Source organism: Asterias amurensis, chromosome 12 (assembly GCF_032118995.1).
Source record: "Asterias amurensis chromosome 12, ASM3211899v1".
Classification (NCBI taxonomy): Eukaryota; Metazoa; Echinodermata; class Asteroidea; order Forcipulatida; family Asteriidae; genus Asterias; species Asterias amurensis.
In genome coordinates, this window is record NC_092659.1 from 12,745,677 (window position 1) to 13,034,034 (window position 288,358).

Here is a 288,358-nt window from a genome sequence, read left to right on the forward strand (position 1 = left end):
CATGAGTAGATGAACCCGCAACTTTTTTGGAATGATGACGTCATTGATGACTTCATTATGCTCAGAAACACGTTAAACACTAGAAAATTCATATCTTGAGAACCTCAAATGCTACATACAAGATTCTTTCACTACATGAAACCTCTTGTAATGTTCTACAAATGTTGTACACAACGTGACCTCATTTGACCATTCACCCGAACACCCTGAGTTTGTACACAAACTCTCAATTTCTAGTTTCACCTCAAAAGAGCACAGGGAACTAAAACAAATAAACAACTTTGAAAAGGGCGCCCTCAATATGCGATTTTAACAGGAACTCGCTGAAATTACTTACAGTTATGCCTGCACTATAAAACTTGTAGCAGACGAATGCACGCAATTTCCAAGCTTGAGCAGTAATGTTTCATCTTGTGGGAATACTTTGCGCCAGAAGATTGGGCCAAAAAACTGATTTCTGATCACCGCGATAAAAGAAGGCTTACCAACAGAATCACTCTTATAGAGACTTTGTGAACCAATTTAAGCAGTAAAAAAGGGAAAAATAAACAAATTATGCGAAAAATATTATTTTACTGATAATAATAACAACTAAACGTGTATATAGGTTTGCTGAATGTTTTTATTCTTTTCGAAAAACCTGATAAATTTCCGTATTGGGTTGGGGTTAATACCATACGTAAAGTTGTGCTTTTTGGGGGCTACTGCTACGGCTGTTGCCGCGTCGTTAAATGTTGGAGTACTGGACATCCTTTAATAAGTAGTATCCGCAGCCGCCGATCCAAATCTGGCATTTGATATTAGTTTTTTAACACTAAAAGTGAACAAACCTGTAACGAGTACATCTCCACAATCCAAACAAGCCACATGAAGACCTATAGGATTCTCTGCGAGTATAACTACACGTAATACCCCTGCAATAAATTGTTGTAAAAATGTTTTATCACTTATTCCATAAAAAACAATCAACCAAGATTTTCAACCAATAAGCCGGTGTCATTTGGGCACGTAAAATAAGTAAAGAACATGACAGCTAATGTGCACGTAAAATAAGTAAAGAACATGACAGCTAATGTGCACGTAAAATAAGTAAAGAACATGACAGCTAATGTGTAAAATTTGGAGCCCGTTCCTCTAAAAAAAAAAATTAATTAAAAAATTAACTGATCTCAGAAGATGTTTTCTGTTTTAAGCAATAATTTGGGGTGAGGTTTTGCTGATGCATTGCAATATATTTATCACATATCTATAAAACACCGATTGCCGAATCTTATTCAACCACTTCATGTAGCAATCATCTCAATGTAATGCTAGTTGTTAATCATCTCCATATAATAGCTTTCCTTCTCCGTTTTATCCTATTACTCAGGTCCCTCTGTCTAAAAAGAAAATCCTTTTACGAAACAGACTCAGTACTCAACATTGAATAGGGTATCCATGACGAGATCAAGATAACGACGCTGAGCAAATTCATGATGTCCGTTTAACTGAAACCTGAAAAGAAAAATTCAGCAAATGGTCATTATGCCGAACTTTTATACCCGGAAACATCTTATAGGAAATCTAAACATTTTAAGATGGTACACAATAATAAAGGTTTTCCCGGAAACATCTTCAGCAAAAAATCAATCAATTTCATTAACATTCAAACACACATTTTCCCTTAATCCTCTCAAACCAGGGTTGCTTTTTTAATAGCTATTAATGCATTCAATCTCGTTTTCGTGCACACACGAATGTATTTTTCTCATTCAGATTCGCTTCAGTCATTCTATTTCGTTTTATAAGTTTTCAAGACTATACACTTTGACCATTCTTAAGTTGAATTTCTACTACCTATTTTCAATTGATGCATTCAAATTTAGACCCACCGAAGCGAACATGATTTTGCTGCTAGTTTGAGTTTTCTTTTTCATTTGTGCAAAGAGTTTCAACTTCTTGCATTTAAATTAAAGATGAGTTCTGGCTTTGTGAGTAAACTAGAAATTAAAGCTTCTTCACCAACACACAAGTTGTCCTTTGTAAGAGGTGTTTCCATGTACATCACATTAGTATGTACACAATTCGTTTCTTCTTAATTGTAATAATTGTTCATTTTGCTTTGTAACCCTTAAAGTTAAAGCCTGTATCCGATAACTTTGAAATTAAAAACAAATCTAATTCTGCTTTAGCCTTGAGATTTTGTTGCACTGGTATTTATGTTGTTGTCTTTGTTTCTGCTAATGTCCGGAACATGTCAAATTAGAAGTTAACAAGTTTTTAAGGAAACAAAAAGCTAAACATCATAAGGGGTCGTTGTGAAATTTGAAAACAAATTAGTCTCAATGTTATCTTGATCTATACCGACCATTCAAAACCGTTGGGCTTAAACGTCAAACCAGTGTAGAAATGAGTTTCCCCTGAAAGTATCTGCCTTTATAATAGGCAGCAACGAATGAGTATAAGCACATAACAAAGAATTTGAACTTAAATGCAATTGGACAATGTTTGCCCATTAATGAAATTGAATGGTTGACCAGCTCTTGCTGTTGGCTTTAATGAAATTGAATGAGTCTTGCTGCCTGATGAAATTGAATGATTTTATTTGACCAGTGAATGACTGTTGAAATTGAATAACTCTTTCTGACTCTTAATGCTGGAATCAAAGTGTATTCATTTTCGAAACGAAATTTAATGAGCCAGGAGTTAAAATCAATGGATTTTGTTGAAATTGACAAACTATAGGTTTTCCCGCCCAACTTCATAACAAATCTATTCATGATAACTCCTGGCTCATTCAATTTAGCTCGAAAACGAATGCTCCGTTGAATCAGCATTCAACAGTAAAAACAAAAGTAATTCAATTTCACTATAGCCTTGCTCAAGGCAGTCGCATTATTCGCTCCGAAAAGACGCCGCTGTAAACCCACCCGTATACCCTGTTCGTGGTGCGTGCGTTCACACAGCATGACCGACCCGTATACACACTGTCACATCGTACGACTACTGTGCACACAAGCCATCCGCACTCGTACCACTAACCGCATGCGGAGGCCGTCAGGCCGACAGCCTTGTCGGGTCTGTAACTTCCGGGTTTAATGTGTTGTATTGAAAAATTTCAACTAGTGGAAAAAATTTGGGGGGGGGGGGGGGGGCTCATGTATGCAGCTCATGAATATTAACAATCTTTCGTCTGACCAATTGCAGACAACACAGAATGTGAGGCAAATGAATTTCTCATTTTTACGTCCAATCACGCACTTTCCTCATCACGACCTTTGGACCCTATCATGCTCGCTGAGCGTCCGGCCGTGGTGGTGGTGTGTGATGAAAACATGTCTTGTCTTTCGCGGGCATTATGGTAATGAGCTGACCGTGGGAACTCTTCGCTTTTAATAGTAATGAGGTCAGTGGCTTCCACACAGACCCTACAAGGCTGTCGGCCTGACGGCCTCCGCATGCGGATAGTGTACGGGGGCATCGTGTTGTGCGATGTTACGCACAGTGAATACGGGTGGGTTTTTATACAGCGGCGGTCTTTTTTCGGAGTGAATAATTCGACTGCCTTGAGCAAGGCTAATTTCACTAAATTAGCATTTACTGGTCAAATCAGATCATTCAATTTCACTAGGCCGCAAGAATCATTCAATTTCGTAAAAGCCTACAGCAAGACCTGGTCAACCATACAATTTCATTTCTGAGCAAACATTTTCCTACTGTTTACACTCAAATTTAAATTGTTATGTGCTGACTAATTAAAGACAGACACTTTTAGGAAAAATTATTTGGCATTGTCTCCAAGTGAAGGCCAAAGCAATTTTGGCTAAAAAGATGGCTGCCCGGGGTCTTTACAGAGCATTGAATAATGCAGATATACAAGGCGTGGCTGGTTGAAACTTTCAAGAATAACATTAATTTCTTGTATAACGACCCCCATTGTAAGACTTTAGTTCATTTATAAAAAGGGTGTTAAATTCAAAGTTGAAGGTCCTGACATTAACAGAAAAACAAAGACAACATAACCACAGGGCAAAAACAGATGAAGGCTAAAGCAACATAATTAGTTTTGCAGTTGTCGGGCGCAGACTTATACTTAAGGAAGGGTAACAACGCAAAAAGGAAATTTTTTTCATTTAAGACAAAAACCATGATGTAAATAATGATGTAAGATAAATGGAAACACCTCTTACAAAGGACAACATGTGCTAATAAAGGTGATTGTTCTCATATGCCAAAAGTCATCTTTAACTTGAATGCGATGAAGTTGAAATATGTTGCACCTAAATGAACAAGAAAACGCAAACTAGCAGCAAAATCATATTCGCTGCAGTGAGTCTTAGTTTGAATGGTCAACTGTTAATGAGTAGTATGGTCAAATGAAATGAAACTGAATGCATAAACAGCTTAAAAGAACCCTGGTTTAAGAGGATTTGGGAAAACGCGTGAATTTGAATGCATGTAAATGGAATTGGATGATTTTTTTTTGCTGCAATTGGCCAGGAAAACCTATATTAAAAAGGAATAGCAAGTCAAGTATAGTTACAGGTAAGAAACCTATTTTACGGAAGCGCCAGACCCAAGACCTACGCCCCCCCCCCCCCCCCCCACCCAAAACACACTTCGGTTTTGCCGGCCCATCAGCCCCAAAATTGCAAATATCGGTTTTTCTTCGTTATTTTGTTGAATTTGTATGTACTTTTATGTATGTTGTTAATTAGCTGTTCCGACCTACCGTCGGAACAGGTATTGTTTTCGTCGAGATTTTTATTATTAGCTGTTTCGAACTTCAGCCAAAAAAGCCATTGTAATTGTCCAGTTTTTTTTTTTTCTTTTTTTTAGCTGTCCCAAACTTCAGTCGGAACAGCTATTGTAATCGTCGAGATTTTTTTTTAGCTGTTCCGACAGTTCCGTCGGAACAGCTTTTGTAATCTTCCAGATTTTTATTTGTTTTTATTATTAGCTGTTCCGAACTTCAGTCGGAACAGTAGTCCTGGCCCAAGACTATGGTGCTTGATTCTGGATAGTGTACTACGCGCAGTTGTAAATCGCCAAAGCGCGCCCGCTACGGTATGATTTAGTTAACTGGGAGCTTGAAATCTAGACTACACTGGCAAGCTACCATAGTCTTGGCAATCTTGCAGCGCTGTGTTAACTTTTTCATTGTTTTCTGCTTCAGCTTTCCAACGGACCAATCAGCGTGCGATCGTTGTAATCAACTAACATAATGTATTAGTTGACCCCGGGGTCATTCATGTTATGACTACACGGCATTGGCAGCTCCGTGTTTGTCGTGGAGGAAAAATCGTAAGAAAATAGGAAATGTTCACGATTATTAATGCTAAAGATGAACAAGTAAGCCGAAGCTATATCGATCTGCTATCTAGATGGCAATTAATTAACGACTATGTCATAATACGCTAGTGCCCTCTCTACTGCGGACGGTCTGGTGTTGCGATAAACTCCGTCAGTTCTACGTGTGCTTCGTCTGCGGCATGCAGGCACCGACCGCAGTTGGACGATGTCCGGGTGTGAATAAACTAGGGGAAACTAGAGCATGATACATACAACCAACGTTTGCAACTGAGCAAGTCATGGATCCCAAGTCATTATGTAACTGTCAGTGTCACAAAGTGGTGAGTGGAGAGAATCTTGTTTATATTGATCGAATCTGTATAGAATTAGAAAACGTAAAGTCATAAGTAGTCATTGTTTGTCATGTTTGTGAACACCTAATTTGCTCTGAACTGAACAATATTTCAAAACTTGGTTGTTATTTATGTAGGTAGACCTCCTTCTTCCTACTAATAGCAGTGCTATTTCATCATTCGAAGCACAATTTTCTTGTGTCACACTTATGGAAGGGCAGCTCGTAAAAGTATACTTCTAGAAACTATAAGGGGGCCTTATAGTTTCAATAGAAGTAGTAAAAGCATTGCCTCACCAAAATCCACTTCGCATTCGCATTCCAAGGAAGTATGAGTAGTATGTGCGGCGTATATGACCCCGTTTTTGTGCGGTGGATCATGATCCACATGTCATGTGGATCATACATCAGCAAAGGGGGGGGGGGGGGGGGTCGTCGGATGTGGGTGCCTGATGGGGTGTGACGAAGACCCCCCCCCTCCTTTTTTTTTTTTTTTTACCAAGACAGTAAGTGGGAAGGTCAAAGTGTAAGACTCAATAGTTAAGATGATACGCTGTTGAGTATTAGTCCAATTTTAAGATCAGGTAGGAATTTGATTTGTTTTTAAACATTTCTTTGAGTGTACGAGTCCGATAGTTCTGTTGTCGTCTGCTACGTTTTAATCGTGTTCGAACTTGCTCTCAGTTGCCGGACCGGACAACAAAGACAACCGAGCGGAGGGCCCAATTATATGTACGTAGGGTATGTTTCTGTGGACAAGTGCATTGCATTAATTCTATCCTTTGTTTCTAAAAAAGAAAAGAAGAAAAACAAATCTGTGGCACGCCACCACGAACCATTATTTGAGTATCAAATGTATACGTCGAATAATTGTTTTGTTTACTCTTTGTATCGTTGCATCCGCAATTCGGCTTTTTGACAACCATGTTTGCATTTTTAATAAACCAATAATAATAATAATATTAATAATAATAATACACCCTTGTTTTTGCTTCTTTTTTTTTAAGGTTTAAATATTGTGTACATTACAGTAATAGTATCATAATTGAATATAATTAAATACTTTACTGGAAAATACGAAGAAAGGGTACCGATTTTACAAAAGCAATATAGCGTTGCAACCAAAGACTTACGATATATAAACAAGGTCGTGTTTTTTTTTTTTTTTGTTTTTTTTTTGGTATTACACATACAACTTTAAACTTTTGACGACAACACCGGTGATCTACACTACTTTTAATAAATAAGAGCCCCAAAGTGTGGGTACAACCGAGTTAGCCATCGGAAAAAAAAAAGATTAAATGTTTAGTTTGTTTGCATTTACACACCCCCCCCCCCTTCTTTTTGGTAGGCCTAAGCAGTTTGCAATACAACAGATAATTTTCTATGCGTACGTTTCTGTACGGACTAATAAACTTACGGTGCATATCCAGGATATGTCTCTGCAAACGATCATATTATTTCCATCGTTCTCTAAAAAGATTAAACGTTAAATAGAGTTAAGGTGTCATAATAGAATCTAATAATTACTATCCTAATCTGTAATTGCCAGTGGCCTTCACTTCGTGTACAAACAAAAAGACCGGTGCATGGTTTACTTGAAAACCTCAATGACCCTTGATCACTGAGCCTTATCTGGTAGTTAATAGATGACGTCACAACTGATTGGTCTACCAGCCAAACGTGTCAGTTCTTGTTCCCCATACAGTGGAGCTATCTTTGTTTTCTATAACTCCAAGCCCACATCATGTACCACAATCACTCGGACACGGTATTATGTTTGTGTTTACCTTTGCAAAAAGGGGCTGCAGAGAAAACGAGTATACACGGAAAAACAAGATATACGTTAACCAAAAACTTTATTCGGTATATAACACTCCATTAACAATAACATCTACTTAAAACCTCCACAATACTTAAAACAATTATACATCACGAAGACCCCCCCCCCCCCCCCATTGTGACAAGAACCTTGAAATAAGTCGATTGAACTGCGTTCGCATGCAGGTGAGGGCTGGACCCCAGCGACCCGTGCCTGCCTATTAAGGAGATAAGGTGGATGGGTTGAGATTGTTGGAAACTAGAGCAAAGAAATAATTGTTTTCTTGGTTTTGTTTTGTGTATATTTTGTATATTAATTTTTTTTTTTTACTCATCTTATTATTGTTATTATTATTATTATTATTATTATTATTATTATTATTATTATTTCTTTTATTTTTATGTGTGGCGAGTTCACTTATTAAAACCCTTATAGTGTTTACAGTTGATATATTATTATGCTTTAACAAATTTCCGTTGATAATACTGTTCTGTATTATTACCAAATCAAACAATACAATCTTGGGGTGTAGGATTGAAAAACCTTTCATCATTTAAACATAAGTTTAGCATACTTTATCGAAAAATTCAGTATTTTCGTTGGACGTCTCCCGCTCTCTTCCTCTTCATTCTCATAAGCACTTTCGTCTGTTGATAGATCGCTATCGTCTTCTTGAAATTCCTCCTCCTCCTCCTCCTCTTCATCTTCAAAATCGTCATCATCAGTTGATTCATCACTATCGTCTTCACAGAATCCCTCCTCCTCCTCCTCCTCCACTTCTTCGCTTTCATAAGTCTTATCATGTGTCGATTCACCACTATCGTCTTCAAGGAACTCCTCCTCCTCCTCCTCATCTCCTTCATTTTCATGGCTATCATCATCTGTTAGTCCATCACTATCATCATCTTCACGGTAGTCCCCTTCCTTCATCACGTCTTCATTTTGAAAATCATCATCATCTGTCGATTCATCACTATCGTCTTCATGAAGCTCCTCCCATTCCACTTCCTCGTCTTTAAAATCCTCCCCTTCAGTGGATTCGCCACTATCACCTTCGAGGAGGTCCTCTTCCTCCTCCTCCTCCTCCTTATGATTTTGAAGGTGTTTCTTCAAATTGTTTGAAGTGGAAAACACCTTATCACAAATAGGACAAGCTTTCGATTGGATTCCGATACTGGGGTGCTTGTGTGTCTGTCGGTGTCGTTTCATATTGTCGCTACGCGAAAAGCTCTTCCCACAAATCGGACACAAAACCTTTACCTGTACGGGTCTAAGCAAAGTGTTTAGACGCTTCGACTCCATTTTTATATCAGTGAGACGATCCAAGACGAATGATATAGGCTTCAAAGTGTACACCGACCACCAGAAAACTTTAAATAAGTCGAACCTGTATGGGTCTTACAACTTAAGATTATAAGGTAGCATGGGGCTCAGGTCGTTGTCAAGTTCGTTTGACGATTGTTTCAATTGTGGACATCTGGTACAGTGAATCAGCTTGACAACGACCTGGGCCCCATGTTACCTTTTAATCTAGGTTTGAAAGACCCATACAGGTTCGACTTATTTAAAGTTTTCTGGTGGTCGGTGTACACTTTGAAGCCTATATCATTCGTCTTGGATCGTCTCACTGATATAAAAATGGAGTCGAAGCGTCTAAACACTTTATGAAACGACACCGACAGACACACAAGCACCCCAGTAGCGGAATCCAATCGAAAGCTTGTCCTATTTGTGATGAGGTGTTTTCCACTTCAAACAATTTGAAGAAACACCTTCAAAATCATAAGGAGGAGGAGGAGGAGGAGGAGGACCTCCTCGAAGGTGATAGTGGCGAATCCACTGAAGGGGAGAATTTTAAAGACGAGGAAGTGGAATGGGAGGAGCTTCATGAAGACGATAGTGATGAATCGACAGATGATGATGATTTTCAAAATGAAGACGTGATGAAGGAAGGGGACTACCGTGAAGATGATGATAGTGATGGACTAACAGATGATGATAGCCATGAAAATGAAGGAGATGAGGAGGAGGAGGAGGAGTTCCTTGAAGACGATAGTGGTGAATCGACACATGATAAGACTTATGAAAGCGAAGAAGTGGAGGAGGAGGAGGAGGAGGGATTCTGTGAAGACGATAGTGATGAATCAACTGATGATGAATATTTTGAAGATGAAGAGGAGGAGGAGGAGGAGGAATTTCAAGAAGACGATAGCGATCTATCAACAGACGAAAGTGCTTATGAGAATGAAGAGGAAGAGAGCGGGAGACGTCCAACGAAAATACTGAATTTTTCGATAAAGAATGCTAAACTTATGTTTAAATGATGAAAGGTTTTTCAATCCTACACCCCCAAGATTGTATTGTTTGATTTGGTAATAATACAGAACAGTATTATCAACGGAAATTTGTTAAAGCATAATAATATATCAACTGTAAACACTATGAGGGTTTTAATAAGTGAACTCGCCACACATAAAAATAAAAGAAATAATAATAATAATAATAATAATAATAATAATAATAATAATAACAATAATAAGATGAGTAAAAAAAAAAAATTAATATACAAAATATACACAAAACAAAACCAAGAAAACAATTATTTCTTTGCTCTAGTTTCCAACAATCTCAACCCATCCACCTTATCTCCTTAATAGGCAGGCACGGGTCGCTGGGGTCCAGCCCTCACCTGCATGCGAACGCAGTTCAATCGACTTATTTCAAGGTTCTTGTCACAATGGGGGGGGGGGGTCTTCGTGATGTATAATTGTTTTAAGTATTGTGGAGGTTTTAAGTAGATGTTATTGTTAATGGAGTGTTATATACCGAATAAAGTTTTTGGTTAACGTATATCTTGTTTTTCCGTGTATACTCGTTTTCTCTGCAGCCCCTTTTTGCAAAGGTAAACACAAACATAATACCGTGTCCGAGTGATTGTGGTACATGATGTGGGCTTGGAGTTATAGAAAACAAAGATAGCTCCACTGTATGGGGAACAAGAACTGACACGTTTGGCTGGTAGACCAATCAGTTGTGACGTCATCTATTAACTACCAGATAAGGCTCAGTGATCAAGGGTCATTGAGGTTTTCAAGTAAACCATGCACCGGTCTTTTTTTTTGTACACGAAGTGAAGGCCACTGGCAATTACAGATTAGGATAGTAATTATTAGATTCTATTATGACACCTTAACTCTATTTAACGTTTAATCTTTTTAGAGAACGATGGAAATAATATGATCGTTTGCAGAGACATATCCTGGATATGCACCGTAAGTTTATTAGTCCGTACAGAAACGTACGCATAGAAAATTATCTGTTGTATTGCAAACTGCTTAGGCCTACCAAAAAGAAGGGGGGGGGGGGCGTGTAAATGCAAACAAACTAAACATTTAATCTTTTTTTTTTCCGATGGCTAACTCGGTTGTACCCACACTTTGGGGCTCTTATTTATTAAAAGTAGTGTAGATCACCGGTGTTGTCGTCAAAAGTTTAAAGTTGTATGTGTAATACCAAAAAAAAAAAAAAAAAAAAAAAAAAAACACGACCTTGTTTATATATCGTAAGTCTTTGGTTGCAACGCTATATTGCTTTTGTAAAATCGGTACCCTTTCTTCGTATTTTCCAGTAAAGTATTTAATTATATTCAATTATGATACTATTACTGTAATGTACACAATATTTAAACCTTAAAAAAAAAAAGCAAAAACAAGGGTGTATTATTATTATTAATATTATTATTATTATTGGTTTATTAAAAATGCAAACATGGTTGTCAAAAAGCCGAATTGCGGATGCAACGATACAAAGAGTAAACAAAACAATTATTCGACGTATACATTTGATACTCAAATAATGGTTCGTGGTGGCGTGCCACAGATTTGTTTTTCTTCTTTTCTTTTTTAGAAACAAAGGATAGAATTAATGCAATGCACTTGTCCACAGAAACATACCCTACGTACATATAATTGGGCCTTCCGCTCGGTTGTCTTTGTTGTCCGGTCCGGCAACTGAGAGCAAGTTCGAACACGATTAAAACGTAGCAGACGACAACAGAACTATCGGACTCGTACACTCAAAGAAATGTTTAAAAACAAATCAAATTCCTACCTGATCTTAAAATTGGACTAATACTCAACAGCGTATCATCTTAACTATTGAGTCTTACACTTTGACCTTCCCACTTACTGTCTTGGTAAAAAAAAAAAAAAAAGGAGGGGGGGGGGTCTTCGTCACACCCCATCAGGCACCCACATCCGACGACCCCCCCCCCCTTTGCTGATGTATGATCCACATGACATGTGGATCATGATCCACCGCACAAAAACGGGGTCATATACGCCGCACATACTACTAGTATGAGCCTACTTCTTGGGTTTGTTTCGGTAGTGGAACGAACATAGTTCATCATAGGAGTAATATGTGTAGTAATATTTGGTTGGACTGAAGTTAACTGAACATCGCCATGTTGGTACATATATTATAATCAACACAACAGTTTAAGGGTCACTATGACGTATCGATATACTTATGCATATTCAACATCTCCCCTCTCTGGAAATAACAAAACTTGTTAACATGAAAATACAATGAAATATTAAACACTTGGAATTTGTGTTGATGTGTTTGTAAAGAGAATGTAATGCAATTGATTCATTAGAGTTCTGTTTTGTTTCACTGTAAAATGTTTCATGAGTCCTTTTAACAGTCCATATGATCTCTACAGTTCTTTAGAGTATCGATGAATGTTTGTAGTTTACTAGAGAGTTCAGTGTCCAAATAAACAATTGAAATGAACTAATTGATTATCTGAAAGTGTTATGACTTCACAGTCCGAAGAGTATTAATGTCTGAATCTGAATGTTCGGTTTCGATGAGTGTTCAAATCATGACATTGTCCTGATGCCAATATGTGTGTTCTTCATTCGCTCAGATTGTCTCAGGGTGTGTTGTTGCTGAGCAGGGGCTGTCTGTTTAGCTACAGGCTGTCCTGGCTGGAGGTCAAGAATTGGTTCCTCTGATAGAGACAATGTGACGACGGTTCCTTTGATACTGTGTTCCGTTCACTTCTACGATGTGGGGGATCCAGCAGTGCGAATAACTTTCCCCATTGGACTGAGTTTTCCTTTTGTGAGAATTTTCACAGGATCTCCTGCGGTCAATTGTTTCAATGCCCGGGCACCGTGTTTGCGATTGAAGTACTCTTCTCTCTTCCCCTTGCATTTAGCGTCAGTGTCGTGCAGGTTCTTCCGGTTGATAAGTTTGGGACGAAGATTCTTTGGCAGCATTGGTAGTGTGGTACGTAGCTCTCTGCCCATCAAAATGCTTGCGGGACTCACTCCGAGACTTGGGAGCGGAGTAGTGCGGTAGGCCATTAGAGCACGTACAGGGTCAGGTTGACGGAGAATGGTCTTGGCAACATGACCAGCTTTTTCGGCCCGTCCATTTTCTTGTGGATAGTGTGGACTGGTGGTGATGTGGTTGAAGCAGTATTCCTTTGCGAATTGTTGAAACTCTCCAAGGAATTGCGGGCCATTGTCGGTTACGACTACCTCTGGAATTCCGTAACGAGCAAAGGTAATCTTCATGAAATTGATGACTGCGGTAGATGTTGTTTTGTGGAGATGGTGAATCTCAATCCATTTTAAGTAATAGTCAACAACCACCAAGTACTGCTTGCTATTCATTTCAGCAAGATCACAGGCGATGCGTTGCCATGCTCTCTGAGGCAAGGGCGTTGTTATCAGGGGTTCTGCCCTCTGTGCGGGTTGTTTGTCTCTGCAAAATTCACATCGCTGTATGTACTGTGCAATATCAGTTCCGATTCCAGGCCACCAAATGGCTTGGCACGCACGAAGTCGGCTTTTGGATACACCGTGGTGACCTTCGTGAAGTTTAGCGAGCATCTCTTGTCGCATGTTCAGTGGAATGATGATGCGATCACCGTAGGTGAGAATGTCGTTGACTTGGCTTATTTTGTCTTGTTCTTCCCAATATCTCTTGACATCGGGTTCAACATCTTTGACATACTTTGGCCATCCATTCCATCCATCCAGTTGGCTGTCTTGTTCAGTCTCATGAGCAATTTTGACGAGCTTGTCATCTGACGTCGGCCACTGTTTGGTTACCATGGTTACATGAGCCGTGATTTCCTCTTCAAGATCATCACTGGTGTCTGCTGTCGGAGTCGTTTGGATCGGTGCTCGCGACAGAGTATCAACTACAACGAGGGTTTTACCTGGCGTGTAGACGGCGGTACAGTGATATCTCATTAGGCGCATCAGTAAGCGTTGCCAACGAAGTGGGGCATCACACAGGTCCTTTTAATTTATCAAGGAAACGAGCGGTTTGTGGTCGGTTTGTAGTGTCACGTGTAGTCCTCTGATGTAAACATAAAATCTCTCGCATGACCATACGCTGGCTAATAGCTCTTTCTCGATTTGTGCGTACTTCCTTTCAGCAGGACTCAAGGTTCGCGAGCAGTAGGCCACTGGCTTCCAACTGCCATCGCTCTGTTGTTGCAAAATGCATCCTCCAATACCATAGCTACTTGCATCTGCGCTAACCATGTTTGGTTTCTTCGGGTCGTAGTATACAAGCGTTGGTGATTTGGTCAGGAGTGTTTTGAGATGTCTGAATGCATTTTTCTGTTGTACTCCCCATATCCAATGAACATTATCTTTCAGCAGATCCGTAATTGGGGCAGCAACTGATGATGCATGTGGGATGAATCGTGACAACCAGTTTGTCATCCCCATGAGTCTCTTTACTTCCTCCTTTGAAGTACGTGGTGGCATTTGCACGATTGCAGCAATCTTAGATGGATCCGCATGGATCCCATCTTTATCCAACTGAAATCCAAGGAAAATGACACATTGTTGTGCAATCTTTGATTGTTCCTTGTTGAGGCGCAATCCAGCATCCTGGAGTATGTTAAGTACAGACTTCAGTCGTTCATCACGCTCTGTTTGGGTGCCACCGGTGATGAGAATGTCATCCATATATACCACCACTCCTTCGAGGTCTACGAGTAGGTCACTCATTATGCGCTGATACTTTTCTGGCGCTGATGTGATGCCGAAGGGTAGGCATGTAAAACAGAAACGCCCGAATGGAGTGATGAATGAGGTGAATTACTGACTTTCACTGTCTAGTGGTACATGCCAAAATCCATGTTTGGCGTCAAGAATCGAGAAAACTTGCGCTCCTCCGAATTCCACCAAAATCTCCTCAAGTGTAGGGATTGTGAAGCGCTCTCTTGCCACAGCTTTGTTCAACTGACGAAGATCAACACAGACTCTGATTTTATTGTTCTTCTTGGGAACTATCACTATTGGTTCACACCAATCTGTTGGCTCTGTGATTCGGTATCTTCGAATACGCTGTCTGGCTTTATCATGGTATATACTCGCTGCAGTAAACCAAGGGTCTCACAGGCTTCTTTGCTGAGAACTGGCCTTCCTTTATCCAGAATCTTAAAAATCAGTGAATATGTTTTGTTCTTCACTTCACACGACAACTTTTTCTGACCTTTGGGCATGACTTTGCCACCAAAGTAGCCTTGTAAACGTGTTGTCGTTGGTTGCAGAGTTGAGTCACGTAACTTGAGTGAGTCGAACAAATCAGTGGGCAAAATGTTCACTTCAGAGCCGGTGTCCAACAAAAAGTGTATCATCTGACCTTCTACATTGATGGACTGTTGCCACACGTCATGCTCTGCTTTGTCTGTGCGTGTGTGATGCACAGAACCGACGAAGATATCATTATCTTCTGCGCTGTCATCCTCAGGCTCAGTTGGATCTTGTTGTACTGATCGCAACTTTTTGGCTTTGCCACGGCATACTGATGCAAAATGACCAATCCTGTGGCAGTAATTACATTTCTGTCCACTTGCCGGGCATGTCTTGTGACTGGTATCTCGACCACAGCGGAAACATGATTTCCCATTCTTTTGCTGTTTGTCGTTTGACTGTGTGTGCGGTCTTGTAAACTGCTTGGCTTTCTTGTGTAGTGCATGAACAGAAGCTGTGTCCACGCTGCCCTTTAATTCACGTATTAGTCTTTCACGGCTGTTTCAAGGGTTTTAGCCAAGTTGACGGCTGTTTGGAAGCTCAGGCCATCTTTGGTGAGAAGATGCTTCTGGATGTTCTCACTACGGATACCACACACTAATCTGTCACGCAAAGCTTCATCTAAGAATTGACCAAACTTGCAGGAACTGGCCAAATTCTGTAAGGTCATGGCATATTGTGCAATACTCTCTGAACTCTGCTGGTCTCTCTTGTAGAATCTGAATCTCTATGAGACGGTCAGGCGTCTGGGGCCATAGTGTGCAATCAAAATCTCACACAGTTCAGAGTAGGATTGTTCACTGAGTGGAGTAGGCTCTGGCAAACTTTTAGCGGTTGTGTAAACATTGGGGCCAACCACACTTAAAAACAGCTGTCTGTTTTTCTTGTACTATCTCATTGGCGTGAAAGTACAGGTCCAATCGTCCAATGTAATTGCGAATGTCTTCTACCTCATCATAACAATCGAGGCGACCGATCAGCGGCGCGTGGAAGTGCGCCCCCACTTGAGCGGCAGGTCGTGTCATTGTGGAACGAAAGAAACAACGAAGAAAACGGCTTTATTTACGCGTCCCGAATTGCCGTTATATCGTAATATTATGTCCAAAATCTCGGCAGGTTTCTTAGAAAACCACCGCTGCTACCATGTAGTAATATTTGGTTGGACTTACTCAGTTTGATGACACAAATGACTGGACAAAGACACACGTTTAAGTTAACTGAACATCGTCATGTTGGGACATGTATTATAATCAACACAACAGGTCAAGGGTCACTATGACGTATCGATATACTTATGCATATTCAACAGTATGAGCCCAGCTTTATGTAAAGTTGGATTTGTCTGACTTGAGTCACCAAAACTTTAATGCACACAGATGCATATTCCTTGATGTGAAAATGGCTCTTGGCTCAAATTTTTTGTTTTTAACTTACACTTTTCTTCTGTGCACAAGCAATTAACACTTGTTTGCAATTGCTATAGTTGGGTTGATTGATGATCGTAACCCTCGATGGTCAACGGTTTAACATTAATAATCAAAACAGATGTACATATTTTACATTAAGCTTGATGCAGAAAAAGTTTAGCACAATGAGACCCAATATAATCACTGAACTTATTCTATGATTTGTATTTGTTTCATTCTTCTGATAGGGCACATTTCCAGGAAAGGAGTCTGCTTTTAGAGAACTGCTGCATGACCACCTTGGAGTACTGATACTTTTTAAGCCTCGTCTTGTCAGATGAATGGGTAGTCGACTGCTCTGCAATTAAGGAATGGAGTGCTTGATTCAACAGAAACAAATCTGTGACAGAATCAAGATTCAAGCGTATATAATTGTGGAAGAGATATTTTGCTGTTTTGCAGAGGAAGTCTCAAGAGAAAATGAAAAGATGGAACATCATATTAACTGTCAATCAAGAAAGACTTATGTGAAGAACTGTACTCTACATTTTGCTGCAAAGTTCCACCAACGTATCACAATTTATTGTCGACTTGTATCATACCACCAGTACAGAGATTGACTTTCAAGATGAGTTTACATAGATTTTTCAACCCTGAGGGAACTGTGTGCATACTCTTAGCAACCGATGCTTTTGGACTGGGGTTGATGTTTGTCATTATTTTGAACACCAAGAGGGAAATGTACAACTAAGTGGAAGAGTAGGGCGAGATGAGCAAAATTGTCTTTCAACTGCCATAAACTATCTAAGACACAGAGAATCAGATGAAAACTGCATTGCACCCCACAATGTAGAAGAGTTGTCGTAGGCTCAGCCGCTCACACAAGTACATAGTACAAACAGTATTGTGTATAACTGCTGTGATACCTGTGCACTTTAAATGCTGCTGTGGGAAAGCCTGTGATTGGCGACTAGTGGTACGCACTACGACTGATGTTGAAATCGCAACTAGTTATTGCTTAGTCGAGTTGCGACTGCCATTATACACCTACTCGGTAAATTGAGCCACCACAACAACTAAAATAGTTGCGACTTTTACTGCTTGCTGAAAAAAATTGTGTTGCTCACAGTCACGACTTTTCATGACAACATAATTTACCTATGAAACACAACCAGACGTCAGTAAGCCTGGGCCGCTAGTGTAAGTTACTACTTGACTAGTCACACCTCACGATTATTCAATTAGGGAAAAAAAGTAGTCGCAACACGACTAGTGATTTTATTAATCTCGACTGTGCGACTAGTGTGACAATGTGTCGCACTAGTCGCCCAGCTCTAGACATAAAGTGACACAATCCTTAAATCCTTTCAGCGTGAGTTTTACTATATTGCACCTGCAGCAAATAATACGCAGCAATGCATTTTGGGGGCATGACAAATGTATGACTAGTGTGTTGAAGTTGTGACTCTGTACAGTACAGAGCAGGTTCATTTGCTCCACCCCTGCTGCTCTGTACAGTGCGGAGCAGGTTCATTTGCTCCTCCCCACTGCTTTGTACAGTGCAGAGCAGGTTCATTTGCTCCTCCCCACTGCTTTGTACAGTGCAGAGCATGTTCATTTGCTCCTCCCACTGCTTTGTACAGTGCAGAGCAGGTTCATTTGCTCCACCCCATTGCTTTGTTCAGTGCGGAGCAGGTTCATTTGCTCCACCCCATTGCTTTTTACACTACGGAGCAGCTGGAACAGCTCCGTGCGGTGTCGCCCGAACCCTTCTGAACCCAGTTGACCCGAAGCAGACGAGGTATTTCTGCCCCTCAGAACCCGTGGATGACCCCTACAACTATCACTATTTCTGTCTTTGCTTCCACTGGTCTTCCTTAGCCCTAAAAATGGTGATAGTTCTTCTACCGTGAAAAAATATGTCTTACTCAATAATTTAGTCTGGTCCGGCTTTACCCTGGCGTACTTTGCCTCTCCGGTTTTTACTGCGTTTCAAATTCAGAATTCGGTTATTCAATTTCGTTTTGAGGCACTCAAGCTCCTAACACACTCATTCTTTTCATGACACACAATCATCATTCAGTTTTAGCGAAGCTGGTTCGACTTGAGATTTTGCTGATTGATTCATTTTCAATTTCGTAAAGAGGCAATCATTTTCGCTCAACGAGGATTCAAATAAGTATACAACTAAAGAAATACGAATAAACAGATAAACTGTAAAAGGCAACTGTTTTGTTCCTTCACTTTTAAATCGAGCGAACCTTATATCTTTATTTTATGTTTCCAGTAGACTTTACCTGGGGCCCCATGAGTTTTGTTATGCTTTACTTTTTTTGGGAGACCCCTTGGTTTTTTTTTTTTTTTTTTTTGGGGGGGGGGGGGTAAATATTCGCCAACCATCATGATTTATCTGTTGGCATGCCAGACATCTTGGCATATGATGTTCAAGAGTGCAAAAAACGAACCGCATGCCTTTAACATTCGTAAGGAAACAACAAGTTAACCAAGCTCTTTTTAAGGTTGCACATTCAAGAATTGACTGCCCCAAAATTAAATTGAATGACTAAACACACGCCTCAAAACAGCTCCTGCGAATTTGAATGCAGCCTCGATGAATGGTTAAATCCAATGATTATTTTGTTAAATCGAATGACGTAAAAGTAGACTTGACTAGTCTTAAAAAGAAATCGAATGACCCTTTTTCAGTAGCATTCGATTTCGTGCGAAATAGAATAAGGCTGGTGGTTAGATTGGCTCATCATTTTCCGAAATTGAACGTGAAAATCTATATCATGCCTATCCACCAAATTTTAAGCGTCAGCTTGTTTGCCTAACTGAAAAATGTCAAAATAACAAGAGCCAGTATACGTACCACCAGGTCTCAATAAAACAATGATGGGTAGTTTGGTATTTCGGCCAGCACCACGTCCACTTGCCTTGGCTCTGTAGACAAAATATAATCAAATTTTGCAAATAGAAGCCACCGTCAGTATTTCCGGGATAATGTGACTGAGTATAAAGCCGAGTAAATCACCAATCACAGGCAGTAGACTAGATGTGCGTGACGTTGACGTAATGTTATGGTAACATTCCCTATCGCATGCAATGTAAGCAGCATTTCGCCGTTGTATATCAAATGCACCAACTCTGCCCATTTCAAGAAACGTGACGACGAACAACTATGATGATTGTTGAAACTGTCAACTGCCGTTGCGTCGACAACACTTGATATAAATATTCTTAAACCACCACCAAGACACTTTGTTTGGACGGAAGGAAATCTTCTAGAATCGCATGATCAAAGGTATGGTCTAATTTTTCATAAAATAAAGAGATTTATATAGTTATGTTAGAAATCTGGACTAAAAACGTAATATACACTCAATTTGCTGATTTACGCACATACCGGTAATTTTAGGTTGGCAGTTATTTGATATGCCTTTAAGACATACAGTGTACTATAGGTTTTCTCGGTCAACTTCGGCAAATGAGCAGCCAATTTAATTCTCAGGCGTTCGAATTAAAGCTATTTTGCCTCTCCGGTTTTTACTGCGTTTCAAATTCAGAATTCGGTCATTCAATTTCGTTTTGAGGCATTCAAGTTCCTAGCACACTCATTCTTTTTCATGACAAACAATCATCATTCAATTTAGCAAAGCTGGTTCGACTAGAGATTTTGCTGATTTAATCAATTTTAATTTTATAAAGAGGCAATCAATTTCGCTCACCGAGGATTCAAATAAGTACGACTAAAGAAATACAAATAGACAGATAAACTGTATAAGGCAAACCGTTTCGTACCTTTACTTTTAAATCGAGCGAACCTTATTTTCTTTATTTTATGTTTCCAGTAGACTTTATAAGGGTTGTGTTCTTGTTTATTTTTCTCGGAAGACCTTCAATGGTTAACTGACCAAGACCTGACATTTGAATGTGTTTGAATGTTTTTTTTTGTTTTGTTTTTTTTAAAAACGTTTTTACAGTTGTTGGTTTTAGTAAATATTAACCAACCATCTGTTGGCGGGCCAGACATCTCGGCATATTATGTTCAAGAGTGCCAACAAATTAACCGCATGCCTTCAACATTCAAATATAAGGAAACAACAAGTTAACCAAGCGTTTTTAAGACTGCATAAATATCAGAATTGACTGCCTCAAAATGAAATTGAATGACTAAACACACGCCTCAAAAACACTCCTGCGAATTTGAATGCAGCTTCGATGAATCGTTAAATTGAATAATTATTTTGTTAAATCGAATGACGTAAAAGTAGATTTGACTAGTCTTAAAACGAAATCGAATGACCCTTTTTTAGTAGCATTCGATTTCATGCGAAAAAGAATAGGCTGGTGGTTAAATTGGCTGCTCATTTTTCGAAATTGACCGAGAAAACGTAACTACATTGTAATACCAATATGCATTTAAATCGTCCATCAACACGTCATCTTTTTTTTAATGCTTTTTGTTACAGTTGCAAAATTCATGGCTCTAAAAGTGTAAATATTTTGGTTTAAGTCGAAACCAGTTAATTTTTAGTTTCCTATTTTACATGTTTAATTTTAAAACATATGGCTAAAAGTTACTTCTTGCCAATAAAACTGTGTAATTTATTTAAAGTCACCTGGAAGTGGTATTTTTTTTTAAATAAAGCTTTTGTCACTAAAATATGTGTTTTTATGAGAGGAATGTGAATAAAAAATTAACTAAGGTTTAAAAATCTTAGTTTTGATTGTATTTACAAATTTACGAGTAGGCCCCGACCCGAGAGGGCGCTGTTCGTGACGTATTTCAAGGCGCGATATTTGGAGAGAAAATTTGTAGTCGGGCCCCCGTACATTACGTCTGGGAACATGGCACATCAAAACAAATTTAGACACGATTTTACACACATACGTACATTGAAACTTGAACATGTTGAACGCCTAGTGGTTTTTACAAAAGCTATTGCTGCTATTTTTATTTAACTATGCGCCTTTTAGTGACCAAATGGGTTGTAAGATTTGGGTCTGCCTACGTATTATTATAGAAATACGGCCACGGAGCAGCGGCTGCTGTATAATGTGCGGACGGTCACATAGGACCTGCACGCTCGGTGAATCGCATGCGGTACCAACAAAAAATCGTGTCACTTGGCAAAAGCTAAAAACATACCCTCAAAGTTCAAACTTACCCGAATTTTTTCGCGTATAGCAAATGCTCCTGTAAGTTCGTCACGTCTTTCAGATACCTTCTTCGACTTCCCACTAGCCAGAAAAATTGTTGGGACGGCATCGTGTTTAAGAATGGCTCTTCTCGTCATGTCAAATGAGTTGTGTATCCATGATTCGAAGCACGACGGCTCTAAGTGTTCGCTGCAGCGCTGAAAAAGACGTCGGACCGGACCACTTTGCTCTAGTTAATCTGACTTTCGCAGCCCACAAACCGCCTATACTTGGGATCTGCAGGAAACAGATGAAGACTGACCCCATCTTTAGTTGTTTTGCTGCATCCCGCAGCAATACACCTGGTCGGCATTGCCGGAAAAATGCCAGCAAAAAAAACTTTTTTGCAGCGTACAAACTCAGTCACGTCTTAGAATTACATGACTTTTGCACGTGTGTTTATCTAAGCATCTATTAGAAGAACTCAAATCTTACTCTGGACAACAAAAGTCCATCAACGGCCAAGTACATGTAAATAAGAAATACCATAAACACATGGCGTGTGTACGAGAAGGAAGCTTGTTCACGCCAACTATTTATTCTATTCCTATTCCATTCACGTGGTCAATTTTTTTAATTCATATATTTACTTGTAAATTACAGATGTAATTCACTTTTATTTTCGTACCTAAACGTAAACACTTTCAGAAGGAGAAAACAAAAAAAGGCTATTGTTACCACGCGAATTATTTGGCGCGCTATTTTTGACAAAAGGTGGGGTAAGTTAAACCCGCTTTCGTTCTCACAAGCTGCTTTTTCCGGGAAAAACGTTTTTCCCCGGGGTTAACACCTTTAACCCTACCCCTTAACTGGGTAAATTATTTCCCGGGAAAATGTTATTTCCCGGGAAATGTTTTGTAGTGTGAACAGATCGACTAACATTTCCCGGGAACTTCCCGGGAAATACCTATAGTGTGAAAAGGACTTTAGTTGGGATTAGAACCCACGACCTTTGCCACTCTAAACAGTGTCTTACCAACAAGACCACCGATATTGCCGATGAGGCAGCCCTTATCACACTACAGAGCCACTTCATGGGAAGTTTTTTTAACCCCACCGCCACCCCAGCAACCTTTTTCACTATCCCAATTTGGTAACTCCCGGGAGTACTATTTCCCAGGAATATGCACGGTCGTTTCACATTTACGATCAAACCCCAGGAAATGTGGCAACCAGGTAAGCCCGTGCGGAAGCTACAGTGTCTGTGGGCGGAAGTCCGTTCCCACGTTGCCACGCTTGCATGATGTTGTTTACGCTGCGCCGGTCGGCTGCAAAGTACCCCCCCCCCCCCCTTGCCACGTGCGACCCAAAAATGGTTGCACATTCGTGTATTTGCATGTTGTTGTACCAATATCCACCTATGGGTCTGAAACATGGGCTGTGGGAAAAGCAGACAGGCACAGGATCAACGCTTTTGAGATGTGGTGCTGGAGGAGAATGCTGAGAATATCATGGCAAGAACACAAAACCAATGTTTTTGATAGAAACCTGATAGGAGAAGATAGCGTTACCTTGTCCTCAAAAATTTACAAAAACAAGCTTCAGTACTTTGGTCACATATCCAGAAGAGCGGGGGACAATCTTGAGAAGATCTTTATGCAAGGATGTGTTGCAGGTAGTCGCCGACGTGGCCGTCAAAAACTTCGTTGGACAGACGGAATCAAAGAACTCACGGGCTTATCAATAAACGTTGCTTATCGATCTGCACTGGATAGACAGAAGTGGAACTACATCATAAACAGGGTCACACAGGGTCAGCCATGACTCATAGGACGACGACGACGATACCAATATTTGTGTGTACGGCGGAGAAGAAGTCTTGCAGTTCGGGGAAGACGTCGCCGACGACTTGTCAGGAGAAGACGATGGTGTGGCAGTGTTTTAAAGACATGCAGTACAACAATAGGATGTAACTTGTCGTACGATTGACGGGTTTCATGGCACTTGCCGGAGGTATTGGTGAAAGGTCAATCTGGTCTACCAAGAAGAGCGGCCACTGGTAGCGAGAGCAAAAGGGAGCTCCCTTGCGACAGTTTGTTTTTCTTTTGAAAACTGTATTTCAATGGTTCTTTGTGTCCGTGTTTTACCCAGAGGTTTTGTGTCTGCATTAATCTCAATTTTTGCCTGTTCCCGGTATTTCCAGGAAAATCCTTGGTTTTTTTCAAGGTTTTGTCAGTTGTCTCTGCATTGGACAGTGGTTCGTTCATATCCTGAACCACGCAGGCAGTCAGCCAATTTTGAGAAAGTGTAGTCACTTCTAGCTTTTTTTGTGACTTCATCGTTGGCCCAAAATACATCTTGTCTTAAAATTTCATCATCACTTCATCGGTAACTACCCATCGTAAGAAAGTAAAGAAAAATTGAACTTAAATATTTACGGTTAGGTAGTAGACAGCAATGTCGATCGAAGAACGCAAATCTGACTCTGGACAACACAAGTACACCAACGGCGGGAGTAAATAAAAAAATACACACATGGCGTGTGTACGAGAAGGTAGCTTGCTCACGACAACTATTTATCCTATTCTTACTTCGTTCATGTGGTCTATTTTTTTTTTCTTCATAATTTCTTTTTTAAATGCAGATGTAATTTAATTTGTTTTTTGTACTTAAATGCAGACACTTTCAGAAGGAAAAACAAAAAAGACCCCATGTTACTGCGATAACTATTTGGCGCGCTATTTGTGACCTCTGTGACTTTACGAGATAAATGACGTCTTATCTACAGTGGAAGCAAAAGGTGGAGTAAGTTAAACCCGCTTTCGTTCTTACTGCTGCTTTTCCCGGGGAAAAACGTTTTATCCTGCATTTAACGCCTTTACCCCTACCCCTGAGCAGGGTAAATTATTTCCCGGGAATAAGCTATTTCCCGTGAAATTGTTTGTAGTGTGAACAGATCGCCCAAAATTTCCCGGGAATTTCCCAGGAAATACCTGTAGTGTGAAAAGGGCTTTAGAGGCAGTTCGAATTCTATGTATTAGCAGCGGATACCATAACGATAGGTTAATTTTGCATCGGTGATCAAGAACATAGGCCCACAGTTTGGTTTTATCCTTGTACCGATAGGTGTTTGCACTGTATGCTTTAGTTCTCCCTAGTTTTGTGAAACTAGTTCCCTAGTTAAATTCAGTCTTTGTTGTACATGTGGATACAACAAAGGACTCGAACTGCCTCTAGCTATCGGGCAATCTCGGTGGTATCTGATGTACATCAATCTGCTCTAGTTTTTCAAAAGATCGTTGGTTCGAATTCCGCCCGAGTAGTATGCTTGTGATTTTTTTTCACAGAAAATGGGGAAAGTACTGAGTATAATCTTCTAGTCACACACATCAGTGTCAGGGTGAAACCACACAAACTACACTTATTTAATGTTTATTTATACATTTAACATAGGCATTCAAACATTTCCTGTTAACATGAGTCTAATTTTTATTGACTTAATATTTACCCAACTAGATGATCTGTGAGTTTATATCAGGATCATTTAGGGCATACACAAAACCTCGTAAACCCGGAACTGAAACTTCTTTTTTTTTTTCTTTTTTTTTTTATTGTTGTCCCTTCCTCTTATCGCTGCGGTGTTTTGTTGTGAGTGTAGTTTTTTGTTTTCGATAGTCTGGTTTTGCTTGTGTTTTAATGATTTCTTTTGTGTGATTTTAAAATGTTTCAGTGCAATCAACTTTTTATATTGTATAATTATATTTTTATCGTTGGCAGGGGTCTGGTTTTACACATCTTTTGATGACAGTTTTATACTTTTGTTTTAACCTTGACAGCCCCTATACAACTTGTAACTATTGTGTATGTCTAAAGATTTAAAATAAAATAAATAAAAATAACAAATTATCTAGAGGGTTATTCAGGTTTAACAAACGGCTGTGAATGGAAACTTCATTAACTGAGCATAGGGGAGATGCGGGAGAGTTGAGCCATTTTTTACATTTTGCACCATTCTGCAGAGATGAAAGGTAGGATCCCCTAACTAAATGTTTTAAGTGAAGCTTTATAGTGTTGACTTACTTTAGTATAACATAATAATTGAACCATGGGGGATCCTTGGAAAATGAAATTGCTCAACTCTCCCGGACTGTGGGTAAGTTGAGCCACCAGAGTAATAATCATGAAATTTTATAAAGCGCACAAATCCACAGAAGTGCTCATGGCGCTAAAATACAAACAATAACATTAATTAATATACAATAACAACAACAAAAATTTAAATGTAAACCTAAGTTGAGAGAAATCTAGAACATGTGGTATAGAATACAATAATACAAATGCAATATTTAAGAAAAAACATCCTAAAAGGTAACAAAAAAAAACAATAATTAAACCATTGAATCAAATGCCTGTTTGAAGAGATGTGTTTTTAGTTGTTTTTTAAATTGGGTCAGAGAAACGGATGATTTTACTAGTGCAGGCAGTTTGTTCCATAGACGAGGGGCAGCATGTGAAAAAGATCGATCTCCCCATGAATGTTTGGAAATGGGCTCAATAAGGAGGCTAGAATTATAAGACCTGAGTTTTCGAGGGGGATTGTACGTGCTGAGAAGATCATCAATATATGCAGGGGCATTACTGGTGAACGATGTATACACGAAAAGCAAAAGTTTATACTTAATCCTACTGCTTACTGGTAACCAGTGTAATTCTTTTAAAATCGGCGTTATATGGCAGGACTTTTTAGTTAAGGTAATAACACGAGCAGCATAGTTTTGAATACGTTGAAGACGTTCAATTTGAGTACAAGGAAGGCCATATAGAAGTGAATTGCACATATCCAGTCTAGAAACTACAACAGAGTGGACTATCTGCTCAGTTGCATTTTGTGTCAAATATTTCCTTACTTTGCCTATATTACGGATATGAAATGTTGTACAGCGTGAAATACTAGAAATATGTGAACTAAGTGTCATGGAAGAGTCGAATACAACACCAAGATTTCGAGCTTTTGCAACAGCGGTGACTTCGGAGTCACCAATATTAATGTGGGGAATAGTAATTTTAGAAAGTTGTTGCCGTGAACCGAGTATAAGAAATTCTGTCTTGTGATCATTTAGTTTAAGGAGGTTGTCCTGCATCCAAACACGAATTTCAGAAACACATGTTTCAATACGATTAATGCTCTCATCTGCAGAAATTTGTGATGGTTTAAAAGAGAAATATAACTGAGTGTCATCAGCATATACATGATAATTTAGATTGTGTTTCATGATGATGCTATGAACTGGGTAGGTGTAAACTGTAAACCACAGCGGTCCAAGAACTGACCCCTGAGGGACCGAAAAAATCATGAACAACTGGATCCGGTGTGGAATTGCCAATGCGAACATGTTGTGGTCTGTTTTGCAACTAGGATTGGCACAATTTAAGGGCATTACCTTGTAAACCAATAATATCACGAAGTCTCTTGAGCAAAATAGTGTGATCCACAGTGTCAAAAGCCGCACTCAAATCAAGCAGAATCAGGGCAGTCATATGGCCGTTTTCCATAGCACATAGAATGTCATTTTGCACTCGCAAGAGTGCCGATTCAGTGCTATGCTTGCACCTGTATGCTGACTGAAATTTATCAGCAAGGCCAGAGTCAGAGATAACAGTATTCAATCTGGATGCAACAATGCGCTCGATGGTCTTGCCAATAAACTTCAAATTAGACACCGGTCGGTAGTTAGACAAAGTCTCAACATCTAAACCTGGCTTCTTGATAAGGGGACGAATGTAAGCTGTCTTAAAACTGTCTGGGAAACTACCCTGCTCAAAAGACTTGTTCACAATAGTAGTAATACGAGGTGCTGCAACATCAATACACTTTTGTTTAAGATCAGTAGGTATGGGGTCTAGTTCACATGATTTAGAAGGAGAACTTCTTATCAACTTCTTGACTTCAAACACAGTAGCGGATGCAAACCGGGAAATATTTGATACCTGAGCACACACAGGTAAATGGTTAGTTTGCAACATAGTAGAGCTAGTTGATACAGGGAAAATACTACGAATATTAAGAATTTTGTTACTGAAATAGCGAGAAAAACTATCAGCCAAAACCGCATATGATACACTACTGGGAAAGACAGGCGTTTTCTTGGCTTGATGTAGTAACCCATTTACGACTTTAAATAACTTTTTCTGATCGCCTGAACAATCCGTAATTTGAGAGGAGTAATATTCAATTTTAGCGACATTAATTAATTCATTAACCTTTTTCCTTTGATTACAATATAACTGTCTATCAATCTCTAGCCTTGTGTGCCTCCATTTTCTCTCATGAACCCTGCGCAGTTTTCTAGCAGTCTGTATAGCAACATTAAACCAAGGACTATGAGGTCTTATACGAACTGATCTAGTCCGAGCTGGCGCATGCTTATTCAAAAGACCACTAAGGATATCCTCATAATTCTGCACACAAGAGTCAAGATTGGTAGAAGTCATATCAAAGTCAGAGAGTAACTCAACCAGATCATTGCGGAAAACATCAACATCAATAGATTTAAGGTTACGTGTTGTAATAGTAACTTTAGGGGGTTGTGGTTTCTGAAGTGATAATTGAGACATAATAGCAAAGTGATCAGATAACCCAGGATGAAGATAAATACCAGAAACAAGTGTATCATTTTCACGAGTTATGAGTAGGTCAAGCAAATGCCCATGAATATGTGTTGACCCTGAGATATGCTGAGTAAGACCATAAAATTGTAATATAGTCTTAAACTGGATGGTGTTGGCATCATTTAAATTATCCATATGTATATTATAATCATCAACTAAAAGAATTTTAGATGAAAAAATAAATTATCATTAACCATGCCCTCAAAATCGTGCAGAACTAGACCAAAAGTCACATTCGGCACACTCGGAGGACGGTAGACATTTACCAGACGGATTGATTTTGAATTGGAGGTAATTACGACATGAATAGCCTCAAAAAATGGGTAAATGGTCATTTCAGTTTTTAAAGTTACATCAAGAGCCGATCGAAACAGGATTCCAACCCCTCCACCAGCCCTGTTAATTCTAGGTGCATGGAGAAAGGAGTAACCATTTGGCGTAACGGAATTGATGGTGATGTTATCAGTTGGTTTGATCCAGGTTTCTGTAATGGCTACAATATCCAAATTGTTGCTCAGAACAAAATCAATGAAACTGTCTACTTTGTTGGCGACGGACCGAGCGTTGAGTGAAAAAAAAATTGTTTTGGATGCATCTTGCCTTGATATAAGCCGCAACTTACTAATGTCAGCTGATCTAGGTGCCTTGCTTTTATTGGGAGAGTGACGGGGAGACGAGATGACTGTGATTGGATTCAAATGTTGGCTCAAATCATTACATTCATTGATCTGCCACTTTTTGCGACGGCTACCTCGCTTACCACGATATTTGGGACGGTATGATGATGATTTGGGTAAGTTGAACCACCACAACAATCAATGGGACTTTGGAAATCAGAAATTGATTTTCTTAAATTGGTTTATGTATGGTAAAAGTGAAATGTACTCATAATTGTTATAATACTTTGATCCAAATTGGCATTTTAAAACTATTCCCAACAATTTTCTTAATGAATTCTGAACAATTATATGTTATCATGGCTATTTCCTATGTGCAACTCTCCCCATGCTCATTGGCTCAACTCTCCTATAAGAGAGCTGTGACTTGATTTTGATTTATAACAATCGAATTGGATCCAATTAAAATTACCATAATCAACAACAATATTTAGGCTATATATTAGACACATTGGGCCAGATAAATAAAAACTAGCAATTACTTATCAAGCTACTGCATGAGGAGCTTGAGATTTTACTTAAACAACAGTGTTGCATATATGGCTCGGTATCGCGTCAGTATTAAAGGGTTATTTTTCCCTTGGCCGAATGATCCAACTGTAAATGTTACTTATAAATTTGTTGTGTACTTCAATTGCTCTAAAAGAACCAATCTCTGGAGCTCTGGCGTGGAGAGGCTGGCTGTTTCCTCATATAGCCACTGTTGCCATAAAAAACTTGACTAAGTGGAAACTGCCCCGCCTGCACTTCAGTTAATCGCTATTGATCTGTGAGTCCATGCCTCTATTGTTATACTCCTGAATACCCCGCTATTGTGCTTTTCTCCGACCACTTACTAATCCGTTCCAGTAAATGGTGTTTTTCCAGTAAAAGGTTATTTATAGAGATTTGAGCAAATTCTCATGCCTGATCTTAAACTTATCGACATTGTGTTAATGCTGGCCTTTATAACGGCCCAGTATCTTGTGTAACTAACTAAAATGTCGGTTTTATTTACATCTCAATAAGAAGAGTCCCTCAAGCATTGATTTTACCTACTAGTTCGACCAATTACTAGCAATATTAAGGCTTACTTTTATTTATAAGGATTAAAGTAAAAGACTAGTAAAAGCAAATGCTAGTTTTTATTTATCTGGCCCATTATCACTATATTCATTGCTAATTATGTAAGTAATAGAAATGGTCTCATCTGGAGTTCCAAAAATAAATTAACTTGTTAGTGGAATTTAGATGTTTACTTCCGATTAGATAAAAATAAGTGTGTTCTTACCAAATATGCAGACGACACAGCCCTAACAGGGCTCATTACAAATAATGATGAGGTTTGGTACAGAAATGAAATAACTAAGTTTATTGTTTGGTGCGAAAACAATTATCTAGTTCTGAATGTAAACAAAACTAAAGAAATTGTATTTGATTTCCGTAAAACTGCAAACACTATTGAACCTGTTACAATCAAGGAAGAATCTGTTGAGATTGTCAAAGAGTTGAAGTGTTTGGGTACATTTATTGATAGCAAACTAAACTGGAATGCAAATACTACCCATGTGTATAAAAGATCTAATCAACGGCTTTACTTTTTAAGGAAATTGAAATCGTTTAACGTTAACACGAATATTCTTAAGCTTTTTTATCAGAGTACAATTCAATCTATTTTAAGCTTTTGTTGTGTCTGTTGGTTTAATTCCCTCTCCCAATTTAACTCTGAGAAGCTCCAACGTATTACTAAACGAGCTAGCAGGATTATTGGAGCTGACGTTAAAGGCATGCGGGAGATTATGAATGATTGTATCATTTCCCAAATCAATAAGATCATTTGCGACCCCAGCAGCCACCCTCTGCACCCTCACATTATCCAAAACCACTCAGACAGGATCCGGCAACTACGCTTAAAGACCAACAGGTTTAAGGATTCTTTTCTTTCCAGTGCAATTCAGCTTTTTAACAGTAGATGGTCGAGATAATTTGGTTCACTCTCATTTGTTGTACTTTTTACAAGCTCGCCACATATTTTATCTCTATATTTGTATATTTTTCCGTAATGTGTAATTCTATTCTTGTTGTCTATTTTTGCTATGCCTTTCTTGTATGTATTGTATAGTCTCCTTTACACAGGGAAGACAAATTTCATGTTTTTTTATCATGACAATAAAATCTTTTTAATCTTTAATCTTTTTAATTGTCACTCCCACTTTGAGCACTTATCTCTCACATTATCTATTGTAGCCAAAAGGAAAGTTTGGTTAGACCATGGAGGAAGGAAGAGAAGGAGCTCGAAACGAAGGGACTTCAAAAGTCGAACCTGTGGTACCGCGGTCGTTTAACAACACCTCGTAATCACCCACATACCTCATACAGACAATGGGCGACCTGGCGTATGTGAGTTTGCGCGTGCGCACTTGGTTCTTCACTCAACTATGGTGTCGTATGTCATATGGATATAATACAGAAAAACAACTTTTTTGAGACCTGATAAAAATTGTGCACACTTGTGCCCACCAAATTGAATAACACAATTGAATACCAAACACCCTCGTGTGCTAATACCCAAACTTTGAACCAGCGCTAGTGAGTGGAAAGTCACAAAAATGTAAAAATATGCCATGATGTTTCCGTGAAACACCACAAACGGTAAATAAAAACGTTTATATTCACAATTCTTGTCTCCAATGATTCAACTTTACACGTAGGCAACGGCGCAGTCTGGCGGTACCACACCTTCTGTACAAAGAGATTTAATCCTGCTCACTAATCTGCCGTCCAGCTGGAGGTCTCCTATCTTTTTCCACTGGTCAGACAGGGGCATTGTCGGGGTATTCTTTTGTTACTCTGCGGTTTTGCGGGTCGTTCGAGCTCCTTCTCTTCCTTCCTCCATGGTTAGACACTACCAACAGATGGCATATGATCACTCAACCACTAAATGGGATCTATCCCATTAAGTGTGTTTTTTTTTTTTTTTTTTTTTTTTTGAGTGGGGGGGGGGGGGGTTCAACTCTCCTTATAGTCTTGGTTCAAGACTCTCCTGGATTTGTCACAAGAGATCGCGCTATCACCCCCGAACGCGCTATCAACCACGAATCGCTATCACCCGAGAACTGCTATCACAGGAGAGTCTTGGCACATTCGTTAAATCTCCCCCAAATGAAGGGGCGGGCTCTGCGGGAAACGTACGCGCGCGCATTATGTTTCCCCCCGATTTGGGGGGGGGGGGGAGAGATTTAACGAATGTGCCATGACTCTCATGTGATAGCGGTTCTCGGTTGATAGCGCGTTGGGGGTGATAGCGCGTCCTTTTGTGACAAATCCAGGAGAGTCTTGAACCAAGACTACTCTCCTTATGGCCCAACTCTACCATACGTGACAGGTTAAGCATAAGCTTCACTTAAATGAAGGGAAAAAACTGTCAAACAGAAATTTAAACAGAGCAAAAAAGGAATACACATACATTTTCAATGTCGTTCAGGTCTTACTAAAGTGCATGCTCATAACTTAAAATAGATTCCAATAGCCTATAATTTGGCCTGTTCAGCCATCCCGCCGAAGGGATCGAAACTTAAAACAATAAAATACTATTTAGACGTTTCTTCTTGAACGTAGCCGGCCACATACAGTAAACCAAATACAGTAAACCAAAATACACTGTCAACTCGGTGGTGCAACCGAAGGAAACAGACCACGAGTCAGTGTTGAGTATGGGAATCAATGTGTGGTGAAGAGGTTTTCAACTAGTGGTTTAAACCCAACGAGGCCTGGTTCTTGATAATTTTACCGAGTCGAAGACAAGCTAAAATTATCAAGAACCAGGCCTCGGGCGGGTTTAAACCTCTAGTTGAAAACCGATTCAACACACTTTGATTCATAAATACCTTGGTCAACACGTGATGTGGCACAACTGTTTCAGCCATTGCTCTCGACCAATAGGATTGAAAAAACTGTCATATAAGCACAGGTGCCAGCTCGCGTGTCACGCCCATGTTTCAACACTCTTTACTGGTCATAAACAAAGATTTATACACACCCAGGTGACGCGCTCTCCACCAATAGGAATAGCGAAACTGTTTGAGGTATTTATGAATGGGTCTTATATACTAAACGTATAACGTAACTTAAACATAACTTAGCCAGGTGCACTTAATCACCTTGGCCAGTGAGCTGTTAAACCACAGATATCTATTTTTCTGATACAGCCGCTATATATATTCGTTTTGTCATTGATCCAAGAAAAAGTTACTTAAGTAAACAAAAATTTAGAAATGTGTATGTTCGACGATAAGTTACCGTTTTCGCTTTTCTTGAGCCTTTTACGGCAAAATTCCGTATTACTGAGCACTTCTAAAGCATTAGGGACACATTGGAACACCGCGCACGGGCATTTGTTGTAGACCTTTCTTTTGTTGATAAACAAACCGCGTGGTCTGCCGAATGTTAGTTAAAAAACAATCAATCGTAAAATCAGATGTTTTAACAAAATTCAACATTTTTTGCAAGCTTTCCATTCATTGAATATGGTGTTCTATATGTGCCACCTTTATTCCAATTTTTTTTAACCGTCGCATTTTTTTCCCGTCGCTTTTTTTTTCGTCGCATTTTATTTCCCGTCGCATTTTTTTTTCCGTCGCATTTTTTTTCCCGTCGCATTTTTCTTCCCGTCGCATTTTGTTTCCGTCGCATTTTTGTTTCCGTCGCATTTTTTTCCTGTCGCATTTTTTTTCCGTCGCATTTTTTCCGTCGCATTTTTGGGGTGTGTTTCTGTTCCACGTGAGTCCCACGTGATGAGGAGGTTAAACTTTGAGGAGGTTAAACCAACTAGCGTGTACGCAATCGACTTGCACAGGTATTTCATTATTTGTGTGCAGTATTTTAGCAACAAAAGGTTAGCATGCATTTTCATGTGTAGCACTATTAAGTAGAAACTCGTGCGTAAGCACATAAACGGCCCTTAAGCAGCTCTATCGAATTGGACCCTTGATAGTCAAAGTGGTGGTTAGGTTTAACATCCATGGGTCTTTAATTTTTTGTATAATGACTCCTTAAGTGTCAAAACGGAGGCAAAGCAATGATCTCCCATGCATTACCAAATGAATTGGCATCCCTAATTTAGTTGGAAATGACACCTTAGACATGACAAATAAATCATAAATGGGTAGGCCTAAAAATGTTGTAAACATTCGAAATTGCATTTTTGGTAAATTCTGACCTTGACCTTGACCTTCATGCCAAATCAAATTTTTTTGTGATCTTGCAAGTATTACCAAATGAATTGGCATCCCAAATAAAGTTGAAAATGACACCTTAAAAGTCATTTCACGTAAATAATTGACACAGTTGCTCACGGTCAAAAAATGAATTTTATCAATACTTTGTGGGTGGAGGGGCCTTGGGGTTTAAGTGCACAAAATTGCATTTTTAATTCTATATATAGCCCGTTGCCATGGTTATGGCTCATTTTGTTTTGTGTCCAAATTAGGCCGATTTTAGGGTCTGAAAAACTGGTTTTTAGCTCATATTTACAACTCCACCCCACCAAAATGCAAAACTATTTCGAAAAACCTTTTATATCACTACAAAGTATCATCCTTGGCCTTCCTTAATTTTTTTATTGCTTTAAATATCACCCTTGTGCTATTTTTTCATCATGCATTACAGTATGTTTTTAGAACTTGCAAAATCGACATTTTTACCCTATTTTTGGACCCCAAAATGTCAACTTGCCAGGGGTCTCAGAAAATTTTCCTTTCTTCTGTGATTAGGGCCAACATTGGTCTTTTCATATCTAGTGAGAAAAACTTCGGCAATTGTATCCTGTTGTGACAGTACTACCTCAAAACTAGACTTTTTTCCCCAAAACGTGAAAAATGCCCTTTTAAGGGTCTTTTCACATAATATTGACATACGTGCCACGGTAAAAAAAAAAAATTAAAAAAAATAAAATACTTTGTGGATGGTAGGGACTTGGGGTCCAAATAAACGAAAATTACATTTCAAATGATAATATAACACGTTGCCATGGTAACAGTTTTTTGTAAATAGGACACTTTAGGCCGATTTGGGGGTCTGAAAAACTTTTTTTTTTGCATTTTGTAATAAACGGTTACAAACGCTTTTCAAAGGCCAACCTTTATTTATTTATTTATTTCCTCAAAACCTCCAAAAATGGAGAAGATAAAAAGATTTATAAAAATTACATCAATAATACAAAAAAGGGACATAAACACGCAAAAAAAAAAGAAACAGGATAACCCTGACACTCTCGGACGACCCCTAACAGAGGGATTGTCAGAACAATCTGAGTAGCAGACCGATAGTGTCAAGGTCATCACATTCAAGAAACTGAAATAAAATACCATGGTTGACGCAGTTTTCATACTAAATTTCTGCCTGCAAGAAGGATTAATAATGCAGTTAAGCAGCGAAAAATCTTTGTGCAAGCTACAACTGTTTTTAACTCTATCAATTAATGTAATCTTAGAATAAGCAAAATCGTCGCTGGCCTCGCAATTTAAAAGGTGTGCATAGAAAGACCTAGCCTTAGAAGTGTTGTTAAAAATCTGACATACAAGATTAAGTTGAAATGTCGATAAAATATCATTGATCTTACATACATTAAAACCAGTACATATGGAGACCCATGGCAGATTAAAAAAGCTTAACCTATGTTTTTCAAGATTTTGGAAAGAAGTGGCATTGAAATTAACACACTGGCATCCGTATATAAGAACAGGGGTCAGAGCTGTGTTCCAAACATGAGTTTTAACACAGGTTGAACTAGTATTTTAGTGTTTGAAGTGTGTTTTAGAGAATCGGCTGTGACACCGTCTGTCCCAGGGGCAGACTTTTTGTTAAGAGCTTGAATGAATTTTCGAACAGACTCTGCTGAGAAATGATTGGTGTCAAAGGCAGTATTCTGCAGTTCAAAAGAATGTTTTTTGCTGGATTTCAGGTGTACTTGGGTTTGAATCAGTGATCCCAAATTTGGATTAAAAAAATGCAGATAAACTATCAATTAAAATGAAGGCATGAAGATCACTTTTAGACTTTTTACAGTCACCAAACGCTTTCCAGAATTTCTTAGGATTCTTTTGATGAAACAAATTGTTGAGATGGTTGTATTTTCTACAAGAAACATTAGTAACACTCTGTCTGCAAATGCGCCTATAATCCTTTTTGGCCAGCTTACAACAATAAAAAATGTGACCAGACCGCGGCCTGTCATCACACTGCGTCTAAATCCTATACCAGAATCGTTGTTTGTTTTTGGCACTAGAACAGTTGTTATTCCACCAATGAACTTTCTAGTTAGTGTGATGATTTTTTAAAGGTTCGGTTTTGCATCTTTTGGCAGAATCGTGAATGGTAGACAACAACACCATGGGCATCTTCCATTGAACTGCAAGATAGCATAGAACACTCAAAGTTAGCAAGAGCATTATTGATATCACAAGTGAATTGTGAGCAAAAATCTGCATCCTCCCAGTGACATTTTGGATAAAAATGCATGCCAGTATTATTGTGTTGCTGATCGTTAGTGATTGAACTTGAGCTTTCAGCCTGCAATTCTAAAGTTGTGATCAGAGGTAAATGATCGCTGGTATAGAATGCATCAATTATTTTACAACTTTTAACATTGGCAAGTGAAAATTGGTTAACAACAACATGGTCAACATAAGTTTGGCTGGAGCCTTGAAACAACATTGAAAGAATTTGTAAATACTTGCACCTGCTCAACTTAAATAAGTAAGATGCAATTGCAGTGACAAAGGTTTATTCAGGCTAGTTTGATAATTTTTTCCATTCACTATCTTACTAATTCATAATTGTTATATATGTCTCTGAGAACGATCAACAAAAAACATTGTCAACATTACCTGCTGAATTTTTTTTTTACGTTAAATAAACCAACTCTTTTATTATTTGCAACAGTAAAGAACTGCTGTAGGGAACTGCTTACAGAAGGCCAAAGCAGGTGAATGGCCATTTAGATACTTTTGTTACAGTATTTGCTCACTTTTAGAGCCTCTTTGTTCTGATGGGGATGAAAATGTTAAGTTTGGTAGCATGCAGGGAACCAAGGGGACTGTTATAAGGCCATGTATAGACAACGTGTACAGAATGCTCATCGCACTACTTCTCTTCTTGCAATGTAAATCATACCTGTACAACTAGGTATAGTAGTCATGACAAAACAAGAACTCTCAGTGGCAAAGCATGATTATGGCTTATGTTTAAATAACAACTTTGTATTTGTTACTTAAAGAGCATGGAAACAGTGCCAGATTGTTTAACAAGCATGCTCGTTTTGGTGTTTTATCAATTCAAACTAAGGGTCACAACAGGATACAATTGCCCAAGTTTTTCTAACCAGATAGATATGAAAAGACCTTTACTGGTTCTAATCACAACCGAAAGGAAGTTTTCTGAGACCCCTGGCAAGTTGATATTTTTGGGTCCAAAAATAGGGTAACAATTTCGACTATTTTGCAAGTTCTAAAAACATACTGTTATGCATGATGCAAAAACATAAGGGTGATATTTAAAGCAATAATTTTGTTTCTCAAGGAAGGCCAATGATGATACTTTGTAGTGTTATAAAAGGTTTTTTGAAATAACTTTGCATTTTGGTGGGGTGGAGTTGTAAATATGAGCTAAAAACCAGTTTCTCAGACCCCAGAATCGGGCTAAAATTGCAAAAATATATATATAAAAATGGGCCGTAACCACGGCAACGGGCTATATATAGAATTGAAAATGCAATTTTATTTACTTGCACCCCAAGGCCCTCCCACCAACAAAGTATAAAAAAAATAAAAATTGACCGGGAGCAACTATGTCAATTATTTACCTGAACTGACTCTTAACACTTTTTGTATCGATTTAAAAAAATAAAATAAAATAAAACGCTCACTGAGCGATAAACTTCAAACGCAAAATTAGATTTATTTATTTCTCATGAAATTTGACATTTCGGAGAAAACTATTTCAAATGATGTTTTCTACTATCATCATCTTTTAGACCATGTAATTTGTTTTCATACCGATTATGTAATTTTACTTTAACTGACGCCTGAGAGATTTGCAACAGATTTTAGCTTCTAGCTCGTCGTAAATTTCCGCTTGTTTCTTTTAAATAAAATTCCCTGTTAAACTGTAGAGAAAGACAACTATCGAAGGGTTGGGTCAAAACACAAAAAGATTACAAATAATTGACTAGGGGCCATGTCAAAGAGTAAAGTACAACACATTGTGGTACTATATATGCCGTGTAGGTTTCTCTTGTTTAAAAGCAAAGTATAGGTTTCGCTTTTTAAACCAGTTCATAATTGGGTGGCATGGTTGGCTAGTGCGTAAAGCGCTTGCCTCTTACCAAGGTGACCCCGGCTCGATTCCCGGTCGGGGCCATATGTGAGTTGAGTTTTGCGTTGGTTCTCTGCTGTGCCACGAGGGTTTTCCAGACTATCTTATGTTTTTCCCCCTCAGGAAAAAATCAAATACTTTCGATCTTGACTGTGCTCCGCGGTCAAAATGGGTTGATGTGAAAGTTTCGTTTCAAAAAGTGGTACTGTTTATTTTTTAGATACTACCGGAATTTTGTCCATGCAGGGAGAATAGTCCCTAGCAAGAATACACAATCTGAGAAACGTAGGAATACACAATATTATGGGAAGCGATACCGCGTTAACGCTTTCCAGATTTTAATTTGGAAGCATGATTATTGCCTACAAACTGACGTCTTTTTACATAATCACATGTTTTTTCAAAATGATTTACATTATGGAAAGCTGCTGTAGGCTTCTACCCAAATGATTTAAAGTGAATGGCGCTCCTCCGAAAACTTATACTTTGGGAAAAGGAAAGTTAATCATTATACACCGGCAAAATATCATTCTCCTGAATGGCCATTTTGTTTTCATGTGTCACGTCCTTGTGTTGTTTCTCACTTTTGCAGATTGTAACATAGATTTATTCAACCAGACACCATTTACATCATACCAAGTGCTGGCCAAGCAGCCAACAGTATGACGTCACCGTCATACGGCAAGCTGTCCAACTGCACCTTGGTGAAGATATGGCTGGTCTTCATCTTTGGCGTTGGAACATTCAGCATGGAACCTGTGCTAGCCAGTTTCATCCGGTTCAAGGCGGATACAGAATACATCTACAATTTCCACTCATCAACAGAACTGAAGAACGTTGAAACACTCATTGCCGAATCTAAGGTAATAAAGTAAAAATACTACGGCGAGACAACCCTTTTCTTGTTTAAGAAACTACAATTTCTGACAGAACATGAAAACTGTTAATTAAAGGCAGTGGACATAAATGGTAATTACTCAAAATAATTAACAGCATAAAACCTCAATTGGTAACGAGTAATGGGGAGAGGTTGATAGTATAAAACATTGTGAGAAACGGCTCCCTCTGAAGTGTGCCGTAGTTTTCGAGAAAGAAGTTATTTTCCACGCATTTTATTTCGAGACCTCAGATTTAGAATTTGAGGTCTCGAAATCAAGCATCTGAAAGCACAAAACTTCGTGTGACAAGGGTGTTTTTTCTTTCATAGTTATCTCGCAACACCGGCTGCCAATATTGAGCTCAAATTTTCACAGGTTTGTTATTTTATGCATAAATAATTTTTGATAATAACTTCACTTCAAAGTAGCGTATTATGGAAAAGTAGTACTAGTTTTCATCCCCAAAAACTGAATTTGAGAAACGTTGCCGTCAAAAATGTTGTTCAGATTGTGAATTTAGTAAAGAATTATTCGTCCTGCTGCCCGTGGAAATAAAGTGACCGCTCCGCATTTTCGGCGGTATCTCAAAAACGCTACCATATTCTGATAAGAAACTTTGACAGGTTAGTTTTTGTATAATGTTATTGACATTTTGTATAAAATAGAACAATTGAACGATTCAAAAAACAAATACGTTCCTTTTAGAGTGAGCCTCACTTAATTAAACTTGGGGAAATTCACCGTTTTAGTGAGCTACTGGTTTAATTACGACAATAATAACTAGTATTCATAAATACCTAAGACAGTTTATCCATTCTGATTGGTCGAGGGGGCATCACGTGGGGTGTTTGAACGGATGATATAACAACAGTAAAAAGTGTTGAAACACGGGCGTGGCACGCGAGCTTGCACCTGTGCTTATATGTCAGTTTCTTCATTTCTATTGGTCGAGAGCAACGGCTGGAATAGTTGTGCCACATCCATAGATATAGAATTAAAATAACACATCACGCGATACGCGCGACACGCACAGCAATCTCCATATAAGAAGTTGTTTACCCGAGGGCCTTACCATTTCATAGCGGGGTGTTGTGTTGAAATGAATCATTGAACAATTATAATTTTTGCAATTAGTTTACTTTTTGACCAACAAGTTTCATGTTTTTTGACCGACAAGGTATTTATGAATGGGATTCAAATGTGTTGAATCGGTTTTCAACTAGTGGTTTAAACTCGTCGAGACCTGGTTCTTGATAATTTACCTCGACTTCGTCTCGGTAAAATTATCAAGAACCAGGCCTCGGCGGGTTTAAACCACTAGTTGATAATGCGCACTTCTCCAGAAAATCGATTAACAGAACTTTGAACACAAGGAGGCAGATTTTGAAGGTGATCCTCTTTGCAATGGGGAGCATAGGCGTCTTAGGACTGGCGAAATGTGGTCGTATTTTCTGGCTCGGACAACGACTCGCGAGCGGCATTATTGTGTACACGTTGCAGACGAGAAGTAGGTGCAGCTGGAAATGCATACATAAAAGGCATGCAGATCGGCTGCTCCAGCCAAGCCACTTTAGCTTGGGCTTATTTGGTAGGCAGACGCATGACCACAAACAAGTAGTAAACTATACCTGTGATTTCCGCGGCGCTAGTATATTGTATACAGCAAGACAGGTTCTCAACAGAAATTAATTTATATAGCAAGGAAGCACACGCCGAAAACCAAATATTCATCGATACCTCACCATGCAATGTCTCAAAATATTGAACAAACTAATGTTAGAATGAACGAACTGATTTTGTTAATCATGTATAATATGCTTCTACGTCTTAAAATGTTCATCGAATAGTTAACGCTGTATTCGTTTGTGTATTCTTCTTGAAGATTGGTTTTTCGTTGGTAACAAGAACTGAAAATGAAGTAGGATTTCAACAAATCTACCTACGGGTCCATTCAGCGGCCATCACTAGCAGTAACAACCAAGGTAAGCAAAAACACTGCCGGCGTCATCTCTCTAGGGCATCACATTGTAGACACGATGTGTGCTCTTTGGTGCTTCGATTGTTATAATGAACGATTACCATGAACCTTGAAACTGGCAAGGTATGGCTCTATAGTTTCTTCAGCCATTTAGACGACTAATCTCAAACTGGTCATGAAAGTGTCACGTTATGGTTACAGACGCATTGTTGTACATTCCAAAACGTCATTGACTTTGTGTATATAGACGATGTGACCTATGTTGACATTCAAACCACCCTCTGTTGACAAAACACTGTATACGTCATGTTTCGTCGGGCAAAAAGACGCGTAGTCAAGGTAAGATTGCATACACTTTCTAGCCCGATTTTGCCCGGCGGTATGCGCGCGAATCATGTTATGGTTTTTCGAGTGACGTCAGAGGTCACATCGTCTATACCGGGCGTTTAAACAAAAACTATACACTTTTGAAATGGCTGCCGAATAATAGAATAACCGATTCTGGGGGAAAATGTTTATGGATAGCTTATGTCTTAACTTTCAAATGACACAACAAAATCTGAATATAATTAATGCCTGGATGAGCACTGTTCACTTTTGTGAAGGGTTTGAAAACTAGGCTGCGCAAAAATTAGCCTTCCAAATTGTGAGCGTACAAAGTTGAGGGTGATATCAATATTGCGATCAGTTTGGGTTTGCTGGGTGACGTTTATGGTTTATTAACCATTTGCTATGCACGAATGAACAGAAATTGTTTTCATGTGGCAATACAACTTTCCGTGGTAGACTCGGTGGTGTGCTCATGGGAGTCTAGGATGGGGTGATGTTATCCTTGTGCAACTTCCATGTTTTTTCTTCACATCTATGACTTTGAATAAAAACCTTCACCCCACATTAAGTTAGTTGAAAATTTCATTGTTTTTTTCTTAATAACCAGTTGGGGGTTAAAGGCACACTGCAAAAACGTTGGTCAAATCATTTGTTGGGCAAAGTAACTTCAACAATTATTGGTCGATAATTGCCCAACAAAACCAATTGGTGTTGGACAAACATTTTGTTTGCGGATTTTTTGTTTAAAAAGCGGAACAAAATTTGGGCAAGTGTTGGGCAAATAATTCGTAATTTTAGTTAATTTAGATTGTTGGTTAAAATGATGCACATTAGTTGGTCAAAATCATCCGATCATGCGCGCTACGATCAACAGTTGCCCAAAAGTTGGTCAAGGTATGAAAAAACATAACGATATTTTTCAACATGGCGAGTGGAGGAGTGGCTGTGACGAGCGGGGTTTTCCAGTAGATATAGATCAAATTTGAAGGTTAATTTTTAACTAAACTATGAAGTTGTGTTTTCTATTCAGTCGTACATAGTCGTGACAGTTGCAGAGGGAGCAACAAAGTGACACTACTGTTGAATTAGTTTCAGTTTTTAGTTTCAGTTTTATCATGCCTTTATGTGCAACGCCGGTTGTGGCATGTATGCGTGTGCTTGCACTGCAACTGTCACGACTGTGTACAACAACTGAACAGGAAACAAACTGTGTTTAGTTGAAAACTAACCTTCCAAAGCATCTACGAACCACTGAGCACCCTCTCGATTTTGAGAGAGATGCCAAGGCCTTAGAAGGTCACAGCTCACCACCGTTTGCCATCGTGGAAAATATATTTTCTACGCCTGCTTGTATGACGTATCACAGAAGAAACTGTAAATCAAAGGGTTAATATACATTCACCATTTGTTGGATAACACCGAAAAGGGTTAAATCATTAATAAAATCATCGCCCAATTAGTGGGTTATTGATAATGTATTAAATACCCAGAAAATGGGTAAACAAAAAATTACCCAACTGTTGGTTACCAAAATAGACCCAAATATTGATGAGCAATATTACCCAATTATTTGGCAATCAGAGTGCCTAACTTTGATGGGTAATATTTTGCCCAAAAGTTGGAGGAGTTCACTATTCGCCCTTAATTGGGTAAAAAGTTGGGCATTTTTTTTAACCAATTTGTTTACAGTGCAGTGGACACTATTGGTAAAATATGTTTTAGCATAAAACCTTCCTTTGTAACAAGTAATGGAGAGCTGTTGATATTATACAACTTTGTGAGAAACAACTCCCTCTGAGGTAACGTAGTTTTCGAGAAAGAATTAATTTTCCCACGAATTTGATTTCGAAACCTAAAATAATTTTTTGAGGTCTCGAAGTCCAGCATCTGAAAGCTCATAACTTCGTGTGACAATGGTGTTTTTCCTTCATTGTTATCTCGCAACTTCGACGACCAATTGAGCTCAAATTTTCACATGTTTGTTATGTTATACATATGTTGAGTTACACCAAGTGAAAAGACTGGTCTTTGACAATTACCAATAGTGTCCAATGTCTTTAAGCAAATTGATTATTAAAATACGGTTTGTTCAACAAATGAATGTCACAGATGTTGGCTACTTATTTACCTATTGACCTGAAGTAGCCGACATCTTGGATTGAATTGTGTAAGCTTCAGAGGACTTACCTCTCCCAAAGGAAAGGCCAATCCCTGCACAGCCTAATCATACCCTTCACAAAAGTGATGAGCAATGCTTAACCAATCATGAAATGATGTTCGGACTTTTTGGTGCATTATGAAAGTTGAAATCAAAAGCTATCCATACACCTAAACCCTTTCCCCAACAATCATATACTTTTTAATCGGCAGCCATTTTAAAATGTCTATAGTTTTTCTTTGAGACACACGGTACATGTATACATATCCAAACACAAATAAAAAATCAGTTCATAGCTCATGTTTATGCCGCTACTCATCACAAAGGGCTGTGCTCTCGGTGACATTTGACTCTACAAGGTCCATTGTCTAGACCCTACGAGTGAGAATATTCACCAAGAAGTATCGTGTGATGTGCCCCATGTATCAACAACCATGGCCATTAAACACCATACACAAATATTTACCTTCGTAGTATCGTTTGTGGTAATTGTAACGTTTTTCTTTCTTCATTTTCATGTGTCTGTTGTGTTAATGTGCCCCTAACCCGCATTGTTTTTGGTAACACAGAAAATAAGCAATTTGAAGATGCTGCACCAATTAAAATTTCGGATTTTTAACACTTACAAAAGTCTTGGTTTTTAACTGCACTCATAATATATAACTCATAATCATTATTTTCATATTGATTATGAACTTTAAAATTAAAGTTCCCGGAATGTCAGTGCACTAAAAAGATTAATATCTACTATACAACAACTGTTCGCCAGTGCATTATTATTATTTTGGGTGAACAGTGTTTATTGAACGTAATACTTCCTACATAAACAGCTAGGTCCTGAATTATTATTTCAAAAAAGTTCCCACGATCACGAGCGTGTCTAATCGTTTGTTTGCATTTCATCCCAGGGGTCTTAATGCACAATGATATCCTCCCCCTGTTTCTTTTTTAGGTATATATATATATATATTCTGCAAGAGACCCACTTTAGTTTACGACCTAATTGTTACAAAAGGAATGTTTTCAATTGTTGGCAAATATTAATCACGATGAATGGTTACAGTCATCGAACGCTCTTCAAGGGCACAGTGTCATTGTTAAAGGCAGAGAGCTGAACATGGATATGTCTGTTTTTTTTCTTTTTCTTTTTTTTGCAGTCTGTCTCAAAGCTTGCACTTTTAGCTCAAGTCTCTCTGAAGGAAAATGGGTCACATGCATTTTGAGGGGTTTATTTCTTGCACAAGATGTAATAGACGCTAACAAAATGTACCCCATTAGAACTTGAGCCCCGTAATTATTTCCATTGTAAAATTGAACATAATTAGGCCGTTTCCGGGGAGGCAGCTGCAGGGCATACGGCTATAGTCTAGACCATTATTATATAAATTATATAGGTTTTCTCGGTCAAATTCGGCAAATGAGCAGCCAATTTAATTTGCATGCGTTCAAATTAAAGCTATTTTGCCTCTCCGGTTTTTACTGCGTTTCAAATTCAGAATTCGGTCATTCAGTTTCGTTTTGAGGCATTCAAGTTCCTAGCACACTCATTCTTTTTCATGACAAACAATCATCATTCAATTTAGCAAAGCTGGTTCGACTAGAGATTTTGCTGATTTAATCATTTTCAATTTCGTAAAGAGGCAATCAATTTCGCTCACCGATAATTCAAATAAGTACGACTAAAGAAACACGAATAAACAAAAAAACTGTATAAGGCAAACCGTTTCGTACCTTCACTTTTAAATCAAGCGAACCTTATTTTCTTTATTTTATGTTTCCAGTAGACTTTACCTTGGGCCCCATAAGGGTTGTTTTCTTCTTTATTTTTTTCGGGTGACCTTCAATGGTTAAATGACCAAGACCTGACATTTGAATGTGTTTGAATTGTTTTTTTTTTGGTAAAAAAAGAAAAAATGTTTTTCCAGTTGTTTGTTTTTATAAATATTCACCAACCATCTGTTGGCGGGCCAGACATCTTTGCATATTATGTTCAAGAGTGCAAACAAATTAACCGCATGCATTTAACATTCGTATAAGGAAACAACAAGTTAACCAAGCGTTTTTAAGACTGCACAAGTATCAGAATTGACTGCCTCAAAATGAAATTGAATGACTAAACACATGCCTCAAAAACACTCCTGCAAATCTGAATGCAGCTTCGATGAATTGTTAAATTGCATGATTATTTTGTTAAATCGAATGACGTAAAAGTAGATTTGACTAGTCTTAAAATGAAATCGAATAACCTTTTTTTAGTAGCATTCGATTTCGTGCGAAATAGAATAAGCTGGTGGTTAAATTGGCTGCTCATTTTTCGAAATTGACCGAGAAAACCTATAATAAAAAAAATAAGAAAAAAAAAATAAAAAAACAAACTTCGAGCGGCATTTTTGAGTAAAAGTTGGTAACGTACCTAACTAGCTAATTCGGGGTGCTGATTCCGAAAATGGTGGATACCAAGGTAAAGTCCTTGTCCCTGAAAAATCATGTTTAAAACGGCACAGAAAACCTCCCAGACGACAGTACTTTACATTAAAAAAAGTCAAGTTAATAAGCAAGTTAACTTAAAGCCCTGAACACCTTTGGTAACTGTCAAAGATCTGTGACATTCATTTTTTGAACAAACCGTATTTTAATAATCAATTTGCTTAAAGACATTGGACACTATTGGTAATTGTCAAAGACCAGTCTTCTCACTTGTGTATCTCAACATATGCACAAAATAACAAACCTGTGAAAATTTGAACTCGATTGGTCGTCGAAGTTGCGAGAGAATAATGGCAGAAAAAACACCCTTGTCACACAAGTTGTGTGCTTTCAGATGCTTGAATTCGAGACCTCATTTGAGGTCTCGAATTCAATTCAAATATTTTAGTGACAAATGATTTCTTCCTCAATAACTGTGTTTCTTGAGGGAGGCCGTTTTTCACATCATCTCTCGATTGCTTTTTACCAAGTAAAGTTTTTATGCTAATAATTATTTTGAGTAATTACCAATAGTGCCCGATGCCTTTAATGGAAACATCCCTACCAGCCGATAGTGAGAAGAGAGGGGAGAATTACATATCAAGGAACATAAATTGGGAAACAGAACAGTTGACAAAATCAACGCTTAAAGAAGATAAGGATTTGTATATTAAAGTGGTTGGTGGCATTGGAGTACGTTTTGCGTTACTTTGGACATACGTTTTGTGCAGAAGGTTTCGACAAGTCTACTTGTATTAGTGTGTTGTTGTTATGTTGCTGATGAGATTTTCAAAAGAAAGTATATCCAGAATGGCCGTTTAAAACGACACATGCTTTATATCTTTTTATTAATAAATGATGTTGCTCTCGAATATTCTTACTTGTTCTTACTATTGTCTAAGACTGACAGGACCAGTGATGAGCGTTCCTTATTTCAACTAGTCTTTGTATATAATTTTTTAGTTTTTAAACCTTATTTCTTGCGACAATACTGAGCTTTATAAGTTTTCCAAACTAAAGATTACAAGTTAAATCTTGTATTAATAGCTATTAACAATTACTCACTCAACAATTTGTTGTCTTTCTTCTTTAGTCCTTTTGAACGAGGAGCACAACTTTAATGGATGGTAAGTTTTCCATCAAGAAGCTGTAGACAATTTATAACTTCATTGATCATTTCACTATATAATTATTGCCATACTGCTTTCATTACACAAACAAACATTTTAATATCAACTTGATCACCATTTCATTCCACCATCTTACAACCACCAGCCATACATTCACAACACAATAATAAGGGAATCAATGTGTGGTGAAGATGTTTTAAACTAGTGGTTTAAACCCGCCGTCTGAGATGATTTTAGCCTTACCTTTTTTCGTTTTGTTAGTTATGTTGAATTATTTATAAGTACATTGTCACTCCCTTGATTAAAACAAATCATCTTCATCATCTTTTTATATCAGCTTTATCACCATTTCATTCCAACATCTTGTCCAAATTGACACATAAATTGTCCAAATTGACACAAAAATTTGTCAAGTTGACACATAATCTAAGTTCAGTATCATATTGTTGATAAGTTGTTGTTTTCAAGGTTTTAAAACTGTTTCCACAGTAAGACATGTAATAGTGGCACAGACAATAAAATGTGCATGTTTCAAATAATACAGTTTAGCCAGGTAGATATAAGTAAACGTTTATTATATGGGGAGCTAATAAGACGCAAAGCTTATCGAGCTCCAAACAGGTACGCTCGTTGAGCCCAAACCAAACACCCATATTATACAAAGGTTGGGTATAATCAGGTGAAATAGCACAGTGTTGGGCTAGTGTCCGGGTCAGCCTTTAACCATGAGTCAGACACCTTAGGAGAAGGAATCCGGATCAACACGACTACGAAGTTTTTGGAGGGAAATGCTTGAAAAGGTTTACCAGGGACCGTCCAAACAGTATTGTCTTTATACACACAAAGTGCAATTGTAAATGTTCGCAACCATGCTAAAAAAGGGGCCCAGCTAAATTGATGTCATGTAAAAAAAAAAAAAAAAAAAAGAAAGAAAAGAGGGCCATAACATGGCGAATGAGGCTGAAAATTACAACAAGGAGAAAAAGTCTAGTTTGAAACGACGTATACAAGGTTAAGTAAATATCGTGCCAATATTTCCTTCCGAACGTAATTGAGGCTTCCTTCATTTTTACTCTTCCCCCCGTATTTCAGCAAATGAGCAGCCTATTTAACCTCTAGGCTATTCTATTTCGCGCATAATCGAATGCTACTGAAAAGGGTTAGTCGATTTCGTGTTATGACCAGTCAAACATACTGTTGCGTCATTCGATTCAACAAAATAATCATTGTATTTAACAGATCAACACATAGCGGCATTCAAAATCACAGGAGTTTTTGAGGCGTGTTTTAGTCATTCAAATTCATGTTTGGGCAGTCATTTTTGAAATGTGATGTGCAAACTAAAAACGCTAGGTTAAACTTTTGTTTTCTTGTGTAAAAGGCATGAATACGGTTCACTTAATGGCACTTGAACATACTGTCAAGATGCTTGGTACGTCAACAGATTGATGGTTCGGGAAGAAATTACATAAACTAAGAAGACAAAAAACAGGAGAAATATAGGTTTTCTCGGTAAATTTCGGAAAATGAGCAGCCAATTTAATTTTCAGGGATCGAATTATAGCTACTTTGCCTCTACGGTTTTTACTGCGTTTCAAATTCAGAATTCGGTCATTCAACTTCGTTTTGAGGCATTCAAATTCCTAGCACACTCATTCTTTTTTTATGACACACAATCAGCATTCAATTTAGCAAAGCTGGTTGGACTAGAGATTTTGCTGATTTAATAATTTTCAATTTCGTAAAGAGGCAATCAATTTCGCTAAACGAGGATTCAAATAAGTATACGACAAAAGAAATACAAATAAACAGATAAACTGTAAATGTTGTTTATTATTTTGCCACTCTTGAACATAATATGCCAAGATGTCTGGCACGCCAACAGATTGATGGTTGGCGAAAATTTACCCCCAAAAAACATTAAAAAAATAACAATAAAAAAAACATTCAAACACATTCAAATCGGGTCTTGCTCAGTTTACCATTAAATCTCTCCCGAAAAAAAATAAACCCAGGTAGAGTCTACTGAAAACATAAAAACAAACACATAAGGTTCGCTTGATTTAAAAGGGAAGGTACGAAACAGTTGCCTTTAACTTTACAGCTTATCTGTAAATTCATTCTGCTCATTTTCCGAAATTGACCGAGAAAACCTATAATAATAATAAATAATTATTGTCATATTGCTTACATTAAACAATTAATAGTCTTCATTTTAATATCAACTTTTTCACCATTTCATTCCACCATGCTATCAACTACCAGCCATACATTCACAACACGTCAATAAATTTTTAGGCCGGCCAGAATATAGTATTGTATAATATGTGGGTTGAACGTCACAGTCTTATGAGAAATACGCTCTGCTAAACTTCCTATTGGCACAGATTTGAAGAGATGAGATGACGTCAACCACTAGGGGAATTTCCCAGTCTGTGGTTTGTGATTGCAACATCCATCCAGACATTCCCCACGCCTTTGAATAAGGTGTATTTGTCTTCTTGCAAACAAATACCCGTCACATAAGGTCAAACTGTGCCAAAATTAGACCATGTAACTACCCAATTTTTACTGAATTTGAAGCATTTACATACGTATGTCGCGTTCGATATTTAACTGGTATTTCGCGTCGGTCTTTGTTGGCAAGCTTGTTTGCACAAAAAAAAAGGAAGGCTTTAGAATTGTTCAGACAATAAACAAATCATGTTATTAGAAGAGCGGGGGAAGGGGCGTGTATGGATGGATGTTGCAATCACAAACAAGACTGGGAAATTACAGTAGTTTAGCCAGGTAGATATAAGCATGGAGGAAGAAAATACGTTTATGATATGGAGAGCTCACATGAGCCCTTTCCACACTACAGAGTCATTTCCCGGGAAATAAACTCCCGGGGAAAATCCCGGGAGTTTTTAACCCCACCGCCACCCCAGCAACCGTTCTCACTATCCCAATTTGGTAACTCCCGGGAGTACTATTTCCCAGGAATGTGCACGGTAGTTTCACACTTGAAAATGCAAAAGGGAGCTCTTTACTTTGCGACAGTTTTTTTTTCTTCTCTTGAAAACTGTACTTGAATTGACTTTTGTGTCCGTGTTTTACCCAGAGGTTTTATGTCTGCATTCATCTCAATGTTTGCCTATTCATGCTGTAGTTATTTCCCGGGAATTCCCCGGGAACTTTTGGTCGATCTGTACACACTATAAAAATACCCCCGGGAATTTCCCGGGAAATAACGTTTTCCCAGGAAATACTAACCCTGCTCAGGGGCAGGGTTACGGAATTCAACCCCGGGGTAAGGCCTAGAAATTTTCTGAATGGCATTTTGGAAGGATTGCATAATAATGTCCATGATGTGAGGGCCAAGGTGCCGATTTTATACAATCTGACAAGCAGCAGCAGAAAGAAAAAGAAGCATTCTTCCCTTCCAACATTAACAATGCTGTTTTCCCATTGTGCAAAGAAAGAATATTGAATAGGCTTACACCCTATTGACTATAGCAATGTTTTAATGGCTTAAAGACTTTTAAAGGCAGTGGACACTAATGGTAATTGCTCAAAATAATTATTATCATAAAACCTTTCTTGGTAACGAGTAATGGGGAGAGGTTGCGCGTATAAAATATTGCGAGAAACAGCTTCCTCTTAAGTGACGTAGTTTTCGCAAAAAAAGTAATTTTCCATGAATTTGATTTTAAAACCTCAGGTTTAGAATTTTATGTCTCATAATCAAGCATCTGGAAGCGCACAACTTCGTGTGGCAAGGGTGTTTTTTCTTTCGTTATTATCTCGCAACTTCGACGACCAATTGAGCTCTAATTTTTACAGGTTTGTTATTTTATGCTTATGTTGAGATACACCAAGTGAGAAGACTGGTCTTTGACAATTAATAATAGTGTCCACTGTCTTTAAATGCATGCTTCTTCTAGAACGATTTTTTTTTTGCAGGAGAACACTAATGCAATTGAAAATATTTAGGCCTTAAAAAAACTAGTATCCTACCGACCTACTCTTTTTTCCAAGGTTTTGAGAAAACTTCCCCGTTTCATGTAAGCCCATCTAGCTGTTTTTGGACTCCAAAGTAGTTTCAAAATTTCATTATCACTCGATCGGTCACTTATACCCATCGTAAGAAGTTGTCAGGGTATTATTTTGTTACTCTGCGGTTTTGCGGGTCGTTCGAACTCCTTCTCTTCCTTCCTCCATGGTCTAACCCGCTTGCTGCTTTTCCCGGAAAAAGTTTTTCCCCGGGGTTAACTCCTTTAACCCTACCCTTGAGCAGGGTTAATTATTTCCCGGGAATAGGCTATTTCCCCGGATTTTTTTTGTAGTGTATGAACAGATCGACTAAAAGTTCCTGGGAGTTTCCCAGGAAATACCTATAGTGTGAAAAGGGCTTAAGACGCAAAGCTTATCGAGCTCCAAACAGGTACACTCGTTGAGCCCAAACCAAACACCCATATTATACAAAGGTTGGGTATAATCAGGTGAAATAGCACAATGTTGGGCTAGTGTCCGGGTCAGCCTTTAACCATGAGTCAGACACCTTAGGAGAAGGAATCCGGATCAACACGACTACGAAGTTTTTGGAGGGAAATGCTTGAAAAGGTTTACCAGGGTCCGTCCAAACAGTATATTCTTTACACACAAAGTGCAAATTGTAAATTTTCGCAACCATGCTAAAAAAAGGGGGCCAGCTAAATCGATGTCATGTAAAAAATAACAGTCAGTTTCCATTGTGATTTATTATTTGATATGTAAAAAATAAAAATAAAAAAGGTCCAGCTAACTGCCAATGATGTTGAAAGTTACAACGAAAAGAAATCTGGTTTGAACGAGGTAAAAGGCCAAGTAAATATCATGCCAATATTTCCTTCCGAACGTAATTGAGGCTTCCTTCATTTTTACTCTTCCCTCCTGTATTTCAGTAGCCTTTAGTCAAGGCGCACGCAGCACACCGGATGGCACGCACAACCCCAAAAATGTAACGCACGAAAAAAGACTATCACCGCGACTGGCGAGCGTATTTTTTTCCTAGGACGAACGTAGGCAATTAACATAAAATGGGCGTGTTTTTGCCCGAAAAATACTCCCGCGCATGCACGAACTTCAGTGATGACCGCAAGGGACCTTGGGCCACTGTATGTGGAATGAAAATAGTTGTGGCATGGAGGAGAAATAAATGGTGACCGCACAACCTGCTTTTGTTCTACTATCGCTTCACACAATGGTGTACAGGTTGTGATGAACCAGTATACCTCCTATTTATTCCTCCATGGTCTAACCATGGAGATATACCATGGTCTACAAAAAATCAATTATTTTCAAACTGGGCACATTTGGTAATTATTGTCGCGGACCAGTATTTTCACTTGATGTATCCCAACATGCACAAAATAACAAACCCGTGAAAAAACCACCATTATTTTTGTTGTATAATTTTGTGTGCTTCCAGATGCATAAGTGCTGTATGTAATGCAGTGTACCAATTTCATCAAAAAAACATTTAGGACCACGTCCGTTCATTATGACCGTCAGTCTATTTTTTTAATTGCCCTCCCTCCCCCTCCCAACCCTATCCAAACATATTTTATCGGGCAATCAAGACTTGGCAATGGCAGCAAGCGCGACGCATTTTATGGACAAAAGGTAGAGTAAGTTGTACTAAAAAATACGCAGTTGTACATGGTACATGGTACTAAATAATTATACATGTACATTGTACATGTAACATGTGTACGTGTATGCTTGTATGTACATGGTATGCGTGAGTGCATTTCCACAACTATTATTACGTCGAAGTGCGCATGTGCATGGGAAAATGTATAGTTAACTACGCCCATTTATGTAAATTGCCCACGTTCGTGCTAGGAAATAAAATACGCGACCGGGCGTAGCCACGAAGCGTCTTTTTACCAATAGTAACCCAAAATTAGCAATAATTGCAGCAAATCTGGGAAAAAATTGGAAGAAGCTGATTTCAACTGATAATGGTAGGTATGGGTGTCAGTTACCACCCAAAAAAAGTAAGGACCAATTGGGGTTGGGGAACTCGTTTCCCCGGGGGGGTAATTAAAACCCGGGGGTTAATTACCCCAAATTTACCCAAAGTATGTTGTGTTTGGTATCAAATGAAAGGAAATTTAATTTTAAACTAAGTATGTGATGTTCATTTTGTCATTTTATCATCCTGTGAAAAGTTACACTTGATTTAAGATAAGGCGTTTGCTAACACAGGATCAACAAGGTCATACATACATTCTAATGTAAAAACCTAAAAACTATTATTTTACATTACTTTGTGTTGATCAAAGTGTACCAAACTGTTTGAGGCTCCAAATTAACTTGGTTCAAGACATTTTAAGTGGATACTACTGGTACTGACAAGCCAAACGTGACAGAAAGCTCATTAAGACCCTAAACACATTAAAGGGCCAACACGGCTTGAATAGCAAAGTTCCTCTACATTGCTCATTTTTCAGTGTCTGTAATATTGGCTCCATTGGAGCAATGTCCACAGCACACTCCACATGCAGCCTCTTTCAAGGGACCCAAGTATGGAGGTTTTGAGATACTGCCATACCCTTACATGGAGGTGAACACGAAGGGAGTGTTGTGCTGTAGCGTTTGGTGCTGGTGGTAGGCGATCAGGATCTATTTTTCCTTTGGCTGCTTGCTTTTGGAACCTTTAATAGTATGTTGTGTTTGGTTTCAAATAAATAGAAATTTAACTTGAAACTTGACAAGTGCTGTTAAACCTGCAAGTTAACTATCATCCTTATTCTTCACACCATGCAAAGCTTCAAAAAAACGTTTACATGGGATCTTGTTACAACTCTTCCAGAACGTTGGAGCCGTGATTTGGGTAAGAATGGGTCACTTGTTACCAACACTGGAACCAACAGGGGCGATGGCAACCTGTTGGTAGCTGAAATTCCATCTCAACAAAGCCATCATAAGGAAGAGTTGAATTATTTGCTGCCGTTTTCAGCAGAGTACTGTTCTCTAGCAAGTCAGTCACTGGTTGAACATGTTCTGGTTGAGCCATGATGTTGACACTAGGGAAACCTGGGCACCAGTAATTACTCAAAATATTTATTAGCATAAATCCTTTCTCGGTGACGAGTAATGGGGAGAGGTTGATGGTATAAAACATTGTGAGAAACGGCTCACTCTGAAGTGCCATTGTTTTCGAGAAAGAAGTATTTTTCCACGAATTTGATTTCGAGACCTCAGGTTTAGAACTTGAGGTCTCGAAATCAACCACCTAAACGCACACAACTTCGTGTGACAAGGGTATTTTTTCTTTCATTATTATTTCGCAAGTTGGGTGACCGATTGAGCTCAACTTTTCACAGGTTTGTTATTTTATGCATATGTTGAGATACACCAACTGTGAAGGCTAGTCTTTGACAATTACCTATAGTATCCACTGCCTTTAACATCATCTTCCGGTGTGGATCAATGATATGAATTTTAGGGGGCAAATCTGTCAAGGAGTGAGCATGCGAGTGTGAAGCCTTTGCGGCGTGGGTTCGGGCCCGCTTAAGGGCCCGAGGAGATTTTGCATTCTAGGTGCTCTTCTGGTGCAATTCTAGGCCATCTAGAAGCCAAATTGGCGAACGAAATAATAATCAATAAGCCTTCAAAATTTGAGCAGAAGAATTTTGGGCCCTTTAAGATTTTGGAAACACTTGACTTTTCTTAAAACAACATTAAAACGAAATGGTATGTGTAGTTGATTGCTTTATTATGGCTTTGTCAGCCTACCGGGATACTAGTACACAAACTTCAAATAAAACAGGCTTGTAAGACTTCTTATTAGAGAACACAATAGCTTTATTTAATAACTTAACTTACGAGACTTAGGTAAATTAAAGACGGAGACTCCAACCTCCCAGACCAGGCTAACGGCTACTGTCGATCATAGGCCGCGCCTTGGTATAAGTACTACATGTATACCCCGTACTTAATTAGTATTCATAATATTACTACGCCATCATACGAAAAGTAGTCCCATAACATATGCCTCTCTCTTCTAGAATCGGCTCCGTCGATTCCAAATTTGCATAAACAAATTGTCTAAATACACTTTGAGTTAATTTGATTTTAACGGAACAGTCTGTAGGAGAGTATTCAATTTCTCCTAAAACTCTTGGCAATATTATAAATTTTGCAACTCAATCTAAAACTTCAAGGTTGTGGTGTTACACTTGCCGGCCGGGCTTAAGGAGAAGTTTTAAAGAATCACCAAAACTGATAACAGGGCCAAAATTTAAAATACAGACTGCAGTTAGTTGAGGTTATTTTGCGCAATCCAAAAGGCCTTAAAATTTGTATAACAAGGTAAATTTGCAATTCCTTGCATCTTTTTGTTTACACAATTACATATGCAAAATTAACAACATTGTATAATAAGCAGTCCGTATTTCCGGTACCTCTCACAATAATCAAAATAATTTCACCAAGTCGTCCCTATATACAATTTAACAGCGCACTTTAAATGTTTGCAAAATTATTATCACAGCACACAAATAATCAACATAATTAAATAGCAACACATTATCTCGTTGCTTTGCCTGTTATTCGTACAGGATGTGTCTGTAAAAAGTCCATAGTCGAATGGTTCATGTGTTCAATTGGTTCCCAAGTGTTATATTTTGAGGGAAAGTTTTGCTACTTAATGAGGTAGTGAAGTTTGCCGTTGATGAATTTTCCTCGGATCACTTTTTCCACAGCATACTCTATATCATTTTTGCCTGTTGTTGACGGAAGTCCTGGGATCTTGACTGGGTTTTCCGTTTAGTGTTTCGCAGTTAGTGGCTGATAAGAGTCTGTAGGAAGATCGTCATCACTAAGCTCTGTTATTGGATCTCTTGCGTCAAGTTCAACGGGAAAAGTTTCATTTGAGGGTCGTAGAAATTTATCATAGGCGAATTTCATGCGATTAACATGAATCGGTGAAGATAATAACTTATTGTTCTCCAGATTTCTCACCATGAAATTTGTTGGTCCATTTCGCTTTACTAGGATGTAGGGTCCGCACCACCGTTGTTAAAGTTTCTTTGAGAGTCCAGGTTGTGTCTTTGGGGAGAATATGAATACACAGTCTCCTACTTCATACTGGACTTCAGTTGTTTTGTCATCATAGCGCTGTTTCATAGCAGTTTGGTTTCTTTCCAGATGAGTTTTTGAAACCTCTCGGAAAGTTTCAAGTTGGCTTACCAGATGACTAATGTATTCTCTCACGGTTTGGTTGTGTGACTCGGTGGTTTTTAGTAGTGCAACGTCCAAGGGTAGAACTGCTTCTCTGCCGTAGAGGAGGAAGAAGGGGCTGAATCCAACGCTGTTATCCGCTGGGCTACTCCGATAGGCAAACTGGATCGAAGGAATGAACTCATCCCAATCTGTGTTAAACTTATTAACATAATGTGAGATTGTATCCAAAATAACACTGTTAAAACGTTCTTGTACCGCATTACACTGTGGATGATATGCACTGGTATTCAATTTGTTAGTTCCCATGATTCTACAAACTTCTATCATCAGTTTACTGAGGAAGTTAGTTCCTCTATCGCTTAAGAGAAATCTGGGGCAACCGTGGTTGCACATTATTTCTTTATAGAAACATGATGCTACTGTACGGGCATCGGTTGATTTGATCGGTATCAGAATTGGCCATCTAGTACAGTGATCAGTGAAACACAGTACATATTGGTTGCAAGAACTAACAGGCAGTGGGCCAAGAATATCTACACTGAGTCTCTCAAATGGACTAGCTGCACTAGTCATTTTGACTAAAGGTGCAATCACCTATGTTTCGGTGTCTTTCTACGGGAACATGATTGGCATGAACGAACCCAGTTATCAATACTTTATGCATGCCTTTCCAAATATATCTTTGTCTGATTTTGGCATAGGTTTTATGTAATCCAAAATGAGCAGACAATAAGTCATCATGATTAGCAGTCAATACAATATCAAATGTAATCATACAATCGGACTGTGGTTCTCTCGGGCATGTGACGTTTAGCTGGTGTATACCACATGTGGTACAATGCACCATCTTGAAGAAAATAATGTTCCGCCTCAAAAAGAATTTGTCGAGCCTGTTTTTCGTCATCAGGCAATAAATCACCATCAAGATATTCAATCATTTTGGCTGCAAACAAATCTTTTCTTTGTGACTGTTTTAAGTCTTCAATTTTCACCTCTTTTTGAGTGTGTGGTATATGATCAAGCAATTCGTCATCATGTCGATTACATAACCGTTTACCTTTTTGAAACCTTAAGTTTCGAATTGTGCTCACATCATGTTTTGAATGACAAGGAATAATGTAATCATCCAAAATTCCAATTCAATAATGGAATCCATTTGACACTAGATGTCACATTTTTGTCTTCATTATTGGCTCTATCATTGTAAGACGGCTCTTGTGGGTTATCTGAACGTTTTGTAGATTGGTCAGACGTATTAGCATGTATTCTACTCAAACCATCAACATTTGTGATTGTCTTTCCTGGTTTATGAATTATTTCAAAATCATAAGTTTGCAAGCAAAGAGTCCATCGAGCCAATCTACCTGTGGTTTGTGTCTGATTGAACAACCAACAGAGAGCACTATGATCAGTAATAATATGGAATTTTGATCCATGAAGTAAGTAAGAAGAGTACTTTTGTACTCCTTCCACTACTGCTAGTGCTTCTAATTCTGTTATGGAATAGTTCTTCTCTGACTTGTTCAAACTTCGACCACCATATGCGATTACTTTTTCTTGACCATCTTGAATTTGAGACAAAATGTATGCTAGACCCGTCACTGAAACATTTGTTTGAAGAATGAATTTAGTTCCATCAAACTTAGGATAGGCTAAAATGGGTGGTTCTACAAGTTTCTGTTTGAGTGTTTCAAACGACTGTTGGCAATCCTTTGACCATACAAATGGGGTATTTTTCCTTATAAGATTAGTCAACGGTTCCGCTATCTGGCTATACTTGTTTACATATCTCCTGTAATAACCTGTTATACCAAGGAATGATCTTACATTTGATACGTTTTGGGGCACTGGGTAGTTTTCAACAATGGTCGTTTTATCCGGATCGGTGGCTACTCCGTCCTTAGATATAATGTGACCCAAGTAACGTACCTTATTCTGACCGAACATACACATTCGAGGTTTGACACTCTAAACCTTTGTAGGACCAGTCGTAAGTGAGTAAGGTGATCTTCAAATGTCCGCGAAAAAATTATAATATCATCCAGATAAATTAATGCAAACTTCCAATGTAACCCTCTTCGTGCATGACACGTTGGAAAGTACTTGGGGCACCATGAAGACCAAAGGGAAGAACATTAAATTCATATTGGCCTTAATTCGTGTGTGACAAATGCAGTTTTGCTCTTACTTTCTTCTTCTAGTGCTATCTGCCAATAACCTGCGGCCATTAAGGTCGAAAAGTATACAGGCTGTGAGTTTCCCAAACTATCTAAAGAATCGAGGATATTAGGAAGGGGAAAATTGTCACGCTCACTGATTTTGTTTATTGGTCTAAAATCGATACAAAATCGATAGTCAGTAGATCCTTTCTTTCTTGTTAAGACAATGTTGCAGACCAAGGTGAGGTAGAAGGTGATATTACATTGTCTTTCAACATTTGTTGGATCTGATCTTCAATCACGTGTTTTAGATGGGGAGCATGTCTATACGGCCGAGATCGTATTGGACAATGATCTCCAGTACGTATACAATGTTTAATACCAGAATAGTGTCCCAACGGGCTACCTGTTGTTTGGAAAACATCAGTATATTCTGTAAGAACCGACTGTAACTGATCCTTTTGCTCCTTACAAAGATGTTCACCGGAAATTTTTGCTTGGTCAAGAACTTCTTGAGTCTAAGAAGCAGTACACTTTTGTTGAGCGCTGTTCTCGTTGTGATTTGGTTCGATATGCTTCTCAGCTGGAGGTGCAAAGAAATGAATATCTTGATCATTAACAACTGAAAATATGCCAATCTTCGTACGAGGGTACACTTCAATTACACTATCAGATGAATTAAGCAACATTACAGTGATTTTAGTGCTATCCTTATCCACTCTACTTCTAGATACACTATGTGCTAGATGTAACCCAAGGCTATCTAAGGTTCGAGTTGACTGACATGTACCAACTAGTCCTGCGGGTAACTTGGATTTTATCTTAGCTTCAACCATGGTTTGTGTCTTAGGGGGAATTTGAATTCTAGAAGCTGAGCGAATTTGGTGCTTTCGATCAAGTCTAAGTTTACTGGACCCAAAATTCATTCTTGCATTTTGTTTAACTAAAAATTGGGTGCCAAGTATAATGTCACGATCTAGATTGGTAGCAATGTGCGTGGGAATCTGAAAGACTTGACCTGTAATGCTGAGAGGAATATCTGTTACTCCTATTATCTTCAGACAAGTTCCATTTGCTGTTACGGCTTGCGAAAAGTCAGACTTGTTAATTTTTCTCCGAACACATGTTGGTGAATTTCGAAAACATTTTTCGCTGATTAGATTGATTGAGGCTCCAGAGTCTACGAGACAAGGAATACTTAAAGAGTCTAGAGTAACATTAATACACAACTACCTTGCATGTCTATTGAGAAATTTGTATCCCCTTCACCTATAGTTTCTACATAGACATTGCGCTGGTTACCAGCATCTATAGGCGGGGACTTTAGTTTAAGAATATCCCTGAGCATGAAATTTCGAGAAACAGTTGTTTTGTGTGTGTCCAGGTTTACCGCATCTATGACAAATAATAGTTCTACTTTGACGCTGAGAAGGGTTGAACATTGAGTTGCCAGCCTTGTTCCTGGAATAAATCGGCACATGGGACCGGTTTGTAAACTGTTCTCTTTGTGTTGAATTTAATCTCTGGTTTGCTAATTCGTCTACCTTTGATTTTATTTGTGCAACTTCTTGAGTTAACTGCTGTATAGCGTGCACACTAAAATCATTCTTGTCTGAGTGGGAAAGTTGTTGTTCGAATGTTGTATGGACTTTTGGGGTTGACGGTGATTCACACACAACCTCAGCTAAACGAGCATAATGCAATGCAAGGTCTAGTGATTCGGGCTCTTTAGAAATAACAAAAGTCCGAGTTTGCGGTTGCAAACCCCGAATGAAATGAGTCAGTTTCTCCTGGTCAGATTTTTAAAATCTGTGACACAGAGAAGAAATATCTGAAAAATAGTCATCTAGTGACTCCAACGTCGTTTGACTACGGGATGCCAATTTAGTTTCATTCACCCATTTCTGATTTTTGCCTTGAAAATTTTCAATTAAAGCACTCTTAATCTTTTCATATGAATCTTTCTTGCTTTCCTCGAGAGTAGAAATCCAAATAGCTGCATTTCCTTTGAGTCTGAGGCTCAAGGCTAAATGTATTTTGTTTGGAGTGAACTCACGAAGTTTTGCATTCAGTTCACATCTACTAAGGAACAAATCAAGATTCTCAGTAGGAAGGGCTGAATAAGAATCTTGAAAATGACCTTCGTACTTGGACATGGTGACTATTTCCACTTTGGTTTCAGTGTCACTATGTTCTGTTTCCATAACTTGTCACAGAGGTAACCATTCATACAATCGTTATGTGTATCGTTGATGATTACATCAAAATACAAACATGTTTCACCAATCTAATGTACAATAGCATCAATGTTTTAGAGGGGGGTTCAATACAGTAAACGAACAATTTAGTTGGACTCTAGACTGACGTGTTGGACTCCTTGAACACTCCAAGTGGTTCAATAGGTAGTGCAATTCCAATACTTATGCTGTTGTTCTCATGATGTCAGCATCAACAGGAAGTTCCAACAACTTTGTCCCCTTGTACAATTAAATATGCAAATATGGGTCACGTGGTTAATTAATTACGATTTTTTATTTTTTGGGGGGTCGGTGGTTTGATGTTTGATCTAGTACGATTTGATTTCACAGAACTCTTAACCACCAAACTCTGCGCTTATGATCACCATTTTCCGCTTACTGTGTTTTTCAAACATCATCGTGTCATGCATGCACACAGGTTATGTTGGGCTAACAATTGAGAAAAAGAAAAGGCAACACTATCGATATAAAGATAAGAATCTAACTTAAATATTACAAAAAGAAATATTTTTTTTAGTTTTGGAGGATAAACACGGAGATCCGAACTCGCACGTATTCAAGATGTAAGCGCGACTGATGACCACTAGGCCATGAGGCCCAATGCATAGTATGAGGGTTTACGTGTACTTGTATCAACAAAGGGGAATATGATCCGACGAAATAATTCTCGTGTCATGATTTTGCGAACATTGTCACTAAATATGAACTGCTAACGCCTTTAACTATTAAGTATGGTTGATATGTAGTATTAGATGCCTTTAGGGGTTTTTGACGAGGACGTCGCCGTCGTCAAAAACCCCTATTCAATTACGCACGTTCGTCCACGGAGGACGCCACCTCGGAGTCTAAATTTGAAATTTTTTCACTCATTTCTCAAAAACTACAACACCACAGCAAGTAATATTTTAAGGGAAGCTTTCAACTGTCATTATCTTCAAACTGTTTAAGTTTAGTGTAATTCTGTGGACACCATGGTATGTCGTCGTCGTCAAAAACCCCTATTTATATACGCACGTTCGTTAAACGAAAACCCTAAGCCTCCGTGTACAAAGCATATTGGTCCAGAACTCGGTTAGGAAACGAAGAAACAGAGACTGCGCTGTGGTCCAGAACGTATGTAGAAAAACAAGAAAAAGAGACTCGAGTAGACTCCTCTCAAGAAGTCACAACTCATGATAGGTACATACTGAATTGCATTTACCATAGAGAATGTTTAACAATAACATGGAAGTGACTGCATCCAGTTATGTTCAAACGCGTAGACTCATCTTAAGAAGTCACAACTCATGATAGGTACATACTGTATGGCATTTACCAAAGAGAATATTTAACAATAACATGGAAGCGACTGCATCCAGTTATATTCAAATGAAGATTACGTGGCTAATTAATGAATATTTTTAATTTTGTTTACATTTAGAGTAAAACTTATGTTCTAAGCTTCAATTTGGTACATGATTTCACTCTTTTGAAGTTATGGTCTAGGAGATTAGGTTTAAAGAAAAAAAAAACGTGTGCAATTGCTATGGGTTTAGGCAGAAACAAAGAATAAGAAAAAAAAAAAATCTCGACAGAAACAATACCTGTTCCGACGGTAGGTCGGAACAGCTAAAAAACTTTTAATTTTCACATACGTAATCTATTCGCCGGTTTATTACACAAAACGCATGCCATCATGCCGTCAGGAGTCTGGTCTCGTCCCGTCTTGACTATGCCAACTGTCTTTTGGTAGGTGCCCGCGAAAATGACCTCGCTCGACTCCAGCGTCTGCAAAACAAGGCTGCTCGGTTAAGCCTATTTGCGTGTGGCCGTGACCAGCCTTCTGCCCGCATGCCCGCACCGCTGCATTGGCTCCCAGTTAAAGAACGTATAACCTTCAAAAATAATTGTCACTCGTGTCTACAAAATTCTCACACCCAATCTTCATCATATGGTTGAACCTGACATTCCCACAACTCTAATACTGCTGATGCATAATTATAGGCAACGACTCCGCTCATCGGCTGATCAGACCGGCTTTCTGTTTCCTAGAACTAGACGGAAAGATGGGGATAGCTCATTAATGGCTGCCCCGCGTCTATGGAATGAGCGAGAGGTCTGCAAGATGCAATCTCGCTGCCTGTATTCAAAAGCCTCCTGAAGAAATTTCTGTTCCCCAACCCATCCTAGATTGTTTTAATTTTTGTCATAGTCTTATGTAAAGCGCTCTGATCTCAGAAGAGCGCAAGCCATGGAGGCCGCAGAACGGCAATGGCAGACAGGGACAGCGCGTCACACAGTAAAGTAAACATTGAGTAACTACAAAGAACTTATAATAAAGACACACGTCGATTTAACAAACATTTTGGGAACCCCCCCCCCCCCACCCGAAACTGTGTTCTCTTAAAAAGGGGGGACGTGTCCCGCACCTTACTATAGATTGATGTCAAATACGGGACACAGTTAGTGTTACACAGTGCAATATTTGAATGTTATGATAAAGACGTTCAGACACATGGGGGACATTTAATATTGTATCCCCCACCCTTCAAAAAGTGGTTTGGGGACACGTTCCTCCCACTTTTTAAAGGAGGGATGTGCAAATCTGTCAACGATGGAGCATTCGGGTACGGCGTGGGGTCCGGGGCCGCTTTAGGGCCCGGGAAAATTAGCTTTTTTGAAACTCAGTGGTGCAATCGAGGGTGACATTTGATATAGTGTCCCCAACCCTTCATTCGTTTCCCCCATTGATGTGTTTTCCTTTCACACACAGTACAATATTTGTAAAATTTCACCAGATCAGAACATGCGAAAACTAAAACTAGGACCAAATATTATGACAACTCACTCAACAATAAAATTATTTTGTTTATCTTTGTAAAGGTTTTCATTCGAAATCGGTGAAAACGGAACGATTGGTCACGTGTACTACCCACGTGGTGAGAATGAGCACGTGATAACAGCCAAGAAGGGTTTAACGAGCCTATTGGCTGCAAATCTGCAACACCCTCCTGATGAAGACACGGTAGGCAGGGTTGTTATCTATCATTGTTTATACTCAATAATCAATGTGAAATAGCCAACCGCAATGGGGGGCATTGAATGTTTTGTAAATGAGTTTGTAAACCAATTGTTGCTCCTGCCGTTATTATACAGCTTGAGGGTGAGCCTAATGAGTGGAGCTACGACTGCAACGAGACGGGTCACGAGGGTCACCATGAAGCGTCTTACAATGCCCGGATGTCAACGGATAATGATGGTATCGTCGTCTTCACCAAAACCCGACGAACACACCCGATACCGTATGGGAAATTCAAACATCAAAAGGTATGACAGTGTGCAGTTTGACAGGCAGGTACCCTAGGTGAAGGGCGACTTATGTCGATTAATAATTTGTGAATTATCGTCGATCTTCAAAATTAATATTATACAAAAGTCAAAAGTGTGTTGAATTTTACTCATGTCATTTCTAAGTAGGGTTTGAAACTTTGCACGGTGGAAATACGATATAGAAAGGTTTGCGGTAACACCATGTAATGACTAATCTCTCTTGGGGTGGTTCTCAAAAGAACCGTTGGTTTCAACTCAACGTTTCGATCAGTATGCTCTGATCATTTCTGTTGTATATAAGTTCAAAATTAAACAATAAGCCCAGCTACCACAAAAGAAATTCCAACTGAGACAAATGCGAATTAGAAATTTGCTGTGAATTAAAATGCTGTTGCTTCAATTATCTTTACAGGAGATTCATTACCACCCCGGTATGAAGCTACCAACTCTAGTCAAAATTGTCGATCACTTCGAAGCACCAAGAGAATCAACAAAGGAGTAAGCACAATGATTTTATATTGATACAACAACGAATCTGAAAGAAACAAAGGAGATGTTTGCAAGTTGGTTTCCTTAGTGCAAATCGACACAGTCCTAGAACCCCGCTGGTTTCTGTTATTTTGACTCTATTTACTTCCGAACAAGGACTCTTAAAATATTGCTCAACCTTTTTTTACGAAGCAGAAATAAGCAGAACACCAGTCACAAATTAAAAATGGATTTTTTGGCTGGTATTCTGATTCTATTAAAGCTAGGTTAATCTTTCATTATATAAAGCTCAATTAAAGTGGACCCAGAGTTGCCGAAGGGACTTGGGTAATAATTGCAGATGAGTAACAAGATGTTTTAAGTGAGCGTGGACACACTAAATCAAACAATGATATTAAACACTCTCTGATACTTAAACACATTTTATGTTCTTATTTTGTATTTTTATCATTGCTTTTTTTTCCAGATTTCGGGATCAGTTTGAGATGAATACAGAGCAAGAAGGCTTTGGTAAAAAATACTGTGTTTTGTTTACCCTAGCAAATTTCGTATTGATAACAGTTTGCTGAATAGTCTCTGTGTTGTATTTACTTCGAATACCTAGTAATTCCAATGACAACACTTAACGGTTTGAACGAAATACTTCTGGCCAATATTTATAAAATAAATTAGTTCATCATCTTTTGTATCAGATTTTCCAGAGATGAAGACTGTCTCAGATGGGTTGCTGACATTTGTACGTGAGATGTACTCCCCTTCTCTGATATACTCCCCGCCCACTGATGCAGATATTGTGACTGATACAATTCAAATGCATCAGGTAAATCTTGTACAAAAATAGAATTCGTCATAGCTGTCGAAATATCAAGTGTTTCATCCGATTCTAACCAGTTTGCCGTCCTTGTTTCTCAATATTGTATATCTTATGTTAAAAAAGAAAAATAATATTAAAAAGGTTACATGTTGGCTTAAAATGAAAAAAGCCTCACACGCTGTTGTGCAGTTTGAAAACTGTATTCACTATTGTTAATAATAACAAAATAACCTCGGCTAACTGGCCTAACACAACAAACTTTTGAAAGATTGTAATTACTGAGTTTTTACTTTGTATTCCTTGCTGATGTAGATACAAGGCAGCAAACACATGATTGATGACATTACCACATTGAAGAACATGATGTATGGTAACCTGACGTGCATGAGGAACGCGCCACTAGAAGGTATGCTTACAAAATGGCTGCCAAATATGCTCATAGTGACCAATATACGTCAAGTGTGTAAATTAATTGTATAAACAAAAAACGTTAAAAAACATATGTGTTGGTAAAAGATAGTCCAAAGCATGTTCAGTGGCAGAAATTCTTTATCACGGTATAACAGCCGCAAATCTGCTTCTCAGAAATTTTATATACATAATTTTGTTTTAACTGTTATTTCATATCTGAGGGAGTCTGCGATTTTGTTTCCTTGTCATACATAAATTAGCCTCACGCACACTTTTTTGAAATGTTGTAAAAACCTTTCGAACAAAATGATTTAAGCAGGGATCGTTTCGATTGATTGCATTTACTTTTCTAAAAATCAAAAGAGTGGTATGGTGTCAATTTATGGTAGGATCTCACGAACGGAGTCACTGCTTTCAGGATCTCGTTCATACTCTGAGGTACATCGATGGACGGAGACTTGCTGAGATTGTCAAACCTTTGTACCAACTTCCACTCTCCAGGTATTTCCGTAAACAATCTAAGTTAAATTTAATGATGCGAATAAAGAGACCCGACTCTCTGTTATGCACTGAGACGTGTAAGCGCCATATTGTCACCAAATGGACATTCTTTATATTATACAATCAATTATATCAAAAGGCATTTGTAGAAATCAACCAATGGCACTGCATTGAATTGGTTTTCAGTGTCCTCCACATAATTGTGTTTGCCACATAGTTTGAAAAGTAGCAACTTTTAGGTTTATCTATGTTCTCTTCCAGACGCCATCGTGACAAAGAAGACAGACTCAATATGTTAGATGCTGTATCCGCGTTGGAAACTGACTTCTCACAGTCTCTTCTGGCTGATCTCATCCTCTTGTCTCCAAAACCAAATAAAGACCTTGTGGAGAGACTACTCATTGCGTCTTCTGGATTCACTCGAGCCATATCACAGGTATAGAACGCTTCATTTGATTGTCTGTTATCAGGGCGCTTTGTGTCTCTGTTGTACCAATGGCGAAGAACACCTATAACAGGGAAATATTTTGGTATTAAATTGTTTGATTTATTTACAAATTACGAGTGTACGTTTTACCCTTAAATTGCATTTCTTCTTACCCCGTCCACAGCATTTTTTAGAAACATTGGAGGGCATTGTATTCCACCCTCAACGTTTTCCAGGTGAGTCATTCATTTTCATTCATGTTTTGGTGCCATCCTTTTTCATCTGTAATGTTTTTATCCGGAGACAATGAAAAGCCTTTGGTACAGTTAGGCTCAGAATTACTCAGCTTGTTTCACCATTCAAAGAAAACATAGTACAAAAACAGATCCATAAAACTCATAAATTATTATGTCATGTAACAACCATTGATAAAGATCACTTTTTCCATTGGTAACCATCCACCTTAAGTTAACAATAGTTGTTACCTAACTGAAATTCACCCAAAATAACATTGTAAAATCCTACTCACCAACCGATCCGCCTCTCTATTTACTATATTTATTTTTAATTAAACTGGCCCCATTAGCGGGTCTCTTCACTCACTTTCCCCACCCAAATGTTGGATTTACTCTCTCATCGTTTACCTATCCTGTCAACTTTTAGAGACCAACACAGAAAAAGGACGCAGCAAATAGACCCAACCGCCTAACCCAGCTGAAATTACTACGCTCCTTAGTGAATAATTACCAATCTCACCTATTTGTTATGTAGAGCTGAAGATTGTAAACAACACAGTGAATAGTTTTATAATTGTGTACAACATATCAGCAATGAAGACGAGATTGAGATTAAATTCTTAATAAGATAAAATAATCCCCAAAGTTATACCTTTTTACATCCTTGACATTTGTATCTGTGCGACTACCGTTAAAGCCATAGAAATAGAACCCGTGGTATTTTTCTATGGTTAAAGCAAAACGGCGCTCTACCGACATATTCTGTCTGCTGTTTTAAAAATGTATATACACTTAAACGGGTGACTTAATTGTATCCTTCCAAGCAGTTTAGACTTTAAATCAGCATTATACACCGAAACAAACTTTAAGTATACCGTTATTGTATACCAGAAAGCGCGAAAAGGAACCAACAACAATCATTGTGCTTTGAAAAAAAGTCAGAGTTTTGACTAAAAAGGAAAGGTAAACTATTGATAGATTACTCCCATACTCACTTGCAATAACAACCGTTGGCTAGAAACCTACATCAGTGTTGATGGTATAAAGCATTTTTTTTTTAAAGAAACATCTCTCTTCGAAGTTAAAAGATAAACATTTTATTGCCATATAATTTGAATATAAGAAGCGTTACCGCGTAACGCTTCTCAGATTATGTATTCCTATAAGGGATTATTTTTCCTGGTGGCAAATTCGCTCCTGATTTTCGGCGATATTATCTAAACAACAGGATTACCTTTTGAAATGCAATTTTCAGATGTTAGTTGTATCAATTTAAAGGATTAAAACAATCAATATGTTCTTAAAAAAAGTCTTATTTACCAATTGAGAACTGCTAAAAAATAAAAGCATCTCTACCAACTTCATTATTTTTAACTTTTGTTGCAGACCAAATACGTGACCCGGAGATACAGAGAGTTGCTGTGATGGTACTTGGCGCCTTAGCTGGTAACCTGTGGAATGCTGGATTCAAATCCAAGGCGGAGGCGATAGTTGAGCAGATTGAGGACAAACTTGGTGTTCATGGTATAAATTTGTGTACAATTTCAACTAGAATTAACACACTTAAATTTGAAATTTCTCTCCACACCATAAAATTTAATTATTCTTTGAATCACCAGATCCTTGGAGTTACAGTACTACTGTTAAAACATTCTCTAAAGATGAACAGGATGAATTCCACCACAACACGGTAGCGTGTATTGAAGCTCTCGGCAATGCTGCCCTCCATCGTTCCTTTGCTCACATCCATAGTTATACCAACTCGACCACCACCAATCCTCTGCTGAAAAGAGCTGGTTTACACTCTATGAGAGACTACCACATTGATAAGGTAGAAAGTCAAGCTAGCCCAGACCCAATTTCATATAACTCCTAAAGCACAACCAGTAGCTAAGCACAACACAATTTTCCTTACCACAATATAAGGTTACCAGCCAAACCACCATGTCACATGCACAATTTATGACTGGTATCCTGCTTACTTTTTGCTAATTCTCTGCTTAAGCAGCTCTATGAAATAGTGCCCAGGTCATAACAATCATATAGCAAGACACAACATTAGGTTTCAAATTTTAACAGCGAAAGTTAGTTCTCAAAGTTTGAAAACGCACAATGAACAATGTTTCATATTAATTTTCAGCAAAAATAATGGTGTTTCACATATTTTGCAGGCGGCAGGTATCCTCCTGAAGTCAGCCGTTGACGAAGATGAGGAAGAACATGTTCGATACGAAGCATCATTGCTTTACAAAGATCATCCAAACGGTGTTTATAAACGTGCCTCGACGTTTATAAATCAAAAAGTGTAAGTAATTTTTAACTTTAAGAGTTAAACAAAGCAAACTTGTGTGGAAAACAAGATCTTATAAGTATTTCATAGAAATCGAAAGAGGAAAAAATTCACCATCAAAAAGGTCGATATCCACGCTACTTTCATCGAACATCATCACAATTCAGGAACGTACTGACAATGCTGTGTATAAACTGTGTCCAGACCAATTATTTAAAATTGACTTCATCGAACGTTGTTTTAACAATTGCACTGAAGGGGTATTTAACACACTGGCACTTTAAACAGTTTTATTCCAAGTTTTTTGAAAATTGTGATTGGTGTTTGAATATTTCACAAAGCTTTATTTGACCCTCGGAATACCCTCTTCAATGTATTTTTTTTCTTGCATCTTTTCAAGAGCGAGTTCTCCGTCCAGACGGCGAGTACGGCGTGGATTCTGGGAGGGAATTAAGTTTCATTTGGCCAGCCCAGCCTTTCAGTGGAAGAAGCTTACTGGGAGCACGGAGACTGGAGCAGAGTTCGGTATTACTATCGCTAATGAGCTCAACATTAAAATAGGTGAGGCAAACAAATGACCAAGTCACACCATTTAAAAAGTAAACCGCGTAAATAACAGCAGGTAATAGACATTTTGTTTCACACATACCTCAACGTTCTCAACCATTTCACAAGGACATCAAAGACTCAAGGAAGAGAAACACACGGTTGATAAATTATGGAAGTGTCGTGGCCGAGCGGTTAAGAGCACCGAACTCAAACTCTGGTGTTTCTGATCAGCAGAGTGTAGGTTCGAATCCCCAGCGTGACACTTGTGGCCTTAAGCAAGATACTTAACCATTGCTTCGTCCTTCGGATGGGACGTAAAGCCGTTGGTCCCATATGTTGTGTAACGCATGTAAAAACAAACTTTTAAAATAAACAGTGCAATATTTAACTTATTGTTGTAATTGTTAGCTCCCCTCAACAGCTATCTTCGTGTAGACATTCTGGATGAGGCTTATGCAACGGTTGTAGTTGGACTCGTTGGAAAGAAACTAAATATCGCAAGAGCACGCTTCTGTTTCAACGGACACGCTGAGTATGATTTGAATTTCCTACAAGTAAGCCTATAAACATTGAAACATTTCAAATCTATTTTCAGGTTTCATTTTTTTTTAATTATTTTTATTACAGTATTCACAGTAATAAATCAATAGAGTATTAAATCACCAAAGAATGACATGCGTAAGTATGAGACTAAAGTTATATGATTTTGCGGAAGGATCTTTTCAGAAAAATGTATTGTCGACAATGGTCCTTTGTAATAGTATTAGTCTAGGAACCAGGGGCTGGCAGTTCATAAAGGCAGTTTTGAAACAACGTGTAACCTATAGGCCTATAAGCAAACACCTCTTGCTGAGAATTTGGAGGAAAAAAAATACAGCATCATTTTGCCAAGTAGAAGTAATAATTTTGTTGGAAGACAGTCATCACTGCCAAGTGCTATTGTTTTAATAATTTTGCTCAGATAAATAGCCATGGACTTGTGTCATTTTTTCTCGTGACGTCATGCGGGAGAGGACACTATGATTTCAGATTCTACGTGAAATCTTCAACTAATACTGCAGTGCACTGTATTTTAAGTCCAGCGTCTATTTTGTGTCTGTTTATTCTTGCTGCGTCAGTCAGTTGTGAGTAACGCAGATACTTAGATTTATAAATATTATTAAAGGCAGTGGACACTATTGGTAATTACTCAAAATAATTATCAGCATAAAACCTCATAGTAACGAGTAATGGGGAGAGGTTGATGGTATAAAACATTGTGAGAAACGGTTCCCTCTGAAGTGACGTAGTTTTCGAGAAAGAAGTAATTTTCAACTAATTTTATTTCGAGACCTCAAGTTTAGAATTTGAGGTCTCGAAATCAACCATCTGAAAGCACACAACTTCATGCGACAAGGGTGTTTTTTCTTTCATTAATATCTCGCAACTTCAAACAACCGATTGAGCTCAATTTTTCACGGGTTTGTGATTTTATGCATATGTTGGGATACACAAAGTGAGAAGACTGGTCTTTGACAATTACCAAAAGTGTTCACTGCCTTTTTAAACACATGAAAATTTTGGAAGGCTTTATCAGGAAGAAGAAGAGTTCAACACGAGATAAGATATTCTCAGAAAACGTACAACTTTTTTTTTAAGTGTTACAGTTTGCTGTCATTTTGTTATGGCTCAATAGCTGTAAAACCAGTATATCAATTTTGTTTTCTTTTTACAATCAGGAGTTTGGCGTTGAACGCATCAGCGATCTGGTGAAAGTCTATGATATAATCATCCAGCAAGTGGTAGGAAACATCGTGAGGGCGGTAGACATCGTTGTCGACCTCTTCAATGGAAACACCAGCATTAACACGTTATTTGATAACTTCGTTGAAGAACTTGAAAACATTCCAAGCCGCATCAGTGTAAGTGTGTCCCAAAGTGTTTTGATTTAGAAAGTGGCACCGATTTAATAAAACATATCAAACAATTAATTCGTGTTGTACTCACTGCAAAATAAACCGTTCACTGTATTAAACAATAACAAGCCGACCGATGTAAACAAATAAAGAGGTCCTGCCTATAGCAACATTGATCTAAAAGTTGCAAAGTTTGTTTTGTTTTGAAAAGGGGGAAAATACTATAACAGAACCGATTTCAAAAACTGTACAATCACTCTCAGTTAAAAATTCGAGCTTTGACCCCTTTTTGTAGCCTAACGGCATTAAGAATTACTTCAACAATCATCTAGTTTTAGTTTTCAAACATCGATGCATCTATTCAATGAATTGAATCTATAATGTTACTTATATGTACAGAATCTGCGATCGGTAGCAGCCAATGCCGTTGCTAGACTCTCGCAGTTTGATCCAGATCAACTCCCGCCCTCTATCCGTGGCGTGATCAAAGTGGTCAACAAGGCAGCTCAATTATTCAGTGATATAAAGACAGACGTCATGGAGTTTTACCAGGTATAAGTTAAGTCTTTTTTAGGTGTTCGGGACAACAGCCCGGAACACCTCTTATTTTTGTTAGGTTTTTACTTCTTAATACTTTTTCTTCTTCTTCTTCTGCTTCTTCTTCTGCTTCTTCTTCTTCTTCTTCTTCCTCCTCCTCCTCCTCCCCCTCCCCTCCCCCCTCCTCCTCCTCCTCCTCCTCCTCCTCCTCCTTCTATTCTGAATCTTCCTTGTCCCCTCACAAACACACCTTTCCCTTTTATGAACTTGAAACTTCGCACATAATAGTTAGATATTCATTAGGAGACGAAACCGTGCAAGTTACGTCATAATGACGTCATTCATTCTTGAGTTATGAAAATTCAAAGTTTACTATTTCAAAAAAAACTAGACATAAAATGTTTGTTAATTACAAAAATACGGTGTTCGGTTGGACGTTACGCGATGACGTAGTTCAAAAACATTGAACCATAAACATAAAGATGACTTTTTCTACAACGTGTCGTTAATTTTTATAGTTAAACTTGTGTCACAGTTTTAAACGACTCCTTTTTTCTTCACAAATGCAATATTTTTGTGTGAGATTGGCTTTAGGTTTTAATTTGCAATTTCCAATGGGGAAATTTCGTAGTTCTTTATACATGAAATTATGAATTTTCAAACTCGATTTTGAACCAGAAGACGAGATCAAAATGGGATCATGTCTGCGAGGCATTTACGGAGTTTTTAACGAACTTTCCGATGATGTGTCGATTGTAACAACCCATTATGTATAGCAAAAGTTATGATTTTTTAAAATAATAAGCTTTGAAAATTCATAACTCAAGAATTGATGACGTCATTGTGACGTAACTCAAACGGTTTCTTCTCCTAATAAATATCTAACTATGTGTGAAGTTAGAAGTTCATACAGATTTGGGAAGTGTGCTTTTGTTAGAGGGCAAGGGACGGAGATGTATTTTTGAAGAAAAATATACAATTGCAAACTTTGACCTTCCGGTACGAACGGAAGGAGGGGTCATACGATTTTGACGTTAACTTTTCAAATGTAGTCCCAGTCTTGATCTATCAGATGCGTAATTATTAATATCATAACTGTAAAATTCGAAGACATATAGCAATAAGCAAATGGTCACTTTTTGAACCTAAAAACCATGTAATTCGACACCTCATGACGTCATCATGACGAAACTAAAACGGTTTCATCTACTAATGAATATCTAACTATGTGTGAAGTTTCAAGTTTATGTGAGCTTAGCAAGTATGTCTTTTAAACCAGACCTTTGCCAGACTTGTATGCTGTGGTGATGGTTAAGCATCAAATGATGTATATTTCAACCTAAAAGGCAATAAACAACGCCCTTTCAAATCATTTCACAGTCCCATCCGGTTTAAACAGGTCAAAAGGTCAACGAAAGTTCACCAACATATCCATTTCTGTAAAGTACGTAACGCCCTTTCGTATGATGTATAGATTGTCAAAATAGCTTATGTAGTTTAGGTTATATGAACTTAGGAAATATTGACGACTGTAGAAAAGACTGTAAGGGGCATGTATGTTTTAACCGCCTTGAACGAAGACTATTCTTCATGAAGCTTTTTCGCGCTCTATGGATGATCACTGGAGCGTGACTCTGCTGCACCGCTAATACACTACACGTTGTGTGTATGCCTACGTGCAATGTTTATGCACATACCATTGGGGATTTACGTTGTTCTTTAGACGTGAATTTTTAAATTTTCAACCTCTCTTTTGAGCCGGAAGACAACATCAAAATGGGGTCATGTCTGTGGAGCGTTTACGGAGTTTTCAATGACGATTCCGATGATGTTTCGATTGTAAGAATCCCTCATGTAGATCAAAAGTTATGATTTTTCTTTCTTCTCCTAATAAATCGCTAACTATGTGTGAAGTTTCAAGTTCATACGAGTTTGGAAAAAGCGTTTTTGTTAGCGGACAAGGGACGTTCAGAAGAAGAAGAAGAAGAAGAAGAAGAAGAAGAAGAAGAAGAAGAAGAAGAAGAAGAAGAAGAAGAAGAAGAAGAAGAAGAAGAAGAAGAAGTATGAAGAAAAAGAAAAAAAAAACCGAACAAAAATAAGAGGTGTTCCGGGCTGTTGGCCCGAACACCTAAAAAGAAAAAAAAAAAAACGAACAAAAATAAGAGGTGTTCCGGGCTGTTGGCCCGAACACCTAATTATAACTTTTGATCTACATGATGAATTCTTACAATCAATACATCATCGGAAAGGTCGTTAAAACCTACTAGACGCCTCGCAAAAATGACTCCGTTTTGACCTTGTCTTCCGGTTCAAAATCGAGGTTAAAAATTCAAAAATTCATGTATAAAGAAAACGAAATTCCACCATTGGTTGCGCGTAAAGATTTTGCACGTACCATGTACAGTACATTGTACACCACATTGCGGTGTGCGCCACGTGTTGTTCGTTTAGTTTGTGTTCGAGGCGTTTTCAACATACATGTACACACGTACATTTTCCGTCCGGTTAGTTAGTCTTCTCTTCAGTCGTCAATACTTCATAAGTTCATATTATTTCCTCAACCACATAAGCTTTTCTTTTCTTGACCTTTTGATCTGTCTTAACCGCAAGTGACTGTAGAATGCTTTGAAAAGGCGTTTTTCAATGGATTTTAAACTGAATGAACATCTTTTGAACATAATACAAGTCTGGCAAAAGTCTGATTTAAAAAAATATTACCGATCAGAGTCACCAAAAAATAAGTGCGCTCTCTAGCGGCAGATTAACAACATCTAAAAATACACTTTTACTAGATGTTTGTGTCAGAGTTTAGGACAAATGTTTCAAAATGGTATACATAATCTCCTTCATAATAGCAACATGTCTGTGAAGTCTTAGCTTGATGACGTCGTCATTTGTCACGTGGTATTGCACGTTCGACTGAGGTGTAACTTGGTGTATTGTTAACTTCTTGAACTCGAAATGACGTCATGATGACGTCATCATGTTTTGTTGACAATTTGTGCAACTTTGATCATTTATTACAAATCTTGAGAACAAAGCAAGGTGCAATTGTTTTAAATACACCAGGCTTTTACTCCCGGAAACCGAACACCTAGAGTTTGTTCACAAACTCTTAATGTCTAGTTGTTTATATATTTGGTTAGCAGTTTTTTTGTTTAGGAGACAAATCAAGAGTAAGAAAATGAGGTAACAACCTTTCTTTCAACCAAACTGAATACTTCTTGTGGGCGTTTCAGACATTCGAGATGAATCTCGTGAATTACGCCAGAAACATGCTTTCAGGCTATGCTAATCCCATTCGAAAAGCACATTTTGACCGTGCAATCATTTCACATGGAGACTTCAGTCGAATCCTTAGCATACATGTATCCATAATCCAACAAGAACATTACGTGCAATGATCAAGTACCCATGAACATAATAAATGCATGTTATTTTGCACGCTGCATGGAAGACGACATAAAGTGCAAACACCATCTCAGACCAATCAGAACAAATGTATGGAAAGCTTACATCACTGCGCGTTAATTCATTAAAGAAACCGTTTCACCCAGTCATTGACCCTGTATAACCAGTTTAAATTTTGTGGGTAAAGACAGGGGACGAGTCTAAATGTGGATAAGTTTCTGTTTCTAATTTCAGCCTTTGATTTCATTTGTTATGTAAACTAATCTCTATTTTGTTGTTGTCTCCTTGGATGAGGAACGTGTTAATCTGTTTGTTTATGTGCGTCTTCACGAGAAGCCGAAATTTTGTTCTTGTCTTCCCACCAATTCTCAATTGCTGTTTGTTGTCGCTAAGGTATCTGACTGACATCAGTTGCGTAGATCGTCATTCCGTTCGTTTTCACGACGTAGTCCTTGCTGTGATACCATGGCTCTATTGTTTTTGCTCAAGCCTTTGAAATCTTTGTTCATTTTGAATATTATTTATGTTAAAGGGAAGGTACACGTTTAAAACAAATATTAACTTAAACTGACTTGGTAACGAGCATTGGAGAGCTGTTGATAGCATAAAGTATTGTGGGAAACGACTCCCTCTGAAGTAACGTAGTTTTTGAGAAAGAAGTAATTTCTCACTAAAATATTAAAAGACGTCTAGCTAGAAGTCTTTTATTCCTATCTGAAAGCACACAAATTCGTCGAACAAGGGTGTTTTTTCTTTCATCATTTTCTCTCAACTTTGATGACCGATTGAGCCCAAATTTTTACCGGCTTGTTATTTAATGCTTATACACCAAGTGAGAACACTGGTCTTTGACAATTACCAAACGTGTACTGCCTTTAATATTGAATGTCATGCATATTATTGTGTCTGCTGATTAAATTATGTTTTTCACTAACTTAAAGTAACGTCAGGTGATTTTTCCTAGTTTTATTAGTAGTTCAGGATGACTTTGTCAGTGAAACTGTTTTATTTACATTACAAAAGAAAAAAAAAAAAAAAAAAAAAAAAAAAACACGTATTCTGGTATCCATTGCCTCTTTGTGTATCCTTGTATTACATCTTATGGGTATAAAGCGTACCGAGGGTGATTCATAATCCGTTTTCATATTGTATCGTTAAAGGAACACGTTGCCTTGGATCGGACGAGTTGGTCAAAACAAAAGCGTTTGTAACCGTTTTTTATAAAATGCATATGGTTGGAAAGATGTTTTAAAAGTAGAATACAATGATCCACACAAGTTTGCCTCGAAATTGCGTGGTTTTCCTTCTACTGTGCGAACTAACATGGTCGGCCATTTATGGGAGTCAAAATTTTGACCCCATAAATGGCCGACGTGTTAGTCGACGAGGTAAAAGGAAAACCACGCAATTTCGAGGCATGTTTGTGTGGATCATTGTATTCTACTTTTACAACATCTTTCTACCCATATGCATTTTATAAAAAACGGTTACAACGCTTTTCAAAGACCAACTCGTCCGATCCAAGGCAACGTGTTCCTTTAAGTCTATATAGATATCAAAATGCGGCTTACATCTACGACAATAATTAGTAAAAGTGCACCACCAAGAGTTTGTGCCGTTAAGGTTTATTTTTTCAAGAAGGCAATCACATAGCCTATCCAATGTACTTCAAGAAAGGTTTTCAGCTATGTATGTAAACCGAAATAATGTAACTTAATAATTCAAAACATTTGTGGTGATTGTTTGAAAATTGTTTCTCTAGGCTGTCAATGAGGCTATCACTGTGACCTTACCCTGGGCAGCCGAACAAATTATGCGGTCCATAACGAGTATATCTAATATCATCGGAGATTTACTCAAAACACCACTCAAGGCTATTGGAGACATCTTCAAGGGAGTTTTCAAGTGAGTATTTAGCCTTGATCAAGGCTGTGTAGACAACTACTCTCTAAAACGGTAGAGCAAGGACAAGACTCAGCCGAATGCGATATAACCATGGAGGAAGGAAGAGAAGGAGCTCGAACGAAGAGACTGCAAACGTCGAACCCGTGGTACCGCGGTCGTTTAAGGACACCTCGTAATCACCCACTACCTTATACAGACAACGGGCGACCTGGCGTATGTGAGTTTGCGCGTGCGCACTTGGTTCTTCACTCGACTATGGTGTCGTATGTCGTATGGATATATTACAGAAAAAACTACTTTTTTGAGACCTGATAACAATTGTGTACACTTGTGCCCACCAAATCGAAAAACACAATTGAATACCAACCACCCTCGTGTGCTAATACCTAAATTTTGAACCACCGCTAGTGACCGGAAAATCACAAAAAATGTAAACATATGCCATGATGTTTCCGTGAAACACCACAAACGGTAAATGAAAACGTGTATATTCACAATTCTTGTCTCCAATGGTTCAACTTTACACGAAGGCAACGATCGACGCAGTCTGGCGGTACCAAACCTTCTGTACAAAGCATGGGCGTCAATCAGGGGTGGGACAGGGGGACATGTCCCCCCCCCCCCCCCCACCTTTTGGAGGGTGGGGGACACAATATCAAATGTACCCCCCCCCCCCACTTTTTTGACCACCTTTATCATGAAGCCCAAGTTTTGCCCTGTGTAAGACGAAACCTGGTGTCCCTATATGGGCATTAATCCTGTGGGCAAAGGATGACACAATTTTTTGAAGGGTGGGGGACACTATATCAATTGTCCCCCCTCAAAATTTGCCCTAGATTGCATCACAGAGCATCTAAAATGCAAAATTTCCCCGGGCCAAATTCACGACGTCAAGGCTTCCCACACGCATGGTCCATCGTTAACAGATTTGCACCTCCCCCCTGAAAGAGTGGAAAGAACGTGAACCCCCACCCCATTTTCGAAGGGTGGGGGACACAGTATCAACTGTTCCCCGTGTCTTTTGACCACCTTTATCATGAAACTCATGTTTTGCACTGTGGAACTGTGGAGCACTGGGACACAATATTCCCATTGTTCTGTTTCGTTTGCCATTTGGCCGCTAAATGGCCTTAAGATTGCACCACAGAGCATCTAAAAATACAAAATTTTCCCAGGCCCGGACCCATGCCGTAAAGGTTTCGCACTCGTGTGCTCACTCTTCGACAGATTTTCCCCCTAAAACTTGGTTCATAGATCCGAACTTGAAGATGCTGTTAACTCAAAAGGTTCTACTGCTGCTCACATTTTACAAATGTTCTGTGCCATTCTGTATGCCTCTCATTGGCCTTAGATTGCACCTCAGAGCATCTAGAATGCAAAATTTTCCCGAGCCCTTAGGCCCGGACCCAAGGCCGTAAAAGGCTTCGCGTTCCGCTTTATAGCAGGCTCCATCTTTAATACCCACCAGGGATGAACTGCCGTCTGATCATTAGAATGCAGAAACAAAATGGATATTACGAAGCTATAATTGAGTTGTTTTTTAGGTACAATAACCATGATAGCAAAAATAGGTGCATCATAGCTTGAAATAGGCATTAAATCTGAGAGGGGGGAACATCACCCCTCAGACTCCATAGATTGCACCAGAGAGCATCTACGGACTAAACAATTCCTGGGGCCCTAAAGCGGGCCCCGGACCCCACGCCGTAAATGTTATGTCCCCCCACCTTTCAAGACGGATTGACGCCCCTGGTACAAAGAGATCTAATCCTGCTCGTTAATCGGCCGTCCAGCTGGAGGCTCCTATCTTTTATCCACTGGTCAGACAGGGGCATTGTCAGTGTATTATTTTGTTACTCTGCGGTTTTGCGGGTCGTTCGAGCTTCTCCTCTTCACTTTCTTCCTCCATGGTTATGCACGTTATTTAGCTTTAAAGTAAGCAAACTATTACATTCGCTCGTCCCCAGCGCCTTGCTTTTGTTCTGGATAGATTTGCCGCTGGGGCCGAGCGAAACTATTACATAAAGGACTTGCACAAGTCTACACTCATGTTTATTCATATGCCAGTAATTAAGCCCCGTACACAACCAGTTCCACAGTTGCTCCGCCAGTAGTTGTTATAGCGCCCTCTTGCGAGGGGTTTGCCTTTGTTTACATCGCCATCTTTGTTGTTGCGATCTTCTCCGTCTATAATAAAAGTCCTTGGATAAGCATTCTAATTGGTATTCTGCTGTGGCTACTTTGTGGTGTTGCATCCTCCTCCTACCTTGGCGTGGTGGCAGCGTTCTGAAACGTCCCTCGCTTCCATAAAGGTGAAAGAAAGTGCAGTTTTCTCGACGCCGTTCCAACGCAACGGATCTCCGGTTCGTCACAACGTGGTCTTTCAGTTCACTATACAGGTGAGCGGCAGTGCAGTCAAGATACATTTGACTAATCGTACCATACATTTTGCTTTGCCTTTTAGCCATTATTCTCACCGCCTTACTTACTATGGCTACCACACATCGGGCACCAAAACAGTGGTGCTTGAATAAAATTGAAACTGTGAACTCTTTCGAAAATTGGCGTCAGAATTTGCACTACACTCTCTCCCTCGACCAGAATTTTGCTCCGTTTCTACTCGATGGCTCACAGTGGGAGAAAAAGGCCAAAACTTCTCCCCTCCGTGGATTCACTGATGATGCCGATGACATCCCCTTGCCCCAACGTAAAACAGCTCAACAGAAAGTCAACATGCTTGAGCTTATGCTGGGCCAGATTGCAAATTATTGCCCTGTTATCTCACGTAACACCATTATCAAATCGTCCACATCAATCTGTAATATCTGGCAAGTGATTCGCCTCCATTATGGCTTCCAGTCTACTGGCGCACACTTACTCGATTTTGCTGACATCCACCTCCAACCGGATGAACGCCCAGAGGACTTATACCAGCGCCTCATGGCATTTGTTGAGGATAATTTGCTCCAGTGCAATGGAGGAATCTCCCACCATGGGGAAGAAGTCACTGAAGATGAGGAGCTCTCCCCTTCCCTTGAGAATGTTGTTGTCCTCACTTGGCTCCGCCTTATCCACACCAACTTACCAAAATTTGTCAAACAACGGTACGGGACGGAATTACGGTCACGCACCCTAGCTTCAATCAAACCGGAAATTTCCCAGGCCTTGGACTCACTGCTAGATGAAGTGCATAACAGTGACGATGCTAAGGCCATGCGAGCCTTCACCACTCGCCCACTGAACACACCTCGTACTGCTTCTTTTACCTCTGCCCCCAGCGGCCGGTTCCCCCCCAACTCAAAGCCCCGTCCTGCACGTCCCCAGAAGACATGCCCTCTCTGCAAGCAAGTCGGTCGCAGTGACACCCGCCACTTCCTCAGCGAATGCACATACTTACCAGAACATGACCGTAAGTACATCGTGAGAGCCCGACAAGTTGCGGACATATTTGATGACCAGCCCACAGATATTGAGTCGGATCATGATGGGGATTCATGCACCTCGATCCCATCTCCCCATGTTGAGACCCCTGCGTCATTCCGAGTGCAGATCAACCAATCCCCCTACATGGACATGTTTTATGGCCATCATACCACCCGTGTCACCATTGATAGCGGCGCCACGGGCAATATGATTCGTGCATCCACAGCAAAGTGCCTGGGTGCCCATATTACCGAGAGCTCCCAATCTGCTCACCAGGCTGATGGTTCTTCACCACTCACCATCACTGGTGAAACTCGACTCAGACTCACTCGCGACAACCATACCTTCATGTTCGAGGGCTTGGTTGTTGATAACCTTGATGTTGACATCCTTGCCGGCACGCCATTCATGTCTGTGAATGATATCGCAATCCGCCCTGCCAAACGTCTCATCACCCTTGGCGATGGATCCGCAATAACATATGGCTCGCCCAAGGGGCCCTCGACAAGCAATGCCGTACGACGTGCACACGTTTTGCGTGCACCCACCTCTTCCACCACGGTTTGGCCGGGGGAGTTCATTGAGCTAACCCTACCAAAAGACATATCAAATGATGAACTTTTTGCTCTTGAGCCTCGCACGGACACAGCCAGGGCAAGACCCGATCAGTCATCGCGGCTGTGGCCTCCCCCCGACATCTTCACTTCTGTCGCTGGAAGAATCCGCATCCTCAACTCGTCAACAGAACCGCAAGTTCTCAAACGCAATGAGCACTTCTGCCAAGTTTGCCCCGTCTTCACCCCTTCCCCGTCACCCGATGTAGTACAACAAAGTGTGCCCTCTCACGTCACTCCGAAGGCCCGCCCTGCCATCGCTCAACTCCATTCACACTCCGCCAGCTTGGACCCCGACCACAATTTGCCTGACGACACCAGAGCACTGTTCTCATCTCTTATGGCTGAATTTGATGAAGTCTTTGATACCGAATACAAAGGGTACAATGGTGCCTCCGGCCCCTTGAGGCTGTCGTCAACATGGGTCCCGTGCAACCTCCACAGCGCAAAGGCCGCCTGCCCCAGTATGCACGTGATAAATTGTTGGAGCTACAGCAGAAGTTCGACGAGCTTGAAAAAAAAGGTGTCTTTGCTCGCCCCGAGGACATCGGCATCTCTGTGGAATACCTCAACCCTTCATTCCTCGTCAAGAAGTCCAATGGCGGTTTTCGATTGGTCACGGCCTTTGCTGACGTTGGCCGTTATAGTAAGCCACAGCCGTCTCTCATGCCTGACGTCAATTCAACCTTACGCCTGATTGCACAGTGGAAGTACATCATTGCCACAGACCTCACCAATGCCTTCTATCAGATCCCCCTTTCAAAAGCCTCCATGAAGTATTGCGGAGTCGCCACTCCCTTCCGCGGCATCCGTGTCTACACCAGATCAGCCATGGGCATGCCAGGCTCCGAGACAGCCCTTGAAGAGCTCATGTGCCGCGTACTCGGTGATCTTCTCAAGGACGGTGTTGTCGCCAAAATTGCTGATGACCTCTATTGTGGCGGAAACACACTAGACAGTCTTCTCACCAACTGGAGGCGTGTGCTTCATATCCTTTATACCAATGGCCTACGATTGTCTGCTAAAAAGACAGTGATTTGTCCGACCACCACCACTATCCTCGGATGGATCTGGTCTTCAGGCACCCTTCATGCCAGCCCTCACCGTATCGCCACCCTATCAACATGCGCAATCCCGGAGAGAGTATCCGCACTGCGTTCCTTCATCGGTGCCTACAAAGTACTCGCGCGGGTGCTCCCAAACTGTGCCTCAATCCTTTCCCCATTGGATACTGTCATAGCAGGACGCCAGTCCTCCGATTCTATTGTGTGGTCCGACGAATCTCGTTCTGCTTTCAAGAATGCACAGTCAGCTCTGTCGGCGTCTCGCACAATCACGCTTCCTCGCCCTACTGACCAGTTATGGATTGTTACTGACGGTGCAGTTAAGAACCATGGCATTGGCGCCACTCTGTACGTTACCCGCCAAAACAAGCTGTGCCTCGCTGGTTTCTTCAGCGCCAAACTCCGCGGCCGCCAACCCACGTGGCTGCCCTGTGAAGTTGAAGCCCTTTCCATTGCTGCATCGACCAAGCACTTCAGCCCTTATCTCATCCAGTCGACTCGCAATGCTGCCATCCTCACCGACAGCAAACCTTGTGTACAGGCTTACGAGAAGTTATGCCGCGGTGAGTTTTCCTCGAGTCCCCGCGTCTCCACATTCCTCTCTACTGTCAGCCGGTACCAAGCGACTGTACGCCACCTCGCTGGCTCTGCCAACATTCCGTCTGACTTTGCTAGCCGTAACGCCCCAGCCTGCTTGAGCCCTCCTTGTCAGATTTGTTCATTTGTCCAACAAGCTGAGGAGTCTGTTGTATTGCGCGTATCGGCACAGGATATTCTCACAGGTAAAGTGAAGTTGCCGTTCACGAGCCGGGCTGCCTGGTCTGCAATCCAATCTGAATGTCCTGATCTACGCCGCACCCGGGCACACCTGGTGCAGGGGACACGCCCCTCAAAAAAGGTCACTAATGCTAAAGATGTCAAGCGCTATCTTCAGGTTGCATCCCTGGCCAAGGACGGTCTGATCGTCGTTCGTCGCGATGTTCCACTCGCTCCAACTCGTGAATGCATCGTTGTGCCTCGTCAAATTTTAGATGGCCTACTCACAGCGCAGCACATTCAACTCGACCATCCATCTAGCCACCAGCTCAAGTCAATCGTTCATCGTTACTTCTTTGCTTTCGACATGGACAAGTCGATTGACACAGTTACAACCGGATGCCACCAGTGCGCTGCACTTCGCACTGTCCCATCTACAATCCACCTCCAGTCTTCGTCCGACCCCCCAGATGCTCTTGGGTTCTCCTTCGCTGCCGATGTAGTTAAGCGTAATCGCCAGCTCATCCTCGTGCTCCGGGAAACTGCCACTTCATTCACCACATCTTGCCTCAACACTGCACCAGGTGTCCCCTGCACCAGGTGTGCCCGGGTGCGGCGTAGATCAGGACATTCAGATTGGATTGCAGACCAGGCAGCCCGGCTCGTGAACGGCAACTTCACTTTACCTGTGAGAATATCCTGTGCCGATACGCGCAATACAACAGACTCCTCAGCTTGTTGGACAAATGAGCAAATCTGACAAGGAGGGCTCAAGCAGGCTGGGGCGTTACGGCTAGCAAAGTCAGACGGAATGTTGGCAGAGCCAGCGAGGTGGCGTACAGTCGCTTGGTACCGGCTGACAGTAGAGAGGAATGTGGAGACGCGGGGACTCGAGGAAAACTCACCGCGGCATAACTTCTCGTAAGCCTGTACACAAGGTTTGCTGTCGGTGAGGATGGCAGCATTGCGAGTCGACTGGATGAGATAAGGGCTGAAGTGCTTGGTCGATGCAGCAATGGAAAGGGCTTCAACTTCACAGGGCAGCCACGTGGGTTGGCGGCCGCGGAGTTTGGCGCTGAAGAAACCAGCGAGGCACAGCTTGTTTTGGCGGGTAACGTACAGAGTGGCGCCAATGCCATGGTTCTTAACTGCACCGTCAGTAACAATCCATAACTGGTCAGGAAGGGCGAGGAAGCGTGATTGTGCGAGACGCCGACAGAGCTGACTGTGCATTCTTGAAAGCAGAACGAGATTCGTCGGACCACACAATAGAATCGGAGGACTGGCGTCCTGCTATGACAGTATCCAATGGGGAAAGGATTGAGGCACAGTTTGGGAGCACCCGCGCGAGTACTTTGTAGGCACCGATGAAGGAACGCAGTGCGGATACTCTCTCCGGGATTGCGCATGTTGATAGGGTGGCGATACGGTGAGGGCTGGCATGAAGGGTGCCTGAAGACCAGATCCATCCGAGGATAGTGGTGGTGGTCGGACAAATCACTGTCTTTTTAGCAGACAATCGTAGGCCATTGGTATAAAGGATATGAAGCACACGCCTCCAGTTGGTGAGAAGACTGTCTAGTGTGTTTCCGCCACAATAGAGGTCATCAGCAATTTTGGCGACAACACCGTCCTTGAGAAGATCACCGAGTACGCGGCACATGAGCTCTTCAAGGGCTGTCTCGGAGCCTGGCATGCCCATGGCTGATCTGGTGTAGACACGGATGTCGCGGAAGGGAGTGGCGACTCCGCAATACTTCATGGAGGCTTTTGAAAGGGGGATCTGATAGAAGGCATTGGTGAGGTCTGTGGCAATGATGTACTTCCACTGTGCAATCAGGCGTAAGGTTGAATTGACGTCAGGCATGAGAGACGGCTGTGGCTTACTATAACGGCCAACGTCAGCAAAGGCCGTGACCAATCGAAAACCGCCATTGGACTTCTTGACGAGGAATGAAGGGTTGAGGTATTCCACAGAGATGCCGATGTCCTCGGGGCGAGCAAAGACACCTTTTTTTTCAAGCTCGTCGAACTTCTGCTGTAGCTCCAACAATTTATCACGTGCATACTGGGGCAGGCGGCCTTTGCGCTGTGGAGGTTGCACGGGACCCATGTTGACGACAGCCTCAAGGGGCCGGAGGCACCATTGTACCCTTTGTATTCGGTATCAAAGACTTCATCAAATTCAGCCATAAGAGATGAGAACAGTGCTCTGGTGTCGTCAGGCAAATTGTGGTCGGGGTCCAAGCTGGGGCGTAGTGTGAATGGAGTTGAGCGATGGCAGGGCGGGCCTTCGGAGTGACGTGAGAGGGCACACTTTGTTGTACTACATCGGGTGACGGGGGAAGGGGTGAAGACGGGGCAAACTTGGCAGAAGTGCTCATTGCGTTTGAGAACTTGCGGTTCTGTTGAGGATGCGGATTCTTCCAGCGACAGAAGTGAAGATGTCGGGGGGAGGCCACAGCCGCGATGACTGATCGGGTCTTGCCCTGGCTGTGTCCGTGCGAGGCTCAAGAGCAAAAAGTTCATCATTTGATATGTCTTTTGGTAGGGTTAGCTCAATGAACTCCCCCGGCCAAACCGTGGTGGAAGAGGTGGGTGCACGCAAAACGTGTGCACGTCGTACGGCATTGCTTGTCGAGGGCCCCTTGGGCGAGCCATATGTTATTGCGGATCCATCGCCAAGGGTGATGAGACGTTTGGCAGGGCGGATTGCGATATCATTCACAGACATGAATGGCGTGCCGGCAAGGATGTCAACATCAAGGTTATCAACAACCAAGCCCTCGAACATGAAGGTATGGTTGTCGCGAGTGAGTCTGAGTCGAGTTTCACCAGTGATGGTGAGTGGTGAAGAACCATCAGCCTGGTGAGCAGATTGGGAGCTCTCGGTAATATGGGCACCCAGGCACTTTGCTGTGGATGCACGAATCATATTGCCCGTGGCGCCGCTATCAATGGTGACACGGGTGGTATGATGGCCATAAAACATGTCCATGTAGGGGGATTGGTTGATCTGCACTCGGAATGACGCAGGGGTCTCAACATGGGGAGATGGGATCGAGGTGCATGAATCCCCATCATGATCCGACTCAATATCTGTGGGCTGGTCATCAAATATGTCCGCAACTTGTCGGGCTCTCACGATGTACTTACGGTCATGTTCTGGTAAGTATGTGCATTCGCTGAGGAAGTGGCGGGTGTCACTGCGACCGACTTGCTTGCAGAGAGGGCATGTCTTCTGGGGACGTGCAGGACGGGGCTTTGAGTTGGGGGGGAACCGGCCGCTGGGGGCAGAGGTAAAAGAAGCAGTACGAGGTGTGTTCAGTGGGCGAGTGGTGAAGGCTCGCATGGCCTTAGCATCGTCACTGTTATGCACTTCATCTAGCAGTGAGTCCAAGGCCTGGGAAATTTCCGGTTTGATTGAAGCTAGGGTGCGTGACCGTAATTCCGTCCCGTACCGTTGTTTGACAAATTTTGGTAAGTTGGTGTGGATAAGGCGGAGCCAAGTGAGGACAACAAAATTCTCAAGGGAAGGGGAGAGCTCCTCATCTTCAGTGACTTCTTCCCATGGTGGGAGATTCCTCCATTGCACTGGAGCAAATTATCCTCAACAAATGCCATGAGGCGCTGGTATAAGTCTGCTTCGTCCTCCCAAGTACCTTGATGACTATGTTACGGACTAATCACCTCGTTCTCCTGTTGGATTGTGTTTTGGCTCGTTTTGTTGTATGTTTATTTGGGGCAGAATAATCCCCCAGGGCCAGAGGGTAGTCCATCCCTATGACGGCTCTATGTTCCCTTTTGCGGTTGCGTTCCTCGTATCCTGTTTGTGGCTTGACATCCGTCCATTGTTTCTGTGGACCTCAGACTTTTTAACTGTTGACTCTTTATCATGTAGTGTTCTCTGTTTAAGGGATTTCATTCCCCTCTTTCATTTGTTTAAGCGAAAGAAAAGTAGTCGCGCCAGTAGTTGTTATAGCGCCCTCTTGCGAGGGGTTTGCCTTTGTTTACATCGCCATCTTTGTTGTTGCGATCTTCTCCGTCTATAATAAAAGTCCTTGGATAAGCATTCTAATTGGTATTCTGCTGTGGCTACTTTGTGGTGTTGCATCCTCCTCCTACCTTGGCGCTCAATAAACCATTGTGTTTTTTAACTTATAACCAAGTCTCCAGCGGAGTAACTATTACAACATGGTGTCAGAAGTACTAAGGACTCTCCTGGACAGGTACTGTAAACGAAATAATTGCTTAAAAACTTCAGCAAAATACTGACCCAATACTATGACCCAGATTGCCCAATACGCCTATCATCCGACGCTAGTAAGGACGGCCTTGGTGCAGTTCTTTTGCAACTCCATTACAACAAATGGACACCCATGGCCTATGCGTCGAGAGCCATGACTAGTGCGAAGACTCGTTACGCGCAGATAGAGAAGGAGCTCCTTGGAATTGTATTCGCATGTGAGCGCTTTCATCAGTTCATTTATGGAGCTACAGTAGAGGCTGAGACAGACCATAAGCCTCTTATCAGTCTGTTGCCCACTCAGAGTATAAAGACTACTGCTCAGGGTGCTGAAGTACGAAATTATTTATTCTACACTCCTGGGAAACAACTGGTCGTCGCTGATACCCTATCCCATGCACCAGACTGTAACGCTGACAAAGGGGAAGCTGCGCAAGTGCAGCGTGTGATGTTGTTGTGGAAGCATTTGTTGATATGATCATAGAGACAATGCCCGTGTCTGACAACAGATTTAATCAGATACGTGATCAGTCTCAAGCTGACGACCAACTGACCAACCTGAAGCGCATGATAATATAGGGTTGGCCACAGGAACGACACCAATGTCCGAGTGACGTTTGCCCCTTCTGGAATAGTGAAGCCAAGCTGTCAGTGGCCGAGGATGTGATTTTCAAGGAACTAGAATTCTAATCCCTCGCTTGCCTCGTAAGGATGTGTTGCTCAAGATTCACAAAGGTCACATGGGAATAGAGAAATGCCGCTGTCGTGCCTGGATACTGTCTACTGGCCAGTCATGAATGCCGAAATCAGTAATATACATGTAGTTAGCCAATGTGACGCGTGCCAGAAGTATCAACCAAGCCAACCTGTGGAACCACTCAATCCACATGAGATACCAGTCAGAGCTTGGCAACGAGTAGGAGCAGATATCGGTACCAATGGAGGAAAAGAGTACTTGATAGTCTGTGATTATTACTCTGGATATCCATTAAGGTGATAACCGTTACCACCACCACTAGCAAAGCTGTGATCAACGCGATCAAATCCATGTTTGCACGACACGGCGTACTTGATGTGGTCATATCAGACAATGGCCCACAGTTTGGAAGCAAAGAATTTGCAGACTTCACGAAAGATTGGGGGTATGAACATCAGACCTCGAGCCCGCACTACCCTCGATCTAATTGATTAGCAGAGAGTGCTGTGAAAACTGTAAAGCAAATGATCAAAAAATGTCAGGAAACAAAGCAGGATTTTCACAAAGCCCTGTTAGCCTACCACTCCACACCACTTCAAAACGGACTGTCTCCAAGTCAAATGCTAATGAATAGGCACGTTAAGACAACCCTGCCTGTTCACCCAAAATGCTTGGAACCAGAAGTACAACAAGGTGTGGTCTCGGACAAGATTCAGAGTAGAATTCAACAGAAACAACTGCATGATCGCGAAGCACACTCTCTGGAACCGCTTAATCCTCAGGATCGAGTCAGGGTGCAAGACCATCGCACGGGACTATTGACGGTGAGAGCCACTGTTCTCCGATTCTATGAAATCGAGGTTGAAGGTGGTGGGATCCTACGTCGCAATAGAGGTGCCATACGAAAGGACACTGTTCCTAAGCAGACATTTGTTGATCTTAAACTGCTGGTGGAGGAACTGAAACTTCAGCTTGCCAAGGAACATCCTGAAAAAACTGAGACACAACAGGATAGTGCCACTCCTGTTGTGTCACCGCATAAGCAGACTTTTAGGAGATCCTAGCGCACCATGAGACGCCCAAAGCGTTTGATTGAGACACTGTAACTCTGTTGACATTTAAGCATATATAATGCTGTGTTACTATGTTATCTTGTGTTAAACATTAGATCATCATAAATGCATTATCATTTTAACTCTATACATGTATATATGCATGTCAAAAATAAGTTTGTGGTTTGACCTTGCCACATCAGTTGTTTAGAAAAGTTTGTAGCCTTTAAAAAAAGTCTGTAGCCCTTGCTAGAAAGTTCTCAAGAGGGAAGATGTTGTGATAATACTTACGAAGGACTTGTACAAGTCTACACTCATGTTTATTCATATGCCAATAAGCCCAGTGTATGTCACACAACCAGTTCTATAGTTGCTCAATACACCTTTGTGTTTCAACTTATAACCAAGTCTCCAACCTTGTAACTATTACAACAGTGAGTATTGGAACAAAAGTCAACGGATTCATTGGCTAAACTTTTCCCATAGAGAAATAATTTAAACAGGTCACACATAAAATGTGAAATAAAATATGAATATTACCAGCAATGTCATTGGAGGTAAGCCATACTGATTTGCTGCCCTCCTTATAACCTACTAAGTAACACGTTTTGAAATATTAAAGTTTAGATTGGGGTTTTACCCTCATAGGCCTAGATGTACAAAGCACTGTCTAATGAGCATGTTGGAATTTCATGACCGTATCCGTATTTGGTTAGAAATTGATACCAATACATTTGCCATTCTAGGGCAAATGTCGTACCTCTTGCTCGTTGGCAAGAGACCAGACAGATTAATTTAAATTAGTAATTGGTACTGGAATGATTTATTAAAGAATATTATGGATAGCTTACCTTGTAACCCGTTTCAATTATCCATGTTTAAACAAAAGAAATTTCTTTCAATGGACATAATGTCATGTAACTGTCTCCTTTTTTGTGTGTTTGCCTCGGTTTTGATAAAAGAAATTCAACAGGTTTGGACAATATTCTGCCCTAAAAAATGCGTCTTTTTTCAATTTGTTTTTAACAGTATCAAAACAGCTGTTGATTCAATAGTTGAAGCTAGAAAACAAGTGGAGGAAGCCAACTTCTTCAAGGAAGGTACGTTAAAAAGAGGTTAAGGATCTTAGATCAGTATAAGAAGATAGAATAAGTCCAAATTGTAAATTAGTATTGTTTCCTCTTGTGTAATTGTTTACTGTGGTGACGTTTTCATTTATTAGGTCAACGACCGTACTGGTTTGATCTACCCACATTTATTGGCGAAATGATTGAAGAATTAATCGGGCACCTTGAGAACATCAGGAGAGATCTTAAAGTGTGGGTTAATGAGGTTAAGAGTGCTGATGATCCCATCAAGAAGCTGACTGGGGGCGCCCTGGACTCGGTAAGATAATCTGCAAATAATGCTAAGAATATTTATTGTATGTGCATCATTCTCAATAAATAGAGAGATTTCAAAACAATTTCTTTTTCGGAAATATTCGTTTTAATCTTCAGAATTAATTTGATTGCATGTTCACAGCACACCCTGAGGACACAAGTTCAGGCAGAGATCGAGTCAATCTTGGAGGATCTGATGGAACCAATGGAACCAATCAAGGATCTGATGGCCCCATTCTTTGAGATATATGACCTCGTCTTTAACAGCATCAAGGCAATCAAGGATGCTTATCAAACACTGAAAGATTCGTAAGTTGGTATTGAAAAGAAGGTGTACTTGAACTTTGCTTGTACTTTTTGTAGTGTTTTATTGGTGATCATATACCCGTGGTTCTATAGAGAAAGCAGAAATTAACCCCAATCAATTATACATATTGGGCTGGTAACAGTAATCATCGTTATACATTATACGCTATGATATGGGCCTACATGTACATTTATATGCATTGCAACAATGTGGATGTAAACAAATTTAAACGTGAATTACATGGAAAACCAACTTCCCTTAAATCACCCTTTGCAATAATTAAAACAGTACTCACGATTAAGATGCACGCACGGGACTTTGGTGATTAATAGAAGTGATTCGATGATTGGATTAACCTGGATATTTAGGAGTTATTTGAGGAATTTACGTGATTAGTTTGGATTCGGACTTGTAAAATGGCGATTGGTATGATCATGGAAACATTGGAGATTTTGATTCAAGAGAGAACAAAAACTGTCCTGATGCGGAGACTTTCTGACAGCCACCCCAAATTTAGGCTCTAAATTTTATCAAACAGAGAAAGTCTTCAAAAGTCCACGATAGGTGTCCATCTCTAAGGGTCTTCACTATCGGTGATCTCAGGTAGGCGTATCAGACGCGCAACGGGTCTGGTGTATTCACGATCAGCGACTTTAACTCTGGCCGCTCGGATGCGATCATCAACTCCAGGAAGTGTCTCGATGACTCTACCAACTAGCCAATGAGCTCTAGGCTGCTGAGGGTCGGCAATCATGACAACATCGCCACAGGTGAGGTTACGGCAGTCCCTTTGCCATTTTGGGCGAAGTTGGAGGCTTGGCAGGTAGTATTTCAGGAAATGTGACCAGAACTGGTCCGCTAGTACTTGGCTGTGGCGCCATCGGCGTCGTCCTATCAGCTCGTCGACAGGGTATACTACTTGTGGAAGTGACTGGTCATGGCGTCCCATCAGTAGGATATTTGGAGTTATGGGATTGATGTCTGCAACATCAGATGAGATGTATCCCAATGGCTTGGAATTGAGGATGCCTTCAATTTCTATCAGGACGGTGCGGAGTACGGCTTCGGTGACTGATTGGTCCTTGATTACAACCTTGAGACCGTCTTTAATGCTCTTGATCTCTCGCTCCCACACTCCGCCGAAGTGAGGTGCACTGGGTGGATTAAACTTGAATCTCACTTTCTGGTCGCCTAGTTGTGCGGCAAGGTCAGGTTTCATGGCGTGGAATGCTTCCTGTAATTCAGTTTCAGCTCCCTTGAAATTGGTTCCGCAATCAGATAGCAACTCATAGGGCTTCCCTCGTCTGGAAATGAAGCGCCGAAAGGACATCAAGAAGGCATCGGTGTCCAGGCCTTCTAAGAGATCTATATGAATAGCTCTGGTCGTCATACATTTGAAGATCACCCCCCACCTTTTCTCGGAGCGGCGACCAATCTTGACATGCATCGGACCGAAACAGTCAACACCGGTAGAGTAGAAGGCTGGCTTAAATAGACGGAGACGGGACGGAGGAAGATCACCCATCTTTGGTACTTCGGGTTTTGCGCGCCATTTGCGGCATTCAAAGCATTGATGCTGATGACGACGAATTGCCTCCCTTCCCCGGAGTATCCAAAACTTGCGTCTTAATTCAGCTAGAATACGTTCTGGACCATAGTGAAGAAGCTTCTTGTCATAGTCACGTATTATCAGCTTGGTGATGTGGTGATGAGGATCAAGGACTATTGGGTATTTAACAGCATCGGAGAGGATTTCTGCCCTACGTAGTCGTCCTCCAACTCTGATGAGCTTTGCGGTTTCGTCGTAGGCTGGGTCCAACTGTGAGAGCTTGCTCCCGGACGGTATTCCTCGTTTGGCCTTTAAGGCAGACAGCTCTTCAGGGAAGCTTTCGAGTTGACATTTTTGGTACAGAAGATTCTCGATGTCCTCCCGCAACTGTGCTGTGTCATCTCCAGGTTTGGCCACCCCGTGAAGGGATAGTTTGAAAGCCTCTACCAGAGCGTCCCAGCTGTTGTACTGATGGAGATCGGGCTGCAATGGGTTTTCTACAATGGCAGTCTTACCACAGAAGGTTGCTTTCTTCAGCTCTGTTGCATCCTCTGTAGGGTCAGTGATTGGACTTTTCGGCCACTTAGAAGGAGGTTGACGAAGATAGAGTGGGCCTGTCTTCCATCGGGATTCTTCACTCAGTTCTTTGAGTGACTTACCCCTGGTAATGTCATCGGCAGGGTTGTTCTGGGTGTCCACATAGCGCCAGTCCTGCACATCTGTAAGGGTCTGTATTTCGGTGACACGAGTACCAACGAAGACCTTATATCGGCATGATTCTGACTTCAACCACTGCAGGACCGTGGTCGAATCGCTCCATAGGGTGACCTTGTTGATCTCTAGGGTAAGTTCCTTACGAAGGAGATCGGCTAGTTGTGCACCGGTGAGAGCTGCTGATAACTCGAGTCGTGGCATCGATAGTTGTCTTTTCGGTGCCACTCTGGATCGAGACATGAGAAAACTGACGCTGACGTCCCCCTTGTCGTCTTCAGTGCGGAGGTAGGCAACTGATCCGTATACTCGTTCAGATGCGTCACAGAAAACATGTAGTTCTCTATTGGAAGTCACTGTGTTGACATCAGTCGGGGTGTAACATCTCGGCAGTTTAACCAGAGGAAGGTCGGAGAGCTCCTCCTCCCAAGTGAGCCACTGATCACGGATCTTTCCTGGTTCAAGAGGGTCGTCCCAGTCTCGTTTTGTCTTCCAAAGGTCTTGTACTAGCACCTTAGCACGTGCTGTGAAGGGAGAAATGTAGCCAATTGGATCATACTGGCTAGCAAGAATCTTGTAGATAGTTCGTAGGTTGAGCGTCGAGTACTCAGTTGATCTGTGTTTATAACTGAGTTCGTCTGTGGAACATTGCCATCGAAGTCCAAGGGTGCCTTCGAACAAGTCGTTCTGACCAAAGGCTAACCAGAGCTCGTAGCCTTCAGATCTGGCATTAGATGGAAGTTCATCAACTACTGAAGGGATGTTGCTGGCCCATTGTCTGATGTTGAAACCACCAGTTGAGAGTAGCTTTCGCATCTTCATAACGAGCTCCTTTGCTTCGGATATGGTAGGTTTACTGTCAAGGCAATTGTCGACGTAGAATGCCTGGTCAACTGCACTGCAGACATCCTTGTCGTCGCTGACGTGTTTGCGTAGTGCAAATGTGGCACAGCATGGGCTGCACGTGGTGCCAAATGGTAAAACTTGCCATTCGTAGATATCTGGCTCATTGTCTCGGTTCATCTTACGCCATACAAATCGAAGGAGAGGTTTGTCTTCAGGGAGTAGTCTCACTTGATGGAACATTGCCTGAATATCCCCAGATATGGCAACAGGGTGTTGGCGGAATCGCAGGAATACGCCAAGCAGTGAAGCACCTTGTGTTGGCCCTGGTAGTAGGTGATTGTTGAGGATCTTGCCTTCGTACTCGTAAGAGCAGTTGAATACCAAGCGGTGTTTTCCATTGTGCTCAACTACGTGGTGCGGAATATACCAGGACTCTTCAGTTTTCAGAGCTTCTTCGTTGCTGATGATTTTCACAAAGCCTGTGTCGACAAGGGTTTGGATAAGCTTGTTGTGAATTTCTGCTTTATCTGGGTGTTTTTGGAGGCGTCTTTCGTTCCGCTTCAGGTTTTGCATGACGGCTTCCTTAGTAGCTCTGAATTTGTTGTCTCGTTACACTTGGGACAGTAGGCTTTGGGTTTGTGTGGGCCCTTCTGTCCAGAGTAAGTGGTGTTCGTCGATGGGGGCATCGTTGGTGTTTCGTTTGTGACGAATACTGCTGTTGCAGGAGCATTCCTCTTCTGAAAGTGTTTATCCTTCTTATCGGTAGAAGGGTTGTCACTCTTCTGGATAGCAGTAGCCTGACTGACAATTCGCCTCGCTCGGGACTTCGTTTGCAACCAGTTTGCAAAGTGGAGTAGGGTATAGGTGTTGGTAACTGCCGGCTGCATGGACGGTGGTGTTCCTTTAGATGGAGAACAAACAGACGGAGTGGTGACATCAACTACGTGTACTTCGGCCTTGTGCTTATGAACTGCAGTATTGCTGTATGTAGGGACATCACTCAAGTTGGCTATGTGAGTATTCTCAGCACTGACTGTGATTGTTTGACCCTGGGTTGGTGAGTCAGACAATGTTGTTTGGTTGATGGAAGATGGGGTCACAGTTTGATGCTGTTTCTCTATCTCTGGTTCTGGATCACTGTTGACCATGGCTGTGATCAGTCGTGCTTCATTTAGCTGTTGTTCCACTTCTCGCAATCTTCTTTGTCTTGATAGTCGTGTGTTCAGAGACTCGCGCTGACGAAAAGCATTGCGCTCAATTTCTTCGGCACGTCTACGAGCCGCAAGAGCTTCTTCGTCAGCGCGTATCCGTGCGGCATAGGCCTCATCGTCTAGCCTTTGTAACTCTTCATCTGCTGATTGATCTTCCTCAATCTGGCGTTTCATCTCTTCCAGTTCAGCCTGTTTGCGTTGCTGTTTGAGTTTCGCTGATTGGGAGTCACTCAGTGTTGACTTGAAGGAAGATTTACTGTGACGGGACTGTCCGCTGTAGAGTGAGTTCGATGAGTGAGAACTCCTCCGTGAACGAGATGTTTGTGTGGTTACAACGCTATGTTCATCTGTTCTGCCGGAAGTTGAAGGATGGTGGTCAATAACAAAGTCCTGAAAGTGGGCCGGCATACGTCTGTCACGAGAGGACCGAGAACGGGATTGGACGGTAACAGCACTTGTCTGTAGTCCAACTGCTGCAGCTGTAGCCGTGCTGAAAACCCCGGTAGAGGAAGGTGAGGTCTCGACGATGGTGACAGTAACTGGGACTGGATGTGTACTGGTAGCTGGAGTTGCAACTGGAATAGTAACACCGCCAATGGTAACTGCATGGGTATCATCGAGAGGGGTTGTCGGGTTAATGTTCTCGGTTTCCATTTCATTCGTAGCCATAGCCATAGGTCGCTGGTTCGAATCCGGCTCGAAGGACCATGAAAAGAAGGTGTACTTGAACTTTGCTTGTACTTTTTGTAGTGTTTTATTGGTGATCATATACCCGTGGTTCTATAGAGAAAGCAGAAATTAACCCCAATCAATTATACATATTGGGCTGGTAACAGTAATCATCGTTATACATTATACGCTATGATATGGGCCTACATGTACATTTATATGCATTGCAACAATGTGGATGTAAACAAATTTAAACGTGAATTACATGGAAAACCAACTTCCCTTAAATCACCCTTTGCAATAATTAAAACAGTACTCACGATTAAGATGCACGCACGGGACTTTGGTGATTAATAGAAGTGATTCGATGATTGGATTAACCTGGATATTTAGGAGTTATTTGAGGAATTTACGTGATTAGTTTGGATTCGGACTTGTAAAATGGCGATTGGTATGATCATGGAAACATTGGAGATTTTGATTCAAGAGAGGGCGCTATAACAAAAACTGTCCTGATGCGGAGACTTTCTGACAGGTATAATGTGACTTTCTTTGTAGAGAATCAAAGTCAAGAGGCTTGTGCTATAACTTGTTTAAAGGCAGTGGACACTATTGGTAATTACTCAAAATAATTATCAGCGTAAAACCTTTCTTGGTGACGAGTAATGGGGAGAGGTTGATGGTTTAAAATATTGCGAGAAACGGCACCCTCTTAAGTGCCATATTTTTCGAGAAAGAAGTAATTTTCCAAGAGTTTGATTTTGAGATTTTGAGAGATTTAGATCTTGAGGTCTAGAAATCAACCATCTTAAACGCACACAACTTCGTGTGACATGGGTGTTTTTTTTATTATTATTTTATCTTGCTCGATGACCGATTGAGCTCAAATTTTTACAGGGTTGTTATTTTATGCATATATGTTGAGATGCAACTGTGAAGGTTAGTCTTTGACAATTACCACTAGTGTCCACTGCCTTTAAGACAGATGTGAAGTTATAGCCAAAACATAATTTTAGCAGAAAATGAAGTGGTTTTGTAGTCGTTTATTTGTTTACACTTTTTATGTTTTTGTCAGGGCAGTAAAACTGTCAATTCAACTGCTACACAATATTTGTGCATATCAATTTGACTCTTCAGATACAAGAAGTCTCAGTCTCTAGTAATGAAACTATTCGGTCCGAAAGCCCATGAGGAATTTCCGAGGAAGTACCGCTCACCGGGGTCCGGAGAGTGCGCCTCGGGTGGGTTCTATCCAACTGACTCAGCCGGACACTACGAGGATCAGGGTGTCGATCTGGAGATGCCTCAAGGAGCAAAGGTGGGACATTCAGATATTTCCACTTGTGCTGGTCTTCTACCAACTGATCTATCTAGTTAAGTCACTACTCTTCTCGTGTTGTAAACAAGTCTCATTTAAAGGAACACGTTGCCTTGGAACGGTCAAGTTGGTCTTTGAAAAGCGTTTGTAATCGTTTTTTATAAAATGGATATGGGTAGAAAGATGTTGTAAAAGTAGAATACAATGATCCACACAAACATGCCTCGAAATTGCTTGGTTTTCCTTTTACCTTGTCGACTAACACGTCGGCCATTTATGGGGGTCAAAATTTTGACTCCCATAAATGGCCGACCATGTTAGTTCGCACAGTAGAAGGAAAACCACGCAATTTCGAGGCAAACTTGTGTGGATCATTGTATTCTACTTTTACAACATCTTTCTACCCATATGCATTTTATAAAAAACGATTACAAACGCTTTTGTTTAGACCCAACTCGTCCGATCCAAGGCAACGTGTTCCTTTAAAACGAAATGTTTTCCCAACTCAAGACACATCTCAAAACATATTTATCTGTGAAATCAAACTTTTCGAAAATTGGCTGTCTTTGTGTAATTAACATAGTTCGTGATTATTATTATTATTTTTTTGCGCAAGGAGTGTCATCATTGACATAATTATGTCCCGCTAGAAATGTTGAATATTATCTATGTTTGTATTGTTACTATAATATTATTATTATTATTATCAAGGTCTTATCATTCAAGGCAAAAGATATAGCCGGAATTTTGCGTAATTCGTAATGAATCTCTTCTAAAGTATGTTTACAATAAACAAACTTAATTTTATTTTGAATATTATTACTGTTTTATGCTTCTTGTTTTGTTTTTTTAGTTGGTGGCGCCCTTTTCTGGTGCGATCTACAGAAGCCCTGGGAAGCCAAACCAAGTCACTCTTGAAGCTAAAGGAGGTTCATTCCGCAACATTAAGATATTCATTGATAACATTACACCCAACCACACATTATCAGAAACGCAATTGACAAACGTAAGTATAACAAGAGATTTTTCAAGGATCTAGCATTTGGTATGACATTATTAAAAAGAGCTATCTGTTGCATCTTATATCAGCCTTACTTAGCTTGACTGAGTTTTTATACTTAGACAGGTTTAGTGCAAGGATAGGTTGAATGGGGATGTTAAATTATCTTCATATTTGTTTTCTGCTCTATTTATTTGTTGGTTGTTCTACCATAGACGTACAGTTCAATGCGGTGTCAGCCCCCCCCCCCCCCCCCCCCCCACTGAACATTAGAGAAACTTGGCCACAAGGGGAAAATACTCCAAGAGAAAGCAAAACTAGACTTTATATCCAGAATAAGAAATTGGTAGTAATCATTTGCTCTGTTAATTGTCGTTACCATTGTATTTTCCATAAAACAGGTTATAGCTGGTACCGAGATTGGTAGAGTAGGTAGTGCCACAGCTTGTGCACCACCGAACTACATCCATCTATCAATGAAGAAAACCAAACGAAACCGTCTAGCTTCGATTCTAGACAGTGCGCTTGATGACGACCCGACCGCTGCAGACTTAGCTGCTAATGAAGGATACGTTGATCCCAGTAACTACTTGGCTAAACGACCTCTTGCTATACCAAAGTGGATACAAGTCTGTGACGACTACAAAATAGTTTGGAAGGTCAGAATCTTATATATCACTTTTTTCTTTTTTCATTTTACTATTAATTATGCTGTCACAAAAAAAAGCTTTTTTTTTCACCAACAAATGGCATTAACAATTCTTTTAAAAATCAAATCTCTCATAACAAAAGTGTACCTAATTATGAATAATGAACGATGCTGAGCTTTCTAATTTCTATGAAAATAAATGAAGCAAAGTTTGTTTCCCATCAAAATAAAACATTCAGGGCGAAACTGTGAAGGAGGGATCTGTACTTGAACGCAACAATGAGGCTGGCAAAATGACAGACACATCACCGGAACGTGTACAACCTCCATCCACCACAACAAACACCCCTGACCCGGCCAAGCAACCACCGCCGCGACAGTCGGCTCTGAATAGGGCGGTCACACCGAGTAAGAAATAATTATTCAATCGATGTCCTTGATATAGTATATGTTGAAATGGCGCTTTATCTGCAGGCAACTCAAACCGCTGATCACTATTTGTAAGACGGGTTTTATTTTTTGAGAAAATGAGACTGTTTATGTAGTACCTTTAGGTTTTGTCAATGCTGTGGTGCATTTAGCAGCCACTTTCAGGAGCATAGGGGCAACTCTTGGCGATCTGTGCTATTTGACGTGTACATTAATACACAACTTTCTGGGACATATGGCTTAATGTATGCATCGCAAAGACGGAGTATTCTTGGACACGTGTATTTTTTAATGCCACAAGCGTCAAGATCGGACTCGAAGCCACAGTTTGCTGGTGGGGGTGGGTTTAAACTGAACGTGATTATTGAATCTTTAAACTAGTTACAACAGTGACAAGTGTATAGGCGCAATAGAGAACAACCTCACCTGTCGATAATTGTGCATGCTACTATTAAATTAATTGTAAATAATTATCTAAGTTTATTCATTATTGTCAGGTAATCGAGATGAAACCCAGGAGTCCCTGGGTCTTCCACAGCCCAAAATCGGCTCTGGATCACCCTTCAAGAACTTCACTCTTCGGAACCTGAAGATAAGCTCCATCCTAGCATTTGCTCGCAAGCTCAACCTGGAGGATACATCAGACGAGCTGCTAAGAGTCGTCAAGACGATAGTCGTAGGTTTAACTGAAAACAAAAATATTATGACTTACCAATAATGATTAATGAAGTACAATAAGTAAACAAAATATAACATTATATCTCAAATCAATAATAACATTTATATCCATTAACCCCCCCTGCACTGACTCTGAACACAGTCTTCCCAGAAAAACGATCGCAATGCATTTGACAGTAATTATGATGTTCTAACTATCGCCCGTGACCTGGAATCCGCACTGTATAGCAGAAACACATGAGGACAATGACAACATAAAAGTGACAATGTCAATGGAGACTAACAAAATAAAATGCTTTCTTATAATAATTCAAACTTATTGGTCTCAGTTTCCTGGTTGTCAAGTCGTTGTCCTGCCACGTCGCTGCATGGACTGTCGTCACTATCAAAACATAGGGAAAGTCAGCTAATTGTCTCTAATGAATTTTTGTTTCCATTAATCAGAAACTTGTGAGCAACAAGCCGTGTGTTCTTCCCGAGTCTATGACCAACGATGCTTTAAGGATTGAGCTTCAACAGAGAGGTCTGAGCTCACAAGGAGACAGGAAGATTCTCCTACAAAGATACAAACAACCTGATGACCGTAAGTTTCAATATAACAAATGCCAAATCCGATATCTGTCAGTCCCTCCATCCCAGCATAGTCAATCTTTGCTTCCAGATTGAATTGTTTTTATTATCTTTACTTAATTTAAAAGAAAAATCGTTTGTGTCCAAATTTAAATGACTTTGACATAATTTTCGTAAAGAAAGGCCTCTAAATATGTATAGTAAGTGTTAATTTAAACATCGTATTTGTATTGAAAAAAAACACAAACCTTTTCATGTTTTTCGTAGGTTGTCCTCTACTTCAGGTCTCCCTACCTAAGAATGTATACTGTAAGATTGATGAGAGCTGCTTTGGTGTAGAATGCTGTATGAACATTAAACTCTTCATGGTGTCTCTGGCTTTCAAGACATTCATGAGATTTGATCCCTGTGAGTTTCAGTTCATCCTTGGAGTCAACTCGTGGAACTACACTGTTGATATACTGGAAGCAGAGTGGGGTAAGTACGGTAGATAGACATTAAGCATATAACGTAATATGAATATTGCACTCTCGTCATGAGGTCAATAGAATATTGGTTGTTTTGATGACCAAGCCTGGGGCCAATTTCATAAAACTTGTAAGCAGCCGTATTGTGCTTACGGAGCGTCCCATGCAGCAGTTTACTGTAAGCAAGGCTAACCCACGGTATATCACGAGTGACGTAACACTCAAATTCATTGTGAAGTTGCATGCGCGCCTAGAAATGTTCTGCTTACTTGAGAAACCATGGTGGTTTTTTTACTGCCCATTTTTCTGCTACAGTAAACTCAAAAACGAGCAACAGCTTTATTATGAAATTGTGCCATGTGCGTACAAATCTGTGCGTATCCCTTAGTTGCATCGTCGGCTCACCTCTAAAATGGTGGATTGATGACGTATGTACACGTAGTTTACATTTTGTACATAAACTTCAAATCAACTCTGGTAGAAGTCGGCGTCAAATCACGTTAAGTTTAATTTTTCAAAAGCAGTTAATTGAATTTCATTGAACTTTAGCTTGTGAATTTTGATATTTTATGATAGTGCAGTATTTAATTTGTTGTTGCTTTATTTAACCCGTAGGTAAACAGCGGGAAGTACCAGTACCTTTCGACGTACCATTCGTTGATGACATGAAACTACATTTGAGGTAAGTTATTTTTTATTTATTTTTTCTTAAACAAATTTGTCAGGTTGTATTCTCCCTTTTTAGTCTAGCGCATTTCATGTAATATAGTGCCATTAGTTGTTTTGTACTGTTTAAAGGCAGTTGACACTATTGGTAATCACTCAAAATAATTATCAGCATAAAACCTCACTTGGTAAAGAGTAATGGGGAGAGGTTGATAGTATAAAACATTGTGAGAAAGGCTCCCACCGAAGTGACAGAGTTTTCAAGAAAGAGGTAATTTTCCACGAATTTGATTTCGAGACCTCAAGTTTACCTCAAGTTTAGAATTTGTGGGCTCGAAATCAAGCATGAAAGCACACAACTTCGTGTGACAAGGGTGTTTTTTTCTTTCATAGTTGTCTCGCAGCTCCGACGACCAATTGAGCTTAAATTTTCACAGGTTTGTTATTTTATGCATATGTTGAGACACACCAAGTGAGAAGATTGGTCTTTGACATTTTACCAATAGTGTCCATTGTCTTTAAGTTTGTTGTAAATTTCTAATGAATTTTGTATTGGTTTATTGTAAAACTTGGTATTCAATTCAATTTAAGGTTCGCCATTGAAAAGACAACAACTCAACTTATAGTCAGCATGAGTGTGGGTTTCTGCCCAGAGAATGGGGACGCAGAGTGCCTGGAATTCCTCAATGTGCTTCGAGATTCTGCTGTACCACTACCCACCTGCAATCCTGATGGGACCTTCACATGGCCAGATAGTAGGTTACATTAAATCCGGATTCAAAAATTATTAAAGTACTCTCGTGAATTTGTGTTTTATATATAAATATATTTTATACGTTCTGAACTCTACTTACATAGGATCAGACATATGATCCCCTTCCCTCGTGTATGAATTGACCTTTGTTTCCAAATTGGTTTCCAATGTTTCATCTGATGCAACTAAACATCCAAGTCCACATACATTCAATGCTGTTGACATACGTTATCCTTTATTAGTTGACATTGAGGAGTATTTCAACCGTGCCAGGCTGAAGATGTTAATCCAAGAGACTGGGGAGGAGCTTCTTCAGACAGGAATAGATGCAGCAATTGAGTATGTCCTGACAGAGCTTGGTATTGACAAAGTAGGTATTTTTTACTCATCTGCACTAATAAAGAATGTATCTATGTAAGGGTTGGTGTAACCTAAACAACACACGTACACATCTTTAATTTGAATAATCAATGGTTGCATCTCGTATTTCTCGTTTTTAATATCAGGAACTTCTTGATGGAAAAGAACCTTGTCACACACCAGCCAGTTTGAGCGACTCTCAACTCATTGGTGCACTTGAAGGCAGGAATCTTGAAACAGAGGGAAGTAGAGCGGAGAAAGAACTTAGACTCTCTGAGGCTGAACGAAGTAGGTTTAAAAAAATGTACAATGCGAAACCTAGTCATAGTTAAGTTGGCTGTTCATGGTCATAGGAATCTTTTATCAAGTTTAATACCCTCTTTTGTATGTTTTCTTTGTATCAATGCAGGTTGTGGAACAGTAACGCTACCAGCATTCTCCGAGGAGGTCGCCAAGATTGCTTACTGCTCAATCAGTGAGAACTGCCTCCGTCTTGATTGCTGCCTTGAACTGGACATCCAAAGGTTGAAGTTCCGCCGCTCCTTCGAAGCATTCATTGAGGTCAATGCTTGTGATTTCACGATTACAATTGCCTTTCAGCATTTGCGGTACACTAAGTTGTTGTTGGGTTACGATTGGGGTGAGTGCTTCACAAAAGTATCGGAATTAGTTAGAGGAAATGCTTTGAATTGGAACAAGTGTCATTTAAAAAAGCATTTTTATCAAGAAGGATATAATGCAATTTCATTTGTAAACTTGTCGAGTCATGAGAAAGTTAATTTTTCAAAGTTGATCATTGGTAAATGATTTAATCTGTGCAACTGTGGTGTTTACTTTAAGGTCGTGTGAAGCAACAGAAGATCGGACCATTTACACTGAAATACACAATCGATAAACTGGGTGATGAGAAGCAGTTTCAGATTGACTTTGGGGCATCTGTCTGCCCCAACAGCGGGGAGGAGTGCATCTTTGACATTGACATCATTCAGGACTACAGGGTGCCGATTCCATTCTGCAATTCTAACTTTTCACTTTCTCTGCCAGGTATAACAGAATTGGGTCCATGGCATTGTTGCTGTGGGTCCTCTCCTAACATTTTTAGCCAAGGTGTAATTGGCTTAATGAAACAATAAACAGCTAAGCGTAAATAGGATGATTATGAGTGATGCAATTTGTTCCGGAAAAATATTTAGGGAGGACCTCGAATCCTAACCTATGGTTGGGCCCTTATGGCATCATAGGGCCCTTAAGGTTTCTTCTCTTGGAAATTAAGCAGCCCATTATCATCGGGTCAGTAAACACCAAGTGGTTTGGTCACAGGCATATTCATGAACTGAGCTAGAGCAGGGATATCCTGCATCACAGAATTAATTGGTGTCAGTGTAATCCCCATTAATCCGCTCCAAGTTGACAAAGAGGTTATCGGCCATTGTGATGCTACATGTACTGGTATGTAGGTTTGTGAATAAACAGGACCCCCCCCCAAAAAAAATATGAATGGCTATGCATTTATACATCTCACATTGTTTTATTTTCCTGCTTTATCTGTAATCATTGATAACTTTCTATAAATATAGGAGTACAGCACTTAAGTCAAATTCGTGTCTATGTTTTTCATTTCTTAAAGTAGCTACAACATCCTGGATCAAAGTTGGAAATGGTCGAGCTTTAATCCATATCTCTTAACAATGGAATTGAAACCAACACTCACTGGCCTTTGTGCTCGGTGTTGCCTCTTAAAACCGATTTGCTTTGTGCTGCAGCAACCAATTTTAATGAGCAGTTTGGCCCCATGTTTGACCTCTTGATTATCAATTATTCATGAATCTGGCTGCACCCATTCATAAGCTATCAAGACCCTTAAACCTTTAAAAGGGAACTTGGAGTCATCAGAGGTCCAACCATAGGTTAGGATTCGAAGTCTTCCCTTATTATTACAGTGAAATTAATCCGACCTGGTAACAACATTTACAGATTACAAAAATATGGTTTTATATAATTATTTTACTATTGGACCTTTGTTTCTTTGAATACAGGAAAAAATAGCTTGGCTGATTTTATTAGCCAAGTTGGTAAAAACGCTGGTCACCAAGCCATCAACATTCTTCTAGAGTTTATTGGTCTAAGAGACAAGGTTGACGATGGACCCTGTGTCCCCACAACTCATTATGGTATGAACAAACAATCAATTTATCAACAACAGAATGTAGTAAACACAATTTGTGGGGTTTTGTGTGGTCCTTTGTTTGCACTTTTGTTGTCGTTGTTGTTGTTGTTGTTGTTGTTGTTGTTGTTGTCGTTGTTGTTGTCGTTGTTGTTGTTGTTGTGGGGGTCTTTTAGGGGCGGGATATAATTCATTTGAAAAACAAGTTGTGTTAAATTGAACACGCATTATCTATTAACATTGGAGATACATGTACATACTATAGTCGTTGATAATTTACTATTTAAAAAATATAGCTGTTTAATATTTTGTTTGATTTACTTTAGAGACTTTTTAATTTTTGTTATTTGGTGTGCATTATCATTTGCAGTAGAAACACAAACAATGTTGTGATATTTTCCCTGTCCATTTCCAGTGTGCACTGATGTTACTCTCCCTCGTCTTCCCAGCACATTAACCTGTGACCTTTACGATCGCTGCCTTGGTGTGCAATGCTGTGTTGATCTGGATCTTCAAATCACTGTGTTATCAAGTACTGTATGGCTAGTGCTCGATCCATGCGAGTTTACACTATCCATGGGATTTGGAAAGTGGTCGATAATCTTTACCATATTTGACTACCACTGGGGTAAGTATTGTTTAGCCAGGCAATTTAATCAAGGACGAATATCAGGGTTTTCTTCATGCCTACACAGACTTATAAAAATGTATCAAGTGGACTTGCATAGTGTTATTGGTATAGGGGGAAGCGTACTACTTAGTATTCGAACAAGGAAGTGCTGAAAATATGGTTTATCTTTGACACTTTGTTAAATGGGTGTGAAGTAAAGTCTAGGCTTAATTGATGTTTATCAGGCACACAAGAGGAGCTAAAGATCGGCAAGGCCTTAACCTTGATCTACACCATCAACAAGTTGACCGAAGAGAAGGTATTTGTCTTGGACCTTGCACTGTCTCTTTGTCTTCCTGATTCTGCTTGTGATACAGCGCCCTCTATTGACATCTTGAAAGGAACACGGGTGCCGATTCCAGTGTGCAACGAGAACGCAACATTCACCCTGCCAGGTATGTAGGAATGTACATGTAAATGAGAGATGCCAGTTATTTTGTGGCTTTTGTGAAGATGATACAGGTTTACAAGAGTACCAACTACGGTGGGGACGGGGGAATGAAACTATAGGGTAATGTTTCAGCTTGTAAAATAGGTTAAACCTGGATAAATAACTCGGGTAAGGACCTTGCTTGTAAGCAACATAATAGTTTAAACCTTATTGTATAAACAAGATACGATCGGAAGCACAACATTCTCCGGTTAAAGAGTTTAAACATGACCCAGCTAACATGCATACGTTGGGCCAACGTCGGTGAACGTCGGCAAAGTCGGCATCAAAAAACGGACGTTGAACTGACGTTGGGAAGGTCGGAGTCAGTTTTTAACTGTTGTACGAACGTTGGTAAACAGTATGAAATACAACAGTTAGAACTACATTGTGTTCACAACTTATAGTTATGATAGGGGCAACTTAACGTCGGCTAATATAGGCTGTGCCAACGTCGGGAAATATTAGGCAGTGATGTCGTTTTTTTAAGGTTGGCTCAACGTAGTTGTAATACGGGCAACATAACGTCTGCATCCTTAGGTTGTGCCAACGTCGCGAAATGTTGTGCAGTATAACGGGTAATTTCCAACGTTGGCCCATTATTGAAATAATTGCAAATTTGTGGGCGCCGAATTCAAGTCTCCAAATTAGCTAGACTACTCAACCGATAATAAACGGCTACTCGTCAACCCAGAGGGTCGACTCACGGTCAATCTCTGTGATCGACGCTGGGCCATCCAAGTTCTCTGCGAACTCAACTACCTGCTGCCACTTCGTCACAACTATTCTGAAAAAGGTACTCAAAATCTCATCAACACAATCGTAAGCAAACAGTTCACGCAGCAATTAAATCAATACCGACACGATATACTGGACCGCAAGGGAACAATGCACTCAAGAAGTTACACAATAAATTAATACGGAACCTAGACATACATTTGTGTAAGATGGGTCTGAGACAGCGCGCAATGAGAGATTTTGCTGGATAAAAAGTAAACTCACCCAAATTCTGGCTGGAAATAGCGTCCAAACACAAAGATAAAATAAATTATCAGCACAAAATCAATCCCGTATTTCGCCTGCCAAAATGACGAACTTTCTTATTCTGTTTCCAAAAGACACTATTTCAACGCTTATCCCAAAATAACACTTGTTGCTTGATCGCTTGCCAAAAGCACTCTGACAGATTTTCAAGTTGCAACCCGAAAAACCATGCCGTCGTGCGAGCACGATCGCCCCGCATGGACACTCAGACCCCGCCCAACCACCCCGTGATTGGCCGTTGCCTGCATGTCCCTGCCCAGCGACAAGCCCGCTGCTACCAGAGTGGTCACTAGACCCGCCACTCTGATACTGACCTCTCCCACCATCTTACACAACACAAGTTCATAACCCTTACCAAATGAGGCAGATTAGACTTGTGTCGGTCCACACAATCTCGTCACAGTATTTAGTTATTAGTATCATTAATTACTTGTAAATAACATAACTGATAAGTATTAATTAACGTACACTAATTACTTGAGTTGATTACACAGGGCATAACTGCATTAAAAGAAAATTAATCTCTAGATCATTGTTTTAGATTATTCGTAAGTTGGTCCAACGTTGTAAATAAACGTCAATACGACGTCAGCTGCCGACGTTGGGCCAATTGAAACCAATATGATGTTGTCCCAGCGCTTAAATAGTGTTCATCTGTTTTTGAGGACGTCGGCCGGTCAACCACGTCAGAGCCAATAAACAGCTCTTCCTGGGTAGCTACACCCACAATTAACATACACGACGAACGTTGCACGTTCCTTTACAGGGTGAATATTTATCGGCCTCTGCGATGACGAAACCCCTGGTAAGCTTTCCGTGCTAATCAAAGGCGAATGAATTGACTATGTGCTTTTGATATACTGAGTGAAACAAAGAGTTCAAAAACTGCCAACGTGAGTTGAGACAGTCCTGCACTGTTTTTAACAGAGGGAACTCTTTGTGTTACTTGCAGGGATGAGATTGTTCAGACTTTTGACTGAATTCAGACTTTTTATGTCGGCCAAATCAGACAGTATTTTTATTCTGGAATTAGAGAAATCCTGATCATTTGTCTACTTCTCTAGTGCTTTGGATACTGTTCCCAAAAGCTGCTCGTAATCTATAACCCCAGGGGTTACCAAACAGTAGAAATGCCATCATTTCAACATACACCTTTGAATTGGTATCCAAGTTTCAGACTTTTTCGTTAGTAATGACTCTCACCCCTGGTTACTTGGTATGTTACAAGCACAGGGAGAGCTGTTCATTGGTTCTGACGTACGTCCAAAACCTATGAACACTACTAAAACGTCTAACGAATGTTGGATGTGCAGACAGCGGCAAAATAGCGTTGGGCCAACGTCCTCGACGTTGGCCCGATGGAAAAAACAACGTCACTGCAACGTCACTTGCCAACGGTTGCCAATATACGTGTACGTGTACATGTTAGCTGGGGAAGGTCTAATTTTCTTAGATTAGCCTCGGGATGTTTCGTCATGTTTAGGAAAGTCATTATACTTTCATTGAATAAATATTACATTGCCAATGCTTAATCTGCAGTTTTGAATTTTCCGATGAAAATATAGAAATATCAACTGTATTACACAGGTGATGGGACTGTTTCCGGCTTTCTGCAGATGGTTGGACAGAATGCAGCTGAGTCGACTATCGAGGCGGTACTTACCGCTCTGGGATTGTCAGTAAGTAAACCAGACTGAAAAGGTAGAAAGTAAAACAGATTTATAACCTCCAATTTACCTAACAGTGAGTAAGCATGTTACGTTTATTGCACCTTGCAGACTCAGTCCCCCACGTTGTCTTTTGTATGAGTTTTAGTCCTCCTCTCCAACCTCGTTTTAGTAAAAATCTAAATGTGTAATAAAGATACATTAAACCGTATCATTGACGTAAATTGATGGTCTGTTTTTTTTAGAAATTCATCAGTCAAGAGCCCTGTGTCCGCCCACAGGTTACGCTGAATGGATGGCATAGAGGTAAATGTAATAACGGTTAAAGGGATTAACTGTAAAAAAGAGTATGTGATACAAAATAATGATACAAAATTGATACATAAACTGTCCAAACAAATTCTTCAAATTATCTGCTAAGGTGGCCATTGACTGTACTATTCTTGTTAGTTTAGTTTGAATAAATTAAAAACTTAGGCTTTTTTCGTTTTCTTTTTTTGGAGGGGGATTTGTGAGTAACCATTGTTTATGTATGATTGCTATTATCAAAGCAGATTTAAGGCCGGGCCCTTTCACAAGTTTATTTTTAAAGAACCTCTCATCAAAAGTGTACAATAAGGGCAATCTTATAAGAAACTTGCTTAAGTCACTCATTTTATCACTTTTCTGCAGTTTGTTCTAGAGATGTCATACTTCCACATCTACCAAGAGACCTCATCTGCACTCTTCCAGAGAAGTGTCTTGGGTTCGATTGCTGTTTTGAGCTTCCAATCCCAGGACTCGCCCCAATCAATACCAATGTCTCCTTCATCTTTGATCCTTGTAACTACCAATTGTCACTTGGTGTGGGAAGCTGGAGTAAACACCTTCAAATATTCTCCTATCAGTGGGGTCAAAAGGAAGAGGTGACCATTGGCAGTGCCATCTCTTTGAGGTAATCGGTGAAGAAATGGCAATCATGTGTATCATACCTTTTTGCCATACATTGTCTTAAGTTTCACATTGATCCACTTAGTTTTCCTATAACAGTAAATTTGAAGAAAAAAAAACATCCCCTGAGATGATCCCTGGCTGCCGCTTCCATGTTGTATCGTAAAAGTGAGAGTGATCACAAATTGTACGGCAAACAGGTTGACTTCCAAACTGACATGCAAAGGTTGGCCCAAGGTTGGCAAACTTGAACCTTTATGGTTTAGCCGATTGTTGGCATCTTTATGAACGTTACAACATAACCAAGTACCAGCTAGCTGTTTGGATTCAGTACCGATCGACAAAATTGGGCGACTTCATGATGGAATGGACAGAAAGGTTGTGTAATTTGGAAAATATGGGTATACGTTAATCGATGATAAAGATGGTTGTTCCGGAGAGCAGTTTTTCACTTTATGTTTAATCTTTGTAAATTAAAACAAAATTCTGTCTGTAAACGATTGTCTTCGAATTCTTCACAGTCTAATCATTGACAAGGTCGAGGAGTCTTTCAAAATCAACTTGGACATGACCTTCTGTCTGGACGGTGAATGCACTCCAATCCCGATCCTCAGTGATGCCATCATCCCCATACCATTCTGTAACCCCAATGCCTCCTTTGAGCTTCCTGGCGATGGAAGCTTTGCTGCACTAGCAAGGGACCTCGGTGGTAACGTGGGCGAGTTAGCGATCCAGGCTGGTCTACGTAGACTTGGTATTCAGGTTGGTAAACTAAAGACCATTCCTTAATAGTGGTTTTATATTTTGGCTGTTATCACATCATTCTTTATTATAGTTTAACAAATCTATTCATTTTCAGGAATTTGCCAGCAATCATCAGCAATGTGATCTGACGATACTTGCCGCAGCTGAAAACAGTATGTATTTTTTCTTCTTTATCAGGAAATATTTTAAAAGTTTTGATCTGTTTATGATGATTTTTTTAAGCCTTCTGTCTGAAAACAAGTTGTCAAATGTCCTTCAGAAATTGTACATTCATTTGATTTTAACCATGTCTTTGATGAGGACTAGATCAAGTTTGCGTAATATACCCGGCAAGTAGAAACACTCATGGTGTTACCGCAAACCAAATTCAAATATTTGCTCTTTAAAGAAGACCTGTGTGTAACAGTCGACTTAATTTAGTTGGTACATTTACTTTGTTAGTTTGTATTTACAAAAACATAACAATATTTTCCTCTTAATAAATCTTTTAATGTTTAATCCAATAGAATGCCCACTGATGAATAAACCACCTGCAACGAACATACTAACCTGCACAGTAGACGTCCAGTGTCTTGGTATCCATTGCTGTGCCTCCTTGGACCTTGTCTTCACTCGACTATCTACCACAGCTTGGGCAGTTCTAAACCCTTGTGAATTCGAGCTGTCTGTTGGTTTTGGGTCTTGGTCTAAAAAGGTCACTCTCTTTGAATCTGACTGGGGAGTGGAAAGGACAATGGACATAAGTAATGCTGTCCATATAGTGTAAGTCAACACAAACCAATTTTAAATGTAGGCCTTTGACTTAATACACAATGTTGATGCTTGCAAAGCATTTAACATGTTTATTAGTGTAAACAGAAACTGCTAATATTAATCATGTTTTATGATCTGGATGCTTGTTGATAAAATAACCTTGTAGGGAAGATAACTTAAAGTCAAATACATAAAGTTGTTTGGGGGTGACTCCGCCTACCCCTTTTGTGAAGTGAATCGAGGCAGACTTTGCCTCGATCGAACATCGAACACACGTACGTGCAAGTACATGCAAGTCCTAGTCGTGAGTTTGTACGTTTCTAAAAAAGTTTTTTCTTGCATTTTTCGGCAATGTCGACCAGGTGTATTGCTGCTGGATGCAGCGAAACAACTAAAGATGGGGTCAGTTTGCAAAGTGGCCCGGTCCGCTGACGTCTTTTCCAGCGCTGTGCAGCAAACACTTCGAGCCGTCATGCTTCGAGAATCCGGAATACACCACACATTTTGACATGAAAAGAAAATTTATTTTCTAAAACATGACGCCATCCCAACAATTTTCCCAGCTAGGGAGAAGTCGAAGAAGGTATTTGAAAGACGTGACGAACCTAAAGGAGCCTTTTCCTAATGTGAAAAAAAATTGGGCATTGTTTCAACTTTGAGGGCATGTTTTTAGCTTGCGCCAAGCGTCACTATCTTGTGTTGTACTGCATGCGATTCACCGTGCTGGGTAATCCGAGTTGACCGTCCGCACAGCAGTAGCCATACAGTTCGTGCAGTCTGCTCCGTGACCGTAGTTCTGTATGTAGGCATCATATCGATCAGGTACCCAGACGTAGTGTATGGGGCCAGACTACACATTTTCTTTTAAAATATCGCGCCTTTGGATTGGTGTCACGAACAGCACCCTCTCGGGTCGGGCCTGCTTTTAAATTTGTAAATAAAATTTTATGAACTTTAGTTAACTGTTTATTCGTATTCCACTCATCAAAACACATATTTTAGTGACAAAAGCTTTTTAATTTGACAAAATATCACTTCCAGGTGACTTTAAGTGGAGGACTCTGAGTGAAGATCCCGAATATCCTGCCAAAAACCTGCGAGTAGGAAGCAAGCTTAATGTAAAAAATAAAATAATAAAAGATTGGTCAACCTCTTGTAATGTGCTGTCATACTTAAACATCCTTGTTTCTTTTCCTCGTGACCAGGTTCACAGTTGACAAGCTGACAGCCCAGAAGGAATTCCTGATTGACCTCTTTGTGTCTCTATGCATAGATGGCACCTGCACACCGATCAACCTGTTACAGGGAGCCCATGTACCCATCCCGATCTGTAACCCAAATGCTACGTTCTCCCTACCAGGCGATGGTTCAATCGCTGGGTACCTGGACACATTGACAGGTGGCATAACTGACGCAGCTGTTGACTTGGTGCTCAATAAATTGGGGCTACAGGTGAATGTAACACTTTTCTATTTCAGAAATGGAAGTTATTAAAACATAAGTGCATACAGATATTAATTTCTATGGGCCAACCCTTGCCGAAATTATAAAAGAAAAACCTATTTTAATCCTGCTGGAAACATGTTTTTTTCCTGTTTTCCCACCAAAAACTAGGAAAAAAATATGTTTTTTTCCTGTTTCAATGAAAATATGCCAAAGTTAGAGACTGTTTTTTACCAATTTGCAACATCAAAACCTGTTTTTTCACTGTTTTTATGGACTCTGAATTTTTGGGGAGGGTGGTTGACTGTTTCTATACTGTTTTAGGGGACTTAGAATATTTTGTGACTGTTTCTTTACTGTTTTTTGGGACTTAGAAGTTTTTTGAAAGGTGGTAGTCTGTTTTTTTACTGTTTTGGGGGACTTAGAATATTTGTTGAAGAGTGGTGGACTGTTTCTTTACTGTTTTTTGGGACTTAGAATTTTTTCGAAAGGTGGTAGTCTGTTTTTTTACTGTTTTGGGGGACTTACAATATTTGTTGAAGAGTGGTGGACTGTTTCTTTACTGTTTTTTGGGACTTAGAATTTATTTTGAACATGCTGAAAATAAGCGTAGTGGGGTCGTGGCCAACTACATTCGCAGTACAGTCGTGATGTGGTCTTTAATTTGCAAAATTGCTGGATTTCCCTTACAAAAAAGTTTTATAAAATTCTATAGAATGCTTTATAGAGTTCTATAAAACTCTATAGCATTCCAGATTCTCTATAGAACTTTTAAGGATTCTCTATAGAAATCGGTTTCCTCTATAGAGTTCTATAGAATAAGTTTTCTATAGATCTAAATTTCTATAGAAAATTTGATTTAAAAAAATGGCGTCCCTGCTTCTCTATAGAATTTTTATGGTCGTCTATAGAAATCGGTTTACTCTATAGAATTCTATAGAATAAGTTTTCTATTGAACTAAACTTCTATAATTGCATTTATTTTCAAAATGTCTATATAGAAACCGGTTTCTTAGTCTATAAAGAATTCATAGAATTTATAGTTTCTATAAATTATGATAATCAACATTTCTTAAAAAAAAATACTTTTCAAAAGTAGAATCCCAACTGCTCCATAGCACAGCAAGCAAGCTTAAACACAATTTTTGTGACGCATGTTTAATAATTCCCATCCCCAATGCCCCCTCCCCCCCCCCTGCAAGATTTTTCCCAAGATTGTCTAGCTTTGAAAAATAATGACTGGTCATTTTACGCCAATAGAGGGCGCAGTAGGATCTTTGGTTGTCTAACTCGACAGGCACCTAGACTTCGCGCATGTAAACTGAACAGCTATATTGTTAGAGTCCCGTCTATTTTCTCAGTCAGAGTCGGTTTCAAACCGTTTGAACAGGAGGAGGCCAACGGATTTTAATTTCTGTAATGATGTACGTTTTTGTGTATAATTCTACATTCTGGAGGTATTTCCAGTGAATTTTAAAGGCTGACAGTGTGGAGCTGATTAGATGTGAATTTTACAGTGAAAAATAAGAGCAAGAGAGTCGTCCGCCGGGTACGTTCGCCGTGGGTGATGTCGGTCGGTGATCATTTTTATTTGGTAAGTCATATAGTGTTTTGGTTAAGCTTAAGTTCGTGACCGTGATGTAGGCTTTACAATTTTTTTTATTTTTTTTATTATAGAGCTGGGAAATGTTCAATGCACAATTGTATCTCTTTTATGCTTTGCTGCTTGTGTAGGCAAAGTACAAGTTCTAACATTAAAACCCAGGATTTTCCATCAACAAGAAAAAAAGTAAATAAATAGCTATTGATTGGTTGGAGTGTTGGACACTTTCTTTATGAACAGAACAACAAATAAAGGAAAGTTCACAGCTTTACAAATAACTTAGAGGGTTTACAGAAGGTAATGGTGAAATACTTCCCCTGAAATGATTCCGTGATCAATTCTCAATATCGAGAATAACAGATTTATTTTAAACACATGTCATGACACGGCGAAACGTGCGGAAACAAGGGTGGACTTTCCCGTTATTTCTCTCGTCTCTGATGACCGGTTGAGCCTAAATTTTCACACACATTAGTTATTTTATATATAAATTGTGATACATGATCATGAAGTGTGAGCTTTTGGCTCAATACTGATGTTGTGCGATTGCTTCAATAAAATTAAACTTAGTATTATTTCTTACACATATTTTTTATTTTCAGATCTTTGTGCTGCTCTGATGATAAAGACAACTTAATCAACATCATCATCATTCAACGGAAGGCTGGCAATGAAGCATGGTGCCATTTTCCATATTCATGACCAGCATTGTGTTTGGGCTACCTCTTGCTTGCCCAAGATAAATATTCCAAAGAATCCAAAAAGAGATTAATCCTGTCCTGTGGTAGTGCAACAAAAGGTGCTGCATGTATTTTATCTCAGTTAACAGTTCATGTACATTGCATCTGTGGGAATGTTCTTCATTTCTTCAGTCAATCTTAATCTTAATCTTTGCACCCCATGGTCGTTGTTTATTGGAGCCAAAAGTAGCACTAGTCTCATTTGCATACTCCTTTGTGGTTTCATGTTTATACATTCTGTAAGGAGTGGTTTTTTAAAGAGATAGTTTTGTACAGCGCCCAGTTTCCACTGTTGGAACAATGGGATGTTTCCAGTCTTGATAAAGAACCAATCTGTCGGGGTCACAAATGGAATTCTATAGATTTCTATAAAATGGTTTATAGAAATAATATTTCCTAGAATGTTATTGCATTTTTTATATAAAAAAAGATGCAAAATTTCTATAGAATTCTATCAAATGGTTTATAGAGATTTCTATTGCAGATGTATAGAAAAGCAACACAATTTCTATAGAGTTCTATTGCAGGTTCTATAGAACCGATACAACGTTTCTATAGAATTCTATCAAATGGTTTGTAGAAAAATCAAATTTTCTAAAGAATCTGGTTCCAGGTGTTATAGAAAAGAGACTACATTTCTATAGAATTTTATTAAATTGTTTATAGAAAGTCCTATAGAATTCTAAAAAAATGGTCTGTAGAATTCTTTTCAAAAAATTTCTATAGAATTAAAATTCAATAAAAAAATCCTAAAGAATTTCTATAGGCCATTGTATAGAATGTTTTATAGAAATTCTATAGAAGTCCTTTATATATTTCTATAGAATTCGTATAGAAAAGTGCCCCATTTTTCTAAAGAATTTCTATAAAGCATTTCTATAGAATTGCCTGTAGAAATTCTATAATTTTTTTTATAGAATTCTAGAACTTTTTTGTAAGGGTTTGACGGCGATAATAGTGCCCCGATTTGATAACTTTTTCAGATCGGGGTGATCGGCATGGTCTTCGTAAGGTCGCAGGGCTGTGTGAACGGGGTATTAGCAAAGTCAATGACCGCGGGCCCACAACAAAATTGAACTGTTTTTAAAAAACAATTAAAACACTGCAATTCTGCATAAATAAGACAAATTAAAGCCTGTTTTTACAAAAGATCAATATGTGTTTTTAAAAAACAGTAATTCCTGTTTTTTTAAAACAGTAATTCCTGTTTTTTTAAAAACAGCAATACATGTGTAATAACATAGACTATAATTTATAAGGAAACCTGTTTTTAAAAAATAGAAAGACCTGTTTTTACCAAACAGTTCATAACTTTCTGTTTTAATACTGTTTTTGTACCTGTTTTTTTTATGTTTTTCTTCGTTCCAAATTGCATCCTTTCAAACAGGTTTTTAAAAAACATGTTTCGAGCAGGATAAAAACATGTTTTTTTCCTGTTTAGTTTCGGTAAGGGAAGAGACATACATGTACACTTTCAAACAAATATTGGTTTCACTTTTCAGATTTAAATTGTAAACAAACCATTTTCTTGTTATAGAATTTCTTAACGAGGGATTCGTGTAGTCTTCCCCCAGCAACTATTGATGGAGGTAAGTTTTATTGTGTTTTTTCCCCTTTTAGATTCCAAAGCCCCACATGATAATCGTATAAATATCTTAAACATGTCAACACTTCTAGCCAACCTAATAATTGAAGTACGTTAAAACCCATTTTTATTTCTCTAATCCTTAGCTTGTCTGGTTCAGCTTCCTACAAGCCTACCTACATTTTCCTGCCGTATAAACAGCCACTGCACAAGTTTGCACTGCTGTCTCAATTTAGACCTAAAAGTTACCCAGCTCAGCTCTAAGGCTTGGCTGGAAATCGACCCTTGTAACTACAAACTCTCAGTTGGAATAGGGATGTGGTACTTCAACATCTCACTGTTCTCCTATGAGTGGGGGAAGATGGAAAGATTCTCTATTGGACAAGCGATTAGTGTTGAGTAAGTTTATTCGATGCGAAACATACATTACATATCTTGTGTGGGTTGGGACGGAGACGTGTCGCTTGTTCTACCTAAAAGGGTGTGTTCAAGACAACATGTTTTGTCCTACTTTTCGTGACTCCTATAAGCCAATTGAGATTAAACGTTCACTTGTTTGTTATTAGATTTTGTTATGGTCACGCAAAGAACGTTTTTGATAGTTACTGATTTTGTGGTGTGTGCTTTAAAGATGGACTACAACGGAATAATGATAAAGGCTGTGTTGCTGTTTTCGTTCGAGAAATGTATAATGATTACTAATATATTATTTTTATTCAATAAAACTTGTTCCTTCATGCAAAAAAAGCACAACATTTATCGGCGTTCTACGACCCAGAAAACTCAGTTTAAGCAAAAGCCCTTAAGTATAGGATAATGCCCGAGGTGCGCGCCATTCGTGGGTAAGAATGGCCCGAGGGCGAAGCCCGAGGGCCATTCGTACCCACGAATGGCGCGTTCACCGAGGGCATTATGCGACTTAACCCACACCTGTGACGTCATGCTATTGTTAAAATCGCTCCATTATTTCGCACGAATGGCGCGATATTGTTTAATTTTTAAGTCAATCGTTTGTATGTATTACGTAAGCTTGTTCACTCCAGTGAACACCACTGGTGGTGTGTGAACAATGGACGAAGACCAACATTTAGGAAATATGCTCGTTCCTTCGATAGTGGCATCATAGATCGGGAGCGAAAGTGGCAGCAGATAAGTGATTTTGTTTCTTGACTTTAAGTAAATTTATACAAGTTAGTGATAGAAACAGACTATCAGATGATGTTGTAGCCGACTTTCTCGGTCTACAAAAAACCCAAAAGGTGAAGATAAAAGAAGTGACCTACCCGCGTACAAGCCTGTAGTTTCAGATTTGTTTTTAATAAACAAATTTAAGCTACCTTTATGATCACCAATTTCAGTTGAATTCCTGTTATTTTATGATGATATTGAAAAAAGTATCTTTGCAATCTTAAATTTTAGGGACTTTACTCACTTACCATGTTTGTGTATGATAAATTAAGCATTTGGAATTAATAAAAATAAAAACAAAAATACTGGTTAAAATTAAATTGATTTATCTGACTTTAAGACCTGCTTAAATTACTGTTGTAGTTCTATAATTATTTTTTAACATCTCAGCTAAATAATTTAATAATGTAGCTGTTCACTTGTGTGTCAACGATCATTTTGCAATACATGTGTAGCTCTATTAACCTGTTAAAAACCATTAAAAACAAAATAATATATGGTCAATGGTGTCATTGACTTGATTTACTTTGTTCCCTAGCTCTTTTATGCACAATGGGTGAATAGATGTACCCATCGCGCCATTCGTGCAAAATAATGGAGCGATTTAACAATAGCATGACGTCACAGGTGTGGGTTAATCATGAATAATTCATACTCTGTGTGTGACGTAGTACCCATGACGCTTTGCATGAAAACGCATGCGTAGTACACACAGAATAACAAGGCGTCTTTTGCTTATTCTGGGTAGTACGTCATCACTTTTCGCTGGTTTACAAGTCCGCTGGTATTATATCGTGGATTTCATTGTGGTTTTCAATGGATCTTGCCAGAAACCAGTACAAGGCGGGAAATTTCAAAATCGAAGAATCGAGGTCTAATTTTGTCGGCCAATTTGCAACAAAATTATTTAGAGAAAAACATTACCACAACAATAAATTGTTTACTGGACGCAACATAAGCAAGGTTTGATAGTAGATTTAATGTGTGAGTTTTTGTTGTAGTCCATCTTTAAACATATCCTACCAAACGATGTATGGAAGATGCTCCCCCATGTTTGCTCAAAATTCTCACTCAAATCAGATTTTCCATTGATAAACTGGATGCTTCAAGTGAGTACGAGATCGATCTTGCATTCTCTCTCCAAGTCGACGACGAGACTACGGACTTCCCCCTCATGGAAGCAAAGATAATCCCTATTCATATCTGTAACAACAACTTCTCGTTGGCTCTACCTGGTGACGGCTCAGTACGGGGATTCCTGGAGGAGCTTGGAGACACTGTAGGACAATCTGCAATTGATTTGGTTTTGAGAAAATTGAATTTACACGTAAGTTAAGACCAAATATTTTGTCACATTGGCATCAAATCAAACTTATCACATCTAAGTTAAGATAAAAACGGCAAAGACAAAACGACAAAGCAAATGGTTTGTGATTATCGTGAAGTAGTTTGTGCTGCTTTTAAGAGGATATGTTTTCAAATTTCCTTTGCTTATACTTTCATTTATACTTTTCAGAATGTCATCAGCGGGAGATCGTGTGAATTACCAGCAGATGTGACAACCAGTACAGGTGCAGTGCTTGATTGTATGTAAAATTTTCCTGATTTTTCACTCAGAATCACTTTCTTGCACATACATCTTTTTATCTGACTTGTTATCTCTTACATACAATTTCAGATTGCCCAATGATCTCCCTCCCCAGCGTGGTAAACGTCATCCAGTGCTCAATCGATGACCACTGTCTTGGTATCCAGTGTTGTGTCAATCTGAACTTCATCATCACCACACTCATGCTCGATGCTAGGATCAAAGTGGACCCATGTAACTTCCAGCTTTATGTGGAATTCGAAAACTGGGAGCGTAACTTTACTCTGTTCAGTTACACTTGGGGGCAGGTGGAAAGAGCAACAATCGGCGATGATGTGACCTTAAGGTAACTTAGACATTTTGAAGGTTTGGCAAAATCACGTCATTATTAAGGGTTTTGATTTGTTAAAAGCAAAGAACTCCCAGTTTTATTAGTTACTGTCATTAATTAATAGTATGCTTTACTTTTTGATAGCTTTTCAGTTGATAAGCTGACTGAGACAAGAGTTTTTTCTGTTACACTCGATGTTGAACTGTGCATCGACAACACATGCGCAACAACCTCCATCTTGAATCATGTCTGGGTCCCAATACCCATCTGCAATATCAACGCTGTTACATTCACACTACCAGGCGATGGTACAGTAGCTGGATTTATCGGGGAACTTGGAGGTCGTATTGGAGATTCAGCAATTGAACTAGTTCTGGAGAAATATGGATTGCACGTGAGAATACTTGCAATAAAAACAAATGTTCTCTTTCAATGCGTCTGTTCTAGACTAGCGAGTTCTTCTTATCCTATGAAACCAAACGGTCGAAGAGAAAAAAGTGGATTTGTTTTGCTGCAATTCTTAAATTTCACTGCCCATTAAAGTCTCCTTCATTTTTACGTTGGAGATTTAGGGTACATGTAAGTAACAGGCTTTCGTTAATCTGATTTGCTGTTTCCCAGCAATCAACATTTAGAAGTGTACTATTTTTTCGTTGGCATCATGTCTACATAAGCTTCACTCCACCCTCTGTTTCCATGGTCTCTCTTTACATGTACAACACTTTAGTTCTTCCTTATCTTAACTACTGCAATAATTTGTTTGGGCATGACACAAGTGTGTAAACACGTGCAATCCTGGACCCTCCTTTGTACAACATTTTGTGATAGCAACCGTGGACCCCATTGTATTCCTTTGTGATAGCAACCGTGGAGCCATTGTCCCTTTTGTTATAGGTTCCCGGTATGAATGTGGATACAAACCCACAAACACCAGTAATCTCAACTCTCTTATGATCATTCAAAAAAGAACAATCCGGCTGGCAACACTCTCCAAACCACGTGATCACACATTACCTCTTTTTATCAAATTACACTCCCTTACACTTTCCGATATTAATCAATCTAAAACAGGCAACTTCATGTACAAATACACTCATAACCTCCTCCCTTGCCTTTTCAGGTCTTACTTCACCTTTAACAATGTTTAATAAAGACAATCACAACCACAACACTAGATCTATTAACAACATGCATGTCCCTTTCACACGCACATCATACACATCAAATACTCTCCGTCACTATGGTCCTCGTCTTTGGAATTCGGTTGACCAGACAATCTAAACCTCATCCTCTGTGGCTAGGTTCAAAATATCTTATTAAAAGTTCCTTATTTCCCAGTATGTTAGATAGTTTCTCTACCAATATTCTCATTGCAGGTTTTGATTACTTTAATTGCCTTTATCATTTTCTCCAGTAGTTTGTCCGTATGTATGTCTGTATGTTTGTTTGTCTGTCTGTCTGTCTGTCTGTTTCGTCCTTGTTTTGTCCTAAGCATGAACCTTTAGTTTTTTATTTTTTTATGTAAAGGCAAGCCGCTACAAGCTACCTGGCTTATTTGGGGCCAATTGCCTCAACGCGCTTCCCTCCAGTTGTTTCCCTTTTGTCTTTGATATATTACATGTATGCATTGCAATGTAGTTCTATAATATTGTGGAAATGTTTTGTGGAAATAAATGTAAATTGAATTGAATTGAGGTGTGGCCTGCCAGTTCATAATTCTTAATTCATAATAATTTGACAATGTTTTGTTTCAATTTATATTAGCGATATCTCCAAAGCGAACAGTGTGATAGAGGAACACCTGGCACCCTAATAAGCAGTAAGTGTTTAACAACATAACCGCAAAGAGAAGCTTATGACTTGCTATGGAGAATTTTATTATCAAATATGCGGTGTAATTGTCAAGTTTTAAATTCGGTTGGAAGGTAAAATACTTTTGTCAAATTCTTCCTCGGTCTGACAAAGGATAACTGGGACGAATTACACTTATACTTGTTTTTTTTTCTTAAGGTTGTCCAAGTGTCGATCTGGACCAGCTTCCTGATTTCCTCTCCTGTTCCCTCACCGAGTCCTGCCTTGGCATTAAATTCTGTCTGGAGATGGACTTTAAGATCGTGACACGTACAGTGAATGCATGGCTCATCTTGGATCCCTGCAACTTCAACCTGTCCATCGGCTTTGAGAACTGGGAGCAAAGCATCACCTTATTCCACTATACTCTGGGTGACTACAGGGAGGAAGTTGTGAACAGCGTGCTGACTGTGAGGTATTTGTTACCACGTCTATAGGGTCAACGTGTTTAGATTGATCTTGCCTTTTTATTTTTTTCAGTTTTTAATAGTTTCCTAATTGTTTGCAGATAAGAGACTTTCGTTATTCGTAAATCCAATTCATCCCTTCTATCATAGGTGGCGTGTTGACAAGATAACTGTGGATAAGCAGTTTGAGTTAACTTTGCAGCTGGTCTTCTGTTTGGATGGGGCATGTAACACTCTGGCTGTGTTTGAGGGTAGCCGTCTTCCGATACCGCTGTGTAACACTGAAGATTCCTTTGCTCTTCCCGGTATGTGTTTATTTATACCTTTTGTCAATGCATTGATAACTTAATTGGCTATAAAGATTATTGGACTGAACTCTGTATCAGTTTGTTAGTTGAGTTAAATCACTTAAATTGTTTATAATCGTCAATTTTATCAACAATCTAATTGTTATGGCTTTCTATTCAGGAGATGGCACAGTATCAGGATTTATTGGATATCTTGGCGGCAATATCGGACAGTTTGCTATCGATGCAGCAATCCGACACCTGCATCTAGACAGCTTTCTATCAGGGAAGGGATGCTCCAATCATAGACAAGGTACGTTGAGGATGTGTGCACCTTTTGATACAGTCCTGATTGACATACACTTTTAGCTTAGAAACAGGGGCTTGTTTTCAAGACAACATGCTCACATTCTCCCAAACTATAGGTAACATTCCTAATCACTTCAAGTTAGTGTGTGTTCAATGATATAAGCTATGGGGGCAATATGGAACAAGTGTCCCTTCAACGTATTTATTTGTAAATTTTGGGTACCTTACAGGGCATTTTTTGTTATACAAGGTAATAATGTAACAACAATACCAAGTGCCCATTAATAATAATACCAAAAATAAGAATTAATGAGTGTGCAAAAGACAGTTATGTTTTATGAATTCCTCAATATTGTTTGTTTACTTCAAAAAGACGTCTGTTCTAGTGCATCTGGTATCCTGGGCAACTGCTCTATTGTTGGGGATTTCTGCACAGAGCTCAGATGTTGCCTCGACTTGGATCTGAAGATAGCTGATGTCTCGGCCACAGCGTGGTTTAAGTTTGACCCCTGTGACCTCACCTTCACATTAGGTCTTGAGACGTGGATGTTTCATGGATCGGTCTTTACATATGAGTGGGGTAAGACAAAGAAGAATGGCCATGTATAGGATTTTATCTTAACATTTCCTCTTTATTATTTACTAAAATTTAAAATTTACTATCTTCTAAATGTACTATGTAAATGTACGTTCAATATACTTGTGTACTCGTATAGCCAACTACGTTGTATGCCTTCAAAGATTTCTTGTGTATTGAATACATACATTTTTTTGTCATGAATTTATTTGTCTGATAGGTGAAGAGACAATGGTCTCAGTTGCTCCTGGAATGGTTCTTAGGTAAGTTTGAAAGAACATCTTTCAAAGGTAAATTTTGTAATAAAGTTTGTATCGGTCTGTTTCGGCAAATGAGCTGCAAATTTAGTTCAATTTCAGAATTCGACCATTTAATTTCGCTTTGAGACATACAAATTTCTACGCATTCTGTTCAATTTAGCATATCGTCATTCTTTTTCATGACACACAATCATCATTCAGTTTTTATATCAAAGCTTGTTTGACCGGAAATGTTGCTGATTCAATCATTTAAAATGTTGCAAAGAGGCAATTGATTTCGCAAAAAAGATGATTCAAATAAGTACGATTGTAGGCATACAAAAGGACAAATAAACTATACTAGGCAACTGTTTCGTACCTTCACATTAAATCAAGCGAACCTTTGTTATTATTGGGGCCCCCTGGGTGTTTGTTCTTCTTATTTGTTTAGATTTTAATATTTTATTCTTCACCAACTTATCAATCTGTTGGCGGCCAGGTATCTTGGCAGTATACGTTCACGTGCTAAAGGGTGAACTTTATTTATTCCTTTAATATTCTTAAAGGCACTGGACACAATTGGTAATAACTCAAAACAATTGTTAGCATAACTTACTTGTTAACACCAATGGATAATAATACTAATATTAGTAATAAACCGTTCTTATAAAGCGCATTACACATGGAGTCCCAATGCGCTGTACAAAGTCAAAATAGAAAAACAAACAAAATTAGATAGACTTTAACAAGTGAGTTTTGAGAAGGCGTTTGAGTAAATCCAGAGTTTGTGCGTCTTTGATGTTACGGGGGAGTTTGTTCCAAAAAGTAGGAGAAGACGTGGAAAATTGGCCGTAAGACTTAGTTGAGGCAGATGAATAGGCAAGTAGAGATTGTGATTTGGAGCGGAGAGTTCTAGAAGGCTGATATTTGTGAATAAAGATTACTGGAGTTGATGTCTCTATCCAGACTAGTCCTGTCAGAAATCTTGGGGTCATGTTCGACTCCTGTTCGAGTGCGAAAACTGCTGACTGTCGAGACCACAAAGTTAGCTGTGCACACACTAGTAACATCTAGACTGGACCACTGCAACAGTCTCTTGACTGGCATCAACAAGAACCTGGAAAGAAGGCTTCATAATGTTCAAAGGACTGCTGCAAGATTGATTCTAAGTATACGCAAATACGACTCCATCAGTCTTTATCTATTCGACCTACATTGGCTTCCCATCACTCAAAGAATCTCCTTCAAAGTTATGATCCTGATGTATAAAGCGTACCATAAGCAAGCTCCTGGATATATCATGGACATGCTCAAATTAAGATCTCAACAAAGACCTCTTCGTTCAACTACCTCATGCTCCCTTTTTGTTGTGCCAAGAACTCGCTATTCTACTTTTGCAGAGAGATCTTTCTCTGTATATGGCCCCAAAATGTGGAGTACGCTTCCTACACAGATCAGAAATGCCAGCTCACTCACCTCATTCAAGACACTCCTTAAAGCTCACCTGTTCCAGCAGGCTTACTAACCATTCAACTGTGCCTCAGTGCCTTAGAACAAACTCTTGATTTTGGCGCTCTACAAATGACCTTTGATTGATTGATTGATATAGTTGCGTGGCCATGGATACAGCTATATGTCAGGAGGAGGGTTTTGTATGCAATCCGTTGTCTAACCGGAAGCCAATGTAAGTCTAAGAAAATTTGTGAAATATGGTCACAGGTTTTGGATCGTGTGACCAATCTGGCTGCTGAGTTTTGAACTCACTGTAGTTTGGAGATTGCTGAGTCAGGTAGACCAAGAAGAAGACTATTGCAGAAATCAAGGCGGGATGTAATGAAGGCGTGAACCAGTTTTTCTGTGGTGGATTTGTCAAGAAGATTGTGAATTTGTCAAATTTTGTGTAATGCAAGGTACGAAGATCTGCAGATCTTTTTCACATGGATGTCCGTTCGAAGATCGTTCTGAAACGTGACACCAAGATCTCGTACACTCTGAACCAGTTCTATTGGGAAAACTGCCAATTGAGATAGGTGAAAGTGTGGTAGAGCTTCTGAAACAAGATGTAATGTGAATGACCTCGGTAAAAGACATTGTAAGAAACTGCTCCCTCTGAAGTTAAGTAGTTTTCGAGAAAAAACTAATTTTCCACTAAAATATTTGAATTTCGCCTCTGAAAGCACACAACGTAGTGTGACAAGGGACTTGTTCTTCCAATATTATCTCGCAACTTCGACGAACAATTGAGTTCAAATTTTCACAGGTTTGTCATTTTGTGCATATATTATATGTTGGGATACACCAAGTGAGAAGACTGGTTTTTGGCAATTACCAAAGGTGTCCAGTGTCTTTAAGGAAACAAAAAGTCAACCAAGCGTTTTTTATGAGTGCACAAATTCCAGAAATGACTGCCCAAAATGGAATTTGATTGACTAAAATCCACGCCTCAAAAAATTCTTGCAATTTTGAATGCTGGTTTGATTTATTTATTGTGTTGAATCCAATGACGCAATAGTACATTTGACTGGTCATAAATGAAATAGAATAACCTTTTTTTCCGAAGCATATACGATTCCTTGCGAAAAAAGAATAGAGTGGTGGTTAAATTGGCCGAAATTGACGGAGACAATAAACATGAACTGAAAACAAAAATTAAGCAAGCATTCTTGTACTATGGTATTCAAAAAATGAGTCTGCATTTAATACAGTTTCTCAAAGACGTTTCTTGAAGGAACAATGGTCTGAATGACTTATCTTTTGTCTTTAACAGAAATTATGAAAAACAGAAAATGTTACAAACCTTAAGATTTTGTTTGGTTTTGTTATAGTTTTTTCACGATTTATAGGTGCATCATCACTGATTGTCATTTATTGCCTTTTGTCTTCTAGATATTCCATCTACAAACTCGATGAATCCAGCGAGTTTCAAGTAAATCTGACTCTAGAATACTGCATAAATGAACTTTGTACCAACATCGATATTGTGCAGACCATACCAATTCCGGTTTGCAATCAGGACTTCAGTAGTTATACCTTCTCAGGTCAGTTTTGTATCGAGTTTACTCAAAAGTGTATTGTGAAATTGTATGTCTTTAATGAACCTTGTGCTTTAAACCATTCACCAACATTATGGAATAGACAATTGTCTCTCCTACAAGTAGGGCCTTCTGAGTAAATAATATTTCGATTTAATACCAGGAAGACTTTGTATTGTTGTTAAAATTGATAAAATCTACAGCCGATGAATAATAACTCACAATTTAAATACAGCACCTATTTTAAGACCTTAAAAACTGTATTTCTTTTCGTTTTTTAGTTGATGGTTTCGTACAAACATTGTCCGGACAAATCGTGCAGGGAGTAACCGAGTTACTCTTAAATCAACTAGGCATCAACCCAGACTTCTTCAATGGTGATCCGTGTGTACACCCAAATGGGATCCAGTCATATAGATGTAAGTTTGAATAAATAAATAAATAACCAAATAGTTTGGTGACTTTCATCTTTTATAGCAAATGAGAAACTAAATTGTGAAGTACGTGGCTCCAACGTGTTAGAATAGAAATGCAGGCAATGTCTGGGCCTATGTGTGGTAGCCAGCCACATGTACCAATTAATATGGCCGCGGAGCACAGCCTGAGATTAAAAGTATTTGGATTTACTTGTCATTGCCTCTCAAATTAGTTCTGACTTAATACCTAAAGATTTTTTTATTTATTTTTTTTTTTGGGGGGTGGTGAACAAGGAAATGTTGACTTGAGTGGGATTCGAACCAACGACCTCCGGATTAACGTGCCAGCGCTCTACCAATTGAACTATCTAGCCCTATGTTGGCGGTGTCCCTATTTTGTCAATATCTTTTCTTATCGGGGTGACAATAATAGATTTTCTCGGTCAATTTCGGAAAATGAGCAGCCAATTTAACCACCAGCCTATTCTATTTCGCACGAAATGAAATGCTTCTGATTTCATTTTGAGACTAGTCAAATGTACTTTTACGTCATTCAATTTAACAATTCATCGAAGCTGCATTCAAATTCGCAGGATTTATACTGAGGCATGTGTTAAGTCATTCAATTTCGTTTTGTGGCAGTCAATTCTGGAAAGTGCAATCTTAAAAATGCTTGGTTAACTTTTTGTTTCCTTACGAATGATAAAGGCATGCTGTTCATTATTTTGGCACTCTTTAACATGATATAGGTTTTCTCGGTCAGATTCAGAAAATGAGCAGCCAATTTAATTTTCATGCGTTCGAATTTAAGCTGTTTTGCCTCTCCAGTTGTTACTGCGTTTCAAATCCAGAATTCGGTCATTCAATTACGTTTTGAGTCGAGTCAAATTCCTTTAGCACTCTGTTCAATTTAGCGTATCGTCATTCTTTTTCGAGACACACATGCCTCAAGAAGCGTCAGTGAATTTGAATGCACTGCTTTGATGAATTGTTAACTTGAATGATTATTTTGTTAAATCGAATGACGCAACATTACATTTGACTAACCATAAAACAAAATTGAATGACCCTTTTCAGTAGCATGCGATTTTGCGCGAAATAGATTAGCTTGATGGTTAAGTTGGCTGCGCATTTTCCGAAATTGCAGGGAAAACCTATATTATGCCAAGATGTCTGGCACGCCCACAGATTGATGGTTGGAGATTATTTACACTCCGAAAAACATTACCAAAAAACAAAAACATTCAAACACATTCAAATCAGGTCTTGCTCAGTTAACCATTAAATCGCTCCCGAAAAAAAATGAAGAAGAAAAAAAAACTTATGGGGCCCCAGGTAAAGTCTACTGGAAACATAAAATAAAGAAAATAAGGTTCGCTTGATTTAAGAGTGAAGGTTAATCTGTTCATTCGTATTTTTTTAGTTGTATACTTATTTGAATCCTCGTTTAGCAAAATTGATTGCCTCTTTTCAAAATTGAAAATGATTAAATCCACAAAAATAGCTAGTCGAACCAGATTGAGTGATGACTGTGTGTCATGAAAAATAATGAGTGTGCTAGGAATTTGAATGCCTCAAAACGAAATTGAATTACTGAATTCTGAATTTGAAACGCAGTAAAAACCGGAGAGGCAAATTATTAGCTTTAATTCGAACGCATGAAATTAAATTGGCTGCTCATTTTCCGAACTTGACCGAGAAAACCTAAATAAAGAAAATAGTCAGTACATTAAGGAAGCCTTAATTTTTATAACTTAGAGGGAAGGTACACGCTTTGCAATTACTCAAAACAAGTATTAATTTAAAAACTGACTTGGTAAAGAGCATTGGAGAGCTGTTGGTAGTATAAAACATTGTGGGAAACGACTCCCTCTGAAGTAACGTAGTTTTTGAGAAAGAGGTAATTTCTCACTAAAATAATTTTATTTCTATCTGAAAGCACACAAATTTCGTCCAACAAGGGCGTTTTTTTCTGTCATCATTTTCTTGTAACTTCGATGACCGATTGAGCCCAATTTTTCACAGGCATGTTACTTTATGCTTATGATGGGATACACCAAGTGAGAATACTGGTCTTTGACGATAACCAAACCTGCACAGTGCCTTTAATTTTCAATGTTAAAGATGCACTATAACATTTCTGAGAAATTGTTGCTTCAGATTGTCCAGACATGCAGCTTCCTGGTAACCTCGACTCAAGGGCGCACTGTGGAATCCTGGAGTCCTGTTTTGGAATAAAGTGCTGCCTTGATGTGAACCTTGGACCTCTTAATCACAACTTCAGTGCCTCAATGATCGTTGACCCTTGCCTTGGTCAGCTGAAGTTACAGTTTGGTAACTGGAAGTACAGTAAATCACTGTCACAGCTGGACATTGGTGTTGATAAGGAGGTCACCATCGGAAACTTTGTATCGCTCATGTAAGTTTTTAAAATCTTTATTGCCCAATATTAATGTTTCTATTTTTTTTTATACAAAATCAGCCTATTAAACTGCAAAATGTGTCTAATAAATACTTGGAAATATTGCTTTAAAGATTCAAGTTGGAACTTTTGGATGGCATGCTATCATCCAGTCTATCTATGGATGCATGTGTGGGTGATGTATGCACAGGTCGAATCGTTCTACTAGATGAATCAATATCTCCTCTTCCTCAGTGCTACTCAAATGGAACCATCTCCTGGAGAAAATTACCTGGTAATATCCTCTGAGACATAAGCCTTCAACTTTCAGGACAATTCTTTAACAATGATAATGATTTTAATTATGCTTTTTTATATTACCCATAGCACTGTATAATCGGTACTTTCCCGAGGCCTGTGAAAAAAATGATCACAGGCATAATATACTGAGTACACAGTGCTTACACACCTGGGTGTATGGGTAAAAAACAAATTAACTTCTTTATACCCGATGCAAAGTAAACATCAATGACTATGATAATGTGTTATTTAAACATGAATATATTTCGACACTCAAATCAGTTGTAGAACTCTTAGTTGTTCTCTCGTAAATAACATAAAGCAAGGCTTAATAAAATGATTTGTCTTTGTACGAATGCATGTGACATTGTCTTAACTGCAAACCTCTTTTTGCCATGCCTGGAGCTGGCTCCTCTTGACAACAATTTGTTTTGTTCTGCCTTTTGTAGGATTGACTACAATTTCCCATCTGGGGAATTTGGATATGGGGTTTGGAGTTCTTGCGCAGGCTCTGGGGCTACCAATGCGTCTAGTTTCAACCTCTCCATGCCTTGCAGAACAGACAAGTGACTCCACAGGTAAGGTTTACAACCAGTATTAGGAGTTCGTACGCTATGGATACGTCGACTTGTCCGATGCAATTCATTGAGAAGTTGGACGTTCTTGGACTTTGACAATTTTCGAACCATTTGTGTATATGTCGACATACGTTCAGGTGATACGCCACGGTTTGGTATTTACTGCCCACTTTTTTTTCTCTTGATGTGGAGTTATACTACTCCGTTTACCACCTGATAAATATACACAGACACAAGGATTTGTTGTTGTAGTGAACTCTGCCAAGAGTTAATTTATTCTGTACTCTGAATTCGGTGGTAAAACGCCAATTCATAATAATATAAGGGATTTCCCTTTATTTAATTCCATCCAGTGATATCCATACATAAAGAAGTATACCAGTTCCCATTATAATACACTTTGCGACCAATTCGCAAAGGGTCCCAATTCCTCACTTTGCGAACGGTAAGTTTCCAATCCGCAAAGGTTCCCACTTCTCGGCGATTTGCCAAAGAAGGTACCAGACTAATTACAATTATTATAATTATAAATGCACTCATTGACTGGAGAAAACTCCGGGTCAATGAGGTTCCCACTTCCAGCGAGTTGCCAAGAAGGTACCAAATTAATCTACTTCTTTATATACAATCACATCATTTTTTTTACCACCATATTTATCCATATCAATTCACATAAATTAATTTACCACTTCCTCACAGGCTACAATGCCTATTAGCTTCTTGTTTATAGGAACAACCTAAACTTACCGCTTTAAGTGTAAGTTGTAAGATTATCAGTCAACTCAATCTGTACCCCGTATTCCGTAATACCCTGACCCTTCCATTAACCCCAGGGAGGGAGGGAGGGAATTTTGCGAAACTATACAATCTATCTTAACTCCTCGGAGGCAGAATATTCAATGACGGTTCCCAGAAAGACAAGCACCCTTTCCCCAAATGCATTGCTTTGGTTGGTTGAAAAGAACAATGGAACCACGTCTGAATGCGCCCTGACAATCCCAATCGCTTATAGCCCCGACTGTGCAACCTGACTATAATTATGCATATTTCCTGGTGTTAAATCGGTTTACTGCGTTACACATTAAACCCTATTATTCAACAAAAAACATAAGCAACAACATACATGTACATCAATAAAACAAGACTAATAAATACTGCTGTGCTATTATATAACATACAATGAGCTACGACAGTAATACAAAGAAACTAAATCGATAACATACAAACAAAAACAAAAGTCAAAAATATTTTTATATACATTTTAGCGTGACCTAATCACGGTGTTTGAGAAAAACAATGGGTTGAAATTACTTCAGACAATAATAGTTAATAAAACAAAAATAAATAAACAAAATAACTATTCAACCTGATACATTCTTTAAGACTGTTTTCTGTCATGTCTGGAGCTGATAGTATAATTTTTATTTAATTATTTTCTCTAAACCTTTCAAAAATAAGGATAACTTTGACACTCGGACGTCCCCGGACCATATTGACAAAGTGTGAAATTTAAAGGGATTGTCAGAACGATTTGAGTACATGTAGCTGACCAAGAGTATCAAGATCATCATGTTCAAGAAACTTGTTATCATACAGAACAGTTTTGACACTATCACAAGTTCCATGCATGACGCAGTTTACATACTTAAAGTCAGACTTAAATTTCCGCCTGAAAGAAGGACTTCTAATAATGCAATTAAGCAGTGAAAAATTGTTGTGCAAGCTAAAATTGTTTTTAACTCTATCAATTAAAGTATTCTTATAAAAAACAAAATCATCGCTAGCCTCGCAGTTTAGAAGGTGAGCATAAAAAGACATAGCCTTGGAAGTGCTGTTTAAAACAAATCTGACATACATGGTTCAGTTGGAGTGTGGACAATTCAGTATCAAAAATTCTAAAAACATTGCAGCCCGGGGGCTAGCTGAATTGAGTTTAAAATATACACATTAAGAATATACATTATAAAAACATTTAAAAGGGAAGTGTTTTCAGAAAAATTGTTTAAAAGATTATGTACAAATGACAAAAAAACTACAACTTGGAATCCAGCTCCATTAAAAAACCAAGAAGTACAAAAATGCAACTGTTGAGAAGGGTGGTTAGGGAAGGAATTGGGCTGTTTTTGTACCGGTAAGTTCTACACCTGATTGGGCAAAGTTTGTTAGTATTTCTAAGATTATTGTTTCTGTTGGGTGGGAGCAAATGTCTACAGTTGTTATAGAACTTACAAGTGATTTACCAAACTTAGAAAGCAGTTGTTGGAGTCTGACAGAGACGGGTGACAAACCAACGTGGGTGTAAATTTCACTGAAAGACTTGTCACTACAAAAACCCTTTGTTAGGATAATGCGAAGGGCCTTTCTCTGTAATTTCTCTAGACAATCCAACTGTGTTTTACTAAGACTGGAAAACCAAACTGGGCAGGCGTATTTAATTGTAGGCCTAACATACATGGTATCAACAAAAGGTCTTTTATAGGAGTACAACACCGCTTAAGTTGACGAAGGAAAAAAAGCTTGCGGTTAAAAGACTTGCACATCTAATAAATTTGGGTGTCCCATTTAAGGTTACTTTGAACATGTACGCCTAAAATTTTCAGACAGTCAGCCTTCAATATTAAAAGAAGTTGCTACAGGTGGAGAACGCTGAAAACAAATATTTCATTGATTGACACATTGAAGGATTAAGTCTCATATTATTAACAGTAGTCCATTGTTGGAGATGATCTAGTTCGTTTTGCATGCTACTAGTTTGATCAGAGTTCTTAAAAGGTTGAGTAAGTGTCATGTCATCAACATATTTAAAATGCGAAACCTCAGGCAAGTTAGTGACAAATCGTTAATCATAACTAAGAAAGCAATTGGCCCAATTTTGGTGCCCTGTGCAACTCCTGCATCAACAGTTTCCCAGGATGAAGACACCATTATAACAGATTGTAAACGAGATGACAACAAAATTGTAATCCATGGCAAAATAGAGGATCTTACACCGAGTTGGATAAACTTTTGAATTACCATCTGATGATCTACTCTATCAAACGCTTTGACATTACACCGTGGAGGAAGATTACACAGCGATGGCCGGATGTGAGCAGCTTAAACTGCAGGACTTGTTTTTTGATCGCCTTTGCGGGATCTGATATATTTGATCTCGCAATAAAGGGAGGTTAAAAAGGAGGATCTGATCCTGATCCTGATCGCGTTCACACTAATCGGTGATCTCCCTTTGACCGCCCTTTCGAGATCAGATCTTCCTTTGACCCTCCTAGCAGGATAGTGTGAACGCGGTGACAGTCATTGACTCAACAACAATGGCACAAAAGGGAACAACTTGAAGCTGTGCCACCCCTTTGCTCACCTGCTTAACAATAACAGTCGATTTTGTGTTTAACGGCGCACCTACATGTAGCAAATTGTTCATTTCATAGCCTTGCTTAAGCAAGGTTTTTTGCTTAAAGTGGACGAAGCAAGCTAAAAGGGTCCTCAAAGCCCCTATTTTCTGTTTAAAGGCAGTGGACGCTATTGGTATGTTACTCAAAATAATTATTAGCACAAAACTTTACTTGGTAATTTTCCACAAATTTGATTTCGAGACCGAAAATTTTGAATAATATTATGAGGTCTCGAAATCAACCATCTTAAAGCACACAACTTCGTGTGTCAAGGGTGTTTTTTTTATCTTTAATTATTATCTCGCAACATCGACGACCAATTGAGCTCAAATTTTCACAGGTTTGTTATTTTATGCATATGTTGAGATACACAAATTTAGAAGACTGGTCTTTGACAATTACATGTACCAATAGTGTCCAGTGTCTTTAAGCACCCTTTAAGCACAGCACATACATGTAGTGCAACATCATTACAATACGTTGTTAGTGAGGCGGCACAGCTGTGTGTATTTTACATGTGTGTGTGTGGTAGGTGAGGGACCTGAACGAGTGTCTTATAAATGTTTAAGAAATGTTGTAGGAATGTATCTTCTTCTTGTTTACTCTCAAGTTAGTGTGTAAACATTTCAAGGGGCGCTTTGAACCATTACAAATAATACATACATGTATCAGACAGAGAAGGTGATGATTTTCTGTATTACCACTCTGCATTTCAGTTGCCATTTTCTATTGTCGTCACTTTCTTCTTTTTTTGCTTAGGCAAACGATCTGAATTGTTGTGCGTGCAGTTTGTTTAGTGCTCAAGCTAGCAGCCGCTCGTGATAGGTTTACGCTTGAGCCATTTTCTTTTCACGTTAAGCAAAACAATTTGCTTACCGTTAAGCAGCTCTATGAATGGGTCCAGGTGAAATACCAGCGGGCGATTTGTTTTTACAGTGGATGAAAATATATAATGCCTTGACAAGGAAGAGAGATGCTGGTAACAAAATTGTCAAACAAAACTGTTTTTATTGTGTATAATTATTGTGTGATGTTGCTGCTCTATTTCCAGCCTGTCCACATCTGCCTGTACTACCTGCTCTTCCATCAGGTGGAGTTTGCCAGTATTCTGATACATGCCTCGGGGTGGAGTGCTGTTTACCAACAGACATAGGCAGCATTACTCACACTCTACGCGCGTGGTTGATTGTAAACCCATGTGAACTGACTGCGAATGTTGGCTTTGAGAACTGGAGTTTCAATATCACACTCTTAAGGTAAAGATGCTGCATACAACAAATAATGCTCATTGCTCCTAAATTGTATGACATAACTATTTTGGTTTTCCAAATGAACACAAAATACATGTTTCTGCACATCAATGTTGTTTTAGAAAATGTACGTACCTTACAGATGATATGCAAGTAAGTGTACAGCAATTTATATATGTAAAAACTCAGAAGCCCGAATCATAATTACCTATGAAAAACACATGCTGTGCTATTCATCCCTAAGATTTCCATACCCCATGTTTGATTGTTGTCTTTTAGTTATAAGTGGGGCATGCAGATCAGAGAACCGCTAAGTGATGTAGTCTCGATTTCATTCACCATTGACAAGACATCAAACAATCGGAACTTTGTGCTGTCACTCTCTGTTAAATTCTGCATTGCTGGATTATGCGCTCCTGACATCGTCATCTTAGATGGCTTTGTGGCACCGATTTCTTTCTGTAATGCGATGGGGACACTGGAGTGGCCTCAGGATCTTGGTTAGTTGAAGTTGAATGTTCTCCTTAAATAACATCGTGATAAAAAATAACTTCCACAGCTTTTACGAAAAAATAACAACACTTCCAAACAATTTCTAAGGAGGTTTGCTGTTCAGTGCCTAAAGGATTACAACAGATAACTCTTGAGACAAGGCTAATGTTATAAATTATACAACGCATGTGTTGTTACTTTTGCCTGAGAGATAGTTAATACATGTATTAACATCTTGGGGTGTTCAAATAACTTACCAAAAATGCAGTTGTTTTTGCATTAATACTAAACAGTATTATCCTTACACCCTATCTTGTCAGTTTTGAATCTCTTTTCTGGTATATTTACGGGACAGAACACATAATGATATAATGTGATTAAATGTTAAATAAAGAACATTTTATAAAGCGCAAAACTATATTTTAGCACCATATATCTTTGGGTAGTGTACTTTTTTTAAAAAGCTTCATGCTAACGACAAGCTTTAATTGTTTTATCTTCAAGTTGGTAGTGTCACAGATTATGCGAGCAGTCTGGTGGTTAACCGCCTTGGTGTTAGCACAGATGTCCTTCTACCTCAGACCTGTAGTGGTCCACCACAACAGATAACACCTACAACCTCAGGTAAACTTTCTCAAGGAGCGAACAACCCGAGCTTAAAATGTGATATATGCGTTCACTTCTCAAACAGCCTACAACATGGACTGAAACACAATCCTATATAATTATATAACTTGTGTTCATCTCAGGTTGTGGTTCGCTGTCTCCTCCATCGTTCATGTCGTCTTATTGTTCTTTGAATGAGTCGTGTCTTGGGGTTGGTTGCTGCTTGACCCTCGACTTGGACGTAGTTCAGAGGTCATTTTCAATATGGGTGAAACTTGATGCATGTACCAGTAGTTTCTCCTTTGGATTTGAGAGATGGAGTCATAGTGAAATGTTAAACATCTTAACATTGCAAAGTAAGTTAATTTGATTGCCTGTCTACTCTCCCAGAAATATTGAATATTGAGCAATGTTACCATTAAACTATTATGGCCACAGAGAACAACCACCAGCATACAAATCATGTACATGTACCCTTAAATCTCACATTCATAATATGTCAAAGAAAACAATTGCGACGTCAAAGGACGAACATGAATTTAAAAAAAGGGTACAAATTATTTTTAACAGTCTCAAAAGAACATTGTTATTGCTAAAATATTCTAAAGTGTTTGTTGCTTTGGTTTTTTATATATATATTTATAGCACATTCTCAGGAGAAACTGATTGGTAACGTGAAAATCAGGTAAGCTTATATTCAGAAAGCATAATAGCCATAGTTAAGTATTACGTTTGTTCTTAAAATTCTTTATTTCTATGTTAAGTAGGATTTTAAACTTTGCATGGTGGAAATACGATATAGAAAGGTTTGCGGTATTAAACACCATGTAATGACTATCTCTAATGAGTTGGGGTGGTTCTGAAAAGAACCGTTGGTTTCAACTCTATTTGTATGTTGTAATACTTTCACTATCACCCAACATTGTATTGGTTCTGTGTTTTATCCAGGTACAATATAGAGCGCCCCCATGAGTCCATCTATGATGTTGACCTCGACCTCTATGTGTGCTGGCAGGGGAGATGTAATGATCCCATTATGGTTCTTCAAGACACGATGTTCTCTGCTTCACAGTGTGGACAGGAAGGTAGCAGTAAGAGAAGGAAGAGAAGAAGCGTGGACGATCTGTACGTAAAATGGATGGATGTGGATGAGACGAAACATAGGAATGAATCTAAACGAAACGCATCATAATCAAATAACATAATGTTTTGGGGTCAAATATAAGTCAACAGCAACTTTTTAAACATTGAGTAATCAGTTTTGTGATTCGACAAGTATATGATCGACTAGTTTAATCATGTAACAAAGCCTAATTTTTATGAGATGCCACATTCTTTACAAAGATGTCAACTATTTAAACTAAAAGCAATAATGTTTATGTTATGTTTTTTTATCAAACATAGAACCGATGATTCAGAAGAAAGCACAAACAGCATGGAAGACTTTACTGCCAACTCTGTCGATAAGGCTGTTGAATATTTCAGGACAATTTTCCGGTCATATTCGCGAATATTTCCCTCAGAAGAGAATAGTATTGTGAGACTTCAGCCAGAAAAGGATATACAGCCAAGTGAGTTTATGTTCTTCTGGTTATACATATAAAGGAATATGGGTTAAAACATAACACAACTCTACTTGAAGTTTAGTTTTATTTTTCAGGCTATTTGAGATTCAAAAAGCCAGAATCGCAAGTGTTGCAAAGTAACTTTAGCACTGAAAATTACGTTCACTTTTAGTCATAATGTTTTGCAATTTAATTTTTCATAGTCGGCAAGATTTGAAATATTATTGTGACGATGGTTAAACGCTGTTGATTTGTTTCAGATAAACCCAAGCAGTTTTTTTAGAGAACCATTTGTAATTCATAACAATTCCATTTTGGATTCCAAACAACAGCTAACTTAAGGATTGGTTGTGAGAAATTACTGCGGGATTCTTTTTGCAATTTTCATTACCAGGGGTGGCTGGATCTGGTACTGAAAGTCGTCGAGCTTTGGGCACCTTGATATTTGGTAACGAGGACAAGACATCCGTTCCATCAAGAAAAAGGAGAGATGTATCCATCGCAGTAACATCGGGTAAAACCAAATATGAATAAAAACAAGTAGGCCTACATTAAATTGTATCACTTAAAGGAACACGTTGCCTTGGATCGGACGAGTTGGTCAAAACAAAAGCATTTGTAACCGTTTTTTATAAAATGCATATGGTTGGAAAGATGTTTTAAAAGTAGAATACAATGATCCACACAAGTTTGCCTCGAAGTTGCGTGGTTTTCCTTCTACTGTGCGAACTAACATGGTCGGCCATTTATGGGAGTCAAAATTTTGACCCCCATAAATGGCCGACGTGTTAGTCGACGAGGTAAAAGGAAAACCACGCAATTTCGAGGCATGTTTGTGTGGATCATTGTATTCTACTTTCACATCTTTCTACCCATATGCATTTTATAAAAAACGGTTACAAACGCTTTTCAAAGACCAACTCGACCGATCCAAGGCAACGTGTTCCTTTAATAACAAACGGTATGAATCGTTTTTTTCAGCTCACATGAATTAATTTCCTGTTATTTGATTTTGTTTTATATACAATAGGAGGAGCCAGTTTGTTTGACCTCAGCCTGAGCCCTGGAGCCGACTCAGGCGCATGGCAGGGAAATGTGATCATCGGCGGGGGAATGACATGTACGATTTTCATTTTGTATTTTACTTGTGTTCCTTCATCACTGAATTTCCATCAACTTACAAGCGTGTGGCGTTTGGATCTTGATTATTGAAATGCACTCGCAATGATAAGCAGCAGGGACCAAATATTGAAAATAACAAGTTTGTTTTTTTGTCTTTCCAAATATTTTTAGTGAAAGGTCTTGATGCTCTTGGTAATCGGATTGCCAACATGACGATTGGGGAGCTAGAGGCAATGCTGGATCTACAAAACATCGACCCTTTTACTGTCGTCCAACTCATGAAAGATCTGCGAGCTCTTTATCGAACCTTTGTAAGCAAACTTCGTCTTATTCTTGTTCTCTATTTTTTTTCTATCACGGATTTATATTACCACTACTTCCAGCAAACGAAGCTGAAAATACCAAGGTAATAATATTTAAGGTTTTTAGGTATTATTATTCTCAATTTATACAGCTTAATGGTTGATTTGTATTGATGTTCTCACATGTATTGATGTTCTCACTTGTATTGATGTTCTCACTTGTGTGCATAATACTTTTTAACTTAGGTTTTTTGTATTTGTGTAGTTGAAGCTTTAACTTTACATATTTATTTCTAATAGTGATACCTTTTTTAATTGAGACATTTTCTGACAAAAAAAGACTTCACCATCTGAAAATTAAAAAAAAATAAAAAGAATGGTACATGTATCTACAATCAATAAAACATTATATGCATAGCTCAGATACCCTAAAGACAATGTTGGTGTTAATGTTTTTGGTATCATCGGTGAATTGTATTTTGCATTGGTTTTTCATAAAAGGTCAGCGAGTTTATCAATGTCTTTATTGATGGCAAAGCACAGGATCAATTCAAACAGTTTGATTTCGTTCTGAGAGGAGAAATTCCATTTCCAAGGAGGGAAGCAGTTTTCTTCCGACTCCAATGGGACATTTTTCTTGGCGGATTCATCCATTTAGAACTCGGTAAGTATTTCTTCCTTAAAAGTACCTTTTCCCTTGCGACCACACCTCCAACAAAAACATATCCTGAGTTTTAAGATTAATTATTTATACATCACAGCATGGTTGTTGTTTACTTCATAACAATCACACAAATAGTGTGCATGTCCTCTTTAGTACTGGTAACAGTGACGTTTAGTTAGTGTGAGGTTGATTTGGGTCCCTAGAAATCACAAAGATGTTCAAAGTTTCGGGCTGGTATCAACTGCGCCGCTTGGAAATAGGGAGTGGATGGGTTCATTTTAAGAGTGGCTTGGATGTTTGTCGGCTGTGTTTTAGGCCGTATCCGATTTGGCGGCTACAGCTATGGCTACAGCTAGATTTCCGCGTCATCATGCGCTGAAGTTTAGCATGTCCTGAGCAACACCCTTAGCAACAACGTAGCCATAGACGCCAATTCGGTTACGGCCTATAATGCGGTTTGTGTGCATAGTATGATGTTGTGAAATTTTCCCTTGGCTAATAGCAAACGGGGAACTGAACCCATTCCTCATTTATAAATATGTTTACATGGTCCAGTCTAGGATATCAATGACGTTTAAGTCGCTCTGCAGTGGGCATGGTCACTGAGAAAAACAAAGAAATACAAATCATGCGACTTCTGTAGTAGGAAATGTGCTCACAGAGGGGTTTGAACAGAGGGGCTTGAAGCTTACCACAGACGAAAGAATCCTCAGATGAAAAATGTGTGCATTTCATGCAATTTCTTATTTCACTGATATGAGAGATTTGATTTCCACAGGTATTAAAGCTGGTGGGTTTTTCGACCTGAAGATCCCTGTGTCTGTGGCCCTTGTGTCAATGAAAGCCAAGGTATGTATTAAAGATAGGCACCACATCATTAAGAGTCCTGTGCAAGGAGATTATTTTGTTGAAACAAATATTATTATTCAGGCATATACATCACCAAAGATATAACACAAACCAAAAACCCATAGATATCCAATTGCAAAATAAGAGGTTTAGCAAAGACCTGTGATAAAATTTGTGTTATTTGTATCAACAGGGTGGTGTAAGTCCAATGGTTGGTTGCTCCGTTACTGGTTACGTTTCAGTCGGCTTCATATTGTATGGCGAGCTTGAACTCAAGGCAGACGTCCTGCATACAAGCTTTCCTACAGTCGCAGAACTACTCTTTGCTAAATTCCCACTGGATGTTGGGTAATAATTTCGTGATTTGTAGAAAGATATACCCAGATAGATATGTTATCGACTACCATTGCTGAACACCACGCACAGTATCAACTTTTCTCACCGGGCTCTATAGCCCCTTTCACACGAGAGCAATTTAGCAAGGATCCGTTGCTAAATTTTAGCATGGTTTTAAAGCTTTACAAAATGAACCTTTTGTGAAAGCTATTTTGCAAAATCTTGTCAAACATTGCTAGATTTTACAAGCATGCTAAAATTTAGCTTGAAGGGACTCCATTTAGTTTGCTGTCATGTGAACAGCACTAGTCAACATTTCCTGAGACCAAGTGAACTTCTTTAGCTATAGAGTGTGCAGTACCGACAGCCAAATGAGCCCAGACGTTCCTCATCACCTACATCCACCCATGCAGATACATATTGATTTCTGGGTAATATTCTGTGGGTCTGTTCTATAAAGATAAAGTCTTGCATGTGTTCTGGCACCATGACAGTTATACTCTGAGCTCTGAGTTGCTATGTGTTTTGTCGTTAACCTCTTAGTATTTTTCGTTAATTCTCAGAATCAAGATGGACATACAGATGATCCCCTTGATAATCAGACTAAAAGGTAAAGTCACACTGAAGATCCCTTTTTTGGGGAAGAAGACGCTATACCAGACGGAACTGTGGCGCTACCAAGTCGATGCCATCAATGCAAACATATTTGATACTCACACCAAGGACCCTGATGAGTCTCCACCAGAGATTGTGGCTTACTCTACTCCTGTGGTAATTTCCAAACTTAAACCAACTCCTGGTAGAGCATAATAATATCCCTTTTCCTGAGCGTCTTTTCTTCCATGTAACTCTCTAACATTGCAAGTCAACTGATTGTGTTTTTCTATCGCAAGCATAAATTTAACCCCTTTTTAATGTTTTGGTTTAAAGGTTGGTATTACATTTACAATTTGTGTGTGTGTGTTCGGGGGGGGGGGGGGGGTTAACCACATTAAAACTGGGTACCTACATGTATAACAAAAGGGACAATGGGTCCACGGTTGCTATCACAAAGGAGTACAATGGGGTTCGTGGTTGCTATCACAAAGAGTTGAACAAAGGAGGGTCCACGATTGCAGGTGTTTACACACTTGTGTGCGTGTGTGTGTGTGTGAAGGGGGGGGGGTGTGGAGTGCATGTCTCGTGGGTGGGTGGAGTGCATATCTCATGGTTGTGTGTGAGTGTACTCTATACTACAACTATTACATATTTCTGTTATGAACCCAATAATGCATCATAACTAATCTACTTAAGCTCGCGAGCTTGTAAACCCCTTTCAAAATGATGGGCCTGGGTTCTGTGGGTGCAAAGATGAAATATCAGACAAGCCAAATAAACAAAGAAAAACAAACATTCCTGTTTAGCACATACCTACTTCCATATGAATAAAATGGAGAAAATACTACGAAAAGCAAGTAAGTACTGGTCATTTTTCAAGGCAGACCCAGAGCTATCTTGGACACGGAGGTAAGGACACGTCTGAAGAAATTGCAGTGTTTATGAATGTTTATGATAAATGTTCATGGCCCAAGGAGAGACATCACTAAAATACTGAATAGACTCATGCATATGGGGTGTTTCACAGGGGAAAAAACCGAGACAAAAAGCAAAAAAACCCACACTGCTTTTACACAAATTATTATTTTTGATATGCTGAGGAAAAATAAAACCGTCTTTTTTTCTTCAATAAAGCAAGTTAAAGGTAGTGGACACTATTGGTAATTACTCAAAATAATTGTCAGCATAAAACCTCATTTGGTAATGAGTAATGGGGAGCTGTTGATAGTATAAAACATTGTGAGAAACGGCTCCCTCTGAAGTGACGAAGTTTTTGAGAATGAAGTAATTTTCCACGAATTTGATTTCGAGACCTCAAGTTTAGAATTTGAGGTCTCGAAATCAAGCATCTGAAAGCACACAACTTTGTGTGACAAGGGTGTTTTTTTCTTTCATTATTATCTCGCAACTCTGCTGACCAATTGAGCTCAAATTTTTACATGTTTGTTATTTTATGCATATGTTGAGATACACCAGAACTGTTTGCCTCGATCAGTAAGGCTTATTGTTCAAAATATCCTTGGAAGAAAGTTTTGAAACAAGTAAATGATTTCTGAATCAATGAAATGTTGTACATACTGTTCTTTAAACGTTTAAGTTTTAAAGCCTTCAGAGGGAGCCATTTCTCACAATGTTTTATGCAATCGACAGCTCCCCATTACTCGTTACCAAGTAACTTTTTTTGTATTTTGAGTAATTACCAATAGTGCCCACTGCCTTTAAAGACACTATAATGATGCTTCAGCAGCCTAACAAAAACGTTTTGCTTTGATTGTGGGAGTCACCTTCATCAAACTTGCCAGAATTAAAATTTCATGACTGGCTTGTATATTTCTATGTTTCTGTTACATGTAAATGAATTGTTTCTTGGGGTGGCCGCGTGTGTGTCTGCATACGTAGATGTGAAAAGTAGTTGTAATACTTGAGTTGGTAAAATCTTGATTGGGACAACCTAATTCAGATTTTGGAACAATGCTCAAAGTAAAAACTACAATTTTTGTTACAGAACCAACTGACAGAACAAACCAGCCATTGCAGTATTGAGCAGGTGCCTGGTCTAGACTACACAGAGCCTGCCTTTCAACTTGAGGTGGTCGCTGCTGATGACAAGAGCCTAGTGACGTTTTCCTATCAGGTTGGGACGGTACCTGGAGGGAGCGATGTTCTCTCTAAGACACAATATGGAGGACCATCAGCCATCATATCACAGGTGATGATGCCTTGGTAATCACAACCCTTACACAAAAAATGAATGGTATACCGTAGAAAAAACCATTACATTTACCATTGCAATTACCATTGATTACCATTCCATTGATGTTTTGGAACGCTTGTATGGTTACCATTGGTGTTACCATTAAGTTTGTACCATATGTTACCGCTGAATTTGTACCATTGGTTACCGTTGAGTTTGTACCATTGATGTTACCGTTGAATTTGTACCATTGGTGTTACCGATCTGTACCATTGGTGTAACAGTGTACCGTTGAAATTGAACCATTGTTATTACCGTTGAATTTCTACCACTGGCATTACCATTGAATTTGTACCATTGGTGTTACCGTTGAATTTGTACCATTGGTGTTACCATTGAATTTCTACCATTGATATTATCGTTGAATTTCTACCATTGATATTATCGTTGAATTTCTACCATTGATATTACCGTTGAATTTCTACCATTGGCATTACCATTGAATTTGTACCATTGGTAATATCATTGAATTTCTACCATTGGCATAACCATTGAATTGGTACCATTGGTATTACCATTGAAATTGCACCATTGGTAATACCATTTAATTTGTACCATTGATATTACCATTGATTATGAATCAATGTTAATAACATTCCTTTAGCGTTACCAATTGTGTTGTCACCGTTCACGATATTCCCATTGATTTGTTGCCATTGGTTGGTAACAAATCATTTGGAATATCATGAATGGTATTGCCGATGATTTGTTACCATTGGTAATAAACCACATTCTTTTTCACATTACCATTGACACACCACTGGACACCATTCATAACTAATCTTTATCATTGGACATCGTTCAACACCATTGATAAGCAAAGAGATCTATCATTCATTTTCACATTACCATTAACAGCACCATTGACACACCACTCATACCATTCATAACAAGTCAATCCATTGTTAAATGAAAAGATGTACCATTCAGTTTTACATTACCATTAGAAGCACCATTAATACACCATAGGACACCATTCAATACCATTCAGTACCATTAGATACCATTAGATACCATTAGATACCAATCATTACCATTGGTATATTTTTGTAAGGGAACCAAGTATTGCTCCAAGAATGGTTCCAAATTGGTGACCCTTTTGCCTCCAATGTAGATATAAAGTTTGTAACTTAAGTGAGGTTTTGTAGCTCTATTTCTTTGCATGACCTTGAAAACACCGACGCTCTACGACATTCAGTCATGTTTTTAAACATCGATAACTCATTCTCTTTCGGACAACATTAAAACCTCTGGGTTGAAGCATTGCTCAACTGTTTTAAACATGCACTTTAATCATTTCTGGAAATGTTTTGTACAATTGTTTTGTCTACAGATTCTGCCTGGTGGCCACCCACTTCACTTCACTGTTTATGCCATGAACAATGGTGGAGGTACCTCAACCGCAACCTGCAGCCTGCCGACCTTTGACATCACCCTCCCAACGGGTCGTGTTACTCCTGACTTCACTTTAACCAGTCATCCACACATCCTTCGTGCTTCAGCAGTGGTGTATGATGACTCTGTCATTTTGATGCTGAAAGAAGGAGTGGGGTTTGGATCCGAGATCTGGGGTGATCAGATCGTAGCCTGGCACACGGTAGACTTTACAAAGAGGGAGTACATTGGAACCACATGTAATTAAATGTATTTTGTTAGTTTCTTTAAAAAGTTGATGACTTCACCCACATTACCGGAGAGAAAACAAATCGGTCACACTCATTTTAACGTGGCCATGGAATTCGCTTCTTATACGAGCTGGAACTTTAATCCCTGCTTGCAGATGACCTGTTATGTAACTTTTTGCTAACTTTTTTGTTTCAAACCAGTCAACAAATGTTTTGTGAAATTGGGATATAAATTTGTTGTGGGGGGTTTCCCCGTTGGACACCCCCCCCCCCCCCCAGAACCCCCACTTGATCATGGTCACAGTAAGACAGAAAATAATTATTCTCCTATTATGTTTGTTCATTCACTTGTTACAGTCAATGACCTCGACTTTTTTACCACCGCCAAGAAAGGACGCCTCATCTCCATACCAACGTCCACTATCACTCACATTAATCCTGACTTCTGTGCCCGTGACTGCCTTGCCCTCCCCGAGACACAGTGTCTGAGTTTCAACTACGACTACGATTCCAAGATTTGTGAACTCCTTAAAGAGATTGAGGGTCACGGGGTCGAAGTTCATGAGGTATTTATTCATACAATTTGTGTACAAGTTTTGTATGTATCACATTTATGTTCAACCTAAGTATGACAAACATTTAGAAACATTTTAAAATATGAACAAAATCTGTACAAGTTAACAAATCAAGTTCAAAGATAAAGTGGAAAGCCGGACAACCCTTTGTAATTACATTTAGTCAAATACTGCACCATGCCTAGAAAAAGTAAATGCACTTGTAAACAATGTTTTTTTTTCTAACTCTGTATCATCTGTTTGGCTTTTTGAATCAAGTCTGGTAAGTTCAATCATTATGAGCGTTTTGGTGTTGGCCATGCTGTTGAGTTTAACCACGAGTCCCTCCTGCTCGATCACAACAACATCTACTACTTCAACATCGAGCTCCTGAACTATGTAGCGTATGAGAACATCGTGTCATCTGTGGGTATCCTGGCAGACTTTACAGCTCCAGAGCCTGGTTTGATCGTCAATGCATCGAGGGACGAGGTTGTACATGAGCCATGTGTTCAGTTTACTCCTGATGAATGGGAGAGACGATGTATTGAGGATACACCTCTTGATAATCATAGGTAGGTCATTACATTTTCTCCCTCAAGTTGCTTTGCATGGGTGTGGGGTGGTACTGTATGGGGTTTGGGGTCGACTTCACAAAAAGTTAAAACTATTCCTATGAGTTACATTTAAAACATATGGCCGGTCATAGTTAGGATGAGTAAGTTGTCCCAACCCGAGATATGACTAGTCTTAACTCTTTGAGAAATCCTCCCCGGTGTTGGAACAACATGAAGCATTACTGGGTTTCCAGAAAGGGATTTGTTTCAAAACATCTAGTTCATCCAAGTCACTTTACATGTATCTATCGTGCATTTATGCACTGCTATAACTTTGAGAAGAAACACAATCAGAAACAGGGCAAAACCAAAGAAAGAGGGATTTGTTCATCCCAAGTTACATGATTGTTTTTGTTGTTGTTAATAATGGCTTTTTCTTGATCAGATACATCATCGACGGGCCCGGTTCAACGACTGTCTTCAATGGTGTTGAGAAATTTGTGGACGAGCTGTATACAAGAAGCAACACTATATTGGCAGGTAACCTGACTAAATTTTGCAATACTAATCCTTCTGCTTTTGAACAGAATTAAAAGAAAAATTCATCAAATTCGAGATCTGTGTATCACTTTCTCCCGATAGTAAACTTGTGATTGTTGTGATTGCAAATGTTGTGTTTGTGTTTTTTCCCCAGCAAACTGGGATGGTATCCATGATAACGAGACCGGTATCCATGGCTACACTTGGTCAATTGGTTACAGCGTGTGTGGTGATGACGTCAGCAGCCATATAGATCCTCATGCACACCTCTTTGATGAATCACAATGGCACGATCAGGGACTGGTAGTCAACGTCAACCTCCCAGGTAGAAATTCACATGTATTTATTTTTAGCTAGCACACTAATCGAAACATCGAATTAAAACAAAACTAGAGAGGTTATAACATGATGATCATCAAAACCTTACTTTATCAACCTGGTATTTAAATATACCGAGCAAGTCCCATCCCATACATACTCAAATATTTATTGGACCTATAAGTTTATCACATGCATCATTTGTACACGTGACTAAAAACTGTGGACGAGCCCTTTTTAATTCATCAAGTAAAAATGTGTTATTTGCTGAGGAAGGTAGAATATGGCATTGTGACACAAAGCCTGTATTTAATTACTGTTTTCATTTTTCTGTCTTTACCCTCAAGTTGTCATAGAGAAGATCGCCTTGCGGTTATGCAGGAAAACAATTGTTGCGTTCCCATTCAGTGATTGTTTCCACAGTCACTGGTAGCTTGGGGTTATAATGTAAAACAATATTTCTACCATTCTGGAGATATGAACACCAGTCTGCCAAAAGGGGAAATTTAATTTGTTAAAGAGAAATCTCTCAGACACGACTGGTTAACTTGTGTCTATTTTGCATGTACCTTTTTAGATGGTGCCTATTTTACCAGCGTACGTGCTCTGAATAAGGTGGAGTTTGGAGGCCCGATGGCACTGACTGTATGTCATAGCACACCCCTCATCATTGATAACACTCCGCCCATAATCTACAGCATTGAAAACATCACTTATGATTCATCTATTGGTCGTATTGGGGTGCAGGTGAAGGCAGGGTGAGTTCAATCTAAGCCCTATCTTTTATACAACATTTATTTATACAATGTTTCTGACAGTTATTACCATAATCGATGTTGCTTAAAGTATGCTGTTTTGATACACTTGTCACTATTTCAAACTCAAGACTTAAAATTAGACATGCAAACCTATTTTTGGACAAACAAGACCGACTTCAAAATAGTCGTTGATATTCAGTCGGGGATTAGAAAAAAAAAAATGACTTGAAAGACTTTATTAACTACAACATCCTGAAAAATTGCCTGTGTGGATTTTGTCCCCAAGAATTTGAGATATCAAGTAACAGTAGACCTCAATGCGATTTTGAATGATTTACAGTGACCCAGAGTCCGGCCTGTTTGAGTACCATGTTGCAGCCGGAAGAACACCGAGGGATATATCACTGCATGACTGGGAAGCCGTTGCTGTTACTCAACAACTCTTCATTGACTTCAAGATTCCAAATGGCATACCATGCTGGCTGATCGTCAGAGCTGTTAATAATGGTACACAGTTATTGTGGTTTTTAGGAAAGGTCTGCAAGAAATGTTTTATGTGGAAACAAATCCACAGGTTAATTACTCGAGTGAGATTCAAACTCACAAACTTTGCCTTTCTAGAGCAGATGCTGATCAAGCTAGCCCAGGGGCTCGATGCAGTTCGAATCCCTTGTTATTTTAGCAGCAGGTACCGCATCATTTAAATATATGTTAAAGTCCCTTAGAATCTATTTGGATTTCTCTCGTATCAATCTAATTCATGTCTAGTCATTCCCCGGTTACTTTGTTTTTCCTCTGTAGTTGACCTTCGAACTGTGAAGCATGCTGATGGACCGATACTGGTCGATGACACGCCACCGATTGCTGGAGACTTATTCGATGGACCCTATGCTGGCCGAGATCTTGTGTTCACTAAAGACAGGAATGAGGTAAAAAAAACAATTCTTGTGGGTGGCCTTTGCTTTCAATCAAAATGAAACAAAACTGGTTCTTCCTCAGAGTCACAAAAAGCACAAACACAAAATATATACATTTATGCAAAAAGAACACAACGAATTATGAGAGGCATCTAGAAATAAAATGGTGAAATAACTATGGGCGGCCAAAAGGGCCAAAAGCTAAATAAAATAAAAACTAACTATATTTTTGAAAACTAACATAAAAAAACGAAAATTAAAGAACAATTACAATTAATTAAAGATAAACAATAATAACAATAATAAACAAACGAAATTTATGTGTTCATAGTAGTTACAGAGCTCCAAAAGTTTAGAATGAACAAAATAATAATAAAATAAAAAACAGCATATTGTTAATTTAGAATATAAAGGGAAAAGATGAACAATTAGTCAAAACTTGAAATAATATGAAAAAATATTAGTCCACTAGAAAAAAATATTACACTAAATATAAAAAATGGTTATAATAAAAACATGTTTGTCCCTTTAAAAATAAATACACAAAATGTTTTTAAATTAACAGTAAAAGAAAACTATCAAAAAAAATAATCCATTAGAAAAAAATGACACTAAATTAAAAAAAAATCATTAATAATACTAAAAATGTTTGTCCCTTAAAAATAATTACACGAAATGTTTTTAAATTAACAAGAAAAAAAAACTATCCAAAAAAATAATCAATAAGAAAAAAAATTCACTGAATAAAAAAAAAAGTTAATTATAAAAATTGTTTGCCCTGAAAAATAATTATACGAAATGTTTTTAATTAAAAAAAAAAAAATTGTCCTTAACAAAAATTACACTTCATATATTTTTTTCATTCTTACCTAAAAACCACCAACGTAAACTAAAACTGCACAAGCTACGTTAAAAAAAACGAAACAAACATTGAGGGCTTTAAACTAAAGACAAATTGTGTAAAGGAAAAATTTTGTAAAGGACAAATATTGTAAAGGACAAATTTCAGAATCAACGAACAATCAACTGATCCCATAAAAGAACATAGAGGGTGCGGATGATGGCGAGTCGCGAATTTTTCTCTGTTAGTGGTTTTTTTTATAGGCCAAGATTTTCCCATTGGCTGCAAAAAGCGAATTTTTCATCGTACATCACTTCTCGCCGGGCCAGTGTTCCCCTATTATTAAAGCTATTATTTGCTCTATGGTCTCAGATGCTGGCCATGCAATTGCAAGACGACTTAAAACTAAATAGTTAAAAACTATTGGTGTACGTGTATAAGACCATATTTAGCATTGCCATAAGAAGCTGAAAGCTGGCCTACTCCGACTGGTGGCTTACGATCAGGGATAACATGAAAATAAAATAAAGTTAGTGATACAATTTGCTCTGAAAACCAAATGAGGAGAAATTGTGGACTTATGGCTGGTGCCCGACTAAATTTGTTGATACTGTAGTGAAGAAATTTTGTTAGCAGTATTTTGCTAACAAATGAAGGTGGGCCCTGTTAGTATTCACAGTAAAAGATTTTTTAATCTTGGGGGAAGGGAATCTTGAGGGATTCAAAAGTGTCCATAGACCTTTTTGAGATCGTTTTTTGAAACGTAAGTGATGCTGCAAATCTTGAAACGTGAGACTATCGACTCGGATTGAACGCGTACCTTTTGATATTGTAGCGTAACTTGGAACCTAAATGTGTCTTGGAATGTACAAGCGTAGCTGCGTGCTTGGAACGTGACCATATCTTTTGGAACGTAAGCATATCTTGGAACATAAGCGTAGCTGTCTTGGAAAGTAAACATGGAACGTAAGTGTAGCTTGACTCGGGCTATGTACACCGTTTTCATATTATAGCGTAACTTGAAGGAAAGTAAGCGTATCTTGAAACCTAAGCGTATCTGAGTATACATGTAGCTGCGTAGCTTGGAACAACCATTGTTATAAGGTTGGAGACTTTTTGTTAAGTTGAAACACATGAGCAACTGTAGATCTGGGCCCAATTTCATGGCTCTGCTTACCGCCGAATTCTGCACTTACGATCTCAATTCCCCGCTTACTTGCAAGCTCCGAATTTCTGCGCTAGCCTTGTAAGCATAGAATGCCTAGTAACAGGGAGTACGCATGCGTAGAAGCCAAAATTCGCCGCTAACCCGTGATAATAGGCTTGCCGTAAGCACAGAATTCCCTGCTTCCGCAAGCGCCGATTCTGTGCTTACGCGTAGAGTGCGAATGCGCACGTGCCGAAATTCCCCACTATCTTGTTAACATGCTTGAATGACATATAAGCGCAGAACAGACCCTTCCCATGAAATATGTAAATTGCACGTAGCGCGTGCGCACTAACGTTTTGATTGGCAAAATGAGGGGAACATCGCGCTGTTTTGTACACGGCTAATGGATGCGTGACGGAGACGCGATTGCGTGTCTGCTTATAGTGCACAACTCTATGGCTTTTGCCAACCAACAGGGTCTGTACGCATGCGTGAATGTAATTAGCATATTTCATGGGAAGGGTCCATTCCCTGCTTCCACAAGCGTTGATACGCACAGTAAACAGAGCCATGAAATTGGGGGCTCCAGTGCAGCCTGGGCTGTGTGTACTTTAAAAAAAAAACATTCCTGGGGAATTCCCGAATTTACAAGAGCTTTTTATTCTTGCAGGTAGCACACACATGATCAGCCATGAAAGCACAGGTTTTTATCAATGATTGTACGATCTTTGGTTTTTATTGCACCACCATACACACATGGACTGTACATGAACATGTACACCTACCCATGTAAAATAAAAGTTTTTATTTTATTTTAATTATGGCTCCATGAAGTCACATGTTTCAACCCATATATAGAGCTATTCTAATAACATGATAAAAGCTTTAATAATAGGGGAACACTGGCCCGGCGAGTACGATGAATGATGGTGTCTTGCAGCCAATGGAAAATCTTGGACAAAGTCTTGGCCTTAATAAAACCATTGGGAAAAGAAATTCGCGACTTGCCATTATGTGCGCCCTCTATGTTCATTTATGGTCAGTTCGTAACAATTTCTGTTCGTTGATTCTGAAATTTGTCCTTTACAAAATTTGTCCTTTACAAACTTTGTCCTTTACACAATTTGTCTTTAGTTTGATGCCCTCAATGTTTGTTTCGGTTTTTTTACGTTGGTGGTTTTTAGGTAAGAATTAAAAAAATATATAAAGTGTAATTTTTTGTAAGGATAATTTTTGTATTTTTTATTTAAAAACATTTCGTGTAATTATTTTTCAGGGCAAACAATTTTTATATTTAACTTTTTTTTTAATTTAGTGAATTCTTTTTCTTATGGATTATTTTTTTGGATGTTTTTTTTTTTTCTTGTTAATTTAAAATTATTTCGTGTAATTATTTTTAAGGGACAAACATTTCTTTTTAATAATGATTTTTTTAATTTAGTGTCGTTTTTTTCTAATGGATTATTTTTTTGATAGTTTTCTTTTATTGTTAATTTAAAAACATTTCGTGTATTTATTTTTAAAGGGACAAACATGTTTTTATCATAACCTTTTTTTATATTTAGTGTAATATTTTGTTCTAGTGGATTAATATTTTTTCATTTTATTTCAAGTTTTGACTAATTGCTCATCTTTTCCCTTTAATCTAAATTAACAATATGCTGTTTTTTATTTTAGTATTATTTTGTTCATTTTAAACTTTTGGTGCTCTGTATTTACGATCAACACATAAATTTTGATTGTTTATTATTGTTATTATTGTTTATTTTTAATTAATTGTAATTGTTCTTTAATTTTCGTGTTTTATGTTAGTTTTCAAAAATATAGTTAGTTTTTATTTTATTTAGCTTTTGGCCCTTTTGGCCGCCCATAAATAACAGACAATCAAAGTTAATTGTTTACAAACAATGGTGTGCCTACCAACCTATCGGAGTAACGTGGTGAGGACAAAAAGCTGATCAGTGTGGGAAAATGAAAGGTTGGACTACTAAGGTGGTAACTGCATTCTGAATAATGCGGGAACCATGTTTTGAGTGAAACATTAGTAATTGTAGGCATGTAGGAATGTTTTTAATCGGCCATAAAGTTCAAACTTCTTCAAAATTGCTTCAAGTATGTAATTAGACCTCAATATTCATTATTTACAGCCGAGTAGATGTTAGTCTTAGAAAAGTGTCCAGGATTTTATCATCTGATTGTTAATCCGATGTGTCAACTTCTTTAAACAGATTTGTGGAAACTGGTACAACTGGTTTGATCCCGATTCAGGTATTTCCTCGTACCTGTGGGCCGTCGGAACCCAACCTGTAACGAGCAACGTCGTGAACTTTGTCAAAGTGTCTCGCCGAGAGCATGGGACCTGCTCTGGGTATGTCACCCTCCAGCACGGCGAGACCTACTACTCAACGCTTGTAGCAATCCACGGTGGTTTTGACAAGTTGAATGTTTCGGCTTCATCAAATGGGGGTAATTTTACAAACTGCTTTTATCCTAATACCAGTTTGGATAGACTCTCATTTCATCCCCTTTATAACTTACTAGTGCTATCTTTCTAATACTTTATTAATTATACATGAACACCGGTTGTTTTAATTAACTGTGTTGTCGACAGGGTGACCCTTACAAAACAATCAAATCATTCAAAATGCAAACTTTTACCCCTCTATATTCAAAGGTCGCACAAAACAATGACTTCTCCCAGATTGGACATTACCAAATTGCTAGGAAATTTGTTGAGAAATTTATTAACTTGAATTTCACTTGAAAATTAAAAAGTTATTCCCGTTTTTCGACAGTGATCGTTGATCTAACTCCACCCGTCCAAGGAAGCGTCTACGACGGCCTCCTTCCAGGCACAAAGGACCTTGATTTCTCTTCCAAACCAGCCACAGTGTCGGCTCGATGGCAGGGGTTCTCTGATCCTGAGTCTGGTATTGAAGACTACCGAGTCACAATTTACCGCAAGCACGATGACAGGTACACAATGTAGGTCAATGTTTCTAATAAAATGATTTAAACTCAAATCACAACCAGGTTACTTATTTTCACCGTAGCCAAGCATCATACAGCTGATGCTCCAAAGTTTGCCTTTAAATGTTTATTGTGAGTCTTATTTTCCTACTGAAAAGCTCTACGAATTGAGTCATTGACCTTATATTACTCTAAAGAAAACACAAAGAAACATGGTTTTCATAAGTCCTAGAAGGAGGTTAGGACATTCCATTTGAAGTCATATGTTTTGTTCTATTTTCTCAGTGAAAATTCAACCAATGATTTTGAGGTTATCCACGAGGGTGAATCAGTGGGCAACGATGTCTCGTCAATTGAGTGGCATCATTTCCATCTTCACCACAAGGACCAGGTGTACATTAACCTACGTACAATCAACCAGGCTGTCAATCACATTGATACTCCAACCAATGGATTCCTGGTGGATTTGACTCCTCCTATACTACGATCACTTGGAGACGGGCTTGTTATTGGACAAGATGTAGACTTCCAGGTTTGGTCTTATTTCGTAAAGTTTACACTTTGCACGAACATATTCAATGTTGCTTTTTCAAAACGGCACTTTGAAAGCTCAGCTTGAGAGAATAAAATAATAATAATGAAAATGTCTATAGCGCCCATCCATTAAAACATGCTTCTGTGCACTTAACAATTAAAAACACTAATGAAAGTCCATAGAAGCTTAGAGAACAATTATTCAGCTAAAACATAATATTTTAGATCAATTCTCCTAGACTATTTGAAGGACAAGATAAACTGTGATTCCTCACAAAATCAGTCTAATGACAAAGTCACATGAAGCGGTTTACATGTACATGCAACCAGTTTCAGTCAATAAAAAACAACTTTGGAATCTTAGTGCTACATGTACATACATAGTGAACCAGGATACTGCCTTAAACAAGTCTCTCTGAAGTCTATCACTTTCGTATAACCATGGAGGAAGGAAGAGAAGGAGCTCGAACGAAGGGACTTCAAAAGCCAAAACCGTGGTACCGGGGTCGTTAAACAACACCTCGTAATCACCCACATACAGACAATGGGCGACCTGGCGTATGTGAGTTTGCGCGTGCGCACTTGGTTCTTCACTCAACTATGGTGTCGTATGTCGTATGGATATAATAAAGAAAAAAACAACTTTTTTGAAACCTGATAAAATTTGTGTACACATTCGCCCACCAAATTGAAAAACACAACTGAATACCAACCACCCTCATGTGCTAATACCCAAATTTTGAACCACCGCTAGTGACAGAAAAGTTGCAAAAAATGTAAAGATACATAATGCTATGATATTTCCATGTAAACGAAATGAAAACGTGTGTATTCACAATTCTCATCTCCAATGATTCAACTTTACACGAAGGCAACGGTGCACAGTGGCGGTACCACACCTTAGTTCAAAGAGATCTAATCGTGCTCACTAATCGGCCGTCCAGCAGGAGGTCTCCTATCTTTGTCCATTGGTCAGACGGGCATTGTCAGGGTTTTCTTTTTTTACTCTGCGGTTTTGCGAGTCGTTCGAGCTCCTTCTCTTCCTTCCTCCATGGTAAACTAAAACAGCACAAGGATATTGTCTAACTAGGGTTTTGCCAGTGACTAATGACTCCGCCATTTCCAATTGGTTTTCTAATTATTTGCTACAGACACACAGTGATAGTCTTGCTGTTCATTGGGACTACTTTGACGAGGAATCTGGGATTTCATCATATGAAATGGCCATTTATGAACTGCAACAGGGTAACAAACGCAAGGTTTTCCCAGCAGGTATAAAACATTAAAGTTTTATTTTAATTTTATGGTAGCATAATAACATTACTTAAAGGGCACGTTCTTCTGCAGCAATAGATACAGTCAACTTGAATAAAGTTTATACATTAATATTATTACCTGTTTTCATAGAAAATTTGGATATAATTTGGATAATTTAGATATATTTACAATGTTGCCATTGAAATGAATAAACATATTTATATGGTATCCTTTTTCAGACTTGAATCCAAATAGCTTTGAGCCGATTTTAGGCGTTACTACCACATCCCATGTGCAAAGTGGATTGTCACTTCGTGCAGGTGCCATCTATATCACACGAATCAAGGCACGAAACCAGGCTAAACTGGTAGCATCACATGAGACTAGTGGTATCAGGGTAGACCCCACTCCACCTTTGGTAAGTACAGATAAGTATGAGACTGCTATAAAAGAGCGTATAATTATATAGTGTATTCATTTTGTGTTATGATTTGTTATCATCTAATTCGATTATTCGAAGTACAAAACATTGCCAGGATACTATATATTTGTTAAAAAAAAAAAAAAATGTAGTTCTCTTTAAAAAAAAATGTTATTTAAATAAAAAATAATGATCAACATATATAAATGAACAATTTACCATGAAAAATTATTCAAAACATGTAAAAGTTGTCAATACTGTATGCCTTTTTATATTAAACCATATTAAACATGTTAAACAAAATAATGCTTAAAGATGTTATCCTTATGTTTATATATAACTGTGAAGATGAGGTATGTACGTGGTGGTAATGTAGATGGTGAAGGCGAGGAAGTCATCAATGGATACTTATTCCAGAACAGTCGCTCTACCATTCAGGCGTCTTGGCTCGGAACTGATGGGGAAAGTGGTATTAAGAACTACTGGATCGCTGTTGGCACAGCCTCACGTAAGGAAAATTACACTGTGCTTGCAATTATATATTAACGATCAAGTACAACTTTATAGAAACAAATTAATTATTGAAACCTGAAAAATTATCAAAGAAACTGTTGTATATACTTTAGGTCAACCATTACAAAGCTAGTGTGTATTTTTGTTTAAGTTATTGGATTTGGCAGATACGGACGTCACAATTATTATACAATTCATACCTTAATTCAATGTTGGTTAAACATGTATTAACCTCATTATTTTCCCTTTAGAAACTGACGACATCAAACCATTCACAGCAATGGGGCCAAAAGAGAATGGTGTCTTATTGAACCTTGACCTCCAACTTACTGACCAATCAACATGTCATGATAAAGAGTTTACTGCGGACTGCCGACCTATCTATTACGTATGCGTGAAAGGCGAGAATGGTGCGGGTGCATTCAGTGACATCATTTGCTCCTCACCAATCAGAGTTGTAGAACAGGATCAGACAGGTTTGTTATGATAAAGATTCAAAATCTTTCCGAGTCATGTGTGCGGCAGCTGAAACAGAGCAGCCGGTTAGATATGTACCTGCATTTTTTTAAATTTTTTTTAATAGTAAATTTTTATCTGCCTTCTTTGTTATACATAATTTTCTCTATACGGCTGTGACTTGTTTGTATTATTTAGGGTACGTGACTGATGGTCCAAGCATGCTTCAGGACAAGGAAGCTCAAAAAGATAGAGAGATCGTCACAATTTGGTTTGATGACTTTGAGGTAAGACTGTCATTAAAACCATACATTTTAAGTATGATCACAATAATGAACTCAAAATAATAATAATAAACAACGCTTATAAAGCGCCTTACATCCATGACTGGACCCCAAGGCGCGGTACACATTAAAAATAGCTGCAAACAAGAGCAAAAAAAAACCAAAGAGCATACAAGATTTCTAAAAATATAAACCACAAAATGGACCAGCCAATAGTTAAAACCACAAACCGCGAAATTTAAAAAGTTATGGAAAAGCACTACTATAAAAAGAATAGTATACTGTAAAGAAACAGTATCAACGTGCTCTTCTTAATTGGATTGGTTTCCTTTCCATGGTGCAGAGCCAGTTGCATGGTATATCTTCCTATGAGTGGGCAGTTGGTACGACCCCTGGAGGAGAGGACATCCAACCTTTGACCTCAGATGGAGTGGTGCCTGGAAGTGACCCTGACATGCCAGGTAATGTTATCTCCTCATATTCTACTAAACAGCATTAAACAATGAAGTTCTTTATATGAAAAAAAGGGAAAATTCATAACAATAACTCTGGTTTAAACTATTGGTAATTGTCAAAGACTAGCCTTCACAGTTGGTGTATCTCAACATATGCACAAAATAACAAACCTGTGAAAATTTGAGCTCAGTCGGTCATCGAGCTTGCGAGATAATAATGAAAGAAAAAAACACCCTTGTCACACAAAGTTTTATGCATTTAGATGGTTGATTTCAAGACCACAAGTTCTAAATCTGAGGTCTCGAAATCAAATTTGTGGAAAATTACTTTCTCGAAAACTACGTCACTTCAAAGGGAGCTGTTTCTCACAATGTTTTATACCATCAACCTCTTCCCCATTACTCGTCACCAAGAAAGGTTTTATGCTAATAATTCTTTTGAGTATTACCAATAGTGTCCACTGCCTTTAAGGTGTTTCACATTTTATGTTAAACAGGTCTCGCCGGTCATGGCAAGGCACAGTCTCCACTACCTCTCCAGCATGGCATGACGTATTACAGCACTGTTCGTGCCATAACCAATGATGACAATGTCTTAGAAACTGTCTCCAATGGTTTTACAGTAGATGTTACACCGCCAAACCTTAACATCACTGACTTTGGTCAATACGACACAACTGTTGATGTGGTGAGTGATGCCGTAATTTGATAATGCTTTAGAAATCGGTAAATTGTTTAAAATAATATGTTTTGTTTTCGTTTGCCATCTTAAAGATGATACTATACTGCTTTGTTAAACATGTTTGTTGTGTTTTTTTAACGTTATTCACGTGTTATCTTCAGGGCTTTGGTGGTGTCCAACTATATCAGTTCATTGTTGACTCTATCAATGCCAAGTGGGATGTAGAAGACTTGGAGAGTAACATCATTGCAACACACTTTTCCTTGGGACAGTATGCAGGAGCTAATGACGTGTTTCCACTGACACAAACCAACAATTCCTACATTTCTTCGTCTAGGGTGAAACCCGCACCCAAAGGTGATTTTGCTAAACGTGAATTAAAGGAGAAAGGGCGCTTTAAAACAAATGAAAGTTTCAAACAATGTTTAAAAAGGGTTTTTACAGAATAGGGACCTCACGGGCTTGTAAATAGAGGTTTTTATTCAATGTCTAAATGTAAAACCTTCCATTTTGTTGACAGGTTTGCCTAATATTTTGACTGTCCAGACCATCAACAGTGTTGGGCTGAAGCAAACAGTTTATACTACCAGTTTAACTATAGATACCACTCCACCAAGTGCTGGTAAGGTATGTATCCCAAGTGCAAACTGTTGTACAAATAGTGACAGCTGTTAAGGCTGTTTATACTGTTAGAAGCTGCCATAATGGTTTATACTTTGTCTCCCTCTGCTAGGTCTCGTGCCCATCTTTCTTACATGCAAATAGCGCCCTCAAGTGCAGCTGGACTGATTTCTTAGATGATGAGTCAGGAATTGAGTTTGTTAGGTTTCTTGTCGGGACTGCAGAGGGTCTGAATGATGTGTTTGTATCAGACAATTTACCAGGCTATATGACACACTACAGTACCAAAGGTAAGACAACTCGTTATCTGTCTTCTTTCAGCAAACTATAAATTTTGTTAATTTGGCAATGCTTGGCAAACTCTCGGCAACTCTCGGACATAATATAGTGCATCACCAAAACAAATATTTTAACGATGGGTAATCTTATATAATTATTTTTTAGATCTAAAACTGAAGCACAACGAACTCTACTTTGTCACCATAGAGGCTTTCAATGCTGTCGGCCAGAGTACATATTTCTTCTCCAGCCCCATTACAATTGATGACACCCCGCCGTCTTTTGGTGTTGTGGTGGAACTTTCAGGTGTTCATAACTTGAATCACATCAATCCAGAGAGGCAGCTTAGCTGGGATTGCAGTAACACAGATGACTGCTTAGGGTTGGATGGAGAGTGTTTGGAGTCCATCACCCAGATTCAGATCCTCTGGGAACCTTTCAAAGATGAAGATACTCAGATCACTAAATATGAAGTAGCATTAGGCACCACACCGGGAGGAACTCAGATCAAATCGTTCTATGAGGTGGATAGGTACCATACTTCAGAGCTGATAACCAATCTTGATCTAAGTGATGTGAGAAGGGTCTATGCTACAGTGAGAGGATACAATGAAGCTGGTCTGTCCAGCACGGCAGTCTCAAATGGCATCTTCGTCAGTCGATTCAGTGCAGGACTTCAGCCGCTAAGACCTTTCATAATCAAAGATGGTGTCACTTCCAACGACCTCTATGACCTGGACTATCAGACATCTTTGACTGAACTAAGTGCTTCTTGGGATTTCAGTGGAGACCCTTGTCCAATCAGGAAATACGAACGGGCTATTTATAGAATTGACGGATTGCAAAGGCAGTCACTGACGGATGTAGGAGGTAATGGTACTGATGTCTTTTGCAGCAATACTAAGCATTTACTAACTATATTTTAGATGGAAGCTGTATGTAAACTGCCATTCATAAATACCTCAGACAGTTTCGCTATTCCTATTGGTGGAGAGCGCGTCACGTGGGTGTGTATACACCTTTGTTTATGACCAGTAAAAAATGTTGAAAAATGGGCGTGACACGCGAGCTTGCACCTGTTCTTATAAGACAGTTTCTTCATTTCTATTGGTCGAGAGCAACGGCTGAAACAGTATCGCCACATCACGCGATACGCGCGACGCGCACAGCATTCCCTTATAAGAAGTTGTTTACCCGAGGGAGGCGGAGGGCTTTACCATTTCATAGCTGGAGGGGTGTTGTGTTGAAAGAAATCATTGAACAATTATAATTTTTTCATTTATTTTACTTTTTGACCAAAAAGTGTTCATGTTTTTGACCGAAAATGTATTTATGAATGGGAATCAAAGTGTGTTGGATCGGTTTTCAACTAGTGGTTTAAACCCGCCAAGGCATGGTTCTTGATAATTTACCTCGACTTTGTCTTGGTAAAGTTATCAAGAACCAGGCCTCGTTGGGATTAAACCACTAGTTGAAAACCTCTCCACCACACATTGATTCCCTTATTTAAAAGTACTTTAAAAGTATGTTTGCTCTTTGTAGATAGAAGAAGTAAAACTGACAAAACCGAAAATTGACTATTCAGGTAATACTGTTCGAATATTAGGGTTTCAAGAAACAGAGTGAAGTTTTAATACTTGGTTTCTTAGTTCGTTCAGTTGGTTTTATATATTTTTAATTCAAATCACTTTGGCAACTACAGTGTATGCTTTATGTGTGGCAATCTTCACTTACAATTGTTACGTTGCAGATCGTACTTCAGATACAAACACAGATATTGCAATGATTGACGGCGAGACCTACTACACCGTGGTGCGGGCTACCAACGCTCTGAACATACCCATCACACTCCGCTCTGATGGAATCACCGTAAAACGAGAGGCACTCATACCTGGTCAAGTTTACGATGGTCTCCTTGTTGGCTTTGATATATCCTACCAAAAAGAAACTGACACCATATCGGCAAGCTGGAGCGGCTTTGGTCAAGGGGCACCAGGAAGAGCCGTTAAACATACAGGTAAATATCGGTATGCTGGCTTGAGGCACTCATAAGTTAAGTTAAACTATTTTATTGTGCGTATACTCAAAATGATCCTTTTTTAAATTCTTTTTAAATGTGTTTGGGTGTAATATAGGAAATGCTAAGACGAAAAAAGATCATGTCACAGAGCAGGCAGTTGACTATTATGAGGTTGCAGTGGGCACCGATCGTCGCTACCCAAAGACTAGAGACAACACAGTACCATTCACTAATGTTGGTCAGAATACATCGGTCACCTTCAATAACCTTGATCTACAGGTGTTGACTGCTACGTACTATGTGACGGTCAAAGGTCATAGTGCAAGCTTCTCCACTGCTGAGGTCACCTCTACTGGGATACAAGCTGGTGTGGGTAGTCAAGTGTTGGGTATGTTAAGGATGTGTTATTAAAGCAATACAATGTGTATCGAGTGGTAAAGATTGAATATTTAGTCCGAAAGCTTACGAATTATGCAGGTTGTGCTAAATTATGTTTTAACTGTGAATATGTCCGTCTGAAATGATTTGAAGAAACAAAAATCAAATAAAAAACTCACCTAATGTCGGTTGATACAACCACATTAAAGGAAAATCTGTTTTGCCCTTCAAATTGTGCATGCTTTTTTATTGCTTGCTCCTAATGACACACAAATGGACTAATCCCAAATGTTCACAGTTTGATATGTTTATGTATGGTTTCATCAGCTCAACTAAACTTGCTATAATAAAATTTAACGCTGATGCTGCAAAAACAATTATTCTTGTTTTTTGAAAATGGGGACTACAACAATTGACAGGTAGATTTTGTTTTTCTCATTTGTTTCAATCAGCTACGGAGGTAAAAATACCAAAGTACGTCAAGTCACTCTCCGAAGTCAAACTCCAATGGGAAGAATTTGACTCAACCTTCCCCATTCTACTCTACTATGTTGGCCTGGGCAATGCCGCTTCGGCTACTGTGTCACCAGAGAACATGGACTGTTTGGACATGCTGCAAGCAACAGACGATGCCAAGACTACGTTTAATGAAAGTAAGATGCATTTTGTTGGCAAGGATACGTATCAGGAGATCAAAGGACTGAGTCTACAGCAAGAAGGTTCATACTTCGTGACGGTTGTTGGTGAGACATTCTTTATTGTAGACTCATTATTTCCTTGGAGTGGTTACTGAATCGGTATTGAATGTTTTTGTTTTTATCGTCAGTGATGCAGTGAAGGTTTCTAATTCACTGTTTTATGTTCAACTCTTTTATTCAAGGAATGAACGAAGGAGGGCAGTGTAACTCTTCTACTAGTCACTTCTCGGTTGATATCACCCCGCCCATTGAAGGGCGATTTCGTGCTGGACCATTCTACGACATGGTATGCAAAGTCATTGAATTAATTAAAATTAAACATATTATATTAACTTTTTAATACTCTCATTATCAGCATTAACGACCGCAAGATACTTAAAAATATTTTTAAGAACAATGAGACTTGTTCATTATAAGGCCACCCTTGTTAAAGTATCCTTAAAGGCACTGTACATGTTTGATAATTGTCAAAGACCAGTGTTCTCCCTTGGTGTATCCCATCATAAGCATAAAATAACAAGCCTGTGAAAATTTGGGCTCAATCGGTCATCAAAATTGCGAGAAAATTATTAAAGAAAAAACACCCTTGTTGGACGTTTTTGTGGCTTTCAGATATAAATAAAAGACTTCTAGCTAGAAATCTTTTATTATTTTAGTGAGAAAGTACCTCTTTCTCAAAAACTATGTTACTTCAGAGGGAGCCACTTCCCACAATATTTTGTACTATGAACAGCTCTCCAATGCTCGTTACCAAGTCAGTTTTTAAGTTAATAAAAATAATAATAATAAAAAAGATATTTATAAAGCGCCAAATTGCCAAATAAGGCCTCAAAGCGCTAGATACAAAGGTAAAAAAACAATTTACAAAATACAACATTACAATACAGAGGGTTTCTGAAGAAAACGGTTTAAAAAGACAATTACAAAAAAAGCTACAAGGCAAATCTGGACCAGCCAGTGAAAAAGTAGAAACAACTCTACAAAAACAATTATTTAAGATAATATTGCCTAAAAAGGTATGTCTTCAAATGACGCTTAAAAATGTCAATACATGAACAGTCCTTAATATGTGATGGAAGCTTATTCCATAAGGAGGGGGCAGCGATACTGAAGGCTCTGCCACCATAGGTAGATGTCCGAGGAGGTGAGGGCAGTTGCAAGAGGTTAAGGGATGCGGAACGAAGGGTGCGTGTGGGTTGATGACAACGAACGAGGTCCTGTATGTACGAAGGGGCAAGGTTGTGGAGTGCTTTGAAGGTAAGAATGAGAGTCTTGTAGATTATCCGTTGTGAAACTGGTAGCCAATGGAGTGATTGGAGGATTGGGGTTATATGCTCGTGACGTTTAACTCGACAGACCAATCTGGCGGCAGCATCCTGTAGGCGCTGGAGTCTGTTTAGTTCAGTGTTTGGAAGGCCAATAGAAAGGCTGTTACAGCTGTCAATACGAGATGTCACGAAGGCGTGTATTAGCTTCAGTGTCGCTGGTTCGTCTAGATAGCTTCGGATTTTGCCTATCCTGTAAATGAAGGACCATCCGACTCGGCAGATGTTACTGACATGGACCTTCATGCGAAGCTCACTATCGAAAACAACTCCTAGGCTTCGAGCTTCGGTGCAATAATCGACAACTGAGTCACCGATCATGGCTGGTGGAAGATCTGTTGAGCTGCGGAAGCGAGAGCTAAAATGAAGAATCTCTGTTTTACTGTTATTAAGCTGGAGTTTGTTGTCCTTCACGCAGTCCTCCAGACGATGAACTGCTGCAGTGCCCTCTGATGGCTTGAAGAGTAAGTAGAGCTGAGTATCATCAGCATACATGACATGATTGAGGCAATGTTTTGTCATTATAACACTGATTGGAGCTGTGTAGAAGGTAAACAGTGAAGCACCGCAAACTGAACCTTGAGGAACACCCCAGGGTATGTGATGCACTGAGGATGCAGCCTCACCAATGGTCACAGTTTGGGAACGGTCACTCAGGTAAGATCTGAACCATTGTAAAGCAGTCCCAGTTATGCCTTACCGGCTCTCAAGGCGTCCAAGCAAAATGGCGTGTCTATGGTGTCAAACGCCGAGCTAAAATCAAGTAAGATGAGGAGTGCCTCACTGTGCTGATCAATAGCAAGAAGAAGATCGTTCTGAACTCGCAGTAAGGCCGTTTCGCCGGAGTGATGAGGTCGATAAGCAGATTGTGCGATTGCATGTAAACTGTTACAGGCGAAGTAATCGTTAATTTGATGCATGCAACACCTCTCCAGAAGCTTAGATATAAAACTAAGAAGTGAGATTGGCCGGTAGTTTTTCAACAAGTTTTGGTCGAGCTTCGTGTTTTTGATCAAAGGAATGACCCTCGCAGATTTGAAGCTCAGTGGAACAACCCCAGTTGAAAGTGATGAGTTGATTATCTGAACCATAACTGGCAGCAAACTGTCCATGCACTTTTTTTTAATACAAGTTAATTATTACATTGTAATATTTGTTTTGAGTGATTACCAAACGTGTACTTTCCCTTAAAGTGAATTTACTGAGGTTTGGTTTGATGGGTCACCTTGTGCGACGCTCTATAATTCAATTGTAGTGGTTCTACAATGAGAGCGGCGGTTATAAGTAGTTCAGCTGCTCTGGTCAGAGCACACTGATCGAAACGTCCAGGAGTTAACCATTGTTTTCTTCTCATCAGAGCACCACAACTCCTTAAGAGAGAGAGAGAGAGAGAGAGAGGGAGGGGAAGGGGGTGGGGGAGGGGAGGGGAGGGGGAGTTCAATAACAGTATCTGTCTCCGCAAACTGCACTAGACTGTATTCCCACAGTGCAAAGTTTCAAGTTGGTTGTTTTAGTAAAATGGGTTCTTGAAAATAAAAACTTAGTTAACACTTAGTATTGTTTTGTTTTCGTGACAGCTGGTGACTTACACAGCTAGCACCGAGTCCATTCATGTGGTATGGGAGGACTACATAGATGAAGAAAGTGGAATTAAATCCTTCAATATCCGTATCCTTGAAGCTGCATCGTGTAGTGTGGAAGACGCCGGTAACCTTACTCCTGTTCCTGGTCAGGATTGGCTGGTTCTTGATCCAGCTATTTCAGAGTTTACGTTTGTAGACTTAGACTTGGTGGTAAGTTATTTATTTCTGAATATTCAATAGGTTAATCTTCTCTAACAAATTTGTTCTTCTTGTTTCTTCAAGTTAACGCTTGAAATGAAAGCTTTTGGTTATATTCCCCCTTTTTTTCTGCCTTCAGTCTACATCTTTTTTTCTCCTTAGTCATAGTTTGTCAACGAACAAAACTAAGAAATTAATTAATCTCTTTCATTGAATAGATCTCATGAAAAAGAATCCATCTTTGCTTTATAGTAATAAATCATCGTCATTTTCCTCCCGGCAGACCAACCGCCCATATTTTGTCGAGCTAAAGGCCACGAACCATGCAGGGGACAGCATTGTAACCAAAGTAGGACCAATCTTTGTGGATAAATCAGAGCCAAGTTCTGGAATAGTTGTTGATGGAGACAATTTCATGAATGATCTGACAGACTCATACAGCACAGGAAAAGTCACTGGTACATATACAATCTATTCATGGATAATTAAATTCTTTCAAAACAGTGCGAAAACCATTTGCTTAAAATGTATTATGTTCAAATGATTTGACCATGACTTTAATGGTAGACCACTTTTAAACATAATGTGAAGGAAACTGTTTTGGGCTGTCTTAGTACATATCTTTCTATGTGTTTTAACATTATATTCAAGGTGTTTTTAGGGCAATTACATTTTTAAACAACATTAACTAACAACCTGTTTATGTCGTCCTCCATATCAGGAACGATATTACACCAGCCCAACCCTGAGGGCCAACGCTGCCCTCTGATGAACACTTCTTTCACTGATCCAAGGTGGCGGGCTTTGGATTTCAACGGACTTTGGAACATGAGGATTGACAACTGGGATATAGAGTACCAAAACCAACAGGTAAGATACAGGATTGACACCTGAATTTCACCTGTTAGATCGCAGCGATTAGGCTCTTTGTTTAATTCTCTGGAGACAATGAGGGAAATAACGGTCTACTGGTAGAAGAATGACAACGAACTTTACCAAAGTTATATCTGAGATTTCAATAACTACGAAGTAATTACAGTTTCCTCAATAGAAATAGCAACGGTGGCATAACTAATCAAACAAAAGAAAATAACAATACTTTGTACCTTAAAGCCATTGGACACTTTCGGTAAACAGTATTGTCCAAAGGCCCACACTTCGTGTATCACAACTTGTATACAAAATAACAAACCTGTGAAAATTTAGGCTCAATCGGTCTTCGGATTCGGGAGAAAATAACGAGGAAAACCCACCCTTGTTTCCGCACGTTTCACTGTGTCATGACATGTGTTTAAAATAAATCCGTAATTCTCGACAACAAGAATTGATAATTGTTTTAATGTTTTCTCGAAAGTAAAGCATTTTTTGGAATAATATTTCAAGAGAAGTCTTTCACCATTACCTTCTGTAAACCCTGTAAGTTATTTGTAAATCTGTGAAATTTTTGTTTTCCTTGCCGAAAGTGTATAATAGCTCTAATCTTTTTACCTGATTGCTTCTCTTAGGTGTTTGCATCTGTTGAAAGTGTGTCTATCAAGATGGAGCGAGATACTAGGGTACCCCGCATGCTCTCCGGAGCATACGTCATTAATGCACACATTGTCCGGAGCTCTGAATACGAGGTAAAGGTTCTTCTGTTACTAGGTGGAAGAGGCAAGAGAAAGCTTTGTCTTTTACAAATCAGACTTCATTCATCTCAAAACAAAGTCTGTAGTGAGTTGAAAATATACCAAGGTATATTCCGGATTTATCAAAACCTTGCTCAACTAAAGGCACTTGACACTTTTGGTAACAACTCAAAACAAATGATATTAGCATAAACACTTACTTGGTACAGCAACGTAGAGCCGTTGATATAAAACGTTGTGAGAAGTAATATAGTTTTGAGGAAGAGGTAAATTCGCTAAAACATTTTAATTAAACATAATTCTTTTTCTCTCTTTCATTATTTTCTTGCAACTTCAAGACCAAAATTAGCAAAAATGTTCACAGATTTGTTATTGGGCTACACCAAGTGAGAATACTATAGTCTTTGACAATAACATTACCAAATGTGTCCAGTACTTTGAATGTATACCAAGTTTTGTTTCCAATACAAAAGACAACTTTAATTGTTGCTTCAAAAAAAATATTCAAATCCCCAGTGAAATTGATGATTAACAAATATTTCTTTTTACCCAAAGTGCAAAAATTATGTTGTATACAAAGGACCAACGTTTCAACAGAATACTACAAATATCTTTGCATCAAAGCTACGAAGTTACGGTGTTACATTTGGTTTCAAACCTGCCTGTTTTTGACTATTATTATGTTTTTGTAATTTTTCTGTCTCAGTTTGATCTTTTGGCTGCATCATCAGACCTTCATAGCATCACAAGTATTTTGTTCTGGGATGGTCCAGATAGAGTGGTCGGAGATTTTGACTTTGTTGAACCTGAGAATTGGCAAGAAGGGATATGCGAGTGTTGCTATACACAACCCTTCAATCCGGTAATGCGCTTGTCTTTTGCATTTTGGCATTTTGCAGGACCCATTTTGTTCTCAAAAAAACTCTGACCGTGTTAAGTTCACGAAGTAAAAAAAGCATTTTACAAAATTTGAAAAATATCATTTGTGTGAATCATTGCAAAGTCTACTTTTAATTAGTCATTTTTAGAACAGTCGTGATTATACATGTAGCCCAAATGCGCCCAATCCGACTGCTTGACAGTCACATTGTAACAATAGTATGTGGTTAGCCCTATACAGGACTCTTCCTCTGTACACAGATACAGAGTCCTAATGGACCCTTCCCATGAAATATGCTAATCACATTCACGCATGCGTACAGACCCTGTTGGTTGGCAAACGTCATAGAGTTGTGCACTAAGCAGACGCGCAATCGCGTCTGCGTCACGCACCCATTAGCCGTGTACAAAACAGCGAGATGTTCCCTCATTTTGCCAACCAAAACATTAGTGCGCACGCGCTATGTGCAATTTACATATTTCATGGGAAGGGTCTATTATCAAGGCCCGTTCCCAGAAATGTACATGTACCCTGATATCTAGGACGTCACTGTAGTACAAAACGAAAGTGTAAGGCTGCCATGGCTAGTATGTGGTCAGCTCTAATTAAAGGGTCCACTTCTCAGCAGGTCTAACAATTTTAAGAAAACAAAATCGATCACAAAATCGATATGAAAGATACTTTTGTAATCAACTCCCTACGTACATGTATGTTTCAAGAGTTCTGTTTTACTCCTTTATTTTTTACATCAAGTCATGTTTAGGGTTCAGAATTTTGTATTGTTGACATATTTATGATAGTAATGAAACAAAGGAAGCCTTATTTGGACTATTCAGGGGTTTACCACTCCTCTTCCATGATAACTCTTCTAGGTTTGTGCATTCTTAATCCTACTAGGGACCTAAGGCATAACGTGCTATCCAAAGAACCAAATTATACTTATATGGCATCCTGCTCAATAACGGAAGTATCACGGTGAGCTTGAGTCCATTCAGTGATCTTACTAAGACTGAAAGTTAATGATCTAAGTAGTACTGAATCCCTTTATTTTTCTGACAACAGTCGGATTGCCCTCAGTGCAACTGTGAAGATTTCCTTGGAATAAATGGCTCAACCTCTGTTACTGGCACAAGAGATGAGTTGGTGGTGACAGAAACGGCAGACATGACCACTGTAAACTCAGCTCAAGTAAACACGGAAGTAGTGAACCAAACGACACGAACACCATGGACCATTCGTAAGAAAGACGCAGATGGTGATAACATTTCTGATGCAGACAGCGGTAGATGGACTACACAGAGAGCATGTGGCTTGCAACTGCATCCAAGTAAGTAACTTTTGCACATTGTGATTGTAAACATCTGAATTTATCGGGAATTTAACTTATCCAGTTATAAACACGGCTAAAATGTAAACTCGTTAAGTTTTAAAAACAGTAATCAGTAAAGTTGTAGGTCAATAACTAATAATCTACAATCTACGTATGTACAATGATTTTGTTTTATTATGATTTTAAATAACAAAATACTTACTTTCAAGAAGCATGTTTCAAGAAACATCAAGCTACGCTCACTTCTTATGACTCTATTTACTTTTGACATCTACCTTAGATGGCAATGCGTCACAAGCCGTGCTGTGGTGTCGTCATTTTGAAGATGAATGGTCGATGACGTCACAGCCTGTAAATCTTCACTTTGACCCGTCCATGGAGGAACATCATTACTCTATTCAATTCAATGTCGTGCCATTTGATGCACAAGAGGTACCTTTACTCGTACAAATTGCTGTAAAACCGCAAACAAAACTTGTAACATTAAAGATGCTACATGTATGTCAGATTTTTGGCCCCAAACATTAGAAAAAAAGTTGTTTTTGAATGAATGGTGTTTCAAAGAGTATCACCCGCTCTAACGAAAAAAAGTTTAACTTTTACTTTTAATGGTCAGGAACCATGACAAAAATTTAAAACGTTTCTTATAAAACACATAATAATTGGTCACGTGATATATTGTCGGGATCCCGACAAAAACTAATTTTGAGCACTTTATTTCACTGCTACTAATAATTGGCGGACTTTTTTGAGCAATGGCTCAAATGAAAGCTTGTAACTTTCTCGACCCCCATCAAAATACCTATCAAATTTTAAATCAAAATTTTTGGGTCAAATCGGCCAAAATTCTGACATAGCATCTTTAAACCTCTTGGATACATCATTGCAAAGTACACATACAATTTTATTCTACTTTTTTAACTATTTCTCCCGGTTTTTCATTTTCATTGCGGTTAAAGTTTTTAATTTGTTTGTGCAGTAAGCTTCATTTCTTATAACTTTTTGACAGGACGAGTGGTCATTTAATGTCTACATCGATGGCAATCTTCTCTCTTCTTTGACCGGTATCCCTGTCATGTCTTCATCCACCAAACTCATCCTTCATGTATTCAACAAAGATAGTTATGTTGCTGATCTAGATGACCCCTTCAACCCACCGACTGCTACAGCAACTATTCGAAACATAGGGTATGTCCAACAATGTTGTGCCATTGTTCCCTTACCAAATACACATATTTTTTTTTATTTTTTTTAGTATTGTTGTGTTATTGTAGTGATGCTCGAAGTATTAAATCACCTAATCTGTTTTGGGGGTTATTCGTACAGAACGAGCATCATGTTTCATCAAAAAGGAAACAATGCTAGAGATCTTTTTTGCTCATAATTTGTAAACATCATCTATGGGCATCTTTTAATGTTTTGTTTTTCTTCAACATAAAAAAACAAAATTGTTGCCTACTAAAAGCAAACCTGACCAAGATTGCTGCATAGAAAAATAAGCACCATAGGACTTAACTGGATTAATTAATGGAACACTTGTAACGTATGTTTACAGAATGCCTCCAGATGCTAGCAAGCTATGCCGTTATGGGTTACCATTCAGGGCAGGTACCAGTCCTGTTTCCAGATATTTCGCTGGTGTCGGCAGTGAAGCAGGAAAGACTGACATTGTAGAATATAAGGAGGTATTGTACTTAATGTGGCTCGAAAAAAACAAAAACTGTGCATAATTGTTGGTGGTTCATTAAGATGTAATAAGCTGGGTTTCTACTGTCCATTTAACGAAACCATCTCACCCGTCAAGTATTTTCAAAACTTGTTCAGTTGTAAGAGATGTTAAATTTGCATCGGCATTTGAATTTTGGTTTTTACTCATACACCGATGTGTGTTAGCACTGTATACTCGGTACTTTCCCGAGTCCTGTGAAAAAATATCACAGGCATGTTACTCGGGTGGGATTCGACCCACGATCCTTGCAATTAGTTCTCTTTCAAGATTTAATCAGCAAGTATTGTGGGTTTTTAATTATTTCACAGGACATGCAGGATAGAGTGTACTTCGTTTTTTAACAAAGCTTCATTTAAAAAGATTAATTTGACACTAATTGTTGCACAAAAAAAAAGAATTAACACCCAATATAAAATCTTAACTGTAAGTTGTGTAAACATTTTGCCTAGATGTTCCGGCCGTGTATACCGTGTATCAATCCATGTGATTGGTACCAGTGTAATCAGTCATGCTCCATGGAGGAAAGCTCCATTACATTCACACTCACCAACCTGACTCTGCTGAAACTGGATCAAGTCCTAAACACCACAAGGAACGACAAAAATGCTACTCTATCTGTTTCAGGAGAGGATGGCTTCCCCTCTCCTTTCTTCATGACAGGTAGGTTTGGTTATAGTGAACAGTTTGATAAGAGACTTGAATGTAAGGAAACAATGCTCTCAACTATTTCTCTATGTAACAAATTGTTTTTACAATTGCCATTATCGATTTGTTCTGTTTAGGTTAAAGTCGCCAGACACACAAGGCCGTTGGCCACTTCAAAGTGTGGTCTACAATGTTTTTTTCCAGCGGCTGTTGCCACCTACTTAGGGCTCATAATACCCCCTTTACAGTCCATACGGATAAAAGATTGGGTATCGTCAATCTGAAGCCTGGCTGGTAGGGCAGAAAGCACTACCTCCTCAATTTTATGTAGCAAATGCCACGACCGGGATTCGAACCTACACTCTGCTGATCAAAAACCAGAGCTTGAATCCGGTGCCCTTACTGCTAGGCCATGACACGCCGTATGCACTTATAAATTAATAATTGTTTGTATTATTATGTTGTATCTCCTCAGTTAAGTGTGTCATAGGGAATGGAAAAGAAGCAATTTCATCTTCAAACGGTTTCTACGTTGATGATACACCAGCTAAGCTAGATGTTTTCTTCTACATTGATATCAATCGCAACGAGTATGAGCCAACAAAGTTCCAGTCTTCAAATTCCACAATCAAGGTGTTGTGGAGTTTCATAGATTTACAAAGCCAAATCAAGGTAAATTACCTGTTTTACCTTATTGGTATAATATTTTAGTTAAGTTGTTATTGAGAGTAGGGATTTATGCAAGTTTTTGGATTGGTTTGGTTTTGGTTTTTGGGCAGTAAAGACAAAATGAAGAACTAGATCAAGTTTCTGTCAACGGATTTCTGCGCATAGATTGAAAACCGTTTAGAAAGAAATTCTGATGATATGCTGTGCTCTTTGCAATCATTCAGGAACATTATTGGGCCATTGGAACATCCAGAGGTGCTGTGGATTTACAAGACTTTGTCAATGTTGGGTTGAACCAGATAGCTTACAATAGCAGCTTAGAAGGACAACTACAACACAATACAACATACTACGTGACTGTCAAGTGCATCAATGGAGCTGGTTTGGAGACTGTGGTAGAATCTGATGGTAGGTAACGAAACATGGATGTTTGAAATGATTGAAAACGTGTAGCCATAATCACACAAGTCACCTGCATGGCCACTTTCAAACTCATATACAGAGGTTCAACACTAAAACATATAAGTGACAAATGAATGATCATGTGACAGCCTTGTATATGGATCTTCCCTCATAACCAATAAACCAGTAACTCACAGTGGGTCAATACTGATGGAAAACTCTCTTTGGATGAAACTGTAAGAGAAAGAAAAGTACATTGAGTTTTACTCAATACTTATTTTGTTCCTTAAACAAACTAATGTTGTGCAAGGAATGAGTTCCGGAACCCTGTTGATCTTCTGATCTATGGCTCTATGGCTCTTTAACTTGAATCCATTCATCACTCCAGGTGTAACGGCTCTGTTTGAGAAACCCTCTGTGGATGATGTCAATACCACCTCCTTGTTTAGTCAGAAGTTTGAAGAGGAAGTCTATCCACCTGACGTGCAGAGGAACGACGACCCAATAAGTACAGGAACCTCCTGGTCCAAACCTCACGATGAGTCCATCAGTCATTATGGTACAATGTTTGTAGATTATTTTCCATGTTTCTACTAAAATGTTGATATGATGATGTTCATATGAGGTAGGCAGCGCCAAACTAACACTCTTTAAAATCAATTAGCATGAGGCCAGACCTGAATTGTTGTTCAATGGTGTGGGGAGTCAGCAATGAATTACTGCAAGTCTTAAAAAAACGATGGTTAAAGATAACAAAATCATTTCCATTTGACAGAGTATTGTGTGAGTAGCTCAGCAGAGTTATTGGATGACATCGTCCCCTGTATGGTGGTTGGCACCAATGCATCCGGTTCGGTGGCTATACGAGACGGGATGATTATTGTAACGGCTGATGACAGACAGGAGGTGTACAACCTCACTGACTTTCAAGCTCCTCGAGAAGATATTGCTGATATGACAAGTCGGCAAGATGCCAAATTTAACATGGAACCTGGGAAGTAAGTTAATTCACATAAGCAGTCAATATAAGTCAAACATTACTTAAAATGCATGTTACTGTTAAATTTGGTTTCCATTCATGCATACAACGAAGCAATGCAGGCAAAACAGAAACTTCAGTTTGTTATATACATTGTAAGAGAGTTTTGTTCTAATGCTTATTAAATATTACCTAAAGACCTTATGCTTATGACTCTATTTTTATTCTCCTTAGCATAATTATGTAGATATTTTGCAGTTATCTTTGTTACCAACAATCTTATGTTTTCATTTGTATGTGTATAGATCTCTTTACTCTTGGATGAAGATGTGTAACTCTGCACTACTCTGTCAAACTCTGTCAGCAGGAACGACAACTATTTTAGGTGACCGACAAGTGGTATCTCTTTTAAGCTTTTAAAAATATTCAAACTGCACTCAAAGAAAAACATCCAATCAGAACCACCCGGATCCAGGTGCATTTGAGCCAAATCCATTTCTGAGTCAAAACGATCCAGAAACTGGTAAAAATTTTTGACAAAAAGGGCCAAAATCTAAGTTGAATCCTTTATTTTCGAATCACTTTCCGGTGCAGGTACCCGGAAATGGGTCAGATACACATGGGTTCTGGATTTGCCATTCACATATCTCAAAATAAACAAGTAAACATGCTTTCAATTGATTCTTCTTAGGAGAGGATGACTTATTGATGACATCGTCAAATGGTACTGATCTCATTCTGACATCTCCGCAAGGTAGCCTAACACGACGAAAGAGGGCGCTAGACAACCATTTTAAGTTATCCATTGCTACAACTGGAGGTAAGCCACAATAATATCTTGAGGCACAACCAAATAATTTCAAGCACAACCAAAATAAGAAACATCATGGAGAGACAAGGGAAGGAGGTCGGTCCTTTATTTTAAAAGGGCCATTCAAAAGCAACCATACACTTAAAAACATTAAGGAAAGAGCAGTTACAGACCTATAACTCTACTGTCCTGGGAAAGGTATTGAGCCATGTTCTGCTCTCCCTCTTAGAACCCCTACTCACCGTCACCGGCGACCCAACTAGTGTGCATCTGCTCCACGCCTTTCACGGCGACCCGTTCAACACGGGAAATTCCCTTCAAATTCACACACTCGGGAGACGTTTTCATCAGTTTTAGAAAATTGATTTTGTTAAACTTACAAAGTCGCTCGGCATCGTATAGTATAAATTCCTCTTTCGAAGCAGTACACTTTTTATATAATTAAGAGCCTGATTGAAAAAGATGCATTTTGACTGAAATAATCAGTTTCCTATGGAGGTCACACCACATTTTGTCATTTTTTGCGGGGTCTGTCCCACTAAATTAAACGGTAAACTCGCTAGCAATCTCGCACCATCAGAAGTCGCAGAGTTTATGAAACTAGATAAAATAAGCTTTTGTGATTGGTGGACTGGAAAAGGGGGCACTTTTTGTGTCAAATAATGAAGTCCGTTTGGGAGAGCTTGCACCTCCATAGTCTGGACACCGAGCCATATGGCTAGTGGGTTAACTATGTGGTGGAAAGCTAGACCTCTTCAAACCGCGCAAAGCACAAACATCGTTCAATCGAAAGCAGAATACGTCGTTTGGCAAAGCTTTTTGCTGTTTTAATTCATCATTCTTTATGCCTCAACAATAATTGTAAACATGTATCTAAGAAGCATTTTGATTCAACAATGTAGCGTTTTTAATGTCCAAAAGTATATTTTAATCGTGGAATTTTGTGCTTTTCATCGACTTGAACATCACTCGACGTGGCTGGATCACTGCATTTAGTTAATAGCTGGGTGTTTTTTGCAGAATATATGGTGCGGCATGCCAAAAATGCTAATACTTCGTTAAAAAATATTCCAAAAATATAGGACTACACAAAATTAACACTCAACACATTAGTAGAAGGGTCTCATGTCCTTTTTTCTACAGAAATATCTGGACGAATCAGGTTTGTTGTGCAAAATGAATTTTCTTGTCATAATAAAACTATGTTCAAAATATTTCTGCATAATGTTTGTAATCTACTCTACATATGCGACTTAATTGATTTCAAATAAATTGATTTATTACTCCTACGTACTTACTGTAAGGTTTTTGTTTTTAATAAACATCATGCTTCCTGCCACTTCTTACGAAGTAGCTAGACGTTTGATCCCCTAAATTGTAAATGAACTGTCCCATTTCTGGATGTGCACTCAAGCGTTTCACAGTCGGCTCACACAGCGTGAGGGAAATTATCTGCTCAAAACAGGGCCATAGTTCTTCATATGCTGGTTTTACAAGGGGCCAGTCTTCTCTGGATGCCGTGCTTGCTCTCCGACTTATGTCAGAACTCCACCATGAATTTGAGAGACCTCCACATTGCCTACGTTGACATCAAGGCAGCTTTCGACTCGGTGGATCGCGAGAAGGCCCTGAAGGTCCTGAAAGCAACCGGTGTCCAACCACTACTGCTTCAGTTGATTCAGGAACTGCACGTGGGCAGCGCATCCACTTTACGTGTCGGAAATGACCGTTCCATCCCTTTCTATACCACCTTAGGTGTCCGTCGGGGCTGTATCCTTGTTGCCTGACATTATTCTGCTGCGCCATTGCCTGGATCCTAAACCACTGAGAAAGGCAGACTTCGGAATAATGGTCGTTAACACATCATTCACAGATCTGGACTATGCTGACGACGCTGCTCTGTTCCTAGGAGAGCCCGCTCAGTGGCCTGTCTAACTCCAAAGATTCAAGAAAGAAGCTGGGATGATGGGGATGCCCACATCATTGGCCAAAACTAAGATTCAGGACTAACCAGCCTTGGCCCATCACCCGCCTCAGTCACCATTGAGGGTAACTCTGTCGAAATTACACAGAAGTTGTAACTCTGTCGAAATTACACAGAAGTTCGGGTATCTTGGCTGTGACGACTCTCTTTGATGTCTTTGGCTTGCTGCATCCACCTTCGGCCAACTAGATCAGGTCTAGAGGAACAAACGCCTCAAGCTCACAACCAAGCTGAGGGTATTCACAATGTGTGTCCTCCCCATCCCTACTCTATGGCTCAGGACACTCCAAGCTGATGACACAAGAAGGCTCAAAGCCTTCAGCCTCAGGTTTCAACGACGCATTCTTGGCGTTCGGTGGTCCGATTTCATCACTAACGCAACAATCTCGGAAACCACTGGCATCGAGGACATCCGCGTGACTATCTCCCGGAGACGTCATCCCTCTTTGGCCATATCAGACGGCTCCAAGAGGATACACCTGCCCATGTGGCCCATAAGCTTAGTGTCGACGCATGGGGAGGGTCCTGCCCCAGCCTAGACTAAAAGAGACTAAGGGGCCGACCTGGGTGTGTCAGCTGGAAGCAGACTTTGAGCCTCGAACATGGCAGCTGTGGCAATCTCTTTATAAATAGCCGAATCGTGTCTGTCTGTGTGTGTGTCTGTGTATGTTATTGGATCTCCTCCCTGGATACTGCATCAAACCTCGCCAAATTCACACGGAAGCGAGACGCTGACTTCATCTTTTGACACTCATCTATTTTTGAACAAAATTTGTTGAGAATTGACAGATTTATGAGCCAAAAAAACACCTAAATTGCTTGCCTAAACACCTAAAATCGTTTTGCTTGCCGTTTTCACTGTTGCTATGGGCCGTTCGCGCAGCCAGTGCTAGCAAAGAACTGTTGCTATGGGTCGCGCGCGCGTACAGTACAGCCCATAGCCTCGTTTTGGGTAAGAATTATGACGTCATGCATAATTATTAAGAGAGGCGTATGGGTCGGGATCGTGGAGAATGGAGGCAGGCTTTAGAGCACGTGGGACAGGGAAGAAGGGGCGGGGGGACGGGGAACGGCATCTTTTATTTAACCGTTGCAATGGGACGGGATCATGGAGAACGGAGGCACGCTTTAGAGCACGTGGGATAGGTAGAGAAAGGGGCAGGGGGTGGCGGAACGGCACCTTTTATTTAACTGTTGCTATGGGACGGGATCATGGAGAGAAATGGAGGCATGCTTTAGAGCACGTGGGACGGGGAGAGGAAGGGCAGGGGAACGGGGGAACAGCACCTATCGTGCAGCTCCATTTTTTCAGGACACATGCATCCGTTCTCAAGCAAATTATGACAAACTGAATAAAACACGCCTTAAATTAAAAGTTTGCTCATAGGGACATTAATTTTTTTTGTTTTACTCACGACATCTACACCTCTTTTGTTACCCCTACCCCCCCCCCTTCCGCAGATAATAATAATAATGGAGTCTTATATAGCGCCGGTATCCGCCACAAAAAAGGCGCTCATGGCGCTCGCTCATGATACAATAAAAAACAGTTCAAAAGAAAGGAACAAAAAAATTATGATGAGAGTAGCTGGTCAATATTTAACATTAAAGAGGTGAGTTTAGACGGCAGTTTTGAAAGAAGATGTTGCATTTGCAGTCCTGATGTGGTAAGGAAGACTATTCCACACCTTCCCCGCAGTAACCAAGAAAGAACGTGCTCCCCATGTGTTCTTTGCCATTTGTTCTACAAGGATACGTTGATCGGCTGATTTTAGGTTACTGCTGAAAGGTGCATACTGAGTGATGAGATCTGAAATGTAGGATGGCGCCATGTTGTGCGATGATTTGAAGATCAGGAGACCGAGTTTGAAAACTATCCTTTGCTCAACTGGAAGCCAATGGAGTTGTTTTGGAATAGGAGTGATGTGTGAACTCTTGGGTGACCGAGTAACCAGTCTAGCAGCCATATTTTGCAGAAGTTGTAGTCAGAAGAGCTGAGACTTGTTTACACCGTACATTGACATGACAAGGGAGTGAATGAGTAGTTCCACGACTTTCTTTGTAGTTCGGACAAACTGAGTAAAACATGCCTCAAAAGTTTACTCATTTGGACATTCATTGCACATGACAAATGATATTTAAGCTTTGATTATCGTTACTTTAACAACCAGCCGAAGTTTATACACTTAAATATCAGGTATTCTTAAATTCAGCTTGCATGTGTCACACATGTACTTCACAATATCTTTAAAACGCAATTTGATGGGTGTTTCCTGAATATTGTTATTTTTTTTTAATGTGACAGTTGACAATAAAACTAACACTAACACTAACACTGATTTCTTGATGTGGTCTGATGATGTCATCGCAACTTTACTGTCGTCACGTGGTCATTGTGTAACGCATCACCCCCCTTTCACTATGATCAGATCATCAACAGTGCACATTGTTATGCGTAGCAGGTATTCAGGTGTGCTAACTGCCCAGTTTACCTTATCAGTGAATGTAAACCTCCATGTTACTCTTTCCTCAATTTTCCACGTGGTGGTAGGGAGTCACATGGGGGTGGCATTGGAGTGCTCTATAAGGCTCAATTACATTTCATGTGTTTAAGTAGTCCTGTTGCCACCACTACATTTGAGCACACCCTGATAACTGATCAATCTAGATCCATACTGTTCATTGTCATCTACAGACCGCCACCATCTCAAGCCAATAGATTCAACACATCTGAATTCCTTGTTGAATTTGAAAGCTTTTTTGGTGAAGTTTTGTTGTTACCTGGTAAACCTATCTACCTAGGCGATTTTAATGTACATATGGATGAACCGAGTAAATCTGAAGTATCCAAATTTGTTAACATTGTTTCCAGTGCCAACCTCCACATTTTTGTTGAGGGCCCTACTCACAAATTGGGTCACCAGCTGGATTTGGTCATTGGTATTGTTGAAGACAATTTGGTGAAGGGTTGCAAAGTTCATGAAAATCTTATGTCTGATAACCACTCTGTTCATTTCAAGCTTAACCGCAAGAAGACTCAGCTACCCATATCCTATACTCACTGTCGGGATTTCAGGTCTGTTGATATTAATAATATGATGAAGGATCGGAATTGGAATCCAAACTAGTTCCTGTAATGAGTACTATTCTAGCGGTTCTGGACAATTACTGTCCTGTCAACACCTAGTCTGCATAAAAATCGCATTGGTTGGACAGCTTTACGTCCCCCATGATGGATTAGAGTATGATAATGAAGATAAAGACATTATCCCTCCAAGATCAATATTATTTTGAGCATGGCCCGAGCCATGCTTCCTAACAAAAAGAGAAATACCCATAACAAATCAGTTTGTGTTCCCTATATCAGATGTCAGCCCTAAGATATCAACTCTTTTTACCATTGTGTCCCAGGTCTCCATCAGGGTGGCTCAATAATTCTTGGTCTGCTGGATGGAAATAAAACCAACGAGCATTTTACATCTGATGCTAATCCGGATTATGTCTCATACATCAGTAATCCCCTGGACACCATACATAAGACATCAAGGCTCCTTAGAAAAAGGTATATTATAGTATGGGTTTTCTTAAACTCTTTTTACTTTGCAGAGAAACAGCTACAGCAACACAAGCATCTTTTCACCCATTTGATGATACATTGAGTCAATGGTTTTGTAGATAATGATAATGCCTTCAGGTAATTTTTACCGACATTTCTCCCCCCCCTCCCCCCTCCCCCTCCCCAAAAAAATAAAATATATATATACATGTAAAGACTAAAGAAACCGTACCCAGTCTCTATCCACTTTAACAGCCCCAATCATAGTGTTAGTGATGTTGAACTTCTGGTGATTGAAGCTTGCAATGGTGATGACACACACCGCAAGAGTAGAGAATCACACTGGATTCACCAACTCAAGACAGTCAAACCCTTTGGACTTAACATAAACACTGGTATCAAATAACTTCTCATTACCCTCCACTTCACTTCGGCCTAAGAACTTATATGTTGTATATATTCATAAAGTATAAATTAATCTTGTTTAAAGTTGTTTTTATAAATTCATCACTGTAACTATCTGATGTAAGTAACCCCCCCTCTTTTTCCACATGAAAATCATCATACCTTTGATCTTGCTATTCTTATTAATTGACCATTGTTAGTTGCATCATGATGCAACTTGCTCTCTAATCCTACCCTTTCATGTTGTCCGGCATTGTTGTCGAACAATACATTTACCACTTTTATGGTCCAGTAACCCATCCTTTCTTTCTAAACATCCTTTGTCCTCGCCACTCTACTCCTATTGGTTCACAGCCACACATTGTCTCTGAAATAGAAACTTTGATTGGCTGTTATTCTCCCGCTTCTTTTGGATCCTTTCCTCAATCCCTTTCCCCCTCTCTTTTTCTATAAATGGATATGTATTTGTTTGTACTTGTTTTATGCCTCTGAAGAAGGTCCGGTTTGGATCGAAAGCTAAGGCCATCTACCCTATTCATTATATATACATGTATATATAATGAATAGGGTAGATGGCCTTAGCTTTCGATCCAAACCGGACCTTCTTCATGTATATATATATATATATAAAATAAATAGGGTAGATGGCCTTGGCTTTCGATCCAAACTGGACCTTCTTCAGAGGCATAAAACAAGTATAAAACAAGTATAAACAAGTATAAACAAATACATATTCATTTATAGAAAAAGAGAGGGGAAAGGGATTAAGGGAAGGATCCAGAAAGAAGCGGAAAATTACAGCCAATCAAAGTTTCTATTTCAGAAACAATTGGTGGCTATGAACCAATAGGAGTAAAGTGGTGAGGACAAAGGATGTTTAGTATGAAAGGATGGATTACTGGACCATAAAAGTGGTAAATGCATTGTTCGATAACAATGCAGGGAAACATGGAAGGGTAGAATTAGAGAGCAAGTTTTATGTAATGTATTAATATATAGATTTACAAAAATGGAAGATAAATAAATTGTTTAAATTCCAGAATTCGTTTTGTGTACGAGCCTCTCTTCTACGTGACCAGCCTAGGGCAGACTGAGCTCCAGGGTCCAATGATCATCAACCTAACCCTCAACACACCAGGAAATTGGACGGAGGCCAAACCCAGACTAGTTTATTGGGACAGTGGTAAAGTTGAACTTTGAAAGTACAATCATTTGTTTTTATTCTTGTGAAAAAAGACATACATTGATTTATTTGGTTTCACCGTTCGTTAAAAGCATTGCTGTTTTAGCTGGCAAACCACAAATGAGGCTTTTATTGTAGATAAGTACCTCAATAAAACGGTTTTGCAATTAGTTAAAATAAAACTGACAGTGACATCATAATTGTTTTCAGAGAGTTTTAAGTGGCGGGATGTAGCTAAAACATGCAGTGATGTGGATCGTCTGACATACAATGAGGGAGACAATCTGCTCAGTGTGGAGGTACGCCTTTTCCTTGAAAACTTTCTTTAAAAATTGATTCTTTTGAAAAAAGTTCATAATAGCTTCATTTAAAGGCACTGGACACATTGGTAATTACTCAAAGTAACCGTTAGCATACAAACTTACTTGGTAATGAGTAATGGAGAGAGGTTGATAGTATAAAACATTGTGAGAAACGGCTCCCTCTGAAGTTACGCAGTTTTCGAGAACAAACTAATTTTCCACGAATTTGATTTTGAGACCTCGAGTTTAGAACTTGAGGTCTCAAAATCAAGCATCTGAAAGCACACAACTTCGTGTGACGAGGTTGTTTTTTCTTCAATTATTATTTCACAACTTCGATGACCAAATTTTCACAGGTTTGTTATTTTGACGAGTTTGTTGAGATCCACCAAGAGAGAGGACTGGTCTTTGACAATTACCAAAGGTGTATTACCAGTGTCTTTAACAAAAATAACTTGGCAAAGATACTTATAAATAATGAAGAAAGGTAAAAGTAAGTGGTTATTCTTATATTTCAGGGGTTTGATGTCACGGAAAAGAAATTTTTTAAGTAATAGTCGTCTTCTTTTTGTGCTGTTCAAAACAATCAACTATTTCAAAACTGAAATTTAGAGTGTAAACAGTTTCCCAGCAGGCACAAGATGGTCATAGTAACGTTAAACGGACGTCAAATCCCGACGTCGGATAACGGTCGGCTCATGGTTCTATGTGAAAGTTTGTAGGACGTCTGTTACCGACCATGATACAACGTAATTTTTCCGACCATAAACCGACGTTGACAGACCGTCAATAAATAAACGTCATTTAGACGTCGGCAAATTTCCCAAAACATGACGTAAAATCTCGACGTCGGGTGATGGTCGGTTCATGGTTCTATGTGAAAGTTTGTAGGACGTCTGTTATCGACCATGATACAACGTAATTTTTCCGACCACAAAACGACATCAGCATATTGTCAATTAATGACATCGTTTAGACGTCATTAGAATACCCAAAACTTGACGTTACATCAACATTTTATGTTTATTATTTATAGTTAGTTTATTTTTAATTATTAACATTATCAATTAATACAATGCATACATACAATCCGCTTGATCTCCCTTCGTTGACCTCTAGTCACCGCACCTATTATACTATTCAATGGTACAGCATGTGTATATATACCGATCGGTTTCAAGCATTTTGCATTTATGGGTGTTATAGATTGTAATTAAAACTTTGTAGTTTTAATTAATATTTTGGAATGAAGCTGTCAAATTTAGTTCACACATTTAATTTCACAAAATTTCACAAATTTAACACAAACAAAACAAAACATGTGTTTGTAGTATCTAATTATTGATTAATTTGTTGTATAATTGTTGCAGTATGTAACCACATCTAAGTCTGACCTCAAAATTTGCATAATATTCAAATGATGTCGTGACGGTAAATTGTCATCACAAGCTGACCATAATATGACAAAATACTGATGTACATATTAAGACGTCATCATGACGTCACAGATTGACCAAAATATAATGACGCTACTAACTGGTTATAATACAAACAATAATATGACGTTTGTTTATGGTCGACTTATGGTAATACAATTATGGTTAGAAAAGGGACATACAAAAGACGTCTATGCAACGTCTGCTCAATGACGTTACTATCTGGTTAAAATACAAACATTAATGCGACGTCTTATAATGGTCAGACTTGTAATAAAACGATGGTTAGACTATGACAATAAAATTACGTCTAAGCAACATCTGGTCAATGACGTTACTATTAAGTTATAAATCTACCTAAAATGTAACGTTCATTTTCGGTTACATTTTAGTTATCATAGTCATGACCATCTTATGACGTCCATACGACGTTATTAATTTACGTTTGATTCTTGTCGCCAATCTGACGTTGTATTTTAGTCACTTTTTGGTAATCTGACGTCGCGACTCAAAATCAACCATATGACGTCAGAGAGACGTCGTGTGCCTGCTGGGTAACTTTCTTTTAAAATCAGTATTCGTCCTTGCCACTTCGCGTAGGGCAAAATTATACATAATAATAAAGTAGTTTAACAATTTGTTTTCATATCTGTACCAGGTATGTGCAACTAGAGGAAGAACCATAGCAGCAGGGAGACGCCAACGCCGAGCTACAGAGGAAACATCTTTCTTTAGCCATGAGACCGAATTTGCATTGGCAGATGTTCTCAATACCATCGCCAACGATCCTCCAGAAATCACCAATCCCGTGGACATCTTTACAATGGATGAAGATGAAGGTAGATATAGTATACATCCTATTCCAATTAGACCGTGCATGTCTCGCGCGTACTCAAACATTTTTGGGACCGCTTTGTCCCATGTGCATAGCCTGAACTACGGAGCCTCTAAAGGGACAGGTAATACAAATATTGAAAAAGGGCAGACAAATGCTGAATTTATTTCGTTCCCTCGAGATATTCTTCCTCTCCTCAAAATATTACTTTGTTCCACAAAATATTAATTTGTTCCACAAAATAATATTTCGTTCCCTCGAAATGTAATTATGTTCCCTCAAATTGATTTCGTTCACACGTAATAATACATTATTTTGTTTCTTCGAAATGTTATTCTGTTTCCTTAGTGATTTCTTGTGAACAAAGTGCACCTGACGAGCATCGCCTCGGATGAATCAAAACATATGTACATTGCCTGAAGACACTCGCCCGCTTACGCTTATGTTCGAACACGCGCGAGACATGCGTATAGTCATGAAGGACAAACAGTCAGTATAAGCACTGAACATCTCGCTTAGCAGAAATGGGTTACCTGCATATTTTTCGCTTATTTTTGCATTTTATCTGTCAATTATAATTCTGTCGCCTTAATATTCATTGGGCTAATCCATCAAAAATAGTTGCTCAATGTACACAACTGACCCATGAAAAGATCAAGGGGCATCTTCTTTCTGGTCATCATCAAGTCTAGTGCCATGTGGAAGCTTGAGCCAGCCCAGTGATTTCTCTCCAGATGTTCAGACCCAGTATGCAGGAGCGTAGTTCCTCAGCGCTGGCAAAGCCGGTGTCTTGTTTCAGAGTGTCTAGGAAGGAGAGACATCTTTTTCCAAGAGAGGTCTTGCCTTGTGTGGGCTCCTAGAGGATGGTTGGGCAAGCGGCAAGCTCCGAGTGGCGGACACAGTGCCCAGCAAGCTTGAGGCGGTGTTCACGAATCTTCTCTGTAGCCTTTGGCCAGCCAGTGTACAGGTTGGAGTTTCTCATGTGGTCCTGCCATGGGATGTTTAGGGCCATACGCAGCATCCTGGTGTAGCAACCATCCAGAGACTTCTCCATCCTGGTGGTGAGGGTCCAGGTCTCAGCTCCGTATAGAAGCACTGACTCCACCGTTGCAACAAATTATCGTTTCAAGATCTCTTTTGTTTTAAGAAATGTGAACCTTTTGAAACATGTGGAGTTAAGTACTTTATGCCATAAACTAGGTTTCACTGATTTGCATGACAAATAATAACTGTTGCCATATTGTGGCGTTTTACATAACAACTAATAACAATCATAATGATGTTTATTAGGTAGAAACACAATGTTGTTGTGGCGTTTGATCCCATGTTTCCCTTCTATACGTAACTGAAACCCCCTCCAGCATCCAGAGAAGAAGTATTAATAAATAGTGCGACAAATATTGTGTTGCCCTTTGCAGCACAATTGTTGTATAACAAATATAATAGGGCGACACCATCAACGGTTATTTTCTTAATAAATAATTAATTCCTTTACATTAATCAAAAAAATAATTTTGTTAAACAAATAAATTATTAATTTCATAAAAACATGTTTATAAAGCATGTGTTTTTTCAGACACACAACTGTCTCGGCCTATTAGGGCATTTTAAATGATGTCGCCCTATTATAGCAATTACCGTTACTATTATTACTGTTATTTTTACTATCACAAATTAATACAGGCACTCTGGAATACTCATTCGTGGCCAGAGATCCGGACGATGATGTATTGATCTTTGAGTTGGGTCTTGATAATGGTACACCACTAGGATCAGCAACTATCACTGAGGATGGTTTCTTCTCTTTTAAACCATGTCCTGATTGTCACGGCAGTTTTACTCTTCAAATTATTGGTAAGAATATTAGTTTCTTCGTAACTCAATCTGTCAATTGAACAATATCCCAATTTGTTTGGCCTTTCTTATAGCTAGTATATGAACGATTGCAGCGGTATGTTCTGTATAAGCCTTCAGTTCACAACAATGTTGTTGTTGTCGTTGCTGTTGTTGTTGTTGTTGATGTTGTTGTTGTTGTTGTTGTTGTCGTTGTCATTGTTGTTGTATTTAAAGACCTTCATAAAAAAATAGGTTTTCTTTTTTATTACTAGTAAGGGAGATACAAACCGTGAGCGAGATCGAGCCTCTGACTACTGTTGTTGATATCTTAATGAAGATCAACCCAGTTAATGATAATCCTTACTCCTATGTCGCTTTGCATGGAGAGGTTGTTGGTGCTGGAAGGGATGCAATGGTAAGTAGACTGTTTTAGCATCTTTGCAGGGCATTACAACAGCTATTATTAGAAATCTAGAACACACTGGTTAAAACATCACGTTGATACATAATTTTGCTATTTTCAAAGCCATCACAACGCGTAATAAATAGAAAGGAATGTTGTCACCCTACACTTAAGACTTCCCACCATAAATTGTTTAAGTCACAAATAACAACAACACAGTTTAAAAGCTGTTAATTGTTTTTAAATTCATAGATGTGTTTGCGTTTGTTGAGTAAAGATCATGTTATCAACAAAATCAGACAATCAACTTGTACATACATATTTATGGATTAACTATTTTGTTTAAAGATGCTATGTCAGATTTTTGGCCCATAACATTAAAAAATAATTTTTTTTGAGTGAATGGTATTTCAAAGAGTATCACCCGCTCTAACGAAAACAAGTTTAACTTTTACTTTTAATGGTCAGGAACCATGACAAATATTTAAAACGTTTCTTATAAAACACATAAGAATTGGTCACGTGATATGTTATTGTTAGGATCCCGACAAAAACTAATTTTGAGCACTTTATTTCACTGCTACTAATAATTGGCGGACTTTTTCGAGCGATGGCTCAAATGAAAGCTTGTAACTTTCTCGCCCCCATCAAAATCCTATTGAATTTTAAATCAAAATTTTGGGGTAAAATCGGCCTAAAATCTGACATAGCATCTTTAAAGTTTTTGCGATTTTTTGTAGTTTTTAGTGTGTTTTGTTATAATGAATCCAAGCGATTGTGGATGCAAATACATGATCCTTACCTAACCTCACCTTACACATTTTGCTGTCATGAAAGTGTTGAAGTTGACACTTGTACTACCCTTGTACAAACTGATATTTCAACCTGAATTCACCGCTAATGACTAGTCAATTCTTCTTGTAAGCGCCTAGACCACCCCTTAGGCGTTTTTCCTTTCATGAATATTATTTCTTCTTATTATTATTTCAATAAAAATTGTCCACTTTCCACCCATTCTTATGTCAGCTAATAGTAGAGCAGAACACAGGAGCCAACATTGCCTACAAAGACCTGGTGGTCATGATAGGTGCCTATGACGTTGACACCAATGATAACTTGACGCTTCTTATTCAACCTCCAACGTATGGTGAAATTACATTGAGAGATGAGGTTAGATCAATCCCGCAGAGGCAGAACTGTAGTCAACTTCTTCGTAGCAGTGAAGGGAATGTTCTTCCATGTGGGTTGGAAACACCTCATGAAGTGGTGAGGATGATAGTTATTAGGCAGCTTTGCTTGAATGTTATATATTCAAATAACAACACTCACAATGAGCGAGTTGTAAACTTTTCCCCCACATTCATATATTCATATAAATCATAAAAGCCATGAAAGTCAATCAATTATAAAAAAAGTTACATTCAATAAATTATATTCCATATTATAATTGGAATTACACAAACAAACACACCCCATCTTGTTTACGCCAGCCTGCAACCGTGAACCTTATTTTGTTTAACTTTTTGGCAACAGCTTTCACTGGTTTTGTACACGTTTTCCAACTGTGGATCTTTCATGCACCGTGGACACTTTTGCTCTCTTTTGTTATAGGTCCCCAGTTTGATTGGCGCATACCTACTCACACACACCCTTATTTTAGGCAATAAACACTGACAACATTTCACACAATTTGCTGACAAATGGTAAGAGGCATCGTTATATCGGTTCGTTTCGTGTCAGCTACGTACCTATTCTTCAAGCTTCATTTTGAGATGTTAAACCTGACAAACCCAGGTTGGAGACTGAACTGATAAATTTATTTTTTTTCCTGTGCAGAGTCAAACCGGAGTCATACATGTACAATTCGACTTGCCCTTATTGTGCTGTTATCATCAATCGTCTTCATTGCTAACAAACAAAGTTTGGATTTGGTTTGTATTTCAGGAAATGATTAGTTGGGTTTCGTCTTTGTTTACCTACACCCCTTATCACAACTTCCATGGAAAGGATAGTTTCCTAGTCTTGAGTGTCGATAAATCAGGCGCAGTGTCTCAACTACTGACGATAGAGATTGCAGTGTTATTGAATCCCTGCTTAAATGAGGGAGTTTGTGGAGGTATGTAGACAAGATCATATTGATTGAAAGGGTTGGTATTGGAAAAGGTAATCATTGCAATTCTTCACATTTTAAGACAGACATCATAACAACAAACTGAGATTGTTTGTCCTCGCGAATCTATTCCGAATTAGTTTGACAAATGTCACATTGACCCAGAAATGATTCAGGCACCACAGGAACCGGATCTTGGTCAATTCTGATCCGGAAAATTGTAGTTTCAAATAAAAAATCACAAAAAAAAACTTATAACTTTATTAGTTATTAGTGAAAACCTTATAAAGTTTTGGCTTATAATAATTAGGGGCTATGGACACACACTTTAAAGCCATTCGACACTTTTGGTACAGAAGGTTTTTTTTTAAGTTCACAGATTTACAAATAACTTACAGGGTTTACAGAAGGTAATAGTGAAAGACTTCTCTTGAATTATTATTCCATGGAATGCTTTACTTTTTGAGAAAACATTAAAACAATATCAATTCTCGATATCAAGAATTACGGATTTATTTTAAAAACAAGAGTGGGTTTTCCCGTTTTCTCCCGACTCAGATGACCGATTGAGTCTAAATTTTCATAGGTTTGTTACTTTATATAGAAGTTGTGATACACGAAGTGTGGGCCTTTTGACAATACTGTTTACCGAAAGTGTCCAATGGCTTCAAATAGAGATAGAGAGAGAGATTGAAGACATTCCCATCTTTCTCTCACTCAGGACCTGCTGATGATCCAGACTGCACTTCCCCAGATCGCAGTTCTAGTTTTGATTCTTACTTCTGCATCTGTGAATCGGGCTGGGTTGGTGATACCTGTGAAAATGACTTTGACGATTGCGCATCTGCGACCTGTGAATACCCATTTGTCTGCTACGATCTGTTCGGAGGATTTGAGTGCGCATGCCCATTGTCGGACCCAATGTGTGCAGGTCTGGATATGAGGTTAGAGTTCATCTAAATTTTAGTTCAGTTTATGTTTTAATTAAGTAAACATTTTGAGAAGATATTACGGGAGACAAAAAAGTGATCAGGTATCTGAGGTCACTGATAAGCTTGTATGGTTCACACTGTGTTTTTTTTTAGACATGTAATCAAAGGATTAACAATATTGAAAAATAAGCTAAGATGTAAAAGGCACACAAGCCGAAACAAGGACTCAAACTCTATTATGATTAAGAAAGCGTTATAACACATGTTTATTCGGAAACTAAGCAGTGAAGGAAATACTTATACCTTTGTTTCAGTTCTTTGATTCAATGCAATCACCATTAATGACAATTTTAATATCTTAAAGTTGAGAATATTCTTTCTTAAAATATAACTACAGTTGTTATGCTTTAAAAAAAACTCCAACTGACATGTCAGTCATGACGGTTGCCAACTATTGATTGCTTGTATTTGTTTAGATTCACGACTATAATTGCAGTTACTTGCACATTAATTGGATTGATTGTCGTCGCTCTGACTGGTTTCTACATCTACAGGAAAAAGAGAGGCTCTTTTAACAAGTAAGTTAAAACATTAAATTTTCACATTGCACGATATGATTCTGAACTTCATCTTGTTAAATCAAATTTTATACATGTGTACATGTATATTTTGGCGCTGTACATGATTTAAAGCTAAGGACACTATTGGTAATTGTCAAAGACCAGTCTTCTCACTTGGTGTATCTCAACTTATGCATAACATAACAAACCTGTGAACATTTGAGCTCAGTTGGTCAGCAAAGTTGCGAGATAATAATGAAAGAAAAAAACACCCTTGTCACACGAAGTTGTGTGCTTTCAGGTGCTTGATTTCGAGACCTCAGATTCATGGAAAACTACTTCTTTCTCGAAAACTACGTTCCTTCAGAGGGAGCCGTTTCCCACAATGTTTTATTCAATCAACAGCTCCCCAATACTCGTTACCAAGTAAGATTTTAGGCTAATAATTATTTTTAGTAATAACCAGTAGTGTACACTGCCTTTAAAGCTTTAAAAGCTAAGTAGTTTAACCGACACAAGCACTTTCATCGGGATTATTAACAATTGAAAATCTTTTAGAAACTGTCGGTAAGTTTTCTCATGCAAATGTAAATACCATTGTGATTTTTGATAACATTTATTTCATTCATTTTAGAACAAGATTTTTGATAGGCTTTGATGCCGCCATCCATGGCAGGGATAATGTGGTTGAAAATCCTGGATATGAAAGTGATGAGGATTCCGACGGAGTCTGCCAAGAATATTCTCCGTCATCATCTCAAGAGAGACCCGTGTCTGATTTTTCGGGTCATCCAATCATCTCAAGGAGCACAGAATGGGCCCAGTCAAAAGGATCATCATTTGGCTCTTTGATATCCAACAAGTCGGATAAGAAGAAGTACAGAAAACCTCGCTCTTGTAACGACCGATCAAACTCCGTTGCAGTTGTACCGTTGACTGCTGCGGAAGTCCCCGTACAAAACGATGTTAAAACTCCTGGATCCAAGTCCGGCAGACCCCGCTCTCGTTTCGGCAAACCAAACTCCGTAGGAGTTGCACCAACGATGACTGAAGAGGTTCCAGCTGTGGTGGATTCAATTTCAAAGATTCCTGACTCAAAGTCCGTATCAGGGCGCTTGTCATGGAGTCCCATCAGAGCTGCGATAAATAGGGAGACCATGATGCTGAAAGGTGACGTGATCCCAAGGGATGTAGTCCTTTTCAAGAAGAAAGGTGAAGTAAACAACGCTACAATTAGCCCTGATAAACCAGGAGTTGCTGAGGTTAGAGACACAGCAGACTGGTTCGAGTTCTCGACAAATAGTCCAAGCGCATCTGAAGATGAAAATACCGGCCCTCCGATTCAGGTAAGACATTGATTTTTTTGTATCCAGCACGAAGATTTGAAGTCTTTTAAAACTATTTCGAGTAACACACCTCTTGCTTGTTCTGTATTCTGGTTGGCTGAAACACGATCACGTGGGATGAACTACTATAGTCTAGTGATTGCGTGTGTTGCGTGAATAGTACCCGGGCGGGCACTAGTCTTTGAAAATAGTGCCTGGTTACAGCGCCCTCTCTTGACTTGAACTGTGGAGAGCAACTACAAAACTTCCCTTTTTTCCAGACTTCTGTTCTTATTTCACACAGTATTAAGACCGAGGTGTATTATAAAACGCATATTGACTGGTTTAATTCGGTAACTAGTGTACGTCTATTCGGTAACTCGTGTAAGCCTGTGAGTGACCAGAAGAGGGACCCATTTCCTTCGGCCTCAGGAAACAGGTCCCTCTTCTAGTCACTCAAAGTCCCTCGGGGGGAATAGACGTACAATAGTTACCTCATTGCCAGTCATAATGTGTATAATATTTTTGGATGAAACTATATGAGAATAATGGGAAGCAATTATGGTAAAGATTTTTAGAAATTGACTTAACCAGGACCCGAATCCACTCTCTGCTGATCAGAAACACCGGCACTGGGTCTAGTGCTCTTACCCATCGGCGCAACACACGTTGATTTGACCATAATATTTAAGTTCACACACTTTTTCAACTTAACCTTATTAAATTTGTGTTTGCAGCTTCCAGGGTTGCTGGTTGACATCGATGGAGATGATGGGACTCTTGGAGAAGTTGAAGATACAAAAATATAAAAGATTCACCCTTCGATAACCCACGTCAGAAGTCAAAGTTCATCATACTAGCATATTTACACAACACGTCTTTCCATTGCCTAAAGCAAAGTCACAACATGATTCTAATGTCCTTGGCAAACGAAAATTACATTAATGAAATCCAAAAAGAATTTGTTGCTAGCTTGTGTATTCTTGTTTGTTTAGCGGCAATGAGTTTCACAATCTGTATCGTCCAAATGCAACAATAGTAAGCTGGCTCTCCGAGATAAGCTGGCATGCTCCTTTAATGGCAACTAACTTGTTTGTAAGAGGCATTTTAGTGCAGTTTAGATTTCATATACATCCTGGTGGAAAGCCCACCGTGTTTTAATGTAAATAAGGGTGATTTTTGTTAATAGAGGAGATTAAAGCAAAAAGTTGAGGCTAAAGCGGCAAAACTGAAGAGGTTTGGCCACAGAGGGCGCTATTCGTGTTACATGGACGTCACTGTGGAGTTTTAAGTGGGTGCTGGAATTATTTGTTGCCAAATGTTATCTTTTTTTCTCAAGATTGTGCATAATGTGACATCTATCTCACATAGCGCTCCCCGGTGATTGTTTCTGTTGATTTGTTAGCGCACTATTCATATTATTAAAGACTGTACCCAGTATCTACGCGTTTAGATGGCTGCAATGTAATATTTGTTTATTTTAATTTTAAATAATGCATACTCGGTTTTGAACACTATTTTTATACAAATTTTCAAGACGAATATTTCCCTCTCATTAGTGCTTAGCATAGTGGCGTGTAGACCTTAGTTGCAATAAGAAGGAAGTTTAGCATGCTCGAAAATCGTATCAAGACGTTAAGTGTTTTAGTTTCCCAATATTATGCAACAAAATTGTAAAAATAAGTAAAATAAAGTAAAATAAATAACAAAATAAATAAACTGTGGTTTATACTAAAACAAAATCCTGATGTTTAAGCATTTAAGTTACATAAGTTGTATAAGTTTCCCATAATTTATATCAGTTAAGTACCAGTGAAAGCAACTTTTGAGAATTATTTTAGAAGAAGCACTTGAGTAAACAGAGTCAAAGAGCTCCACTCAAAAGAACAACGACGAATTGAATTAAGTGTTGTTTCCATTGAATCCCATGGCACTTCTTGTCTGCAAGGCATTGTAATTTTTTGTTCGTGTTGTAACCGTGTTGTAACCGTGTTGTAACCGTGTTGTAACTGTGAAACTGAGAGGGTTGGGTGAATGTTTATGTAAATGATTTATCGCATACTGTGCAGAAGTCTGTATGCCAGTGCTGTTTACAAAGTAGCTTAAGTTTGTGAGCCTCGTTCGATGTAATGTTTTCACCTCAATTCAAACGTGTGTTGACAACAAAATAATGTCCTTTTGGAGTATTCCAATATCCAAGTCTAATAACATGAATCTAAATAGTTTGTTTGATTTGGCTAACGAAGTTGATCCTTCGAAATATTGTTATAATACAATGGAATTGACTATCTGGAAAAAAGATGTACTAAAAAATAAGACAAAATTAGAGTTATGCAGTAATAAGTGTTTTGCTGAGACTTTTACATTACACGTGCTTTCCCTTAATAGGACAAGGATATAAACATCATTGTTCAGTTTTAGTCTGAAGATTACTGATTATGAAGTTTCTACTAGAACCATTTTGTCCTGTTCATTGTTTTTCTCTAAGGAAATTGTAGCTGACATTCTTTGAAAACAAATCGAGATAAAAACACAACTGCTGATGTTGGTTGTTACAATCCAGTATTTTAAGACAAAGTATTGACATCATGCTGAAAAATGTGCTTAATTTTTTGGGTGTACCATTAATTTTTTATCCTGGTTCACACAATGGACTATGCAACATGTCAATATGCATAAGTTTATTACATCATGTTTTATGGTGATTACGCCGAAATACGCCAACACTAACTCAACTGTGCGACTATATTTTTGTCAGCTCCACAAATCGTAACACATTGAACTAAGATTTTGTGAGTTACTGTATTGCTCTTTGGACCAATAAAAGCTCAATATGTTTAAAAAGATGTCGATAAATGCTGTGCAATTCATTCCTCTGATCTTTGCACATGTAGACTTTCCTTGTTGTTTTAGCTCATTGATGCTAGCATAAGGGCGAGTCGGAGGTTCAAAACGTTACACAATTTTTGTTAATCAATATAAACCACAAGGGAAACTGACTGGGTAAAATTTGAAATGATTTCTGAGGTTGAACAAAGAATTGACTAGAGTGGGATTCGAACCAACGACCTCCGGATTAACGTGCCGGCGCTCTACCAACTGAGCTATCTAGCCCTATATTGACGGTATCAATATCTTTGTTTAGGGGTGCCAGTCAGAAGCCATACAACCGTTAACTGCCGTGTAGCCAGGGATCACACCCAAATTACGATACAACCTGGGAAGCGGCAGCCAGGGGATCACCTTAAGGGGATGCGACTTTTAGAAGTTTAATCTTACCGCTGCTGATTGTGTACAATATAAAAAAAAAAACACTTTCCTTTCTAATGAATAAACTTCTGCTTTGAATGTATCACTTTCACAAAGAAAAATGTTTTGCAGAATAGTATTTTACCCATAATGTGACATTTCAACGTGTTTATTTTAACAAAATTGTACTCAGAAAAAAAAAGGTTTTCGCTTTTGATTGCTACACAGATAAGTTGTTAGAATAAAGTTTAGTAACACTGTGACAATAAAGTGCAAACCGATAACAACAGGTTTAACAAATGTTTGTGTTAGTAAGTGCGTATGATTTGTTTTACAACCAAGATGGTTTGTTTATGCACACTGTTTTTGTTAGAAGCTGGACAGGTAAAAAGACATGGTGATGTTCCTTTGTTTTATTATAAGCAATTTGAGTGATAATAAAAAAAGTAGTTTAGTGTAAACAAACAACAGTGTTTTTGTCCTTTTTCTCGAACTTGTCTTGTTGGTACTGATCAAATTTATAGGCAGTGGACACTATTATCATAAAACCTTTCTTGATTACGAGTAATGGGGAGAAGTTGATAGTGTAACGTACTGCCAGGGTCCTCTTGCATCTTGCATCTTGCATTGTTGTACTCTCCCATAAGCATTGCTGCTGTCCTGGAGAGGGTGGGTTGCAATTTCCATTTGCGCTCTGTGCTTGTGCTTTCAAGATAGTGCTTATAAGGTGGTGATAGAGTCAATTTGTCCTAAGAGGGATTGGTAGCTCCATCTTTCTTATAGCTGGCAGTGCTTCTCTTTGGAACCCGTTCAGATTGGTTGCAGTGACTGCAGCCTCTGGCAGCCTGTTCCAAATCCTAACAGCTCTTGGGAAAGGGCTGTAGAGGTGGCAGTCAACACTGGCGAATGGTTGCCTGTAGGTGTGGCTATGTTGATTTGTCTGGTTGTGTCGGCTTGATCGTCTGTTCTCTAGGATGATGTTTGGAGGAATAGTTATATTTATTTGGCCATGTAGTATCTTGTAGAGGATTTCGACCTGATGAAGGAGACGTCTGTCATGCAGGGTGTCCCATCCCAGCAATGTCAGCATGTCAGACACACTTGATTCTTGGTGGTAGTCCTTCATGACAAAACGTGCTGCTTGGCGCTGGACGCTCTCCACAATTCTGATGTTGCGGTTTGTGTTCGGGTTCCATGCACTTGTGGCAAATTCAAGTTGTGGTCTTACTAGAGTGTTGTACGCCGTCTCCTTGACTTCCTTGCTACATTTTCCAAGGGTGCGTCTGATCAACCCAAGCGATCTTGAAGCCTTGGCTCTGACTGCTTCTGCCTGAGTGTTCCAGCTTAGGTTGTCAGTGATGGTGACTCCAAGATATTTGCATTTTTTCTCGTGTTGGATTTCCTGACCAGAGATTGTGAAGGTATGATCCAACTTTGTCTTCTTCAGGGTGATGCAGAGGTGGCAGCATTTTGTGATGTTGAAGCTCATGTCCCATTTCTGAGCCCATTCAAAGACTGCCTGGAGATCAGCTTGGAGAGTCTCAAGATCTCTACGGGACTTGATGCACCTGTAGATTACACTGTCATAATACCTTCATTGATGTAAAGAAGGAAAAGGGCTGGACCAAGTATAGAGCCTTGAGGGACTCCAGATATAACATCTGCAGGTGCAGACAAGGTGCCATTGACTGCAACTTGCTGGGTCCTACCATTCAAGAAACCTTGGATCCATGCTTTGGTTCTGCCTCTGATGCCGTAGTAATCTAACTTGTGCAGCAACTTGCGATGAGCTACTCTGTCAAAGGCCTTACTAAAGTCTAGGAACAAGACGTCTGTCTGGTGTTTGTTGTTGATGTTAAGGGCCCAGTCATCAATGGCTTGAATGAGTTGCGTTTCACATGACAATTTCTCACGAAAACCATGTTGGTTGTTGATGATGATGTTATTTGCAGCAAGGTACTTAGCCATGTGACTCAGGACTATGTGCTCCATGATTTTGCAGCATATGCAAGTCAAGGAAACAGGGCGATAATTTGATGGATCACTCTTGCTGCCCTTTTTGTAGATACCCACAACACGGGCCTTACACCAATCAGATGGTAGCTTACCAGTAAGGTAGGACTGCTTTATGGTGTGAGTTAAGATGGGTGCAATTACATCAGCGTAGTCATGGATCATGCGTGCTGGGATCTCATCGGGGCCACTAGCCTTGTTAGTTTTTAGCCGTTTGAGCTGTTTCATCACTCCATTTAGCCCTACGGTCAGATCTTCTATTGGTGTATATGGGGAGGGACCTTTGTCTGGGAGATCATCAGAGTTACTCTCATGGGTGAAGACAGAGGCGAACTGATCATTGAGGCCTTTAGCTTTCTCCTTGTCTGTAGAATAGGTCTCATCAGCCACCCTGAGAGTGGGGATTCCAAGTGATTCTCTCTTCTGTGACCTTACAAAAGTCCAGAACTTCTTGCCATTTGTCTTCAGGCTGCTCCCTATGATGTTGTTCATGTAAGTATCGTGTGCGTTTTTCTGCATCCTCTGGACTTCATTTCGTTTGGATTTGTACCTGCCCCATGTTTCTGGGGTCATGGTTTTTCTTGCTTTCTTGTACAACCTGTCTCGTTTATTCATCTGTTTGATGATCTTCTGAGTGATGTAGGGGTGGCTAGGTTTCCCTTTGTCGGTAAAATGGGGAATAAGTGTCATGGCATTGGTAATGGCTTGACAGAATAATTTCCATATTATTCCAGTCAATGTCTGGGAAATTCCAATCCCCAGCTAAGATAATGTTGGGTAAGTTTTTGTGCTTGGAGAGGATCTTACTGAGGCTGTCTTGTGCATGATCCATGGTAATGATCGTTGCATTCGGTGGACGGTAGCAGCTACCGATATAGATACAACCATATTTAGTAAAATTTGCTGATGCCCAGATCATTTCTGTGTCGGAATCAAATTCGGGCCTTTCAAGAACAATGATGTCAGATCTGACTGCTAGAAAGACACCCCCACCATGAGCTGAACGGTCCTTTCTGTAAAATTCATATTCTTCAGAGAACACAGAGTAAGTAGAAATGCTCTCATCCAGCTTGGATTCACAACCATCGCGCGCGCGATCGTATTGGCGGTAAATGTTAGTTGTGGTTTTGCGGTTGCGGTCCTTGTTTTTGCTCTAGCCAAACGCAGACAGAAAACAAACGAACAGTGGCGTAACCAGAGGGGGGAGGGGAGGAGGGGGAGGAGGGGAGGGGGGAGGAGGGGGCAGGGGGGGGGCGGCGCCCCCCACTCAGAACCCTTGCCCCCCCCCCCCCATATGAAATCAGAGAAAAGTATATTCTTATAGGCCTAATATATAAATCGTTTAAGGCTGCATAAAATGCTGCCGTAAAAAGGAAAACTTTTATTCATATCAGTATAAGCCCTATGTGGACTATAACATGAAAAATGCATAAAAACGCGCGCGCGCGATCGTATTGGCGGTAAATGTTAGTTGTGGTTTTGCGGTTATAAGTGCAGGATGTGACAAAGTTCTGTTAAATACGTGGTGGTCTGAACGCAGACCAATAGCTCCGTTAACACAACTTAGCCAGATCATGGAGGTAGAAATTTCTACCTCCATGGTCTGATGCACTACAGAGAAATTTACTACAGCAAAATGGACAGCGAAAAAGGTTGTTTAGACCATTTCTTCTCCTTTGAAGACAGCGGTGCAATTGAGAGGTAGGCCTATTTTAAATATCCGTTTCATAACTAAAATGTGATTATTAAACACCCACAATTTCAATCCTGTATTTTTTTTTTTTTTTTTTTTATGGCTTACACTTATTACAATAAGGCCGAGTAAAAAAAAGAAACATGTTTAGTGTCTGGGTTTCTCAAAAAAGGTAGGAGGAGGGGCTTTTTAATTTTTTATTTCAAGATGGCCGCCATGAATGTCAAATATCAATTGTTTTTTTCTCCTGCTGAAATACACAAAACATTTATTAAAGAAACAGTTTGGTCAAGGCATTCAGACAAGACATTCATTTTTTTTTTTTTTTTTTTTTTTTTTTGTTGAGAGCTACTAAAATAACCCTTTTTCAAAACAAAAACAAAACAAATGTGCATAAAAATAAACTTAAGAAAAAAAAGGAGGTGTCCTGTAAAAAGGAAGCGGGCGGGGACGCTAAACATTTCTATTTTTACTTGGCCTCATATTTGTTTTGGGTATTTACACACCCACAGAGCCTATTTGAGAATGCTGTGTACAACTCTTAATCGGTGATCACAGTTGGTAATTTAATCCTTTTATACAGTCGAAAAGTTTTATAACTTATACAAAATCTTATACAAAATGACAAGTTCTCTAAAATTTTGTTGTTTTCGCAATATTTTGTTACCTGCTGACTATGTAGACTGTTTTAGAACTGCATTGGTGTGTATCAACTATATATCAGTTAATATATTTAATAATAATCTTGCACTTCTTTGGCCCCCCAAAATTTAATCATTGCCCCACCAAATGAAAATGTCTAGTTACGCCACTGCAAACGAACTCAAATTCCGTTCAATATGAAACACACTGATTTATTTAATACTTCGAGAAGGACAACTTGTTCAATGCTCACTCACTGAACTCAACATTTGGTCTGTCTACACATCTTAATCATACACAATACATTGCTTGAAAAGGCGCCAAAACAACGCATCCGGTCCGCGCACCTGGATAATCTCTTATAATTATGTTATACAATGTCATCGATAGTTCGTCCATTCACAGAACAGTTCACCAAAAGTTCAAGCCAGCTGCTGTGGGAGCGTTGTCCTCCAAGATCCGGCGGGGCCACTCCAACGCACCGGCGGGGCGCACAGTTTCAGTTCGGTACAATAGTATAAAACATTATGAGAAACAGCTCCCTCTGAAGTGACATAGTTTTCGAGAAAGAAGTAATTTTCCACGAATTTGATTTCGAGACCTCAAATTTAGATTTTGAGGTCTACAAATCAAGCATCTAAAAGCACGCAACTTCGTGTGACCATGGTGCGACAAGGTGTTTTTTTTTTTGTATTAATATCTCGCAACTTTGACGACCGATTGAGGTTTGTTATTTTTAAGCATACGTTGAGATACACCAGCTGAGAAGACTATGTATTTGACAAATTACAAATAGCGTCCTGGGTCTTTAAGGTGAAACATTAACAAAATCTCAGTGTCGACCCTGAACAACTTATCTTGCTCGATACCACAAAAGATTGATTTTAACTATTTTTTCAAAGGAATACCACACTTGAAACTGACTGTGTTAACTTTGAAATGGATTGGGTTAGAACAAAGTCTAGTCTAGCACGCACCTCGTTCAGTAGTTTGCGCTTGCGCAATGTGTATTTTGCGCCTCGCACAACTCTCACAGCCAATAAAGTCTTTGTTAAACCAATAGAGGGGCTCTTTAGGTCTTGTGACGTCATATGCAGGGAGTTTATCACAGTAGAGGGCGGGCCTATGATTTCAAGAAATCTTGTGTAGTCTGAACAATGCCTCACAATCTGCGACAGAATCGTAGAGCAAAGTATTCGAAAACATAACATTTACCATTTTTGTTTGAGATGGTTCTTCGAAAAATTTGTTTCCTCCATGTTTTACCAGGTTTTTGAACAAATCGTTTTCCTTTACAATACTTTCAGTGAAGCTTTTGACTATAGAGAGCACCACTCACATATGAAATTAAACTTCTCCATTATGTTAAATGGAAGCGGTTAAGAATGTTCTCTTCATGAAATTATTGTACATAATTGAAAAAATAACACAAATCTTAACGTCCCAACCGCAGGAAAAAGTATGGTGGTAAACGTAAACTACGGTGCCTGCGTGTCTCAAATTCCGCAGCAGTGACAACGCACTTGGTCATTGTTTAAAGGAACACGTTGCCTTGGATCGGTCGATTTGTCTTTGAAAAGCGTTTTGTAACCGTTTGTTATAAAATGCATATGGTTAGAAAGATGTTGTAAAAGTAGAACACAATGATCTACACAAATATGCCTCGAAATTGCGTGGATTTCTTTTTACCTTGTCCAATAACACGGTCGGCCATTTATGGGAGTCAAAAATTGACTCCCATAAATGGCCGACCGTGATAGTTCGCGACGTAAAAAGAAAACCGTGCAATTTTGAGTGATACTTGTGTGGATCATTATATTCTACTTTTAAAATATCTTTCTAACCATATGCATTTCATAACAAACGGTTTCAAACGCTTTTTATATACCAACTCGTCCGATCCAAGGCAACGTTTCCTTTAAATCCAAACCAGCCGAACTAAAAGAAATGGGTGTGATGTCGCAGTTAAATAATATTATACACTTTGTTTGTTTTGAAAGTTGTACCTTCCAATCAAAATAACAAAGATCTACTTGGATGTTACATAATAATACCAAATCATGAATGTTTTTCATTCGTGCAATTTTGAAAATACTTTCAAGAAAAGAATTTTCTTTCAACTCATAAACATATTTGCACCATGCATGACACTCATGAGCATTCATTGCTACTGTAAAATATTGCATGTTCTCCTATTCTGCACAAAGCTCAGGCAATTTTCAAGGATATCGATCTCCCACTAAACCCAGAAGGGGTGTCCTCGATTATAAAGCGAAGGCTTTCAACAACAAAAATTGATCTCAATAATGCAATCACAAACGAATTCAGCCGTTAATTTTGTATTCAATACTTCCATTCAAAGGCAATGGACACTGTTGGTAAATACTCAAAATAATTATTAACATAAAAAACTTAATTGGTAACGAGTAATATGGAGGGGTTGACAGTATAAAACAGTGGACACTATTATCATAAAACCTTTCTTGATTACGAGTAATGGGGAGAAGTTGATAGTATAAAACATTGTGAGTAACGGCTTCATCTTAAGTGATGTAGTTTTCGAGAAAGAAGTAATTTTCCACAAATTTGATTTCGAGACCTCAGATTTTGAATTTGAGGTATCGAAATCAAGCATCTGAAAGCACACAACTTCGTGTGACAAAGGTGTTTTTTCTTTCATAGTTATCTCGCAACTTCGAACACCATATTGAGCTCTAATTTCTATTTTTGTGTTTCTATGCATGTGTTGAGATACACCACGTAAGAAGTCTGGTCTTTGACAATTACCAATAGTGTCGAGTGTCAGGGATATTTATGAAAATAAAAAGGAATTATTCTTTAAAGAACAATTATATGTGCATGCACCACTTGTGCCCTCCCCTCCCACGTTGTTAATTTCAGTTTAAAAATAACATTCAACTTGCACAGTTAAAGTCACCTGGAGATATATATTTTTTTTCTTTCAAACATAAGAATATATGCTTACAAACAAAACATTTTTTTTAGTAATTGTTTGTCACGATTTATATGTTTAAAAAATATATAAAGTTGTTTGGGGCTGACTGCGCCTACCCCTTTTGTGACGTCATTCAAGGCAGACTTTGCCTGCAATGCGTATAGTAAACACACGTGCAAAGCACATGTACGTCTAAGTCGTGAGTTGGTACATTTCAAAAATGTGTTTTTCTGCATTCAGCAGCAATACACCTGGTCGGCATTGCCGGAAAACAACAATTTTTTTTTTTTTTTTTTTTTGGAACGTACAAACTTACGACTTGGTCCGTACATGTACTTTGCATATGTGTTTACTCTACGCATTACACGCAAAGTCTGCCTCGATTGACGTCACGAACAGCGCCCTCTCGGGTCGGGGTCTACTCTTAAATTTGTAAATAACGTAAAAACTTATTTTTTAAAACCTTAGTTAACTGTTTATTCACATTCAACTCATCAAAACACATATATTAGTGACAAAAGCTTTATTTTGAAAAAAAATACCACTTCCAGGTGACTTTAAATTGGGACAAGAGCCCATAACATTGTGTCATGCACATACATTTCGTTAAACATTGTCATGCTATCATGCGGTTACAAAACAATCTTAAAAAAAAAAACAGGAAACAAATAGGAAAAAGAAAAAACAAAATACGTTACATTGATGGTTCAAGTACAAAACGGCTCAGTTTGTACCTTTAAGTACAGTTTTATATAATGCAAGCTCCTCCCGCTATTCGGCCTTCGCTTCTATTATTTTTAGGTGCAATTGTTCAATATTCGTTCAATAGTCGTATTCGTATTATTATGATCAGAACCAAAGTCTGACAATTCGCTACGTGAATCAAAACGATAACAAAATACCAGCACTCAAACTGGAATGGCGGGTTGCTTTTTCAGTCTCGTCTTTCTGTTAACTCTTGTGATAATATCAGTTTCAAATGGCACATTTGATGGGTTGGTAAAGCATACCATTGAGTCCACGCCGTTTTGGTGTGTCGTTGTTGATTTCGTCTTAACCGGAAATGTCTACAAGAACGAAACCTTTCCGAGACAGAAGATCTGCAAAAGGGCATGTCACACCGACCCGAAATGCATCTCTATAAATTTTCAACTGAGAGGAGGGCAGTGTGAGTTTAGCAGCGCTAACCACGCTAACAGCTCTGGTGGATTGAGTGAAAAGACTGGGTGGATCTACATTTACAATTCACGCAAGGTATTTAAAAGCACAAACAAATAATTGTTGTTGGTTTTTAAGCTGTATATAAATAACTATGTATTTCAAAGAGACCAACCTGCCAACAATTAATTGAAAGTTTGTGGCATTGTGTTTACTCTCTTAATGTAAAAGAGTGACTTACACCATTCTTTACATTTCGAGTTGTCCGTCATATAGTTCTTAAAAAAGAGTGGTGGTTATTTCACTCAGTTAGAGGGGTTTCACTCCAGGACAGAGTGAAATATTGTTCAAAAAGATGCAAAGTTCAATCTAAAAGAGCCATAGACCACTCGAACAAGAGTTGTCCGTCACATGACTTCACTCTTTTTTTTTCTTCACATTTTAGAGAGTACGTCTACTTAGAGAATTAAGCGAGTGACGTCAGTACGATGACTGTGAAGTTTTAGTTAGTTAAGGAGAATGAACACAAAAGTGTAGATTCGTGGATAGAATGTACGACCCAAAAGGAAGTACATTGTAGTCACGAATCTACACTTTAGAGTATATTATTCTCTGACTTAAATTTTTCCACAAAACGTTGTACTTTGTCAAACAAAGTTTGGTCAAGTTTATAACTACTTTGCAGAATGTATTAGCAAATATTGTGTAGTGCTTGCAATTATTATCGAGTTCAATGTTTTGTTAAAATTTATGTTTTTAGTAATTGTTTACTGGAAATTGTTTTTTGGAAATTAAAATGTTACATGTTTTCGGCTGAGTTTTTGAAAAGACAGTAATTTTCAAGTTGAACTATTACTTTAGTCTGTACACTCAACTGTCGATTCCACAGCTAAGTGTGGGTTCGTAAGTGCAAACTCGTACAAATAATCTACATTTTCGTCAAGAGAGTGACGTTACAGAAATAGTTTAACTACACAAAGGAATTATAACATAAATATATTTGAAATTTGTCTTTGATTGTTGCATTCTCTTTCATTCTCTACAAAAAGGAACATTCATGTGCTGGAGCTGGTGTAGACAAGGCGCAACATAAAGGAGAAGGTATGTACATGTATTTAATGTGTATTACGTGCACTTCAATAAAGGACTTGAAAATCCCGAAGCGTGATAGGCCCTACCATTTAGCAACAAAGAATAAAATAGGAGACTTTTGGGACGTTTGGAGGCAGCAGACTTTACCAGGTAAATTCCATTGGTCTCTGTAATCTGCGCGTGCTCAGAACTACGTAAACAGTGGAAATTTACCTGGTAAGTCTGCTGCCACCTAGCGTTCCAAAGTCTCCCAATAGTTTTTACTCGTGTGACAGATCGTAAAAACTGGCCCTCTGGTGTTTACGGTTTACCAACGCCAACAAGTGGTTGCCCAAACAACTCCGGAGTCATCTGGGAAACTGGTTCCCGTTATCACGACACTGAAAATGGAGGATCATCTAACGCCTGGTCCACTGGTATCCAACTCCTTGGACCGTATGAGAGAAACGACATGACACAGAACTTCTGCATGAAGACACGTGATCATACGGACGAGGCTGAGGGTGACTGGCCGCAGGGGAGCTACTGTGTGTTCAAGTACGGACCAAGCTGTCCAAGAAGTAAGTTTTGATTTATTGACTAACAAAATTCCAATTGGACAATATTAGGGCAATTGCTATAGGAAGCTACAATTAAACTCGTCGCCATGGTGTAGAAAATCTACATCAGACCACTAAGATTTACGTGTAAACCATTTTTTTTAAGAATTGGGAATAGAGGCTTTCTGCGCTTCCTACTATCCTTATTCGTGGGCAGTTCTCTCTGTCGGATGACGTCATGTGTTCATTACCACCTGTTTAACTAAGGGAATCAATGTGTGGTGGAGAGGTTTTCAACTAGTGGTTTAAACCCACTCGGAGATTGATGTGCGCGTCGCGCGTATCGCATGATGTGGCATAACTGTTTCAGCCGTTGCTCTCGACCAATATCAATAAAGAAACTGTCTTATAAGCACAGGTGCAAGCTCGCGTGTCACGCCCATGTTTTCAACACTTTTTACTGGTCATTATAAAAGGTTTAAATACCCCCACGTGACGCGCTCTCCGCCAATAGGAATAGCGAAACTGTCTTAGGTTTTTCTGTCAAGCCTATGTCGCTCCACTGCAGGAGGAAGGCCTCTTCATAATATTGTTCCATCTCGATCATTCCTGTGCGCGTCGCATCCAGGTGACGGTTCCAAACTCTGCGATGTCGTCCATCCAACGCCTGCTTGGTCTGCCTCTATGTCTCGTATGGGTTCTTGGGGTCCATTCCGTAATGCAATGTGTCCATCTTTTGTCATGGCGTCTTGCAAGGTGGCCTGCCCACCTCCATTTCTTTGTTTTTATTTCCTGTATATGATGTCCCTGGCATTTGTTTTCTTTCGTATGTCCTCATTTCTGATCCTGTCCTTCCTTGTAACTCCTACCATGATCCTTTCCATTGCTCTTTCTGTGACTCTCAGTTTCTTTTCCAATTTCTTAGTTGTTGTCCATGTTTCTGCCCCGTAGGATAGCACTGGAATGATGCATTGATTGAAGATCCGACTTTTAAGTGATATTGGGAGAGCCTTGTCTCTGAATATGATGCTGAGTTTCCCAAATTTCACCCAAGCTAACTGAGTGTGTTCTTCTTCGGACTTCTCCTGCCGTTTCGTGATCCAGGGTGATGTTTGTACCAAGGTATATGTAACTATTCACCTTCTCGATTGTCGTGCCATCAACTGTTATTGTTTTGTCTTGTAGATTGTTGCTCATCAATACTTTGGTCTTCTTAATGTTCATTTTGAGTCCTGCCTTCTTACTCTCTGCACTCAACTCACAAATCATTATCTGCAGCTCATCAGGATCGTGACTGACAAGCATGATGTCATCTGCAAACCTTAAATGAGTTACATGTTCCCCATTTATTGCAATTCCTTTTGATTGCCAATCCAGCATTCTGAATACATCCTCCATGGCTGCTGTAAAGAGTTTGGGAGAAATTGGATCTCCCTGTCTGACACCTTTAAGGATTTTGAAAACACTGGTGGTGGTATTCTCCAAATGAATTCTGGCACTTGGATCTTTGTAAATAGCTTTGACGAGACGGATATATTTGCCGTCACTGATCTGTTTCCCCAATGCATCAAGAAGTGACTGATGGTCTAGGTATTGACTGATGGTTCTAAGGAAGTGACTGATGGTTCTTAGGTATTTATGAATGTTAATTTAAGAAAACAACATGTAGAATGAACAATTGTATTGTTGTCCTTTTAACAGTGATGACGTCTGGTTTCATCTTTTGGGATGACGAAGACAGCAACAACCACAACGAAGTGCAAGGCACCGTACCATCAGGAGTGTACGACCAGGATACCCGTATCGACTACTGCTGCATGACCGATGGTGACGTATCCCAGCCGATCAGCTTGCCTACTCAGAATCCTTTCTACCTGTTCCCGTATAACTCGGAGCAGTGCCAGGCCGTCCAAGGCATGAATGCGACTCGGGAGTATTTTCGTTGGGACGAGGAAGACGACCCAATAAGTAGTCGAGACAAAACTTGGGGATCCCATCCGTATCAGACCCGTGTACCAAGTAGTATAAACGGGGCAGCAGACAACAGCATCTTATACTACTGTCACTACGAAGCCATCTAAACCTATAGTAACGAGTCCTTCACATTATAGTTAAGTTTCCACGTTGACTTGTTTCTGAATAGCTGCTTTAACACATTTTCATATGGATTGTTGATAATCATGAATTAAGACTAGACATAACATTTTTGTTAATTACAAAAATACGGTGTTCGGTTGGGCGTTACGTGATGACGTAGTTCAAAAACATTGAAGCATAAAGATGACTTTTTCTACAACGTGTCGTTAATTTTTGTAGTTAAACTTGTGTCACAGTTTTTAACGACTCCTTTTTTTCTTCACAAATGCAATATTTTTGTGTGAGATTGGCTTTAGGTTTTAATTTGCAATTTATGGAAACCCTTTTAAAATTTAGCTACCCCTGCACGGGATGATGTACACAGATTTGGTTATCAACAGCACCCTCTTTTGTTGGACAAACGAGAGCTCTGTTGGGATTCCCCCCAAAACGTTCTCGCCATATGATTTGTACACATTTTAACATTATTTTATTGTTATTTAATACCTGATGACGACATTATGACGTAGTTAGGCCTGTGTTGTCTTAAAAACACTAAGGTTCAACTATCTGTTGAGTTTCAAGGTTCAAATCGATCTCAATCTTGAGTTATGCCGTAGATCAGCTCAAAAGTTGTTTTTTTTATTAAAAAAACACGAAGTCGAACTTATTCGTTGAGATACAGCGAAAAGCAAATGTCGTTTTTCAACATTAAAAACCTTGTCATGACCTAATCAATGACGTCAGCATGCCACCAAATAAATTATGCCTAATACACTACACGTGTGCGCCACACGTGTTACGCACAACCAATGGGGAAATTTCGTAGTTCTTGATATTATGAATTTTCAAACTCGATTTTGAGCCAGAAGACGAGATCAAAATGGGATCACGTCTGCAAGGTGTTTACGGAGTTTTTAACGAACTTTCCGATGATGTGTCGATTGTAACAACCCATCATGTAGATCAAAAGTTATGATTTTTTGAAGTAATAAACTTTGAAAATTCATAACTCAAGAATTGATGACGTCATCGTGACGTAACTCAAAAGGTTTCTTCTCCTAATAAATATCTAACTATGTGTGAAGTTAGAAGTTCATACAGGTTTGGAAAGTGTGCTTTTGTTAGAGGGCAAGGGACGGAGATGTATTTTGAAGAAAAATATACAATTGCAAACTTTGACCTTCCGGTACGAACGGAAGGAGGGGTCATACGATTTTGACGTTAACTTTTCAAATGTAGTCCCAGTCTTGATCTATCAGATGCGTAATTATGAATATCATAACTGTAAAATTCGAAGACATATAGCGAAAAGCAAATGGTCACTTTTTGAACCTAAAAACCTTGTAATTCGACACCTGATGACGTTATCATGACGAAACTAAAACGGTTTCATCTACTAATGAATATCTAACTATGTGTAAAGTTTCAAGTTTTTGTGAGCTGAGCAAGTATGTCTTTTAAACCAGACCTTTGCCAGACTTGTATGCTGTGGTGATGGTTAAGCATCAAAGGATGTATATTTCAACCTAAAAGGCAATAAACAACGCCCTTTCAAATCATTTCACAGTCACATCCGGTTTAAACAGGTCAAAAGGTCAACGAAAGTTCACCAACATATCCATTTCTGTAAAGTACGTAACGCCCTTTCATATGATGTATAGATTGTCAAAATAGCTTATGTAGTTTAGGTTATATGAACTTAGGAAATATTGACGACTGTAGAAAAGACTGTAAGGGGCATGTATGTTTTAACCGCCTTGAACGAAGACTATTCTTCATGAAGCTTTTTTGCGCTCTATGGTAGCCTTGCTCAAGGCAGTCGCATTATTCGCTCCGAAAAGACGCAGCTGTAAACCCACCCGCCGTATACCCTGTGCATGGTATGTGCGATCACACCGAATGACCAACCCGTATACACACTGTCACATCGCACGAATACTGTTCACACAAGTCATCGCACTCGTACACCACTAACCGCATGCGGAGGCCGTCAGGCCGACAGCCTTGTCGGATCTGTATCTTCCCGTTTTAATGTGTTGTATTGAAAAAATTCCAATAGTGGACGAAATTGGGGGGGGGGGGGGGGCTCGAGGATACGCTAGTATGCAGCTCATGAATATGTATATCGTTCGTCAGACCTATCAGACAACACAGGATGTGAGGCAAATGAATTATTCATTTTGACGTCCAATCACGCACTTCCCTTATCACGACCTTTGGACCCTATCATGCGTCCGTGGTGGTGGTGTGTGATGTAAACATGTCTCGTCTTTCGCGGGCATTATGGTAATGAGCTGACCGTGGGAACTCTTCGCTTATTATAGTAATGAGGTCAGTGGCTTCAACACAGATCCTACAAGGCTGTCGGCCTGACGGCCTCCGCATGCGGATAGTGTACGGGGGCATCGTGTCGTGCGATGTTACGCACAGTGAATACGGGTGGGTTTTACGCATAGTGAATACGGGTGGGTTTTTATACAGCGGCGGTCTTTTTTCGGAGTGAATAATTCGACTGCCTTGAGCAAGGCTAGCTCTATGGATGATCACTGGAGCGTGACTCTGCTTCACCGCTAATACACTACACGTTGTGTGTATGCCTACGTGCAATGTTTATGCACATACCAATGGGGATTTACGTTGTTCTTAAGACGTGAATTTTGAAATTTTCAACCTCTCTTTTGAACCGGAAGACAACATCAAAATGGGGTCATGTCTGTGGGGCGTTTACGGAGTTTTCAATGACGATTCCGATGATGTTTTGATTGTAAGAATCCCTCATGTAGATCAAAAGTTATGATTTTTTTAATTAATAAACTTTTAATATTCATAACTCAAGAATTGATGACGTCATCATGACGTAACTCCTAATAAATATCTAACTATGTGTGAAGTTTCAAGTTCATACGATGTTTGAAAAGATGTTTCTGTTAGGGGACAAGGGAGTACATAAGAAGAAGAAGAAGAAGAAGAAGTATCAATAAAAAAAAAACGAACAAAAATAAGAGGTGTTCCAGGCTGTTGGCCCGAACACCTAAAAAGAAAAAAAAAAAAACGAACAAAAATAAGAGGTGTTCCGGGCTGTTGGCCCGAACACCTAATGATCGTTTTTATATAGATGCTACTTAAAGGCACTGTACACGTTTGGTAATTGTCAAAGACCAGTGTTCTAACTTGGTGTATCCCATCATATGCATAAAATAGCAAACCTGTGAAAATTTGGGCTCAATATTGGTCAATCGAAGTTGCGAGAAAATGATGAAAGAAAAAATGTGTGCTTTCAGATAGGAATAAAAGACTTCTTGTGACCGTTTATTATAAAATGCATATGGTTAGAAAGATGATGTAAAAGTAGAATACAATGATCTACACAAATATGCCTCGAAATTGCGTGGTTTTCTTTTCACCTCGTCCAATAACACGGTCGGCCATTTATGGGAGTCAAAATTTTGACTCCCATATTATGGCCGACCGTGATAATTCGCGACGTAAAAAGAAAACCGTGCAATTTTGAGAGATACTTGTGTGGATCATTATATTCTACTTTTAAAACATCTTTCTAACCATATACATTTCATAACAAACGGTTTCAAACGCTTTTTTATAGACCAACTCGTCCTATCCAAGGCAACGTGTTCCTTTAAGACTAATCTTAGGACTTAGGACGAGTCCCAACCCTGCACTGTAGCATGCAGACCTTAAGATTAATCCTAAGTTATGATGAGTTATTCGTTCTAACGTGAGATAAGACGAGTCCTAACTCTTTGTGAAATCGACGGCTGTTTTTTTGATAATTTTACCGAGACGAAGTCGAGGTAAATAATATCAAGGCCCAGTCAAAGCCCTCGGGCAAACAACCCCTTATGAGGGAATGCTGTGCGCGTCGCGCGTATCGCGTGATGTGGCACAACTGTTTCGGCCGTTGCTCTCGACCAATAGGAATGAAGAAACTGTCTTAATTTATAAGCACAGGTGCAAGCTCGCGTGTCACGCCCATGTTTGGACACTTTTACTGGTCATAAACAAAGTTTTATACACACCCACGTGACGCGCTCTCCACCAATAGGAATAGCGAAACTGTCTGAGGTATTTGTGATTGATAATTAATAGTTAGTTACGTTTCATTCAGAAGCTGCTCAGCTTTAACTAATTATTTACCTCATCAGTGCTGGATGTTAACCACCAATGGGTCAAGCAATGTACCCGCTGTTGGACTATTTATAATGGTGCCTTTTATAATGAGTAGGGTAGATGTCCTTAGCTTTCAATCCAAACCGGACCTTCTTTCAGAAGGTACCCTTATAGTATAAGCAAATGCTTTAATCCCAGCTTCTGCTCATACATAGCATGTTAATTAATGGTGTGAAAAATGCTCATCGAGTGAGCATTACGCATGTTAATTTCTATTATATGCAGCTAAATATAATCTAACAGCAAAACAAGGTAATAAAAATACTCTATTTTATTAATAATCACGTGTACACCGCGCCCGATAATAATTAGCTTTTCCAATGTGGATTGAGAAAATTTTCATTGATGGAGTCACTGGCTTTACGCCATACGTATGGCGAAAGCGAAATATTAGTTTTCAAATTGATTGTTATGTCTGGTTGTAGTATATTCTGTTAGGATTTATTTGAGAAGAGTTCCGTAATAGCCCTGGCTATAGCTTTGATCAATTCTGAGTTGCTATCAAACTGTAAGTGAACTAGTTCTGGATGCATATTAACAAGATGCGCCCTAAGTATATATATATATATATATGTATACATTTTTTAATAATAAGTTTATTAAGTAATATTATATTAGTACTGAACATGTGCACAGTAAATGCAGAGAACATCATTATCTGGTAAGTCTGCTGCCATCTAGCGTCAAAATGCTGACATGTAACAGTTGTCAGACTCTGTTTAATGGTCACTATGATTATGTTTTATCTCAGTCAATAGATAACTATCTTTTACATAAGTTCGCTCCTACGCTATCAGACGGTCGGATGGTGCAAGCTAGCACTACTTCATCACGGCCCAATCATTCCAATCAATTAAATTCAACAATACACTTTTTTTTTATTGACATCTTCAATGATGGACGATTTCAAACAGTAGTTTGCAACATAAACAATCACAACATGGTTACTGTAAGTCAGCTTATAAACTATTTACTTGAAGGGCACCCTTGACTGTAAACAAACACACTTTGTATGTCAAAATGTGGGAAACAAGGACTGGTGAAGCAAAGCTTTTGAACCTTTCTCTCTAGAACACTAAACAAAGATAGAAAAGCATACGTCACAACACGTTTATTCAATAAAATTTAACGTTATCAAAAATTCATTAAAAATCTTTAAAGGCAGTTAACACTATTGGTAGTTACTCAAAATATTTATCATCATAAAACCTTTCTTGGTAACGAGTAATGTGGAGAGATGGATGGTATAAAACATTGTGAGAAACAGCTCCCTCTAAATTGACGTAGTTTTTGAGAAAGAAGTAATTTTCCACGAATTTGATTTCAAGACCTCAAGTTTATAACTTGAGGTCTCAAAATCAAGCATCAGAAAGCACATAACTTTGTGTGACAAGGGTGTTTTTTCTTTCATTATTATCTCGCAAATTCGACGACCGATTGAGCTGTTTTTCCTTTTAATCATTATTATGTGCTTGTAAATGTGATTGCCCGAATAAATATTATTATTATTATTATTATTATTATTATTATTATTAGATGTCATTTTCCTTTGTGCCGGTAACTCCTCGAGTCGGGCTACGTCCCGTAGCCTTAGATCTCAAGAGTCTTTCTCAGGATCCTCGCTGTTCCCAAAAGCGCTGCCTTCTGTAACAGATCTACCCTCACATTGCAATTTTGTTATCGTTCTTACTCCATTTTCTCCTGGTTCCACCACGAATCCCGTTGTGAGCAGTTTGGATACGATCTGGTAGCACCTGCTCAGGCATACCAACCAGATCGGGTGAAGGACTTCCTCTCTGGGAGTTTGTCACTCTTTCACCGTTGAATTGATGCTCCATAGCACTCATTATTAACATCACAAAATTGTGAGAAAGTTTATAGTTTCAGGGAGAATTACATACAGCAACGCTGTAGAATATCCAACCCTACGAAGACTCAACACTGGTTGTAATCAAGATGTTCCAAAGGACGCGGATGATGCGCGCGTCCGTTCACTGATTAAATGCACACGGTGCGGTCTACGTTGAAGAAAGTTTTCCGAATAGGAACAAAATCCAACCTTTTTCCACCAAAAATAGCAACAGGGTGTTAACTAGTTGCCTTCAAACTTACCCTGCGGTATCTACCAAGTAGTACCAACAAGGAGTTAACTTTTGATGATTATATTATTATTATTATTATTATTATTATTATTATTATTATTATTATTATTATTATTATTATTATTATTAATATTATTATTATTATTATTATTATTATTATTATTATTATTATTATTATTATTATTATTATTATTATTATTATTATTATTATTATTATTATTATTATTATTATTATTATTATTATTATTATTATTATTATTATTATTATTATTATTATTATTATTATTATTATTATTATTATTATTATTATTATTATTATTATTATTATTATTATTATTATTATTATTATTATTATTATTATTATTATTATTATTATTATTATTATTATTATTATTATTATTATTATTATTATTATTATTATTATTATTATTATTATTATTATTATTATTATTATTATTATTATTATTATTATTATTATTATTATTATTATTATTATTATTATTATTATTATTATTATTATTATTATTATTATTATTATTATTATTATTATTATTATTATTATTATTATTATTATTATTATTATTATTATTATTATTATTATTATTATTATTATTATTATTATTATTATTATTATTATTATTATTATTATTATTATTATTATTATTATTATTATTATTATTATTATTATTATTATTATTATTATTATTATTATTATTATTATTATTATTATTATTATTATTATTATTTTTATTATTATTATTATTATTATTATTATTATTATTATTATTATTATTATTATTATTATTATTATTATTTTTTTTTTTTTTTTTGGGGGGGGGCCTTATTAACGTTTTCTTTGACGCCGATGCAACTATAATTGTAGCGTAAGCAGCCTATACCGAGCATCAACGATGCTGCGAAATGTTAATGATGACTATACCCGGAGCTTGTTTCAATGACTAAACAGGCCTTTAGAAAAACATGAGGGGATTTTGAAAACAGCAAAGAATCGTGTCACCGAGTCATTTCGCAGCTGTTTGTAGTAAGCGAATCAAGAATCGACATGTATCCAAATGTTGAGATGAAACGGTCATGCGCGTTTGAAGTCCACCGTTTATTGTGGCGCAGATGAAATAGTTGGCACGGAGGTATAATATTGACGAGCAAGAAGTAGTTGTGGCACACTGTCCTATGTATTCGTCATACACAAGGGCTTTGTACTGAATTAAAAGGTGACATCAGTAATGGATGCATTCAACTGCATTTCAACAATGCAACTATTGCTCGAAATTGCGTTGATTTTCGTCTTTTCTCAAGTGAATGGTGAAATGTGTGGAGTACTAAGTGTGGCGGGTGGTGGTGACCGGGTCTCGCTAATGAAACAGACAATCTCGGCATTCAAGGGAAGGTGTCGAGCCGCAGCTACAACTGCAACAACTAAGACCAAAGGTAAATAAAGCAATTAATGTTCATAAGCATTGTTCTAATAGATAGCTGCAAAAATGAGTCAACAAGTTGAAATATTATGAGTCAGATCAGGTCAATATTTGACATAATATTATTTGTGCTCACAGTCAAAACATGAATTGTATTATACTTTGTCGGTGGAAGGGCCTTGGGGTGCAAATAAATAAATTGCATTTTCAACTCTATAGACTGTATATAGCCCGTTGCCATGGTTATATCTCATTTTGTTTTTTGGCCATTATAGACCTTCAGGGGGTATGAAAAACTGTTTTTTAGCTCATATTTTATGAGTTTTTAACTCCACCCCACCAAAATGCAAAATTATTTCAAAGATCCTTTTAAATCACTACAAAGTATCATCCTTGGGCTTCCTTGAGAAAATTTCACCCTGTGGTATTTTCGCATCATGCGAAATTTTTACCCTTTTTTATCCTAAAATATCAATTTTGCCAGGGGTCTCAGACAATTTTCCTTTCGGTTATGATTAGGGCCATTATTTGGTCTTTTTACATCTGGTGAGAAAAACTGTATCCTGTTGTGACAGTACTGCCTGAAAAATAGACCTTTTTCCCCAAAACGTGAAAAAATGCCTTTTTAAGAGTCATTTCACAGAATATTTAACATGTGTGCAGGGTAAAAAAAAAAGATTTGTTTCTTATACTTTTGTGGATGGTAGGGACTTGTGGTCCATTAAGACTAAATCAACATTTCAAATCATAGTATAACCCGTTGCCATGGTAACAGCTTATTTGGAGTTTTGTACATAAGGCCAATTTGGGGGTCTAAACAACTTTTTTTTTAAAGGCAGTGGACACTATTGGTTATTGTCAAAGACTAGCCTACACAGTTGGTGTAGCTCAACAATGCCAGTCAGTGCGCACCGTGCGGAAAAGTCATTTCTTTCATTTGCAGCATATGCAAGACAGTCGCAGTTTTGCATATATAATGAGCTTGGAGGGCACATTTTCAAAAAATCATATCGTGAAAACCCAGCCATGTAAAAATACAACAACGTGACAGTATGAACGAGGAATGCTTAATTGTAATGACAAAAACCATAGGTGAATTTTTAATTGTTCAGAAATAAGGAATTTCGGACTATAAAAATGATCATCGTTGTACAAAAATAACGGTCTCCGAAAAAGTCCCTTTTGTAGCATTTAACGAAATCGTGCAGACAAACCTTAATCATGTGTGTTCAGGTACATTATTTATCTACTCAACCGCTACTGTCGTTGTTTCTGAATCCACTCGAAACAGTCGGGGGCACCCTAAGTATCCGTCGCCGTCAGAGCGAACTTTCTCGGTAAAAAAATCCGCCATTACTCAATTGTATAATGTGAGCCCGAACGTGATTGGTCAGAATGTGCATCAAGCGTGCCAACTGACTAATCAGCTTCTACGTAACAAAACGCAAGTCACCTTTGGTTTGGCACGATTCCTTGCTCATGTCATGCAATCACGGGGGCTTGTTTTGACAACAAAGGGGTGCCCGACTATTATTCGTTAGTATGGTGTTTGGCCGGGTTTAGCTTCAGTTATTATCTGATCTGTATCTTTACGCCTACGAAACCAAAACTGGCATAAACGCAACGGATAATTGCTATTCTGTGCAAAATATGATGGCCTTCCAACCCAATGCTATGAATCCAAGTATATTTGAGTTTTAAAAAGAAATCCTTCTTTGTATTATATTGATTAAAATAAAATTAAAAAGGGTTCAAAACTCATTTGTTGTTTTCTTTTAACCAATGAAATGTTCAATTCCTGACCCTGGCCTTCTCCCTATTTATTAACTGTGAAATCTCAACTAAAAGCTGGAAAGTTTGGTCAGCTTCAAATTAAATATAGTCAATATACGACACACAATAATAAACCAGATGACAAATCTTTTAACTTTGTTAATTTTACAAAACATTTTTTTTAAAGTCCCTTTCAGCTGCTTACATAAAATAACAACGACATTATGATGCGTTTCTGCACACACGAAAAGTTGAAAAAACTTGAGTGACCACTGCAAAACACAAATTAAAAATTACTTGGGAAAGTACCTTGGTATATTAATATAAATTAAACAGAAATATTAGTCTTGTTCAGTTTACAAAAAAATCTTGTGAGGGAGTCTCCTAGTGAAATTTATTACTCGACTAGTCGGGCCTCGGAGTCGCAACTTTTACACTAGTTTTCGATGCCCAAGATGCCTTACGGCATATTGTTTGGCACAAGCGCAATGTATTAAAGTTAACGCTGAATGGATTGAAAGATTATGTAACTGGTGAAAAACAATCAGATTGTGTTCCGTAAAGTAAATTAAGACCCTTTTCAAAACCGCGGCTGCGGCATTGGATTCGGCTTCAGGCTCTGTCATGTCTGACACCCCACGGGGCATAAGCAAAGCATGCGCAATTGTTAAGACCTACTTTTAGTCTTGCTCTACACATTATACAGAGTCTCAACAATACAGTACCACCACGACGAAAACCCATAACAATTCCATATTCCAATCCTGCATCAAACTGCCATGTTTTGTTATTATTGATGGAAATAATGTTTGATATTATTCTTTTTTTTTTCATGAGAAATTTTATTTCTTCATGATTTTTTTCACAACGATCGTCATCAAACAATCATGATAAAAAAAGAGCGCCGTACGAACAGTAATACACAACACAAGGCCTTTTCTTACATGATGACGTCACGTAAGCTAAAACGAAGCGGCACAAACAATGATTTTTGCACATTTTTGGCACTGAAAAATAAATATCAACGGCAAAACCTGCAGAAGTGTATGTGGTACCAAACGAAAGAACTATCCTTCGTCTATCGGAATATGGACTCCGTTTGTCTCAATCGTGCTCGAAACAGTCGGGGGCACCCTAAGTGTAAAGCCTATCAAGAAAAAGTGTAAAACTTCAACCACATTTCAGACGAAGATTCACATGTATTTGGTCTCGAAAATCCGGTAAAAATGGATTTGTTTTACGAGGAAAATGCTCAAGAAACTTACCACTCCATGTTTGACCCAACACTGCCCTCTTGCTGGGACCTGTAGCCAATTTTGCACATCGTCTCCGAGTTCTCGCGCTGTCACGCGAATTCTCGAAGGGTCCGAGTGCGCCGCGCGACTGCGAATGAAGACAAACCTATGTGAAACATAAAAACTTGTTTCTTTACTTATTTGGCTTCGATCAAAGGCATCATGTACGAGGAAAAGTGGACCGTGCATGGACGAATACACCTGCCTGAGATTTGGAAGTTTACACGGCATACACATTTTATAAATGACCATCGAATTGGTAGGCCTACTATCAATGCATGTAAAAACTGTAAGTGTCTTGTGGTGAATCATAATTAAAGATGTAGTGTTAAGTGTTTACTTGTAATTTTAAATTTTTAGTGTAAAGAGTAATTTTCAGATCTTTTAGGCATTATAGTTGTTTGTAGTATTTTTATTGGTTTCATTATAAAGGTAACAGCTGGTCTGGCCTAATTTTGTAATTATTTGTTTTGGAATTTATTGTGGAACATAGGCCTATAAGTTTTGTTTTCTTGTAATGCTTTTCGTTTTGAGGAATGGCAATTCATATTGCACTATATAAATACTGTTTTATTATTCTTATTATTCTTATTATTAGTTTAAACAATTTTCATAATCTTTATCAACAAGCGTAATGGTTATGAATGAAAGATGAGCGAAATCGTTAAATGGTTGCAAAATGACAAAAAAATATTCAGAATAAGCGAATGATTTCCAAATAAGCGATAAAATTCATACTAAGCGAACTGATTCCAACTGAGTACACAAATTGATTCATTCACATTTTTTTATTACTGAAAAATTGAAATGGTACTATATCATTCATGTGTCTTGTGTTGTGGTGAAACATTGAATGACATGAATGATGTAATGTTGATTGTAATTACCTTTACAATTCTACATCAACAAGCATCTGTGTAAATAGTAAAACTGTAACGAAAAAGCAAAATGGTTTTTGAATCAGCAAAAGTATTCAGAATGAGCGAAGTGATTCTATATTGATACATGGCTCTGCTTACCATAAGGGAAGAATCGGCGCTTACGGAAGCAGGCAATTATGCGCTTACGTACGTTAAATGTATTTTACAGCTAGCAGTGAATGTATTCTGTAGCGTGTTTATATCCTCGTCATTTGCATTCTTATAGCTCTGGAAAGCTAGCCAGATATTTGACACTAGCACAGTAAGCGGAGAAAGGTGAGCGTCACTGCGAAATGTTGTGGATAAACTGGCCCGGGGCCCTATAGGCCTATAAGTTGGGTTTACTTTGCCTTATAAATACGTCAGCTCGGTCCATACTTGGGGAATAACAGTGCGACCCAGGGGCCTTATTCATGAAGCCCTCGTAAATCGGTCACTTGCGTGGCTCTAAGTAAGACGTTAGTAAGACTTAAGTAAGCCCTTACGTGTTATTCACAAAGCATTCGTATCGCTTTACTACCGCGTTACTTACTAAACCTCTCGGAACGCCTTCTTAAGCGGGAACGCGCTTGAGCTGAGCAGTCAGTGATTTGTTATGTAATTCACTGAAGCGTGATCTCATTGTCCAGAACGAGTATTTATACAGTGACTGGACTGGCTACGGTCATTTAGAAGATATTTGTCATCCTGCAAACAGGGAGAGCCAGACTAACGCAAGGAGGAAGACCGTTGTCCCGCAACGCGAGGAGGAGGCAAAGGGGAATCATTGGAAGGCGAAGTTTCTCGCCTGCTGAGATAGTGAAGTTAGTTGACCTTGTTGCATTGAATTGGTAGGTGCTTAACAACAAATTTTCAGATGTTGTAACGCTGAAGAGAAAGGCCGACAACTGGGCAAATCGCGGAGAATCAACTGTGTTGGAAAAATCCTCAGAACTACCAAAGTGCCACATCACAAATGGGATGACATTCAGAGATTTCGCAAGCTTTCTCACGACGCAAACATGCAATGAGAGTACAAAATGTAGTTGGTTACCCCATAACTAAAATTATAAAATAAATAAATAAACGAATAAATAAACGAAGTAAATAAAGTAAACGAAGTAAATACTACAGAGCAACTCGTTCGCGCCTTTGTAACCTCCCGACTTGACATGGGAAACTCTCTCCTCTATGGACTGCATAATAAATTTACCGCTTGTCTTGCCTTCAAAATATTGCCGTCAGAATTGTAACCCGGTCCAACACTAGAGTCACATCACACCTATCCTACAAAATCTACATTGGCTACCCATAAAGGATAGAATCATCTTCAAGATCCTTGTGTATGTCTATCGCTCATAACAAAAGCACTTTATCACCATATCTCTCAGAAGGACTCCAACCCCATACTTCCAACCGCCAGTCTATATGCAATCTAATAACAAACATCTTTTAAGGAAACCCCTGGCCAAAACATCATGGGGTGAAAGATCAATTGCTTCTGTTGCTCCTTCATTATGGAACGACTTGCCGGATCATGTTAAACTTTCTTCATCAATAGCTTTGTTCAAAACTTCCCTCAAGCCTCATCTAATGAGGACTTCATAACTTTTTTCCGTTTATTGTGTCACTGCGCCATGAGCATATTTAGATGGATACCCGCGCATTATACATGCCCACTATTATTATTATTATTAACTTAATAAATAAACATAAATAATTATTTAATGACGAAATAAAATAACAAAATCACGAAAAATTTACTAAAAAGTGAGAAAAAAGAGGTAAGTAAATTCTCAAAAATGTTGAGAAAGTTTGAGAAAATGTCGCAAGGATTGTAGAACATATTAAAGGTTGTTGTAATGACATAAAGCTCAATTCGCCCGAAAATATTGGCCAGGATGTTGAAAAAGGGTTTAAGAAAACGCCAAGAAGCCGAAAACACCCCACGTAGCACTAGTAAGGACTTACGCACTCGATTGAAGTTACGAGTGCTTCGTGAATATGACGCAACTCGCTAAGAACGAACTAGTAACACGTAAGTGCTTACTAAGGTCTAAGAAGGCTTCATGAAGAAGGCCCCTGGTCTTCATTGCGTGGTAATGACCGGGTTGGTGGCTGGTGCTGTTAACGGACCAAGGCGAGGCCCGTTAACAGCGTCTGTCACCAACACAGTGAAGACCGGGTCCGAACACTGTTATTCCTATTAAATAACTAAGGGAATAAAGGGGTAGCGACGAGTTCTTCAACGTACGTTTAAAGCCGGCAGGGTCGGCGACCGTGTGATAAAGGCCCGAGCCGAAGGCGAGGGCCTTTATCGCACGGCAACGACCCTGCAAGGTTTTAAACGGACGTTGAAGAACGAGTCACTAATCTTTTATTCCCATTCATAAATGCCCTTTTGTTAAAAAATGTTTAAAAATACAGTTATAGACACTTTAACAATTGAAAATTCGAGGTTTGAAATATTTTTTACCAAAACTTAGTGAAAAATCTGTTCGATGCGCGTAGGTTGTGTGTACGCGCGCGCTTAGATTATGCGCTGATAGCTATGAATTGCGTTCCGCGTGATAATCTTGCGCGCCCGACAGGCGGAAGCCAGCTCCAGTGTGCATTACAAAAGGTTAATGCACACCCACGTGATGCGCTCTCCACCAATAGTGGAGAAACTGTCTCGGGTATTTATGAGTACCTTTTTAACGAAACGAACGAATAAAATTGTCCAAATTTTGTGATTTTCTGTCAGTGGTACTTCCAGACATAATCAGGGGCCACATTTTAGCTTTCGAAGGTTCCCCTCTCTTTCGTGCATTAATCACCACACTGATATTTTGAGACCACTGACTCTTTAAAAGAATGGTCTGTTAAGCGCCTTCACTGGGGTAACGGAGGTAAATGATTCAACGATAGCTGTTTGTGCGTTAAATTGCGCGTATGAGCTCAGCGTCCATGTAGCATGTCGCTGTAAACAGGACCATATGGACAAATGAGTTTATACGCGAGCACCTGTTACATCAAAATTGATACATTTTCAGCGTGTACGCGCATGTGTGCGAAGTTGCTATGAAACTATGATGAATAAGTATGCGATACAGTGCAAAGCGCAAACTATTTGTACACAGTGTATGCTGGTTTAGGGGCAATTTATTCACTGTTTTCCAAAACCCGTCCTTATCATCCGATAATACGTGATCGGGTTTTGACCAATCATGAGTGGAAACTTTACAAGGTATTTAATTCCTGCTAATGCGAATGCTTTGAATTTGACGACACATTTGTTCACAACAAATAATTTGCTTCAGTTGCTTTGTGCTCAACTCCTGCGAAACTTTCGCTGCGAAAACAGCACCTCGACTTGAAAACTTGATTCGCATTAGCAGGAAGTATGAACCATGCTCTACCTGTTGAACCAGTTGTGTCGCTTACTACTATTCACAACAACATAATTAATATTGTGCTTGCGCCATCAGAAATAGCCACAATTCTTTAGAATCAAAAATTAGTCGCGACAAGTGCCATAGTTGGGTTTGAGGTGGGAATAGTCAAGTAGGAAATTACCCTAGTCACCAGCTTCACATGAAAAATACTGTGCAAATAGACCCAATGTCAAATTGCTCTGCTCTGGAAGCAAAGATCAGCGTTTGAATTGTGAGCTTACGTAAAGCGTATTACAAAGCTTAGCAGGGATTCATTTTGTTTGTGTGCTTCTAAACTAGCACATTAAATTCCGCCGCTTGCACATTAAATTCCGCGCATGCACAGTTGGCCCCCAGAGCCATGAAATTTGGCCCGGTTATGTGTAATAGGCGTACATGTACACTTCAAACGTGTGAAATTTCTTGTTGTGTACAAACTAATCATGTGAAACTGGCCCAATTTAATAACTCTGCTTCACCGTAATCAAAGAATTTACACTTAAGAAGCGCGGAAATTGTTCCCTTACATAAAGCGCATTTCATTGCTTGGCAGGGATATTTTTGCTTGTGCGCAGGGAAACTCAACATACGTAATCATTGCTTCGAAGCCTGCGCAGATAACATATTTCACTTTCAGCGCTTGCACAGGAAGCGGAGAATGTTGATTGTATGCACAGAGTTGGTTGAAAGCATCAAGCTGGGCTGTGTTCTAAAGTGGGTTTATAGACGGCGGTGTGACCTTTGACATCACATGTTTACAAAAGAACAGAAGAGCCTGGACAACCTACAGGCACGATTTGTACACAGCTCAATGGAAAAACCCTGTTTTTTAACCTGTTTGTAGTTTAAGACTCCTTGGGGATAGGAGAAAATTTGGAAAAACCGTGAACTCAAGTTGACCTCTACTTCCGGGTCAACCGGAAGTGGGACCATATCTCAAGAAGTACATGGCCGATTTTTAGACTGTTTGTAGTTATAGACTCCTTGGGGATAGGAGATTAATTTGGAAAACCGTGACCTCAATTTGACCTCTACTTCCGGGTCAACCGGAAGTGGGAACATCTCAAGAACTACTCAACCGATTTTCAAACTTTTTTTCAGTTTTATACTCCTTAGGTATTAAAAATAAACTTTGAAAATCCGTGACTCGAAGTTGACCTCTACTTCCGGGTCAACCAGAAGTGGGACCATATCTCAAGAACTACACAACCGATGTTCAAACGTTGTTCAGTTACAGACTCCTTGGGCGTTAGAGATTAGCCTTAGGTTAACCGTGACCCCATGAAGTGGCACCATAACTCAAGACACTATGTACAGTATTTTTCAAAAATTGTTCAGTTATTGGCTCCTTGGTAATTTTAGCACATAATCCAAGCAAAATAACACGGAACAGCTTTGTGTTTGTTCAGAAACACCTAATGTCTAGTTAGCTGTTCCGACCTACCGTCGGAACAGGTATTGTTTTCGTCGAGATTTTTATTATTTTTATTATTATTATTATTGTTCTTTGTTTCTCGCCAAAACCCCATTGAATTTGTACACCTTTTTTCTTTAAGTCTAAGCTCCTACACCATAATACGAAAGAGTGAGTTTATTGTACCAAATTGAAGCTTAGAACATAAGCTTTACTCTTAATGTAAAACAAAAATAAAAATCTTTGTTAATTAGCCATGTAATCTTCATTTGAATATAACTGGATGCAGTCGCTTCGATGTTATTGTTCAATAATCTCTTAGGTAAATGCCATACAGTATGTACCTATCATGAGTTGTGACTTCTTGAGATGAGTCTACGCGTTTGAATATAACTGGATGCAGTCACTTCCATGTTATTGTTAAACATTCTCTATGGTAAATGCCATACAGTATGTAACTATCATGAGTTGTGACTTCTTGAGAGGAAGTCTACTCATTCTGTTTTCCTACCATCGTTCAGGACCCATAACAATCTAACCGAGTTCCGGGCCCCTATACTTTGCACGCGACAAATTACGAAGGTTTAGGGATTTCGTTCAAACGAACGTGCGTAATTGAATAGAGGTTTTTGACGACGACGACACACCATCGTGTCCACAGATTTACACTAAACTTAAACAGTTTGAAGATAATGATAGTTGAAAGCTTCCCTTAAAATATTACTTGCTGTGGTGTTGTAGTTTTTGAGAAATTAGTGAAAAAACTGTCAACGTATGACTGGGACCGAGTTGGTTTGGGACCGAGTTGACCGGGTTCGTTTTTGAATAATGAGTGAAAAAACTGTCAACGTATGACTGGGACCGAGTTGGTTTGGGACCGAGTTGACCGGGTTCGTTTCAGGCGACGAGCGTAGACGACGAAAATAGAACGCCGGGGATTTGGAATCATTTACGGGTGAAGTCACCTTGTTTGCGCCGGGGACCATTTGCCTAAACTAATTCAAGTATTTCGCTTTCTTTTCGGAAATTATACCATGACATACAAAAACTCTTTGGCAGGAATACAAAAGCAGCGATTTTATTATGCTGACGTTTCTCTTGTGGTTGAGTGGGTCATTTGTATAGAGCTGCTTATAATAAATAGGCAAAACATTTTGCTTTATAAAAATGCAGAAATTGAGCAGAATACCTGGATTCACGACTTGTACAAAATGAGGAATGGTATTTGCTGTGTTTAGCTGCTTTTTGTGTTTTAAAAGCTATATATATCTCCCAAACCATAATACGAAAGAGTGCGTTTATTATACCAAATTGAAGCTTAGAACATAAGCTTTACTTAAAATGTTTTTTTGTATATTCTTAATTAGTTAACCACGTGACCCTCATATGCATATTTAATTGGAAAATATTTGTAGCACAATATCTCAAGAAGAACGGGGCCGATTCTTACCCTGTTTGTAGTTAAAGACTCCTTGGGGATTGGAGATTAATTTGGAAAAACCGTGACCTCAAGTTGACCTCTACTTGCGGGTCAACCGGAAGTGGGACCATATCTCAAGTACTAAACAACCGATTTTCAAAATGTTTTTCAGTTTTAGACCCCTTAGGCATTAAAATAAACTTTGAAACACCGTGACCCAAAGTTGACCCCTACTTCCTGGTCAACCGGAAGTGGGACCATAACTCAAATACTATACAACAGATATTCAATTTTTTTCAGTTTAAGACTCCTATGCATTAAAAATAAACTATGACAAACCATGACCCCAAGTTGACCTCTACTTCCGAGTCAACCGGAAGTGGGACCATCTCAACAACTACACAACCGATTATCAAACTTTTTTTCAGTTATAGGCTCCTTGGGCGTTCAAGATTAGTTTGAAACAACTTTGACCCATGTTGACCTTTACTTCCGGGTCATTGCAGATTAGTCTTTGGTAGCTGTGAGCCCATGTTGACCTTTACTTACGGGTCAACCGGGAAGTGTGACCTTTTATCAAGAGCTACAAAGTTTTTTTGAAACTTTTTTTTCAGTTATAAATTCCTTGGGCAATGAAGCACATAATCCAAGCAAAACAACACGGAACAGCTTCGTGTTTGTTCACAAACACTTAAAGTCTAGTTTTTATTATTATTATTTGTTTTTTCTCGCCAAAACCCCATTGCATTTGTACACGTGTTTTCTTTAAGCCTAATCTCCTAAACCATAATACGAAAGAGTGAGTTTATTACACCAAATTGTAGCTTAGAACATAAGCTTTACTCTAAATGTAAAAAAAAAAAAGTAATAATTAATTAACCACGTAATCTTCATAATCTGAATATAACTGGATGCATGTTATTGTTAAATAGTTTCTTTGGTAAATGCCATACAGTATGTACCTATCATGAGTTGTGACTTCTTGAGATGAGTCTACGCATTTGAATATAACTGGAGGCAGTCGCTTCCATGTTATTGTTAAACATTCTCTATGGTAAATGCAATTCAGTATGTACCTATCATGAGTTGTGACTTCTTGAGAGGAGTCTACTCAAGTCTCCTTTTCTTGTTTTTCTACTTACGTTCTGGACCACAGCGAAGTCTCTTTTTATTCGTTTCCTAACCGAGTTCTGGATCAATCTACTTTGCACACGAAAGTGTAGGGTTTTCGTTTAACGAACGTGCGTATATAAATAGGGGTTTTTGACGACGACGACATACCATGGTGTCCACAGAATTACACTAAACTTAAACAGTTTGAAGATAATGACAGTTGAAAGCTTCCCTTAAAATATTACTTGCTGTGGTGTTGTAGTTTTTGAGAAGTGAGTGAAAAAATGTCAAATTTAGACTCTGAGAGGTGGCGTCGTCCGGTACAAACGTGCGTAATTTATATATGGGTTTTTGACGTCGTCGTCAATAACCCCTAAAGGCATTTCATACTACATTTCAACCCTACTTAATAGTTATAGGCGTTAGCAGTTCATATTTACTGACAATGTTCGCAAAATCATGAAACGAGAATTTTTTCGCCGGATCATAATCCCCTCTATTGATAAATACACACATGTAAACCCTCGTTCATGTATTGGCCCTTGTAGCCTAGTGGTCATCAGTCGCGATTACACATCTGATGACTCCGAGTTTGAATCTCAGTACAACTTCAATATTTTGTTTATCCTTCAAAACTAAAAAAATATTTATTTTTGTAATATTTAAGTTAGATTATTATCTTTATATCGATAGTGTTGCCTTTTCTTTTTCTCAATTGTAAGCCCTACATAACCTGTGTGCATGCATGACACGATGATGTTTGAAAAAACACAGTAAGCGGAAAATGGTGATCATAAGCGCAGAGTTTGGTGGTTAAGAGTTCTGTGAAATCAAATCGTACTCGATCAAACTTAAAACCACTGACCCCAAAAATGTTTAAAAATCGTAATTAATTAACCACGTGACCCATATTTGCATATTTAATTGGGAAATCTTTGTAGCACCATATCTCAAGAAGTGCACGGCCGTTTAACAGACTGTTTGTAGTTATTGACTCCTTGGGGATAGGAAATTAGATTAATTTTGAAAAACCGTGACCTCGAGTTGACCCTACTTCCGGGTCAACCGAAAGTGGGACCATATCTCAAGTACTGTACAACCGATTTTCAAACTTTTTTCAGTTTTAGACCCCTAAGGCGTTAAAAATGTACTTTGAAAAACCGTGACCTCAAGTTGACCTCTAATTCGGGGTCAATCGAAAGTGGACCATATCTCAAGAAGTACACGGCCGAATTGCGTTCGAGTTTATTTTTAAGCCCTAATAAATTTTAGTGATACTGCACGATAAGTTAAAACTTCGCGGCCGGCCAATCATCGCGCAGTCACCACTGTTTATTTCGCTTCGGAGTAGTGTTCATAGATTTTGGAGGTATGTCGGCCGGTCGACCACGTCAGAGCCAATGAACAGCTCTCCCTAGGTAGCTCTACCCACAATTAACATACACGACGAACGTTTCACAAGGTGCCTTTATGGTAAGCCATTTACAGGGTGAATATTCATGCATCGGCCTCTGCGACGACGAAACACCTGGAAAGCTTACCCGCGCCATTCGAATGCGAATAAATAGACGGTGTGCTTGTGAAGCACCCCGATGAGACCATAGCAAGTCTTTATAAAGACAGCAAAAAAGTAACTCGGCTGTTGTAAAAGCACCTATATTTAAAAAATTTTACTAATATTCTTAAAATGAAAATACCAGGAGACGGACAGTTTAATTACGGTGATTTTAACACCTTGTGTGTTACAACCAGTCGAGTATTGCTGTCGCGGTAAGTGCTTACAATTGAAAAGTGCCGATTTCCATTGTTCCAGTAACTCCTATTGACAAGAACAGCTTTTAAAAATTCCCGCTATTAGCTTCACACTGAATCAGAGGAGAGATCAATCATGTCATTAGGAGTTACTGCAACAATGGCAATGGGTCCTTTTCACTTGTAAGCACTATCCGCGACAACAATGCTCGACTGATTGTAACAAACAAGGTGTCAAAATCACAGTAATAAAATTTGTCGTCTCCTGGTATTTCCATTTTTAGATGAGTAACAAATTTAAAATTATAGGTGCTTTTACAACAACCTAGTTACTTTTTGTCCCAGAGAAGGACTGTCTCCACTCACGTTGGCTGTTTTTGAACTCTGTTTTTTTTCTGTCCGGTCATCCAATTGAGATTAGGGCATTGGAAACAATGAGAGACTATCTTTCACTTGTATCTAGAGTTATGGGACTCGAGTCCATTAACGTGGACTTGAATCCGTCTCAGTCAGAATTTTGGTGACTCGGACAATATTGACTCGAGTCACGTCGAATCGTGGTAGGAAAACACAAAAATAGTGTATAAACACAACTTTCGATTAAAGCGTTGACGAAGAACTAGAATTACTATTACAGGTTGTTGAACAGCCCAAAATGGTGCATATATGCATGTAGTGATGCAAAAGTTATTGTGTTCCGCACGATTTGTGTCTAGTTAATTAAAGTAACGCAGCAAAAACGGGCAATTATTTCCCAATTACACGGCCACGGAGGAACTGTAGCAACCTATAATTGTTTACTCCAACTACGCCATCTCTACGAGGTCAATAGGCGTATTGTTTATGGAACACTGAGCAGACTATATTCATAGGGACAAAAGTATTTAGGAAAACAGTTTTACTGCAGTTCTAGACGGGAAGCCCAGAACACTTTGGTTAAAGGAACGAGGTACCAATATTTAGTACAGGGAAAATTAGTGGATAACCTGAAATAGTCAGATATGGATGTCTGCCGGGGACCCCCCGCTGCGTTGGGTGCATGGACCCCCAACAAAGAGGCAAAACATTTGGCTGAATCAAACATTGTATAGGTACCACAAGAAACCAAGTGGAAATAATACTAAGTAAAAAATAACAATCGCCAGAAAAATGTTCTGCTGCATTAGGCTTGCCAGACACCCCCTCCCCCAAATGTTTACTGTACAACCTATGGGTTGAAATTATCCAGTTGTCAAATCAGCTCAAATTTACATGAAACTTTGTCTAACTGTCCCATTATTGCTAAAATGAACACACACACAACATTAATTCAATACTCCATATTGTCTGAGATACATCCTCTTAAAATGGGCTAAAGCCTCCCCTTTTTGCAGCTCCGCACGTCGTCGATTTTTTTTTTCTACTTTAAGAGTCCCTAATTAAATAACGAAACCAGCCGTTTGGCTGAAAAGAAGTTTGGTATTTAAGTTGTGGCCCTAGATTCATAGTTTGGCTGCACTAGGCCCGCCATCGACAACCCCCCCCCCCCCCCCATTTGTTAACAACGGTGGAACTTCTTCGTCTTCCTTTAAAGTGCTGCGTCAGAAAATTTGAAGATTACCGCACTGTGGCTGGGCGCATGCGTGGGACCGTAACTTTGGGACCGTAAACCACTCAGGTGCAAAATTATACATGGTGCAAGTAAAAACTGGCCACCAAGATTACTAACTAGGTGAGGCCCTCAGTGCATTCTTGAATGCATCTAGAGAGGGTGAGAGTGCAGGGTCCGTCTTCAAGCAGTTCCAGTCCCTAATTCTGCGAGGAAAGAATGATGATACATAGACCTGATTGCTGCAGTGCGGGATGTAGAAGCGAGATTTATGTCTTCTGGTCTGGAATTGTGGTTCAGTGAGGTGTGCTTGCCAGTTGATTTCAACAAGACATGAACTGAACTATGTGATACCAAGTTGAAATGACCAGTAACTTAAAACAAATATCAACCGCAATACAAATGTTTTGCTGCATTGGGCCCGCCAGACATCTCCCCTCCCCGGGTTAAACACCAGTGGAACCACCTGGAACCAAGTTTTAATGACCAATAACACTATTCACATTAACAGTATAAACCGCCAGACAAATGTTTTGCTGCATTGGGCCCGGCAGGCACCTCCCCTCCCCCGGGTTAAACATCAGAGGAACCTTCTGAAACCAAGTTGAAATTACCAAATAACACTACTCATAATACCAGTATCAATCGCCAGACGAAAGTTTTGCTGCATTGGGCCCGCCAGACCCCCCCCCCCCTGGTTATTAAAGGTGGAACCACCTAAAACAAGTTGAAATGACCTATAATACTATTCTTAATACCAGTAATCAAACGCCAGACACAAGTTTTGTTGACCCAAAGGCAATTAAATATTAACGGAAGACTGAGCAGACTTAATATTCATGTGGACAAAACGGTTTCTTAAAAAAACTGAAAGGGTTACCACCCGCAATTCCCTTAGAAATGTAATGTCAGTTGTTAAAAAAATTAATGTTGTTCAACTATTCACATGGGCAGCCCGTTTTGGCAGCCTTTTGAAATTCAAAACAAAAAAAAACACAGTTTTTAACAACAACAAAAATGCATGTATGAACGTTTTTCACTTGCCCTTTTGTTTAATTCTAACGAACATTTATTAGCTATCAATTGAACCGTTTACAGATTTGATTTCATATAACCATATATTATCCCTATATAAGGATTCATCTGGGAAAATTGGAAAGAAGCTGATTTCAACTGATAATGGTAGGTATGGGTGTCAGTTACCACCAAAAAAAAGTAAGGACCAATTGGGGTTGGGGAAATCGTTTCCCCGGGGGGTAATTAAAACCCGGGGGTTAATTACCCAAATTTTGCCCAAAGTATGTTATGCTTAGTATCAAATGAAAGGAAATTTAATTTTAAACCAAGTGAGTGATGTTCATTTTGTCATGTTATCTTTTTGTGAAAAGTTACACTTGATTTAAGATGTGGTGCTTGCTAACACAGGATCAACAAGGTCATTACACACATTCTATTGTAAAAACGTTAAAACTATTATTTTACATTACTTTGTATCTATCAAAGTGTACCACACTGTTTGAGGGTTCAAATTAACTTGGTTCAAGACAAGTGGATACTACTGGTACTGACAAGCCAAATGTGACAGGAAGCTCATTAAAGACCCTTAACACATTTATGGGCCACCACGGCTTGAATAGCAAAGTTCCTCTACATTGCTAATTTTTCGGTGTCTATAATATCTGCTCCATTGGAGCAATGTCCACAGCACACTCCACATGCAGTCTCTTTCAAGGGGCCCAAGTATGGAGGTTTTGAGATACTGTCATACCCTAACTTGGAGGTGAACACGAAGAGAGTGTCTATTTTTCCCTTGGCTGCTTGCTTTTGGAACCTTTGATAGTATGTTGTGTTTAGTTTCAAATAAATATAAATTTAACTTGAAACTTAACAAGTGTTGTTAAACCTGCAAGTTTACTATCATCTTTATTCTTCACATCATGCAAAGCTTCAAAAACCCGTTTACTCGGAATCTTGTTACAACTCTTCCAGAACGTAGGAGCCGTGATTCGGGTAAGAATGGGGTCACTTGTTACCAACACTGGAACCAGCAGGGACGATGACAACCTGTTGGTAGCTGAAATTCCATCTCAACAAAGCCATCATAAGGAAGAGTTGAATTATTTGCTGCCGTTATCAGCAGAGTACTGTTCTCTAGCAAGTCAGTCACTGGTCGAACATGTTCTGGTTATAAGCCATGATGTAGACACTCGGGAAACCTGGGCACCAGTATCCCACAAAGCCTAGGTTGGTCTTCATCCTAGATTACACCCAGTGGTGCACTTCGGGCCAACTAAGTTGGTCAGTTTCGAACCTTGTGGTAGTTGCTGAGCTGACATTGCCATGAGGGCAACACTCTCTGAGACATCACTTGAGTGTATAGAGGTTTTGGTTAATTGGGTTGGGTTTGAAGACATTGGATTTCTTGAGATTGATTGGGTGTCAGGACGGCTACTCATCCCCTCCGATCGCCACGTTGCCGTCTCCTGCCTGATGGTGTCGTTGACGCTGTTTGCAGCCTCTCCTGAAGTGCTTAGAGCTACCACAGGTGAAGCAGTGGTCATATTCAGGTCATTTACTGGCTTGTCGTTACAGCCCCATTCATGAGAGGGCAGTGTTTTTGGAGCATTTGGGCCTCTCTGCTGTTATGGTTAAGGTGGAAGCTTTGAGAGCAGCCAAGTCAGCTTGATTTTGTTTGAGCTGCTTCATCAGGTTGGTCTTGACGGCACTCACCTCCTGCACTCCCACAGCTTGCGTGTTCTTCTGCGTGGCTAAACGAACAACATTTATCTCTCTACCCTCAGCTGGAACAAGGTTTCGAACTGGCTGATAATGCGGAACTCCTTCGTCAGTAAACCGACCATTTGATTTACCAGTATGGTTGCCCTTGAGCTGCTACACTGCAAATTTGTTGGTCAAAAAATGTGTTGGGTAATTGCATTACTAATTTGTTGGTCACAAATAATGGACGTTGGTTAAACAAAACCGTTGCCCAATACGCTTGGGCAAAGTTGACCAAATTATTGGTTAACTGGTTGGTCCAATGTATATATTATTGTAGTTGGGCAAGATTTGCCCGAGAAGTTGGTCAAAATTACCACAGTAACCAATGGTGTTTTCCGAATTGAAGTTTTTGTTGCATCATATTTTACGTTAAAAAAAAGGGCCCTCATCTCCTTCTTTTGGAAAAATCCGGACGATCAACGTGTTTTTTTTCGTTTTTTTGGCCTAACCAACAATTGAATAAAGGAGTAACCAACAAATAATCAATCATTGCTGCTTTTGTTGGGTAGCAACCTTTGCCCAAAACGGTTGCCCAACGTTGGTTCAAATATCAACTGACTACATTATTGGGCAACATCTTAACCAACATAATGGTAAACAAACTTGCCCAACTTTTGGGTAAAATGATTTGACCAACTTGTTTTGTTAAACTGTTTGTCCAACTATTAGATAAACGTTATTGCCCAACCACTGTTGGTTAAGTAGTCAGTTGATATTTGAACCAACGTTGGGCAAAAAAGTTGGGAAATTTTTTACCAACGGGAATTGCAGTGTAGTGTGTATGTGGGGGCATCTTTGGTGCATCTTGGGTCGCTGTTGTGAGCTTGCTTCTGACACTTAAAAAAAAACCGTAAAATTTACGGTTCTTTTTCTGGCGCCCTATGCTGCCAGGTAAAGTCTGGAGTATCACCCCAGAAATCTTTTAACAACAATTTGCTGCAACTGCAAGGAAGGGGAGAGGCAGTACCAAACCATGAAATTTAGAAGCATAAAAGCTGGCATGTCATGTGTGTTTGCCTGTGAAGTGCGCTGCGGACATATTGATGTTACAGACACTGAATAACTGAGCGATGTGGAGGAAACTGCCATTCAAGCCGTTTTGAACAAAATGTGTGTAAAAAGGGTTTTTAATGAGCTTCCTGTCACATTTGGCTTGTCAGTACCAGTATTATCCACTTAAAATGTCTTGAACCAAGTTAATTTGAACCCTCAAACAGTGTGGTACACTTTGATAGATACAAAGTAATGTAAAATAATAGTTTTAAGGTTTTTACGTTAGAATGTGTGTAATGACCTTGTTGATCCTGTGTTAGCAAGCACCACATCTTAAATAAAGTGTAACTTTTCACAAAAAGATAACATGACAAAATGAACATCACTAACTTGGTTTAAAATTAAATTTCCTTTCATTTGATACCAAACACAACATACTTTGGGTAAATTTTGGGTAATTAACCCACGGGTTTTAATTACCCCCAGGGGAAACGATCTTCCCAACCCCAATTGGTCCTTACCATTATCAGTTGAAATCAGCTTCTTTCAAATTTTTTTTCCCAGATTTGCTGCAATTATTGCTAATTTTGGGTTACTATGAGCCGATATTTCAATCAATGGATTTTGTGTGTTGATTGGCAAATAAAATAAAACTTGCGATTCGGAATCTAGCCTTGCTCAAGGCAGTCGCATTGTTCACTCCGAAAAGACGCCGCTGTAAACCCAAGAGTATACAATGTGCTCACCGCACCACCCAACCGTATATACACCTGCACTAGAATTGCAAGGGTCGTGGGTTCGAATCCCACCCGAGTAACATGCCTGTGATATTTTTTCACAGGACTCGGGGAAAGTACTGAGTATACAGTGCTAACACACATCGGTGTATGGGTAAAAACCAAAATTAATATTCTTTATCCCCGATGCAAATTTAACATCTATTATATCGTTGCGGTACCCGCTGCCAAAACATAGGATTCGAACTGCCTCTAGCTGCCGGGCAACCTCGGTAGTCTAGTTGGTAAGACACTGCTCTAGAATTGCAAGGGTCGTGGGTTCGAATCCCACCCGAGTAACATGCCTGTGATATTTTTTCACAGGACTCGGGGGAAAGTACTGAGTATACAGTGCTAACACACATCGGTGTATGGGTAAAAACCAAAATTAATATTCTTTATCCCCGATGCAAATTTAACAGCTATTATATCGTTGCGGTACCCGCTGCCAAAACATAGGATTCGAACTGCCTCTAGCTGCCGGGCAACCTCGGTAGTCTAGTTGGTAAGACACTGCTCTAGAATTGCAAGGGTCGTGGGTTCGAATCCCACCCGAGTAACATGCCTGTGATATTTTTTCACAGGACTCGGGGAAAGTACTGAGTATACAGTGCTAACACACATCGGTGTATGGGTAAAAACCAAAATTAATATTCTTTATCCCCGATGCAAATTTAACATCTATTATACGTATATACACCGTCACATCGCTCAACGCACACCGTACGACTACTGTGCACAAGTCAACCGCACTCGTACCACTAACCCGCACACGGAAGCCGTCGGCCCGACGGCCAACGCACGCGGATACTGCGGTGTGGTTACACACATACGCCAGTGTATACGGGTGGGTTTGTATACAGCGGCGGTCTTTTTTTGCGGAGTGAATAATAAGACTGCCTTGAGCAAGGCTATTCGGAATCGGAGATAAACAATTATTTAAAATGCAATAACACGCATAACAGTTCACACAGCTTTTCCATGAATATAAGGCTGTATGTGTTATAAACTGAGATATTGTTGCGTTCAACGTTTTCGTGGACATGATTCCGTTACCTTATTTTGTTTAAAGTTTCATTATTTCTAAATATTGTCTTTAAACTTGAGGAAGAAGAAAACTGACATTGTTCAATCATCTGTATGCACAACCTTTATGGTGTGCTACCTTTTAATAATTAACCGGACCACAAATTATCATTATAAAATTGTTATACAAGACATCGTTCAAACAAAACTTAAAAAAATTGTGGACATTGGCAGAGAAAACATGTAAAAAAAAAAGGAAAAAATGGAAAAAAAAGAAGGAAAAAAGGTAATGACATGCAGCGTTGACTTCCTCAGTTCACTCTTGATTGATCTGATGTTTAGCAATTGCCGAGTTTTCCCACCAAGGGCGTCGTGGTTTCACTTCTTCGTCACTGCCTTTTCATTTCCAGCCAAGTGAAAATGTTTAATTATATTAAAGCGTCAACATTTAATAAGCGTTTGCTGCTGACGTGGCATCAAGCACCAGTTGCTCTATGGCGTAGACTGGGAACAAGTTTAAAGCACAGGGAATAATAATAAATACACACAAATATTTTCCCATCAATAGCATAATACCAACTACTCTAATTAATTACTACTCTCTAAATGTAAAAGTGTGATTAACACCACTCTTTATTTTTCGAGTTGTCCCTCATACAGCTCTTTAAAAAGGGTGTAGTTATTTCACTCTTTTAGAGGAGTTTCATTCCAGGACAGAGTGAAAAATCACTCAATCTCAAAGAGTGGAAGACCACTCAAAAAGGAGTTTTTCCTCATAATTAAGGCTCTTCAAAAATTGACTTTCACTCTTTTGCATTTTAGAGAGTAGACCATTTTTTAGCTTATACGAGCCTATTCTATGGTGTCACGAAACGAATGCATTAACACAGTTCACAGTCAACCTCTTTACTGTCTGAACCACTCTAAAACAGAGCTATTTATATCAAGCCACACCAGCTTCTGATTTAGTATCAACCCAGTGCACACACAACCCTCCTACAGTTTGACCATTTAACTTCATAACTGAGGTTTGGAACAACAGTGATAAGCTTTACCACTATGTTATCATTTTGTGAGCCCCCCCAAAACAGTTCACAGACAACGCTTCCAACGTCCAACCGATCAATATCACCCACTCTTGTTTCGAAACCGAGATAAACATTATGTTAGCGTGAAGTTTTGGTACCAATAATGTGGATTTTATTCACAGTCATCCTACTACTGCTTTTCTGTTGACTTCCATCAACTTATTTTTCAAAAGGTACCCATCTATTAGTTCATGTTGCGAATCAAATTCACCGTAAACAATCGACTCTCATGCCGTGTTACCAAACCGTCTCACCAACTATGATTTTACTTAATATCTTAAGTTGAGAAAACAATATATATATTTTTTTTTTTACGATATGTGTATCTGTTCTAAAAATACTGTTGCGATGTACCTTTAAGATCTGAACCTAACCCTTATTTAATAAACGCCGAGGCGGATTAGAGGAAGCTCGAGTGGCTCTTTTGTTGTGTCTTGATGCCTTCGCTGTGCAGAGGAAACAGGACAAGGTTGTTCGATGGTATAGTGTTACAAAACAGGAGCGAGAGAAGAAGCAAGAAATATACAATATAAATGTTGTTAAGCAACACAATTTTAAAGTTTACCTCGAATAATAACAAGTGTTTGTTTCACTCACGGGCGTTTTACTGACGTAGGCAAGGGTATCTGCGCTTACGTCAATCATATTTTTACGAGTAAGCGGGGAATTGTTTGCTTGTTCGCGTGCGTACTCAAGGTTTCAAGGCGTGCTTAGCGCACACAGATAGCGATACAATTCGGCACTTGCACAGTTAGCAGAGAATGGTTACAGAAGACGCATACATCAGTGGAAGGCAGGGCCGTGCAGTTGAGACTTAGTACCATGGAGGAAGGAATAGAAGGAGCTCGAACGACCCGCAAAACCGCAGAGTAACAAAAGAATACCCTGACAATGCCCCCGTCTAACCAGTGGAAAAAGATAGGAGACCTCCAGCTGGACGGCCGATTAACGAGCAGGATTAGATTTCTTTGTACAGAACGTGCGGTACCGCCGCTCTTCACCGTTGCCTTCGTGTAAAGTTGAATCATTGGAGACAAGAATTGTGAATATACACGTTTTCATTTACCGTTTGTGGTGTTTCACTGAAACATCATGCCATATTTTTTCTTTTTCTTTTTACTTTCCGGTCACTAGCGTTGGTTCAAAATTTGGGTATTAGCACACGAGGGTGATTGGTATTCAATTTTGTTTTTCGATTTGGTGAGCACAAGTGTACACAATTTTTTACTTTTCTGAATTATATCCATACGACATACGACACCATGGTTGAGTGAAGAACCAAGTGCGCACGCGCAAACTCACAAACGCCAGGTTGCCCATTGTCTGTATAAGGTATGTCGGTGATTACGAGGTGTTGTTAAACGACCGCGGTACCGCAGGTTCGACTTTTGAAGTCCCGTCGTTCGAGCTCCTTCTCTTCCTTCCTCCATGTTAGTACTTAACTTTACCTGCAGCCGATTTCACGAAACTTTGCGCAACCTCGTAAAGTTCACTTGCGCAAAGTTTATAGAGCAACTTGCGCCATAAACCTTGCGTAAGTGGACTTAAGCAGTTGCGTACAGGTTCGTGAAATTGGTTGCTGGAGTGCAATAACATTTGTGCCTTTTTTCAATGAGTCCATTCGAAGTATGTCTTCTTTTTCTTGGAGGACAGTTTCACATTAAAGTGGGATTTTAGTATATTACAACATAAAACATCCCTGTCCTGTATGTTATTGTGTGTAGGATCCATTTCCGGGTAATAGGTTGGGTGGGTGAACGTTTAGTTTTAACTTTGATTAAGCTTCATTTTGACTCTGGGTCATTTTGATTACGTAATTAGCTGACCTAGAAATAGGCCAATAACCATTCGACTCGCATCTGAGTTAACCCTAGACTTGATTCAAGTCTCATTAGCAGGTACAACGTACTAAAGGCCGAGTCACACTGCAGCGATAACGAAAACAATAACGATCAAGACGCAAAGAGAACGCATTCTTTTGATTACGTAATTAGCTGACCTAGAAATAGGCCAATAACCATTCGACTCGCATCTGAGTTAACCCTAGACTTGATTCAAGTCTCATTAGCAGGTACAACGTACTAAAGGCCGAGTCACACTGCAGCGATAACGAAAACAATAACGATCAAGACGCAAAGAGAACGCATTCTTTTGGTTGAATTGCTCCACGCAGAACACACACACGCTCATTTTGTTGACAGTTCTCGGTAGTTGCAAACAATAATAATTGAATGATTGGTTCATGTAACACAATGTAATGATTTTTAATATAACAATATAACAATATAACAATATAAATCATTAGTAAAAAACAGTTTATTATTGAAAGCAGACCATATATAATAATCTCGGCCAAGCAGTTTGGTGTAGCAATTGTAAGTCGTTCAGTCTGAGAGCAAGTTGGAGTGAGGCCTTATTATACAAATATTGACTGCTTCGAGTTCGCCTCGGGAAAATAGAACGCTCCGGGATCACCTCGGGATTCATAGATTTAACCAATGCAAGAGTAAAAAGCAGTCAATATTTGTTTTATAACACCCAAACATTTCTCTAAATACTGTGTACTATTATTATTAAGTTACATACCTGAATGCTTCAATCCACGGACGACGCGAACATAGATTGCAAAAACTTTTACTGTGCTGCATGTAGTGTCGTGTAATCCGAACTGGTAATAGACTATTAATTTATCATCCTCGTACACGCAACGGACGTCTGGGTACTGCACGCCGTGTGCTAGTCTTCGGACTAGCGCACGGCAAACCGACGCACTATCACACGGCCTTCGTCTAGCAAAACTAAGACATGCCATGTGACGCGCTCTAAACCAATGAGCAGGCAAAATACTTGTAAGGGTGTTATAAAGACCTTTATCACACTGTCACCATCTTGGTCAAGCTCCCTGTTTCCATACTATTAATGCATGCTAACATTAATTATGCATACATAGCACCAGACTATTATTTCGTCCATCCTCAGTTTGGGTTACAATTATTTGGATGGAGTAAAATCAAGCTGGCCACACTGTGTTAAAGATCTCTAGTCGACCATTGGTTTATTTTGCATGGTACCCAGGATGTATTGAATGCATAGGTAACCATTGAACTTGCTCTGAGACGTGATCAGTTTGTCGCTTACTTAAAGCCATTATACACTTTCGGTAAACAGTATTGTCCAAGTCCCACACGTCGTGTATCACAAATTATATATAAAATAACAAACCTGTGAAAATTTAGGTTCAATCGGTCATCGGAGTCGGGAGAAAATAACGGGAAACCCCATTCTTGTTTCCGCGTGTTTCGCCGTGTCATGACATGTGTTTAAAATAAATCCGTAATTCTCGCTAACGAGAATTTACATTGTTTTAATGTTTTCTCAAAAAGTAAAGCATTTCATGGAACAATATTTCAAGAGAAGTCTTTCACCTTTACCTTCTTTAAAACCCTGTAAATTGTTTGTAAATCTGTGAACTTTTTTTTTATGTACCAAGTGTATAATGGCTTTGATACAGTTTATGGATTGATGAAGTGCTTTGCATGATCAACCTTTTACAGAAACCGTTTAGAACACAAGGTTACTGGCTCACATGTTTTAAATAGGTGTCGGCTTTGATAGCCAAAATGTATATTGTTTATAAGTTATTATTATTTATATCAGGCTTCCAGAGGCAAAAATATATCAGCGTATTGATCACTTTCGTAAAAAGTGCCCGGATGACTTCAATACTGTGTCAGTAAAAGTTCCCGATGGAGCAGTAATGCTTCAATATTGCTCAATCCGGGCATTTTAACAAGTTTCGTTGGTTCCCATATAGTCGAGAGCGCGCTTACTGTTGGTAATCAACAACAATGACTGCTTCTACTAGCGGCGCAAAATTCGCTTCGGTATTCGATGAGGATTTTGAAGAACTTTTGAAGAACAAAGACGAAAACACCTGGAATGCTACAAAACAAGCAGTACATGTTCTGAGAGCTAATACCTGACGAAAAAAAAAAATCTTCCAACAAATCTTGAAAGATTAGATAAGCTTACAATTAGCTTGCACGTGATTAGAAAAAAAAACATATTAAAATTGAATTTGAAAATCTGGAATCAGGTGAGCCAAAATAGTGTTGCTTTGATCAAGTCCTCAGCCTGATATAAATAATGATAATAATATTGAATGGCTTTTTTCGGGGGATACAATAATTATATTGCACACGCTTTGACAATATTGCAATTGTCTTCGACTAATGCAATAATATTGCCATAGCTCGTGCATTATATTCTTGTATCCCCTTCAAAGCCATCCAATATTATATCATTATCTTCTGAACTGCATTAAATAGAGCTATCTCTGTTGTACTGTTTGTTAGTTACAGCACACGTGATATTTTAGTTGAAAAAATGTGACCCTGTCCTATCATTCTTGCCGCGGCGCGCCGAGTCAAACAACAAACAACACTTTGGGACAAGGTTGGCGTAGTGCGTAAAGCGCTCGCTTCTCACCAGTGTGACCCTGGTTCGATTCTCACCAGTGTGACCCTGGTTCGATTCTCACCAGTGTGACCCTTGTTCGATTCTCGCCAGTGTGACCCTGGTTTGATTCTCACCAGTGTGACCCTTGTTCGAGTCTCACCAGTGTGACCCTGGTTCGATTCTCACCAGTGTGACCCTTGTTCGATTCTCACCAGTGTGATCCTTGTTCGAGTATCACCAGTGTGACCCTGGTTCGATTCTCACGAGTGTGACCCTTGTTCGATTCTCACCAGTGTGACCCTGGTTCGATTCTCACCAGTGTGACCCTGGTTCGATATACATAATTTTACATAATTTGTATTTCTGTGCTCTCAGTTTTCGTTACGGTAAACATTGGTGAAGCTAGTCTTCCCACGCTGTGTTATAATGTTAGTTTATTAACTTTTTTTTTGGAAGATGTTTCTATGGAGTAAGCTTCACCCATTGACGTCAATGTTTCTATTTTAGTAAAACTTTGATTGACTGTACATCTCTTGGTCAATATCACCATCAGGCACGACATCAGACTTAAACCACCATGATAGTTGACAACTTTAGCAAGACGTATAAAATTGAGGCATTTCTGATTTTATTCCAAAGTTTGAATTCAGTTCTCATACTGGGGCATGGTCTCATATCTAGGTCGATTCTGCGTGTGTCGTTCCAAACCATCAGTTGTCAAATCATTTCAAACTGAGACGTTGGCGTGGACAACAAAGTCGAAAGTTTTGTATTTTGATTTTGCAAGGTTGGTGTTTTTTTCCCGTGGGCTTTACAATGAGACGACCGCGGGGACAGCACAATCGATACAATTTTATGAAATACGTGGTGGTTTGTGTATCTGTTAATTAATAATTAAGGAGCTCTCCCTACCCTTTATGTGTATTTGGATTAACTAACAGCCGTAATTGAGCATTCATAAATACCCCAGACAGTTTCTCTACTCCTATTGGTGGAGAGCGCGCCACGTGGAGTGTTAAAACGGTTGATAATAACCAGTGTTTATAACTGGCTGGCTTTCGCGTGTCAGGCGCGCAAGATTATCACGCGGAACGCAAATCGTAGTTATTGGTGACAGCGCGTAATCTGCTTATAAGCGCGCGCGCGTAATCTATTTCTAAGCACGCGCTCGTACACACAACCCACGCGCAACAGACTCCAAAAACTATTTCAAACCTCGAATTTTCAACTGTCAAAGTGTCTGTAATTGTTTTGTTTTTAACGGTTTTTAACAAAAAAAGGGCATTTATGAATGGGAATAAAAGAGTAGTGACTCGTTCTTAAACGTCCGTTTAAAACATTGCAGCGTCGTTGCCGTGCGCTAAAAGCCCTCGCCTTCGGCTCGGGCCTTTATCACACGGCAATTTGACCCTGCCGTCATTAAAAGGCCTTGTAATAACTCGTCGCTACCCTTTTATTCCCTTATTTAAAATTAAGTTTGAGGCAAATCGTGGTCAAGCAGTCTGATAAGTTTCAGTTGTTCCAGATGATAAATGGGCTACGAAAACTTGCCACGTATTTATTAATTTCAACACAAACACGAAAGCAGATGACATTATTAGAGTTTGTCTTAATTGTTTGAATTCGGGTGGGGAAAACGCAAATTAAAACACACCATTAAAACTAGGACGGCGTCTTCTCTATTGGATGCACCTATACGTCAACGAATTTCATGAAATCAGTCTAATCGCCCGATGTTGTTTCCCCTTTATTTTGTTCAATGACTGCAACCCTGTACAATCAATTAAGTGGCGCCAGTATCCTTAATAATGTTCAAACGACAAGATTAAGCGTTTTCTTATAACAACACTTTGACAAAACAACACTGTTAACTCAAATGAATCTAATTGAAACATATATGTTCACTTTTATCATCGCATTTGTTTATTTTCTCACAACAATGGTTATTCAATCCAATATGCTCAGGTAGATCTAGAGACCATGCAAGTTAAGTGTGTAACATCAGCCGCTTCCGTCGTAATTACACAAACACATGACACTTTTCCGTCCACCATTTTGGTCACACAGACGTTGAATTTAATCAAAACTAGACATTAAGTGTTTGTGAACAAACACGAAGCTGTTCCGTGTTGTTTTGCTTGGATTATGTGCTTCATTGCCCAAGGAATATGTAACTGAAAAAAGGTTTCAAAAAAGTTGTGTAGCTCTTGTTATAAAGTCTTACTTCCCGGTTGACCCGTAAGTAAAGGTCAACATGGGCCCACAGCTACCAAAGATTAATCTGCAATGCCAAGGAGTCTTTGAAATCGGTTGTGTAATCCCACCCTTGATATATAGTCCCACTTCCGGTTGACCCAGAAGTAGAGGTCAACTTGGGGTCACAGTTTTCCAAAGCTAATATTTATTGCCTTAGAGTCTATAACTGAAGTTTGAAGATTAGCTTTGTACTTTTTTAGATATGGGCTCACTTCCGGTTGACCCGGAAGTAAAGGTCAACATGGGATCAAAGTTGTTTCAAACTAATCTTGAATGCCCAAGGAGTCTATAACTGAACAAAAATTGATAATCTGTTGTATAGTTCTTGAGATATGGTCCCACTTCCGGTTGACCAGGAAGTAGGGGTCAACTTGAGGTCACGGTTTTTTAAAGTTAATATTTTATGACTAAGGAGTTTATAACTGAAAATATTTTGAAAATCTGCTGTATAGTTCTTGAGATATGGTGACACTTCCGGTTGACGCGGAAGTAGAGGTCAACTTGAGGTCACAGTTTTTTCAAATTAATCTCAAACCCCCAAGGAGTCTTTAAGAACAAACAGTTGAAAAGTCGGCCGTGAAGTTCTTGAGATATGATGCTTCAAAGATTTTCTAATAATATGCAAATGAGGGTCACTGGTGGTTTATTAATAAATAATTTTAATATGTTTTATGATAGGAATTAAGCTAAACATGCTAAAGCTTCCATTTGATATTATTTTACGTGTTTAAAAACACATAATTAATTTGTAGGATACTCCTTTATTTTCCTACTCCTGCCGATAGGGGGCGCTCTTATGAAATGTCTGTATCTGACTCTGTATTTGTATGTGTACGTCGCAGAGACCAAAACTGTCATAAAATGTCAAGCTATAACTTCCCCTATAGAACACGGCCCAGTTTTATGGCTCTGTCTGCTTCAACCAAACTCTGCCCATTTATTATACAACCACCATTCTCCGCTTTACTGTGCAGGCGCTGAAATATCTGTGCAATTAATTCAAAGCAAAGATTACAAATGATAAGTTTCCCCGCGCACAAGCATATCCCTGCTAAGCTGTGAAATATGCTTTATGTAAGCGATAATATCCGCGCTTCTGATGTGTCAATTCTTTGCTTACGCAGTGAAGCAGAGTCAAATTGGACCAGTTTCACAAGATTTCTCCTCATGTACTAACAATCTTTTTTGACACCACATGTTTGAAGTGTAGGCCTTACCAAACCTACTTACAGGGCAAAATTACATGGTTCTCATGACCACCAAAGTCTGCGCTTACGATTACCATTTTCCGCTTACTGTGATGTGCAAGCTTGGAAAATAATGTGCGAGCTTGGAAGCACACTAACAAAAGAAATCCCTGCTATAAGCAGTCTATTTCGCTTGACGTAAGCGCATAATTCAATGCTTCTGCAGAGCACTGAATCTTTTTCATTAAGCAAGTTCCCATCATGACTCGACTAGTCGCACCTCAAACCTAACTACGACACTTGTCGAGATAAAATACAGATTCTCAAGATTTGTGCCGCTATGTGCCGCAAAGGCAATATTAATTATGTTGCGAATGGGTGACTAGTGAACTTTACTACTCGACTAGTCGCACCTCAAACCTGACTACGACACTTGTCGAGATAAAATACGGATTCTCAAAATTTGTACCGCTATGTGCCGCAAGGGCAATATTAATTATGTTGCGAATGGGTGTGACTAGTGAAATTTACTACTCGACTAGTCGCACTTCAAACCTAACTACGACACTTGTCGAGATAAAGTACGGATTCTCAAGATTTGTGCCGCTATGGCAATATAAATTATGTTGCGAATATTAGTAAGCAACACAACTGGTTCACCAAACAGGTAGTCGGGGCAAATTTTTAATTATGTTGCGAATGGGTGTGACAGTGAAATTTACTACTCGACTAGTCGCACTTCAAACCTAACTATGACACTTGTCGAGATAAAGTACGGATTCTCAAGATTTGTGCAGCTATGCCGCAAGGGCATGCAATATTAATTATGTTGCGAATAGTAGTAAGCAACACAACTGGTTCACCAAACAGGTAGTCGGAACAAATTTTGTAGTCGATGTGTGGACACGATTATAACGGAGTAGAGAAAAACAGTAGTCGCGACTCAAATAATAATTTGTAGTCGCGACTTTAACACTAAAGCACACTAGTCGCCCCTGCCTACTTTTGTCACAAGTAAAGCACGGTTTTTCCTGCGAATGCAAATCAAATTTTTATATCACTGTTTTCGCCGTGAAAGTTTCGCAGGAGTTGAGCACAATTAGTCAACTGTAGCAAATTTTTTGATGCGAATTGTGACGTGAAGAACTGATTCCCTGCTAAGCTGTAAAATACGCTTAGCGTAAGCACAGTTCCCTGATTACGTAAGCGCTGCGATTATTTCCTTTAAAAGCCATTTGCCCAGGACCAAACTACATAATAGCTTTTTAAACACAAAAAGCAGCTTAACCATGCCTCATGTTCAAGTTGTGAATCCAGGTGTTCTGCTCAATTTCTGCAATTTTGTAAAGCAAAATGTTTTGTCTGTTTATTATAAGCAGCTCTATAAAACTGAGCCACTCAACCACCAGAGAAACGTCAGCATAATAAAATCTCTGCTTTTGTATTCCTGTCAAAGAGTTTTTGTTTGTCATGGTCTAATTTCCGAACGTAACGCGAAATACTGGAATTAGTTTAGGCAAATGGTCCCCGGCGCGAACAAGGTGACTTTACCCGTAAATAATTCCAAATCCCGGGCGGTCTATTTTCGTCGTCCACGCTCGTCGCCTGAAATGAACCCGGTCCACGACGCACCATGCTCAGGCTTGTCAAATTTTGGGAACAAGTTTAGACTTGTGCTAGTCGGTGACCGTAAGAAATCTATGTATATTGAACAAAAAACGCAATAACACCGGTCGAAAATGGGATAAGGACTTAGTCAAGTTAACAATTTTACAATTTTGACTATTCAAATCAAGTTCTACGCCGTACACATGATCTTTGAAAAAACTTCCCCGGAAATACAGGTTTTTAAAAATAATTACACTGTTTCTATAAGTTCTGATGCTTTTAAAATGACCATCAATAAAATATATCTTAATCTAAAGCAGTTTTGACAAGTTTACAACATGTAGTTTAATTTTAATCGAATAAATTATGTTTCGGAAAGCTGGGTTTGTTTACACTTCAAGAGCCATTGTATTTGTGCACAGACACAAAACGTGCATTACATGACGTCATGGTGACGTCATCCAGAATTTTATGTCGGAAATCACATTAACAGGACCTGACTAGTGTATAGCTGAAAAAAGTTTCAGGATCGGCGGTCTACTTTTTGAGATATGGTGTTAACTTGGTTTGCTAATTAAATATTCACAAGCTTAATTAAGGCTTATTAAGCAACAATTTTTACATTTTTTACGATAAGAATTAAGCTTATGTTCTAAGCTTCAATTTGGTATAATAAACTCACTCTTTCGTATTATGGTTTAGAGATTAGGCTGCCGCAACAACGTCTACAAACACTATGGGATTTAGGGAGAAACAAAGAATAATAATAATAATAAAAATAATAAAAATCTCGACGAAAACAATACCTGTTCCGACGGACAGTCGGAACAGCTAACAATAAAAATCTAGACGAAAACAATACCTGTTCCGACAGCTAATTACACAAACACATGACACTACTCCGTTTAACCATAATTACACAAACACATGACACTACTCCGTCCACCATTTTGATCACACAGTAGTTGAATTTAAGCATTTAATAAGTGCAGAATAAGCGACTTCCTTAGTCATACATAACACCAAATGCAAGGGTGACACCGGCCTACACAGACGGGGTAGCACTAGAGACAACGGGTGAGATAAATAAATTTGAATCTTCAAACACACATATACATAAACACATTCTATAATCCTCGACCAACCCTTTTTATTCTTCCACGACGGTTGTCAGACGTCGTGGAATCAACCGCTTTGTTTCCACTTCGTGAAAATACAACCGAGCACGTCTCGGTTGTGCTTAGTGGTTTTGTGATGCGGCGTTTCGTGATTTTAAAAAATCACTAACGCACCGCGAACTGAGTACAAACAATAACGGATTGCACTCAGTTACACTGTCGTGAGACAACTACTGCGGTGTTTTTCAAACACCACTCAACATAATGCCATGCATCATGTTAACCCCTACCCCACATATCGGCCCTTCGGGCCTCCCGAACACTGCCGTGGGCCAAACCCCTTACCACTGCGTGGCTCGCCCTAATTGCATTAGCCCACTTCCGCCTGGGTCGGCACACCCAGCCTACCACCGCTGCGCGCATGCGCGCTAGTCGCTTGCCGGACTGGCGCCGGGTGTGCGTTCCTTCACCTATACTACTGATAGCTATTTATTATCGGTGTATATTTCAAAATTTATAATTGTCTAATTGCGTATCCGTACTTATGATCATTGCTTTTTGCAGAGTTATTGTTTGTGGAGTAATAGGCATTTGTAAGCGTCTTTAAAAGGCCATCGATTTAGTGTTACGCTGTTGCAACTCACTTAAAGGGACACACCGGCTTCGTTGGGCTATTCGGGCTACAACATGGACTAAGATATGACTTCAAAGATCTTCCAGGAATGGAGAAGAGTAGTCTCTAAACATTCAAGAATGTGTTTAGAGTAAGAGGCAATTGTAAACGTTTTTTAAAATGGTATCAAATGTTGCTACTCGTTTAGAGTACGCATTTACCGGCAGCCCCTTTACTTATGTATCAATTGACTTGTCGGTAAAGGGTAGCAAACTGTAAAGTGTCTTGCCATTAATACAGTTAGTACGACTTGGGCTCAAAGCTCAAAACCTCTTGGCAGCAACGTTTTGCATTGCCTTAATTGTCATCGTTCTGACAAAAAGGCACTGGGTGAGTTAACGTTTGTTGTCGATAAAAAGGTGTTTGTTTATATCTACGGCTAACACTCATAAAATTAGACAATGGTAGACAATGAAGTAAACAAAAAAGAGAAACCTTCGTCACAATTCCATTCTTAAACACTCCGACAACAGCAAATGTGTAACTTAGCATTCTCAAACTTGATATTATACTTTGATCAAGTTTAAACCACCTTTGAGTATACCAGAAGAGAATTTTGCTGTTGTACTGATCTTTGTAAACATTTCTTATGATCATTTTTTTTTTTCCTTGGATAATTAAAATTTTCTAGAAATCCGATAAATTGTTGTTTGTCTACTCTAAGGTCGATACAGTAAAAAAAAATAATAATAAGATGAGTCAACTAGTATATTAAAAGAGAACAACCTTCGTCAATATGTACTTTCTTAAACGCTCCGACAACAGCAAATGTTAAAATTGGCATTCTCAAACTTGAAATTATACTTTGATCAAATTTTAACCACAGTATCACATGAGGGAATTTTGCTGTTGTACTGATCTTTGTAAACATTTCTTATGATCCAATTATTTTGATCATTTTTTTTTTTTTTCCTTGGACGATTCACATTTTCTACAAATCCGATAAATTGTTGTTTGTCTACTCTAAGGTCTAAACAGTAAAAAAAAAACAATAAGATGAGTCAACTAATATATTAAAAGAGAACAACCTTCTTCAGTATGTACTTTCTTAAACGCTCCGACAACAGCAAATGTTAAAATTAGCATTCTCAAACTTGATATTATACTTTGATTAAATTTTAACCACACTTAAAGTATCACATAACGGAATTTTGATGTTGTACTGATCTTGGTACACATTTCTTATGATCCATTTCTTTTGTTTCCTTGGAAAATTAAATTTTTTTAGAAATCCGATAAATTTTAGTTTGTCTACTCTAAGGTCCATACTGAGAAACACACACCAATAAGATGAGTCAACTAGTATATTAAAAGAGAAAAACCTTCTTCAGTATGTACTTTCTTAAACGCTTCGACAACAGCAAATATTTAAATTAGCAGTTCACAATTAGTATGATATCACCGATGATGTAATATCCGCTTCGTCAAATTTAAACTACCCTAATATTCTAATCTAAAGTTCACACAGATAAAAATAATATTATATAAAACAATAAGTATTTTAACAGAGAATAACCTTCTTCAAATATGTACTTTCTTAAATCACCCTGACAACAACAAAGTTTGATTTAGCAGTTCACAGTTTAGTATGATATCTGCTTCAGCAAATTTATACCACACTTAAGTTTTCACTAAGGCAATGTTGCGGTTTTACTGATCTTTACAATCATTTCTTCGGATTTTTTTTTGTTTTATTGGATGAGTACATGTTTATAAGCAGCCAGTAATGTTTTTGTTTTAATCTAATGTTCACACATATGCACATATATAGTAAAACTATTAAGACAATTAATTATTTTTAAAGAAAACCACCTTCTTCAAAATGTACCTTCTTAAACGCTCCGACAACAACATATGTTGGAAATTGACGTTCACCATAAACTTATCTTCAAAAGCTACAGTTTTTGTAAAGTGATGTTGCTGATGTATTGTTCTTTGTAATCATTTCTTCTAATCCATGTTTTTGTTTCCCTGGATGAGTGCATTATTTACATTCGTCCAAGAATAATTGTGTATTTTAATGTTCACACATACATAATAATATTAAAAATAAGATTAAGACAATTAATTATTTTATAATTAATTACCCTCTTCAGAATGTACCTTCTTTAACGCTCTGACAACAAAAACTTAGTGATTAGTAGTGCACAATAAATGTAATTTCCACTTCATCTTAAACCACCTTTTTTTGGAAAGTAATGTTGCTGTCGTACTGATCTTTGCAATCATTCCTTCTGATCCATATTTGTGTTCCCTTGGATGAATAATCTTCTTCTAATCTAATATTCACACATTTATAACATATAAGATTTAGACAATTAATTATTTAAATAGGGTTTAACATTTGGTTTAATTTTGTTGTACTTATTTAGTCCTGAAGTGATGTTATAAAAGCGATCCGGGAGGTGCATTTTGGGTTCAAAGTTGGTAGAGAACATAATTAATTTTCAACAACTAAAGACAGTGGACACTTTTTGTAATTGTCAATGTCAAAGACAGGTCTTCTCACTCGATGTATCTAAACATATGCATACAATAACAAACCTGTGAACATTTGAGCTCAATTGGTCGTCGAAGTTGCGAGATATGAATGAAATAAAAAAACACCCTTGTCACACGAAGTTGTGTGCTTTCAGGTGCTCGATTTCGAGACCTCAAATTGTAAACTTGAGGTCTAGAAATCAAATTCGTGGAAAATTACTTCTTTCCCGAAAACTATGTCACTTCAGAGGGAGCTGTTTCTCACCATGTTCTATACTATCAACCTCTCCCCATTACTCATTACCAAGTAAGGTTTTATTCTGATACTTATTTTGAGTAATTACCAATAGTGTCCACTGCCTTTAAAACAATAACAATAACAATAAAATATATCGTGTAGTTCTCTAAAAGAAAATCATTAAAGCCATTATACCCTCTCGGTACAGAAAAGAAGAAAAAAAGTTCACAGGTTTACAAATAACTTACAGGGTTTACAGAAGGTAATGGTGAAAGACTTCTCTTGAAATATTATTCCTTGAAATGCTTTACCTTTTGAAAAAACATTAAAACAACATAAAATTTTCGATAGCGATGATTACGGATTTATTTGAAACACATGTCACGACCGATTGAGCTTAAATTTTCACAAGTTTATTATTTTATATATTAGTTGTGATACACGAAGTGTGTGACTTGGACAACACTATTTAACGAAAGTGTATGATGGCTTTAAACCAGGGAGCCATATCCCTGCCCTTTGCAAAAGGACACCCATCCAGGGATAGCCCGGGAAAATGTGCAATGTCGTAAAAGACCAACATGACTAAACTAGCCAAGGTGGCACCACAGCTGTTGTGTTTTGTGTCCTATGAATAATGTATTGTATCTGTGAGTGATAAAATGAATTTATTTTTTTTTTATAAAAAAAAGCAAATGTTATTACAAATAAACTCTTTTTCGACCCTGAGGGACCCAATCTGTCACAGCATGTCACCCTCGATGCCGTAGCGTCGGCAATGACAGGTGATTTGTGGCGTGTCATTGCCGAGCGGTTGAGAGCACCGGATTCAAGCTCTGATGTTTGATCAGCAGAGTGTGGGTTCGAATCCCGGTCGTGATACTAGCTACATAAAACTGGGGAGGAAGTGCTTTCAGGCTTCGGACTGATGACACCCAAGCCTACATCCGTATGGACTATAAAAGGGAAACCCTGTTTCAGTCCTAGGAGTAGGTGACAACAGCCTCTGTAATAAACAGTTATAGCCCATTCCTTAAAGTGGCCGTCAGGCCTTGTGTGTCTGGCGACTTGCATATAAAAAAACAAAACAGAAAAAAAGATGTTGTCGAAACACAGTCCACGGGAGTGCGGGTGCGGGTAGCTGAATGGGTGCGGGTAGCAGGCCGTCCCCTGCGCCGCTCAGTCCAGGCTGAAACGGTGCGGGTAGCAGGCCGTCCCCTGCGCAGCTCAGTCCAGGCTGAAACGGTGCGGGTAGCAGGCCGTCCCCTGCGCCGCTCAGTCCAGGCTGAATGGGTGCGGGTAGCAGGCCGTCCCCTGCGCCGCTCAGTCCAGGCTGAATGGGTGCGGGTAGCAGGCCGTCCCCTGCGCCGCTCAGTCCGGGCTGAATGGGTGCGGGTAGCAGGCCGTCCCCTGCGCCGCTCAGTCCGGGCTGAATGGATGCGGGTAGCAGGCCGTCCCCTGCGCCGCTCAGTCCAGGCTGAAACGGTGCGGGTAGCAGGCTGTCCCCTGCGCCGCTCAGTCAAGGCTGAAACGGTGCGGGTAGCAGGCCGTCCCCTGCGCCGCTCAGTCCAGGCTGAAACGGTGCGGGTAGCAGGCCGTCCCCTGCACCGCTCAGTCCAGGCCGAAACGGTGCGGGTAGCAGGCTGTTCCCTGCGCCGCTCAGTCCAGGCTGAATGGGTGCGGGTAGCAGGCCGTCCCCTGCGCCGCTCAGTCCAGGCTGAAACGGTGCGGGTAGCAGGCTGTCCCCTGCGCCGCTCAGTCAAGGCTGAAACGGTGCGGGTAGCAGGCCGTCCCCTGCGCCGCTCAGTCAAGGCTGAAACGGTGCGGGTAGCAGGCCGTCCCCTGCGCCGCTCAGTCAAGGCTGAAACGGTGCGGGTAGCAGGCCGTCCCCTGCACCGCTCAGTCGCGGCTGGCTCCGTATCTGCTGCAGGGGCAGCTATAGCTTTGTCCAAGGCTCTTACGCAAGCACCGGCCCGCTCTGAATTCACCAACTGCATTGATAAACTACCGCACGGCACATAACACTGTTTGATCCCATGTTAGTTGTTATTTCTGAATATTTTCTTTATCTGACCTACGAGCAATCTACCATTAAAACTGGTACTTGTAAAGTTTGGTACATTATGTAATCAATATTTAGAGGAAAATTTATCTTATTGTGAATTTGTTTTCTCTCTTTTATCATGTTTGTCTGATCGTTTGGTAGTTACAGAACTTGCCTTATTTTCATGCTGCATTTCTTCATGGAGTATGAAGCTCTATTCTACGAGCCCCATTGTATTCCCTGTGAATATGACACATCTTGGCGAGGATAGTATTTACCGTTCAGATGAGCCCAAAAGCAACTATTAAACCACCAGGCACCCTCAAATAGCTCGGCACAATTTTCTCCAGGCTCTATATCATTGTCCTGATCCTTCGTGGTGAATGATTGGCCATTATGATAAATCAGATTTTCACCTGCTGTACTCTGAGCATCATACGAACCAACATGGAGAGTACTTGTCACCTGTAACATTGAACTCACCATAAGAAGCCCAAAACGTGTTGGACTGACAGTCTCCCAAATCTACTCTGAGTTGCCATTGACCTGATCCAGTAAGGTCACGTAGGATATCATTCCCCAACCAGAACTCTTTCTGTAGATCACCAAACCCAGATTGGTACTCAGCTCAGGTACGATAAAAGTCAACAGAGCCGTTGTGTCTCCTCTGGAACACAATCCAGCCTCCTCCATCTTTCTCCATATCACAGTAAACCTCTAACCCATCAGTCAGACTAGGGTAGATTTTCTATAATGTCATTGTCACGGTAACCAGCTTGATAGAACTTCACACAACTGCTATACCTCTTTACATTCGGAATGCCAAATGAAAGAGCGTCAACTTTGTTATCATAGTAGACAGTTCCTTGTGATTCAATAAAGTAGTCAGGATTGATTTTTCTTGTACAACTATTGAATTCACAAACACGGTTATCTATTTTGTAGTTGAATGAAGCACACTGTGAATCCATAGAGCAGTCTCGACCACAGACGACGGGTGAAGATATCGTCTTCCACTGAAACACATGATTCAGTAAGGCAGGGTTTTCAGCCAAATAAAATGTTTCGGTGAACCGTTGTTGTTTTGCACACTGGCAAATTTGTACCACCAAAATCAGAAACACAACCGAGATAAAAGCCTCCACGTCGAACGTATGTATGTTTAAAATTGTATAATTACTTCTAGTAGATAAATAACTGGCAGTTAATCGTTGATTTAATGTAACTAATCTAACGACCACAGCAGGGTTAGAAGCAAATCAACGTTTGTGGATTTGGTAAAATGTACACAGAATCACATTAGTAACATTCACTGACTGGAAGTACTTGATTAAATGTTTCCATCCAACGAACTGAAACTATGTGGTGGCAGACAATCTGACTGCAGTAGGTCCACTCACTTACTTCACCCTTCACCGGATCCACAGAAGTGAAAAAGAAAATAACGCACATTCGTGGATTTTCAAAAGTAGAAAATCACTGACTGTTGGTTTTTGATTCGATGATAACGATCAAACGAACCTATTTTAATGGACAAAGCTCCACTCATCCACTTCATCCTTCACAGTAATCACAGCAAAAAGATAGAAATAAGCCGAAGACCTATAATATCAGCTTGAATATATACAGCAACATCAACTGTGGCGGGTTTTGATTGACTCTTACATTTCCGTCGAAATCCAGCATCGATCTTTTATGTCTTCGAGAGTTTGTCGATCTGAAATCATGGCGACACTGGGGTATTCTCTACAGTGGCAACCTGTTATTAGCGGCACTAACAGGTCGATAATAATGGCATGTAACTATTTCATTGGCTGCCAGATAAGGGTTTATTTTCATTTGAATAGACGTGCAGCTTATTGACATTTCATAGCTGTATACCCGACAGTGGTGCCATTTTTAATAAAGAGATGAAACTGCCAGGCTTTATGACAGGAAAGCTTTACAAACATGGTATTTCTTATAAACATTTAAATGCCGACACACGGTGACAGCCAACTATACACTGATCATAACAATCGGACAGTGTAAAATACATCACGCCCCGTCATTGATGTCCAAACTATAAGTCATTATTCAAGCCTAGAAGCTCGAGCCTGCCCAGTGATTTTTCTCCAGATGTTCCGGTCAAGCATGCAGGAGCGAAGTTCCTTAGCGCTGGTCAAGCCGGTGCCTCGTTTTAGTATGTCTACAAAGGAGAGACATCTTCTCCCACGCGAGGCCTTGCCTTGGGTGGGCTCTTAGAGGATGGTTGGGCAAGCGGCAAGCTCCGAGTGGCGGACACAGTGCCCAGCGAGCTTGAGTCGGCGTTCACGGATCTTCTCTGTGGCCTTTGGCCAACCAGCATACAGGTTGGAGTTTCTCATGTGGTCCTGCCAGGGGATGTTTAGGGCCATACGCAGCATCCTGGTGTAGCAACCATCCAGAGACTTCTCTATACTGGTGGTGAGGGTCCAGGTCTCAGCTCCGTATAGAAGCACTGACTCCACTGTTGCGACAAATAGTGATCTTTTCAGCCGGGCACTCAGCGTTGATGACCACACCTTTTTCATGCTGTGAAGCACGGACCACGCCTGTCCTTTTCGTATCTTCAGGTCTTTTTCACTGGAGTTGATCCAGGATCCAAGGTATTTAAAGTCGGATTCAAAACGAAGAGTTGTGCCGTCCCTCGTGTGGACAGGAGGGTCACTGATGTTGTAAGCTATCACCTTGGTCTTTTTTGTGTTCAGCTGTAGGCCAATTTTCAGGCACTCCTCCTCAACTGACAGTAACAGGTCCTGGGCTTGCTCAATCGTGTTTGACACCAATGAGATATCATCCGCAAAATCCAGGTCAGTGACTGTCACAGGAGGCACACGTCGGCTCTTGCGGGGAACTAAGGTGAAACCCAGCTCTTCTTCTCTTCCGCCAATTGCCTTTCTCAGGGCATGGTCAAGGACAATGATGAAGAGGAAGGGGGCCAAGGTGTCACCCTGGAGAACTCCAGCTCGGATGTCGAAGAAATCGGTGACCCCATCTGGTGAAGTGACCTTTGCTCTGGTGTTTGCGTATTTTGACCCGATCACTTCAACTAGCCTGTTTGGGAGCCCATAGGCAGTGAGGATGTTCATCATCTTGTCCCGGTGGAATGTGTGAAACGCCTTACGAAAGTCGATAAAGGTGATGACTGCAGGAAGATGTTTGTGCCTGACTCCTTCAACGATTCTCCTCAGCGCGATGATGTGCCCCACCGTTGACCTCTGCACTGCACCGTAGCACTGGCCGTATCCGGTTAAGTAACATGCGGTTAAAGGTTTTGGAGACAAAAGAGGTGAGACTTATTCCTCGGTAGTTGTCCGTGCAAGTGAGGTCACCAGACTTTGGAACCGGGATGATATTGATTGTGCTCCACTGATCTGGTGCTTCTCCCTTCTCATATGCACAGTTGATGAAATCAAGCATAATGTCGTTGATGGGGACATGCTTTAGGACTTCTGGGACAACACCATCCTCCCCGCAGGCTTTTCCACTCTTGAGACTGCTCAGTGCTTTGGCATACTCTTCCTGGCTGAAGGGACTATCCTCTATGTCAAGATCAATGAACACTTGTGCTACCTCCTCCTGAGCTTCAAGCACAGCTGGTGCGTCTCCAAGTAGGTTTTTGAAGTGACGATACCATGCGTCTACCCGTTGCTCATCTGTGTCTCCCTTGATCTGAGAGGGCTTGGATGTCTTTTTACCAGTGATCTCGTTGATCAGTTTCCAGCTCACTGCATGTTTTTGGTTAACGTGAGCCTGTTCCACTTCACTGATTTTCTGGAATAGTACCTCCTCCTCTATAAGGTCGTAGGTTTCAGCTAAAGCCTTTTTCTTGCTAGCATATTGTTCTTGTTTGTTGCAGCTGTAATTTGCTACTAGTGAATTATAGGCTACTTGCATCTCCTCTCTTGCTATGACGACACGAGGAACCCTTGAGGCTTTTGCCCACTTTTTCACCCTAGGAACCTTGTCCATGCAGATCTCTGCAGCCTCCTTATTTGCTTCAATGAATTTCCCGTAGCGGCAGTTTGCAGATTCCTCATACTCAGCCAGTACCTGGAACCGATTGTGGACTTCAATGGCGTACCTCACCTGTAGATTACTGTCTCCTTGGGGTTTCCCCCAATCATACTGAACCCTTCCAGTGGCTGCCTTACGTGGAGATCTGAGACTAAGGCGCACCTTTGTCACCACAACTCTATGGTCTGAACCAACTGTAGAGAAAGTATTGTGGGCACAAGAGTCAAGTACGCTGTTCCTCCATTTACGCCTGGTAAGGATGAAGTCAATCTGGGCCTTTGAACCTGATGGAGACAACCATGTCCAGAGCCTTCCCTTACGCTTTTCAAACTGGGTGTTATTGGCGAGAAGAGAGTAGTCCTCAATCAGCTCTATCAGACGCTTACCATTGTCATTGGCAACTTGATGGTAGGTGAAAGGAGCATCCCCCAGTCCCAGACGGGCATTGAAGTCACCAAGGATGGCAAGAAAGTGATGCTGAGGGACAGCCTCAACTGCTTGTCTCAGAGCATTATAAAATGCTACCTTTTCATCTTGCTGTGCTTGGAGGGTTGGCGCATAAGCCACAATGGTTGTTAGAACTGGGTTTCCCTTGAAGGAGGCAGTAATTACCCTATCAGAGGACCGGGTAACACTGATAAGCGTCTTCTGTGCGTCCCTGCTGAGCATGAGTCCAACACCACCAGTTGCTGCCTGGGCTTCGTTTCTCCAAGCCGATGTCGTAACAAGGTAGTAATCTTCGATCATCTTGGTTACCACCGTTTCCCTCATGTCATCAGTGTGCACCCTCCTATGTTCCTGGATCCGACACACATCCACTCTGTACTTCCTCATCCTGTGCACTAGTTCCTTAGCACTCCTATCCTCTCTGATTGTACGAACATTCATGGTGGCAATAGACGTACTCTTCTTACATCTAAGTAGCGCGTTGGTTCTCCGGCACCCTTCAGCCGCCCCCTCCCCAAAGATGATACATTGGGGTTTGAAGGAACGTCGTCATCATGCTCACAGGGTGAGCGTGCTCGAATCCCCTCAGCTAAGTTCCTGCGGACTCCGGCCGCTGGAAGTATACGATTCATCAATGGATTATAATTCATGTTCAGGCTTTTCAATTGCGGAGGTAGTACTTGGGTGGTCGCAACTCCTCTCCCAAGACGGTTGGTTTGAAGTCAAAGTTTTCCATCTCCTAGGACAGCTGCCTTCCCATGGCTAACGAGCCCCTCCTGCCCGGGTTTGGAGTCAGAGTGCCTTCTCCTAGCTGGATTGCCTCCCATGGCTAACGAGCCCCTCCTGCCCGGGTTTGGAATCAGAGTGCCTTCTCCTAGGTGGATTGCCTCCCATGGCTAACGAGCCCCTCCTGCCCGGGTTTGGAATCAGAGTACCTTCTCCTAGGTGGATTGCCTCCCATGGCTAACGAACTTCACCTGTCCGGAGCAATCTGGATTTGAGGCGCCAGAAACTCGCCTTCACACCTCTGCCTTCGGTTAGAAACAGGGATTGGCGCACGAAACCAGGCAGTAGGAGTTTGACTAGGAGAGGCTATTTTGAGACCCAGACCATATGGGACATTTAATGATGGAAAGTGGCTCAATACTTCCCCCAAATCCCGGTCATTCCTAGCCCTTAAATCCCCAATGTTATGAAGTAAGTTAATCTGAAAAACAAAACTGGTTAACATTACAGTAATTGTGTCTGTTGTGTTTAGTATTGGCAGTTAATAGGCTTAAACCAAGTCGACAAGTAGTAACTTTTTCTTTTTTTATGTTAAAATAGATGTTAAATTTACATGGGGGATAAAGAATATTAATTTGGGATTTTACCAAAACACTGATGTGTGTTAGCACTGTATACCCAGTACTATATCTAAATAAATTAAAGTTAACACTGTTTCAAACAGTGGTAGCCTAAATTTAATCTACCATATTAAGTTTGCACTGGCTTCATGCATCTAAGAATACAAACTAATGTTTGGCTAGGAAGTTTTTCTTAATTAAAAAATGCAACAGGCAGCCTTGGCAGTTATTAAACCTATAAGAAATAATCATTTGTTATTCTCAGTCATGGAGTCATGCATTCGATATACAAATAGAGCTTGGGATGAGTAAGGGTTTTACAATTAGAAGTCAGCGTTAGTTCAAATTATGGCGTAATTATATTTAACTATCTTTGTTTTGTGTTACTGTCTTGATGTTGTGTATGAACTATGCCCGTAGGGTTTTGACGGTTTATTACGTTGTACCCTAAGAGGGACAACTCAACTCATGTAAGGGGGTTGGTTAATGTTCCAGAGCTGTGTTTTATTTATGTTTTATATAATTATAGGCTGTCACTCGCTATATAGTACGACTATCGGGGGGGGGGGGGGTTCGGAGCATCATTAGTCTTGGCCCAAGACTATGGTGCTTGTTTCTGGATAGTGTACCAAGCGCAGTTGTAAATCACCGAAGCGCGCCCGCTTCGGTATGATTTAGTTAAATAGGAGCTTGAAATCTAGACTACACTGGCAAGCTACCATAGTATTGTACATCCTGCAGCGCTGCGTGCGGTCGTAGAAGTAAATTAGCATAATGTGATCCAGGGTCATTCATGTTATAATTACACGGCATTGGCAGCTCCGTGTTTGTCGTGGAGGAAGAATCGTAAGAAAAATAGGAATAATGTTCACGATTTAATATGAATGCTAAAGATGAAAAAAGTAAGCCAAAGCTATATTGATTTAGAAATGATTTTAATTAAACTGTATCAATTGTTTTTAGATACAATACACCACGTTAATTATAACATACTGACTGTATTATGTATTCATGTGATGATGACAACATTAGTAGCCCTAGTAAGTTATACATGTGCAAAGTCGGTGCATGAACGACAATTCATAAATACCTCAGACAGTTTCGCTATTCTTATTGGTGGAGAGCGCGTCACGTGGGTGTGTATAAGCCTTTGTTTATGACCCCGGTAAAAAGTGTTAATTCATGGGCGTGACACGCGACCTTGCACCTGTTCCTTTAAGACAGTTTCTTCATTCCTATTGGTCGAGAGCAACGGCTGAAACAGTTGTGCCACATCACGCGATACGCGCGACGCGCACAGCAATTCCTTTTAAGGAGTTGTTTACCCGAGGGTGGCGGAGGGCTTCACCATTTCATAGCTGGAAGGGGTGTTGTGTTGAAAGAAATCATTGAACAATTATAATGTTTGCATTTATTTTACTTTTTGACCAAGAAATTATGTTGTTTTTGACCGAAAAGGTGTTTATGAATGGGAATCAAAGCGTGTTGAATCGTTTTTCAACTAGTGGTTTAAACCCGCCGAGGCCTGGGGCGGATTGCAATAAAACGGTCTTAGTCAGCGGTCTAAGACCAGTCAGTTATAGCCGGCTATCTGCCTTAAACGGTCTTAGCTTATGTCAGTTATTAAGACTGTTGCAATAAGCCGGTCTTAGATAAGTCGGCAAAAAGTAATGCAATACGAACTTAGCACATATGCAGCACAGGCGTTACGGCATTGTTCTTATTGCTTAGGTTGAAATCAAAGGATATCCAATCATTTTCACCCTTGGGAACATATGTTTACGATACAATATAAACAGTGTATCATCATCATGATGCCTCTCATATATCTCTAAATATTCGGTCTCGTCGTAGAGCTCGTCACATCAAATCGTCTACAACTAACAAATGCAGCGCCATCTTTAAAAAAAAAAACTAAGACCGATTATAGCTAGCTCAGAGCAGGCTTAAGATTTAAGACCGGCTATAATTATAGTCCGCGCTATTGCAATCCGGCTATAGCGCATAGACTGGTTTAAGACCGCTTGGTGCAATCCACCCCTGGTTCTTGATAATTTACCTCGACTTCGTCTCGGTAAAATTATCAAGAACCAGGCCTCGTTGGGATTAAACCACTACTTGAAAACCTCTTCACCACACATTGATTCCCTTATTTATGCATTCGTTCAAAAGGGCAATACTTGGTTAAGTTTAGCCAATTAGGCACTGCATCTTGCTACGCTAATTATTCACGCAACAAAGCAATTAGTTAATAAACTACGCGGCCACGGATGCACTGTATATCGCCTTACTTGTACACTCCAACTACGAGGTCAACAGGCGACTTATTTATGGAACACTCAGCAGACTATATTTACGTCTTAACAAAACAGTATATCAGTTCTCTGAACACTGTTTCCCTGTAATTGAAAGTTCGAGAAGTTTAGGCACGCATCAGCATTTGAAAACGTCTTCTTTGTTTCTTAAACGTGCGACTCGTACAAGTACCGATCGGGCTTTATACTGCGTCAACTATGTGTATTAGTCTTGTGTTTTTGTGTGTTATTAGCTGTTCCGACCTACCGTCGGAACAGGTGTTGTTTTCGTCGAGATTTTTATTATTTTTATTATTAGCTGTTCCGATGCATTCGGAACAGCTATTGTTTTCGTCGAGTTTTTCAAATTGTTTTAGAAACGTTGTTCTTGGTTTCCGCCAAAACGCCATAGGTTCAACGCACGATTTTTGTTTATTCGCAATCTTAGAAACGGAAGAAATGACAGACTTGAGTCATATATTATATGGAATCGAAGCTTAGTACGTGACTTAGTCACTAAACTTTGTGTTGTTTAATTTCTTAATCAATTAGCTGAGTTATAATGACATGAATATTTAATTAGGCAATCTTGTTAACACCATATCTCCCAAAATAAACGTCCGATTTTCAAATTGTTTTAAGATTTTGATTCTCTGGGTATTGAAGTTGTGCCAAATGAAGTAATTTGTTATGTCACGTCATCTTGAAATTATTTGTTATAAATTAATACACCTGAATAAAATCACTCAATCTGTGCTGATGGATCGATTGGGGCCGCGGTTTACCGCGGGTGCTATTCCCAGGTGATCTGAGTTCGAATCCTTCCGGGAATTTCGACGAAATCAATATTATAATGCATACATTTTACTTTTTTTTGTACAAAAAGAAATATGTACCTACATTTAAACAATCAGTAAAACATGTTCTTTTTTTTCAAATTTTTGGCTCATGAGATGCTTCTTTCCTGGAAAATAAAACGATCTGATTTTGTCCTCGTGCAGCACGATCTTTAGTGGGTGTACGCACTATGAAGGAAGTTCTACGTACATGTACATGGTTCTTCGATTTACGTACAACCACTTTTTCGCTAATAAATAGCGCTATTTTTGCAGTTTTTTCGCTCTATGTATGTTGTCAATCAACACAAAGTGCCAGCCTTTTCTTTCTAAACCTTATCACTGAAGACAAACCTATGTGAAACATACAAACTTGTTTCTTTACTTATTTGGCTTCGATCAAAGGCATCATGTACGAGGAAAAGTGGACCGTGCATGGACGAATACACCTGCCCGAGATTTGGAAGTTTACACGGCATACACATTTTATAAATGACCATCGAAATGGTAGGCCTACTATCAATGCATGTAAAGACTGTAAGTGTCTTGTGGTGAATCATAAAGATGTAGTGTTAAGTGTATACTTGTAATTTTAACGCCTGGGATTTGGAATGATTTACGGGTGAAGTAACCTAGTTCGCACCGGGGACCAGTTGCCTAAACCAATTCCAGTATTTCGCTTTACTTTCGGAAATTAGACCATGACAAACAAAAACTCTTTGACAGGGATACAAAATCAGAGATTTTATTATGCTGGTCGACGTTTCTCTGGTGGTCGAGTGGCTCAATGTTATAGAGCTGCTTATAATAAATAGGCAAAATATTTTGCTTTATAAAACTGCAGAAATTGAGCAGAATACCTGGATTCACAACTTGCAGTTTGTACATGAGGAATGGTATTTGCTGTGTTTAGCTGCTTTTTGTGTTTAGTTTGGTCTGGTCCTGGGCCAATGGCTTTAAAAGGAAAGAATCGCAGCGCTTACGTAATCAGAGAATTGTGCTTACGCTAAGCGTATTTAACATCTGGGTACACAGGGAATGTGTTCTTGATGAGCGTGATAATTCGCAACAAAAAATCTGCTGCGATTACTATTGTGCTCAACTTCTGCGTAACATTCACTGCAAAAACAGTGACTTAAAAATTTGGTTTGCTTTCGCAGGATAACCGTGCTTTTCTTGTGCAAAAGTAGGCCAGGGCGACTAGTGTGGTTTAGTGTTTAAGTCGCGACTACAAACTAGTATTAGAGTCGCGACTACTGTTTTTCCCCACAAAATTGTGCCTACACGTTGACTACAAAAACAGTCCCGATTACCTGTTTGGTGAAACAGTTGTCCTGCTTACTACTAATCGCTACATGTGTCGCTTGCAGCACATTGCGGCACAAATCTTGAGAATCCGTAATTTATCTCAACAAGTGTCGTAGTTGGGTTTGAGGTGCGACTAGTCGAGTAGTAAATTTCACTAGTTACCTAGGCCAATCTTTGAAAACACCAGATCTCAAGAAGTAAAGGGCCGATTTTTAACTTGTTTGTAGTTTAAGACTCCTTAGGGATAGGAAACAATTTTGGAAAAACCGTGACCTTAATTTGACCTCTACTTCCGGGTTAACCGGAAGTGGGACCATATCTCCAGAGCTACTCAACCGATTTTCAATTTTTTTTTCAGTTACAAACTCCTAAGACATTAATATTGACTGTAAAAACCCGTGACCCCATGTTGACCTCTACTTCCGGGTGAACCGGAAGTGGAACCATATTTCAAGAACTACACAACCGATGTCAATTTTTTTTCAGTTATAGACTCCTTATAGGCATAACAGCGACTTTGAAAAATCGTGACGGGAAGTGGGACCATATCTCAAGAACTACTAAACATTTTTAAAAAAAATTTCAGTATAAATCCTTGGTCATCGATGAAGCACATAATCAAAGCAAAACAACACGGAACAGCTTTGTGTTTGTTCACAAACACCTAATGTCTAGTTTTTAGAAATATAACTATAATACGAAAGAGTGAGTTTAATATACCAAATTGAAGCTTAGAACATTTACTTAAAATGTAAAAAAATGTAAAAATTCTTAATTAATTAACCACGTGATCCTCTTTTGCATATTTAATTGGGAAATCTTTGTAGCACCATATCTCAAGAAGTACTCGGCCGATTCCTACCCTGCTTGTAGTTAAAGACTCCTTGGAGATTGGAGTTTAATTTGGAAAAACCGTGACCTCAAGTTGACCTCTACTTCCGGGTCAACCGGAAGTGGGACCATATCTCAAGAAGTACACGTCCGATTTTTAGACTGTTTGTAGTTTAAGACTCATTTGGGATTGGAGATAAATTTCGAAAAACCGTGACCTCAAGTTGACCTCTACTTCCGGGTCAACCCGAAGTGGGACAATATAGATTTTTAAAATTGTTTTTAGTTAGAGACTCCTTGGGCATTGGAGATTAGCTTTAGGTTACCGTGACCCCATGTCGACCTCTACGTCCGGGTCAACCGGAAGTGGCACCTTAACTCAAGACACTATTCAACATTTTCAAACTTTTTTCCAGTTATAGACTCCTTGGTCATTTGAGCACATAATCCAAGCAAAAGTACACGGAACAGCTTTGTGTTTGTTCACAAACACCTAATGTCTAGTTATTAGCTGTTCCGATCCAGTCGGAACAGCTATTGTTTTCGTCGAGATTTGTGTCATTTTTATTATTAGCTATTCCGAGCCAGTCGGAACAGCTATTGTTTTCGTCGAGATTTTTATTATTTTTATTATTAGCTGTTCCGAGCCAGTCGGAACAGCTATTGTTTTCGTCGAGATTTTCATTATTTTTATTATTATTAGCTGTTCCGACCTACCGTCAGAACAGGTTTTGTTTTTGTCTAGATTTTTATTGGTTTTATTAATATTCTTTGTTCCCGCCTAAAACCCCATTGCATTTGTACACGTTTTTTGTTTATTCCTAATCTCCAAAACCACAAGATCAAAAGAGTTAAATCATATATCAAATTGAAGCTTAGAACTTAAGCTTAATTCTAAATTTCACAAATGTTAAAATTCTTAATTAATTAACCACGTGACCCTCATTTGCATATTTAATTGGGAAATCTTTGTAGCACCATATCTCAAGAAGTTCACGGCAGATTCTTACCCTGTCTGTTGGTATAGACTCTTTGGGGATTGGAGATTAATTTTGAAAAACCGTGACCTCAAGTTGACCTCTACTTCCAGGTTAACCGAAAGTGGGACTATATCTCAAGTACTGTACAACCGATTCTCAAACTATTTTCAGTTTTAGACCCCTTGGGCGTTAAAAATCAATTTTGAAAAAACCGTGAACTCAAGTTGACCTCTACTTCCGGGTCAACCGGAAGTGGGACCATATCTCAAGAAGTACACGGCCGATTTGTAGACTGTTTGTAGTTATAGACTCCTTTGGGATTGGAGATACATTATTGAAACACCGTGACCTCAAGTTGACTTCTACTTCCGGGTCAACCCAAAGTGTGGGAATATCGATTTTTAATTTTTTGTTTTCAGTTAGAGACTCCTTGGGCATTGGAGATAAGCCTTAGGTTACCATGACCCCATGTCGACCTCTACTTCCGGGTCAACCAGAAGTGGCACCATAACTCAAGACACTATTCGGCAAGTTCGTCCTTTTTCAGTAATAGACTCCTTGGTCATTTTAGCACATAATCCAAGGAAAAGAACACGGAACAGCTTTGTGTTTGTCACAAACACCTAATGTCTAGTTATTGTCATTATTCTTTGTTTCCGCATAAAACCCCCATAGCGTTTGTACAGCGTTTTTGTTCAGGCCCCGTCTCCTAAAGTATGAGGATAAAATAGTTAAATCATATATCAAATTGAAGCTTAGAACATAAGCTTTACTCTAACAAAAAAGTTTTAAAATTCTTAATTAATTAACCACGTGGTCTTCATTTGAATTTTGAATTTGTAAACTTGATGCAGTCACTTTCATGTTATTGTTAAATATTCTCTTTGGTAATACAACACAGTATGTACCTCTATGAGTTGTTGACTTCTTGAGAGGAGTCTATACTATTTTGTTTCCTACCCGCGTTCTGGGCACATTAGTACACGCACAACGTACGGAGGTTTAGGATTTTCGTTAGAACGTGCGTTAAAATTGTCCTTGTTTTTCTAACCGCGTTCTGGACCAATTACTCTGTGCATGGGTTTTCGTTAATAAAACGAACGTGCGTAATCAGATAGGGGTTTTTGACGACATCGACGTCGTCGTCAAAAAACCCTAAAGGCATCTAATACTACATTTCAACCCTACTTAATAGTTATAGGCGTTAGCAGTTCATATTCAGTGACAATGGTCGCAAAATCATGAAACGAGAATTATTTCGCCGGATCATAATCCCCTATGTTGATGCACACATGTAAAAACCCACCGTTGTTGCATCGTGCCCTTCTAGCCTAGTGGTCATCAGTCGCGACTACACATCTGAGAATTGCGAGTTCGAATCTCCGTCCGAATTCTTTTTTTTTATCCCCCAAAACTAAAAATATATTTCTTTTTGTAATATTTAAGTTAGATTCTTATCTTTATATCGATAGTGTTGCCTTTCCTTTTTCTCAATTGTTAGCCAAACATAACATGTGTGCATGCATGACACGATGATGTTTCAAAACACAGTAAGCGGAAAATGGTGATCATAAGCGCAGAGTTTGGTGGTTAAGAGTTCTGTGAAATCAACATGTACTAGATCAAACATCAAACCACCGACCAAAAAAAATTTAAAATTCGTAATTAATTAACCACGTGACCCATATTTGCATATTTAATTGGGAAATCTTTGTAGCACAATATCTCAAGAAGTACACGGCCGTGTATCAGAATGTTTGTAGTTATAGACTCCTTGGGGATTGGAGATTAGATTGATTTTGAAAAACCGTGACCTCAAGTTGACCTCTACTTCCGGGTCAACCGGAAATGGGACCATATCTCAAGTACTGTACAACCGATTTTCAAAGTTTTAGACCCCTAAGGCGTTAAAAATAAACTTTGAAAAACCGTGACCTCAAGTTGACCTCTACTTCTGGGTCAACCGGAAGTGGGACCATATCTCAAGAAGTACAGGGCCGGTTTTTAGACTGTTGGTAGTTATAGACTCCTTGGGGAGTGGAGATAAATTGCAAAAACCGTGACCTCAACTTGACCTCTACTTCCGGGTCAACCTAAAGTGGGACAATATCGATTTTCAAACTTTTTTCAGTTAGAGACTCCTTTGGCATTGGAGATTAGCATTAGGTTACCATTACCCCATGTCGACCTCTACTTCCGGGTCAACCGGAAGTGGCACCATAACTCAAGACACTATTCAACATGTTCAAACTTGTTTTCAGTTATAGACTCCTTGGTCATTTTAGCACATAACCCAAGCAAAAGAACACGGAACAGCTTTGTGTTTGTTCACAAACACCTAATGTCTAGTTTCTTTTTAATATCGAAGTCTTATACAGCGCACGTTTCTATCAACAAGTTACTCAATGCGCTTAATACATTAAAATTACGTCCCAATCGAAAGACGAAGCAATGGTTAAGTGTCTTGCTTAAGGACACAAGTGTCACGACTGGGACTCGAACCCACATTCTTCTGATCAAAAATACCAGAGTTTAAATTCGGTGCTCTTAGCCGCTCGGGCCAGAACACATCAGGCAAAGGATACAATGGGAGACTTTTTGAAAGCTCTGGCACTAGAGGGCAGCAGACCTACCAGATAAGGGTGCATAACTCCTATAGCAAACAATACTCAAAAAATATTTAGAAGTCTCTCAGCCTCTTGAAAACTAAATCAGATACATTGTCATACACTAAACTTCAGATTTCTTCTCAATTTTTTTGTAGGTCAGCATTTTGGAATTTTTGCTAATTACCCTAGAAGAAACACTCTCAAAAACTCATGCACACCACTTGTTATCCTTGGGGAACTCGTGTCCAGTACGTCCTGTTCCAGAACAGTGCGGTTTATGCTGGCATTGTGTTATGAAAAACAAAATACAGTTTGGCTTTATCTAAATACAAAATCAAAAACACGCAAAACACAAGGTATTTGCTGTCAGTGACCATCACTCACGCTTCTCCTATTCCTAAGTTGTTGACATTACCTGGTGAAGAGCGCCCTCTCTTGGTGAATGGCAGATAGTCTAAAGTTTCCCATTGGTGTTTGCATGCGTTCGATTGTTTTAAATCAAGTTTAAAAACACTACACCTACAAAGCTCTGAATGATCTGTCGCCGGTCTACCTGAAAGACTGCATTGCCACCCATATACCATCAAGGGAAGGCCTAAGATCGAACCGGGACGTTACTCATCTTAACATCCCAAAGAGTAACAAATGGATAGGCGCTGGGGATCGTTATTGTGTGGTCGGGTCAACTCTCTGGAACAATTACCACAGACCATAATATCATCACCAACAGTAGCCTGAACGTCTGATGACGTCATTCTTCGAGGCTCGTGAAAAACGCCAGAGACCGGCCTCAAAATTTTCAAAACCGGCGTGTAGTTTGACCTCTGACCTCAGTCATTTCTTATATAAATACACAGTCAAATTCCATTGCGAATTTGAGAACAGTGACTATTTGGGCTTCTATGGGTGCGTTCGTTTAGCTTCCCCGGGTCGAACCCGGTGTGTGGCGTTTTTGTTTTCCAGGACGAACGTGTGCAGATAATAACCCACGTTTGTCCTTGGAGAAAAAAAAACGCCACACACTGGGGTCGACCCAGGGGAGCTAAACGAACGCACCCATAGTCACTGCACGTATCCAATGATATTACTGTATCCAATGGAATCACTGGATCATAGCGGCAGCGACCTGTCTTGACAGGGGCCCAGTCTACACCAACAGTTTATGCTTTCAAACGCAATCTCAAAAGTGGGTTATATAATGTGAAGCGCAATTATGATAATTTTGGAATTGCGCTATATAAGAGCTGTTATTTTGATTAATTAGGGAATGACAGTGCGAGGATCCATCCTTAAATGACCGGGTTGGTGGCTGGCGTTGTTATTCCCTTTAATAAAAACCTTTATAACGAAATAAACGGCAAAATAGTCAAAATATCGGTAATAATTCTGGACATGTTCAGGGACCATATCTTAGCCTTCGATGGCTCCCGTCTCTTTTGTGCGTTAATCACACTAGCGGCACCCGCTAGAGATCATTGCGTATAAAATTCTGCAATAGTAGCGTCGTGTCAAAGGGGTTGGGGGGGGGGGGGTAAGTGGAGGGACCTTTAGAGTCACAATATACAAATCACTTTGGCAAACAACCTATCTTACACATGCCCGTCTTCTCCCAAGTTTCTTTTTATTTGTCGGTCCCATCCATGTTTTCCAGTTTTCATTTATTTGTAGGTCCCGTCCATTTTTTCCAGTTTCGCGCGGGTCCCGCTAAAAGTGGTTCTTACCCAGTCCCGTTTATACACCGTTTCGTTGATTTTTTCCCCCCGTTCAGTTTATTTTTTCCGGTCCTGTATCTTGTATAAGTCCCTTTTCGTTGTTGTCCTTTCCCGCATTATATCACCAGCCCCGTTAATGTTCGCGTTATTTTTGTGCGCCGTTCCCCCGTCCCCTGTCGGTGTGCCTAATCCCTCTCCCATCCCATGTCTTACCGGCGCCTCCGTTTCTCCACCCCCCGCGATTTGCAATGTTCTTTGATTGCCACTATTTGATCATAATTCATGTTTTCCACAATTTCGCGCGGGTCCCGCAAGTGGTTCTTCCCCACTTCCGTTTTATAACCCGTTCTCATGTTTTCCAGTTTTGCGCGGTTCCCGCTGGGTCTTTCCCAGTTTCACGGTTTGATTTTTCCTTCGTTCAGTGTATTATTTTCCTGTCCCATATCCCATCATCAAAGTCCCTTTTATTTTGTTTCCTTTTTCGTATCCCAGCCCTTCCTTTTCATTTCCCCGTCATTTTGTTTATGTTCCCCCGTCCCCCGTCCAACATATGTACCTACCACTAAGTGCCCTTCCCCCACTCCGATCCCCGGCCCACATCTGACACGCCCCTCTGTCCCCGTGATCCCGTGCGTTGGAATTGTCTTTGCTCATACTGTTTTCCCCCCTGTCATTTTTGACTGAATTAAATGTGGTTTTATTAGCTTCTCACAAAGTGGCTATTTTAACGGTGACGTTTGTCAAACCTAGCGAAATGTCCCACTGAAGTTCCGCCGTCGGTGGACGCTCATGCATGGGGACTTATTCTTCGTTGGGGGACAACCTTTCCGCTGAGCACGGTGGACAGAATAACAAGAGACAGTTTATCCTAAGAGACACTCTCACATGGACGAACCAGAAATCTCCGTACGAACCAGCCCATAGTTCATGTTTTTTCCAGTTTCGCGCGGTTCCCGCGAGTAGTTCTTGCCCGTCTCGTTTATTGTTTTTTGTCCTGTTCATGAGCTCTGCACGTGTAGTGCTTTTTTGTACACAGTTTTCGGATATGCATTTGTGCGCGTAGTGTGCATCCTCGCGTCCATGGGCTTATACCTGCACACAAAAAAAGTTAATGTTATTCGAAAACAAACGGTTATAAACAGCCCCAGCTGGTCATGATCAATCGTTCTCTCAATCAAACACCAAACGCAAATAGGAATAGCGAAACTATCTGGAGTGTTTATTATTATTATTATTCTAATCTATGTATAACTCTAGTTGTGTACAATAAAACTAACATGTGAAAATTTCATTTCAAAACTTGGCAGCTTTCGAGAGATATCGCCAAAACTCCGGAGTGGTTAAGTACACGCAGAAAGAATTATTCGTATTGGAATACACAACATGAGAAACATTTTTAACAATTACATTTTTTCAAAATATTCGGAGGATAGAAACTGAAATCTTTTTCCGTAACCACATCACTTTAAAGCGAAAAGATTTGTCAACTGCATTATACTATCAAAAGCTGCTGTACTTTAAACCGATTATTTTTAGGAGTTATGACCGAACGTTTACCTTCCCTGAAGCATCAACAAGAGTTAAATATCTTAAAACATTAGTACCACGAACATGGAAACTAATTTATTGTCGGGGGAATTAACTAGCGCGGGAACAAAGACAAATTAACTAGAGCGGGAGTGGAACCTGCGACCCCTGATTAACGTGACATCGGTTCACTTATCGCTTATCATATTAAGCAATAATTACTGGCGGTCTCCTTTTTTGTAAATATCTTTGTTCGGGAATACCAGGCTCTCATGTTTTAGAGTCATTATCAACTTTCGTCGGAGGAGATTTCAACTGACATCCATCAATCCAATAATTTTAGGTGTTTCTGGGGGTGAACCGAAGGTGAATTAATTCGTTTTAATTGTTATTTGTATTATTTATATTTTTTGCAGATGGTCTCCTATGGCCCTCTGGTGTTTACGGTTTACCAACGCCTACAAGTGGTTGCCCAAACAACTCCGGAGTCATCTGGGAAACTGGTTCCCGTTTGCAAGACACTGAAAACGAATACTCATCTAACTACTGGTCCACTGGTATCCAACTCCTTGGACCGTATGAGAGAAACGACATGACACAGAACTTCTGCATGAAGACACGTGATCATACAGACGAGGCTGAGGGTGACTGGCCGCAGGGGAGATACTGTGTGTTCAAGTACGGACCAAGCTGTCCAAAAAGTAAGGCTTGATTTCATTTCTCATTGTAATCATAGATTGTCATCTTATCAATTTATCATATTCATTCATTCATTCATTCATTCATTCATTCATTCATTCATTCATTCATTCCTTCATTATTGGTTTATTCTTTAATCACAAAATTCTCATTGCGACCAGAGGTCAAAATATAACAAAATTGGCTGAGGAGAGAAAATATTTACATCGCAGGATCGGAGCATAGAGCAAGGAACAGAAGGAGTTACAACTAGTCGTCTTCAAAGGTTCCATGTGTGTTACCGCGAGCGTATGTGCGGCATTATAATGTAGCCCGAGCCCTAAAAGGCTACATTTAGGGCTCGGGCTACATTATGGTGCCGCACAAGTGTATAACGACCAGCGCAAATCGGCAGAAACATCTGCGGGCGCATTTCCTAACGAGCGAAGTATATAAAGAACTAGCTACCCACCAGTTACGCCACAGAAAAATACACAGATTGCAATGCGTTCAAGCATCCGTCTCAACCAACGACATACGGCAAGGATGATTTAAGCTAAGAATAACGACATTTCAATGAGTTTGGCAAACAAAAATGCAATAAGAATTACATATTTGTAGTATTCTTATTAAACAAACACAAAATCAGTTGAATAATTACCTTTCTCTCAATCTTCTTAACCAAAAATATCCTACGCGAAATTATTTATAAGTAAAAAAAAATAAAGTCATTTTATATTCCCCTGTTTTATCTCAATTCGTTTTCAACGGCCGGAGACCACCGACATTCTGTTCATGATAAAACAATCAATACCACATATTTCATAATTTTCCCGATAAGCAAAACCTAACAAATGTCATAATTCATCACAGGAAAGACCGATTTGTTTGCTTCAAAATTCAGTCAAAAGCTCAAAGTCTACAGTTTCTAATGTAGCATTGTGCGCATGCAACGTAGGTGAAATTGTTTACTGCGCACGCGTTGAACTTGTGTGTTGCTACTTTACCACTCCAATAATTATAAATGGAAAACGACGTGACACCAGCGACGGCAGCGAAAGGCGGTAACACACATGGGGTACAAAGAGCTCGCTGCGGTCGGAATGTGTCACAGCCTTTTACAGGCGCTGCGGTTCACATCCATAGTGTTTCCACTGGAGGTTGATGCAACACTAATCGGATTAATTTGAGCTTCGGGGATTAAGACTGGAGTTGTAACTCTTTCTGTTCCTTGCTCAATGATCGGAGGGAATATATAGATTGAGTTCGGTCTTTCGTCTCTGTGCGCAGGAACTTGTGTTCCCCATGTCTTCTCCACTAAGTAAAAATAACAAAAAACAATGAGGGCTAAGATTACCAAGTCCAATTTGAATGCGATTTGGTCCGTGGACAAACGATTTAATTCCCTCCCGTACCCCTATTCTTTTCACTGCCGATACGCTAGTTTCTATCTAAGAAAAGTCACAATAGAAAGGAATTTTTACTTTCCCTTTTGACAGTGATGTCGTCTGGTTTCATCTTTTGGAATGACGAAGACAGCAACAACCACAACGAAGTGCAAGGCATCGTACCATCAGGAGTGTACGACCAGGATACCCGTATCGACTACTGCTGCATGACCGATGGTGACGTATCCCAGCCGATCAGCTTGCCTACTCAGAATCCTTTCTATCTGTTCCCGTATAACTCGGAGCAGTGCCAGGCCGTCCAAGGCATGAATGCGACTCAGGAGTATTTTCGTTGGGACGAGGAAGACATCCCAACATCTGAAGACAAAACTGGGGGATCCCATCCGTATCACATTATTCACGGTTTAGCAGACGACAACATCGTACACTACTGTCATTACGAAGCCATCTATAACATAGTTTCAATATAGTAGGCAGTCGTACACATAGTTTTCACGTTGACTTGCGGAGCATTTTTTTTGGGACGAGGAAGACGACACAACAAGTGATGACAAAACTGGGGGGTTACATCCGTACCTCAACATTGTACCATCAAGTTCGACTTGGGCGGACAATATCATCGTACACTACTGTCACTACGAAGCCATCTAACCTATTTTTATAAGTCTATAAGCAGTCGTACACATTATAAGTTTTCACGTATACTTATATCTAAATAGCTGCTTTAAAGGGTATATATACTTTTTCCTAACAAAAACAGATTTACGTTAAACTTATACAGTTTGAAGATTATGATAGTAGAAAGCTTCCCTTGAAATTTTACTTACTGGGGTGCTGTAGTTTTTGAGAAATGAAATTATAATAATTTAAATGTAATAATTTTCGTCTCAGTTTTTATACTAAAACCATTGCATAACTGGTTAAAACCAGTTATGCAATGGTTTTAGTATAATATCATAACTGGATAAGGGATTTTACATGCTAAAATAATTTTGGTCTCATAAGACCAAAATTATTTTGTGACTTGTTTTACTAATTTCTCAAAAGCTACACAACCTTAGTTAGTAATATTTGAAGGTACGCTTTCCACTATCATTATCTTCAAACCCTGTAAGTTTAATGTAAATCTGTGGACATTTTTAAAAAGTACCCAAATCCTTTAACTCATTGTTTATCTCGTTAGTGATGGATGTTCGTCACCGATGGGTCAAGCAATGTATCATTGCTGGACTAGATAGGTTACATTTTACTTGTATAAGCGAAACGTTAATTTAAATCATAAATATATGATAATAATAGTGGCTTGTTTTGTACAACGCTCATATCCGTCACTCAGTGATGCTCAAGGCACTTCAACATTCAGGATTTCCGTGCAAGGTTTGTCGGACTAGGCTAGCTTTGAAGTAGAGATCTACTCCTGATTATACTTTTACTCGTTAAAAATAATAATGACTCGTAACCCATCCGTGATCGTAACCCAAGGATTTCGAAATTTCAGTTTGCTTTCATTTTTTACAAGAAGTCCACCAGAAAAATCGTCATTAATTCATCAACACGTCAATGCTGGATGTTTATCAACGTTGATTGAGCATTGTGAAATCGTTGGACTGGAAGGCTAAAGAAACGATAGCTGACAGAAACGATATCGTGTATGTGTACGGTAAAGTTATCGTAATCGAACACAATAAGTTTAGGTTTAGTGTGAATAAATTCACTATAAATTAAAAGGATTTGTGTACGTACAAGATAAATCAAATTTACGTACTTACACAATAACTTATTATGTACGTACACAACAAGTCTGGATATACCGTATACGTACACGGTAACTTATCGTGTATGTACAGGACAACTTTTGACATGCTGGTCCGTATAGACGAGAAGTTTATACTTAAAATGTACGTACACAATAAGTTTTGTTTTACGTCAACGAGTCATCATGTACATACATGATCAGTTATTTGTACGTACACCATAAGTTAACACGTACGTACATGATAAATAATCACGAACGTACATGATCAATTTTGAGTCTCGTGTACGTACACGATAAGAGAGTTGTTTTTATTCACGTGGCGGAAGTACTCGTCAGTAGTCGTCGGTGTTAAGTGAAATTTTAAAGATATTTTATAATTAGGATTAATATAGGTTTTCTCAGTCAATTTCGGAAAATGAGCAGCCAATTGAAAAGAGTCATTCGACTTCTTTTTAAGACTAGTCAAAATCTACTTTTATGTCATCCGATTTAACAAAATAATCATTCAATTTAACAATTCATCGAAGTTGCATTCAAATTCGCAGGAGTTGTTTTGAGGGGTGTGTTTAATAGTCATTCAATTTCATTTTGGGATAGTCAATTCTGTAATTTGTGCAGTCTTAAAAAAACTTGTTGTTTCCTTACGAATGCTAAAGGCATGCGGTTAAATTTGTTGGCACTATTGAACTTAGTATGCCAAGATGTCTGGCACGCCAACAGATTGATGGTTGGTAAACATTTACAAAAAAACCTGAAAAAAACATTTTAAAAAAATAAAAAATAAAATAAAAAACATTCAAACATATTCAAGTTTCAGGTCTTGGTCAGTTACCCATTAAAGGTCTCCCGAAAAAAAAAGAAAAAACAAACTTATGGGGCCCCCCGGGTAAAGTCTACTGGAAACATAAAATAAAGAAAATAAGGTTCGCTTGATTTAAAAGTGAAGGCACGAAACAGTTGCCCTTTATCAGTTTATCTGTTTATTGGCATTTCTTTAGTCGTATTTGAATCATCGATGAGCGAAATTGGTCTTTGCGAAATTGAAAATGATTAAATCAGCAAAATCTCTAGTCGAACCAGCTTTGCTAAATTGAATGATGATTGTGTGTCATGAAAAAGAATGAATGTGCTAGGAACTTGAATGCCTCAAAATGAAATTGAATGACCGAATTCTGAACTTGAAACGCAGTAAAAACCGGAGAGACAAAATAGCTTTAAATTCGAACGCATGAAAATTAAATTGGCTGCTCATTTTCCGAAATTGACCGAGAAAACCTATATTTCATCGATTAGTTCAGAAATTGTTTGAATTAATTTTGAACATGTGTAATCATTTCGTAGAACACATATTAACTTAGTAAGTCTGCTGTCCTTTAAGTGTTCTAGGGTGTACGTCTAAAAAAAATATACTTCGTTTGGATGCTTAAAATAGTTGATCAATTTAGCCTTTTTTACTCAAGTATGCTGTTGAGCAATCAACTATAGGTTTTCCCGGCCAATTTCAGCAAAAATCCATTCATTTTAACTCCTGGCTCAATCATTTTCGTTTTGAAAATGAATGCGCTCTGAATCAGCATTCAAGAGTCAAAAGGAGATATTCAATTTCAACAGTTAAGCATTCACTGGTCAACTTACATCATTCAATTTCATCAGGCCGCAAGACTCATTCAATTTCGTTAAAGCCAGGTAGCTAGAGCTGGTCAACCATTCATATTCATTAATGGGCAATGTTTGCATTCAAATTAAAATTTTTCGTTATGCCTATGAGCTTATACTCATTCGTCGCTGCCTATGTTGAACTCATGAAAAATGCGTCAGATGGTATAACCCTAGCCAGACCTACATGCCAAGATGTCTTGCACGTCAGATCATTGAAGGTTTAAGAAGAAGATGGAGACAAACATATTCCAGAACAGTAAAACAAATAGGAACAAATGTACAACAAACAAGGAAAGAACCTGTGAAAAAAACAGGTTAACATTGAGTTTAACTTATGTAAATTTGAGAACGAAACCTTGCTTCCGTAAACAAAATGTGTTAACAAAGAAAAGAACCCGAGTAGAAAAAAAAAAAGTTAACATTGAGTTTAACTTATTTGTAAATTTGAGAACAAACCCTTATGATGTTAAGCTAAGTGTTTCCCTAAAGAAAGACTCGTTACGTTCTTGTTTGACAAGTTCTGGACATAGCAAAAACAAAGACAACAAGGCTAAAGCAAAAAAATTTAAAAAAAAAATCATTTCAATGTTATCGGATACAGGCTTTAACTTTAAGGGTAACAAGGCAAGCAAAGGGAACAATTATTACAATTAAGAAAACAAAATGATGTAAACTATGTAAAGAACATGGAAACACCTATAGGAAAAAATCTGTGTTAGTAAAGGAGCTCTAATTTCCAATTACTCATGTCATAAAGCCATTATAAGTCATCTTTAATTTGAATGCAAAGAAGTTGAAACTCGTTGCACATAAATGAAAAAGAAAACTCAAACTAGCAGCAAAATCATGTTTGCTTCGGTGGGTCTTAATTTGAATACATCAATTGCAAATAGGTCGTAGAGATTCAACTTAAGAATGGTCAAAGTGTAGTATTGAATACCTATAAATGAAATAGAATGACTGAAGCGAATCTGAACGATCAAAATGCAATTATGTGTGCACGAAAACGAAATCGAATGCTTTAAAGCCATTATGCACCTTCGGTAGTATTGTCCAAGTCCCACACTTCGTGTATCACAACTTATATATAAAATAACAATCCTGTGGAAATTTAGGCTCAATCGGACATCTGAGTCGGGAGAAAATGACGGGAAAACCCACTCCTGTTTTTGCGCGTTTCGCCGTGTCATGACATGTGTTTATAACAAATCCGTAATTCTCGCTAACGAGAATTTATATTGTTTAACCGTTTTCTCAAAAAGTAAAGCATTTCATGGACTAATATTTCAAGAGAAGTCTTTCACCTTTACCTTTTGTAAACCCTGTAAATTATTTGTAAATCTGTGATTTCTTTTTTCTGTACCGAAAGGGTCCAATGGCTTTAAGAGCTAAAAAGAAACCCTAGTTTGAGGGGATTAGGGGAAACTGCGTGAATTTGAATGCTTGTTAATGAAATTGAATGTTTTTTTGCTGAAATTGGCCGGGAAAAGCTAAATTAACCCGATTTTGAGATTAAGCTCCCTTTTTAAATTGCACAAGCCAACGAGTTATAGCAGAGTATTAGCAAAAGTAGCACTTTTAAAACTTGAAGGCCAGAAACCATTCCCAAATCATTTGCATACCGAGCAGCTTATCAGTTACTAGAAATTGTAATAAATAGTCATGATTAGTATAATGTATCTTTAAAAAAATATTTGTAAAAGCAGTGGCGTAACTGGGGGGAGACGCAGGCACGTGTCCTAAAACCACCTGCCCATGGTGCCACTACCCCCCCCCCCCCAGTGGACACTATTGGCAATTACTCAAATAATTGTTAGCATAAAACCTTATTTTTGGTAACGAGTAATGGGGAGAGGTTGATAGTATAAAAATATTGACTGCTTCGAGTGCTATGGTTAAAACTATGACTCCCTCGGTGATTCCCGGAGCGTTTTATTTTCCCGAGGCGAAGCCGAGGGAAAATAGAACGCTCCGAGGATCACCGAGGGAGTCATAGTTTAAACCAATGCACGAGTAAAAGCAGCCAATATTTGTTTTATAACACCCCAAACATTTCTAAATACTGTACTATTAAGTACAGACCTGAATGCTACAATCCACAGACGACGCGAATACAGATTGCGAAAACTTTTACTATGTTGCATGTAGTGTCATGTAATCCGAAATGGTTACAGACTATTAATTTATCATCCTCGTACACGCAACGAACGTCTGGGTACTGCACGCCGTGTGCTAGTCTTTCGGAATAGCGCACGGCAAACCGATGCACTATCACACGGCCTTGGTCTAGCAAAACTAAGACATATCATGTGACGCGCTCTAAACCAATGAAAAATCAGAATATTGGTAAGGGGTGTTATAATATGAAACATTGTGAGGAATGGCTCCCTCTGAAGTGACGTAGTTTTCGAAAAAGGAGTAACTTTCCACGATTACATTTCGAGACCTTAGATTTAGAATTTGAGGTCTCGAAATCAAGCACCTGAAAGCACACAACTTTGTGTGACAAGGGTGTTTTTTCTTTCATTATTATCTCGCAACTTCAAAGACCTATTGAGCTCAAACTTTTACAAGTTTGTTATTGTATGCATATGTTGAGATACACCGAGTGGGAAGACTTGTCTTTGGTAATTACAAATAGTGTCCAGTGTCTTTAACAATGTCATTGGGGATACCAGTTTCTTTTCTTTAAAAAAATAAATATTGTGTTTTAGTATAATAGTTACAAGATGTCATAATTATCATAAATATGAATGGATGTTCATGTAAAAGATGAAACAAAGAAGCTTTAAAGTTGTGTAATCCGTTCATCGGTGTAATGGAAGCTGTAGTTTTATTGACCTGCAGACATTTCAATGCTCAATTGTCAGTTCTGAGATAATAATGTGTCATTTCAAGCTAAATCATTCAAGCATCTAGCTGCTGTAAATTTCACTACCAACAAACGTTGGTTAATACCATCTATGAGAATATTTTGTATACGATTGATTGATTGTATTGAGGTTGAAGCTTGTCACTGTTATGAATTGCTTCTCTTCATCCAGGTGTACAAATGGGAAACCGCACAAGGTGATATGACGGTGACGTTTTACTGGTTGAAATCAGTCAGGGGTTGAAAGAATGGCCGAAAATCAGTGAAAGGAATAATTTTATAGATCGATGTTAATAGCTTTAATAAAAAAAGTCACATCTTTTGTACTTTCAGTCCCAAGTCCTACAAGTTTTCAGACAGTTCAATTTATAAAAGAAATCCTTAATTAATTCACCACAATCAATTGAACGAATTCAACACCAAGTATTTTTAGACAGTTAACGAACTGCACACTTGGATGTATGCTGGTAAAGGTTGGTTCATAATGGAATACACACTTCAAGTTAATTAAACCATGCTGTCGGCTGTTTATAGATTTATGGTTAAGGAAGAGTAACATATTACTAGATAAAAATTAATCACCGAATATTTTATTTTATTAAGAGGAGGCCCCTAAACCAAACGACAAATAGTTGGGTTTTTTTTTTATTTTAAATTTGCGATCTGCCCGAACAGAAACATAAAGCTAAGTTATCTCAAAGACTTGGTGTTGATTTAAAAAAAAAATTGATGCATGAACATGAAAGTTAATTTGCATTTATTATGTCAAGACCAATTAAAGTATAATGAATATAATTGACTGGTTACAATATTAACCCTTCAGTATAATCCAGTGATAAATAAACTATGCCAGCCTGCAAAATGACACCATGTATCATGAATGCATACAGTACATACATTGTACACAGTCAGGTCTTTGCAGCTGTTCCACTGTCACAACCTTTGCAATTGAATCATCTTAATGGATAATACTTCCAGTAGTAGGAGGGTTAAATTTATTCCAACATCTATGCCATGATTGTTTGTTAACACTAAAATAAACCACAGACAGGAAGTATTGAAATGTGATCAAGTTTTGTAGATTGGAATCTTTCTTTGTTTGTATTTATTGACTCGGACTAACGACTTCAATGTCATGTCTTAGTTCGCAGTGTGGGTCTTAGATTACTACAAAATACTCTTGTCTCATCTCACAGTGTGGGTCTTAGCAGACTACCAAAGACTCCTGTCTCATTTCATATCGGCATAAAATGCGAGGGAGCATTGTTTGAATCTCTTTAGTTGGTATGTCCCGTCAGGCATTTGGGCTTTTAATCAATTGTAATGGGTTTCGTATGGTCTACACCAAATTTTAAAAAGGCTATGTAGTTATTAAGGAGGAGAGCAGCATCTTGTTGAGTAAAAGTTGTTAAGTGATACACTGTATAATGCGTTAGCCTCGCTAGTTTGTGTTTGTGGGAGAAAAAAACATCGAAAAAAATGTCATAGTCATTGGTTAAGTCAACGGCAACAGTCATTATTAGGCCTACGCATCGGCGAATCCAATTTAGTTGCTTATAGATAATTAATTCTCCCCTTCACAGTTGCATTGTAAAATGTCGAAGCTAATGATTATGATGAAATAAGTACTTCTTGCCCAACAAAACGCTCATTTGTAAACACAAATGAAATAATGCTTTCATCATAATGATGTTGTCGAAAATGCCTTAGCATTTAATCAGTGTGAGCATTGAGCCAGATAAAAGCTTTGAAATACTATTGTATTCATTTTAAAATAAGATTAAAATAATCGCAATAAGCAGTACAGGTAGCCGTTAACGAGAAGCATTTCCCAAGGGACTTATACTTCCATTAAACAAATATTACCGAAAAGGACATAAGTTGTAAGTCTTTGGAAATTAAAGTAATGGTTTAAACGTACCGATCTTGTACGGTTACTAAGTCTTATGGAGAACTGAAATGTGCAAAACTGTGCGCTTGTGAAATCAAAACGATTTGGTAGGCACACTTCTCTTAGTTGTAGTTTGTCGTTCACACGCCGTACTAAAGTTGGTCTAAGTCCACTTAGACCGGTTCGGGTTCAACTTTTGTGCGTGTGAACGCAAATAAAGTTAGACCGGATCGGGTTTAAACCCCGAAACTTAAACCGTCCAGCGAGGCGGTAACTCACAACGGCCGACCCATTGTGTGGTTAATGCACACGCCCGGGACCCGGAGTGCTTGTATACGGTTTCTGTTGCCTCTGATGCTGAAAAGCACTGAGTATTTATATTACTTTCTTGTCGCTTACTAAGTTGGCGAAACCCTCTCGATCGGTGTATGCAGTTTAACACAGGCCCACGCCCATGATTTATTAAATTCTGAAACAAAATGATATTTTCCCGGTTTTTTTTGTTGAGTATCCTACCATTACAATACATTGAAACTGTTTCTACGAGCGCAGCGAAGGGATTGCACCACCAATCTTACTGCATTATTACAGGAAGCTTATTCTGCAGTTGATCAGAGGGGGCAGCTGGACGTCATGTACACTGACTTTTCGAAAGCTTTTGACCGGGTTGATCATAAACTTCTTATTCACAAACTTGCTTCATATCACATACATCCCCAATTACTAATTTTACTGCGTAATTATTTAAGTGAAAGGAAACATCGAGTGGTTGTTGATGGGGAATGCTCTAACTGGTATCCAGTTTTTTCAGGTGTACCTCAAGGTTTTGTACTTGGTCCGGTCTTATTTACATTGTTTATAAATGGTTTGCCATCATGTCTCACAAACAGATCTCTACTATTTGCAGATGATATGAAGGTTTTCCGTCAGGTTTTTAATGATTCTGATTGTGCTTCTTTACAGTATGATTTAGATAAAATACATTCCTGGTGTGCAACCTGGAAATTGCAACTTAACTAGAAGAAATGTTCTGTAATGAGTGTGACACTAAAAAAGAAGCCATGTTTGTTCAATTACACGATTTCTGATTGTATTTTAAACCGTGTTTCCACCCAGAAAGATCTTGGTATTTTTATAGATAGCAAACTTAATTTTGTCAGCCATGTTACTCATGTAGTGAAGAAAGTTAATCGCATGATTGGTTTAGTGTGGCGAAACTTCAGATGCTGTAAAAACGAACGTGTACTTCGAACCTTGTATTGTTCTCTTATTAGACCTCGACTGGAGTATTGTACTGTTGTTTTTAACTCAATTTCTCAATCACAATCTGACCGACTAGAAAGACTACAAAGGCGTTACTTGTTTTTTATGAACAAAATTCTTCACAACAACAATCAAGGTGATGTTACTTATTTGGAAATGTGTAAATTATTTAGCTTACCAACTCTTGCCCAGAGGAGAAAAGTTAACGATTGCTTGTTCCTCTACAAACATATCCACAGCAATTATAATTTAACCACTGCTAATCCTTTCAGTTTTCATGTTCCAGAACGTCGTACTAGATCAGCTTCCAAGCACATCATGCATGTTCCCATGAGCCGAGTTGATGTTACCAAAAAAGGGTTTGTTTCCAGAGTTTCATCTTCATACAACCAGCTTCATGAATCATGCGATGTGTTTGGGGCTAAAACATTAAGAGTCAGTTCAGGTAAATAATTGACATAGTTGCTCACGGTCAAAAAATGAATTTTTTGTATACTTTGTGGGGGGAAGGGCCTTGGGGTGCAAGTAAATAAAATTGCATTTTCAATTCTATATATAGCCCGTTGCCATGGTTACGGCTCATTTTGTTTTTTTGCCATTTTAGGCCGATTTTGGGATCTGAAAAACTGGTTTTTAGCTCATATTTACAACTCCACCCCACCAAAATGCAACATTATTTCAAAAAACCTTTTATTTCACTACAAAGTATCATCCTTGGCCTTCCTTGAGAAAAAAGATAATTGCTTTAAATATCACCCTTGTGCTATTTTTGCATCATGCATTACAGTATGTTTTTAGAAATTGCAAAATCGATATTTTTACCCTATTTTTGGACCCCAAAATGTCAACTTGCCAGGGGTCTCAGAAAATTTTCCTTTCGGCTGTAATTAGGGCTAACATTGGTCTTTCCATATCTGGTGTCAAAAACTTGGGCAATTGTATCCTGTTGTGACAGTACTGCCTCAAAACTAGACGTTTTCCCCCAAAACGTGAAAAATGCCTTTTTAAGGGTCTTTTCACATAATATCGACATACGTGTTCACGGTAAAAAAAAAAAATATTTTTCTTATACTTTGTGGATGGTAGGGACTTGGGGTCCAAATAACCAACATTTACATTTCAAATCATAATATAACACGTTGCCATGGTAACAGTTCATTTGTGGTTAGGCCACTTTAGGCCGATATTGGGGTATGCAAAACTGGTTTTTTAGTTAATATTTACAACTCCACCCCAACAAAAAACAAAAATATTTCATAAAACCTTTTACATCACTACAAAGTATCATCCTTGGCTTCACTTGAGACAAAAAAATATTGCTATAAATTTCACCCTTGTGCTATTTTAAGAACGTGCATTAGAGTATGTTTTTAGAACTTGCAAAATCAACATTTTTACCATATTTTTTGCCCTCAAAATTTCATTTTTTTTCAGGGGTCTCAGAATATTTTCCTTTCGGTTTTGATCAGGGCCAAAATTTGTCTTTTTATTTCTGGTAAGAAAAACTCGGGCAATTGTATCCTGATGTAACAGAACTGTCTCAAAAATAGACCCTTTTCCCCGAAAACATAGAGAAATGCATTTTGAAATATTTGCTTCATTTTGAATTTATAACATCAAGAAGTTAGTAATAATTCCATCAATCTGGCAGCTTTTCATAAGCACTTTGTAGGTTTAGTGCATTACCAAACATTGATCAGGACTTGTTGATGACTTAAATCTTATAATTTGTATCCAAAGTATCTAAATGGCCATTCACCTGCTTTGGCCTTCTGTAAGCAGTTCCCCCCATCTATGGTGGGGTTCCTTTCAATTGTACTGTTGCAAACAATAAAAGAGTTGGTTTATTTAACGTGAGAAACAATTCAGCAGGTAATGTTTGACAATGTTTTTTGTTGATCGTTCTCAGAGACATATTGAATTAGTAAGATAGTGAATGGAAAAAATAATCAAACTAGCCTGAATAGACTTTTGTCACTGCAAATGCATCTTACTTATTTATGTTCAGCAGGTGCAAGTTTTTACAACTTCTTTCAATGTTGTTTCATTAAAGGAACACGTTGCCTTGGATCGGTCGAGTTGGTCTTTGAAAAGCGTTTGTAACCGTTTATTTCAAAATGCATATGATTAGAAAGATATTTTAAAAGTAGAATATAATGATCCACACAAGTATCACTCAAAAACATCTTTCTAACCAATGGATGCATTTTATAACCAACGGTTACAAACGCATTTCAAAGACCAACTTGACCGATCCCAGGCAACGTGTTCCTTTTAAATGATCTCTGACGCTCATCTTGCAAATCGTTAGTATCATTGTTTTTAATAAGATCTTGGCAAACTTTTCCAACACTTTTAAGCGGGCTTTTTAATTTAAATTCCCACATTTGTGTTGGACATGATTGGATGCTCCAAACCATCTGCCTCAAGCACAGAAACTACATTGTTTATGATCTCTGTCTCTATGAAAAGTTTTACATTTGGTAGCAGGCAGGGACCAAGGAGAGTAGGCCCTGTATTAAAGACAACTTGTAAAGAATGCTCATCGCACTCTACTTGCAATGGGAATCATACCTGTACAATAGGTAAAGTAGCCAAATCAAGAACTCTCAGTGGCAAAGCACTGGTTATGGTTTGGTTGGATACCATTATGTTTAAATAAAAACTTTGTATTCATTCTCAAAGGGCATGGAAACAGTGCCAGATTTTTAACAAGCATGCATTGTTTTTGGAAAAATTACTATACTTAAGGCATGATCAGTCACAACAGGATACAATAAACACAGTGTTTCTACCAAGAAGACACACCAATAACAACCGAAAGGGAACACTTTCAAAAAAAGAGGCGCTATTCACAAAACATTGTTTTATGCAATGTCAAGAAATATTATTGGGGCTGGGTCGGGCAAATTGTAAAAATTAAGGTCATCAACAGTTCGTGATTAATGTTGGGTAATCCACTAGTGCTTAGGAAAAGCTGCCAGATTGATAGAATTATTACTTTTAAATGTTAGAAATTCAATATGAAGAAAAAACAATTTTTCTGTTTGGGGAAAAAAGTCTATTTCTGAGACAGTACTGTTAACATCAGGATACACTTGCCCAAGTTTTTCTTACCAGAAATAAAAAAGACAAATTTTGGCCCTGATCAAAACCGAAAGGAAAATATTCTGAGACCCCTGAAAAAAAATGAAATTTTGAGGGCAAAAAATATGGTAAAAATGTTGATTTTGCAAGTTCTAAAAACATACTCTAATGCACATTCTAAAAATAGCACAAGGATGAAATTTATAGCAATATTTTTTTGTCTCAAGTAAAGCCAAGGATGATAATTTGTAGTGATGTAAAAGGTTTTATGAAATATTTTTGTTTTTTGGTGGGGTGAAGTTGTAAATATTAACTAAAAAAACAGTTTTTCATACCCCAAGATCGGCCTAAAGTGGCCTAAACACAAATGAACTGTTACCATGGCAACGTGTTATATTATGATTTGAAATGTAAATGTTGTTTATTTGGACCCCAAGTCCCTACCATCCACAAAGTATAAGAAAAATATTCCCTTTTTTTTACCGTGGACACGTATTTCGATATTATGTGAAAAGACCCTTAAAAAGGCATTTTTCACGTTTTGGGGAAAAAAAGTCTAGTTTTGAGGCAGTACTGTCACAACAGGATACAATTGCCCAAGTTTTTGACACCAGATATGGAAAGACCAATGTTGGCCCTAATCACAGCCGAAAGGAAAATTTTCTGAGACCCCTGGCAAGTTGACATTTTGGGGTCCAAAAATAGGGTAAAAATGTCGATTTTGCAAGTTCTAAAAACATACTGTAATGCATGATGCAAAAATAGCACAAGGGTGATATTTAAAGCAATACTATTTTTTCTCAAGGAAGGCCAAGGATGATACTTTGTAGTGATATAAAAGATTTTTTGAAATAATGTTGCATTTTGGTGGAGTGGAGTTATAAATATGAGCTAAAAACCAGTTTTTCAGACACCAAAATCGGACTAAAATGGCAAAAAAACAAAATGAGCCGTAACCATGGCAACGGGCTATATATAGAATTGAAAATGCAATTTTGTTTACTTGCACCCCAAGGCCCTTCCATCAACAAAGTATAAAAAAAAAATCATTTTTTGACCGTGAGCAACTATGTCAATTATTTACCTGAACTGACTCTTAAATTGTTTTCGCAGACAGCTAATTAAATTTGCTAAATAATATTTTTTATTCTTATTTTATTTTGTTAAACTGTGAACATCTCATGTGCAGCTGCTGGTCAGTTGTAACTTCATCAAATTGCTTTGTAAACCTTGGAGTTTTTATTTTATTTTTTATTTTTTAAGTTGTCTGTTTGTTCTTGTGTTTGTTTGTTCGTTGGGGTGTTTGTTGGTGTGTTTGTGTTTAAGTTATTGTTGGTGTTTGTGTTGTTTCTTTTTTGTTTGTTTGTTTGTTTGTTTGCCTGCCTGCCTGCCTGCCTGCCTGCCTGCCTGCCTGCCTGCCTGCCTGCCTGCCTGCCTGCCTGCCTGCCTGCCTGCCTGCCTGCCTGCCTGCCTGCCTGCCTGCCTGCCTGCCTGCCTGCCTGCCTGCCTGCCTGCCTGCCTGCCTGCCTGCCTGCCTGCCTGCCTGCCTGTTTGTTTGTTTGTTTCTTTGTTTCTTTGTTTCTTTGTTTCTTTGTTTCTTTGTTTCTTTGTTTCTTTGTTTCTTTGTTTCTTTGTTTCTTTGTTTCTTTGTTTCTTTGTTTGTTTGTTTCTTTGTTTGTTTCTTTGTTTCTTTGTTTGTTTGTTTGTTTGTTTGTTTGTTTGTTTCTTTGTTTGTTTGTTTGTTTCTTTGTTTGTTTCTTTGTTTGTTTCTTTGTTTGTTTCTTTGTTTGTTTCTTTGTTTGTTTCTTTGTTTGTTTCTTTGTTTGTTTCTTTGTTTGTTTCTTTGTTTGTTTCTTTGTTTGTTTCTTTGTTTGTTTGTTTGTTTGTTTGTTTGTTTGTTTGTTTGTTTCTTTGTTTGTTTGTTTCTTTGTTTGTTTGTTTGTTTGTTTGTTTGTTTGTTTGTTTGTTTGTTTGTTTGTTTGTTTGTTTGTTTGTTTGTTTCTTTGTTTGTTTGTTTGTTTCTTTGTTTCTTTGTTTGTTTCTTTGTTTCTTTGTTTGTTTGTTTCTTTGTTTGTTTCTTTGTTTCTTTGTTTCTTTGTTTCTTTGTTTGTTTGTTTCTTTGTTTGGTTCTTTGTTTCTTTGTTTGGTTCTTTGTTTCTTTGTTTCTTTGTTTCTTTGTTTCTTTGTTTCTTTGTTTCTTTGTTTCTTTGTTTCTTTGTTTCTTTGTTTCTTTGTTTCTTTGTTTCTGTGTTTCTTTGTTTCTTTGTTTCTTTGTTTCTTTGTTTCTTTGTTTCTTTGTTTCTTTGTTTCTTTGTTCTTTGTTTGTTTGTTTGTTTGTTTGTTTCTTTGTTTGTATGTTTGTTTTTTGTTTGTTTCTTTGTTTGTTTGTTTGTTTGTTTGTTTCTTTGTTTGTTTCTTTGTTTGTTTGTTTGTTTGTTTGTTTGTTTGTTTGTTTGTTTGTTTGTTTGTTTGTTTGTTTGTTTGTTTGTTTGTTTGTTTGTTTGTTTGTTTGTTTGTTTGTTTGTTTGTTTGTTTGTTTGTTTGTTTGTTTGTTTGTTTGTTTGTTTGTTTGTTTGTTTGTTTGTTTCTTTGTTTGTTTGTTTCTTTGTTTGTTTGTTTGTTTGTTTCTTTGTTTGTTTCTTTGTTTGTTTCTTTGTTTGTTTCTTTGTTTGTTTCTTTGTTTTTTGTTGTACTTAATTGGGGTTTCGTGTGTTGTTCTGTTTGTGTATTCTTACTACATGTGTTTGTTTTAATGTCCGATGTGTGTTTGTGTACTTGTTGGCATTCCCTGGTCTGTTTGATGTGGGTTTCGGTGTACTACTTTTGTATACTTATAATAATGTTTTTATCAATATTGTGTAATTTTTAATGTTATATATTCTAATATTTATATTCATATTTAAATTTATATTTTTTTTTACATAGATATTAACGATTCCTGTAAGTGGCGGCTTTCCGCTGTTGGATATCAATAAATAAATAAATAAAAATAAAAAAGCATATTTTGTAATGCTTCTCACATGCACAGCGCTGCAATCCCGTAGTGATCTCTCTCTGATATCCCATAGTTATCCATCACCGATCCCGTGGATGTGCCTTTCTATTGCCGTCACCGTTACTAGCGTGCTGTACTTTCAATCTAGGAGAATGAACTGCAGTGGGCGCGAGGCTGTGTGTAGGGGAAATTCCCTACGCCAGCACTATCACCACGTTGTTGGGAAAATACTGCAAAGTACATGTATTTACGTAACTTGCACGTGTGTAGTTGTGTTTATGAACGACTCGGAATAAAAATCGCGGCACCAGCTTTTGAGAGATCGCAACTTCCAATGATTGAAGTACAAACTAAAAGTATTTATTAAATCGGAAACATTGGTATAAAACACAACACACAAATGAAACGTGTTCTGTTTCATGGAATATGGACAATATTTTGGTGAGTTTTCTCGGCGGTTTGTATCAATATTTTGATTGTTTAAAAAATAATTTCGAGTCGTGTTCATGTTTGTTTTAAGTGCCCATATCCCCCCAACGGTAAAACTGTTACCGCGTTCGATTGAGCCTTTTGTATCCAATTATGCTCTGATGATCTTCCACTGGCATGGGGCACTCAGTATCTCGGCATACTCGGTGCGTGAATCTGA

The 288,358-nt window shown here is 39.0% G+C and overlaps 6 protein-coding genes across 8 annotated transcripts; 4 read left to right on the forward strand and 2 right to left on the reverse strand.

Moving 5' to 3' along the window:
* The first annotated feature begins 19,591 nt into the window (after positions 1-19,591).
* LOC139944885 (uncharacterized) lies at positions 19,592-195,302 on the forward strand. Of its 3 annotated transcripts, XM_071942035.1 has the most exons (133): positions 19,592-19,726; positions 38,854-39,124; positions 41,022-41,121; positions 47,165-47,198; positions 63,697-63,838; positions 63,976-64,140; positions 64,556-64,641; positions 65,099-65,142; positions 65,325-65,452; positions 65,759-65,852; positions 66,247-66,358; positions 66,620-66,794; positions 66,970-67,021; positions 68,408-68,545; positions 68,641-68,852; positions 69,193-69,326; positions 69,712-69,872; positions 70,269-70,414; positions 71,579-71,761; positions 72,155-72,307; positions 77,466-77,608; positions 90,490-90,560; positions 90,683-90,846; positions 90,985-91,151; positions 97,273-97,453; positions 98,307-98,459; positions 98,855-99,112; positions 99,342-99,510; positions 100,029-100,207; positions 100,654-100,792; positions 101,047-101,256; positions 101,862-101,928; positions 102,504-102,667; positions 102,909-103,036; positions 103,173-103,314; positions 103,436-103,666; positions 103,867-104,070; positions 105,063-105,197; positions 105,606-105,818; positions 106,046-106,255; positions 108,922-109,013; positions 109,247-109,307; positions 109,674-109,935; positions 110,453-110,693; positions 110,791-110,848; positions 111,203-111,458; positions 112,655-112,901; positions 116,773-116,824; positions 116,967-117,219; positions 119,089-119,335; positions 119,525-119,579; positions 119,687-119,942; positions 120,072-120,321; positions 121,692-121,746; positions 121,938-122,193; positions 122,336-122,490; positions 122,654-122,785; positions 123,155-123,361; positions 123,579-123,621; positions 126,484-126,635; positions 126,911-127,048; positions 129,206-129,464; positions 129,581-129,741; positions 130,196-130,324; positions 134,768-134,972; positions 135,246-135,466; positions 135,963-136,082; positions 136,208-136,420; positions 136,710-136,749; positions 137,013-137,189; positions 137,469-137,635; positions 138,024-138,143; positions 138,660-138,749; positions 138,923-139,062; positions 139,555-139,717; positions 140,496-140,566; positions 140,760-140,914; positions 141,466-141,673; positions 143,505-143,708; positions 145,087-145,387; positions 145,736-145,944; positions 146,212-146,507; positions 146,935-147,029; positions 147,184-147,354; positions 147,925-148,105; positions 148,446-148,612; positions 148,907-149,034; positions 153,242-153,479; positions 153,809-153,989; positions 154,269-154,515; positions 155,669-155,789; positions 156,014-156,192; positions 156,544-156,703; positions 156,960-157,184; positions 157,363-157,451; positions 157,792-157,909; positions 158,401-158,591; positions 158,747-158,942; positions 159,106-159,212; positions 159,319-159,496; positions 159,651-160,355; positions 161,236-161,502; positions 161,621-161,893; positions 162,336-162,626; positions 162,764-162,867; positions 165,484-165,699; positions 165,971-166,145; positions 166,409-166,557; positions 167,193-167,309; positions 168,022-168,177; positions 169,258-169,522; positions 169,806-169,957; positions 170,535-170,713; positions 171,081-171,210; positions 171,704-171,914; positions 172,375-172,571; positions 172,793-172,976; positions 173,359-173,529; positions 173,746-173,968; positions 174,255-174,334; positions 174,641-174,769; positions 180,156-180,306; positions 181,746-181,888; positions 182,099-182,187; positions 184,285-184,465; positions 186,145-186,315; positions 186,570-186,712; positions 187,727-187,966; positions 188,645-188,816; positions 189,532-189,754; positions 190,219-190,320; positions 190,937-191,648; positions 192,365-195,302. In XM_071942035.1, the coding sequence occupies exons 2-133, from the start codon at positions 38,924-38,926 to the stop codon at positions 192,434-192,436; spliced, it is 22,650 nt and encodes a 7,549-aa protein (XP_071798136.1). In that variant the 5' UTR covers positions 19,592-19,726; positions 38,854-38,923; the 3' UTR covers positions 192,437-195,302. The 3 variants fall into 3 exon arrangements, with proteins under 3 accessions (XP_071798136.1, XP_071798138.1, XP_071798137.1); XM_071942037.1 differs by lacking the exons at positions 19,592-19,726; positions 38,854-39,124; positions 41,022-41,121; ... (16 more) ...; positions 72,155-72,307; positions 77,466-77,608 and adding an exon at positions 79,796-80,007; XM_071942036.1 differs by lacking the exons at positions 19,592-19,726; positions 38,854-39,124; positions 41,022-41,121; ... (16 more) ...; positions 72,155-72,307; positions 77,466-77,608 and adding an exon at positions 87,597-87,694.
* On the forward strand, positions 23,044-23,388 carry LOC139945416 (uncharacterized). The gene has a single exon (XM_071942765.1). The coding sequence runs from the start codon at positions 23,044-23,046 to the stop codon at positions 23,386-23,388; it is 345 nt and encodes a 114-aa protein (XP_071798866.1).
* Positions 195,303-195,615: 313 nt separating the features above from the next.
* On the reverse strand, positions 195,616-196,365 carry LOC139945417 (uncharacterized). Its single transcript, XM_071942766.1, has one exon. It carries the CDS (start codon positions 196,363-196,365, stop codon positions 195,616-195,618), a length of 750 nt encoding a protein of 249 aa, XP_071798867.1.
* Positions 196,366-203,098: 6,733 nt separating this feature from the next.
* LOC139945418 (uncharacterized) lies at positions 203,099-207,050 on the forward strand. Its single transcript, XM_071942768.1, has 4 exons — positions 203,099-203,434; positions 204,388-204,439; positions 204,706-204,990; positions 206,671-207,050. Exons 1-4 carry the CDS (start codon positions 203,099-203,101, stop codon positions 207,048-207,050), a joined length of 1,053 nt encoding a protein of 350 aa, XP_071798869.1.
* Positions 207,051-255,366: 48,316 nt separating this feature from the next.
* On the reverse strand, positions 255,367-257,097 carry LOC139945419 (uncharacterized). The gene has a single exon (XM_071942769.1). It carries the CDS (start codon positions 257,095-257,097, stop codon positions 255,367-255,369), a length of 1,731 nt encoding a protein of 576 aa, XP_071798870.1.
* A 12,268-nt stretch (positions 257,098-269,365) lies between these two features.
* LOC139945420 (uncharacterized) lies at positions 269,366-272,656 on the forward strand. Its single transcript, XM_071942770.1, has 3 exons — positions 269,366-269,531; positions 270,516-270,800; positions 272,277-272,656. Exons 1-3 carry the CDS (start codon positions 269,366-269,368, stop codon positions 272,654-272,656), a joined length of 831 nt encoding a protein of 276 aa, XP_071798871.1.
* Positions 272,657-288,358: the final 15,702 nt, after the last annotated feature.

Excerpts from the sequence above, each read along its gene's own strand:
- LOC139945416 (XM_071942765.1), top strand. The coding sequence starts at position 23,044 with ATGTGGTGCTGGAGGAGAATGCTGAGAATATCATGGCAAGAACACAAA.
- LOC139944885 (XM_071942035.1), top strand. The coding sequence starts at position 38,924 with ATGACGTCACCGTCATACGGCAAGCTGTCCAACTGCACCTTGGTGAAG. Across the intron at positions 156,193-156,543 it reads TAGACCCCACTCCACCTTTG|ATGAGGTATGTACGTGGTGG; the intron begins GTAAGTACAGAT and ends ATAACTGTGAAG. Across the intron at positions 161,503-161,620 it reads AAGAGCCGTTAAACATACAG|GAAATGCTAAGACGAAAAAA; the intron begins GTAAATATCGGT and ends GGTGTAATATAG.
- LOC139945417 (XM_071942766.1), bottom strand. The coding sequence starts at position 196,365 with ATGAGCTTCAACATCACAAAATGCTGCCACCTCTGCATCACCCTGAAG.
- LOC139945418 (XM_071942768.1), top strand. The coding sequence starts at position 203,099 with ATGGCGGGTTGCTTTTTCAGTCTCGTCTTTCTGTTAACTCTTGTGATA. Across the intron at positions 203,435-204,387 it reads ACATTTACAATTCACGCAAG|GAACATTCATGTGCTGGAGC; the intron begins GTATTTAAAAGC and ends CTCTACAAAAAG. Across the intron at positions 204,440-204,705 it reads GGCGCAACATAAAGGAGAAG|ATCGTAAAAACTGGCCCTCT; the intron begins GTATGTACATGT and ends CTCGTGTGACAG.
- LOC139945419 (XM_071942769.1), bottom strand. The coding sequence starts at position 257,097 with ATGAATGTTCGTACAATCAGAGAGGATAGGAGTGCTAAGGAACTAGTG.
- LOC139945420 (XM_071942770.1), top strand. The coding sequence starts at position 269,366 with ATGGGGACTTATTCTTCGTTGGGGGACAACCTTTCCGCTGAGCACGGT. Across the intron at positions 269,532-270,515 it reads GTTTCGCGCGGTTCCCGCGA|ATGGTCTCCTATGGCCCTCT; the intron begins GTAGTTCTTGCC and ends TATTTTTTGCAG. Across the intron at positions 270,801-272,276 it reads CGGACCAAGCTGTCCAAAAA|TGATGTCGTCTGGTTTCATC; the intron begins GTAAGGCTTGAT and ends CCCTTTTGACAG.